Below are 282,519 nucleotides of genomic sequence, written 5' to 3'. Positions count from 1 at the left end.
GAGCTGGGATGCATACCCAGGTCTGTCTGCCTGCCTGTGGAGCCCGTGGTGTCGATTTCCCTGACGTTTTCCCCCAGAATTGATCTCCCCTGCCGCCCCCACCCCCCGCCCCCCGCCATGCAGGCTTCACCTTAGGAGGGGACCACCGGGCCACTCCATACCCGGAACAGGCAGAGAGGAGCTAGGACGGGGTGAATGGTGAAGCTGGGCTACTCACTCCTTCAACAGGACAACGTCGGCCAGCACACCGAACATCTGGTAGAGCCCAGAAGCCTCGTTCACGCGCCGGACGATGGAACTGGTCAGCTGTGAGATGGGGTGCTGGGCGGAGGGCCAGGCGACGCCGTGGTGGCGATGCTCCAGCAGGCGGTGAACAGCACGCACTGAAATCAGGCCAGAGGGAGGGACAGCATGCTGCCCTTAAGATTTGATCTTTCACTACCGGACACTGTCCAGTCCCCATGGACTTCTTGGAACTCAAGGCACGCTTGCCTGCATGGCGCCAAGAGGATGCCTTTGGAGTGGGGTCAGCGAAAGCTTCCTACTAAGGGCTGGATGGACAGTGTTCTGGGCTTTGCTGCCCAGTCGGTCATGCTACTCAGTTGTGCTTCCGGGGCGAAAGCAGCCCCGGAGGGTAGCTGCAAGGGTGACGGGGCCAGCTCTGGCTCCAGGCCCCCACAGGACCCCTGCCAGCTGCTCTGCCAGCCCTGGACCCCATGCCTCCCTCTCACCCCGCTCCCCTGCCCACAGTTCCCCTTTCTCCCAGAGCCCCAGTGGGAGACCCTTTCAGCGCCCCCTCTCCTTCACTGCCTGCATCCGAACTGTCATGGAGTCCGAGTGACCCAAGAGCAGAAAAGCGAGAGCTATCCCTCTACATAGGGTCGGGGAACGCCAGAGCTAGTGGAGCATGGGGAGGGGGCCCTGACGAAAGGGGCTACCATCTCCAGAGAGCCTAGCCCATTCTGGGGAGCAGGTAGGGACCAGGCTGGAAAGGTGAGGTGGCCCGGGCCTGGCAGAGCTTGGAATGGCACGCCGAGGAGCTCCCCCAGCTCTCGCAGGGGAGGTGGGGAGCTGCAGAGAGACACTTAAGCTATAAGCACAGGGAAGGCAAGATTTTGTTGTTTCAGGAAAGGGTGTTGCGGTGGGGACCGTGTGGCTGGATGGGAAGCCAGAGAGACCTGCAGTGGCAGGAAGACCAGTCAGGAGAGACGAAGAAGCCGCGGGTCAGGAGATGGAGGCGGTGGGCTGACAGAGATACAGCAGGGGGACGGACGGGCTGGGCGTCCGGAATAACCGGCCACGCGGTATTGTTCTGCGCCCTTCATAGTTTCTCTTCTGTTGGCTTCCTCTGCCTTACTGAAGGCTTCTGGTCTCCCCTGGGACCGGTTTCTCAGGTTGGAGCGGGATGAGCGGGATGTGCGTAGCCACACCGGCCCTCCCCCAGCAGGGCCCTCCGCTCGGCTTGTGGTAGTGACCACACAGCGGCCGCTGCCTGAGCGCCCGAGACTGTTGCCCCACGTGCCCGAAGCTTAGTGGTTGGCTGTGAGCTTAAGGGTCAGACACGTGTGGATTCAAATTACCCTTCTGCCATCCACTGGCTGGGTGACTTGGGGGAAGTTACTTAAGTTCTCTGTGCCCTAGTTTCCTTATCTGGAAATGGAGCGGAAATGACAGGATCTGCGGATTTCGTATTGGCACTAAAGGGACAGACTCTTCCATTCCGGGTGTGTGTGTGTGTGTGTGTGTGTGGTGTGTGTGTGTGTCTGTGTGTGTGTGTTCGATCTGTGTGTGTTCAATGTGTGTGTTCAATGTGTGTGTCTGTGTGTGTTCGATCTGTGGATGTGTGTGTCTGTGTGTGTGTTCGATCTGTGGATGTGTGTGTCTGTGTGTGTGTGTGTGTTCAATCTGTGGATGTGTGTGTTCGATCTGTGTGTGTTCAATGTGTGTGTGTTCAATGTGTATGTCTGTGTGTGTTCGATGTGTGTGTGTGTCTGTGTGTGTGTTCGATCTGTGGATGTGTGTGTGTCTGTGTGTGTGTTTGATCTGTGGATGTGTGTGTCTGTGTGTGTGTGTGTGTTCGATCTGTGGATGTGTGTGTGTCTGTGTGTGTGTTCGATCTGTGGATGTGTGTGTCTGTGTGTGTGTTCGATCTGTGGATGTGTGTGTGTGTCTGTGTGTGTGTATGTGTTCGATCTGTGTGTGTGTGTGTTCGATCTGTGGATGTGGATGTGTATGTGTCTGATCTGTGGATGTCCATTCCGGGTGTGTGTGTGTTTGATCTGTGGATGTCCATTCCGGGGTGTGTGTGTGTGTGTGTGTGTGTGTGTGTGTGTGTGTGTGTGTGTGTGTTTGATCTGTGGATGTCCATTCCGGGGTGTGTGTGTGTGTGTGTGTGTGTGTGTGTGTGTGTGTGTGTGATCTGTGGATGTCCCGGGGTGTGTGTGTGTGTGTGTGTGTGTGTGTGTGTGTGTGTGTGTGTGTGTGATCTGTGGATGTCCCGGGGTGTGTGTGTGTGTGTGTGTGTGTGTGTGTGTGTGATCTGTGGATGTCCCGGGTGTGTGTGTGTGTGTGTGTTTGATCTGTGGATGTCCTGGCTAACACTCTCTCTGGTTTCCTTCTCTGACCACTTGCATGGGACATAAAATATATCATCTGGAAATCAAACATGGCTACCTTCCCCTGCCAAACTGGAAGGACAGTAAAATGCAAAAATGAGTATTAAGCCAATGGAAGTCATCAAATTAAATACAGAAATGCTGGGATGCAGGATGCAGGGTGCTTCAGGTGTTTGTGGCAAAATCAACTAACTGGCCCTTGTTAACACTCGCCCACCCAGCAGCCTGCCTGGAGTGCAGAACATTTATGCCCTCAGAACTGATGTAATCCAACTGTAATTTTTACTGAAATTTGTGGGTACCCAAAGAATCTGTACATGATGCTTCATAGCTACAAGGTTCCCAGGTATTATCTTAGTTTGTCCTTAAGACAGCCCTGCGAGGGCGGAGAGTTCATCTCGTTTATGCCTCTGACGCCACGCCATCCAAAAGAGGGTTACGGAGAGGTCACGAAGCCTCACCTCTAGACCGCTCTGCTAGGGAGGAACCCCCACGAGCACTCCTCCAGCTCTGCCTTCTTGCCAATGCATGCTGCCTGACTGGCACAGGGCTTGAGCATGTAATATGCTACCCCCAGATGTACTTGCTTTCACACCTCATCTGACGCTTTTCTAGATCTATCCTCAGCCCACGAAGACCTGTTGCCCTCTGTCCCAAACAGGGGAATTTAAGACAATTGACTACCGACAAGCACTCCCATGAAGGCTGCTGCAAATCAGGTTACGTTTACAAAGCCTAGGGATGGTTCTCTCTGCCGGGCTCACCTGTGTATCGGAATCCATGAATGAAGCCCCCGGCAGACTTCCGGTAATCCACAGAGTGGCTGGCGGTGCCCAGCACAAAGAGGCCCCGGCTTCCTTTGGACTCATAGCTAGCTTTGACCAGCGGGTACTTCTTGCTGAACTCACCCCCAGAAGACAGTCGGAGGGACCTGTGAGTAGAAAGCGTTGTTAATAAAAATCACTGCTGTGTATGAAACGCTTACTATGTGCTCCTCACTGAGCTAAGCGTACGTCATGCTTTATATTGCTTATTGTGTTGAAACCACACCAGGACCCTGGGAGCCGGGTATGATGATCTCTGTTTAACAGATGGAGTAATTATTGAGGCTCAGGGTGAAGATGTGGTGGATCGGGGACAGAGCCAGGATTCGAGCCTGACTTGAGGCTAGGCTCTGGGCTCCGACCAGGCCCTGGGGGACCCGCTGGGCAGGGGTCTGCTTCAGGCCCTCCAGGTTCTCCTTGTCTGCCTGCGCCTTGGCCAGGGGAAAGTGAGACACTGGACGGATTCTTTGACACCAAGCCTTGCCAAGGTACCTGGGGCAGCAACGTCTCAAGCAAAGCAGTCGAACACGCAATTATAAGTGAAGTTGGCAGCTACCATTTTATGAAGCATATAGTCTATGCCGAGTACTTATTCTACCTGAGCCCCCTTTCCCGTCTCTCGGGTGGAAGATCACGACGCAGATGAAGACCCACTGTTGCTGCTGCTCCAGGATGGAGGGCCTCTGGGCCACCTATCCTTGTGAGGACGGTGAGCTCACGTCCTGGGCAAGGGACCAGGCAGCACCCATGTCCACTCTGACGGTGCCATCCCGAAAGCCCTGCTGCTAGCCCACGGGATGGTGACTCTCTGCCGCCGGGGAGGTGTCAGAAGGGGTTCATGAAGTGACCCCAGCTCCACCCCTGTGTGGACTCACTTGTTGAAAATGGAGAAGTCGAAGTTCCAGCCCAGGCAGCGGATGACCCGGTCGTAGGCCACGCGCATGGCAAAGTTGTCGCTGTCGTCCTGGGGGAGGGTGATGGCGTCGGCACTCTGGTTGCCTTCCTCCAGGAAGAACTTCAGGGTGACGTGGAATTTGCCCTCGCGGTCCTTCACGACAGCCAGATCCGTCAGGTCAGACTCAAGCAACCCATCCAAGGACTTCAGCTGGTAGGTGTCCAGCAGGCCATTGTTGATGGCCCTGGGGCCCGAGGGAAACGCCAGGAGAGAGAAAGGAGTCTGAACGGGGCACAAGGAGATTCAGAGGAAGGGGCACTTGTTCCAGTGGGGTCAGGAATGGCTCTCAAGGGGGCTTGTGGTACGGAATCCATGAGCAGCTCATAGCGTACCTGAGGTCTCCTACGTAGTGAGTGGCCCATGACAGTCGGACCCGGGAGCGGCTCAGCATGTGGATAAAGTTGGTGACACCCAAGATGTTCTCTGCTGTCTCAAAGGCAGAGTTCCCACGCCCCAGGATCAGCACATTCTGACCCTCGAAGTCCTTGGGGTCCACGGACACAGACTCGTACCCCTCTACATATTCAGAGCCAGGGAAGTCAACCTGGTTGGGGACTGACAAACCGGTGGCCACAAGAAGCACACTGCAGGGAAGGGACAGATGGAAGACGGCTTAGTTTCTGAGCTGGAAGACCCCGACGTGAAACTCACTCCCTGCCCCTGCTGCCTGGCTGGCCCGCCTCCCCCAGGCTGCTGGCTCCTAAAAAATCCACAGGAGAATGTCCCTTCATTCATCCGTTTACTGACCTATCCCAAAGTATCCGAGAGACGTCACCCTTGCCCCTCCCGGGCCCACTCCAGTGGATGGTTCCCTTTACCCCGTACTGGGATGATGCCAAACACAAGAATTAGTCCAACTCTCTGAGAAGGGGACACATGAGAACTTGAACAATTCCCCTAATGTTGAACACAGCAGTTAGGCCAAGTGTGGCTCTCAGTGGTGAAAATGAAACTTGGCGGTCCACTTTCCTTTTTCTGACAGCGGGGCAGATGCAGGGGACTGCCGAGCAGGAGTTCTGTCTCAGGCCCCTACCGAGTGTTTCGTGCATCATCTCATTGCCTAAAGAAGCCCTGAGTTGGTGTTATTTGACGTGCTTTACAGGTGAGGAGACACAGGCCCTGTGGGTCTATGGCCTCCCAAGCTCCTAGGACAGCAAAGCCAGAATCCGAAATCAGATGGGCGTGATTCATGCTGGCGGGCATTACCTTCCTGTGCGGGGCAGCCAGGCACTGGCTCCTGCTGGCCTGCAGGATAGTTTGATTACAGGCGGTTTTGAAAACAGAACCGCATGGCCCATAGAAGACATCGCACCCCCTATGGCTCCTTGTTTTCTCACCCTTGCCCACCCAGCTGAGCTCTGAATCCCCTACGCTGTTGCCCGACTGTCTAAAATGCGAGGGTCCCAAGCTGACAGAGCCCTTCTTTCCCTGGGCTGGAACAAGTAAGGGGCAAGGCTGGGCCTCCGGCGAAGGGCCTGAGAAGATGAACTCCGGGCACTTGCCTGGAGCCAAGTGGCAGCCCCATAGCCGGGAAGGGAAAGGCAGTCTGGTGTAGCAGAAAGAGCACAGGCTTCGGGGTCAGGAAGACACAGGCTCAGACTGTGTGACATAGCACCAGTGACTTAACTTCCCTGGGCCTCAGCTCTTCATCTGTAAAACGAGGATCAGTGAACTGCCCCCAGGGTCCTTGTGAGGACTGAATCAGGGCAGTACAGCGTGTGACTCTGAGTTTGCGCTGTCTACACAACATTAAGCTTTCTCCCAAGCCAAAGCAAGCTAAAACTGATTGCTGGCAGCCCTGCCTGTGGGGCCTCCCGCTCTAGTTCAGTTCTGAAATCCCACTGAGCCCATCTAACACTTGTGGGACACTTTCCCCGGAATGTCTTCTGAGGAACACTAGTTCTAGGAGGTGCTCTTCAGAAAGGGCTTTGCGGGTACATAAGCTAGACGATGCTGAATACCAAGGCTGGTGTCACAGTGAACGTGACAAATGGATAAAAATCTCTAAAAAAAAAAAAAAAAATTATTCTCTCATTTCTTCCCCATGTACCGTCCACCAAGGGGTGCCAGCAGGTCAGCTCTGGGATGGGTTCCTTACCTGCACCGGTGTGCGTGACCCATCCCGTCGGTCAGGATGAAGTAATGGCCGTTCCAGGCCTGCCGGTCCTTGTTCAGAGTGACGTGGGCAATGGTTGTGTTGTACAGCACGTGGAGCCCCAGCCGGTCTGCGAAGTCGCCCAGGTAGCGCACCATGTCGCCCGCGTCGGGGAAGTAGGCGCGGGAGTAGTGTCTGAAGAGCAGCCGGGGGTCGTGGCTGAGCAGAGAGTTCCAGTCGTGGCGCAGATTGAACTCGGCGTTGGCCTTGCCCGTGTGCCGCTTGTTGATGCTGATGAGCTTGCGGTGGCGCGGGTAGCGCGTGAAGAAGCTGCCGGGCCGCGGGGCGCGCTCGAACACCGCGTAGTCCCTCCCGGCCCGCTGCAGGAAGTAGGCCATCTGCAGGCCCGCGGGCCCCGCGCCCAGGACGCAGTAGTCCCGGTGAGGGGGCGCCGAGGTCTGGGCTGGGCGCAGGCACAGAGCCGGGTGCAGGACGAAGGTGAGGAGCAGCCCCGGCGGGCCCCACAGCCGGGCCGCGGCCGAGAAGCCCATCCTGCGGCAGACCACGGATGTGAGGCCTCGCACCCTGGATGGCCCCTCGAGGCCCGGGGAGATGGGAGAGGGGCAGGGGCTCACCTGGCCGCTCACCGCAATCTGAGGTTGAGCCGGGACCGGAACCCAAGGTCCTCTGAGCTCATCTGCCTGCCCCCATCCTTTCAAGCTCGGATCTGGGGCTCCCCCCAGGAAATCCGAACGCCTCCATCTCCTCCAGGGCCTCGGTTCCCAGGAGCGCCACCCCCGTTCTTACTGCCATGGTAGTACGAGGGTGGGTGTTCCCCCACTCTTCCCCTAATTTAAGGGGTGCCCAACACCCTTCCCGAGCCCTCCCCAGCTTAGACCCCCGGAGGGGGCCGGTCTCTTAGGCCCCGCCCCGCCCTGGAGACCGAAGGAGGTGTGGCCTCCGGGCCACGCCCCCGCCAGGTGCCCGGCGCGCCGCACTCCTCGATCACGTGACAGGGATGGCCCCGCACACCTGCCGCCACGCGACGCAAGGCCACACTCCTGCCGGCGCGCGCTCTCTGGGGGCCAATCTCCGCGCGTGCGCGGTGCCCACGCCTGCAGCGCCTGCCTCTCGGCACCGAGCGCAGACCTCTCAGCCGCGCGGGAGACAGCCCGCAGTCGACTGAGGCCGCGCTCTGCCCGCCGGCGCGGCGGCGGCGGCCCCGCCCCTCCCGTCCGGCCAATGGCAGGGGGCGGAGTCACGTGCGCGGCGCGCGGCACGCCGGGAGGGGCGGGGCGGCCGCGGGCTCCTGGCGGCGCGGGACAGGCGCGCACGTGTTGCCCGGGGGCCAGAGGGTCTGGCGCCGCTGAGGTTCGGGTCGCGCTGGGGCGCAGGGCTCTTGTGTTAAAGCTGTGCCTCTGCACGTGCAGGGGAGGCACGGGAACAGATGACTTTGGTCTTACATTCCACCATTAACGTAGCCAGACACTCGTTGGCTACCCAGTTTTGGGGGACTGGAAACCAGGTCGACGTCAGGACAGAAAAAAGCAACAGGTGTTTGCTACAGTGATTCAGTCTGTTGTTTGCTAAGTAACATGCATGACTGGCTGGCAGTCTCACCAACCAGGAGAGGTAGGCGATTCTGTTCCCCACATTCTGTCGTCACTGGCCAAATGGAGGTTTAGCAGTGATTTGCCTGAGACCAAACGGTTAAGTGGAACTTGGAATTAACCCCCCGCCCCGCTTACGCCAAGTTGTGAGCTCTTTCCAAAAAGTTTATTCGTCATGTTTTGCATTCTTGGTAATGTTGTAAACAAAGTGGCCCATGATAGGCCAGTGTAGACACAAACCCGCTGCTCATGCCCAGCAACTGGTATGGCTGCGGTGGAGGGAACGTGAACCGCAGGAGGATGATCCTGAGCCACCGTTCAGGTGAACTGGATGATCGAGGCTGGTTTTGCACAGGTGGAATGTGGACCCTGCTTTAGATTTACAGGGGCAGAATGTATGCCATTTTGAGAGAGGTACAGGAAACTTCAAGGGGCATTAAGAAGTCCAGTGATATGGGGCTGAGGGTTCTCATGGAAGGCAGCCATGCCTGGTGTGGAAAGAACTCGATGGTCTAACTGCATGGCTGGAACTTCTTTTTATTAAAAATTGTCCCTGGGACCTCTCGAACAAAGTATCCACTAGGGAGTGCCACTTATCTATTTATAGCCTGTATCTGCTTCAGAGAAAAGGTCCACAGAGCAGAAATGATCTTACTCACTCTGGTGACCTCAGGGCTTCCTCCAGGATCTGGCATACAGCAAGCCATCAGGAAGCATTTGTTGAATAAACTGTGAAACCAGACAGGCTATGCAAAGTACCTTACCAAAAATAAAAAGGTCTACTCAGTTGTTGTGAAGATGTGAGAATGCGTGCTGGCAAATAAAATTAAGTACCTGAATTAATTGTTGGTCTTACTTGGTTAGTAGAGGGAAGTCAGGACTGATAAAGTGTGGCAGGGCCTTGACAGTGGCCTGACAGGCAGGGGGATGCGGTGGAAGGTTTGAGTCAGGACTGAAGCCATCAGCTTGATGGCCCCACGCAGGACGGGTAAAGTAGGGGACAGATAAATGAAGCAAGTGGAAGCTGGTGCATTTTTTAGGGCCCAAGGCTGAAACTGACTTCCACCTGCCCACTCATCTCAGCTAATCCTGCTGGACTGCACCATGGGTCTGCAAGAGGCAGTTTGGTGAGGCCCAGGCCCAACTCTGAAACTCCATGGCACTTGTCACTATATTTTTAACATGTGCTTTTTATAATCTACCTATCTTGAAGACTTCCCAAGAGGCATGTTGCATGCCCTAACTTTAGCAAAACCAGTGTTTGGTTGCTTTTTGAGGCTCATTATTATTTTTTAAAGTTTTATTTGAGAGAGAGAGCACGAGCAGGGGGAAGGGCAGAGGCAGAGGGACAAGCAGACTTCCCACTGAGCGGGGAGCCTGATAGGGGGCTCAGTCCCAGGACCCTGACATCATGACCTAAGCCAAAGGCAGATGCTTAACTGAGTGAGCCACCCAGGCGCCCCTGAGGCTCAATTATTTTGATTAAAATAGTAACTTCAGGAATGTTACTCAAAAGCTGAGCCTGTTTCCTCATCATACAATGACACCACTTCGACCAGCATTCCAGTTCTGGGTCAGGCTCAGATGAGGTATTTATAGAAAACTTAGTATAATACCTGGCGGGGTATTATACTGGTTCAAACCATCAAGAATAGAACACTATCCACTTACAAAAAGTTTACATATCCTAAACATTCTGTAGCTGATTTACAACACACTGCTTTGAGGGTGCTGGCTTGGGACTCGGTGACCAGCCCAAACCAAGCTCGAAAACAATTTACAAACCAGTGATCACCACCAAGTGGAACATCCATCAGAATCTTCTGGGGCAGTCTCCTTCATATGAAGCATACCCACCTCAACCTTCAAACACTGTGCCCTGCTTTCCCTTTTACTAGCGATCTGTGTCTCTAAGGGCAGCAGCTGGGTCTGGCACACAGCCAGCAGGCACCCCTGCCAGTAGAAACGGACCTCTTGTGGGGACCGCCACAATGTGCCTCAAAACCTACAGCCATCCCAGCAAAGGATCATGTCACGCGGTTCCAAGAACAAAAACATCTAGGACATTCACCCTCTAACAGGAAGTGTAAAATGAATAATGCTCAAGAACAAAAAAAGGAGCCCTGATTCTATGTGGACATAGAACACGGCTGTATCTCACCCTCCCTTGCCCAAGAGCTACTGGGGGAAGGAAGAGGGGCTGCCAATCAACGTAAGCACACGATGAAGGAAAGAGACTAAATAGTTATACTTTATTCCACCGTCAAACTTCAGACAGCAAGAATCTGGCAAGCATGCCACTGAGCATCCAAAGACCTTCTAGGCTCAGTGGAATCAAACTCCAGCTTCACATCACCGTCTGGTTTAAGTTTCTTCCTCTGAAAGACACAAAACGTTAGAGAAAGGAGCCACGTCACACTGGTGAAGTGCTTGTGATTTTCACCAGCTCCCCTCGGAAGGTAAGCCTTTCGGGTCGTCATGGGGCTGACAGGGGCTGACCGGAATTCCCTTCAGTCACCAGCTGGTGGTGAATGAAGCAGCAAAGAGGCAGTGTGCGGCCCATGTAACTAGCCCAGAGTATCTTTTCTCCTTCAGACCACGGGCTAGCCATTCCGCTGCCTTTCCCTCCATGCTTCTTCCTCACCCTAGCCTCTAAAAGGTCCGTCTCCCCCCTGGGCCCCTCATATGATTTCAAGGTGCTTGAAGCAGCTCCTGGCTCCAGAGTGAAGGCTGCTCCAAAGTCTAGTCTCAGAGAACTCTCAGGAAGTTCCACACCAGGGCTCCGGAGAGAAGGGTGGCTACAGCGCTTGGTCCCTAGCCTACAGCTAAGTCTAGACTTCAGGAAGAGGCCTGCTACACACCTTCCTCCTCCTCCTCCTCTTCCTCCTCCTCCTCATCGTCCTCATCAGAGCTGAACGTGCCGTCGGGCAGGCTGTAGACGCGGATGACTTGCTTGTTGGGGTCCTTGAGGATGAGGTACTTGCCCTCCTCCAGCTTCATGCAGATGTCGATGACACAGCGCAGGATGCCCCAGGCGTTCTCCACGCTCAGGTTGATCTGGCTGGCAAACTCATTGGGCTTGAACTGCTGGGTGCCCAGGATGACGTGGCGCGAGGAGTCTTTCACGTGGTACCGGGACACGTAACTAGCGGGGGGGGGGAGGGGGGGCGTTTAAGGTGGGGGTGGGCCCGCACAGAGGCACAGCAACACCTGGTGCCAAGGAGCAGTTCTTCCCAAGGGGGAGGGGAGAGGCGAGCCCAGCCCGCAGACCCCTCCTTGCAGCAGATGAATTCAGGACCTCCGGACCCGAATCTCACCCAAGTTTGAGATACTCCGATCCGGCCAGCAAAGCGCAGCACGTCCATCGGGCCAACTTGTAGCTGTTGTTCTTCAGCTCAGTGGCAATGACAGCCCCTCGCTGAGAGTCCAGCTTCTGACGCCAGTCAACGCCGTTGCAGTGCTGCGGGAGGCAAGCCGGGCCCAGGAGTGAATGGGGGCCCCTACTGCCTGAGGCCTGGGACCTCCTCCAGCAGAGAAGGCACTCCTTTGTGGGCTTGGTTCGGAAGAGGGGGGAGTCCGCAGGTAAATCACAGGCAAGGCTGTCACCAGGAAGGCGGCAAAGACACGGCCCCCTCCGCGCAGTGGGCACCCAGCCAACTGTAACTCCTCTAGTCTAGACCGGGACCCACGCGTGCCCAGTGACACAAGTGCCACATGAATGGCAGGGGCAAGCATTGACTGTGTGCTGTGTGGGAAGGGAGGGCTCCCTGGAGGCAATGCAATGGCTCACCCAGGGAGGGGCACTGACCGAGGCTGGCGGTGGCGTGCCGGGAGAGGCACAGGGAAAAGACAGGCCACAGGCTGGGGCAGCCTTGGGTGGGGGTGGAGACCGCAGAGGGGAGGCCAAGGCCTGACCTTGCGTATATACACGTGCAAACAAAGAGATCGTCTTCTCCCACCGCCTCGTGCATGAACGTGGGAACTTGGGACCCAGAGTAAAGTGACTGGTTGAAGGTGACGTAGCAGAGAGTCTCAGATTATCTTGGTTCATGGCAACCAGAGGCCAAAAAAACCCCCACCAGAGTTCCTTAAGTGGTTCGGCCCAAACCATTCAGGGGTAGTGTTTTGACAGATACGATTCCCTCAAAACCACTCTTGCGAGTCTGCCGTGGCGCGCCAAGAGCCTCTCCACACAGCTGTGCTGCACGACGGGAGCAGTGTGTGGGACAGTTAGTTGGCAGAGACCAAGCAAGTGGAGGGTGGGATGGAGGACGGTGCCAAGGTCAGTTAGGGGACCGGTAAATGCACAGTAAGAGGCATGATCAGCAGCGTCCTCCACTGGGGTGATGACAGCAGAATCGAGGGAGGAGATGGCCCACACCCACCTGCACAACAGAAGAGTATGGGGGGGGGACACGGGGCAGGGGGCGGGGTGGGGTGAGAGAGAGGAGGTGTTTGAGGCTGAGCCTAAGGGAGGAGAGAGACAGCTGACACATAGGAGGGAAAAGGGAATTCAGTAGAAAAACAATGGGATGGGAGTCCAAGCAGCTCTGAGGAATCACTGTTAAGAGTTCAAGGTTGAGGCCTGCAGTAAGCACAATTCTAAGATGACCCCTGACGACTCTTACCCTCCTGTGGGTGGAACCCATGCCAGTGAGGAAAGGTCACACCCGTGGTTTCGCACCTTCTATGTCAAAGACATTCTGCATATGTAATTAAGGTCCCTTAACACAGGGAGACCATCTGCGTGGGCCTTACCTAACCATGAGTCTCTTACATCTGGGTGTAAACCAGACATAGAGAAGTGAGAGATTGGAAGCACGAGAAGAATCTGCTGTGCCGTTGCGGATTTGAAGATGGAGGGGACCCTCGGGCAAGAGATGTGGGGGACCTCGAGGAACCGAGAAGCCCCAGCTGACAGCTGGCATGAGAACGGGGGCACTCAGCCCCACGATGGCAAGGAACTCTGAAACTCTGCTAACTCGAATGAGCCTGGAAGTTTCTTCCAGAACCTTCAGATTCATTTTAAGCCTTTAATTTGCTACGGAGCAAAAGAAAATGAATACAGAATTAACTGTGGTAAAAAGAGCCATGCAGGGGACTGACTTGAAAGAAGGCTCCAGTGGAGCTCAAAAACGAGGGGAGCCAGCAGAGAACACAAGTGAAGGGAGCAAAGAGAAACGTGCGAGACCAGAGTCAGGTAGCAGCACAGAGGGCAAAGCCACACTGCAGCCATGGGAGGCCCAGTGGAAAGTCTGAGAAGAGCCACTGGCCCCAGAGCTGAGTTGGCAGCAAGGCCTCTGGTGTGCTCCTTCATCGGGTGACAGAGGCTAAGGACGCCTGGGGAGTGGGAACCCGCTGCGGTAAATGCTCTCCCCGAGGCTCTAATGAAGGCAGAGCAAAACAGCCCACAGACTCCATCTCACTAGATACCTTTCCATGTGCGCCTGAGCTGTCCTTCCCACGGAGGACCCTTTATTCGCTGCAGCAGCGCCCGGGAGCACTGCCCCCTGCAGCCGAGTCAGGCACAGAAGCCCGGGGCAGCTTCAGAGAGGGGAGCAGCCCAACAAGCAAGGAGCATCAGCATCAGAGGAAAGATGAAGGAAGCCCATTTCTTTCAAGAGGCCTCCTGAAGAGCCAAATCTTCACTGATCTCGGAGTTCAAGAAGGGAAGGAGTTGGAAGAAGAAATCAGAAGGTTGGAGAGAAAGTAGTGGCTGCTTAAGCGAAAGAACAGATCAAAAAAAAAAAAAGAGCTCCAGGGCTTACAGGACACCTGCCAACCCAGACAATGAGAGATCAAAACCAGACACCGGCAGAGAGCTGAAACCCACGGGAGGGCAGAGGGGAACAGAGGGAGAAAGTCCTGTGAGAAGGTAGTTACTTCCGGTTCCTGCGTGCGAAAGCAGCAGAAAAGTTCTTAGGCCTTAAGCACGTTCTACACACACGATCTCTTTCTCAGTGAAGAAAGAAGGGGAGGAGAAACTCAGAAGGCAAAATAAATAAATAAATAAATAAAATCTCGGCAGCTGTGTAAGTGATGAATGGGGACTGAGACCGAGGCTCACCCAGGCTGGCCAGGGACAGCACGGCCCACAGGAACCACGGACAGGGTGACCAAGCATGCCTCACCCTGGAATCCCACTCGTTGAGTGTCTTGATGTTGATGAAGGACACTTCCCCATTGGCTCCGGTCATGACGCCGTCGTGCTCACAACGGACAATAAGGTCAATGTCGTCTCCAAGCTTCCACCTGCGGTACCTGCAGTGAACACGAAGCTTGTTTGGTCCCCGGAGACCCTGGCTTTCAGGGAGGCCGCCCCATCCAGGTGGCTGACATACCGGTAGGCGACAGAGGCGACTTCGTTCTTGTCCATGTCATCCTCCACAAACGGGTTTGGGTTGGGGAAGTTGTACCTTTCCTTTCCCTGCCAACAGACAGAGGCGCCATGAGACAGCGAGCACTTTCGGCTGAGCCCATCGGCCAGGCCCTGCATTCAGCTTAGTTTACAGCCCTGGCCGGCTCCCTGCAGCCCTCGGGGGTGGGGGGAGGCTCTTTACCGTTCCTGACCTCGAGCACGAACCCCGACAGATCCCGAGTGCTTGCATGTGCCACCGGTGTGCTTCATGTGTCTGGATTAGCAGCCACGCCCCCCCCCCCCCCCCCGGTTTCATTTTCCTAGACTACATGCCGCCACTTGTTACAACATACGTTTATTTACTTCACTGTCTTTCCTCCTCCATTCGAATGAAGCCTCCTAGAGCAGAAACTCTGAATGAATTCAGGACCTCCGAAACTTTGCTCACTGCTAGGTCTCCAGCACCTGAACAGTATTATTTGTATGTACGAAACAGCGTATTTATCAAAGAGCTGAAGGAATCCCTACAACCTGTCTGGCCGAGATGAGTGTTCTTAGTACTCTAACCTCACGGAGAAGAAACGTACCGCACACCACAGAGCTCTGAAGGGGGGGGTCTAGGGTTCAGTCAGGCAGCCTGACCTCAAGGCCCTAGCGTGGAGCTCCTCTCTGACAGCCCTGCTTAGTGCCACAACCCCAGAGCCTACCACAGAGCAAATGTTCCATAAACAGAGGTTGACAAAACAAACTGGTGCCCAGAGGCTCTCACCACCTCACCATTCTCAAACACTGCTGGGAGAAGTTGTGGTTGATGTAGGTCGCTTCCATGGCCAAGTTGCGGGGCGAATTGAAGGAATTGCCTTCATCTTGCGGGGGCTCATTGGCGGTCTCACTCACTGTCAGGAGGTCTGCAAAAGCAGTGGCATGGTCACCCACCCACGAAACCAAGCCATCGACAATGTGCCTGGCACTGCAGGGAGGGGCACAGGCCCATCCTTCAAAGAACCACCGTCTGCCAAGCCGGCTCTCCCAAGTGTGGGGCGCAGAGGGGAGGAAGCGGGGAGTGCTGCTGGGTAACTTCAGATCCTCTCTAATGTTAAATTCAAGCACATCGTAAGAAACTGATCCCCTTTCAATCTTTTTTTGGATTCCTCAAGAGAATGCCTGATTTTGTTAGCGATTCAACAAAGAAAAGGCCCTAAGCTTCAAATATGGAATTTTATCATTCGATCTCACTGCTATTATGTTTTAGTGACCTGGTTTCCCTTGATGGCATGTGTATACATGTTTGTGTGTATCAAACACGTGTGCAAACGTAGTTTTCCCTTTATAAATACACTTTAGTAAAGAAAAAAAGACATTAATTTAAAGAAAAACGTGAAGTAAACGTCAAAGGTGGTAGGGCGCATTGGCAGAAATCAGGAAAGCGCCATTCAAAGGAGTAACATTTGGGAGCACAGTACTGGGGCCCCGGGAGAACTCAGGAAGCCTTGAGGAGGTACTGCAGCAACAGGCCTTCCCTTCTCCAGGTCCCTGAGCAGGCTGGGAGGGTGCAGCCATGGCTATCAATGCCTGCGGGGGAGACAGACCGTTTACTGCCTATTCTCTAGAACCAGGGACTCACTCTGAACCAACACAACACCCGACACCTTGGTGCTGCTCCCAGACAGGCTTCTTACCAAAGTCAGAGTTGTCCCTCTTGTCAAAGAAGAGCTTGGACCCAACTCTCTGCACAACGATGTCCCAGGAATACACAGAGCGGGTGCAGCTCATCAGTGTGGCCAGAATGGCATCAGTTGCAAACACATTCCCCTGAGTTTTTGCCAGCTGCGAAGAGGACAGAGAGAGAAAGACACGAGGATATGCTTAGCTCTAACTGCCCATCTGCACGGAGGGCTCCTCCGCAGGGAGCTTTCATGCCCTCCTGAACGCGCGCCTCTAGCTGTCTGAAGGTGAGTCCGTAGGCTTCCGCTGGCCAGCACTGCCCCGGCACACGAGGGGCGGCAGCTCTCCGACCACTCACTACATTCCAGGATGGCACCTTGTGATGCTCTCGTCCTCACCCCAGTGGCTGTGGTAAGCACATTTACCCACCGCACAGGGGAGGAGAGAAGGCCTCAGTAGGTGGCGCCAGGAAGCATGGCAGAGATGGGACTCGAGTCCAGCTCCGTTCAACACCAGCATTATGGTGGAGCCAGCGAGGTGCCTGTATTCCCATCGAATCCTGACCTGTTCGGGAGCATCTTATCTAAAAAGGGGCTTCTGAGGTCCACATGATTCACGTATATGCCCGCGTGCTGTTCCTTCTGCGGACTCGGCCATAGAAACTGGCAGCACTCCTCACAGGGGCCCACCTTTCGGATGACAGGGTCGTCTGTGGTGGTGACGGTGTGGAAGATGCGCTTGATGCTCCGCAGCGGCTTCTCGCTCCTCGTGGTGATGCGGTCGAAGGCTTTATCATAGTACTCCAGGGCCCCACAACACTCGCTGAGGGAAGAGTGGGGCAGACACGCAAAGGAAACGGGAAGATCAGTTTTTTTTTTTTAAAAAAGAAGCCATGGAGGGGCACCTGGGTGGCTCAGTCGGCTCATCATCTGACTCTTGATTTCAGCTCAGGTCATACTCTCAGGGTGGTGAGATCAGGCCCCACATCAGGCTCTGCCTTCAGCAGGGAGTCAGAGTCTGCTTGAGATTCTCTCCCTCTCCTTCTGCCCAACCCCTCCCCCAACCCCGCTTATGTGCTTTCTTTCTTTCTGCCTTATAAATAAATCTCAAAAAAAAAAAAAAAAAAAAAAAAGGAAAAGCCACGGAATCTGAAGTCTTATCTAGAAATCCAACATATAAAAGAAGAGATGGTTTCCCCGACGAGAACAGGAGAGACAAGCTCTCAGAGTTCACTCAGGTCCCTGTCACTAAGCGTGAACACAACCGACTCAAACTCCCCATTTTAATGACAGGGAGACTGGGGCCAAGACAGGGATGCGGGTAGTTACGGAGGCATCCAGGTACGAAGATTTCTGGCCTGGCACTCTGGCCCCCACTGACTTACTTCTGTCTACTACTTGGGGTAAACAGCTCTTTGTAACGTCAGGAAAAGCTTTGCTTCTGATCAACTACGGTCTTTCTCTTTCTGCTGAAAGAGCTACACAACCTGCTCGCCCATACGCGAGCGCGTGCCAGAAGGTAGCCAAAGACGCCACTTACATGTCCTGGGGCTCTGATACTTCCAAGTAGCGCATCTTCATCAACTGAGGAAAGTCCATCTCCTCTTTCACCTCCCAGTCACTACGGACCTCCACTGAAGAGTCTCGGGGTTTCTGCAGTGCAAAATCAGTGGAGGGAAAAGAATTAGAACCAACACGTAACCTAAGCAGAAGACAGATTAACAGTGTGAAGAGGTTTTAGTCAATAAATCTCTCTGGAACATCTACCATGCGCTGGCTGCTTTATAATAAGCATCCCTGACTCTTTGGAGTTTACAATCTAGGAAAGGACTGAAAGAGTCAAAAGGTCAAAAACAACCAGGAATTTTACTCCTAGGTGATATCGGCACCCGGGGCACACCAGCTCTTTCACACATATGTATTTTATAAAGGAGCTCTAGCAGCTTCTTTTATTTCTCACAGGATGTTAGCACAGCAAGCATCGCATCCAGCAAAACCTAACTGCTGCCACCCGAGCCTATCTCCTGCTTACACGCATCTTCCGTTCTCGCGTCCCCACAAGCACCTGCACACAAACGTTGTCAGCAGCATTTTTCCTAACAACAGCAAGTGGAAACCACCCAGACGTCCATGTCCCAGTGAACAGGTAACAACACCTGGTATATGCATACAACAGATTCGGCAATAAGGAGGTACTGATGCACACAAGGCGGATGAGCCGTGAAAACATGCTCAGTGAAAGGAGCCAGGCACAAAGCCCACATGTTGTAGGAGTCTGCTTATATGAAACGTCTAGAAGAGGCAAATCCAGAGACAAAAGAGACTGGTAGTAGCCGAGGGCTGGGGAGAGAGAACAAGGGCTGACTGATGAAGGGCATGGGGTTCTTTTCAGAAGGAGGAGAATGTTCTGGAACTGGCTGTGGTAACGCGGGCCCGTATCCGTGAATGTACCAAGAACCACTGAACTGTACACTTTAAATAGGTGGGTTGTATGGTTTGTGAATTTTATTTCAATAAAGCGCTTATAAAACCAAATAAACAAACAACACTGAATTTCTAGATAGAAGTCTGGTGTGGATACACTACCTGTGACTTTTGGTCCCACTTCTGCCTCACTCCGAATTGTTTCTGAAACTTTTTCTGCAGTCGTATGCGCTCTCTAGAAAGACAAGAAGATTGTGCTTTTGGCGCAGATCCTTAAGTCCATGGCTTTTGGAAAGGTAGAAGCTGCCATCCTCTTCTGCTAAACCGCAACATCACCACTGATTTCTCAGAACTAAGAAAACAGGGGCTTTGTGAAAAAGAGCAGACCAAGAGTGCATACTCAGGTGCTTCAAGAGGCACACTGCCCCCCAACACCGACCAGGTGGGTTTCACTCCCCCTCTGGAGAGGTCAGTGGCAGCCCCAGCCTGGGCAGGGCGGCTGCTGCCTGACCCAGCTCCCAGGGCCCCCTGGGAAGGAGGCCCCGGCAGAACCGAGCAGAGGGAAGCCCCAGGGCTCTTCTTATCTGCCCTTGTTTCCTGCCAGTGCACGGCCACTGCCAAGTACCTTGCGATCTGCCAGTGGTGGCCCTCAGAGAATGACGGCAGGCTCAAATAGTGGCTTCACTGCCATCTGGAAGGTTTTTGTTTTTGTTTGTAATGCTGGGGAAGACAACCATCCTCCTGCTCTGGCCCAGTGATTTCAGAGTACGCTCAGTCCTGGAAAAGTAACTCGTTCCAGGACAGGAGACCTCACCTCTCTTTCTGCTTGGCACTCTTAGGCAGGGTCTGCAGGTTGAATTGCAACATGTTCCGTCGATCTTTGTCTCTGCGGAGGTTCCGCTGGGAATTAAGAAAAACACCCATGTTAAAATCCTGGGGATCTGACGAACAACAGGCAGAGCTTCATGGGAGGTCTTTACTTGGAATTCGCGTAGACATACATTCACACATTTTTTTATTGAAGCAGGTTTACGGGCTCTTATTAGAGGTGCAGTTTGCCTCTTTATGTAGAATAAGGTGCAGCCTGACCGGACCATCTACTTAATAAAGCCTGCACACAGCAATCAAATGAGGCAACAGGCACCTTTTTACCTGACGCAAACACCCCCTCTGAGTGGCACAGAGACATGACGTCCTAGCCTACCACAAAAACCTGAACTATTTAAACCCATCTCTGGACCCAGTAAAGTTTACTTTAGCATGGTGTCTCACTGGTCAGCTACTTGGAAGTCACTGGAAGACCTATGAAAATCAACTTTCTTCAGTACACACAAGGTAGCATTTTTAGCAGGTGGCAGCCAATGGTAATGGCCCCAAGATGGTCAGATTGCTGGCTCTTGGCCTACCTGTGCGAATCGCATCCGATTCCGCTGGTAGGCGGTCTTCTGTGTGCGTGCTGTGTCCACCAGCTGGAAACTAGTTTCGTCCTCCTCGTGGAAATAAGCATACTGACTTCCACCTCCGAACTGAGAAGAGTATTTATCTGCAAGCAAAGGCAGTGGGGTGTAACAGCTACTACCTACAGACTTTACACACGTGCTGGTCTAAAGCCCTGCTATTTAAAGGGTATTCTCGGGACCCTTAGCAGAAGTGCACGCTGACGGACTCATCCCAGACCCCTTAAATCAGAATCACCATTTTAAGAAAATCCCCAGGTGATTCATGTGCACATTCAAGTTCGAATGGCTCTGATCTAAAGAACTAAGTCAAGACATCTTGCGTCTGAGGACCTCAAGCCCATTTCACACCCTGCCTTATTCTATAAGAACAGGAGTTAAGATTTACTCTCCCAGAAAGGGCAAACATGGGACACGCATTATGCAAATGCGTAATCATCACCCAAGGCAGACATGTCTAATGGGTTATGATATACTTTACTGCTGGCCTCAGCCTCAGATAATCTTTTTTTTTTTTTTAAGATTTTATTTATTTGTCAGAGCGAGAGAGCGAGCACAAGCAGGTGGGGTGGCAGGCAGAGGGAGAAGCAGGCTCCCCACTGAGCAAGGAGCCCAATGTGGGACCTGATCCCAGGACCCTGGGATCATGACCTGAGCTGAAGGCAGACGCCTGACTGAGCCACCCAGGCGTCCTGCCTAAGATAATCTTAACTTAGTATTCCAAGGAGTCACTTCTAACAATCTCAACTGGCACAGAAAAAAACCCAACCCATTTACTGTATCAAGATCTTAAAATCTGGGGTCATAAATCTGGAGTCCACTGATTTGGCTTCCCAGGTTCAGTAAATCCCAGGTACTGGAGTGTGCAAAATGGGAATCAACGGATCTATGAAAAGGTTCGTGGCTCCCTAAAAGTGGGAGGGAAAAAAAAAATCCCACTATAACAGATTAAACCAATTTAAAGAACAGTCTAAGTTTTGGGGCCATAAAAAAGAAAAAAACCCCAAACTGTCTACAGTTCAGACTATGCCCCTAAAAACTATGAATTATCATTACTGTTTTGTTCCTGTTCTAGAACGCTTTTGGTGGGAGGTTACTAGAAAAAGTAACAATCCTCCCAAGGCCCTGGTCTGGGCAGTCAGTTGAACACTTACTCGTGTACCTCTTATCTTGGTACGTGGCACCCGTCCAGTCTGCAACCTGTGAGAGCAACAAGAGAAGAAAGGGAACACAGGTCAGACACGTCTCTGCTGACCCAGAAACCCCCGTAAGTGAAGACGCAGTCTGGGGAAAACGTAAGAAGGACTGGCTCACAAGGCCTTTGTAAGTGCCCAGCTCTCCTAGGACTAATGGAAGTACCCAGACGTTATAGCCTTCCCCAGCTGGTGTCCCTATAAGGACCACAGGAGTTACGTTTTTGAGAGAATGAACTTGGAATGAACTAATGGAGGGTAGCAGCCACAGTTTAAAAGATTCACTCTCACCAACAGGCAAGTACCTTTCCTAGCCGATCTCCTTTGCTAAACGGCTGGTAGGGCATATCCCGAAACTGCTCGGGCACCGCACAGGGACCCCAGCCTGAGGGGTTGTCCTGGATCACGGGGGTCATGAACTTTGCCATCTTCTAAAACCTTAAAAACACAAATAATGTGAGTAGCTTCATGAAGAAAGGCCTCCGAGTACAAACAGCCTTCCACTGAGATAAGCTAAGACATAATAACGATAAAATTCAAAAGGCAACACACAAAATGGAACACTCAACTGTTGAGCTCCTACTAACTCAATCTGTTTCCTCGTAGATTATACTGTGAATACTTAAAACTTGGAAGACCACTAACAAAACTGATTTACCGTATTGCACTGATTCTGTGACACCCACTTTTCTCACTATAACGTCTTTGAAATGAGTCTGCCCCTTATGCTTGATTGGCTGTCTGTATTTCTTAGTGCTACATAACATAGTGTGCTTCTTAAACTCAGTGGCATCTCAGGCTTGATAGAATGAAACCTTTTCTTAAGTGTAATAACCATGTTCTAGTTCTCAAAAACACCTTCACCAAGGCATACAATTCATAGCTTCCCCAAGTTTGTCTTTTCATCTGTAAAATGAGTAAGACCCTTATTTAATTCATAGCACAAGATCATTGCAAAAGACTTGGTAGTTACACATATGAAAATGCTTCCATTGTAGGATACCACACAATTACAACTGGGACTTGCAAAAATGCATTTATACGTGGGGTGCTGAGAAAAGAAAGGAGTCCGTAAACATAGTCTGATATTTAACTTTTCTTTCTTGTTCTTCTGATTTTCTGTCATCAATGCAAATCCTTATGCAGAACAAGTGCACACAGAGCCAAGCAAAAAGCCTGTCAGAAAGCTGAGGTTACCATAAACCTTAGGCCATAAAAGTGGCTGTATGTCACATGTTTGATTATAAGTACCAGTTACTGTTCTTAGTGTTTTCCCTGCATAAACTCAGTGATGCCCCCAACAATCCTGAGGTAGCTTCTAGTATCATCCCCACTTTTCAGATCAGAAAACCGAAGCACAGAGAAGCTAAGAAATTGTTCAAATTTGCAACACTAGTTGATGAAAAAATCTGAACCAAAGCAGTCTGGCTGGAATCCATATTCTGTGTGATGCTCAAGCAGATCTTTGCCTGACAGTTCCTATCAAAAACCTATGCACTTATCATCCACCGTAATCCTCAGGTGAGTTCCCAGAGGAAAATTCATTGCACAAATATTTCTGGAGCCTGAAGAGTAATCAAAGCGCACAGGCATAGTGATCGTGGGAAGTTCTTCTCAGTGTCCCATGACAGGGAAGAGATTCAAGCTTCCTACAGAGGTGACACCGGGGTGACAGCAACAGGGAACGCACCTGAGAGCTTCATCCTCCGACTCTAAACTTAAGCTATACTACAGGAAGAGGCCTGAGACAAGGAGTGGCAGCTTCAAGACAACTCTCATTAAAATGAGTATTTACAGTGTGTCAGACACTGGGCTGAATAAGTTAACAGTACTAACTCCCCCACACCCCCATTTGAGAGATTAAAAATTTGCAACTCGGCCAATTAAGCTGTTGATCTGCCCACCGTTTCAACAGAGTTGATTTCCAGGGTTGTCTGCCTTAAGTCCAGCACTCTTCCCATTATGTGATAGCTCGGCAGGAGCCCGAAAACAAATGGGGTTGTAGACCGTACCTAGTAACCCAGTACCAGTATTTCAAAACGTGTAAAAAAAAAAAAAAAAAATCTAGTCGTTCTGCCACAGTTCAAGAAGGAAACAGACCTAAGGCCTGGCATGCACTTCTCCAGCAGGTGGGAGGACGTCCCCTGGCTTCAACATGTGTAAAATAAGAGAAGAATGGAACCAGAAGCAGAAACAGCCTGTCAGTTGCATCAGAACGACAGCTGTACCGGCGACAGGGGCAGGGTGGGGCACTCACAAGGGGCCCTGTGGCTGACGGGGCACGGTGTTGTGTAGATCATCGCGGCCACTACAGATCGGATGCCATCAGTTCCGGAGAGGAGTTTCAGATCAGAGATCAAACCTGTGCCACCACAGCCCTCCATTTCACAGAAAAGGGAAGAAAACCTTTGGACTGTGAACTCCTCAGGGCAGGGTCGAACACTGCTCAGTTTGGAACCCCCCCATACCTCCTTCACAGAAACTCTGGGAGCTTCTGGCCACTTGGAAGACCCTGAGACCCAACTGGGTTACGAGATACTATCAAAGTCGCTCAGCCCGTGGCCAAAAAGCGGAGTCTAAGGCCAGGGGACCTCACCCACAAGGCTGTGCCCTGCAGCCCTAAGAGTATGCGGCCTGGGGTCCCAGAAGGCGGATTCCTGCCCCGCCCAGCGGGGACGGCCGGAGACGTACGGGAGGTCCCGTACGGGAGGTCTCTTCCGGGAGGGCTCCGAAGGCCGAGCCCAGCCCAAGCCGGTTCCAGAGATCCACCGAACCCTACGGAACATTCCACTCACCTGTAAAGGCCTCTGCCGGGCCCGGATGGCGAGAGATGCTCCGGGCCGGAGACCGCGCACCTGGCTGCCCTCCGAGGAAGAGGGAAAGAGAAGGAAAGATGCGCGCGCACCGGCCGGCGCCGTAAACACAATCGGCGCTGTCGTAAACTGCCCTCTAGCTTCCTCCGGAATCAACGGCAGAACGCACGAGTCGTAAAGCGACGGCACACCCGGAAGTTCGTCACCGATCTTTGCGAGACGTCTTCGCGGTCTCCAAGGAGCCCAAACGCCGGAGGTGTGTTACAGTTACGTCACGGGCGCATCCGGCGACGCCCCCAGAGGGCGTCCCGAATTTTTGAAACGTGGCGGGGGTGCACTGGAAGCTGGAGGCGGGGAGTGGTGATGGTCTGTGTCCCGTAGCGCTTCACGGAAGCTTCGGCCACTCTGTATCGCAGAGTGACCGCCTTCTCTGGCCAATCGTGTGGCTCGGGTCTCACAGCTGGGGGCAGGTTGACGGTCCGGGGCCGAGTTTACGGTTACCATTCGTCCCTCCTGGCCCCCCTCCACCCCCCGCCCCCGCCCCCTCTTTTAGTTTCGGAAACTGAGGCCCGGAGGGCTAAGGTATCCTAAGTAAATCCGATCGCGAGTGTAGGGGGTAGCTGCCAGGATTCCAACCACACTTACACGGTTCTCAAGCTTTGTCGTACGACGAAGATTTCTGGAGCGCTAATGTGTGGAATGGAGACTCCGGGTCTCACTTCCATTGACTGTTACTCAGCTACGTCTAAGCTGGAGGCCTGGAATCTGCGTGTTAGCGATTGTGATTCTGAAGTGGCGACTCGGGAACCACTTTGCTACAAAGGACAACGGTGCTGTCCTTTCTGCAACTGTTGGCCTCTGGAATTTGTCCTGGAATCATATTCGGGGATTTCAAAACATAGAAACAGAATTTGAGGATGTGTTTTTATTCAGACTGCAGATTCTTTTCTATCTGGTCTGCTAGGATTCCTTATCAGTCTCCCCGCGTGACTCCTTTATTGGAAAATAAATCTGTTAGATCTGATATCTGCTCAGCTCTGCCACTTGCTAGCTGTGTAAGCTTCACATCTCTGGGCCTTAGTTTCCTTATCTGTAAATTGGAGATGATGATAATTGAGCACTATGAAGGTAAAAATAAATTCATGTGAAAATAGTAATTCCACTTACCAGTTGTGTGAACTTGGACAGGTTATTTGATTTCTCTTCAAGCTGCTTACTTATCTGTGACATGAAAATATTAATGGGGGGCCGCCCTAGGGGGTAGGGGGTGGTTCAGCGGTTAGGCGTCTGCCTTCGGCTCAGGTCATGATCTCGGGGTCCTGGGATGGAGCCTTCTGGGCTCCCTGCTCAGTGGGGAATCTGCTCACTCTCCCTCTGTAGCTCCACCTGCTTGTGCTCTCTCTGTCAAATTCATAAATAAAATCTTTATTTAGAAAAAAAATGTTAATAGGTGCATTTGTTTCCATAAATTTTCTCCCAACCTGCTCATGTTCCCAGTTTTCCTAATTTTTGCTGATGGCACCCAGTTAATGGTGCTCAGTGCAAAGCCTTGTAGTTAATCATGGATACTTCCCTTTCCCTTTCCCACATTTCCACATTCAATCCTTTACCCAGTGTTCCTTGCTCTACTCTCAAAATATGCCTTTTTTAAAAAAAATATTTATCAGAGAGCGAGAGAGAGCCAAGCAGGGGGAGCAGCAGGCAGAGCAAGAAGCAGATTCCATGAAGAGCACAGAGCCCGATGGGACTCGATCCCAGGACTCTGGGATCATGACCTGAGCCGAAGGCAGGCGCTTAACCAACTGAGCCACCCAGGCATCCCAACTTTCAAAATACACCTTGAATGCTACCACTTTCCTCCACCATATCCAGCCTCCTGCTTGGACTCCCAGTGTCCACTCTTGCTTCTCTAGGGTTCCTTCTCCACTGGTACCCAAAGCAATCTGTTCACAGTCTTCTAGCAGCTTCCTATTATGTGCGTAGAGTGAAACATGAATGTCTTCCTGTGGCCTGTCTGGTCCCTAACTACCTTTCAACTTTATATCCTGACTTTTCTTTTTTTTAAATTTGTTTAGAGAGGGAGAGTGAGCACAGCAGGGGTGGGGGCAGAGGGAGAGAGACTCTCAAGCAGACTCCCCACTGAGTGTGGAGCCCCACACACGGGGCTCGATCTCACGACCACGAGATCACAACCTGAGCTGAAATCAAGAGTCAGATGCTTAACCATCTACACAACCCCGGCACCCCTGTATCCTGCCTTTCTCTACTCGCTCTGCTGTAGCTACCATGATCTTTTTTCTAAGCCTCAAGTACATCAACTTCATATCTAGCTCAGCAGGGCCTCTGCACTTGCTGTGACTTCTGCGTGGAACACTCTTTACCGGATTTAACCATGGCTGGCTTGGTCTCATCATTTACACCTCTGTTCCAAGAGTTATCTCCTCCATGAGATCTCTGACCACCTTTCCTAAAGACGCTGCTACTCCCTGCAACCCTCCTCGCCCCCTTACCCTGCTTCGTATTCTTCATAGTTCTCATCATGCTCTGAAATATTTTTCTGCTTCCTTGTTTAGGTTCTGTCTCTGCCTCTAGAGTATAAACTCCCTAAGAGTAGAGGCTTTGTCTGTCTCACCTAGAGGGGTGCCAGTAATACATATTTATTGAATTGTTGAATGAAGGCATAGGGGTTTTAAGAGAATTGAATGAGAAAATAAATTTAGCACATTACCCTGGGCACATAAATGAGCACTCGATTAACGTTAGTGTAATTAAGATCAATATTAACTGTAGCGTGTTCCAAAATGTAAGGGGAAATGTATTTTTGCTCAATTGCTTAGATCATGTCTTTTTTCTTTTCTTCTTCTTCTTCTTTTTTTTTTGCTGTGGGTTCACAGGCCATCTGCTGCTGTCTCTCCCTTGTGTCAGAGTTTAATCATCTTTCCCATATTTTGGCCCAGACATCTCCCCAGATGGAGAAGGATTTGGAGTGTCCTGTCTCATTCTCAGTAGTGAGTCTCTGGCCTTGGGTGGGAGCTCTTGCTTTTGTTCCTCCTCTCAACTGACACCCCTGCTGCTTCTCTCTCTGTCTATCCCCCTGTCTCCATGCAGCTGGGATGACCCTCCTTTACATTAAATCAGAGTGCGCCCGATCTCCCGTCTTCCCACCTCAGAACAGTTTAGCAGCTCTCCTCCAGCCTGGGAATAAAATCCTGCACTCTGTTCTGTGGCCTGCAAATTTCAAAATGGCAGCTTCTCACTGGCAGGATTCTCTTTCTGGGTCCTACCCAGGTTCATTACTGCCCGGAGACCTCTTTACCTGCGGTCCTCTGGTGCCCCGAATGCATTTCCTCTAGATCTTCACGCACTCGTATTTTCATCAAACAAACATTTCCTGACCACCCCTCTGAGGAGCCTCACGCCCTTTACTTTCTCCCCACCAGGGGCCTGGCACTCCTCCGGGGATTTACATGAAGTCATTTAATTCTCACCACAGCTGTGTGAGGTCGAGCCTACTAGTCTTCCCATTTTCCAGATGGAGATATGGAGGAGTGCTCTAGGCTGAACGGTGCAGAGAAGCTGGGGTCTCGAACTCAGGATGCCACCCAGCTCCTGCTTCTTTTGCTTCTCTGTTGATGTTTTACTGGATGACTAACATTTGTCTTGTAAAAAATTATTTGTTTGGTTTTTTATCTCCTTAGGAGAAATGGAAGCCTCAGGAGAGGTGGGATCTTACATAGCTTGTCCACTGTAGGATTGCCGGCACCTAGAATTAGCACACAGTTGGTGCTTGGAAAATGTCTGTTGGGCGTGTGAGGATCTCTGCGGACAGGTCCTTTCTTCTGTGTGTCTGCAGTACTTGGTGGAGCCCTCTGTTGCTGTGTCTGTCTCTGGTACCAGTGTCCCCCACTTCTGGTACTCCAGACCCCGCGTTCCTCTACCATGTGGCTGCATTGTTTCATGAGGAGACCTCATGGCCCTGCACAGGACCTGGCACACAGAGCGTGCCCAGGAAATGCTTAATGAATCCAGGACCCCTGGATCCTGCTTTCAGAGGCTGTAAAATAAAAACTTTAACATTGTTGCCAGAAAAATGCAGGTTTGAGGGCAGATCCCCATTTCTCCAAAGATTTCACACTGTCTTCCCACTTTGGAGAGGCACAAACACTGCCTTTGGGTGATTGAGTGACGAATTTTTTCATTATTACCAACAATGGCTAATAGTAGCATCGCAATTTAGAAGTGACAAGGTCCCTAATTTCTTTTTCCTTTTTTTTTTAAAGATTTTATTTATTTATTTGAGAGAGAGAGAATGGGAGATAGAGAGCATGAGAGGGAAGAGGGTCAAAGGGAGAAGCAGACTCCCTGCTCAGCAGGGAGCCTGATGTGGGACTCGATCCCGGGACTCCAGGATCATGACCTGGGCCGAAGGCAGTCGCTTAACCAACTGAGCCACCCAGGTGCCCGACAAGGTCCCTAATTTCATCTGAAGCTCATGGCAATCATATTTTAATACAAATTTTACAGTTGGTAGAATGAGGCTCAGAGAGGTACAGTCTCTAACACGAGGTCACACAGCCAGTGAGAGGCAGAGCTGGGATTTTATTTCCTCATTCCACAGACACATTGTGGAGCACCTTCCATGTGCCTGGTATAGGCTAGGTGTAGGATGCAGCAGGGAGCAGAGTGGGTGAAGGTCTTGCCCTCAAGGAGGGTGCTTTTTTTTTTTTTTAAGATTTTATTTATTTATTTGACAGAGAGAAACACAGCAAGAGAGGGAACACAAGCAGGGGGAGTGGGAGAGGGAGAAGCAGGCCTCCCGCAGAGCAGGGAGCCCGATGCGGGGCTCGATCCCAGGACCCTGGGATCACGACCCGAGCCGAAGGCAGACGCTGAACGACTGAGCCACCCGGGCGCCCCAAGGAGGGTACTTTTAAGTGGGGGGAAGGTAGACACTGGGCAGCGTATAGAGATGTGACAAGGAGGTAACGATGCTGCACCAGGGCTCTGTGTTAGAGAATGGTCTGGGTGCCACACTTATAAGGGCAGAGTTTAAGGAGGCCCATCTGGGGAGGTGACATTTGAGCAGAGCCTGGAGGTTAAGAGGGAGCGAGCAGGGAAGAGCCTGGGAGCCGCTTACATCTGCTTGGATGTGTCCAGTGCTGGGGAGCTCATTCTCTGATGCCACTCTACCCTCTTTGGACTTCTTTTTGGTAAACATGTCTGGTTCCTTTGTCTATTTCTTGGTGTCACCTCAAGTGCCACTTGGGCCTCATTTGCCCACGCCTTCTACTTTGTCAGAATTCTAACAAAATGGCCACTTCTGGAATTACTCTTCTCCCTTCCTCTGGGGTCTCTGATTCTTACTTGGTTTTTCCCCTCCTTTTTGGGGACTTCTTAACTTCCTTCTCTACACTCCCCCCCCCCCCCCACATGAACACATTCTTTCCCCTCTAACCTCTCTGGCAACATCCAGGCACCATCATCTTTGTGGAGCCTGCTCAGTGCCAGGGCGGATGAGCTCCTTCTCAGCTGCTGGCTTGGGCATCTTCATTGAGCTTAACTGGCCCGCATTCTTTCCAGTGCCTGCATTCTGCCATTCCTTCCTCAGGGTCTCCCCAAAAGCTATCATCTCTGCCTGGAAGGCATCTCTGTTCCTTGACGAGTTTTCAGCTCTTGGTCAAATGTCACTTCGTTGGGGACACCTTCCTTCCTGCTCCCTGTGCTTCCCCTTCTGAACGCTTGTGGCAATGGTAATTAAATGATTATGTGTGTACCTATTTGATCTGCGTGTCTCTTCCATCACATGGAGCACCCTGAGAGGGTGGAGATAGGGCTTGTATTCCCAGTTGCTAGAACAGTGCTTGACATAAAGTAGGTGCCCAGTTAGTATTGGTTGACTAAGTCAATGGATTAGAGGATCGAAATTGGTCTGCAATCATTCATTCAGTGGGTATCACTAAGAGCCACCCCTTTGCAGCAGGACCCTGTGTATATAATGATTGATAGTGAGATTCTTGTCTTCAAATAGCTCCCAGTCTAGCCAAGTCAGTGACTGCAAAGCAATTTCTAAACTGAAAAAGGGAAAGCCATACGTGACTGCCAGGCCCTCCATATACATCCCCTCCTGTCATGTCTAGAAATGAGAGGCACCATTATTCCTGTTTTCTGACCAGCCTCTTGTGCTGTTCTGTCCTGGCCTGTCCCTGCCAGATAAGGCAAAGGCATTTTCTAATAGGAACCTCCAATACCTTCAAAAGGGAAGTAGCATTTTTGAGTGCTTACTATATGCCAGACCATGTGTTCGCGCTTTATATCATTAATCATCTCTTTGATTCTTTCTCAGAGTTCTCTGAGACAGGCATCAACCCTCCCATTAATGTGGGTGGGGAGAAGGCTCAGGCCAATTGGGTCCTTGGTCCAGTGAGTAATAGCTGAGCCAGGATTTGAGAGCAGTTTTGTGGATTCAGTATCTTCCATTCCTTACAGGGTGGTGGGGAAGGCCTTTCCTGAGATTTGGAAGGTTCTCTTTCTCACTCCCCTCCTCTGTCTCTTGCCTCTGCTATCTCTAATTTACTCAGACCCTTCCTATCCTGAATATCGGTGGCAGCTCCAGAATTTCCCCACGGGAGGGGCTCAGTGACAGGAATCTGGTGAAAAGGGGAAGCCCTGGGCTTGTCTTGAAGCTGCGTTGCATGGCGATGCCCCATTTTCCCTGAGGTCCATTTACTGGGGGAAGGCACTCTGGAGCTTTTGAGGGGGCTGCTCCTGAAGACATCCCTTGGTAAAACTGCTGAGCATCCAGACAGAACAAAATGGAGAGACAGGGAAGGGACAAGAAAGCAAGCATATTCCTTGAACGCTGCCTACACATGAGGCATCGCGTGTATTTTGATTATTCTAGATTGTAAGGCAAAGAGTTGTCAGGATCTGTGGTGTGCTTGAGAACCTGGCCATATAATTTGCCATCCATTTTGGGGTCCTTTTGGGAGACAAAGGGGTCACTATCAAAAACTATACCAGATGGAGCGCCTGGGTGGCTCAGCTGGTTAAGTGTCTGCCTTTGGCTCAGGTCATGATCCCAGGGTCCTGGGATCATGTCCCGTTCTGGGCTCCCTGCTCCTTGGGGAGCCTGCTTCTCCCTCGCCCTCTATTCCCCCCCCCCATGTTCTCTCTCTCTCAAATAAATAAAATCTTTTAAAAAACGTGAAAGAAATTATACCAGACAAAAGGTATAAATTGGGATGGTTCCATGCAAACTGGGAGTTTGGTCACCCTAGGCAGGAGGGAAATAAAATTGCCCTCTGTTCTGGTTATCTACTGCTGTGTAACACATCCCTCCAAAATGTGGCAGCTTAAAACAACAATAATCCTTTTATCATCTCTGTTGGTTTCTGTGGGTCAGGAATTTGGGAAGGGTTGGCTGGTTCTAGCCTGGGGTCTCCCGGGCTATATTAGTTGGATGTGGGTGGAGCTGGAGTAGTTGGAGGCTGGCTAGGCCCTTCTCTTTCTCTCTGTCTCTGTTTGGTCTTGGAGTCTCACCATGGGGGGAGTCCACACAGAGAGCTGGGCTTTCTCACAATGTGGCGGCCTCAGGGCAGTCAGACTACATACATGGGGGCTGAAGATTTCCAGAGCAAGTATTCTGGCTAGGAGGTTGAAAGCTGGGTGGCCTTCTACAACCTAGTCTCAGAAGTCCACCCCTTCTGTTGGTTGCCAGCGAGTCACAGGCCTGCCTGTCATAGGCACAAGGTTCTGGAAGAGCATGTGGAGTGAGAGGTGTTGTCATGACCATTTTAGGAGCTTAAAATCTGCCACAGATGTAAACTGGTCTTTTCCTTTTTTCTTTTTTCTTGCCTTGCCTTGCCTTGCCTTGCCTTGCCTTGCCTTTCCTTTCCTTTCCTTTTCTTTTTGTGAGATTTATTTATTTGTTTTGAGAGAGAGCGCGAGAGCAAGTGCTCAGTGAGGAGGGGCAGAGGGAGAGGGAGAGTCCCAAGCAGGCTTCACACTGAGCGCAGAGCCCTACATGGGGCACGATCCCATGACCCTGAGATCACAGCCCAAGCCGAAACCAAGAGTCAGACCCTCAACCTACTGTACCACCCAGGCACCCCAAACTGGCCTTTTCTAAAAGGCACCAGTTGATTGCCAGCAAATGTGTGACTTAAGAGTTTCTGAGGGAATCTGGCTGGGAGGAGGCCTGGTGTGTGGTCATGGTTTATCAAGGGAAAGCTGCTCAGAAGGAATGGACGAGTGAGTGGAAACACAGAAAGGGAGAGGCACAGAGCCAGGGGCTGGCCTTGTCTGGGGAGCAGGTTCTTGACCACACTGACCAGAGCAGCACCCCCATTTCCTGGGCGAGGCTGTCCCCTCAAGCTGCCTCTGCTGAGAAACGCTTCTTCAGAATAATGCCATTCCTTGTTCTGTCTCCCTCCTACCCAGCGGCCCTGTGAGACCCTGAATCCTCACAGAGCTTTTACTGCAGGGCGGTAGATGCTGGTCAGGCTAACAAAAGTGCCCTGTCCTGCTGACGGTTGTATTTCTCGTGCTCTCCGTTAATAGATGGATCATCTGTTTACATAGCTGCCTCACGACATTGGTTAAAAGGAGTTGTCTCCTACCTTGTGTGCAGATAGACCCCAAACTGTTCCGATAGATTCACCCAGGTCTCCTGGTGGTGATCCATCAGCGTGGCTGACAACCTGCACCTCCTGTGTGCCTTCCATGAACCTCCACAGGGATTATTGCCCCATTTTCTAGATGAGAAAAGAGAGGCGCAGTGAGGAGATGTGTCTCGCCCAAGGTCAGCCGGTTGGTAGAGGTGCAATTGGAATGGTAATCCAGCTGTGCCTGAAACCAAAGCTGGCCCTCAGACATAACCCCCAAATCCAAAAAAGCTCTGAAAACCAAAAGCTTTCTCATGAGGTTGGGGCAAGCGCTTGTTGGCCAACCTGATGTGAATTGGAGAGGATGTTATTTATAACCTTTGTCTTATTCCACCTAGTATGACTATACGTTTTGTTGCATAAAAATGAAAGGGTTTATAGAATACCCTTAATACCCTTAATATGCCCCAGAGCTCACTGGGCATATTCCATAATATACGGCAGACTCTCCATATGCATTTTTGAATGCAAAGAGCTCTAGGTTAATCAAATACATTGAGTTCCAAGGGTTTCACATGAGGAACTGGGAATGTGCACTGACCCTTCTGTCTCAGTGACGATGCAGAGAGCACTGCCCCATTTTACAGATGAGAAAGACTGAGGGTGGGGACCATGGTGCCCCAGGCTGACTCCAGAGAACCACAGCATTTTATCCTCTGTCGGAGAGAGTGCTGGGAGGAAGGGAAGCCTTTGAGTCACCAGCTCACCCCAGCCTCCGAAGAGCCTTGTTGCCCCAGCAAATTTTTTAAAAATAGAAAACCTGGAGGGATTAAAGCCCCAAAGGACACTTCAAGTCCCCTGGAAGAAAGGGAAGCTTGCTGTATGTTCTGATGGTCTGCATTCAAATTTATTTTTTTATCTCAGCTGGCTGTACACTCACCCATCACAGGATCCGCTCTCAGAATAGAGAGCTACCTGTTGAATCATCCACCCCACTTCCTGCCTCGTGCGGGCATCTCTCCAAGTGCTGAGCCATCCGCTTCTCTGCTGGGGCCTGAGATATATCAGGATTTGCAGCCCTGTTGACAGGAGACAAAATAGACTCCCATTTTCTTTGGAACCATTTAGCTGGTTTTGGGACTGCTTGATTGTTTCAATGGGATGAGCAATAACCAGGCCTCTCCTTGGCTCCTTCTCTCCACCCCATACTGGCCCTTCTGTTGGAAGCTGGGATGTGGGATCCTGGGGACAAAGGCAAACACTGATTTTGGCTCAGGCTGGCTGTTGAGCTAATAGGCGCCCCTCTCTGAACTGCAGGTCCACTTTCTGCAGCACAGATGTTGCTCTCTTTCTCTGTTCCTGCTGCCCGCCCTGGCTCCCAGTGGCCTTAGGACTAGAAATTCAGACTGCCTGAATTTGAACCCAGGTTACCACTAGCTGCATGGCCTTGGGCAGGTCACGCAACCATCTGAGTCTCAGCTTCCTCATCTGTAAAATGGGTGGAATTATAGTAAGTAGGTAGTGAGAATTAAGTCAGATAATAGGTAAAGTGCTTAAAGCAGTGTCTGGTGTGCAATAAACCCTTAATCCACGCCAGTCAGATTAGCATGGGCACCGGGAGCGTGTGGAGGCTTTGACGGGGGCAAGATCTTGCAGCGTTTCGAAAGCAATCGTTGGTCACTTGTGGGGATCCAGGCCCCGAGTTGGGCACTCAGAGTTCAGAGGGAGAGAACCAGTTATGCTCTCAAGTAGCTCGAAGTCTAGTGGGAAAGCGGGTGTGGCTGATTCAGGGGCTGCAATACCTATAAGGTGCTTAATGAAAGATATTTTAAGTCTACATTTAAAAAGCAGATTTCGCATAAACATCCAGATTTTTGGCTTCTCTTATGATCTAGCAACACCAGCTTGGCTTTCGTGCATGATGGTAAGAAGCTGGAGCTGCATAGGTACTGCCATCCAGGCTGGGAGTGGGGGGTGTCTCTCTACTTTGCCCCACTCCCCACTCTTCCCTATTGCATCCTACCTGCCCATCTTTATGTTCATGTGTGCCTGCTGCCTGGCCTTTTGGGAATTTGCAGGTAAATTACAATGCAATGCTGTGAGTGCGCTGGGAGTACAACAAGGGGTAATAACTCAGCCGTGGGCAGCCAGGGAAAGCTTCCCAAAGGAGGCCACAGCCCAGCTGCTTCTCTATAATACCTTCGAATGCTGCTGAACACCCTTGTCTTTACGGCTCAAGGATGTGCACAGAGGACACCAAGTCCTCTGAGCTGGCAGGGATCTCTACCATAAAGCAACCAAGGCTCAGTGGCTCGTGTGATCACACAGCCAGCCGATGGCACACCCAGGCTAGAACCAGGACTGTCCACCAGAAACAGCTGTGGGCCTTGGGAGTCTGCAATTTGTACTCTGGAATCTTGATCCTGTCTCTGCCACTTACCTGCCAGTTACCTGTACCATGGGTAACTCCTTTCATCTCCTTGAGCCTCGGTTTCCTTGCCTGTAGAGTAGGGCTAAGGACTCTGACCCCAGGGAAGTATTCTTGGGGACGAGATAATGAGAAAACGGATAGGGGGACACTCATAAGCTCAAAAGGACTCTAGACCTGTGAGGGGCATCGTGACTGTTGAGAAATAGCCACCTTCTTCCAACAGATTTGGCACATCTGTTTGGCAGACACCTTGAAGGGGACCTGTCCCCGGCCTGCCTTTGCCATACCCACCCCTTTGCATGTGCGAGCATGCACGGCATTTTTTTCCGGGCATGGACCCGGGAAGGGAATGTTTTGGGATTCTCTGACCTTGACTGAACAGGACCCTGGGTGCAGAGCCCAAGGGGCTCCCCTCTCTCAGGAAGCTCCAAGGTCAAAGGAGATGCTGAGATTGGGATGAGAATGAAGCCAACTTCCCTGGGAAAAAGAGGAGAAACGTCAATAATTACTTTGTTTTCTTCAAGACATCTACCATTGCATATCAGGGGCTACTTTTAATTAATTAACTAATTAACTAATTAATTTGAGAGAGAGCAACCATGAGCTGGGGAGAGGGGCAGAGGGAGAGGGAGAGGGAGAGGAAGAGAATCGCAAGTAGACTTCCCGCTGAGCATGGAGCCTGACACGGGGCTTGACCTCGTGACCCTGAGATCATGACCCGAGCAGAAATCAAGAGCTGGACGCTTAACTGACTGAGCCACTCAGGTGCCCCTATCTATTTTTTTTATCTTTTATTTTTTTAAGTAGGGTCAGTGCCCACTGTGGGGCTTGGACTCATGACCCTGAGATGGGGACTCGCGTGCTCTACTGACTGAACCAGCCAGGCACCCCCAGGCACTATCTTTAAATCCCTGTTCAGTGACTTAAACTATTGAGACAACATGGCATTGTGGCTGACTGCCTCGATCTGGGGGTTCCACTGTCCTGAGTTCGAATATTGTCTTTCCTCCTTATTAGTTGAGTGTGCCTTTGGACACAATTTTAAACTTCTCCAAATCTCAATGTCTTCATCTGCAAAATGGGCTTCTTAAAAGTACCTATTTTGTAGGGCTTTGTGGGAATTAAGTGAAATTATATGGTGAAGGGCTTAGCATAGTGAGTAGCTCAATAAATAGCAGATGTTACTGTTATTGGAAATAGTCATAAAAACCACACATCATGTTTGTACAGCATTTGACCATTTATGAACTGGTCATGCTTTTCTTTTACCTTTTGACCTTCACAACTCTTTGAGGTGACCAGTGCAGGGATTATGACCTCATTGCAGAGATGAGAATACTGGAGCCCAGAGAGGGCAGCAGTCTGCTCAAGGTCACACAGCTCGTGAATGGTAGAGCCAGTTCAAATCTTCTTGGATGAAGGATGCTCAGTGTCGTTCACAGGGCCAGGCCAGACCACCTGTGCACGTAGTTTGGGCTGCTCCTTGGCCACTCTGGTTCTTCCAAAGACCCATTTGTGGAGAAATAATCTGGAGTGTTGCTTTAAACCCTTGTTGTACCTATTTGTACTCTGAGACCATACCACCTCTGGGCGGGGCGGGGAAGAAATTTCTCCCCGTGCTGTGGTGTCAGTCTGACTTTTCCTCGCCTCTGTCCTAGAACCACCTCTGTGGGGTTCCCAGTAGCCCCCTCCCAGCCTGGTCCCTTTACCGGAAGGTTCATGTGTTCTGAGTTCCGGCCACAGGGTGGCGCTGCTCCCCAAGCCATGAAAAGTCCAGCCCCTCAACGGGGCTGCATTTCAATGGCTCAAGTATCAATTAAACACCTACTATGTGTAAGTCACCGTGGTCGCTGAGGAGAGGGCTTCAGTTAGTCACTATTGTTCTATTAAGATATATGAACAACAACAACAAACCCAATAATGCTGAAACATAGATTATCTGGTTCCATTAATAATCCAATAATCCTGATATATCAGATGAGATTATTTCCACCCGCATCTGAGGAGGAAACTGAGGCTCAGAGAGGTGCCAGGGCTTGTGTAAAGGCACAGAGTAGAGTGACACATGGTGGGCACTCAATGAATCATAGGTGGTAGGTTGAATGGGGTGACCAGGCACGTCCTCCATTGCCAGTATCTGTGAGGACAGGGGCTGCCATGTTTGCTTTTCTGTCCCCACCCTTCCCTGTCCCACTTGCCGAGGGCTTCGGCAGGCATCTGCAGCAGAGAGAGGAGAGGCAGGTGGGCTCCCTCAGGCCACTTGGCCTCCCCGAAGCTGCAGTGCCCAACAGCATGCCAGCTGCAGCTTCCAGGCCAGACCTGGAAGGTTCTCCGGATGCACTCAGGCTGAGAGGTGCAGCGTCTGGGTTGGAGCTTGTGTAGAGACTGCAAAGAGTCTAGATCACTGCTTTCACCATGAGGCATGGGCAGCGCGTGAGTGACTCACCATAATTTGGCCCCCGAAGGCTGCCAGGTGGCTGAGTGGTCGGGAATGATTCATTCATTCATTCAACAAACCCTCCCCAAGAGCCCGCTACGTGCTAAACACGGGGGACACAGAGATGAAAAACACAGCCCTTGTCCTCCTGGGACTTTCAGAGCCCTGGGGAAGATGGAGGGCAAATAGTGAACAATACAGCTTGGCAGGTGTTGCTTGGAGGTCTGTTCTAACTTCATGGGGGTGAGTGAGTCTACCAGGGGCTAAGGAGCAAGCTACAAAGAGGACGGAGCCTTTTGCAGGATCTTGAAGGATGAGACAAGTTTGCATGTTAACCAGGCAAAAGGAGCCTGCAGGGGGAGGGAAGGGAGGGTCAGGGACGATGCTGTGTGTACAGAAGCAAAGCGCTGTCAAAGGTCATTGTGCATTTGGGGATGGGGAGGAGGTGCAGCGGGACAGATAGCAGGGCAGCCACAGAGGGGCCTCGAAAGCCGTCCCGAGGACAGTGAATTGTGTCTCAAAGACGAAATTTCAAGACTGTTCAAGACTTTTCATCGTCATGCCAGGAGCATGCTGAGCTCGAGATCTAGAGTTGAGCTCTGTGGTTCTTGCCATCAAAGAGCTCAGAATGTCCTGGAGAACATGGACAAAGAGAAGACCCTCACTCACCTTTACTGAGCACTGCCGATTTGCCATGCGTGGTGCTAACCGCTTCCCGAGCGTCGGCTTGCTACCGACCTTACAAGGCGGGTGCTGTTAACATCCCCATTATTCAGATGAGTAACCTGAGGCTTGATGTTCTTCAGCAAGCTGTCCGAGGTCATAGAACCAGAAACGGTGGAGTCAGGACTTGCCTTTTTTGCTTTTTAACAGTCACCATTACTAAAGCTAATTCATTAATTTTTATATAGATTTTTCATGCATATGGTACAAAGTTCGGAAGGTGCCCAGTGAAGGAGCTCTTGCGTACAACCCTGCTTCCGGCCCTCCCTCCCCAGAAGTGACCACTCTTAGTAGTTTCTGGTGTTTTCTTTTAGAGATGTTCTATCCAGACGTAAGCCCAAAAGGTAAGAAAAGACAAGTGCATGCTAATCCCACACCTGGGCTTTGGGAGCAGCCTGTCGGGGATTGAATCCTGACTTTTTCAGGTGATCTGAAAGGGTCTTACCGCTAAATTATGGTTTGAGCAAGGGGCAGGAAGGCTTGGAGGGAGGGGGGACGTAGCAGGGGGTGTGTGTGTGAGGGCAGAGGGCTGGACTTGGGGCGCGGAGAGGACACGGTGACAGGAGGGAGGTGAGGGAATGAGGACCAGTGGGGCCCAGAGAGGGACTGGGTGGGGGCCAGGCTGCGCATGGGTTGGGGGGGGGAGGAGGGGATTGTCACCACGACAGGCAGCTGGTTAGCAGGGATGGAGGTGCACTGAAAGGGAGACAGGTGGCCCATGGGGGGCTGGGACTGTCCCTCATGCTGACTCCTGGAGCAGTTCCAGCTCATCCAGTGTACACCAGAGCTGAGCCGCTGGGCCTGGGCTGACGGCAAGGCCACAGACTCAAGAGTTCGGGAGGTCCAGCCTGAGTGACCAACAGGGAATTCTGGGTGAGCCGCTTCCCTCCCCGGGCTTCAGGGCCAGTTGGCGCTTCACGGAGGTTCATCAACCCGCCGTCCCAGGGTGGTGGGGAGCGGAAGGGCTCGAGAGAGGCCCGGGCTGGAACGGGCTGGGGGCACGGGCTCTTTCTCTGGACGTTTCCAGGCTGCATCTGAGCAAGCATTCACAGCTGCCGAACTCTCCTACGGAGAGCGGGAGCCTATATGTAGATACACTATTACACGTTAGATCTAACATATGTATAATGCATGTAATCGTATGTACTGTATACATTATTGTGTTTGACTGTCACCTCCTTCTGTGTTGAAACCAGTTTTCAAAATAACAAGCAGGTCCTCTGGTGTCTTCCCCTTCTCCAGGCTGAGATGGTCTCATCCCTGGCCCCAAGGAGCCCCTTCACGCTGAGTCTTGTGACCCAGCCTGCGTCATTTTTGATAACTTCCTGGGTTTCTGGAAGAACAAAATGTTCCGGAGTCATCTTGTACTTTCCCTTCCCAAGTCCTGGAATCTGCCATCTCTCTGAGGAGCCCTGGGTCCCTTCCATGAGAAACGCCATTCAGAAGCCACAGTCTGGGTTGGGGAGACAGAGAGAAGCAGCAAGCTCTGGGCAAGGAGCCCACAGTCTGGCAGGCCCCTCCACCTCCCTTGGTGGTGGGGGATTAGAGGTCTGGTTAAGTCCTTTCTAGACTCATCTGAGGCTGAGAACAAAGACATGGGAAATATTCATGCTATGTGCTCCTGGGCTGCAATGGACCCGGATTCAAGCCCCAGCTCTACTGCTATGTGTCTGAGTGACTCTGGGCACGTGACTTACCCTCTCTGAGCCTCAGGATCCTCATCTGTGAGATGGGGATAATAGCACTCACCTCTTGTTAACATGAAGATGACATGAGACAACATGCTTAGATTTCTGACCTATCTTGCTCAGTGAGTGTGAATTTCCTTCTTATTCCTCCTTGACCATGCGCTTTTAGCATCCCAGGAGGCTAGGACTGGATTACTGGATGGTCTGGGACAGGGGAAGGGAGGTGGCTAGGGAAGAGGAAGAAATTGGGAAATAGGTGTTTGTGGACAAATAAATGGAAGAGGGGGGATTCAAAATAGAGAAGATGATTTTAATGGTCAGATCTGCCAACAAAGGAAGGTCCTGTTTGCTTGGGAAAGGTGGAGAGCCCCTTGTGGTTAGAAGTATGTAAGTAGAGGCAGAAAGACCATTGCCGAAGATAGGTTTTTGTGAGGACTCCTGCGTTGGCCGGGAGGTTGATTCCTTCACTCAGCAAACTTTGGGAATCCTCCTGGTCCTTGCCCAGCCCTATGATGGGACAGGGGATGCCAAGGTGAATGGGATACCATTCCTGGCCCAGGGAGCACCCAGTCTGGGGAATGAACTGATCTCCGAGGTCCCTTCCACCCTGCGGTTCTGTGCTTTAAAGTGTCCAAACCTTGGAGGCAGTTGGCTGAGGATTTTCAGTGTGAGCCTTTTGGTATTGATCCACCGGAGCTGGAGCTGGCTGGGGAGCAGCAGGAGGAGGGTTCGGCAGCGTTATTAGTGCGGAGGACACGCTGTAATCTGTCAGTGTCATCCTGGTCGCAGCTGGTGGGGGAGCCACCCTGCTGTTAACTCCTCCCTTCCCAGTAGCCACTGAGCGCATAACTTGTATCGCACCCTCCCCAGTACCTCCATCTGTCCCTATAGGAGGGAGAATTTCTTTGTCTATTTCTCCCTGGCGAGAGCCCTCTCCCCCGTCATACTGATTTATTCAGTGTTTCCCACCTCTGTACCTTCAGTTACCAGATTTCCCTACCAGCTACAGTCACTAAATCCACCCCCATCCATCCATCCATCCATCCATCCATCTGTCCATCATCCCAGCATCTAAAAATCCATCCATTTTTTCCATTTATCCAACCAACTATTCATCTAAATATCCATCCAATCATCCATCTCTCCACCCATCCGTCCAACTAACAACTGTCCACCTATCCATCTATCCATCTGTCTGCCCACTCACCCTCCATCCATTCAGCCTTACAATTCAGTTCAGGCCAGTTCAATTCAACCCAACTAAGTTCACTTCAATTCTGCTCACCTTTATTCACTTCATGAGATTATGAGGCCTTACCATGTGCCAAGCAGGTGATAAGTGAGCCATGTCTCTGTGGTCAAGGAGCCTATGAGAAGAATCCTCTTCATCTTTCATGGCCAGCTTTGAGCCTTCCCTCTGTTAGCCCTTCGCCAGTCTGTTAGGCAGAAGCAACGGACTCTGAAGGACTGTCCTATGGAAAAAAAAAGTTTAGCCTGGTTTTCAAAACCTCCATCGGGCAGAACTAAGACAAGGAGAGAGGCAGAGCATCTCTGGGAGACGAGAGGGAGGGAGGTGAGTGTGAGGTGAGCCAATGGGACAGGGATTTTGGTTCTATAGAGGGAGGTGCTTCTATTCAGGGGTGGGCAGTGTAGCAGGACTGACTGGGTATGCACTGCGGGATGAAGATAAAAAGGGGAACGAGTTAGAGACCACAGTTAGAGAAGCGGGGTAGAATGGGAGTTAGAATGGGAGAGCCAATACACTGCCTGGCTTACTGTCCCAGCTCCACCATATTCCTGCCGTGTGATTTTGGTCCTAGAGCTCAACCTCTCCCATCCTCATTTCCTCATTTGTAAAACGGGGCTAATAGATAGGATCTATCTCACAGCGTTGCTGTTAGCATTAAAATGTAAAATGTTTAAATTAATGCCCGGCACAAAGGGAAAGCCGACTAGATTCTAGCCATGAGTATTATGACTCTTCATTGAGCACCACCTACTTCCAGGCACTGTGCTGGGAGCTTTCACGTTCAAGATCTCCTGGGTGCGTCCTGGCTGCTGATCCTATAGAGGGATTATCAAACCCGAATGCAGATGTGGACGTGAAGGCTCTGGGAGGCTGCCTTTTGCTTGCATCACACAGCTGGTGAAGGCTGCAAATCCAGGCCTTTCTAACTCTCCTGCCCAAGCTCTCCCACCTGCCCTTTCCTGCTGTTTTTAGAGGATGGCTGCCTGGAGACGCAAGGATGCTGAGGCTTCCATCTTGGTTCTGTCTGGGCTGCTCTTTTGGCCTTCTCTACTTTTAGCCTTGAGTTGTTAAATATCATTTCATGTGTGTTTTCTCTCTTCTTCAGAGAGCTCGATGTCGAGAAACAATTTTTCTTCTCTGTAGCAACCGAAGTGTTGGCTTTGACAATGAAAGCTACAGAACTTGTGATGTTTCCCTTCTTGCCTTGCTTGCCAGGAGGCTTGTGCTTTTTGTCATATTGCTTCGTCTTCTTTTCCAGGGTGCCTGGATGTAGGAAAGGGACGTACCTCACTCATATCTGTCCCCTTACAGTGTCTAGCCCTGGCTTGGTGAATTTTGCATAGAAAGCTCAGTGGTGATTTTCCCTGTCACGTGTGGGTCAGGGGCTCTCCTTGCACTTAGAATAAAATCCAAAGTCCTGTCCCATGAGGACTGACCGCTGCCCACCTCTTCCTACTCATCCCACATCACTTGTCCCTTGTTCATCAGGGGTAATCACCTGGGTCATCTTTTATGTCTACTCACAGGCCGGATTCTTTTCTGCCTCAGGAAAAGGAGCTTTGCACATGCTTTTCCCTCCTCCTAGAAACTTCCCTCCTCTCCCATCCCCTGTTTTTGCAGCTCACCCTCCTTACCCTAAAAATTTCAGCTGAAATTATCAGTGAGAGCCTATACTGACAGCTCAATCTAAAGGGGTTGCAGTATCTAAGCTTAAAGGTGGTGCCTGATGGCTGCCCCCCTCTCGCTGCACGCTGCTGATCCCAGCAGGAGGTGGGCTTGGTTTCTACACCACCCCCCACCCCACCCCCCCACCCCCCACCAACTGGCCTTGGGATTTGCTTTGACAGACAGAATGTAGCGGAGGTGACTTGCTGAGATTTCTGAGGCTAGGCCCTCGGATGATGAGCAGCCTCCAGATTCTGCTGCTTTGAACCCAGCTGCCATGCTGTGATAGGCCCAAGACACATAGAGGGGCTGCAGGGGGCAGAAATGAGGGGTTCGGGTCTAGAACTTCCCTGAGCTCCCAGCCGACAGTCTGCATCGACTGTGGCACGTGGGTGAGCCCCTGTGGTGGTTCCAGCCTAGTCAGGCCCTCGGATGACTGCAGCCCCCCCTCCGCCCCCATCACCATCCTGTGGCGCAGAAGAACCATGGGATTGTAAGGGATAAGAAAATGGTTATTGTGGTTTTAAGCCACTAAGTTTCAGATGACTGAAGGCGAGGTCAACCCCTGTTATTTTGTTTTTTTAAATCATCACCCCAATGCATGTACTTTGTAGCACCCATGAAAATTTGTGATATGATTATTTGATTCTTTTTTTTTTTTATTTGACACAGAGCTAGCCAGAGAGGGCACGTAAGCACAAGCAGGGCGAAGGGCAGGCAGGGGAGAAGCAGGCCTCCCTCGGAGTGGGGAGCCCGATGTGGGACTCGATCCCAGGACCCTGGGATCATGACCTGAGCCGAAGGCAGATGCTTAACTGACTGAGCCACGCAGGCGCCCCTGATTATTTGATTCTTAACTTGCAAATCTTCCTGCTTCCCCTCTGGAACAGGACTTAGAGGGGGCTGGGACCGTGTTTGTCTCCATTGCCAGTCCCCCAGCATTGAGCACAGAGCAGCACGTAATGGGAGCTGAGTGAATGAATGAATGAAAAGCATCAGAGTGGTCCCGTTCTGTCTCTGAGAATCAGGCAGGGGCAGCACCAGGAAGCAGGTACACAGATGAACCTGTGGGTGCACAGATTACGTGTGCAGAGAAGGAGCCTTGCTGAGGCCCCACCTGCTCTGGGCACCCCGCGCCCTGGATGAGTCCCCACTCCTCTCACACCCTGGTGCGGCTTGATCCTATTTCTCAGCAATCCTCCGTTTCCCTGTTCATGGCCCTGCTTCCTGCCGGAAAGCTCATATCCTTGTCATGTCTGTATACTTGGGACCAAGATCAAGGGCTGGGAAGAGGGGACGTGGTCAATAAAAGCTGACAGACTGAACGAATGTGTTTGTGTGAGTGATTCTAACTCCCGAAGCGTGTGCGTGCGTACGCGCATAAAAATATGTATGTGAACACACACAGGCACACACACTGTGGCGGGGGTAAGGATGTATCTTGAAGATGTGCACAAGTGAACCTACATGCACACACCGTATCTACAGATTTATGCACTGGTGTGCGGGTAAATGTTTGATAATCAGCTCTTCATTAAAAAAAAGTCCCTGGTTTATAGCATTTGCCCCTTTCTGGGGTGTAAACCCTCCCTCCGTGGCTGTTTCCAAGGTACCATGTGGCATCTTGGACACAGAGTTGTGGGGATGCACAGGGTTGGCTCCCGCGGACCTACAGGAGGCAGCCCCACCACCCTGCTGGATTGACGCCTGCGCCAGCCCGGGGCAGAGAAGGCAGCCGGTCAAGTTCCTTGGACCTGGGAGAAGTCTCTCGGCAAGGAGGCCCAGAGACACTTCTTTCCAGAGCCTGTGCACCAGGGAAGCAGGCGGCTGTTGGCTACCAGCCAGCATTCTCAGCGATTGGCTTGGAAGCCAGTCCAAACTGATGCTCCTTGTTAGGCAGGTCTAGACACTCACCCAGACAGCCGCCTTCCCTCCTCGGGCCCCCACCCCTCCTGCAGATGCTCCCAGAGCCTTCGGAGTTTGGTGAGGTCAGCACTACTGTGAGGAGGGAACTCTAAGCCTGGAGCATGAGTGGAGGAGGAAGGAGAAGGGATTCTTCAAACCTCTGTCCGAAGGGGTGGCTGGGGACTGCGGAGGTTGGGAGGCTGCAGCCTGGAGCCTGCTTGAAGCGGTTCACTGTGCAGCTGTGGACGCGCTGCTTGCCTTCTCTGGACTCCAGCTGTGCATTTTTGCGCGAAGGGATAGGTCTTCTGAGCTCTGTGGCCTCTTGCCCTCAGGGAGTCAGAACCCTTGGGCGGGAGAGGCTGTGCTAACCCCAGACTTGGACAAGAGGGACCCCTGCTTTGGGCACTGGGCTTTGGGGAACCTTGCTCGGGCCCTCCTTGGGCCACTGCCCCCCTCCATGGGGATGTGGCTTACCCTGAGCTTCTCAGACTTCTGTCTGGTGCCTGCTACTCAAGAACTTCTGCCCAAAAGATCCCGAGCCAGCCTCCAGGGTTGGCTACCATTCGTCTTGAGGTCGGGGTGGCCCGAGGTGTGGCCAAGGAGTTGTTTGGGTGGCTGGATCTGGAACTGTGGATGTGCAGGCAGGGCTGGGCAGCCCCTTTGGGGGAGGACCCCTGCTCGAGCTGAGTGGAGCTGGAGGTGGGAAGGGAAGGGGGCCGGGCTGGGGGCTAGGAGCCAGGGTGGGGTTGCCCCATGCTGCTTTTTGGGTACAGAATTCCGACGAGGTTGAGATTTCCAAATTCGCACCGAATCTTTTAGGTCATCATGAAGAAATGTCGGTCAGGAGAGAAGGATGGAACATATTTGAAAGTTTGTTCATTTGATTTGTAGCTGTTAAGTATTCAGATTTATGCTATGTGGGCTTGATTCGTACCCCTACCCTGGGGCCTGCAAATATTAGGGATGAGCGTGGAGCAAGAGATGCTGGAGACGAGACCGTAGCGGGGCTTGGCGGTGTGGCCTGAGGGGACTTGGGTGGAGCAGGGACTTGTGAATGTTGGCCAATTCCCCAGTGGAGTTTTCTGGGGCCTCACGGTGTGGGGATGGTCTTCTCTCCGATCTGTGTCACTTGGGTCTCCTCCACATACATCTCCTTTCTCTTGGGTCCCAAGGAGATGTGTATAATGACTAAGCTTCCTCCCCACATCATACACAGTGTCCCCCTTCCCCCAGGGGCCCCCACCTTCCAGAGCTCATGAAGAAGCCTGGGTCTGTGTCAGGACAGGGGTTGTGACATCTGGGACCCTCCCCCGTGCCCATCACTATGTGTTATCATGGCTGTTTCTAAGATCACGCATAGGTCACTCTTCTGGCTTTCCAAATGAAAATATGAAAATAACCAGGCCAGTGAAGCCCAGCTATTGACATGGACGAGACCTCCGTGCTTTTTTTTGTCTGTGATCATGGATGTCAGTAGGACAGAATGAAGCTCTTTTCTCTTTTCAGAACAACGTGTTTTCATTTTTAAACAAGCTTTGGTTAGCTTTCCATTTTCCTGTTTGTCATGCTTTCGTTCCATTGCGAGTGCACCTGACCTTCCTAGTTAAGGATAATAAATTCAGGAAGGTGGTGATGGGAAGGTGGGCCCAGAGAAGCAACAGAAGAAGGAGGAAGGAAGCATTTTACAATTTGCCAACAGAGGAGTTCTTTTTTGTTTGCCTTTTAAATCTTGATTTGGTTTTGAAATACCTTCTTTCCTCCCCTCCTCTTCGGTGTGACGGTTTTTTTTTTACAAGTTAAAAGGAACTGAATTAAATGTACTTAATGGATTTTGAGAGGTGTTTACGGCTCTCTTTCAAATCCCTGATGCTGGCAGTTTGACCAGGCCCGGGCTGCACTTCGGCGGGCTGGCTCTTGAGCGGGCTGCAAACAGGGCCTTTCGCCAATGTCAAGGGTCAAGTTCTCCTGTTGGCATCCTGTGGTGGGCTGAGGGTTTGCGGCCCCCCAAAATACATATATTGAAGCCCTCGCCTCCAGTATGAGGATATTTGGAGGTGGGGGTCTTTGGGAGATAATGCGGTAGATGAGGTCAGGAGGGCGGGGCTTCCACGAAGGGAGTGGTGACCTTATGCGAAGAGGAAGAGAGCCCAGAAATTGGTGCCCCGTGAGCACACGAGAGAAAGTGGCCATCTGCAAGCCAGGAAGAGAGTTCTTACCAGAAACCCAATCTGCCGACACCTTGATCTTGGGCCACCCGGCTTCCAGAACTGTGAGAAGTAAATGTCTGTCGTTTCAGCCCCCCAGAATAGGGCATGTTTGTTGTTATAGCAGCCTGAGCCGACTAGGACATGTCCCGTTTTGCCTTTCCTAGCTCTCCAAGTTAGGAGAGTCCGAGGGCTCCTCGCTAGCCCCTCACCATTTGTCTCCCAATCCGCAGTCCCCTCCGAGGAGCAGCTCTGTGCAGGGAGCCCTCTGAGTACACCTGCAGGGTCGCTCTCATTCCAGGCTGCACACTTGCATGGGAAAAACTGAAACCTTGGAGAGTCACAGGGATGTTGAGTGGAGCTGGTTTATTCTAAAACAGGAAACTCAAGGACATGTGTTGGAAAGGGAAGGCGTTCAATTCAGTGTTGCTGGATTCAAAGGAGGACATGGATTAAAATTCATCTTGTGGAGGAGACTCTGACCAATAAACACTGCTTATGGAGGGGGTGAGCTCCCTGTCACTGGAGGTGTGTGCAAGTATCCCTACGGGATATTTAAGAGGAGACTCATGACCTGGGGAGTGGGGACACTCTCCTGAATGGCTTCTAAGCCTCCCATCTCCCAGCTCTGGGAATCTGCGGCTTTAGGATTGTGTTAAGTGGGGATGCCGGGATGGGGAAAGCAATGAAAGAAATCCACTGACATGAGGACCAAGCTATAAAAAAAAATCTTTATTTCATGTACCAGGATTTTTTTCTTTTTTTTTTTCTTTTTTAAGTTTTCTGCTTTTTAAAATTTTTTTTCTGTTAACAGTCTGAAAAAAAAAAAAGGACCCACCAAGAAAATAAAACGGAGGTTGGTTTCTTGAACTGGTTTGAGCTGGACATGAGCAACCGTCCACCCTGGCGAGCAGCGCCCTTTGCAGTCCCGCTCCCCGCTCCTTCCCTCCGGGTCCCCTAGCCCTTTCTCAGCAGTGCTGGTTCTGCCCCCCCCCCCCCCCCCCGAGATGGCCTTCTTCAAGCAGCCCCGGGACCCAGGCCTGAGCCTGGAAAGAGGCACTGGTTGCCATCTCAAACACTCTACCACAACTGGGGCCAATTTTGTTCTTCGACCAGCACCTGCTTGTTTGCTCTGTTCTTGGGGCCTCTCCATCTCTCTAGTCCTTCGTCTTTTTGGGTTTGGGTTTGGAAGCTGGTGGGGCGAGGGAGGGAGAGACTGTGACTTCTGCCCAGACCGAGAAGTGCCGGGTCGCCATTGCACTGGCCTTGGCCACCAAGCGCTCTGTCCCTCTGTCTGGAGCCTGTGGCCTTCTGTGCACTGGGGGCTGGGCGGGCAGATGTTCTGCCTTGTGGCTCAGGCTGAGTTTAGGGTTCCCGCTGCAGTTGACTTGAAAACAGAGCTCTCCTTTCCCGGACAAAACACGGGAAGGGTGGCTGGGAGTGTGCAAGCACCCCCAAAGCCTCAAGAGCCACTCCCCACAACTCTCCAGAGCTCAGCTTTTGGAACTTCAGGCCAGGCTGGGGTCAAGAAAGAGGCAAAGCAAAACCTGCTGATGGGCCTGGCAGGGGCCCCCACCTTCAGCAGGGTGGCCAGCAGGCTGGGCTGAACTTCGCACTCGAGAAAGCTGTTGGATTTCTCTCGGTCTGAACTGGGCCTTCTCCCCTCTGGGAAGAGTGGGGAGCAACATGGGATGCCCCAGAGTTTAGTCCGTGGCATCAGCTTTATTTTGGGAGCTGGTCCTCAACCTGTGACCAAACTTTGTAAAGCCATCTCCTCCATCCCCTTGACCTGAACCCCTCCCAGCCAACCCCAGAGGATCTTCTTTTTCTCTGACCCCCAGAGATAGCGGGGAAGGCCTGGCAGCTGATCTCTTCTCTCAGAAGCCCCCTTCACTCTCTGTGACTGGGTTATGGCACTAAAGAAAGGGGACACGAAATGAAGAGTGACATTGGGGACCTCTGGTGCCTTTCCCTCTCTCTGAATGGCAGGATACATTTGTTCACATGTATGTATTTTTGCTCTGACATTGGATGTGGGGGCAGGGGTTTGGGAGCACAGTGAGGAGGCATATGGGGTGTGTGTGTGTGTGTGTGTGGCTGAGAGGCTGACTGATGATTTGGGAATGTTCTCAATGTCTGGGGGCTGGATGGCTGCTATTTCGGTCATCCCTGGCATCTTCCTCTGGGCAGGTGGCAGATCTTAAAAGTCATCGACACCAAGAATAAGAATAGGCCTTTGGAGCTCATCTAGGTCAATCCATATGCTTATGTATGGGGGAAACTGAGGCCCAGAGAGGCAACCGCTGCAAGGGATTCCAGAATCCAGAGCTGGATTTTAGACTGGGGTCCTTTCCATGCATGCTAGTGGTGTGTGTGTGTGTGTGTGTGTGTGTGTGTGTGTGTGTGTGTGCACGCGTGGTGTGGTGGTGTTGTCAATGGCTTTGGAGGGCAGGAGTCAGTGTTCACTGTGTATGGGGAGGGAAGGGTTTAGACCGAGTGTGTATCCCAGTGGATTGGAGCGTGGGGCCTGGAGGACTGTGTCTGTGTGCTTGTGAGTGTTTGGGAGTGGGTGTGCGATCTCCTTCGTGTACACCTGGTTCTCTGTCGTGAGTCTCTCTCTTATCTGCATTAGCAGCACCTTCCCGATATAAGGAAGAGATCTCTGTCGTACAATCTCCCTGCCGCTCCCCCGGGCCCTCCTCCTCTGCCTCCCCCTTGAGTCCAGCCCTGATCTCTCCCAGCAGGTTTGTTTTTTTTTTTTAATGGATTTGTATATTTGTTTTCTGTTTTCTCTTTACAAGTTCCCTGCTAAATTTTAAGTCCCCCACCCCACCCCATTGTTTTGTTTTCACAGTTTAAAGCTGGAAAAGAATTAAAAGAAAAATACTATCTGATTTTCTTGCAAGTAAATCCACTTATTATATATTTACATTTATTTATAATCTGTGGTTTTTTTATTAAAAAAAATCACCACTTGTTTTTCCTTTTTCTTTTGTAAAAAGAAACCTTTTTGCAGTGTCGTTGTTGGACCCGCTGGGCCCCAGGGGGGCTTCAGTGAGTCCAAGGACCCCCAAAGGGTCAATAAGCCCCCTTCCCAGGGGGCTGGGGGGGCCTATGAGTCTGGGGGTCCACCATCGCCCCAGGGTCATCAGGTGGCCCTGAGGTGAGAGGTGAGGAGGGAGAGCTGCTTTATATCCCCCCGGGGGGTGAGCATCTCCTGCTCCAGAGGGCAGGAGCTTGGGGTGGTGACCCCAAGAAGCTCACCCTGAGGATTCCAGGGTTTGGGGCATCTCGCAAGCCAACGGCAGCCATCCCCTCTGCTTCCCCTCCCTCAAGGCCTAGGAAGTCATCACAGTGGGTTAAGGACCATTAAGGACTGGGAACTTGGGGGCTGGGCAAACCCCAAGTGCACCCCCCTCCAGGCACCTTTCGGACAGGAGGGACCAAGGACTCTAGGGTCACCTGGAGGCCTACAATTGCCCCATCAGTGCCGGGTGGAGCCGGCTCTCAAGCCTCGGAGCTTGCCCAGCGTTCCTCGGGCACCCATCCAGAGGCTCCAGGGACCTGGCAGTGACCGAGGGGCTTACCTGGCCCTGGGGCCCCTGAGTCTCTACCCCCCAACTCGCCCAGGGAGGCAGAGCCCGCTTGGGGTTAAAAAGAACAGAAAAGTAACTCGCCCGCATTAAAACAAAAAGGAACATAAACCCCTGATAAATGCAGAGAACATTCCCCCTTCCTTTCTGCTCCTCATTTTTTGCTTTAATGTTATCTTGGTTCCCTTTTATTTTTTCATTTAGATTGGTTTTTATTAAATGTTAAAATAATGGTACATGGGAAATCATGCATTTTCTTTTAGATTTATTGTCTATTTTTAATTTTTTAACCTCGCTCGCTTTTTTTTTAAGTTTGTTTTTCTTTCCCTCGGTTAATATTTTTTTTGTCACATTTCCTGTCGTTTTGCTTCTTTGTTCCTCTTATATTTTGTTCTTTTTTTTTAAAATTTACTTGTTATGTTTTTCTCTTTTTTTGTTTTTTGTTTTGTTTTTTTGCTTTTGGAAGGTTTTCCCCCCCAGTGGATGGTTGGGTTCCCGCCCCCTTCTCCCCCCCCACCTCGGGGGGGGGGGCCCACGCGAGCGGGGGGGGGGGGGGCGCGGCGCGCTCCTCCTGCGGCGCCGCCAGGCCCCCCCGCGGGCTTCATACGGGGGTGGTCCGGCGGTTCGCTGTGTTGGAGTGGAGAGAGTCTTTGTTCTCCTTCTGGATACAGTTGTGGACTTGGAGGAAGCTGTTATCCCTGTCGGAGTTGTAGGTGGCGGTGGGCGTGGTGGCGGCCTTCAGGGGGTCCCCGCTGAGGGTGTACATGGAGATCTCCGTGGACGGCAGGGTGTTGAAGCCCTTGATGCCCACGGGGGAGGCGTCCCTGGAGTGCGAGGGCTCGGTGGAGCGGGAGCTGGAGCGGCTGCGGCGCTGGTAGCGGTAACGGTAGCTGGGGATGCGGGTGATGGCGGAGGCCTGGAGGTAGTCCGTGGCGCGGGCCGCGGCCCGCAGCTGTTTGTGCCGGTCGATAAACATGTGCACGGCCAGCACCCCGACCATCTCGGCGATGATGAAGGACAGGGCCCCGAAGTAGAAGGACCAGCCGTACGAGTAACTATTCTTTTTGGAGTCGCTCTTGGAGGGGTCTCCAGCATTGGCAGATATATACACTATGATGCCAATGATGTTACTCAGACCTGCGGGGCACAGGGCGGGTGCGGGGTGGGGTGGGGGTGTCAGAGAGAGGGGTGGTTAGTTCCCAGCGCAGTGTCAGGCCCTGGGCAGGGCTAACGGACAAGGGCAGCCTCATGGGCCTTCCCGGCTCCAGGGATTTCGTGGCCAGTTCTGGAAAGGGCTAGTGGCAAGCATTGTCTAAATATTGGAGGGAGCGACAAAGGGGGGGGCGGCTGATGGAAACAATGCTAGGGGAGGAGAGGAGAGGAGAGGGAGGCATTCTACCACCACGTGTGGACTACTAATAAGAGGTACTGTTTATTGAGTGTTTGCTACCCGCCTTGGCTGTGCGGTGCTGTTCTGGGGGTTTGCGAATGAGGAAATGGATTGCAGAGAGGTTAAGTAACTTGATCAAGGCTGCACTGAGGTTTGAAGCTCGTATAGCAGGGGGTTGGCACTGGTTCCTGGAGTCAGACTGCCTAGATTCAAAGCCTTTGGCAAGGTGACCTGAGTCAGAGTTCGCAGACCTGTAAAGTGTATGTGTGTGTGTGTGTGTGTGTGTGTGTGTGTGTGTGTGTGTGTGTGTGTGTGTGTGTGTGTGTGTGTGGTGGGGGTGATAGGACTCCCTCTTGCAGGGCCATGGAGAGGATTGAATGAATTAGCACATGGGAAGCTGTTGGGGGCCGGGGTGTGGTAAGTATGGCCATAGGCTTTTTCTGGCATCTGAAGCAATGTGACTTGTCCTGTAACAGATTTTAGGTGCCTGCCTGCCTGCTCCCCCCCGGGGTGGGACAGTGAGGGGACAGGGCAGTGAGGAATAGGCCCCGTATTCTGAGAGAGACCTGGGATTTGGGCCCTTTTCTAAAAGGTGAGAGGGAGATGGGCCCTTGGGCTGAGAGACCGAGTCGCAGGACGTTCCTGGAGGACTCAGCTGGGGGCTTGGATGTTACTGTGGGGCAGGAGCCCCAGCACAACCTGCCTTCCCTATGACATGACCTGTTGCAAGTCCTCAAGATTTCCTCTTCTCCCTCCCTCCTGTCTTTGTCAGGTCCTCCCAGCCACGGAGCACCCAAACCTCGGCCTTCTCCCCACAGGCAGGCCCGGGTTCTGGCCCGCCCAGCTCAGAGGCCATTACCTGCAGACACGAAGAAGATGCCGGCACTCAGGATGATGTTGTGTCGAGTCTTGTAGAACTCGCTGGCTGCGATGCAGAGTCCACCCATGAAGAGCAGAATCACACTCAGGATCGGGAAAATGCTCGAGGCCCTCACAGCCCCTGAGGAACACGTTGGGGGGGGCGGTCAGTGAGAGAGAGAATGGCCCAGCTGTGAGCCAGAGGGACGCATGGGGGAGAGAGTGGCCCACGGGAGTGGGTGTTTCGTGGACACGGGGCCACAGTCAAGTTTGTTTAGCGGGGGAGGGAAGGGGGAACAAGCCAGTGTCCACCTTGCAGCCCTTCAGGGGCTCCTGTCTGCCTACAGGACCAAACGCCAGTGCCTCATGAGGCCCCCAGGGCCCCATGTGACTTGGTCTCAGCCCATCTCCGGCCTCATGCCTCCTGGTCCCCACTCCTAGTTCCCACGTCCCCTCTGGTCTAGCCACAGCAAACTTCCCACGTCATGTCATTGCATGCTTCTGACTTTTGACATACTGACCTTTCTCACTAGAATGCTTTTCCTGCTCTTTCTGACTCAGCGAACTTCTATCCATCCATCAAAACTCAACCCAAACTCGCCTCCTCTGTCAAGCCTTCCCTGACTTGCTTAAGCAAAGCGATCCGTCCCTTCCTGTGTGCTGGGCCACCTGGGGCAGTGTGTTCGTGGTGAAGGAGCCACATGGCCTGGATCTGAATCTGGCTTTGGCATGTATTAGCTACATAGGGTGGGGCGAATTGTCTCTCCGTGCCTCAATTTCCTCATCTGTAAAATGGGGTGGTCATAGTGCCCGCCTCCTCAGACTGCCATGAGGATTAAATGAGCTGATTCTGATAATGCACTTGGATAAGTCTCTGAGGACATGTAGTAAAGGCTGGATAAAGGATAGTACAGGAAAAACTTGTTTCTATATATGCTTCCACAAGCTGTGTGGTCCCATGAAGGCAAGAACTGTGGCTATTTGTTTTTGTTTTTGTTTTTTAGTTCTCTCTTTTTAATCTCTCTGTCCCCACCACCTCGGTGGGTGCTGGAGACACCGCAGGTCCCCAGTGCAGGCTCACTGAGTGAATAAACGTGGTGAGGCAGTCCAGACAGAGGAAGAAGCAGACATGTTGCCAAGAAAAGAACAAGTGAAAAACAAAAGCCAAAAAAAAAAAAAAAAAAAAACAAACGCCTTCAGGATAAAGTGAGAAGGAAGGACCGACAAACAGGCACAAGAAAAGAACACCCTCAGGAACATTTGACTTCTGCCTGTGGGAGGACTGGAGGGCGGAGGGACGCATATGGCCGGTGGGGGGGGGGGGCAGGCCAGGCCAGCAGGGGGCGCATGTGGGGGGGGCAGTGGACGGATGGGGACCCAGAGGTGCCGGGTCCTCCACAAAGTGTCTCTGGAGAGTACAATGGTCCTTCTCTCCAGATTCAAATAAGGTGGTGGTGACCTCAGGGCTTGAGTCCCTGTCCTGGGAGCTGTGGGCCAGGCAGGAGGCAGAGCGTCTGGAGGCTCCTGGGAGGGAAAGGAGGATTTCTTTACATGTCTGGGTTAAGTGGCTTCTGAAGAAGTTTAGGGCCCCTTGGCTCAGCCTGGGGTGAGCCGGAGGGGTTGGTTGGCTGGGGATGTGCATTTTGGAGAGGAAGTCGCCAGGAGGAGAGTTTCCCCTCGCTCCCCATCCCTTTTGGTGGTAGTGTGGCCACAGAAATCTGTGGAGAAGGGAGTTTTTCTGTATAGAACTTGAGGAATTTTTCCAAGAGGATTTTAGGCAGTTGGCTGTGATGTGTGATATAAAACTCCTCCTGGCTCTTCCCCCTGGATCTTCAGGAAGTCTACACTGCTTACTGAGGCTGTTGGGTGAATGGATTATTTTAGGGGGACTTGAAGAAGAGTGAACCTGAACTAGGGGCCAGAGGATGAGGCACGCAAGGGGAGCAGCTAGGTTACTGGGCAATCGGGCTCTCCTCTCCCGTAAGCAGGGACGGACCGCCTCCCCCCACATCTGAGTGGACATTCCCCCCGTGCAAGCCATTTTAAGATAACTGTTGTGTCCCCAGTCCGATCCCCCAGCCCCCACACCCCTACACATGCATACATGATATCTGGACACGCACACTCAGTGCCGCCTAAATCCTCTTTGTAAGCACCTGGGGATAGGGGAGCTTATTGAAGACTCAGGAGAGAAGAGAGAATCTTTGATAAGCACCTACTCTGTGTTGAGTCGTGAATGAGTACCTAACATGCATTCTCTAATGTAATCCTCATAACAGCCCAGGGGGCTGTGTTTTTTAGCTCCAGTTTATAGACAAGAAAACTGAAGTTCAGAGAGGCAAAGTAACTTGCCCAAGACAGCCCAGCTCATGAGTCAGGATTCAAGTTCAGATCAGCCCTACTTTTGGACCACCCTGCACTCTCCCTGTGGGGCTTCCAAGGAGCCTGGGGAGGGTGCTGCAGAGTATAGAGTTCTGGGTTTGGGGTCCCAGCTGTGCCACTCACGTGCTGTGTGGCTGAGACACGTACCTCGCCCTCTCTGGTTTCCCCATGTATAAAAGTGGGGGTGGACCGTTAGATGATTTCTTATGCTTCTGCCCTCTCTGTGTGGATGTGATGTCTGACCAGCTGGGAATGGAGGGTGACAGCAAAAAGGGGGAAAGACAGGTTGGTGTGACTTCCAAGAGGGGCAGCCGCGGTGGCTCAGAGGAGCAGAGCCGGGGAGGAAGCTCTCCAGTCTTTTCCCTCCGAGAAAGCGGTGCTTCCTGCCCACCGTATGCCCACATTTGGCAAACCCAGCCTGCACCCTCAGAGCAAATGCCTCCCAGGCAGCTGGGGCTTGATGGCGTCGGCTCAGCCTGCCGGCAGAGCCCGGATATCCCAACTTAGCCTTCCAGACAGCAGAGAGAGGGAGCACCAGCTGTGGAGGGAGCTGGGATGCTGTGTGTGCAGCCGTGTGTGTGTGTGTGTGTGTGTTTGTGTGTGCGCGCGCGCGCGTGTGCGCACGGACGTGTGTGCAAAGACAAGATGGAAGGAGGCTGGAGAGAGAGGTCTGCTGAGTTGCAGCCCCAGAGAGTAATGGGACTACTTCAGAAGGTCCCAAGCAGCTTATGATGTGCTCAAGAGCAGGGTAACCAGCGGGCGCTACAAACAGTAGCCTCTCCAGCCCAGCAGAGCCAACCCAAACACTAGCCTCTCTCGGAAGAGGTTTGCCCAGGACGAAGGTGACAGGGGACAGCCAGTAAACAGCACCATGCCTAGGGAGGCTGAAGTTTACAGGACCCAGATTCAGGCTGGGCAGGAAGTGACTTCAGGGGCTCCTACATTGGAGAAGTTTCTCGAAGGAGGTCTTTCTGGCTGGGTGGTATCATAGGCAGAGTGGGGATTTGGGGGTGCCCCTGAGTTCTTACCCTGGCTTTGTCACTCCTTCACAGCGTGGCCAAGGGCAAGGGTCTTTACCTCTCTGGGTCTGTTTCTGCGTCCTGCAGAATGGGAAAAGGAACCCTACCATCCAGCTTACAGGAATGTAAGGCCCCGCTGCTTGGCGGCGGGGGGGGGGGGGGGGGGGGGGGGGGGGGGAGGGGGCAGTCGGAGGGCCAGCAGCCCAGGAAGCATCATGGGAAGTTTGTTAGAACTGCAGGGTCTCAGGCCTCACTCTGCAGCTGTTAGAATCGACATTTTAAACAAAAGTGTGTGACCCAAGTCGTATGCACACGGAAGTTTGAGAAGCGCTGTTGTCAAGATTAAACTGGATCCTATCTGTGCTGGTTCCAACCTGGAAAGTGTATAGTAAAAGGTATGATATTTATTACTTCTATTGTTTCCCCCCTCCTTCATCCAGATACTACTTGCCCATGAATTGTCTTGATTCCCACCAAAGCTAGTGTGGTTTCAGTGCTAAAATCTGTCATGAGGAGCAGAAGGTATCTGATTTATTCAACGAATAAGTATTTATTGATCTCCTACGAGTAAGCATATGGAACCACGCAGTACCTACCAACATTTATGGAGCTCTTCCTATGTGCCAGGCCCCATCCTGGCACGTGGATAAACCCGCTGAAACCTCAGACCAACCCCACGAAGCCGTGGCCTTGGCATCATGGAGATTATAAATACCTAAAGCCGGTATTGGCAAACTTTCTGTCAAAGGACAGAGAGTAGCTATTTCTGGCTTTGCTAGCCATATGTTCTCTATTGCAACTACCCAACTTCGCTGTTGTAACATGAAAACAGCCTTAGGCAATATGTAAACAAATGAGTGTGGTCCTTTTCCAATAAAACTTTATTTGCAAAAACAGTTGGTGGGCCAGATTTGGCCTACGAGCTGCAGTTTGGCTCTTCCTGGCTGAGCACGTAATATGCTGTACCGGGGAAAGGCCGCGTGGTCCAGGGAGGGGAGATGCTTTGCTTTTGATCAGCTGTGAGTTCAGTGAGTAAATACAGACTGAATGCCCACCATGGTGCCAGGTTCCAGGCTGGGCATGGGAGAGCTAGGGGTTCAAAAACAGGCCTGGTCCATGTTTTTATGGGGCTTAGGTTCTCATGAAGGAGATGTATGTCACCAGATAATAATACAGATAAACATATAATTATCAACCAGGATAAAGTGCTATGAGTTGGAAGGTATCCATATGGCACCACGAAGCCAAGTGACGGGCTAATGTCGCATGTAGGTGGCTAATGTTCATTGAGTGTTTAGTGTATGCTGGGACTGTTCTAAGCACTGTATGTATATTAACTCATCAGTTCTCACTACAACTCTGAGAAGTAAGTATTGGAATTACCCCCTCATACAGCAGCTAAAACTGAGGCACAGAGAGGTTAAACCATTTCTCTGAGTCCACCCAGCAAGGAAGTGGAGAAGCTGGATTGTGAACCCAGGCGGTCTGCCTCTAGGGTCTGGGTGTCTGACCATTGCACACCCTGGCTCTCAGGCCTGTGCCTCCCACCCCTCTGAGCTCATGTGGGGATCAAGGAGGGCTTCCCGAAGGGAGTGATGTTGGAGCTAGCATCTGATGGATAAGGAGAAGCCAACAGGGCAGAAAAGAGACAGGGTGTGGAGTGTTCCAGGGAGAGGAAGCAGCGTGAGCAGGGCTGGAGGAAGAATCCTTGCTCAGGGAACTGGAAGACCGTGGATCACAAAGAGTCCCTGGAGGGCTTGGGGAGCTCTAAAGGAAATGAGGCAGGCCAAGGTCAGGCCAGGGTCGGGGGCTCACCGGTAGATGTGCGGGCTCAGGGCACAGAGGTGTGGTCTGGGCTGAAGCTGTAAATGGGGGGTCGTAGACACAGAGGTGAGCACAGGAGAGCCTGCCCGTGGAAGGGTGAGGGCTAGCTTTGGGGCTTGGGGAGCCCCAGGGTTTAGTGACGGCGCAGGAGGAACTTGTGCAAATCACGTGGGGTGACTGGCTTCCACTTCCTTGTCTGGATTAGATGATCTCTAGGGTGCTGTCTGTCTCTGATGGTCCTGTGTGCCCCAGACCTCCCCTCGGGGGCCACTCAGCCAGGCCAGGGCACCGTCCTATCTATGACCTGTGTCACTTGTGGCTTTCGATCAGAATGGTTGCTGTTACCAGGTGTATGGAGGACGGGCTCCTGATTTTCTGGACATGGGGCTCAACTCTTAATGTTTGCTATCCCACTTGGGATTTGGCCCATTCGTAAAGGACAGGATGGGCCAGGAGTGGCTCAGGAGGAGCTTCTAAGCTCTTGGGCATCTCTCCCTCGTTCCCCTCCAGGCTGTGCTGGATGGGGTGGCCAGGACCACGGACGTCTGTGTGTGCATGTGTGTGTGTATGAATGTGAGAGAGAGCGGGGGAGAGGGGGAGGGAGCACAGGGGAAGGAGGAGGAGGGAGGAGGTGTTCCTGGAGGAGACCATCCTCAGGGAAGGAGGAAGAGGAAGGGCAAGACAGCGGATGAGGGGAGACAGAGGAGCCAAGAGTGGCGGTTAAGAGTCTGGGCTCCACACGTGGCCTCCTTGGGGCCCCAGCCCAGCCCCCCCCGCCACTGGCTGGGTAGCCTCTGTGCCTCCCCTTTCTCGTCTGTGTAATGGGGACACCGACAGGACCTACCTCCCAGGGTGTTGTGAAGGGGAACGCAGATAATGTCTAAAGTAGTCAAGTGTGCTGTATAGAATGACATAGGAAAAGAATTCTGGAAGCTCCGTGAGCTTCCTGGGGGAGTGGTATCTGCGGAGGCGCCAGAGGCTGTCCCATTCCCTGTTGTGCCCGGGGCTGTGGATCAGCGGCACCAAGTCGGGAGGGAGGCGGCCCTCCTGAGCCTCGGTTGTCCCCCTGCCGTAGAGAGATCGTGAGCACACCCAGCTCACAGCCTGCGATGAGAGCCATGAGTCAAGACCTTTTAAGCAATTACGACAGCGCCTGGTCTGTGCCGAGCGCCAGGAAATGTTAGTTCTCATCGTGGCAGAAGGGACCGGTGCAGTTTCTCATGGGCCCGGGGTTCCGTAGGCTGGTGGTTATCCCAGTGCCAGTTGTGAGTCAGGACCAGGTGGTGAAGTCAGCCTGCTGGGTGCAACCAGCACTTAAAGAAACGAACCAGTACGGAACTGAGAGTGTCACCCTGTGTGGCTTGCAGGGGGTTGGCCCTGTTTGCAGAAACGTTTGCTCTGGTTGCATGGATGTGAGTGGGCAAGGGCGGCAGCTTTGGATGTTTCCAAATCACACTGTGGCCCCTGGGAAATACCGACTCCCATCTCCTGGACATACACACACACACACACACACACACACACACACACACACACACACACACACCCTGCAGGGACCCACAGACACACAAGCAGACACAAGCAACCATGCACTTACATGTTCAGACAGACGCTCAGATGCATGGACGCACAGGCACCAAATGATACAGAACACAGCAGACTCACCCCCTCGTGCATAAAGACAGACACACGGACAAACACTGGCCATCAAAGGAAGTCACACCCGGGTCACCACTGCCTCTGTCTTCACCTGCGCTCCCGCTTTGCTAAGGAGGGATAAGGATGGGGAAACACCAGAGCAGACACATCGGTGGCCCCCCAGAGCTTGCTGGGAAAACAGGTCTGGTCATCATTTGTTCCTGCGTAAGCTAGTGATGGGTGGGTGAGGGCCACACTGGCCACACCTTCATGGGGCCGAGATGTCAGGAGGCCCAGGATTCTGTGGTTCCAGAGAAGCCGTGGAACTCCTCAAATACCTATGGGGGTGGGGGGCTAAGGGCATTCAGTCATTCATTCATTCCATCAGATATTGATTGGGTGCCTGCCTTCTGCCAGGCCCCCCAAGAGGCTCTGGACGATGCCCAAAAATTGGCCTGATGGTGTGAGAGCAAGTGAGCCCCACTTTCTCTGCCAGCCCAGGAGATGAGCTCTGCATTCCTGTCCAGCCATGTCCTTCTGGCATTCTCTCTCCTTCCTCTCAGCTCTAGATCCTCAGTCCAGCTGGTGGAATGAGATTGGTAGGGGTGACCCGGGTCCCCTACTCGCCACCCTCCTCAGCCCCCTCCCCGGGCCCTTCTCATCTTTCTGGCCTCTAAGCCTTGGCATCCTGGGGCTCAGACCCTGCCCCTCTTCTCTGCTCTGCTGCCTTGGTCCATTCGTCAAGTCTCGTGGCTTTAGATATCATCTGCCTGCTGACAACAGGCACACTCCTGTCTCGGGCCAGGACTTGTCCCGGGAGCCCCAGACTCCAGGGCATGTCCCCAGGGAGCCCCATAGGCCTCTCTGACTTAAGGCGGCTGACACTGAGCCTCCCATTCTCCCCAATTCCAGCCTTGGACTGAGCCTGGCTCCTTCCTTCCCTGGGAAGTCCACATGCAGACTTTCTGGAAATCCTATCTGCAGATCCTTGGGAATATTTTCCAGCTCTGACCCCTTCCCATCTCCTTCACTGCTTCTACCTTGGTTCAGGACATCTTCTCTTGTCTAGAATATTTTTTTTTTTTAAAGATTTATTTGAGAGAGCGAGAATGAGAGAGAGAGTACATGAGAGGGGGGAGGGCCAGAGGGAGAAGCAGGCTCCCCGCCGAGCAGGGAGCCCGATGCGGGACTCGATCCCGGGACTCCGGGATCATGACCCGAGCCGAAGGCAGTTGCTTAACCAACTGAGCCACCCAGGCGCCCTTGTCTAGATTATTGCCAGCAGGCTAACTGTTCTGCCTGGTCCTGCCCTTGTCCTATTTCAGTCTCTTATGAATGTAGCAACCAGAGGGTCCTGTAGAATGTGAGACCCTCTGATGGCTTTCTGCAATACCCAAGCCCTTTCTATGACCTACCAGGGCCTCTGGGCCTCTCTGCATTGGCTCTTCCTTGCTCGAGTGAGCCCCTTGCTCACTCTACTCTTGTCTTTCTGGCCTCAGACCTGTTCCTCAAACATTCCGGGCATGCTCCCATCTCAGGGCCTTTGTACTTGCTGTTCCCTCTGCCTGGAACATTCTTCCCTCGGCTTTCCATATGGCTCCCTCCCTCTCACCTCCTTCAGACCTTTACTCAAACTTCACAGGGAGGATTTTATTGACCCCCACCCCCACTCTGGAATTTCCTATCCCCCTTTCCTGCTGGATTTTTCTCCATATCACTCCTCATAGTTTAACAGACTATATAATTAACTTGTTCATTTCATTTATTATAGATTGCAGGTGTCGGGAGGGCCAGGTCTTTATTTTGTCTGCAGCCAAAAGGACCCATGGCCCCTGGGGTGGCTCAGATCTTTTCTGGCCTCCTGAGTACCAGGACGCTCAGCCCCACAGAGCCGAGAGAAGACACTCAGAGGGTTTTTCGAGAGCTATGGCTCTGCCAGGCGAGGTCCACCGTCCCACACTTCCACATGGTCAGGCCTCTGTCCATTCCAGAAGGGTGCTGGCCCTGTGTCAGGCTCTCAACAGATCCTGCCCTTTGGTTGAGCAAGGTCTGGTAGACTGTGTCCCTGTCCTTGGTAAGAGCAGGAGCTCCAGCCGTCTTTCTGGGGCCCACCCTGCCTGTCCCACTGCCCCTCTGAGTCTGAGGAATGTTGGGTGTGAACGGTCAACGCCAGAGTGTCTCTCTTTGCTGAGCCCCTTTCCACCCCCTTAGGTCGCCTGCCCCCACCCTGTCCCTCCTCACAGTTCTCTGCTGTCCTTTGGAAACCCAGCAGGGTCCTGTCCCGGGGCCCACCCCCAATGGCCTGGCCACCCCACTCCTCTCAGCCCTGTCTCCCAAACAGCCCCTCACTTCTCGCCATCCGCACAGCTAACACTCTGGTCCAACGGCCATAGCCTCTCATCAGGACGTCCAGGATGTCCGCAACAGCCCCGACTAGCTTCCCCGCCTCCCCAGCCAGCAGCCAGAACTGACCTTCCGAATCAGTGTCCCCTGCTCGTGGTTCCCATCACACTTAGAATGAGATCCGATTTCTTCCCAACATGACGGAGCTCCTCAGCTACCTCTCCGACCTCATGCTGTGGGATGCCCTCCCTTCGTGCCCTGTGCTCAGCCAGTCCGGCCTCCCCGCTGACCCCCAAACTCCCTTTCTCTGCCCTGCCTTCGTAAGGCCTTTGCCCGTTTGCCAGTCCCTTCTCAGGGATGTGTTTCCCCAAATCATCTTAGCTCCTTCCTCTTCTTCATTTAGAGAAGCTGTCCTACCTCATCTAGGTGACCCCTCCCTGCCCTCCACCCGCCCCCTCACAGCTCTGAAACCATCTGAGGGGGTTATTCCTGCTCCTGCTCCCTGCTTGCTCCCTTCACTAGAGTATCATGTTCACAGAGGGGCCAGCATTGTTTGTTCCACCCTTGGATCCCCTGTACTGAGACAACAGTGTCCTGCACGGAGTGAGTGCTTACTGAATGTCTCATCAGTAAATGAGTGAATGCTTCTAGAGGCCAAGTCTCATTCCTTCTGGAATGATCTCTGGTTTGGGTTAGGAGCCAGGCACCCTCAGCACCACATGCTTTCTTCTAACCCTGCCTGCGTCATGGCATACGTGCTACCTTCCTGGGACTGTTTCTAGACAGTGAGCCCCTCTCCTGCCCTCCCACGTGGCAGGCTCACAGTGAGGATGGGTGTAACAGACCCGAAATGGGAGCTGGCTCAGACCCCGCCCACCAGTGGCAGCCCCGCCCACCCCAGGCACAGCCCCGCCCACCTCCCTGTGGGAGAAGTGCTCCCACCTCTGGGAGAAGCTCCATCCACCTCCCTGGGCCTTAGCTCCACCCACTTCAGTGGGCCTAGGGATCCTTCTAGAAGAATGATCCCGGCCTTCCAGCTTCTCTAGCCAACCAGGTTAGGGCTTAATAAAAATGAGAGAATCTAATTAGGATTAGAATCTATTAGAGAATGATAGGAACTCACATCTTGCAACTTCCAAAAATTACCTTTGTTGTTTAGCCCAATATTAGCATATTATAGATCAGGGGTCAGCAAACCATGCCAAATGCAGCCTGCTGCCTGTTTTTGTAAATGAAGTTAAGTTTCCTTGGAGCATCTGTCTATACTCCAAGGACGGCCTTGGGTAGTTGGGGGAGAGGCTGTACGGCCCACAAAACCTAATATATTTACTGTCTGGCCCTTTACACAAAAAGTTTGCCAACTCTTGTTACAAATACTCAAAAAAATACTGTTGGATTAAGTAGGCTTAAATCAGAGCCTTGGAATCCTGCCCTGTTAACACCACCAGTTCGAGTCTTTTGTCCAGGGGCACCAAAATGAACTAAACACTCTAAGCATTTCTCTCTTTAATAATAAGGAGATGGAGGTATAGAGTAGGTAGAAATAGCCACTGAAGAATCCTATATCTGTCCTTTAGTTAACAGACAACATTTATGGAGGACCTACTCTATTCCAGAAGCTGTTTGGGACACAGCCATGAAGGAGACAAAGTTCCTACGCCCACCCCTTGGTGGCTAGCTGATTAGGTATTACATCCTCACTGTGCTCAACCAGTGGGGCTCCCGGTGTGAGGCTGAGCTTTGGTCCCCCACTTCTACCTCCACCAGCAGGCTGCATCTGTGCCATGCCCGACTCCCAGGGCCAGCTGCCTGGGGCCACAGACGGCACGCCATTCGTTCCCCTCAATTTTCTCAGCCTGCCCTTACGCCACCCCCCCACCCCCCAGCTCCTTCAAGAGTCCCAATATGGTAAGGGGGGGGAGCACGATCAAACGGTCTTTTAGGAATTCCATTTAAGAGCAGTGTCTTTCAGGAATTCGAAAAAGGAAATGAGCACTGTAAGATACTTTTCTCCCTTTAAAAAGAAATCTGTAAATTACATCGTGTTTCCTTCCTTTCTCCTCCTCGCTGCCTGGCTGACTTCATGTTCTGTGTGCTTTTCAATGAAACCAGGTTGATTCCAGGCTGACCCGGGAGTTGGCTTTGATGTGAGGAGTAGTTATTGAAAGAGACAGGGTGATCCATGTGATGAAATGCCTCCTACACTTTCCATAAAAGTGAACGGAGGGTGATGCTAGCAGTTCTGCTGTGGGGGATGGGAAGGAAGGGAGGCATTAGCGGCCTCTGAGCAGCTGGGAAGGGCACTGGGGGCGGCAGGTGGGCATGCTCCTGGGAAGAGAGCAAACCTCTTCTGGAAGAGCCTCCTGAGAGCCCGGAGCAGAGCTTTCAACCACTTCTGCTCAGGTGGCTTTGCTGTCCCAGGCATCAAGGACCCTCAGCCCCTCTCCTGGAAATCCCTTTCTCAGGGAGCATTTTACCTTGTTGGTTTTTGCTGATTCTTGAGAAATTTTCTTTGGGACTCAAAATGCTTTCTCTGATAATATGCCTCAGGTGGATTTAAGGTCACCACTCTTACTTAAAGATTTAACCTTGACTTGATCGTGGGGGAAGAAAAATAAATCTCACGTATTGTCTCAGGAGAAGTTCCAGTCTGACACTGCCTGATGAGTTTCTTCATTCAGTTATTCAAGAACTATTTACTGAGCACTTACTATGTGCAGGGCACGGGGCTGGGAATAAGAACAAGTGGACAAGATAAGGGAGGGTCCCAAGACCGCCAGGGAGATGTTTACACAAATAGACAAGGACCCCACAAATTGATAAAGGTGCTGTGCTCTGGGAACCCATGCAGGGGCACGGAGGACTTCCTGTAGGAGGTGATGTTTCAGCCTGCGACCTGGAGGATTGGTAGTGGTTTATCAGACAAAGGGGGAGGGAAGAGGGTTGTAGGCAGAGGGAACAGCATGCATGAAGGTTTGGCCTCCGGACAGGAGGAAAGGAGGGAGGCTCAGCTTTTTCCTGCCCTCTGCTGAGACAGGGATCTCTAGATAGTCCTGGCCTTTGGTGCTCCGGAGGTTGGATGGACAGGACCCACCCCGAGAAGGGAGAAAAAATTGCATGCACTCACGGAGGAAATATTCTGCTGTGTCAGCTTCGTAATCTGCATCCTCTGGGAAGTGATCGATTTGCTTGCAGAGACCTTTGAAGTTCCCTGGAAAACAAGAGGAGAAAGGACACTTGAAACATCAGAGTTTCCAGGGGCTCAGCACCCACCGGCCTCTTGCTGATTTCTCGTTCTTCTGAAGCTGGCTCAGCCCTCTCCCTGGCCCCTGAAGGAAGGTTTCGCTTTGTCTGTTTGGACATCTGCCTGGTGAATCAAAACACACACACCTGCGGTGCCGCGGAGAGGATCTAAGGCCTAAGACTTCAAAACCCAGCCTTCCATCCCTGCACCGAGGCTTCTGAAGATCAGCTGAAGCTTGGTGGGCAGCAGAGGTTTGGCTCGGGGCTGGGGACTGCCGCCCGAGGAGGAGGCTGATGAACGGGTCAGTCCATCCACCTCTGTGCCCCGGCTCTGCTGGGAGTCATCTTGCATTTTCCATGGCAGAGAGCAGATCACTCTGCAAAGAAGGCAGACCCCACGTGGATGCTGACAAATGTTCCCACGGCCCTTAAATGAGCTTGCAAAAGCGCCTTCCCATCTGCCGTGCCTGGGATGCGCTGTGCCCAGCCCCCCGCTGCGCTGAAATGCTCCCGGGCTGGGGGCAGGGAAGAGGCTGAGCCCCCCCCCCCCCTCCGGGGCTTGGGCCCTCTGCCAGGCTCCATCAATTTGGCTTTACCACAGGCCTGTGAGAGGGGTATTATCTCCTCCATTATACAGAGGAAGAAACTGAGGCTCAGGGAGGCTACTTGATCCAAGTAAGTACTCATGGTCAGGAAATGATGGAAGCAGGGCTCAAATGGAGGCCTGTTGACTCTAAATCTTTCCTGGGGTGATGGCTGAGAAGGTGAACAGCGGCTCAGGTGAAAACCCAACGTCACAGCCGTCGCCCCCCCACCGCCCCGGCCAGCGACCACTAAGTGAATGAGCCAACTAGTGAATGTGATCTCCTTAAGGACCGATGCGTGGAATAGAGCTTGTGAGCTGGTCGGCTTCGGGACAGCAGAAACTTCCGTGTGTTTCACACACCGTTGTACCCCCGGACCAGCCCAGCTATAGCCCATGTTGTCGAACTTTCTCTGAATGCGCAAATAACCCACCCCGTGCTAGGAGACGTGGCAGCTCCCGTGGCTGGGCTGCCCGTAGCTGGCACATCGGGAAAAGTGCTTGGGGGCATCCTTGTGAGGGAGAATTGGACGCTGACTATATTCAGCCACTGACATTTGGGAATTTTCTGTGACAGGAGCTAATATAACCTAATTAATACAGTCCTCAGTATGTGTTAGCAATTTATTTTCCTATAGCGTGCTGAGCCTTCAGTAGATTGTCTTGTGTCCTATAGATATTATTTAGGAATTTTAAGGCATTCTTACATGCCGTATACACCTGCTTATATAGGATACAGGTGTACGTACATAAAGATAGGCGTTTTAGACATTTCTAGCTATTATATGTTACAGAGAAGGTGGTTGACCCCCCATTCGCTGTCTCTGCACCAAATTCACCCCCTTTCCTGACCTCTGCAAGAAAAACCATTCTCCAGAGCTTATGGGGACTTCTGGTAACATCACTGAAGCTTGGTGGGGTCTCAGGAGCACAGTGGTTCACTGGAAATGCTCCCCTGGGACTTGCTTCCTGTCTAAGTGTTCTGGGCGCTTCCCCTTCTTGCTCACCCACCCCACCTCTCCGCCCTGCCCTCGAGAATTCACAGGGGTCCCTCTAGGACTTCCCCCCTCGTCCCACCACACACCCTTCTCTCCTGAGAAGTCTTCGTTTCTGCTGCTAAGAGGCTAAAATATCCTCCCTATTGTTCAAATGACAAATCAGTGTATTTGCAAAGCACTTTCATTTTCTCTCAATTCAATCTGACAAATACTTCGTCGGTGCCAACCCGGTGCCGTGCATCTTTATAAGGGCTCTGTGTAGGCAGTGAGGTGTAGAGCAGGGTACAGACGTGCCCCTAGGCTCCTCACAAATCCGGGACAGTGTGCAACCCCAGACCAAGGGCTTGTGAGTGGTGCCTCCACGTCTCTCTTCTAAGGGCCCTGCGCTTCGTGCTGGCGGCCCACACACCCTGCCCTGCAGCCTGACCTCTCCTCTGCACGAGCTGCACCCAGTCCTTCTCAGACTGTGGGCTCCCAGTGCGGTGCCTGGCGCAGAGCAAGGGCTCAAGAGATGCTATGGGGAGGCTGTGTGAAGTCACCAGCGGCCCATTCTCTCCTGTGAGGGCCGGACCTGGTATCACCTGCCTATCTGATATGTCCTGGTAGATGTGTTAAAGGCGCTGTACATTCAGCAGGTCCAAACCTGAACTTGGGATCTTTCTCCCTCCAGCCTGGCCTTCTGGAGGCACCAACCAGCTCAGGGAATGTCTGTCCGTCGCTGCCTGTGTAAGCCTGAGCCCACCTGTCACAGCCGTCCTCTCCTCCTCCTCACTGCAGGCTCCATCCCTCAGGACGTCCAGTCTGCACTAGCTCTCAGGAGCTCTCAAAACGGTCAGTTTCTCGCCATTGGCAGCAACACCCATGGCCAGGCCACCATCCTGGTTTCCCTGCATGACTGCTGTGGCCTCCCCACTGGTCATTTTGCACCCACCTTTATCCCTCCCTACAGAGTAATCATAATGATCCTTTGAAAATGCCAATCTGATCAAGCCGCCTCTAGCTGGAAACACTCAACAGCTTCCCAGGGCTCTAGGGGAAGCTTAGCATCTTTAAGAGGCCTGACCCTGACCTCTGCCTGGTCTTATTTCCCGCCTACCTCCCTGTGTCTGCGCACAGGCCAACTCAGCCGTCCTTCATGCATGCTCCCTCCTACCACAGGACCTTTGCACGTGCTGGTCTGGCTGCTTGAGCCCCCACCACATCCTTTGTTGTCTCCTTCCCTCAGCCTCCCTCTGCCCCCCTGCACTGTGCTAGTGGGGTATCTGCTGCTCTGCTGTCCATTCTGTGTTGGGGGGGAGATGTTAAGGCGAGTGATGGTGGTGGGAATGTTCTAGTAGAGAGGGAAGACGTGATGACCTGAGAGAGGAGGGAGCAATGCAGGAGCAATGTGAGAGGGGGATGAGGTCCAGGACACAAGTGCAAGGGTGGCTTCATATGGTGGTGTGTCTGCTGCAGCAGGAGGGAAGGTGCCACTTATGGGTGTGGGTGCAGGGGATGAGTAGACATGGTGGGAGCCCTGATACTTCTCTTCTGGTTGTTTCCATTTTTTTGATGAGATGGGAAGCAGGATCATGACCGGAGCACGAGGAAGGGGAAGGAGGGTTGGAGATTTGAGAATAGAGGAAGGGAGTGAGATTTTTCTCCCTGAGATGGGAAGACAGAATGGACCAAGCCGGAGACATGAAGGTCCCTTTGAGATTCTGTGGTTTTCTCCGGCTACATTTAGGGTGTGCCTGAGTCTGGCTGGAGGGTTGCCTTTAACCAGGGTGGGAGTCTGTGTGATGAACACGAGAGCAGGGGTAGGGGAGGCAGTGATTGTGAAGATGGGTCAGACTCTAAGCTGGGGAAGTAGAGAGGTGGTAGGGTTAATGCATTGCAAGCCTAGGGTGGGGGGTCAAGGAATGTCGGAGTGGGGGGCTCATGGGAGTGAGCTGGAAGGCTGGGGCATGGGAGTCAGAAAGTGGGTGCTAAGGATTGAGATTGTTGAGGGGTGTGGTGGTTGGTCATGTCAGGGTCAAAGGTAAGACCATGAACTGGGTTGGCTAAGGTCGGATGGAGGTAGGGATGACATTCTAAGTATCTAGCAACCAGAAAGGTCATCCCAATTAACACAGAAGACAAAAACTAAACGTTCACTTTTTACTTTTTACATGCAATCAAGTATGTATTAGGAAACTGCTTACCAATTTAAGGTTGATATGCAAAGGATTCATCACATTATTCTGATAAACCCCAAATCATCAGTTGGTTTTTAGAAACTATTTGTGTGAGGCCCTTTCAAGCTGAATGATGGTCCTGTCTGGACCATGGTTTGACACAGGGAACCATACCAGAACCTTGCAACACTTCTCTGTTAGAGTAAGACTTGTTTTGTCTCAGTGAGTACAGAATTCTCTCCTACACTGTCCCATGCCATACACTTCTCCCAGAAGGTAGCCCTCCATCCTGGGCAAACCCAGAGGTGGGGAGGGATGCTCCTTGGGGATGGTGGAGTGGGGGGTGGGGAGGAGAAAAGCAGGTACCTCAGAGGTAGTTCTGTCATGGGCGGTGGTATGTGCGCCCCGCCTGGCCCAGCCACTCTAGCTGTAGTAAGGTTGTGTGCTTCTGGGGCCCTGGCCCACCCCCGAGGAGGCAGATGTGCCGGGGCTGGGCCCCCAGCTCGGAGAGCTGCCAGGCCTGGGGCACAGAGGAGATGGGGCCTCAGTCCTGGCCCCTCCCTGCTCTGTCTGCCACAGCCAGGAGCCACCCCTGCCCAGCCCTCTTCCTGCACTTTGTGGGGCTGACTGGTACACGGGATTTCAGCAGTTAACAGCCAGTGAGGCAGGACTGATATGTGCTGGCTGAGCAAGGTGGGCAAGGCCAGGTACCGGGGGCGCTGTCTGCCTGATTGTGAACCCCAAGAGGGCTGCACAGTGCCCTTGGAGAATGAGGCAGGCCAATGCTTCTTCACTCCTCCAAGAATGAGGGGGATGCCCACGTTGAGAATGGGCAGGAAACAGTCAGGGAAGAGAAGGCTGGGTGAGTTTCAGAGAGGCAGGGCTTTAGGGAAGAGGCAGTGAAGAGCAGGGAGGGTCCTACCTCCTCGAGGGTGTGGGTGATAAAACACCCCCTGTGAAGGATCGCAAGGGGGTGGTGTCCTCAAGGGACAGCCGGGTTTCTATCAGAGTAAGCAGAAAAGAGGTTAGGAACATGGGGAGTTTGCTGACATCCGGACAAAATGCTGGGGAGCCCAGGGCAAGGATTTGGAAGGCTGGGGGAGTTGGGGACTGGGTCAGATTGGGAGGTGAGCCGAGCCCCGAAGGACACATGACTGGTAGTGAGGAATAACAGAGGTAAGCCAGGGTCGTGATGGGATCGGTCCCGTAGTCCCTGAGGCTGATGGTGGCAGTGGGGTGGTGAGGATGGGCTGGAGGCATAAGGGGTCTCCAGGAGCCCTTGGAGCTCTGTGGCCATGGACTCAGTCTGAATAAAGTGGTGCCGAGGTTCATGAAGGGGAGGTGGTACAGCGGCATTCAATCACTTTTGCCGGAGCTTAAATTTGGCAAAACATCTGTGGGACATCCCGACAGTCAGCGAAGAGTGTGTAATTTTGCTTTCCTGATGTCAGCCTAGAGTTCTGCTGTATTTCTTTCTGGTTGGTGGTCATCAAGCCCAGGGGCTGATATGGCTTCAGGCACAGATGGATCTAGGTGCTCAAAAATCTGGTATCTCTCTCCATCTCTGGTTTTCCTCTCAGGTGGCTTCATCCTTAGGCAGGCTTTCTCCCCCCAGGTAGGGACTAAGGGCTGCCCAAGTGCCTGGTACTGGGGTGGGTGGAGGGAAATTTAACCTGATCCCTGTCCTTCGGGGGCTCACAGTCCGGGGTGGGCGGTGGGGGAAAGACAGACAGCACGGAATTTACTAGAATGTAATGATACTATCTTAGAGAATGCACAGGCCTTATGGGAGCAGAGTTGTTCCACTAACCTTTGTGTGGCACCGACTATATGCCATGCTCTGTGCAACCTGCTGAAGACACAGAGGAAAAAATATACCTTCTGTCCCCAAGGAACTTGAAATTTGTGGTGGGAGGTGGATAACAGGTTCTGTGGTGTAGCTGGATATGTGCTGTGCCAAAGCAGGGCGCGTCTGGGAGCACACAGGAGGGGTGCATGTCCAGGTGTGTGCGTGCGCGTCTCGGGGCATGATGAGGACGTTGTGGGGGGGGGGGTGAGAAGAGATTTCTAGGAAAGGGATCAGCAAAAGTGAAGGCAGGGAAGTGCTGGGCACACAAGAGGGGACAAACTATCTCAGGGGCTCAGGGAAGGTCCCCCAGAGCAGAGTTGGGGTACAAGGAAGCCAGAAGGCCGAGGTGTGCTGGAGCAGGCTTGCACCAGCTCCCGGGATCTGCTTGTGAGCATCTCTTCCTAACTCACACAAGCAGCTGGACACCAGCCACGGTGGGAGGATGTGCACCGCGAGAATTGGCACATACTGTAAATCGAGGTCCCCTTTCCCTGCTCAAAGAGCCAGTTGTTAAATATTTGCCAGCACACCAGGGCATGAAGGGCAACCCGTGTGAGGGGCTGGCTGGTGCAGATACGTGATTCCGAGTGGGACTGGAGATTTACAAGATGGGTCCCACGTAGAGGCTCCCTGGGCAAGGGTGAGGGTGGGAGATGGCTGGAGAGGGGCCAGGGGTCAGGTCCCCAGGGGCTTGTGGCCCAGGTTGAATGGGCGAGGGGGGCATCTCACCCCCCACTCCCCTGAAAGGCGTTGGCTTTGAGCTATTAGAGGATGAGGGCGTAGGGGGGACTCTCCCATCATGAACTATAAAGGATTATTCGGCCAAGGGGCCCAGCAATCATGAAATCTCTACCGGACCCCCGCCCCAAAGGGCAGCAGTGCCCCGCTGACCCCAACATCAAATGACTGCAGGCCAAGCCGAGACAGAAAGGCCAAGGGCTGTGCCTTGGGCTGCCGCAGGTCTGCCTCCAGGAATCTGCCCTCAGACTGGAAATTTCAGCTTGCAGGTATTAAGTAGTTTAAAGGAGGTTTCATCAGCTTTGTAGAAAGCACATTAATATCTCACAACACCAACTGCTGTCTCATTTCTTTGAGAAACAATAAGCTCTTCATAAACCTGGTCATTAGGGGCTGAACAGACGCTGTTTTATTTCCCACATATTCATGAGCTGAAGGAGCCACGCGGAGCTGGGCGGGTGCACGGAGGGAGGGGGCGAGGCAGCCGCAGGAGGCTGGCTAAGTAATTTTTTAAGTGAAGCAAATGAAGGGTTTGGTGGGAGCTGCTTTCTCTGTTTTAAACCTTTTCTGCTCCTGGCTTTTTGCTTTGCTGGCAGAGCCCTCCCTGCCCGCGGGGATTCAGGAGACCTCAGGGCGGGTGGGCAGTGCGGGGCTCCTCCCTGGCTGGAACCCCGGCCCCCCAGCACAGCGCTGGCGACAGCTGGTGCTGGAGGGTTTGAAGCAGCCTGTGGGGTGGACCGTGAGTTCATTCGTGCATCCATGCATTTATTGGATTGTTTGGACAGCCTGCTATGTGCTAGATCCCATGCAGGCACCGGGCGGGGTGAGAATGGGGTAAGGTGTCTGGCTGCCCTCCTTCCTTCCTCGACTCTGCCCTTTCTGTTTGGTACCAGAGGTGCTGAGCACAGCAGGGAGTACTTGCTCCTATAACCCCCAGGTGTTTCCTGTCCTGATGCTTGTCCCCACAGCTACTCTGTAAGTTCTTTCCATGTGATGTGGGAGAAGAGACTGGACTCCAGACTCAGAAAGATCTGCCTTCTAAGCCTGGTTCTGCTACTATTAGCTGTGTGACTGGAGCTAATTATGTGACCTCTCTGTGCCTCTGTTTCCTTAGCTGTAAAATAGAGCTATTCATCCCTGCCGCGTGGGGGTGATTCTAAGGACTCAATGAAATAGCAGAAGTGAAATTTTCTAGTGTGGTTCCTAACCCAGAGCAGGCATTCAATGAATGTAGTTTTGCCTCTTCAAATGACACCTCTTTCTTGATTGCCCTGGACTGGAAAGACTCCTTCCCATCCAGATGGGCCTCTGCCTGCTTCTCAGATTTTAATGGGTGTTGGAATCGCCTGGGGTTCATGTTAAGCCAGATTCTAACTCAGTGGTTCTGGGGTGGGGCCTGAGACTCCTTTGCTCACAAGCTTCCAGGTGACGCTGATGCTGCGGCATCCCCGTGGGCCACACTTGGGGTTGGGTAGCGAGGCTTTCAAGCACTTTGTATCTGCTTTGATCACAGTCGGTGTTCTGGTATCATTGGGAACAAGTAGCTGCAAGTCTTGTAAACTCCTAAGGGCAAAATTTCTTTCGAGAGCTCCCTGAATATACCCTATTTCCCTTGGTTCTAAGATGCTCACATGCACATTTCAGTGTTCCTGAAATTGGAATGTATCTTATAATTGATGGGTTCATTTACAGCAGAGTGTTTCTTTTCTCCTGAAGAATCATTATTGCATTGATGGTGTGTCTTAGAATTAATGATAAGGGCTGCATGACAAATGTTTATTGAACAAATGGACAAACAAATGAGTCTGTGTGTGTGTGTATGTGTGAACACACATGCCTGTGGGCAGGGAGTGTACTACACATTTCCATCCTCCTAAATGGGATGGACACTATCCCAACTATTAGAACCCCTGGGGCACCTGCATCTTTTGCACCTGTCTTATTAAAAGCCTATTTGACCACATGAAAATATGTGTATATCCCACGACCCAGCGATTTCTCTTAGAAATTTGCCTTGGAGAAACCCTTGCATGTAGGCACGGGGAGAGGTGTTATGAGAATGTTCCTAACGGCCCTGCTTTAACAGCAAAACGCCGACAACAACCCACATTTCTATTGTGGGAAGAATGATAACACCTTGGAGTATATTGATCAGACGGGTTATTATACAGCAGTGAAAATGAGTGGATCCCGGCTATCCATGTCGACACCGGCGAATCCCACCCACCTAACACTGAACCGAAAATCAAGCTGCAGAAATATATATAAAGTATGATTCTATTTTCACGAAGGCAAAAACTTGTACACGCAGGCTGTAGATCGTTTAGGAATACACGTTTGGTAAAGCCTGGCCAGGCAACGACAGACCCAATTCAAGAGGGTGTGGACCCGAGGTGGGGGTGTGGGGGTGGCGGCAGGGAGGGCCCAGGATGCTCTAGCTCCTAACCTGGCGCTGAGTACACAGGGGCTCATTTTACAGTTATTCTCTACATCCGGCAGTAGGACAGTGCCCTGGCACCGCGTTTTCTACGTCCGGCCACGTTTTACCCGCGCAGAGGACTTCCGGGGACCTGCAGGGCTCGCACGCACCGCTACGGGTGCCCACGTGACTGAGTTCTGACCAATGGGATGTAAGCGGAAGTGGTGGGCGGGACTTCCGGGAAAGGGCCTTGGGCGGGTAGGAAGTGCTGTCGGTGGGCACGTGGCCCTGGGAGTCCACCTTGGGGATGGAGAGCTGCACCAAGGTAGAATAAGCGCAAGGCATCTGGGCCACGCCACCCTGGAGCCGCACCAGCCCTGGGCACCTTACCTCCAGAGCTGAGTGATGAGGGAGAAGTAGACCGCCCTTTATAATTTTAGTTTAAAAAAAGCCCTGGGAGCCAAGCCTACTCCTGATGAACACAATCATTCACGTTAAAATACTCTTTTCTATGGATGTGGTACTAGACACAGTTTTAGAAGGCAGCTCGTTGAACCCTCCGTGCTTGCATATAGCAAGTGCTCACTAAACATCTACAGAGTAATTGAACGAATGGATGAATGAAGAGGTGTCTCTGTGTCTCAGCACGTCTTTGCTCAGATGAACTTCGCTGCTGACGGGGCCGGCTGTGGCGGTGGGTGAGGGAAGGCGGGGTATTGCTGTAAGTCGGCCTTGGACAAAGGGAGCGGGGAAGGAAGGGCTAGTTGGCGGGTTTGACCTCAGGCAGGAAGAATGTAACAGATCCTGGTGAAGACCAGCAGGCCTTGTCCTTACAGACTGGGTTGGGGGGGCGGCTGGGGGGTGGGTGTGGTGGTGGGAGGGTAGTGCAGGGGGTGGGGGTGGGGGGGTGCTGGAGGTGGTGGTCAGGGCCCTACACCGTGGCCTGATATGGACCTGACTTCACTAAGATGGAGGATGGGGGAGGATCTGGGTCCTGAACTTCAAGCTCCCTCATCCCAACTTTGTCCCGCCCCATCCATCTCTCCTCCCCGCAGTGTTGACACTGGAGCAGGCCCCAGAGACAGGAAAACCTCCGAAATACTTCACAATGTGATGGAAAGCCTGCTCCAGAAGACGTTAAGGACCCTCCTCACAGGTAACAAAACAACCTAAAACGTACTCTGTGAAGTAGATCTGGGTGTTGCCATAGGCCATGAAGGAATCTTCCCGAAATACAGTTCAATTAGTTCATTTCCTACTATTAGGGAGGCAGGGAAGGTCAGTGGTTAGCCTCAGAGTCTGAAGACAGGCTGGGTTTGTATCCCAGTTACACCACTGGACCTCTCTGAACCTCAGTCTTATCTGTAAAATGGGGAGGCAGTGGGACCTGCCTGATAGCGCTGTGAGAATTGCCTGAAGTACTGTGTTGAGAGGGCGTAGCGCAGTTGTGGTCCTAGTAGATGCTAGGTAAGTGGTAGGTCTATTGCCTTTGCTGGGCTCCATGCTGGGGGGCACAGATGGATCACGGGACAGTCCCTGCTCTCAGGAAGCTCACAGACTAGTCAGAGAGAGTGGTGATTACACTGCCAAGATGTCAAGAGAGCTCCGTGGTGTCAACTCCATGCCCAGGGAGTATGGGAACCTGATAGGCATAGATCCTATGAAACAGGATTGTTCAAATAATTCTGTTAACCGCAGAGCCCCAGGAGCAGGTGGATAATGAATAAATACTGTCATGTGTCAACAGCTCTATGTTCATCTTGAGAGGCCTTGTGGTGTAGTGGAGAGGTGGTCTTGCCACTTACAGCACTCGAGTTTGAGCTCCCTTTCTGTCATTTGTTAGCCATGCGAGCTTGGGCAAGCTGTACATTTTTTGACTCATTTGGTATGTCGGCTAGTCCTCGAACTTTTACTGAGTGCCTACTAGGTTTGGTGGCTGAACTGGGCACCATAACAGAGAAGAGATTGATATGGCAGGATTCCCTTTCCCCAAGAACTGAGTCCAGGAGGCACTGGGACAAATTAACTTGTATGACTTTGGGGTGCTTATGCCTGGCCCCTTGGAGAAGCTGCCATGAGCCAGGCACTGGGCTTAGCACTTTACATTTAATCCTCAAAAAACCCTTTTATTTCCAATTTAAAGGTTATGTGGCAATTTAAAGGCACAGAGGTGAAGGAATGCATCTGAGGCTTCCCTGCCAGTGTGACTGAAGGAGCTGGGATTTGACTCCAGGCAGTGGGTTTCTAGGCGATTCCTGTGTGATATTGCTATAGCAGAGGATGGGACGCTGGAGGGTGGGCAGAAGGGTGTGTGGCTCAGTCAGGGTGGTGGTGGGTTGTCAGGAGGGCTTCCTGGAAGAAGCCCCATCTTAGATGAGCCATGAGGGTAAGTAGAAATTGGCAGATGAAAGGCAGAGCAGGCAGATGCTAGGGAGAGGAGGAAGGGTTAACCAGAGACAGAGGACGGGCTCCTGAGGCCCAGAGCCTTCGTCTGTCTGAAGGACAGATGGTTGTGCTGGATACAGTCGTGTGTGTGTGTGTGTGTGTGTGTGTGTGCGCGCACGCGCGCGCGCAACCAGTTGGGAGAGGTAGTGGCTGCAGTCAGATTACTCAGGGCCTAATAAGCCATTCAAAGTATGAATTTAGGAGCCATGGGGAGCCACCAAAGGGTTTTAAGCAGGGGGTTCATGTGACCGGACTTGTGCGTTAGGATGTTGGTGCTGGTGGCCAAGTGGGAAACGGGCAGGAGGGGTGAGACTGGAAGCCACCAGCCCCGTCGGAGTCACCAGGGCCTTTTGCCTGGATCACTGTGGCAGGCGTCCAGGGGAGAGATGGAGGCGGCCCAGGCAGGGTGGGGGCAGTGGGGATGGGGAGAAGGGATGAAGTCAGCTGAGATCTGTGTATCTGTCAAATGGGGACATGGCCCAGTCCTGCTTCCCTGATGGTGTAAGTGAATAGATGAAGCGAGAACTAATAAACCCACTTGGTAAATTGCAAATCCAGTGCAGAAGTGCAGCTGAACAGCACAGGCGTCCTTCAGTGAATGAGACTGGGCTCGACACACGTCTCTCCCTCCTTACAGACGCTCCCACTCCCTGATCAAATCGCTGCTCTGAAGCTCACTAGTGTGTGACCTTGGGCAAACCATTCCCCCCCCCCCCCCCGCCTCCAACCAAGCTTCTATCTCCTCCTGTGAAACATGGGGTAAGGTTATTGTGAACATGAACAAGATCGTGCCAGAAAGTGCTGGACGTCATGCCTGCCACATAATAAATGCTAGAGAAATACAGATCCCTGCAAGGGTAGTGTCTCTTCCACTACCCCGTGCACAAACTGGGACCCTGCTGCCCAGACCCGTCCCACAGACATTTAGATAGCATTTCATGAAGGTCTCCAGTATGTTGCCCAGATTCCTCCATGGAGTGAGAAAATGCCAGAGTCCTTTCCTGCTTTGCATGATCCACCTTCATTTTCTGACAACTGTTTTCCCCAAACCCCCTTTGGTTCATTTTCACTGCTTAGGCACATTCAATTTCATGGCAGAGATCCAGGCCAAAGTGGTCAGACACCATCTAAATCACTGACCCACGAGGACAGAAACGTTTTATATGATGAGGATCCGAAGGACTGGGGATGCCCATCCAAGCACACTCTTATTTCTGAGCCAAAGACACACTCCCCTACTTGGAAATCTGCAAGACCTCAGGTGCCTGTCGCACAAAGGGCAGACAGACATTCCCTGCTATGTTCAGTGGGACCCAAAGCTTTTCACCTTCTTTGCTCTGACTCTCCTCTCCCAGCTACGCCCGTCTCGGGACGCATTTGCCCTTGTCCCATTGTTCACCGAACGCATTTGCCCTTGTCCCCTTGTTCACCGAACGCATTTGCCCTTGTCCCGTTGTTCACCTTTGCTTACAACTCTCCTCCCAGGAGAATCAAGCTCTTTCCTCTTCTTCACCTAAAACAATACCTGCTTTACTGCAGAGGGACAGCTAGGAGCCATGGGTGGGGATGCACAGGTAGGGTCCAAATCTAAGAGGTGCTCACTTTTGGGGTTGTGGGGGTGCAGCAAGCACCTCCTTCAGTTTTGCACCTCAAGCTTACCTGGTCCTGTGTAGGGCAGATGTCAGGTCAGTACCTGGGCAAGTGTGGTGGTTTTCAAACTGCCTCCCAAGGTGGTGAGCTGCATGTCACTGGAGGCATTCAAGCTGAAGGTGGTTGGCTGCCTCTTAGGGATGCTGAAGAGGGCATTTGTTTAATAGCTGGGAGGTGGAGCAAATGATTTCGTGTGGGAGTCTTCCACCCCCTGGAAGCTAGGATTTAAGGAGCCTTCCCTGATGGCATATCTCAGAGCTGCCTCTTTCCTTCCAACTCTGCTTTTACCTCCAAGACCACTCATGCGGCTGTCAAGCACAGGCTGCCTCGTGACGTGCTTGTACAGCCGGACTGTCTTGTTATTTCGGATTTCACGAGTTTATGTGTCATTTTCCTAATAGTGTTCTGCACGCATCAAGGACGGGGATTGAACTGCACACTTTTCGTTCTGCCAGTGGGTATGGGAGACTCTCCTAGTCACTGAGAATCCTCTCTGTGCCAATACTGCATGTCTCACCTGATACAATGGTATCAGCGGGTTGACTAGGTTCTGTTAATGAGCCTATTCTACAGATGAGGAACTGGAGGCTCGCAAAGCTTGATAAGTATGAGCTACTGGATAAATATTACCTCGTTTTATAGAAACTCAGGACTGATGCTGTCAGAATGGCTGGGTGTGTAGCCATGGGCAAGTTGCTTAACCACTTTGGGCCTTAGTCTCCTTTCTGGAAAATGGGATAATAAACATTACCTATTCCAGAGTTTCTTGCGTGGGTTAAATACACTTAATGCACAGGTAAAGCTCTTAGAACAGTGCATGTTGTGAGCTGTAAGTACACATGATCTATTATTATTGTTGTCAGAGGAGTGGTGGGTCTTGTCATGTCTAGAAAAGAGAATGATCAGAACTTGAGCCTTAGTTTTGCAAGGTCACCCGGGTGGGAGCTTCTGATTCCTCAGAACTGTGCTCCGCAGGAGAGAGAGAATTCTGCCCAGGGGGCATTTGTAGAAAGGGAAAGGTGGGTCTCCCAGGAGTCTTAACTGGCAGGGATCAGTCCCCTAGAATTTGATTGCCTTTAGGAAAGGTGCAAAGAGAGTTCTCAAAACTACAAAGCTGAGGACAGGACTTGGTCTTTAATTATTGAGCCATTCATCGATTAAACACATTGGCAGCCTTCTCTGTGCTAGGCAGGCACTCTGCTAGGGGTGCAGGGAGGGATGAAAACGCTAGAATCTGCTCCGAAGCCTTCAGAATCTGGGGGTGGGGGAGGACAGGGGGTGGCCCCCCAAAGCCAGCCTGCGCTCAGAACGGGGCAGCCGCGAGATGGTGGGGCCGCCTGCAGCCTGTCGACCGCAATCCCCGGGAGGAAAGCGTTCTGGGGAGGGTGAGGAAAATTACCGAGAGGAGTTGCAGCTGATCCAGACAGCTCAGTGAGGCCTCGGGAGATCTGGAGGAAGGCGGGTGTGTCCAAGAGCCCTGGGCAAGCTTGGGGCAGGGGACCACTGAAGCCCCCCCCCCCCCCCACCTCCGGCCAAGGCAGAGGAAGAGCACATCGCTGGTTGGCTGCTAAGGGTAGGACTTTGGTTGCTGTGGGGGAGGCTCACGCTGTTTGCGTTTCTGTCACTTAAAACAATGTGGTGTTGTGACACTCCAGAATCTGAAGATAAATGTTTAATAAAAGGATTCAATTTGAGATGATGTCGAAACTTAATTAGATCCACGACGCACGGAGGGCTTCGGAGGCCCTTCAGTTAGGAGCTCCTTCAGGGCCTGGTGTGTGTGGCTCGGGCGAGGGGCCGCGTGGGCCGCGCGGGCTGGCACCTCCCAGCCTCGAGGCCTGTGCTCTGCAGGTCCCAGTGCTGAGGCGCTGCTTTTGGCGTCTCTGGGAGAGGTGCTGCGGGGCCCTGGCCCTTGTGGGCCAGGGAATCTGCATTTGCAGGATTGGGGCTACGGCATGTGACTCTAGAAAGGGGCAAATGAACTTGACCTACTTCAGGCTCAAGGCCATGACCCTGGGTCAGGGGAGGACTCCTCCGAGGAGCCAAACTTGCACGGGGTATCTGTCCTTGGAGCCCACTTGGCCCTGAGTCCAGGGGCACTGAAGGTCAAGGCTGCTGGAAACTGGTAACCAGTCATGTTTTTGGTCCCAGGCAGCGCTCGCAGTCCGCAGGTATATACTTGTCCCGCTCCACTGGCAGCCAGCTATCGGCCAGTAAAATGACTGCTGTCCGGGCACCCCCAAATTCCCCTTCTCCCTCTGCTCTGCCTATGCTGGCGCCTCCTCCAGGACCTCCTGGACAACCCCCCTTTGCCCCCGCCCCAGCAAATCAAGGGCTGGAGTCTGACGCACGGATGTCTCCAGGATGCTGTCCTCCCATCACAGCCAGTGTCCCTTCTGGCTGGTCAGGCTTCCAGGCCTCCGCAGATGTGAACCACGGGGACTAGCATCACCTCAATTCCAGCCTGCAAAAATGACAGCAGTCTGGACAGCAAGGCGTTACAGACGTAGGAGTGTGAGCTTTGGAGTCAGACCCCCCCTGAATTCAAGAGCCTCAGCGCTGCCCGCTAGGAGCTGGGTTAATACTCCAAGCCTCCTCTGTAAATGGAGTTTATTACACGTACGTCGAAGTGTTGTGAAGATCAAAGAGCATAAACAATGTGGGTGGTTCCAGAGAATAATGGTTGGCACTTTAGATTTAGTCTCCAGCGATCCAAGTTCAAGCATCAGTGGGATGTTTTTAAAGGGTATAGAATGTAGAATTGAAGCGCACTGGAGCGCACTATCTAAGTTCACATCTCTGCTCTAACACTGCTGGCCATGGACTTGGGCGAGGAGTGTCACCTCTGACCGTCTCCGTTGCTCCATCTGGCACATGAGACAATAAATATCTCCTGGGTTGTTGGGAGGATAGATAAGCCAGTAGACTTAGGAGAGTATCTGGTGCAGAGTAGGAATTCAATCAATGTTAGCCGTTATTGTGTAGAGTGCCTGGTACATAGTAGGTGCTTAATAAATGGTAGCAGGTGCAACCATTTGGAGTCTAGTCCTTATCAGGGTTCATCCTGGCCTTTATCACCATGTTTTCCTGTCTTTAGTTCCCCAAACGTCACAACTTCTTGGAGGAGAGAAAGCCACCTCTTGGTGGTGTTTCTTCCCTCATCCTGCTACACTGGTTGACATCTGCCTGGTTATTTGGCTGGCCGTATCCTCTGCCAGGAACACACATGTCCAAAGAACACCCTACTCGTACCTCCTCAATTTTCGTCTCCCCAAATGCACCACATCTGCCACCCTCCAGGCTATGCCACCACCTAGTAGGCCCCCAATACATTTTAAATCAATGCATGAATGGGGGTGGGGGACACCCAGCCCAAGGAAGCCTTCTGTCCCAAGCTTGGGACAGGATGCTTTTCACCAGTGGTTTACCAGCTGCGGAAATTTCACCAGTTAGACGTGCCTTTTTCCATTAACGCTGCAGTTTCCAAAGTGCGTTTTGTGGATGCCCAACCCAAGAGATGCTGGTAGGGGATACCCTGTATTGGGGTTCCGTTGCCAAATAAGTTTGGGAAATGCTGAATGAAACGAGGTTAAACAGGTTTCTTTACTGCTGGGCTTTTCAGAGCCTTCGCTCTGCTAATTGCATCGTTAAACCCTGATGTGAGAATATACTGCGCGACCCCTCTAAACATGCGTTCACTACTGCGTGTGTGCATGAGCGGCTTTCTGCTGGATCCCTCCGACCATCCTTTGGGAAACACTCCACTAAATGAATGTTGGATTTTCTGCGGGTAGAAACAGGGACAGCCCTGTTTCTGTGCCCGCCCCCCCCCCCCACCCATTTCCAGACTCTTTGCAATCTCCCCTTCCTCTGATTATCTTGTAAATTGGTGTCTTTGGGACTCTCCCCTTGGCCTCTTCACAGTTCACTCTATAAAAAAAGTTCCTTGGAGCACCTCATCTTGTGGCTTCAGTTTCCCTCTGTGCAGTGAGGACCCAAGAATCTTTCTCTCTCTCCCAGACCTGTCTCTTAGCCCTGACTTCATGGTGCACTGGTGTCCCTCCCAACAAATACCCCACAGTTACGTGAACCTCAGCCTGAACTAACAGTCTGCTTTTCCCACAGACTCTCTTCCCAGAGGCTCTCTCTTCATCCAGCTGGTTGCCCAAGCTGCAAACCTGGGAGTCGTCCTCGATTTTGACCTCTCCATCCCCACTCTGGTCTAATCGCCGATTCTTTAACGGGTCCCAGAATCACCCACGCCTTCGTCGAGCCCACTACTGACTTTCCCTGCATTATTAAAGCAGCTCCAAGCCCCAGCTGACTTCCCTGCCTCCCTCTTGCCCACTTCCCACTCTGGAGCCACTGTGATTTGCAAGAGGCAAAAGCTAGGCTTCCTCTTCTCTGCTCGAGGACCCTCAATGCCTTCCCAGCCCTCCAGGATGGGCTGCGGGCTCTTTAGCAGGGCCCGTGGGATCCACTGCAGTTTGCTACCGCTTAGCTCATGGCTCTTCAGAATCTACTCGCCAGCCATCCTGAGCGGCCCTGACCCCCACCGCCCACCACACGCACTCCTACCGCAGACTGTCTCATTAGCCTTCTGCCTGGACTCCCTTCCCCACTTCCCTACCTCTCCCTCCTCTCTGCCCACCCCCTCCATGCCTCCTATTCATGCTTCAGCTCTCAGGTGACACATCATTTCCTCTAGGAAAGCTTCCTTCAAGTCTGCTCTTCCCCTCATGTCCCCAGAGAGCTGCCGGCCCCTCTTCTGTTTCGCCCAGCCCCACACTCCACGCTGGCCCATTCTTTAAAAGCTACACGTTGGCCTGTGTCCTCGCCAGTCCCCTCCAGAGGAGTGCAGCCTCTTAAAGAGCCGTTGTGTTTTACCATCACATCCGGAGGCAGAAGGTAGCCTGTCCACCTCCTGTGTCTCTAGACGCACACGCGCACCATGTCATCCTTGCCAGAGAGCAGGCAGGGTGGGAGCAATAGGTAGTGGGGACGGCCGTGCCACAGTCGGTTTTGCTGGGCTAGAGTAGCTACTGAAAGCTGGCAGAGGGAAGAGATTGCAACTATTGACTCAGTGAGGTTTGGGGCTTTTCTGTGCTTTGCGGTGATCCGTTTGCCCCTCACCAGCTGTGCTGGGAAATGGGTACACTGACATATGGCCTCTGGACCTATGGCACAGGAGGGAGGGAGCTTCGGAGCCTGGAGGCAGAACCCGTTTCTCCTTCTCCCGCTTCTCTCGTGCCTCCCCTCCCCTCGTGAGCAGTGCCAGACTGGTGGCAAGGGCTTTTGTCACCACCAGGCACCGTGGCTCGGTTTGCTTCCCATCTCCCTCCCTAGAGGATGCCTGTCATCGGAGCATCCCTGAGGTTTCCCTGCTGCGCAGCAAGGGTGTTGGCCTACACCAGGTGTTCAGTGAATGTCTGGGGAATGAATGAACAGAACGAATATGCTCACAGCCCTGTGCCCACGACAGCACGTAAATCCCCACCTGACTGTTTCGGAGGGAAAGCGTGTGTGCAAGGCTGGCCGTGATTGGCTGGAGTCTGACACAGAGAAGACCTGGTGAGCAAACTGCATAGATTGCTGCCCAGTGTATACGTTTTGTGCGTCCCGTCGGTACTATGCCCACAGGGCCCCAGCTGGCTTGCTGGGGATGGACTGCTGCCTTCCCATTCACTCGGCTCCAGCCACACTTTGCCTCCAGCCAAACTCCAGCCAGTTTGTCCTTAAGCATACCAAACAGGCTTCCTGCACAGGGCCTTTGCACTTGGGGCTCTCTGCCTGCAGTGCCCTTGCCGTGTGTCCACATGGCTGCCTCTCTTGCTTCATTCCGGTCTCTGAACAAAAACTGTCTGACCATCATCCTCTACTCCCTTAGCGGGATTTCTTTTGCTTCCTATTTAATCACTAGTTGATGTCTGATCGCATTTTTGTTGCTTATGTGTTGACTCTTTGTCTCCTTCGTTAGAATGGAAGATCCACGAGGGTAGGGCTTTACTTGGTTCATTTTGTAAAAGCTCCAGTATTTAAAACAGTGCCTGGCACATCGCAGGCGCTCAGTAAATACTTGTGGATTATGTGAATAAATCTTTTGTGTGCTCTGATTTAGCCTTCTACTTTCTAAAGAAATAATGCCACTGGAGAAATCAGTTAAAAAAAAAAAGACTTTCCTGGCATACTGCATTTAAAGTAAGAAAATGTGTTTATGTTCATCCTCCACCATTTATTCCTCACCACTCCCTAGGTGGCTGGTAGAATTTTCATGTTCCATTGTCCTAACCCAGGGCTCAGAAAAATAGTCATCTGCCCAAAGACTCCAAATCTGCTATCTCTTGAATGACAATATCCTTGAATCACTTAAATTCTCATTGCCTTCGTTTCCCCACCTCTGATACAGAGATAAGAAAAGAATGTGCCTCACAGGTTGCTGTGAAGGAGTTAATTTGGTCGAGTGCTCAGAGAAGAGCCTGACACATACTAAGAACTCTTTAAATGCAGTTATTGTTGGGTTATTCTCCTATTGAATTTTTATTGAAATTTCCCCATATTAGAATTCCATCCTTGAATTTCTGTTGTATTTTTCATGAGGTTGCATTGGAGATTTATATTAAAATAGTTATTTTTTACTCTTGAGATTTATCCTGGTAAGGCTGTGCCATAGAAAGTAGGGCGTTATGATTCACTAGATTTTATTGTCTCCAGTTCATGTTACTCTGTCTTCCCAGTGAATAAATCCCAGAAGGTGAGAGAGAGTATCGCTGCTAGAGGTCTGGATGAAGCATTATGCCTTCCTTTTCTCATTTAGATCTGCAATGCATCAGAGATTGATTTTTTTCTATATAGTGTGAGGTAGGGGTTACCATTCACGTTGTCCCCATGTGGATATCCAGTTGGCACAGCGCCATGTGTCCTGCTAGTTTGGCTCATAAGGTGCTCCCTCTTTGGATTGTCACCTCCCCTCTCATGACCCATTTGAGTCTCCCGTGTTTTTCAGGTCACAACTAAAATCCCTCCTCCTTCATGAAGTCTTTCCTGACTAATTCATTATTCAATTATTGCAGCACAACTTATATATTTTCTATTCTTCATATATTTATTTGATACTCTTTTCAGGCGTTGTGCCAGGCATTGAGGATGCTAAGCACTGGGGAGAGAGTGAATGAATCAGGGGCCATCCCTGCACCCAAGACATACATAGGCTGATGGGGGACACAGACATTGGGCAAGTTACGGCACATGTGGAGGGTACTGGGAAGGAGAAGTTCTGAGAATCCTGGAGATTGGTAACTAGGACCTGAACCGAGATGGGCTTTCAGTGAATTCCTCCCTGAGGAAGCCACATTGAGGCGGGGAGCTGAAGGATGACCAGGAACTAGCTAGGCAGAGGACAGGGAAGTGGGGAAACTGATGTTTCCCCATTGTCTAGTCCTTTAGAACACCGAGATATTTACTATTCTCTCTTTGTGTTTCATGTCTTATCTAGCTGTCTAGATGGGTGTTCCTTGGGGGCTAGGAGGAGAACCTGTCTTTTTTTTTTTTTTTTTTTTTTTAATTATTACAGAGCCTAGCATAGCCCTGGAAGTAACGTAAGTACTCAGTGTAAGTTCCTTGATGGTAGGTAGTTATTATACCAATATAGTCATATTGAGAGTGCTGTAATCTGTACAGTTGCTCACAGGAAGGACTTGGGGGAGGGGCAGTGCAGGGGCTTTGGAAAGCAGACTGCATGTGAACCTTGGCTTTGTCAACCCAGCTAGTTCATGTTGAGCCACTTACCCCATCCATTTGAGTCTTGGTTTCCTCCTCCAAAAAAGATGTCTAATCATATCTACCTCATAGGCTTATTATGGAGGTAAAAGGAAGAAATCTATGTAAAATCCCAACCCCTGACACCGAGTAGGTGTTCAATAAAACACTAGTCTCTTTTTCCCTCTTAAATGCAAGTGGTAATATGGTATGGTGGGAGGGGTATGGGCTTGGGAATCAGGATGGTCCAAGGACTGAGCTGTGCCTTCATCACCCTTCTGCTCAACCTCTCTGAGCCTATTTGTTCACTTGTAGTTGGGATAATAGCTCCTGCTTTTGAGGACTTCTTTTTTTTTTTTTTTTTTTTTTTTGAGGATTTCTAAGGAGTTTAGTTGAGATAATTTATGTTGAACACCTCCTGCATTCTAGGGTCTGGTAGCTCTGTTAGCCATCAATCTAAAATTTAGAAGCCTATGTATTTCGGCTCCTTGCCGAGAGTATAAGCATGAGAGCCTCGCAGTGTGTCTCTGGCCACAGTAGCTGACCAATACATATGCACTGAATGACAGTCTCTGATATTTAGGTGGCTAGAAGCCATCCTCCAAGGAGGTGGAGGACAGAGGGGAGGGACAGGTAGTGAATTCTGAGCTGTGTGCTGGTGACACCTGGTGTGCTTTGGATGGGTTCCAGGAACCTGGGCCCCGGGCCGCTGCTGGCCTCTCCTCTGTGACTTTGTTCCCTTGGGTTTTGGAAGGGCTGACCTCCCCTTTCTTCCTGAAGAGGAGCCTGCTGCCATATGGCTGTGTCTTCAGCCGGGCTGGAACCGGGGCGGAACCCAGAGGAGAGCAGCCAAGTGGGCCTGCAGGGGCCCCTCCGAGGCAGCTGCTCTCCTCTGACACATCCCAGGCTGCAGAGGCTGCCCCGATTTGCTGCCAGGTCTGCTCCCTGCCCTCTCGCCAGTGACTGGCTTTCCCCTTCCTGGGGAGACAGGTGGCAGCTATCTGGGCTCTGTCTCCCTCCTCCTCTCTGCCTTCCTGATGGCCACCAGGGCTTGCCTGCCCCCCGTGCTGACCCACATTAAACAAGAGTGGTCACAGACAGTGGATGTGGTTGCTACTCTTGGCCTAGCCTCCAATTTTGAAAGAAGGGGAGGAACAACAGAATGGCGTGCAGATGGGGAGAAAACTTAGAGAAAAGGGCCGGAAATTCACTCTTAGTATCTACTGTATGCCTGGCACTTTCCACCAAAGATTTTTAAAAATTCTCATGGCCAGCTTGGGTGGCCAATGTTATTATTCCCATTCGGACGGGAAAACTGAGTCCCAGAAAGGTTAATCAGGGATTGGCCAAGATCACGCAGTGGCTACGTGGTGCAGCCAGGATTTAAACTCCGTTTGGTGAGGCCCCCAGTTCTGTGCTCATTCCACACTGCATTAGGGTTCCTCAAACTCGACTAGTGTAGGGGTGTATTAAACGCACAGAATTCTCATGGCTCTGCAGGTTGACAGATTTTTTAAAAAGTGATGTTTAAAATGTAAAAGCATATTATTGCCAGGTTGCAAATTTCTTATGCTCACAGCCTAAGAGTTTACAGGTCTTATTTTATTTTATTTTTATTTTTTTAAGATTTTATCTATTTATTTGTCAGAGAGCGAGAGACAAAGAGAAAGAGCACAAGCTGGGGGAGCAGCAGGCAGTGGGAGGAGCAGGCTCCCCCTTAGCAAGGAGCCCGATGCAGAACTCAATCCCAGGACCCTGGGATCATGACCTGAGCTGAAAGCAGACACTCACCGACTGAGCCACCCAGTTGTCCCGAGTTTACAGGTCTTACACAATTGTAAAGTATAAAAAAAATTGCCAGGGAAACACAGAGTTGCAGTACTAATCGAATTCAAATCAACAGCACTGATTTAACGTGATGGATGACGTTGTTTTGCTGGAGCCTCTTTTGAGTTCATTATGCCTTGGCCAGGACGCGCTGAGTGATTACTCTGGTTGTTGACCAATGTTTTCACAGTGAATTATCTCAAGACCCTCATCCATAAAGGCCACCAGTTCACAGGCGCCCGTCATCCATGTTTTCTTCTGTTCCTTTCTCATTAGACTGTGACGATCAAGGCGGTACATTTCCTGCCCAACGATACTATTTTTGTGAGAGCAAAGTCTCAATTTATCAAATAATTTAAGTGAAAGCCATATTCTGCAAACAGAATATTTCCATCGAACAGAAGGCAGGAGAGAAGTTTCTAATGGAGAAGATTTCAAGCTGAGAGCCGGTCGTGGCCACTTGAAAGTTGGACACACCTGCCACTGTAGGCTGGACATGTTTGTCAGCGTGTTGCAAGTTAAATAGTATCACTCAGGGTCCTTGCTCTACACAAAGGCAAGCTCCGGCACTGCAATGGTGTTCAGAGGGGCCTCTACAGATCCACATAAGCCAGTTATGCATAAGTGGATTTTAAAAGATTATCGTCAGCTGGAGAACACATAGATGTGCCTGGACCGTGAGTCTAGGAAGGGAAATCCTCCCCTGCCTTCTGTGACTTTGCTCAGATTAGAGCAGCAAAGACAAGTAATTGGACACTCAGCTTTCAGCACAAACCTTTCCAAACCTGTTTGCAGAGGGCAAGCAGCTCAGAGAAGCATTCTCTTACTGGCTTGATAACTTAAGGCAGGTGGTCCTCTGGGAGGCAATTGAATGACTCTCAACCAAGTGATAGCAAACCCTTGGTCCGGAGCGAGGCTGACAGTGTGAGGAGAAATGTGTTCCCATGGATACAGTTGAAGAAAAAGGATTCTATGTTTTCCCCCCTTTTCCTTGAATCAAACACTCCCACCTAGAAAACCTCTCTGGTCCCTTCTGCCAATTCATTTGTTCTCTGGTGTAGGGTGTTTGAGAGCTTAGACATATGAGTGACGCTCCCAGGATCTGAGTGCCAGCCACACCACTTACTGGCTGTGTGACTTTGGGCAGGTTACTTAACCTATGCGATATTGTGATTGATGAAAAATATGTATTTGGTCACTCAAATGACCAAAATACTGTTCTCCTAGGTATTTGGTCTAGTCCAGGGTTCCAGGCTCACTCCTAAAACCCTTGTAATTGCCAGTGATAAGGGCCATGAAAGCATCTTGTGTTATGTTAATGAGGTGACCTTTGGAAAGCCCTTAGGAGGGGGTGGTGGCCTGGGGAACCAACTGTGTGATTAGAGGGTTAGAAGTTTCAGTCCCACCCGCTGACTCCAGGGGAGGTAAGTAGGGCTGGAGGTTGAATCAGGGTCTTAACGTCAATCTTGACTGTGCAATGAAGCCTCCATAAAACCCAGAAGGACTAGGCGTAGGGGTTCCTTGGTTGGAGAACACACGGAGAAGGCATGGAAGCTCCTTGCCCTTTCCCCAGACCTCATCCTAGGCATCTCTTAATCGGGCTGTAGACCCGTATCCTTTATCATATCTCTTAATAAACTAGTAAACTTAAGGGAGTGTTTCCCTGAGTTCTATGAGCTGCTCTAGCAAATTAAAAGAACCCAAGGAGGAGGTGGTTGGAAACCCCAGTCTGTAGCGGGTGGGTCAGAAGCACAGGTCCCAGCCAGCGAAGGGCTTGGGACTGGCTCTGAGGTGGGGGGAGGGCCCTCCGCCTGTGGGATCTGGGGCTGTCTCTGGGTAGACAGTGTGAGAATTGACTCGAAATCTTTAACACCCTGCTGGTGTCAGAGAATTGCCGGGTGTTGTGGGCGTTCCGGGGTGGGGGGACCCCCCACCCCACGTTGGAAGGGGGTCTGGGAACCTAAAAGAACTCTGCCTTTTTTTTTTTTTTTTTTTGCAAATCTGTAAAATGGTGCGGGTGGTAGTGTGTGGCCACCTACTGGGTTTGTTGGGAGAGGGAGCTCACAAGAGGCATTCATATTAAATGCTCTGCATGGGTCTCGCATCACTGAGAGCCTGTGCAAGATCACATTTGCATTATTCACCAACTTCTCTCTAGCATCTGGCCAGAGGCCAGTAGGAGCTCCAAAAGGAAGGGATATTTTAATAATTCAAGTCCTTATCGTTCAAGAAAGCCCACTCGGGTTGCACCTCCTCTGGGAAGCCTTCCCCACTTACAGGAGCTCAGAGTGAGAGCTGCCTTTCCCAAGCCTGCTCCTGGCTGCTGGATTTGCCTCCCAGTCCAAGCCTGTCTGTTCTGGTCACATATTTTGTCTTTAAGAATTTTACATCTAATGAGATGGGAGTAAATTGAGGACAGAGATGACTTTTGTTTTGGGATTACACTTGGTGCCTGGATGAATGACTAATAATGATATCGCACAGGTATTGAGCTCATCCCTGAAACTGATAAAGGGGAAGCCAGGAGAACAGAATGCATTCCATCCCTAACGCCCGTATGTGCTTTATATTACAAGAAAAAAAAATCAGTGATTAAGTAGAGTCTGTGTGTGTGCGTGCACACATACACATTCTCCAGGAGCCCTGCCCCTCCCCACAGCGTCGTTGCACTTGGCTCCTGGGACAGTGTCTTACTCCTCCTGGCATCACATTGCAGTGGCAAGTAACAGACCCTCAGTGAATATTTCTTGAATAGCTGAGTTAAAAAGACAACTGGAGCTCCATCCATTTAAGGCAAACGTGGGTTTGCTACCGTGTTGGTTCACGTACTTGCCTATGACAACAACAATTAAACAGGCAGGTGACATTTACTGAGTACTTGCTATCTGCTGTTCACTCTGCTCAGCACTTTACATCTGTGATCTCATTTAACCCTCCAGACGTGATTACAAATGGGCACTATTGTCGTTCTGTTTAGAAACCAGGAAACTGAGTCACAGAGAAGGTAAGTGACTTGCCCAAGGTTGCTTAGCTAGTCGGTGGAGGGGCAGGACTCAGATCTGGCCAGCTGGCTCAACCTACTTTTCCTGAGTCCCCATTAGGCACTGAGCACCAACTAGGTGCGGCACAAAATCACTACGTCTATACTTCTCACCTGTCAGTGTTCCCCCAGGAAGTCTTGGAGGGCTTGTTGAAACACAGACTGTTGGACCCCAGCCCCAGAATTTCTGATTAAGAAGAGTGTCGAGTGGAGCTAGAGTTCCTAGGTGCCGATGGGCTGGGGACGCACCCGGAGAGCCGTTGGTCTAGGAAAAGCAAGTTCAGCGAGGTATGTAGACACAAGCCATCTGTGAGTGGGGCTGGGTGCCCAGGGAAAGCAGAAGATCAGCTCTGAAACTCCAGAGGGAAGAATGAACAAGCTTTAGGCTCCTACTCTCTGCCAGCCCTGCCCCAACACTAAATTACTTCAAAGGCAAGACATCTCCCTCAGTCTTTGGAATCTGGAGAAGGAACAGAGGCACACTCTGGAGAAGGTTTCAAAGTGGTAGGAGTATAGCATTCGGCATCCACATGCTGGGCCCAGACTGTCAGTAAAAGCCATAGCCTTACCGCTTCCTGGGGCTGTCATCCCAGACACGTGACTTCGTTGTCTTGGGCTTAGTTTCCGAAATTTGGGGATTGGGGTAACAGGAGTACCTACCTTACAATGCTCACTGTGAGTGAGGGTCAAGTGAGTTAGAATAGCAGGGCCTGGCCCAGAGTTTGTCAGTGACTTTGTTAACAACACAGAAAGACTGAGTCCAAAAGAGTAAGGTTCAACCACTGAAAGGGAGCTGGACTGAGAGTCTGGGGAATTGCTTATAACCTGATGTTAATAATAATATTAATGATGATGGTCATAATAATAATAACCGCTGTCAGTATTATTCATCGAGACATTTGCCAGTCATTGTGCAAAATTCTACCAAGTTCTCTTAGGAATCCCAATTGTTACCTCTGCTGTCGGGATGAAGGGACCGAGGGTCTATGGGGTTAATCCCTGTAAAGCTGTGTGACCTTGGGCAAGTTGCCTAACCTCTCTGGGCCTCCAAGATGGGATTGACCTTGATGTTCTCTACTAAGTGTTGTGCTGCTCCTGTGACTGCTCACCCCAGTCATTAGGACATGTCAGTTCATAAAACCCTTGGCAGTCCCCAGGGTGGGGAGCTCCTTTCCCTCGAGTTGCAGGTGTCAAAGGACCAGGTTCCCTGGAATCTGTGATTCAGAATTCTAGACACCTCACGAATCCTTACTGCCATACGGTACCTTCCCACACTGGGCGTCTGTGTGGGAGGGGGCGGGGTGGCCCAAAGCGAAGCTGTGAACTGGGAGGAGGCTTCTGGGCACCTTCTTGGCCCACCCTGTAGTGGGGGCAGCCACTGTCTGTGCAGCACTGACTGCCTGCCAGGCACCACATGTCATCCCCCTGAGCTCCCTGAGCCCTGTAGCAAGCCATCCCTTTCACAGATGAGAAAACAGGCCCAGAGAGGCCAGGCTGCTTACCCAAAGTCACCCAGCTCGGGGTTCAGAGTCAGGATTGAAATCCGGGCCTGTCTGTCTCCCAAGCCCATGCCCGTGACCACCACTCTAAACTGTCCCTCTGGTTTCTTTCTTCCTCTTTCCCCTGATTCCGAGTCACCCCTTCATCCTGCAGGTCTCCCTCTGAACCTGCACCTGGTGCCCTGGTAAGGGTCTGATAAGCTCCTTCAAGGTACTAAGAAGCAGTAAAGACACCAACCCCCAGACCCTGATTTGGTAGCTCTGGGGTGATGTGCCCTCTTGATTACGAACTACAGGCCCAGATGATCCATGGGGTCCCTTCTGGATCCAACATTCTTTGAGGCTAGGATCCTGAATGTGTTCAGAATGGACCTCTATAGCTCCATTAGCTTGGAGAAATCCCAGGCGTGGGACTACAGAGCATTTCACACCTTCGACTCAAATCTGTTCTTTATATAGAAGAAAGAGCGTTGGCTATGGGATCTGCAAACACATTCTGGCTCTCCCAAAAACTCATTGTGTGACCTTGGGCAAGTCCCTTCCTCTCTCTGGACCTCATGGATGAGAGGATCCTTCCGAGCTCTGCAATTCGGAGGTCACATTCTGCCTTCACACTGCCTGGAGGGCAGGGTCCTTCAGGGAAGGGCACTGGCACCCCTCATTTGCCTTGGTCAGTGTCTCCAAGGGCTAGACAGCGCCTCTCACAAACTCGGTGTTCAGTAAATAGTATAGAGTGAATGAATGGTATCTAGTAGGCTGCTGCGGTCTGCAGACTGTCACGTATTAGATCCAGATAATCACCAACGGTAGTAGCTAATATGGGCTCCTAAAAGAAACCCTATTATGTCTTGTCTGATTTGATAGAATAGCTCAGCTTTGGAGAAATCTTGTTTATCTTGAACTACGGTTTAGAAAAAAAATTTTTTTAGCACAACCTCCTGAAGAAGATTTGACTACATGGGTTTTTCTACCTCTAGTCGTTTTCTTGGAGAAGAGCGAAAAATGAAAACAAGTGATAGGCTGTGTGGGAATGTAAAGGCACAGACGTGAAAAATTTAGCAGAGTGAGGTAGCTGCTCCTGAAAACCTGGTTATGAATTGGCATTGATATCTTTACAATTGGTGTCAATTGCAGACCAACTAAGAGCTCCACATTCTAATCCTGACTTGTTTTAGTCTCTGAAATGAGTCACTTAAATGTCGGACCTAAGCTTGCTCCTCTGGCAAAGGATGACAGCGTTGACCTACTTCATTCTTGCCTCTTGTTTCTTTTTTATTCGTCTTTTTAAAGACTCATCTGATCCATATCACTCTTGCCCATGTTTATCATCTTCTTCCTTCCTTCTCCTGCATCTTTACTCCCTTTCCCTCTTTCTTTTTATTTTTTAATTAGATGAGATGTGGGATTAGAAGATAGAAACTATCAGAGGCTTTTGTTGGTCCGTTTCCCTTTTTATCAATGAGGACAATGTTTACGGAAGATCTTGTGGATTTCACTGCAAAGGCAAGCTAAGAATTGTAACCAATCAGGAGAGAGCTTTCTCAAGAGTCCAGTAATATTTTGGTTTTCGTCTACTCACTGTTTTGCTTTTGAAACCAGATTCCCAGCCCTTTGTGAGGGTTCCCGGCTTCAGTGTTAAAAGGTACCTCTTTGTGCAAGCAGAAAAGTCCCAGCTGATTAAGAGTCTGCAGCTACAGCCAAGACTTCTCGGCCTCGGCCAGAGGGAGGACTGGCATTTCTGGGGAAGACTAAGGCCCCAAAGATGGCCAGTGAGCACATGGGGAAGGCATTTATTTGGTGCAAGCTTTTGTCAGAGGTGACGTCATTTGATCATGGTATCACCCTGCAGGCTGGTACCCTTCTCCTCCATTTACAGAAGGGGACACTGAGGTTTAGAGAGGTTAGGTTACCTGGCCAGGGCCACACAGACAGGAAATGACCCAGCCCTTCTGATGTCATAAGCCTATTTCCATCAGAGTTTGTCTCCTTTCTGCCGAACAGTGCTGCCTCTTGGCATCAGGCTTGAGAGGAGTGGATTGTAGCCGGACAGGAAGGGACTGGGGATCAGGTGAAAGCCCGTTCCTCCCACAGCTGCCTCCTCAGGACTGGGGTGGGAATGGAGGCTCTGTACCTGGAAAAGTGGGGGCGGCAATGGGCTCAGGGTGGGGCTCCCTTGGCAGGGGGGTTGTTGAGGGGCTGGGGGGGATGTATAGACAGACAGACAGAGGGAGAGAGACAGAAACAGAGTGAGGGAGAATGATAGACCCACGGTAATATGTAATTAGGTGTTTGCTTCCAAAATGAAAATAGCATTATGATTTATTTCTGATTTTAAAAGCAAGGCATGCTCATGGTAACAAATTTAGTCTGTACAGAAAGGAATAATAAAGGAAGTGAAAACAGCCCGTAATTCCACAAACTAGAAAGAACCGTGACCCACAGCTGGGTTTTGAGTTCCATATTCTTGGGCTTAGCTACCTTAAATTCACCCCAGCCTTGCCTGTTAGTGTGTTGCCATGGAGACCACCAAAAAGCAGTTAACATGAATAACTGATTTTCAAATTTTGGACTCATTTTGGGGTAGCTGGGTGGTTGTCACCTGATAACTTCTTTAGGGTTTATTTTGTCTAAGGTGGATTTTAAAGCTAGCAAGATATTAGCCCATTGAAAGTCATGCTTTCCAAAACTTAACAATATGAGAAAAATTTTGATATGATGTTTAGACAAAAGAGAACATAAAATTATGTATCCAATATGATCTGAGCCCGGATTAAGATGTATATCTGTATTCACAGAAAAAAAACACAAAGAATTTGTGGTAGTTCTTCTAAAATGTTATCAATGTGTATTTCTGGGTGAATTATTTTAATTGTCTTCTTTATATTTTTCTGTATTATCAAAGTTTTTATAATGTGTATGTTTTGCTTATACAGTCAAAGAATAATACGCTATTTTTAAAAAAGGATAGATGTTTGGGGACGAGATGTTTTTGCAATACATAGTGACTAGTATGTGCAGAAGATAAAATAAAGCAGGGTATTAAGCAATTTTCTGTTGACCTTAATCAACATTCTAGCCTGGGTGGATGTTGGAGAGAGAGGTGGGAGTACGAGTAAACTGTTTGAGGGAATGTTCATTTGAGTTTCTGAAATATTCATTTCCGGCACATTCTCTACTCTGTACCATCTCCTATGGAAACGCCAGTTAAAATGAGCAAGAGAAAGATTCTCTCTGTAGGAGCCCCAGAAGTCCTCATTTATAGTTAGGTTTCTGCTTTCCCAGCGGAAACTGGTGGTTTTACCCATGGACATCTGCCAGAAATCAAACAAAAGGGACAGGTAGGAGAAAATGGTCTCTAATTTCGGCTCTGTGGATGTATGTCATATAGTAAATTTCCTCAGCTTGGTGTGTGTTTCTGGTATGAAACTATCAGGCATTCCCGTGAAGCTCCCACTGTTTGGGGCACCGGCAAGGAGAGTATAAGCCCAAAGATCCCTCCTGGGTGGACCGAACAAGCCTCTCCAGCCTCCCATTGCTCTGTCCTTTCCAAATGAGTGGTAAAGACAGCAGTAAAAACCAAGAATCCTTAAATCTCAGGGGAGAATGGGGAGGTGAAGGAAGGTCTGTTTTATGGCACACCGTCAATAAAAAAGATTTACAGGTAAGTCATTTTCTCTTCTTTCTAGGTGTTAGATTGAGAGGATCCAGTAAACTAAACCCCAGAGAGAGCTTGGTATAAATAAAAGAATCCGACAACTGTCAAAACAAATAGCAACCAATCAGAAATACAACGTGGAGGGAAGCTCCAGTTCCCAAATAATTTAGAGAAGTGTTAGCCTGTTACAGCAAGAGTAAAGACTTAAAGGGACCTTAGGAGGCAATTTAGGATGCCCCCAAGTCTCAAATTTGGAGATTTGATTGAGAGAAATGGGTAATACAGCTCTAGTTTTATCTCTAAGGAATAATCAAAGCCCTAACCATCAGTGAATAATATATTCCTTCATTCATTCACCAGGCAGTCACCGAGTGCCTTCTCTGGGCAGGCTGTGAGCTGGGTGATGGAGATGCAGAGTAGAAGGACACAGACCTGTTCCCACGGAGCCTAGAACATGGGGGGAGGAGCCATAGCTATAGTGCAGGGTGTTCTAAACAGTGACAGAGGTAAATGCTGGCTGTTATTGTGGGAGATAGGGGAGAGGCAACTGTGTGTGTGCATGTGCGTGTGTGTGCGTGTGCACGCACGCAGGTGCTGATGATTGGCAGAGCTGAATTTGAACGACAGGAAAAGTTAGGCAGGTAAAGGGGGCCAGGTGATAAGAAGCATATAAGCCAGAATTGTGGAATGGTCATTTGTTCACTCATTCATTTGACACATATATTGAGCTCCTACTGTGTTCCAGGCACTATCCCAAGAATCTAGTGAATAAGATAGACAATATCCTTGCCTTCAGAGAGCTTATATTTCTAGGGGACCTGGCAATGAACAAGTAAGCAAACAAATCCACAAAGAAGAGGCTCAAATAATGATGTGTTGTGAAGAATATAAGTGATCTGAGGATATGGTGGGCCTGCAGGTGGCCAGGGACCAACTCAGAGAGAAGACCTTCCACACTGTGCCCTGAGTCAGCCTTCCAAAGCCCTAGGGAAGAACATTCAAGGAGGTGGGAACAGCAAGTGTAAGGGCTTTTAGGTGGGAATGAGCTTGGTGTCTTCAAGGATTAGAAGAGAAGGCAGGGAGTGAGGGGGACTGTGGAAGGGATTTGGTCAGGGAAGTAAGCAGGGGCCAGATCTTGTAGGGCTTGTGGGCCCTGGTGAGGACTTCATAAGAGTTGTTTGTAAGGGGCAGGAGTGGGTAAGGTAGACCAGTTGGTCAGCTATCGTGATAGACCTGGTAGGAAGCTGGTGTGGCCTGGGTGGAGGTGGTAGTTGTGAACACGGTCAGAAGATGACAGGTTGGGATCATGTTCTGGAGGTAGAAGCAGCAGCATCCATGGAAGGATTACAAGTGATGGGAGAAGGAAAGAGGAATAAAGGATACCTTCTGGGATGCTTTTGCCTGAGCAGCGGGTAGACGATGGCCTTTTACAGAGGCGGGAGGAAGAGGTTTTGTTTTGTCTTGTTTGAAGTGGGGGTAGCAAGCATGGCATAAACCCGTTTATAGACAGATAAGAGATAGCAGGAGGGGCGGTCAGAGGTCAGGAAGGACCCCATTGGCCCCATGAGCCAGCCGTCCCCATGAGACTGCCAGACACAGCACAGGCCTCAGGTAGCCAATGACGACTTTTACAAAGGGGAGTAACACTGCCAGGTTTCATCTTTTGAGAGATGGACCTCCGGGGTAGGCATTTGCTTGGAAGGATGTGGCAGGAAGCAGAGAGATTAGTCAAGATGCTGTTGTAATATCAGGTAGAGTTGGTAGTAGCTGAAGTAAGGGGGAGTGGAGAGAAGTGGACGGGTTCTTGAGCTCTATTCAGTGGGTAGAAGATGAAGGACACAGTGCCTCACTAGACGTGCGAGATGAGGGAGATAGTGAACTCTCATTTTCTGGGTTCCATGATGTTCAGGGATGGTGTTTCCGTTTACTGCAGTGCAGCGTAGAGCATGGGGAGGGTTGAGGAGGTGAGGAGTTAAGTTATAGACTCCAGTGTAGCCGATATGATGTGTCTCTTCCCTAGTAGCCATTTGGCTCTTCTTTCTTCCCTACAGAACACAGATTTTTTTCAACAGTCGCCTCCCGGCCCCTCCTTCCGTGCGGTCCAGTCTTTCAAGGGAAGCTGACCCCGCCCCCTGTTGCAGAGATGGTCCTCCTGTCTAGGCAGGTACCCCACCCCAGCCAATGATTAGTATTAGAATAGTCATGTGACCCACTTGGGCCAATGGGATGGGAGGAGAGGTTTCCTGCGGGCTTCTGGGAAAGTAGCTACGTTGCTTTACCCGAGAGTACCGGGGAGTGGCCGTCTCCGGTCTTCTGGGTGCTGTCCTGTGCGGATATGCAGCACCAAGTCACTGCAGCTGTCTCGGCACCACTCGGGGGATAATGAGCCCCAGGCTCAGACTGGGGCTGCCCAGTTATGTGAGGAACCCATTTCCATGTTGGGTGAAGCCAGTTTGCATATCTCTGACTTGCAGCTCAGAGCATCCGAACAACTGTTCGGGCCAGTGGGGAGTGGGGCATCAGGTGGAGATTTCCCTCGGATACACGGGCTTTCTGTGGGAGCCTGGAGCTCAGGTTAGAGTGTGAGGTGGAAAAAGAACTCCACAGAGGAGGAGGGTTGGTATTAATAGGAGTGTTTTCCTGTTCAAATAAAACTTAAAAAAAAATTTTTTTTAAAGAGGAGAGAAGTGGAGTAGTGGAAGGAAGAACTTCCTTGAAGAGCACTCCGTGGTGTGGTAGTGTAGGGGTAGATTATGGCACCTCTTTAATTAAAAATCTAAAGGAGAGATGCTAATCATTGGAATGATTCAGACTCTGTTCAAAGAGAAGCTGAATGACCTATTTTCTGAGATTTTTTAAAGTGGGAATTCATTTTGTGTTGGTTGCCCCAGACGACCTCAAAGAGAATGGGACTAGCCCAGAGGAAAGAAGATGGGAGCTTTGGGGTCTGGCACCCATGAAGGCCAAGTCCAGCTTTCATACTTTTAGGAGCTGCCTTATCTCCCTGAGCCTCTTTGTGAAGTGTCCCCCCCCCCCCCCGCCCCCATTCCCCAGGGTGGTTCTGTGAGTTAAATTGGGAAACTTCTGTACTGTGTCTGGAAAATAATGGGGGGCGGGCATGGAGGGAGAGAGGGGGGTAGGGTAGACTTTCAACTCCAGCATCCTCCACTCACTAACAGACATGGTTACCATTGAGCTCTCCTTGTCAGATCTGATGGTTCGTTCTCTGTCCTCAGCTTGCTCAACCAGTAAAAGTGGCATTTGAACTGGCCCATCACTCTCCTTGTATTTCCTCGTTTGCCTTCCTTCACCCCAGGCTTAGTTCTCCCCGCCCCACCCACCCCCCCGCTACTCCTTTCTGCCTCTGCCGTCTCCTCCTTATCTTGTAGACCCGAAGAGATGGAGTGCCCTGGGACTTGATCCTCAAGCCCCCTCCTCTAGCTACACTCACCCCTCAAGTACCCCTCCTCTCAGTCCAAGCAGAAAGCCCAATGCCCTTACCATGGGCCATCAGGGTCTGCCCAATCTGCTCCTCCCAGGCTCCTCTGTGGCCTCCTACCACCACCCCCAGGCTCCCCCGATCTCCTTGCTGTTTCTGGAAAATGCCATGCATACTGTCCATTCAAACCTCTTCACTTGCTATCTCCTCTCCCCAGCATCTCACTACCTCTCTTCTCTCAGGTCTTTGTTCCAATGTCACCATTTCAGAGAAACCCTCCCCAGCACTCTGGATAACCTACCATCAGGCTACATCCTCTCTCCTGAACCTGCTGTCATGGCGCTCCGCACCGCTCAACGCATTATATATTTATTCATGCATTTCCCCCATTAGAATGTCACCTCCATGAGGTCAGGGATCTTGCTTTATGCACAGAATCTCCAGCTTCTGTAACCGTGTTTGGCACAACATGGGCTCTCAATAAATTTTTGTTGAATGAATACATTTATTGAAGGTCATTGCTATTGTTATTACTGACATCATTGTTTTTCTCAACTTTAAGATTCTATGGTATATGCATGCAAAGAGGGAGTGCCAGTGACCTCCCGAGGTCCCTCTTGGTTTTCCAAGTCCAGTGGATGCTCTGTAAATTGCTTACATGGGAACAGATCCAGACAGAATTACTGATGTTCAGGGGCCTCAGGTCTACACACTGCTGGGCGTCCTGCACTTCCTAAAAAGCCATCCTGAGCGATATGGTTAGGCAGCCATTTAGACACATCTGTTTTGGAGGCAGTTTGACCTATGGTGAAAATGTCAAATGAGACAGAAACATTCTGACATTTTAAGAGCTTTAATTTACTCATGATAAAAGCCATAGCATCTGAATATGTCAAGTTTATGAGGCCTAGACTTTAGAACAGGAATATGCCTACCTAACGTGAGGACATGTCAGCAAATTGATTGACTTCTTGAAGGAGGGCACTGGGAGCATATTTGGAAGAAACAAGCTGCATCTGCAAAATACATCTCAAACTTGGTTTTAGGGTGAATCTGCCACTCTCAACGCAGTTTGAAGTTAGGTCATAAGTGAAATTGAACAATTGGCAAGGTGATTCAAGTAGGTGCATCTCAGAGGCCCCAGAAGGACAGCACCTCGATGTTGGCTGTCAGTCAGTAGGGTGTAGTGGAGAAAGCGCGGACTGGGGAGTTCTACAGAGTATGAATCCTAGCTCTGCTGTGTAACGTCAGGAAAGTTCCTTGACATCTCTGGGCTTTGGTTTCTCCTGTCACAGGGCAAAGACAACGATGAACCACCCAGTCTATTTTCCCTGCAGTCCAGCACTCAGCCCGAATGTCATTCTCAGCCTTCCTTGCACTTGGGTATGACCACGTGACTGAGTTCTGCCCTGAGGAATGTGATGAATGTGATGTGGGCCCCTTGCAAGTGAAGCCCACAGTCAGAGGACCCTGGCGCCTTCAGAAGCCACGTGCCAGGGATGGTGAAGCCACAAGATCAGAGGGCATAGGTCCCTGAATCAGTGCTTCTAGGAGAGCTGCCTGTTTGGGACTTCGAGTGAGTGAGAAACAAATGTCAGCAAGGAAGTCCTGGGTATTAAGCCCCTGGGACTTTGGGGTTCAGTTGTGATATCAGATACCACTACCCTCATACCTTTGTAAAAGGAGGATAAACCTTTTTTTGGAGAGCTGAAATATATTTTGTGTTTGAAGCTCCCAGAACAGGTCTCAGTGTGCAGCAAGGGATTAATAGATACTAATTCTTATGATCCTCTTGCCTAGCTAGTTAATCTAGAATAGTCATTACATGTCAGGGGCGATCAAGAAGTATAAAACATTGTCCCAGCTCTCGAGTTCTCGGTACGGATAATGGGGAAAACCATGACCCTTCACATAGATCTATAGTAGTCTCCCCTTATGCACGGTTTTGCCTTCTGTGGTTTCAGTGACCCTCCAGCAACTTCGGGCTGGAAGCATATGGTCCTCCTGACATACCGTCTGGAGGTCACAGATAGCCTCACGTGGTGCCACAACGCCTACGTCCTTCACCGTACTTCATGTCATCAAGTAGGCTTTTTTTTTTTTTTTTAAGAGAGAGCATGTGAGCGAGCTAGGGGGAGGGGCAGAGGGAGGAGAGAGAGAATCTCAAGCAGATTCTGTGCTGAGCACGCAGCCCGATGCCTAACTTATTTATTTAATTTTTCTTTAAAAAGATTTTATTTACTTACTTATTTTAAGCAATCTCTGTGCCCAGTGTGGGGCTTGAACTCACGACCTCGAGATTGAGAGTCACAAGATCTTCTGACAGAGCCAGCCAGGCGCCCCTTACTGTGCCTGATTTATAAATTAACTTCATCATAGGTATGTAGGTCTGGGAAAAAACATAGTATATAGAGGGTTCGGTACTGTCTGTGGTTTTGGGGATACCCTGGGGGTCTTGGAATGTGTCCCCACAGATAAGGGGGACTTCCACAGATCCTAAAATATCAGACCTCTGAAGGACAAGAATGGAGTGTCTCTAGGATTAGCCATTAGAATTCAGAGGAAGAAGTTCCCTTTGGTTGGGCTAGTTAGGGAAGATTTAATAAATCAGCAGGTACCAGCAGAGATTATAATGTTACACAGGCCACCACAGATAGTGTTCAACTAAAAGGTTTCTGTTTCATTTTGGACACATGATATATTTATACTCTTAATAGTTATGCATTGCCAACCACGTTAGCAAGATAGGCTATTAGAGAAGTAACCTAGAATATGGAAAAGCTGTAAATTAGGACAAGGATGCTCATTACTGGGACACTTAAAATGTCAAATGATCAGAAACGACCCAAATATCCAATAGTGGGAGAAGGCTTAGGTAGATCAGGTGCATCCTTTTGATGTGCTCTGTCCCTGTGAGACTCCATCGGAGTGCGCGGTGTACGTTACCACCTGCACGGATGGCCTCCTTCATCTGTGACTTTGGCCCTGACTGCTCCAAACTCCGCTCCCGAATCTCCAGCTACCTACGGGGTGTCTTCAAGACATCGCAGACTCGGTGTCCCCAACCAAAGCTTGAGTCACACCCTGTCCCCACCCCTCCACCAGACCCCTCCTTTGGCATCTCTTGCCTTGTAGCTCCAACTGTGAGAGTCAGTATTCTAGAAATCTCTTTTAAAGCCATCACCTTCTCTATCTCTGCCGCTGCCTCCTTGGGCTAAGCTCTCCTTTCCTTGCACCTGGACCATGGCTCAGTGTCCCACCCTGCCCCCCCGCAGGCAGTCTCGGCGCCTCTCCAGTCTGTTCCGCATCATGTCTGGGCATTTCGCCTCTGCTGTTCCTCACCCTGCAACTCCTCAGTGACTTCCCCGATGCTTCTAGAACAAAGACCCAAATCCTTCCCCTGGCACCGACTTGTCTGAGCTTTGCCCATTTCTCCCCGTTCTTGTCCTGCTATTCCTTTTTTTTTTTTTTTTAAGATTTTATTTATTTATTTAGAGAGTGAGAGAGAGGGTCAGAGGGAGAAGCAGACTCCCCGCCGAGCAGGGAGCCCGATGCGGGACTCGATCCCGGGACCCCGGGATTGTGACCTGAGCCGAAGGCAGTCACTTCACCAACTGAGCCACCCAGGCGCCCCCTGCTATTCCTATCCACCTCCCTCCCCACCATCCAGCCACAGGTCACTGCTCGGCTGTTCTCTCTGCTCCAGACGCACTTTCCAAACCCGCTCCCCCACCTCCAAACACACCATTGTGAGGCTCACGTCTGCATAGCCTCCGGATCCCCTGGGCTCCGTCGCCTCAAGGAAGCCCTCCATGGGTCTGCATCTAGGTCACGTTCCTTTGGCGCTTGCTTTGTAGCTTACACACAGACTGGACAAAAGCAAAGATGGCACAGGGGCCTTCTGGATGGTGAGGAGTCAGGTGTTAAAAAACATTTGTCCCTGCTAATGCAGAGTAGATACTGTACACAAATGAGTGTAAAACCTGGAGCATAGTTCTGATACTGAATTTGAATCCAGGTTAGTCCTTTGTGCCCCAGATCTTCACCATGTGCCAGACACTGTGCTCTTTCCCCCTGCTGTCTGGGAGCTTACCATTTATTTCACACATTTCAGAAATCTGGAGATCAGGAGAGCAAATCTGTATTTGTATTCAGGGAACTCCCGCAAATGTGTTTTATTTCCTTGAGGAAGACGTTTAATTTTCTGGGTCTCAGTTGCAATACCAGTCCTTGCTGACTGCCCTGTGGCGACTGGGGCTGGCGTTCCCGCTGCTAAAATACTTGGGCGTCTTCAGGCCTTGGATGTGGCGCAGAGGAGAAGTCGGGCTTTGAATCTGAGCAGTTGAAAGTGCGACTTTCCCAAGACCCTTCCTTGATTCCCCCAGAGGACTTGTGTTATTAAGCCAGAGAGCAGAGCAGGTCCTGGCTGGCAGGGGCCCAGGGATTAATGTCTGGGGCGTTAACATCATAATTGGCCCGGCTTTGAAGGCTCACATCTGCTGTGTGAGCCCCCGGTGCCAGAGCCCGCATTGCACCTGCCGGCTGGCCAGGACCCCTGGCTTGGGAGGCAGCCTGGGTGGCCTTGCGGCTGCACTTAGCACATACTCAGTGGCTACTGTCAGGTGTTGAAAAGCTCTCATTAGGGCCAAGGCATTGACTTGTGTCCTGGCATCGCGGGAAAACAGTGGGGACCCATGGGAGCGGCTTTGTGCCGGAAGGTGCCCAGGGACTGGTAATTGAGTTACTGCTAAAGCGATGAGCCTCTGTGGCCATGACAACTATTAGTGGCATGAGGTTGGCGGGCTGTTGCAAGGCCGTTCTGCACTTGCCCTTTAGCATGGAGTATATGGGGGATTCATTCTGTCTTTAAAACTGTTTCCCAAGACTAGGAGAGCCCGGTATTCAGGGGGGCAGTTGGGAAGTCAGGCCACGGGTCTCTGGGAGTGGCAAAGGGGGAAGGTCACCATGCCCCACACAGTTGCATGCATTGTCTCAGTGACAACTTTCCTGGGAGGCTGGAGGCTCCGACAGGCTTCATGGCCTGCCTGAAGCCACACAGCCATCAGACATAGAGGGTGGGTTAGAATCTTGTCTGTTTTCAAGCCCACTCCGCCCTCCCGCCATCCTGGGCGCATGTGTGGACATGGCCGAGTTAGGTCAGCCTTGTTTTCGTGGCTTCGTTTCCTGTCTCCAAATGAGATCTAAAACGCCTCCACTTCCCTACCACCCCTGGCCCGTGTGGCTCTTGTTTGCATGACTTCAGCCTCCCAGCCAGCCTCTCTGCCCCTTTGCCCGCTGCTCCCCATTGCCCCCAGAGCAGGAACGGATTTCAGGAGGGCACTTCTGTGCTTTGCACCCCTCACAGGGTTGCCTTTGCCACGAGGCTAGAATCCAAAATACTTCACGAGGCCTGCAAGGGCCTCCTGTGTCTTTTGCTCTGTCTCCTTCCATCTTCCGACTCTTGGTTCTACCCGCGTAGTCTTCCTGTACTTTCTGGAGGGCTCTACGCTCTTAGTCCTGCCTTGGGGCCCTCACGTATGTCATTCCTTCTGCCGGAAATGCTTCCCTGACTTTTTCCTGGGTGACTTCTACTCAACCTTGAACGTGTCTTCCCCAGAAAACGTTCCTGTCCACCGACGCCCTCTCCTTCGTGTCCCTGCCCTCCCTTCACTGCTTGTTAATTATTTGCAACTATTTTTTCTTCTGTGACATTGCTGGCTGTTTGCTTTGGTCTTGGTCTTTCTCGCCTCTATTTTATGAGCTTTTCAAGGTTAGGGACCAGGACTGTTGCCCACAACCTCCCTGCGTCAAACACACAGCCCGGCACTCGGCGCGTTTCCACTGAGCATGTGTTTTATTTGTTGAATGAATAAACGGTTCTCGCCCCGCATCGGGCTCCCTGCTCGGGGGGGTGGGGGGGGGGAGGCTGCTTCTCCCTCTCCTGCCCCCCCTGCTTGTGCTCTGTCACTCTTGCTCTCTCTCAAATAAATAAAGTCTTAAGAAGAAATGGTTCTCAAAAACTGTTGGCATTGTCTCTGACAACGTAAATGCAAGTGAGCGTGTTTATAGAAGCCAGTTCATTCTAAGACATTTCTCATCTTGTTTATTCAGCCGCGTGTCCTTTCCATTAATTTTTACAAAGTACCAACTGGGTGCTGAGGGTGCAAAACTGAACGAGAAGAGTTGCCAGGCCTCCAGTAACTCAGTAACTCGGGGGCAGGGTCGGGTGAGGCGGAGACAAAGCCTGAGCTTCTGAGTCAGGTTTGGGTCACTGATCTTCCAGCTACTCAGTGTGTGACCTTGGGCAAGTCACTTCACTTCTCTGAGCCACTCCTCTGTGAAATGGAGATAAGCAGACTCATCTTGCAGGGCTATTCTGATGCTAAAATGAATGAGATGAAGTGTATAAAAGCAAAGCTCAACAAAGAGAAGATGTCCTGTTTATTATTAGCTGGGTGGGGCATAAAAGGAGAGGTAGGTCCTCTACCTGGGTGGGGGAAGGGAAGTAGAGAGGCTTGAATACAGGATTAAGTGCCTTTGAGGCAAGGTGGATGGAGGAGGGGGCTTTTTATGCGCTAAGCAAAGAGGGACTTCTGGGGGGATCTGGATTATGGCGTTTTGAGAATCAGCATTTCCCCATTTCTCTCTCCTTGGGGGGCACACACCCCTTCTCTTCTCAGAATAGTTCAGTTTGTCTTTGGAAACCCCACGTGCACCCCGCCTCCTCCACTCTCATTCCTGTTCCCATCCTGTTCCCCGCCCCCTGCTCTAAGCTTGTACCTCTCTTTTCCCTTTCCTCTCAAAACTGGGAAGAATGGAGGATTGGAGGCATCTCTGTCATCCATCAAATGGGATTAGGAGCTGACAGCTGTGGTTCTAGTAATCACTGCTCTCTTCTCCCAACATCTGGGAGACTTGTGCCCAGGATGGACAAGCCAGGGATATGAGGCTTAGCAACCACTTGGAGATGGGTGGGGACCCCGAGGCCACCTCATCTGCCTTCCATCCTGGGCGGGAAGCCCCTGGCAGCACCCTTGAGGAGGGGCCCTGCTGGAGACTCTCTACTACATCCGAGGTCATGTCAATGGGGGTCAGTTTCAACAGGTATCAGTCGTGTGAACTTCAGTCTCCAAGCCCAAAATTCAGTAGAAAAGTACCAAAAAGTAAACATCTCTTCAAGGAAGAAATAGTGTGGTGCTGAAGGGTGGGGGCTCCGGGAACCTCCCTGCGGGGATCCACATCCCAGCTCTGTCACCTTGGACTGGTTCCCACAGCTGAGCCTCCGTTTCCCGATCTGTAAAACGGGAACGATAATGGTAGCCCCCTCATGGCAGCTGTTGTGGCGAATGGTTGCACCAACAAGTGGGAAGCCCTTAGAACGCTGCCGTGTGCCCAGTAACGGCTTGAGGCGTGTTGACACTTATCATTAGACCTTGGTGGAACCCTGCCCAAGCAAGGGCCCAGAAAAATCCCCACCCTCCCCAAGCCCCTCTTTCTGCTCTCTGAGGACTACAGTTCCTTCGCCACTGCGTTTCATCGTGTGGCAACCGAGAAGCTCGTGGCAGAGTTGAGAGAGCCAGGCCTCTGCGCTCGGCAGCCTGCGGGACTCCGTTTGGCTGTTCCCTACCCACCTGGCCATGGGGGGTTATCTACCCCTTCTCTTTGCTCACTTGCTGGATAGGGCATCCTCTCCATGGGAGAGGGCGGGGTCTGACCTTTCAGCAGCATCCCCCCCCCCCCCCCCTTTCACTCCTGTCCAGGCGGCCTTGGGTACTGGTTACGGCAGCCGTCTTCTGAGGGGCCTCAGTGTCCATGTTGGTTCCCATATAGGCTGCACTCCACCCACCAACCAGCGCAAGCTTCTGAGAACCGAAGTCAATGAATGTGGACTGTTGCTCCTCTCCTTAGACCCTCTGATGGCTTCCAGTATCCCTGAATCCCTAAAGTCCTGGCCTAGAAGCACTTCCTGTCTCTATTCCCTCCGCTCCTTCCCATGTGCCTCTTTCTTGGAACACACAGGGCCTTTGCTCTTGTGGTTCCCTTGGCGCCTCAGCCTGGAATGCGTTTCCCCCAGATAGCGACATGGCTCATTCTCATTTGTTCTGCCCAACTGTCACCTGCCCTGAGGAGGAGTCCCTGTACACCGGCCACCGTCTCTCTCACAGCATTCCCTTTGGGGTGCTCCCTCTCCCCTTATCCTGCTGGATCTTTCTGCACAGCACTTATCAGGGCCTGACAAACGTTTATGCATCTGTTCCTTTACTGCTTCCTTCCTCTCATCAGGCTGCCCAGAGGGGAGGATCTGACTCTTTGATCTCTGCTGGATCTCGGGCACCCTGAACAGCGCCTGGCTCAGTATAGATAGTCGTTTTTTGAGTGAATAAGTGCAGAGTGTGCCCAAGGATTACCATTGTTTGTGAAAATGGGCCTGGCCCATTGTAGGTGTTTGATAAATGTGAGTTTTTAATCCCTTCATTATCAAACTAGAAAGGACATTTAAAAAGCAAATACCCTTGGGAGGGGCAACACATTTGATTTCAATTCACACAGGGTTCTTGCAAAGGGGAGGACCGGACCGGGCTGGGGAGGGAGGTGAAGGCAGGCAAGCCAAGGGCCCTGTAGACACACTCCACTAAGCAGTTTTGCCTCTGGCCAGTTCTGTTTATGCCTGTGTTCCACGATTCTCCAGGCAATTGAATTGAATTACCCTTTTCATTCTAATAATATGAACAGAATTCAGATGTGGTATTTGATGATGTCTTGTCTATTGAACGACTTCAGGACTGCCTGGCACGTTGCAGCAAATTACTGTCAACTTGAGGGCCGCCGTGCCTCCACCAAAGTGTCAATATTTCCGTGGAAAATCCCGGTCATTTACAGTTTATGTCTCAGAAATGAATTTTTATTTCATTGGCTTAATCTTTAGAGTTATCAGAAACGTGTGTTTATTCCCAGGGAGACTTCAAATGCGTGATTCTTATAACAAGACCAGAGCCCGAAGATTTCCTGAAGTGGGAGAAAGAAAAGCGCTCCCTGCCTGCTTGGAATTGCTGTGTGCACGATGCCCTGCAGAGAGAGAGAAGAGAGCAGGCTGGATGCCTTCCAAAAACCAGAAGGGAAGCTGATTCCTACTTGGGAGGGTGTTAAAATCTGAAGAGCAAGGCCGACAGACCGAGGGGAGAAAGTGGAGGAGAGAGGTAGACGTGTGAGCATCTTTTCCAATTTTTGCTGTTTTCTTACAGCCAAATGCCTGGAAATCTGCAGCATCCAGCAATTCCCTGGCCCTGGCACATAGTAAGCACTCAGGAAATGTATGTTGAATTGTAGTTGAATTTGGCTGATGAGGGTTTGGAGGTGGTGTTGGCTGCTGTGATCTGATTCGACCAAGTCGCGGCCCCGACTCCCACCCTCCCTGGTGCACTCATATCGCCTAATAATCTGTCACAAATAGCAGCAGCACGGAAGACTTTGGCTGTGTCACAGGGAAGAATCCAGCTCTTCCCAGGGGATCTCCCCAGCACAGGAGACCGCCCCACTCCGCCCACACTCTAGGTCTCTGAGTCAGAAGGGCATGTTTTTGCAACTAATTTTACTACTCTTATGCTGTCCCATCGGTAAAACCTTGCTAGCGTTTTAGGGAAGGGGGGTCTGCACCAGCTGAGATCCCAAGAGTAGTTTATCCTGATAAAGAGGAATTTCCCTGACTAGCCTCCCATCCTGCTTCCTCATTATCTGTCCTTAGACAACTTGGGAAAGACAGACTGTGCTGTAAACAGCATCGTCACCGAAACAGCTCCTGCAGCTCGTCTGCCTGGCAAGGACTCTTGGAATTATAGATAATTAGTGAAGTTGTAGCAGCCAGCTAACTCAGCACCAGGGCAAAGCTACTGGGTTAGTGATTGTAGTATCTCCATGGAAAGGGATTATTCTAAGCGTCAGTTATGGGCAGATGTGACTGCCGTGTACCGTCCTGGGCTTTTGTAGGTATAGCAACAAACAAACCAGACAAAACTCTTTGCTCACTTGGGGCTTATATTCTAATGATCCATCTGTCTATCCATCTTATGCAGTGACCTGAAATAACACAGACGATAAAATTACGTACACACAAAAATCAGGATCAAAGAATATGTCAACACCAGAGGAGAAGAAAAGAAATACCACGAGGCAATCCATAGGGTCCTATAGAGCTGCCAAATGCTAAGTGAGAACTTTGGCCTGGGGCTCCCTGACGGCCAAGGTAGAGAGGGAAAGTGTATCAGTCACATGAGTCTCATTGTTCAGAAAGGGATATCACTGCTTTCCCTATTTCCTGTTATAACAAAATCTGTTATCTGATCATACGACCTTATTTAATAAGCCTTAGAACAATCTTATGACTCAGCGACCATTGTTAACCCCACTTTACAGATGGAAAAACTGGGTCTTTAAAAAGGTTGTGTGCATTTTCCAAGGTCACGTCTGGGAAGTGGCAGAGCTGAAGTGAATTTTCAGGCAGTCTAAATACAAAGCCAGTATTCTTAACCAGATACAGTTGACCCTTGAACTGCGCAGTCAAAAATCCGAATATAACTTTTGACTCCCCCAAAACTCAATTACTAATAGTCTACTGTTTACTGGAAGCCTTACTGATAACATAGAACAGCTGGTTAACACAATTTGTAGGCTATATGTATTCTGTACCGTATTCTTACAATAATGTAAGATACAGAAAAGAAAATGTTAAGAAAGTCCTAAGGAAGAGAAAATACATTTACAGTACTGTACTGTGTTGATATAAAAAAATCTCACATGTAAGTGGACCCACACAGTTCAAACCATGTTATTCAAGGGTCAACTGCTTCAGTGTCTCTCCCCCAGGGCAAACTAAAAAAGTACATGAATGGTCCTTGGGCAAAAGCCTAATTGCCCTGGGAGATGGTCTCCTGCCAGAGATCTGGGAGGAAAATGAAGGGAGAGGCACATCCACATGAAGTGGGAAAATGATATTAAGTACTTACTTCATCAGCTTCCAGACCCAAGACATCCCAAGAATGGGAAAACCAGAGGTGTTAGGTCTCAAGCTTCAGATGGCCCTGGGCTAAACTAGCCTGGTAGTCTTGTACCCATTTCTTGTTGGCATAAAGGCAGAAATAAGTAAAAAACAAGCACCCCCCCAGGGGTGCCTAGGTGGATCAGTTGTTAAATGTCTGCCTTCGGCTCAGGTCATGATCCCATTGGGCTCCTTGCTCAGTGGGGAGTCTGCTTCTCCCTCTACCAATCCCCCCTGTTTGTGTTCCCTCTCTCTCTGTCTCTGTTTCTCTGTCAAATAAATAAATAAAATCTTAAAAAAAAAAAACAACAACTGATCCCCCCTGTTAGCTTGGCTTTGCCTATTCTCAGGCTCCCCTCCTTATAATGGAGCCTCATAGTTCTGGAAGGGGTGCTGCAGTGCTGGGGACAGCAGGTGGGAGGCGCCCTCCATGGTGCTGAAGCAAGTGGCTCTTTTCAGATTTTCAGATTGACTGCTTGCCTTTGAGTCACTACTCCTGGTAACCACGTTGAGTGGGAAAAAAAAAAAAAAAAAGAACAAAACAAAACCACTCCTCGAAATAGGAGACGAACTGCATGACCAACTTGAGAAAACGTACCAGTCTGTACCTGTTCAAGTTTATTTACAGGTGATACCAACCCTGAGAGGTAGCATAGGGTAAATAAAGCTTGTAGCATGGACTGTGGAGTCGGACTGTGTTGGCTCAGTAGCTCGGTAGCTGAGGGACCTTGGGCAAATTTCTTAATGCCTTCTATGCCTCATTTCCTCACCTGTAAAATGGTGGTAGTAGTAAAAATGAAAATAATAATAATAATAATAATCCCAAAAAGTTGCTGTGAGAGCCAAATGAGTTACAAGTTACTAAGCATTTTCAAAAGTGCCTGACGAATAATAAGTCCTATACGTGTGTGTGTTAAGAAAGTCCGTTTCATCTCTTAGAGCAAAATGGTTTGGTAATGGGGTCATTTCTGGGATGATGAAACCAGTGGAGTAACTTCGTGCCATGGGATAAATCCAGCCCCAGGGGATGCAGTGACGGCGGGTGATGTAGAAAATAGTGTCTCACTCTCATCTCTATCACATTTACATGACAAGGCAAAAAGCCTGCACCAGACGCAATTTTCTTTTGCATCTTGGACTTCTGAGTCCAACAAATTTTCTGAAATGTTGAATTCTGTTTGCTCTACAGTTTTTAAACAACAGCTGTTCATCCACCCCAGAGGTGGCGGTGAGTCTGTGTTGGGGATGTTCAGCACATACCCACATCCCTGGGCTCCCCTAACGGGGATGTTAGGGGGTCTAATTAATTACTGTTCGCAAAGCACTGAGAAATTCTCTAGTGAAAGTTGCTATAGAAATGCAAGTTGCTGTATTATTATTACATGTGCTTGTAATTGTTTTCAGAGTTTACTTATTGGGCCGGGCGAGAGGGAGAATATGGTTTTCTTTTCCTTGATGGCAGTGGAAAATGCCTTGTAAATTGGCATTTATGGATGTCAAATCACTTTATGGAGACGTATCTCTAGAGCTCCAGGAATCTCATAATGGGAAATGTACATGGAGCATTTCTTCTTTTGCCTTTGTACCTCCCCCTCATTCACTTCCTATCTGCACAGTGCAACTAATGTGAAAAGAAACATTGTGAAAAGCAACCATGTGTATCCAAACTCAGAAAGACCCAGTGCATATTTCTACATAAAATTTCCCACATAGAGTCAGTTATTTCTGTATAGGACACTCCTCCCATTAATTTATGCTAAAGGTTGAGCAACATTAGGTTGAAATAAAATTCTGAAGCAGAAGCAAAAGAAGTTAGGGATAGATGTAAACTCCAACAATTGAAATTTTGTATCGGGCTCCTCCGAGTCTTGGCTTGGTTTGATTTTGCATAAAAAAAAAAATTGTGTGACATGACTAATAGCAAGCTCCCATCTGAGAAATATCTTCCATGGTTATGTGTGCATTTGTTTTTTCTTCGTTATCTACTTTCCCCTATTTTATGGGGAAATACCTATTTTCTGGGTATGGTTGACCAATGAAGCCTACCGACCTTCCTCTACTGTATATATCTTTTTCCTAACTCAAGTTTGAGATAGTGATACCGATCTTGGTATACTAAAAAAAAAAAAAAAAGTTAACTAGAATGAAAATGTAGCGGTACACAGAGGAAGCATGCAAGACCTTGTTTGTGAGCCGTGTAAATGGTGATGAAGTCTGAATCAGATAAGAAGCTATCATTGCTGCCATTAAGCTGCTCCTTTGCCAAGTTTTATCTGCAGCCTCACGAAAATTGATTTGCAATCAGTTATATTGGTTTTTAAAAATCCCATAAAATCTAAGAAGCCTATGTTAGTGTGTAAAATGGAGCAAGTAATTGCCTCTTTTATAGGAATAAAGTGTAAAACCCATACCTGGACTAACGGCCATTTTCTTAATCCCTCAGGCAGGCACTTTGAGCTCCAGCCCCACCACACACCATCCAGATGTTCTACTCTTAGGCTCTTTTACTCGGTTTGGAATTCTTACCAGCTCTCCCCTCTGCATTCTTCCCCCTGCCCCCACCCTTACCAGCGGCAGGCACTGATGGCCGCTGCTCTGGGGTCCCCTGATATCTTGTATGTCAGGAGATTTCTCACACACTAATCAATAAAGAAAAGAATGAATAAACGAGCTGGGGCTTACTTCATGAGGGTGGGGACCCTTATTTTATAGTTGCTGACCGCCGTTGGTGTGGTGGTCGGACGGCAGGGGGCAGGTAATGATGCTACTTCATTCAAACCATCCAGTGCCTGTCGGCTCACAACAGCTCTGGATGGCTTTTGTTCCTAGTGGATTAGCCATTTTGTAAATGATCAATAAGTCAGATAATCCTGGCAGGTCTTCATTTAAAATTCTTAGGGATGCTGTCACTTACTTAACTGCATTCAGTCCCATTGATTTGCCTCTCACATCTTTCCACTTTTCTCCCTTCCTGCTGACCATCCTAATCCTGACCACCACCACCGCTCACCCGGACAGCTGCAGTGGCCTCACAGGTCTGCCCTCCATCTGTTCCTGCTCCTCCTTATCTCTTCATCTGCGTTGTCACCAACGGGCTCATTTAAATGCGAATCTTATCACCTTGATTATGGGTTTCTTAAGACCCTTCCGTGGCTCTCCTGGCTTTAGGATAAAAATAAACATCTTGTCTTTGTTTCTCCTTCCCCAAGTCTTGCTTCACTGTCTCTGCTGCAGCCACTCTGCCTTCCTTCCTGGTTCTTAATTATCTCAATTTGCTTCCGTGCCTCAGGACCTTTGCACATGCTCTTGCCTCTGCCCGGAACACTTTTCTTGCTCACCTTCCACCTAATTACCATGTCATCCCTTAAAGCCCAGCCTCCCCAGGCAGGTTAAACCTTTGCTTGCACACTCTTCTGACTCCCAGTGCTTTTTCCTTCACAATACGTAGGATAGTTTGTAGGTGTGTGTGTTGGGGGGTGGGTGGTGGTGTATGTCTAAGCTCCATGGGAGCAGGAACTGGCTCTGCTGTTTGCTCCCCACTCTATTCTGAGAGCTTAGAATCCCCTGGGACAAAGTAAGGATTTAGAAAAAAAATTGTTTAATGAATGAGTAACTCTGGGATACATTTAAGATCTTTGTCTAATAAAGCAGGAGCCAGAGGAGAAATGTATATGCTCAAACATCTGTTTTCCAACTGCTGAGAAGGTGTGCATCATCCAGGTAACGGCATCACCCGCTCTACTATCAGCAAGTCCTCGGTATCAACCTGAGAAATGATGCTATCTTTTTCCCAGTGTAAGTTCAGCCCTTTATAAAAGAATTCCATCACAACATGGCAGGTGTCTGAGAGGCCCGTAATCAAATGCAAGTAAACAATTAAAAAGCATATGATTAGACGAACCAGGAGAGATGATGGACTCTGAAAAACAAACTGAGGTTTCTGGAGGGGAGGAGGGTGGGGGGATGGGGTTAGCCTGGTGATGGGTATTGAGGAGGGCACATTCTGCATGGAGCACTGGGTGTTACGAACAAACAATGAATCATGGAACACTACACCAAAACAAATTATGTAATATATGGTGATTAACATAACAATAAAAAAATTAAAAAAAAAGAATATTTCAGATTTCTGGCTAAAAGAAACTCTTGATAGGGAGCGTTAAAGGATGTTAAACTTTGGTAAAGTTCTTCAAACTTAAATATTTTTCAAAAAATTGTTTAAAAGTGTCATAAAATGAAAATATTTCAGCAGTAAATATTCAGAAGTATCTTAAATCAACAAAATGTGGTTGCTTGATGACAGATAATTCTTTATATTTTTGTTTCAGTAATCTTTCACGTAATAAAAATGTTGGGAAGAAAAAAAAAATAAAAAGCATATGATTTCCAAATCAAGCAACAGAAAAAAAATAATACCACACAATTGTACAATGATGATCCTTTACCAGTGAAATAAATAGCCCAGAAGCCATCGATTTGGAAACGTTCTGGAGACCCAGGCCTCTGGGTAACCTGAAATAAGCATCCCCCCTTCGCGAGGTTCCCACTGGCATGTCTAGCTTGTCTGGCTGTCCGCCATTTACACCGCTCCAGCACAACCTTGCTCGGAGCGCCCCAAATGAGTCCACACCGGGAGCGTGGTTCCTTCTGCCTCACATTGCCATCGCCTTCTTCGCTCTTCCATTTCCAGGCCTCCGGGGCAAACGTCCATTCACTTCCCTGCCCAAGTAACACCTTACCCAACAACATTTTCTTATCTAGTGGAGATTTTAATGTTCCCTTCCCATCTGGGTAAATGGCCTGTCCACACCCTCCATCGGCTCACGGCAGAACCCGGGGGATCATCCTTGCTTCTTCTCCCTCCCAATCCCAGGTGCATCGCATCCATCCACAAGTCCCGCCCCCAATCTGGTCCTTTCCTGCAACCCCATCCTCCTGATCTCAACCACCAGCCTCCCTGCAAAGGGTTTTGAGGGGCCCTCCCCTCCCTTCTTCCCCAGCAGCCAGCACAGCCTTCTGAACGTAAATTAGTAAGTTAGATCGTACTTAAGACTCTTCTGTGATTTCCCATTTTGCCAAGGAAAACATTCTAACCTGCGACCTACGAAGCTCCATGCGATTTGGTTCTTGCCTTTCCTGTTCCTGCCGGCCTCACCTGGGGGCCTTCCAGTGCAACATCTCCCCCTCCGGTGTCTCCAGCTGGGCATGTCCTCGGCTGAGCTCCCGACCCCCTCCGGCCCCCGCTCTGTTCTTCCCCAGCTCCCGGCCTCTCAGGTGCTCAGGCCTGAAAGCTCAGCGTCCCCCTTGCCTCTTCTGTCTAATTAACACCCTGTTTGCGATTGGCCGGCAAACCTTGTCAGCTCTGCTTTCAGAATGTGCCCCAGATCTGGCCACCCCTCATGAATTCTCTCTTGACCACCCTGGTCCAGGCCACCGCCGACTCCTGCCAGGACCTTGGTGACAGCCTCCCGGCCTGTCTTTTCCTTTCTGTACTTGGCCTTTACCCCATCACCACCCACCTCCCCTTCGTTAAACCCTCATCCCAGCATCTGGAGTCCTGATGCTAAAACAGGTCAGGTTAGGTTACTCTTCTGCTCAAAACCCTCCAATGGCTCCCACCTCTCTCAGAGTCGAAGCTAACCTCCTCACAGTGGCCTCTAAGGCCTGATTGGATCTGGCCCCCATTCACCTCAATACCTATTTGTCTCATTGTCCACTCTCTTCTGCTTTGCTTGCTTCATTTCAGCCACACTGGCCTCCCTGCTGTTCCCCCAACACAGCAGGCACACTCCTGCCCCAGGACCTTTGCACTAGCTGTTTCATCTACCGAAGACACCTTTCCCTGGATAGTTGTTATTTATTTATTATTCCCTAGATATATTCCGTCATCTCCTTCAGGTAGTTTTTCAAACATTACCTTCCCACTAAGGCCTTCCCTGTCCACTCTATAAAAAACTGCAACTTCCTTGTCCCAGAAACACCCTAGTCTATGTCCTTGCTGTATTTTTCTCCTTAGGACTTGGCTCTGCATTATGTAGGGCTCACTTCGTGGGTGTGCATGACCCTGTGCAGTCACACAGACCCTGTGCCCAGGAGGGGTCTGCACTTGGCTTAGTGCTCTGTGTTGCTGACTATAAATTCATAAGATAACCTTGTTTCAACAAGGGACCCTGCAAACTCATTTTGGCCTTGATCCCACAAATTATATAGCTGGTCCTAGCAGCATGCTATGTATTTGAATTATTTTGTTGCTGAATCTCTCCCCACTAGAGAGTGAGCCACAAGGGCAGGGCTCCTTGCCTCTTCTGTACATCACTGTAACCCTAGACCTAGAACAGAGCTGCATGTAGGGTAGATTGCTCAAGAAAGATCTGTGAATACGAAACAATAGGTGTTGGCGAGGATGCGAGAAAAAAGGGAAACCTCTTGCACTGTTAATGGGAATGCAAGCTGGTGCAGCCACTTTGGAGAACAGTATGGAGGTGCCTTAAAAAGTTAAAAATAGAACTACCCTGTGATCCAGCAATTGCACTACTAGGTATTTACCCAAAGGACAGAAAATTGCAGATTCGAAGGGGCACATGCACCCCAATGTTTATAGTAGCATTATCAACAATAGCCAAATTATGGAAAGAGCCCAAATGTCCATCAACTGATGAATAAAGATTTGGTGTACACACACACACACACACACACACACACACACACACACACACTGGAATATTACTCAACCATTAAAAGAATGAAATCTTGCCCTTTGCAATGACGTGCGTGGAGCTAGAGAGTATTATGCTAAGTGAAATAAGTCAGAGAAAAGACAAATACCATATGATTTCACTCATGTGGAATTTAAGAAACAAAACAGATGAACATGAGAGGGGGAAGAAGAGAAGGAAACAAACCATAGGAGACTCTTAACGATAGAGAACAAATTGAGGGTTGATGGAGGGAGATGGGTGGGGGACGGGCTAGATGGGTGATGGGTACTACAGAGGGCACTTGTGATGAGCACTGGGTGTTGTATGGAAGTGATGAATCACTGAATTCTACTTCTGAAACCAATATCGCATTGTATGTTAACTCACTAGAAGTTAAAGAAAAATATTGGTGAATAAATGAGTCTTCCCAGTTAAACTAGCCAGAAATCTGGGAGTCACCCTTGACACTCCCCAGACCTCCATATTCGAGTTCCATCCATTCTGTTCCTTAAAGATATTTGGATCTGTCCACTATTCTCCACTTCCTCAGTACCACCCTCAGCCAAGCTACCTGGACGCCTCCTTGTAATGTGCTTCTTAACTGGTCTCCACCGTCCCCATGTGTCCCCTACAACCATTCCCCATAGTTACTGCCTTCTGCCCAGAGAGCCCAGGATGAAGGTCAAAGTCTTCACCTGAGCCAGCCCTGTCCGCCTCTTTTGCCGCATCCTGCCCTCCCTCTCGCCAGTGCTGCCTCTCAGATCTCCTTTGGACCCTGCAAATATGCTTTTCGTTTTTTGCATGCAAACCCTTCTGTCCCCTGTTTCCAGAACACCCTTCACTCCAATTCTTGCTCACCCCCATCCCTTTTCCTGAACCCCTGTCCAGGGACCACACCTCTGAGATCTTTGCCCAGGAGGCAGGCATCGAGCACACCACAGGTGCTTAGTGATGCTGCTCAAGTGAGTGCACCTGGGCAGGATGCCCTGCCGAGCAATTAATTTAGGTTGGGTCTTCAGTGGCTAGTTAGCTTTCAAGGCTGGGAGCATGTTAATGGCGGTAAACCGTAGGGCCAGGATGCAAAGTTGCCCCCATGTTGGAGGGCCTGGGCTGTATGCAGAAATGTTTTGTTAGGCCAGCACAGAGTTGGTCCACATGGTATTTCTTGTCTTTTTAAAATTTGGTTGAGTTGCTAACATTGAAAAATCGGGAGATTGCACATAAAAATTGGAATATTTGGCTTCTTTGGAAAAGTTGAAGGATCCAGCAGCCTTGGGCCTGCAGTGCGGCAGTTGGTGGGAGCTGACCAGGGCTGCCTTGGCTGGGACCTGTGTGTGGCACCTGCCCACTGTCCTCACCTGGCGGGGTGGGGGAGGGTGCCTCCATTAGACTACTTGCCTGGCTTCTCTGTGGTGTCAGCCTCGGCTCACAGAGACAACAGAGCTGGATTATCTGAAATTAGAAGGACTCCAAGCATTGCCAGAGGTCAAGGAGCGCGAACCTGGAGAGGCCAGAGGTGTTTGCAGACTCTAAAGGCTTCGGGCTGTGTGGGGGACCCAGGCACTAGGCTCCCAGCCTGGGCAGGTCCCCTGTGTCCAAGCTTGTGGGAGTAATGGAGCCTCCCACCTTCAGGACGAGATGGACATGGGCAAAGAGATAGCCTGGAAACGACAGGCCCTTTCTTACAGGTTCTTGATGGTGTCCGGCCTAAAGGATTCTTACAAGATAATAGGGAGAGAAAGGCATCTCAACAACACAACCAACCGATGTCAGATTTGTGTGTGTGTGTGGCTACTCCAAGAACTGTGTGTGTGTGTGTGTGTGTGTGTGTGTGTGTGGTGGCAGGTGGGGAGTGGGGGGACTTTCAGAGTCAGATTATAAGTAGTTTTAGAACAAAGTAATGCAGCTTTCTCACATACAAGGGCTGTGGTCCAAACTCATGCATGCCTCGTATAAGTGATATGTCCTATATTCTCAAAAGAGAATCAACCTTTCTCTCTGAGCAACGCTTTTCATTCCCTCCTCAATTTGTTTGTATTAATAAGTGAATTTGGGCTTTCTCCCACACGTTTCCCTTTCTTCTTGTAGTTTTAAAACCTATACTTACAAGAAGTCCATGATAACACCGCTCATTACATATATTTGGAGAGCCTCCGGAAAAAGCCATGTCCTTCAAAAACCTTGGGCCCAAACCAGCTATAACAGTCCATCAAGAAGGGCTGTCTTCACTCCAACGTGACAAAAACGTTCCAACCTAATTTAGCCTTGTTATGGTATCAGAGTGATCTTCATCTACAAGGATTTCAAAAGGATCTCTTGGAACTGGAGGGGATTGTGTTTCTTCTCCTCGTTGGGCAGTCTAGTTGTCAAGGGCAGGACCTCAGATCTCTTCCATGAACGTGGTGGGACACATGCTCCATCCCAGCTTAGCCTCTGCCAAACTGGCGTCCGGATCTTTGTTGTGCAGGATCAGGAAAAGTTGAGAGAAGCAGGGAGGCAGGCAGAAAGGGGATGGAGGAAGAGCGAGGAGCAAGGAGCGAGGAGGCCCGAATTCATCCAGACTAAAGGCAGGGAAGGGAGGGGGGAGAACAGAATGCTGGGGCCCGGGCCAGAGAATTCTGGGGGTTTGGTGTAGGAGGCTGTAGACGTGAGAGCTATTTCTGTGGGTTGGGAATTGGGTCCTCTTTCATGTTCTTTAGGGATCAGAAGCAGACATTGGATTAGAATCCTTTTAATTATTCTTTGGCTCATGTGTGACTTTTTGCAGAGCTGAGCCACTTGGAGCTCTATTATTTTTTAGGGTTCCACACGTTTAGGCGCTACTGGATTTATGACAGAATAGTTCCTATAAGGAGAGTGTCAACTTTTCTACCCGAGGTTTTAGTTAAGCAATTTGAGTCTGGATCCAGGGAAGCCTTCCTCCATCCTTCAGCAATTAGCTAGCCTTGACGTCCTGTCACCCGTGCAGTTATGACTCTGTTTTAGTGCTCAGCCTCATCGCACCCCCCTCAGTACGGTAATTCGTCAGTTTGTGTTTGTCTCCCTTCCTTGGCTAGAAGGCTCTGGAGAATAGGGACCAACTATGTTTTATTGCTCTTTACAGACTCAGCCCAATGCTAAGACCATACCTACTTGCTGGCAGATACTAGGTCATCAGTAAATGTGTTTTGGGCAAATGTTTGAGGCTACCAATGGCTGTGATTTACTTAAGACTTCCAGTCGCTCTTTAATTAAGTCCATACCAAGGGCTCCTGGAGACAGTCAAGCAGTATAGGATGGAACAGTCTCATAAATAGACTCTAACTTGTTGCTTCTGGGAACTAATTTAACTTAGGAAATGCATGTACCCAGGAAATGGTGTTGGGCTCTTGTAGTCGACCTTCTTATAAATGATACAGGGACCGGAACGCCAGTGCATTGGTGAGTTTGCAGATGATTCTGAGCTGGCCCCCAAATGTAGACTCATCCTCAACTCCTATTCTCCTGTAACCCACATGCAATCCATAGCACATCCTGTTGGCTTTATCTCCAACACATAGCCCCAGCCCCATCGCTTCTTACCACCGTCCCTGTCCCCAGTCCACCAATCCAAGCCATGACCTCGCTCACCAGGACTGTTGTAATGGCCTCCCGACTGGTCTTCCTACTTCCACTCTGGCCCCTGTGGTCTCTTCCCCACCTGCCAACCAGATCATGACCCTCTTCTCCTCAAAGCCCTCCAGTGGCTTCCATTGTGCTCAGAGCAAAAGCCAAAGAAAGTTCTTTCAGTCTGGCCCCTGCGGCCTCCCTAGCCTCCCCTAGCTCCAGGAACACTGGCCTCCTTGCACTTCTTCAGATGCACTGAGCACATTCCTATTTCTCCTGCCGCACAAGGCTCTGCCCCAGATATCTGTGTGGCTTTTTCCCTCACTTCCTTTATGTCCTTCCCACTGAGGCTTCCCTTCTCCGGCCTCCCCAGTGCAGACTGCAGTTCCTGTGCCTGGCCCGCCCCGGCCTCCTTCCCTATTGAATTCTCCAGAGCACTTACCTCCATCTGACCTATATTTTACTTTTTTATTTGTTTCTTGTCTATCTCCTGGAGCATGAAGGTGCATCATGAGGTGGAGGACTTTTGTTTGCTCTGCCCACCATTGCATCCCAGTGCCTGGCACAGGGAAGTGCTCGACAGCGATCAGGGGATAAATATCGAGAGCTCTCACAGGCGATAGGCAATGGGTGGGTCGTTCCTTGTGGCACGAGCCTTGGTTTCTGATGTTCACAATGATCGTGGCAAGATGATCGTGTATACGTGTGGGAAGTCTGCGGCCTAAGTGTTGAGGATTAATGTGGAATTCTTGCCTTGTTGCCTTCTTTAAGGGAGATCGAGTAGCTTTGGGCATATGGAAGGGCAGCTGAGCAAAAGAGAACCCAGGCATCCATGTCTGGAGTTCCAACAGTGGATGGAAACCAAAGGAGGTTATGCTTTGTGGTTAGACCTTGGGATACACAGAACCTCAGGGGAGAGGTCCTGGTCCCGGAGGACACATTTGGCTCATGTGTCGAGGACAGAGGAACTCGGCTAGGGCTTGGGAAGCCTCTGCCTGGGAGGAGAGGGGTGTGGAGTGGCTGGGGGACACTGGGCTGGAATTGCCTGCACTTGGATGAGGTTCCCTAGATTGAGGAGCTTATCTGTGTAAGATGTTTCCTAAATTGGATGGGACTGGACACTGGATTACTCTCTGTGCCTATAATTTTTTTTCAACTTGTGCAGAGTTTTCATTTTAATACATCTTAAGCTTTTTTTTTTAACTGGATGATAAGATTGGCCTGGGGACGGGCAGTGCCGTGACGAGGAAGGATGTCCTGAGGTTTGTGGGTTTCTTCTGCCATGACCCAGGGAGTAGAAGCGTAGGGTTCCAGAATATCAAGCTGCCACAGAGATCTCTGGGACCCTCGTGAACCAGGCAGATGGCAAAATCCTGGTATGGTTCTGGTGTTTGGGGACACAAAACAATTCTCAAATTCTTGTTCTCTTCCAACTGCTCTGGGTGCCCAAGGCCCTACAGAGGTTCAGTGAGACCGAGGTTTGGCATAGACTTTGTGTCTGGGGGGATGAGCCTAGAGACTTGTCATTTCTAGGGGCCATTCTGATGTCCCTCTCGGGTTGTTGTCTCTGTGTATTCTGCTGGAGGCTTACAGCATGTCCTGGTTTGCAGTAGGGTGCCAGCATGGTCCCTGGGAATCCTGATAGAACAAGGGCAACAAATAAGAACAAAGGCTTCACAAAGCCACAGGAGTGAGCAACAGCAAAAAAAAAAAAAAAAAAAAAAAAAAAAAAAAAAAAAATGGCCCGTGAACTTGAGTGTGGGCAGGTGTAAAGGGAAAATACTCTGACCTTTGTTGGGAGGAAGATGGGCCCTGGACTGTGAATTTCAAACCAGGACAAGAGCCAAGGTCAGGGCAGTTTCCTCCCTTAACCTTAGAGGACCTGGTGCCCTTGCCAGAAAGCAGGGGAGGGATGGGTACCCTGATGGACAGATTGTTGGAGACTGTGATGGGACTCGGGGGAGGGAAGCCGCGCCGAAAAGAGCACCCAACACGTACTGGGCCTTTTACGTCTGAGAGCACCAGAAAAATGCCTGGAATGGTTACTGTTTCCACTTTATAGACGAGGACAACAAAGCTCAGAAGTAGATAGTTTACTGACTATCTGGCAGCTCCCGAGTGTTGCGATGCAGCTCGGACTGAAGGCCGTCCCCCTCACCCATCCCGTACTCAGTCCCTTTCTTCCTTCAGCACACTCGTACCCGGAGCCCACCATGTGCCAGGCCCTGCCCAGGGGCCGGGTACCCGGCCGTGGCCAAAGTAGGAATGTTCCTGCCCTCGTGGGGCTTCCGATCTTCGAGCCGATCATCACAGCTGTGATAGCGCACAGAGGGGGCCACCAAGGTGCAATCATGGGGAGAGAATGGGGTGGGCTGTCCTCAGGTTTTGGGGTCAGGGACAGAGATAAGATGGAGTCCCGCGCGGTAAGGGCTGGGTGTGGGATGCACCTGGGCTGGGGGAGCAGCAGCGATGTCAGGGAGGGAAGGGGTCTGCATGTCACAGGAGTGAGCGCAGGGGATGGGGAGGCAGAAGGTGTGTCTCCCAAGTGCATGCCCTTTCCACCCTTGCGCGTGGGCTTTGCCAGAGGGGAGCTCCAGTCAGAAGAGGAATACAGCCCTGCCCAGTGGGTAGGAACCTTCTGGCCTTTGGGAGTCAGAGATGATGGGGGCTGGAAAACACCAGCAGCTTCCCGACAGGTGTGGACACAGTTCCACTGCGAGCTTCCGGACGTGTCATTAAGGCAAACGGAAGGCAGGGCTCCATCCTTTCTATGGGAAAGTCCTGGACAACAACCTGTCTTCCCCACAGCACGAGCTCTGATCCCAGTTCAGAAAAGAGGCTGGGGTGGAGCCCTGTGGGAGTGCGAGTGGGTGGGGTCCCGTGTGGCTGGAAGCCCATCTACCATGGAGATCCCGATGGCATTTCTCACTGCCGAGGAAAGGAGAGGAGGAAGGCGGGGTAACCCTGGTCAGATGCCTTCTCTGCCGAGAACTGCGTGTTAACCATTCCCCATGCCTCACTCTTTCGAGGCCTCCCAGGTCTCCATCTCACAAGGGGGAAACTGAGGCGCAGAGAGGTTAAAGTAACTTGCCCAAGGCCATCCTGCTAGTAAGGGTGTGCTGTGCCTTCCTGACTCCAAAACCCATGTTTTTTCCTGTGAACCAGGCTGAATGGCAGCAGTGAGCCAGGCCAGGGAGGGAGTGGGACCAAAGGAGCACCACCTAGGTGTCGTTCTGGGGGTGGGGCGTGATGACGGGGACGGGGGCTGGTGAGAGGGCCAGAGTTCCACAGGTGGAACTCTGGCGTACTGGGCTGGGCTTTGCTTTCTGGACAGACTGACCTGTGTTCAAATCCCCCCTGTGCCAGTTGCTAAAATCCAGCAGGTAGAATCCCAGTTCTCCCTGCTGCCCCTCCCCCAGCCTGCCCCCCCCCCCCCAAGAGGAGGCCCCCATGGCTCCTCTGGCCTCTGGTTGCCTGAGTAAGCAGTCCCCCAGAAGAGCCTGACTCATTCCCCTTGGCTCCCTGCCACCTGAGCTGCAGGGAGGACAGGGGCCCAGTGGCCCCGTACCTTATAGCTTGGTCCGACTGCCCAGCCCCCTCCGGGGGCCAGAACGGGACAATCCCACCAAGACTCTGCGGCTGCTCCCTGCAGAAGCCTCAGCCTGCCTCTCATCACCAGGCACACACCTGTGCTGCCTTATTGTACGTGGTTGCGTGTCAATGTGTCACCGTCCCTCACTAGACTGTGAGCTCTTGCAGGGCAGGGATGAGCCTGAGTCATCTCCTGTCCCCAGTGCCCACGACAGGATCTGGCACAACACAGGGGCTGCTCAGCAAATATTTGTTGAATTCCCTTCCTAGTTGAACGGGAAATTTCCCCACCCTTGCCTGGGGACGATCCCTGGTGGAGACAGAGCCCCGTGTTGGTACCTGCGAGGCTCACCCCGCCGCAGCAGCCCTGGGATGCAAGGTGCGCAAGGCACCTGCCACATTTCGGCATTGTTTCCTCCTGCTGCTTTCGTTCCAGCCCATTCTCACTTTCTGTCTTGGAAAATCACAAGGAAACTCCACGCTGCTCCTGGAATTCTTGCCAACGTGATTCAAGCGGAATTGAGCACATGGCACTGGGTTCCCACACAAACAAAGACGTTGCCACTTTCAGCTCGGTGGCTTCCTTCCTTCTGCCAGCCTGGGCCCCCCGCCTTGTCCAGGCAAAAGGGGCAGCGTGCGTGCGTGGCTGGCCACATTGTCACCCACGAGGCGCCCCATGACAGGTGCACCTAGGGTTGGGTGGGGGGTTGTGAAACAGACACAGAGGCCAGCTCCCCAGGGAGCAACCTGGACACTCACCGCATCCCCATCCCGACTCACTCGCCACTCACCCAGGGTTTCCAGAATCAGGCCTCTTTCCAGTTTCTCACTTAGCTGAGCCCCTTGGAGTAAACTGCCTACTTTCTCCATGCCTTGGTGTCTTCCTCTGGGGCATGGAGATGGTCACGGCACCAGAGGCTGTGGCCATTCAGTGGGATGCAATGAAAGTACCATGCGTGCTTGGTATACAGAGAGCACTCAGTAACTGTTGGTCATGATGCTGATGTCCTGTGTTCTCAGAGCTCAGGTCTTCACAGGGCAGGACGTTCCTTGCCTATAAGCGCCTGGACTGTGAAATCAGTCACTCACATGCTCGGACCCTCCCAGGTGCACCATGTGAGAGCAGGTTTGGATGAAGGCTCCCATCCAAATCCAATGTCGAGAAACGGAAAGCGGAGCTGGGCTGACATGTCGATTAGGCACGTAACTGGCCCAACTGTGGCTCTCTCCAGTCCCTCCCTGCAGGCTGGCGAGCAAAATTTAAATGCTGGGTTCCTGGGAACACATTTTAGGCTGAAACATATCTACTCTGTCGTGGGGAGATTGTTGGATCTCCAGGGAGGAAAAAGTGTGGCATTCACCACTTGTGAGCTGAGGGACTTGGGATAGATGACTCACCTCCTCCCGTGCCTGTGCCCTTGTCTGTGAAGGGAGTTGATAACTGCACTCCACTAAGGGTGTCAGGGAGACTTAGGTCGGTCTGGGATGTCAGGGGCTTAGCCGTGGTATGTTCCCAAGAGCGGCTGCCTTAACCAGTGATGTTTTGTCCTGAAGCCTCTGAGGTTTAACTGGAGCTCCCCTTTGCGAAGGGCTGTGTTATCCCCACTGGAAGGCAGAGCTGTTTTGGGAACTAGCCCCACTGCATGTTGCCAAATGAAAGGGACACCAAAACTGATGGTCCCCTAGGTGGGGGGACTTGGCCCAGAACTTGTCACAGGACGAAACTTCTGGGATTAGAAGCAAAGTGGCCTAAAGGACTGGGGACTCAGAGTGACTGGATATGAACGGTTTTTCCACGCCCACTCCCAGGAGGGCCTTTGCAAGTTCCTTAATTTTTCTAAGCCTCAGTTTCTTCACCTGAAAAATGGGCGTGATAATATGCCTCTTTGTGAGACTAGGGAATTAATAACAGCTTATTAATTATATTCTAAGACGCTATTCTAGGCCACCCTGTGAGGTACTTACAACTATTATAGCCTCACTTGACAGTTGGGGAAACTGAGGCACAGAGAGGTCAGTAACTTGCTCAGAGTCACTAGTTCATCCCATTTCCTAACCTGGTCCCTGCTCCCTCTGCTCTCGTCTCCTGCTCCCCTGTACATGGGAATCACGACTGAATTGCTCACATTTCCCCAAACTCGCCAGGCTAAACCACGCCTCTCTGCCTTTGTGTTCCTTCTGCCTGCATCGGCTGTCTCCTCATCTCCCGCTGACTCAGTCTTCCCTGTCCTTCAAGGCTCACCTCAGGTGTCTCCTCCTCCAGGAAGGCCTCCTGCCTAGGCACTAGAGGTAGGTGCTCCTTTAGCCTGGCCTCCCCTAGACGCAGGCTCGCAACACCCGCACAGGAATAACGGAGTTGATTTCCTTAGCACTTTCTTTCTCCCGGGCGTGTGTGAGGCCGTTTGTGCCCCTCCTCAATGGGGTTGCCTTTTTTCTCCATTTCATGGTTGAGGAGACAGGACTTGAACTCAGGTTAGTTCTCCCGGAGGCAGCTGGGTACACGTTCCCTTTAACTAGTCTCTTTTGCTGGACCCTGGCTTATTTATGTCTCTGTCCCCCCCCCGGGACCCCACACCACATAGGTATTCAAACAGTGGTGGTTGAATGAATCCTGAGCGCTATGAGGTATTTCTAGAATAATAATAGTTAAAAAAAAAAAAAAGGACAGACCTCAGTCAAGTGCCCCAGGTTCCCATCCTCCGGGCTGGCTGAAGACAAGGCCTCATCAGGACAGAAGCCCTGTGAGCGCAGACCCCTGCCTGCATCGGTACCCACGGACCCACTCCAGGGCCTGGCCGTAGCAAGTGCTCAGAATATACGGAGGGACGGGTAGGTGCGTCTCCCCCTTGCGGGTGACATCTCGGACAGCTCTGCTCTTGGTGAACCCGGTCTGCCTGGGGGGCCCCCGAATCTGAAGGTCTTTGGTTTAAGCCAAGGGGTACTTAGAGGAATGAGTGATCTCCACTCTCCCCCGAATCAGAGAAACTGGAGGTCCGATGAGTACCACACGCACCAGTGAGAAATGACAAAGCGATATAGAAGTGAAAACCCTCAGAATACCCATCTTTTCCAGCATCCTGAGTTTTTTTCTTTTTAGAGCAAAGCCCTGTAATATTAATAAACGGCAGTGAGAAGGGTAGAAAGTGACTCTTTCCCTTTGACATGGTGAAGATCACAGGAACTGGAGGGACCTTTGATCTTTATTAATGTGTCTCAGGGGGGCCTCTCCCACAAGCTGTGGGAAGCAGACATGCAAAGAGTTTGCATGCTCGCGGTCCTCAGCCTCCCCGGGCGCCTCAGATGACTGCCTGATACCGTTCAGAGTCCAGCAAAGCCACGTCACGGAGACCTGCTGTGTCCCGGGCAAGAACAAGGCAGCCCTAACCCAGCTCCCATCTGTGGGGGGCTGGATGACAAGGGAAATTCAGGACACGGGCCTCGGTCACATGGGCCCGCTTCTAACCAAGGGCACCGATGCCCTGAAGAGGCTCAGGAGGAACCAGGCTGTCAGGTGCAGGGACGAGCACAAATCATGCCTAGGAGGGGCCACACCTGAGTTCATTAGGGAGCACAGCCAATAATCAACACCCTCGTTTCCAAGGGCTCTCCTCTGCACTGCCTGGCTGACCGCTTCTTCCCACCCCTCCTTTCCTATAGCTGCACCCGCCCGGGCAGGAGGGGGCCAGACAGGTCTGTAACTTGATACCATGCAGACCTAATTCCACAGACTGAATGAGTCAGGAATCGCAAGACAGGTTCAGGCGTGCGCAAGAGAATTGAAAAATTTTATAGTAAGGATATGAGAGCCGAGAAAGTTGCAGGGTCACACACACACACACACACACACACGCACGCACGCACGCACGCACGTGCATGTGCATGCTGAGAAACGAAGAGGCATATTTTGACATTCATTCTTTCAAAAATACGGACAACCCCTTGGTGGTAAGCACTGTTCTGGGCACGGGGGATGCAGTGGTGGACAGGACCGCTGAAGCTCCTATTTCCCCAGAGCCTATGTTCATCCCAATGTTCTTGGGGGAGTTTCTCCAGGAGCCAGGACGGAGCAGGTTAATCTCACTTAAAGCCACATTATAATGCAAAGTGGGCAGCCACCACCGGCATCCCCACTTTCTGCACCAGGGATCTAAGCTCAGGGAGGTCAGCCTGTCCGAGGCTGCACGCTAGGTTGGGGACCAGGATCAGAGCCTGGTTTCCAGGCCTCTTCCCTTTCTACTCACTGCTGAGAGGCGACAAAGAAACCTGAGCTGGGAGGGCTGGTGCAATCCGGGAGGAAGAACCCGGGTAAAGTGTGCTCAAATAAAGCATCACCTAATTCGATTATATTTGCTAGACTGCAGTGTAATAAAACGGAGTTCCTCATAAGCATCATCTTCTAATGTTTATAGAACAAGAAAACAGAGTTAAGATAGGAATTTCCAGGGAGAAAAGCATGTGTTTTAGGCTGGAACGTAAAGAGAATAGGCCCAGAAGAAATCGATTCCTGATTTTACAACTCAGCTCTGATGATGGGATGCCTAGTGCCCCGGGTGGCTGGCTCCTTGGGGAGGAGCTGGGCGACTGCCCTGGGGGGCACTGCTGGGTGGGGGAGGTCCTACTGGAAGGACCCCGGGATGGGGCAGAGGGGCCCGTGGGAGACTCGTTAGACGGCAGGAGTGCTGGCAAAGCAAAGGCTTGGGGGACCTGCCGGATTTATTCCAAACACCTCTCTCCTTGCTCCTCTCCAGCCTTTGGCTTGTCCTCCCAGTGTCCACCCTCACGTGCAGACAGACTGATTTTTCTAGCAAGAGTCAAGCCTGGTGATTAGCATGTGGATCCGTTCTGGACATCCACTTCCTCACCTCAAAGTGAAGGTTGAAGTGGTTGTACCAAACTCGAGGTTGTCATGAGGCTAGAATGAGCCAGTGTGCCTGAAGCACTTAGAGTGGGGCCTGGCACATAGTAGATGCTCAGTTAGCACGAGTTGCTCTCATTTTAAATCTGCATATAGTACTCCCCTTTCTTTTTTTTTTAAGATTTTATTTATTTATTTGAGAGAGAGAATGAGAGATAGAGAGCACGAGAGAGAAGAGGATCAGAGGGAGAAGCAGACTCCTTGCTGAGCAGGGAGCCCGATGCGGGACTCGATCCCGGGACTCCAGGATCATGACCTGAGCCGAAGGCAGTCGCTTAACTAACTGAGCCACCCAGGCGCCCAGTACTCCCCTTTCTAAAACCCATGAGTGTGGGCTGTTCGTTGCCCTCAGAGGAAAGCCACACCTACCAGCCTGGTGTTCAAGGCTTTTTGTGATCTGGCCTCTGCTGGCCCTTCTAGAAGCTTTCTGTAGCATGCGTGGCTCCATCCCTGTGTTCTCACTGGCCCCAGTGCCCGGGAGCCCCTACCAGTACCTTGCTCTTTCCCTCCGCTGGGCTTTGCTGGTACTTCTTCCTCCGCAAGGATCCCCCGCCCCTGCCCATATGCAACGTGGAATTAGCTTTCAGACTCAGCTCTTGCCCTGGAGAGAACTTGAACCTGTCCACCCTGGAACTCACCACTCTCTCTTCTGAGTGCTGCTACGGAGCCTGCTGCGGAGTCTGGCCCCCGGTCCCCTCGTGATTTCATTGTTCTGACCCGTTCACACGGCCGTTGCCCCCACTCGACAGTTAGGGCCTGGCCCTTGTTTCTGAGCTCCCAGTCCTGTCCAGTCCAGTGCCTCAGTCAGTGGCTGCTGAATCAATTTGCCCATTTAACAGGGAGGAAGTGTAGGTCAGAAGGGGCACTTGCAAACCAGCTATTATTATACAGTAAGCACACGCCTAGTGACGGGGAAATGTTAAGTCCACGCAGAACCTTGAGAGGCTGTTCAGATGATTTGCCTGGTTAAAAACCCTTTGAGACCAAGAGCCTGGGGAGGGAATGCTGCATTTTGCCATTGAATCGCCTCTGGATCAGGGAGGAATAAAGCGAGGGTTCATGTTTCTCCTTCGAGAAATTAGATCACTGGGTGTTGTTAAGTGTGCCTTACAGAGCTATGCTAATCAGTTCTCTTCTGGCCTAAATATCTGGTAATTATCTTGGATTTTTTGCTTTGCCAGACTCGGCTTCCTAAAGCAGTTTATCCATGCTGTTACTTCTCAAGATCTTCAAGGGTAATGTTAACCACCACCACCAAACGGCAAGCATGTCCGGCTCCTGCCTGGTGCCTGGCTCTGTTCTAAGCGGTTCAGGCACTCGGACGGCTCAGATTTCCGCACAGTCAGGAGGCAGGTGATACTATTGCTCACTGCTTCCAGGGCCTTTGCCACCTTTGCTGAGCTCCCGGCTCTCTCTTCCTCCTCACCCCTGTTTCCCACTCCTGCTCCACTCTTCGTCCTGGCCACACAGAGCGTGGGGCTTCCCAGGCACAAGCCAGAGCTCCAGGGTCTGGGCCTCCCTGCCTCCCAGGTGCTCTCACCCACCCACCCCGGGATGTCCGCCTGCCTCGGGTCTGGATTCCCCATGCATCTTCTGAGGTCTGGCTTGAGTCAAGACGCTGCCAGAAAGTTCTGTGTGAACTCTCATTGCACTCAGGGTCCAAACCACCTGCTTTGATGTTTGGCAGTCCACTGGTTGTGTGTGCATGAGTGTGCGTGTGCATGTACGAACATGTGTGCATGAGTGTGCATGCATGAACACAAGGGCACGCGCATGTGTGAACATGTGTGCACGCACATGTGTGAACAGGTGTGTACACGCACGAATATGCGCATGCTAGTGTGAACGCGTGCACACAAACATGTATGTGCGTGCATGACGTATGCACGTGCATGTGTGAACATGCGTGTGCATGCGTGTGCATGCTCCTGTGATCGCTCTCTTTCCATATTTAGATTATAGACTGTTTGAATACAGGGATCAAGTCTCCCTGTGTCTCTTAGCTCCCGTAGAATACCTATCTAAATATAAGATTCCCCTTACAAACTTTGTCTATTCAAAAAAAATCAATAACAAGCCTGTATTAAACATCCATTGTGTACCAGATACTGTGACCAGCACTGGGGTGCCGGGCTGGACCATGACTGACTGTTGATGGGAGGGCAAACATGAAGAAAGAATTAAGGAAAAACCCAATAGATTTGCGGGCAGTTCATCTTTTGAAGCTCAGAACTCCACAACCCAACTTTTGACCTAACATATCAGATTATGTCACTTACAAATAACATTCAACATGAAATGTAAATACAGAATCTGTAGCTTAGCATCTTCTGACTAGTTGGCTTGTTTGGAGGGATCTATTTTTTAAGTTTATATATTTATAACCTGAGGATCTTGCTGGGCTATTATGGAAAGAATGATTATCATAGTAGCCAAATAACTGAGCTTTAAAATAGGCTCTACCCACAATGCGATCAGTGTCCAGAACACTCTCAGGGCACGTCTCCTCAGACCTATTTCTCTGAAGGAGAAACTGAGGCTCAGCGTTTAATTTATTTGTCCAAAGGGCAGGCAGGCCTGCTGGGATTGCCAGCCGGGTCCAAAGTGTTCTTTACTGGTTTCTGTGCCTATGCTTCTGAGGTTCTAAAATTATAGAGAAAGAAAAAAAATGTTTTGACCTTGTGCTAATACATTTTCTATAAGGTCAGAAATAAATACGTGAAAATTAATCTGGCGAATCTGCAAGCGGGCTGAAAAATACCACTCTATTTTCCCCTTGGATTCGACCCCCATAATGGGGCCACTCATTGACAGCTGATTGGTTTAAATAATTCATACTCTTTCGTGAGGCCTATTGCTTGGAACTGGCATTTGCTTGATGAGGTCTGTGACTGACAGGCGATGACAGGCTGACATGTTCCAGAGACAGGCTCAGAGCCGCCACCTCCCCCAGCGTCTCTGTGTCAGGACCTCACTGTTCTGTAAAGCACAGACTGGTCAACACTTTGGATATTCGGACCACATGGGCATTCCCAGCCTTCCTCTTGACCGAAGGGAGAGGGCTGGCTGTGTTTCCTGGGACCCCTGAGGTGCTTGTGCTCAAAGTTACAAATTTGACTGGAGCTGTATGCTGCAAGGGTCTGCCTGGAGCCCCTGCCTCCACGTCCTGCAGGACAAAGCTCCCATCTCCCTCCCAGGCCATCAGGAACCCAGCGCTTCTGCTACGGAGGTGAGACTCCAGTTTCTCCCAGGCCTTCACACAGGAAAGATGCTTCCACTAGTCGGGGCAAGGACAAGCCTTTTTGAAGAGAAGAGAGGTGTGTTCAGAGAAAAGAGGGCGGGGATGGGAGAGGGGCTCAGGGGGCAGAACAGTGGTAACCCCAACAAAAGGCAAGAAAGAAGGGCGCTAAGGAGTGCTGGGAAGAAGGAGACAGATGGAATTATTTATAGAAAGGCTAAAAACCTTTTCTCAGACCCAAGGTATGAGAGACGAGAGAAACACAGACCTTACTTAGAGCCACAGCTCCTGGGCGTGTGTAGAGGGGAGGGGAGGAAGCGGCCCAGGGAGGGGCGACCTTTGGGACAGATGGGAAGGAGACGGGGAGCAGGAGGAGACTGAGGAACCCCAAGCCCAGAGGCGTCCTCCGCTAGGCTGGGTTCAATGCAGCTCCGTGCAGATAGATAGCAGCGACACTGATTAGCTGGGTCTTAGGATGTCAGATTCCCCCAGCTTGTTGGGGTGACCTTGAACCTGGGAGCAGTTTCCGTTCCCTACCAGCTCTCACTCACATGGTCAGTCCGCCTTCCCCACGCTCCCAGCAGACATGCTACTTCCCACATCATCGCCACCATCAGACTTCACCGGACCCCCCTCCCCCTTTTACACATGGGTTCCCCACAGCGGTGGCCTGCCCTGACCCCCTGAATCTGAATCTGTGTTTTGACCAGACCCTGGGGGGCTTGTACACATTGAAGTCTGAGAAGCAAACCCAAGGACAGTAGGCTCTGTGCGTGGAGGATGGCATCTCCCTTGCTGACTGCTTTGATCCCTAAGCATAGGGCTGGATGCATCCTGGGACCTTAATAGATCCATGTTGAAGGAGTGAAGTAATGAATCTCTGCAGAGGCAAAGACAGTGGAGTGGGGGCAGGGCCCAGTGATGGGAAAGAAGGCGATCCATCAAACTGAGTAGGCAGCAAGGATTAGGAGAAGGTAGAAAAGACTGGAAGTCGAATTCTCTGAACTCCAATAATGGCAGGACTATTGGTAAACCTTTTATGTGGACAGTAGCCTGCCTATGAAGAAAACATCTTGCAGAACACACACTGATCTCTTTTATAAATTCTTAAATGCCATAGAAACAGCATCTGCATGGAGGGGTCGTTCCAGTGGATAGAAGAGGCAAGAGCACTGTGGGCAGGGGGGCAGGGGGGTGCGAGGGGAGACGTGAAGAAGGAGGTGTGACCCCAGGAGCTGGGAGAAAGCAGAGAGGGCCGGCACCCTGCTGCCACACCGTTGCTGGAGGAAGTGGAGTCGGTGAGCTCGGGTAGGGGAAGAAGGGCTTTGGACTCTGCCCAGAGGTTCCAGCCTCCATGCCAAGCCCCCACCTGAGCAGCGTGCTTTACAGTTGATGAAGTACTAGAGTTCTAACGGGTCATCTCTACTTGTCACTTCCAGGAACTGACAATGCTCAGAGGAATGGGAGAGGTGGCCTCGTACGTCCAGAGGGGATAGTGCAGTGAGTGAGGGGACAGGGTGATCCGGTAACAGGCCACGTGACTCTCTCGCAGCTGCACTTGATTGCTGGTGGGCCATGCGGCTTGGGCAGCTGATGGCCCATCCTTCCTTCAGGACCAAGAAAGGCCTGGTGGTGCCCATGCTTGGACCAAGTCAGCCCTGGGGACTGAGGAGATCGGCTGGCTGGGCCCCCACCCTGCGGCAGACAGCTGCGGGCTGACGTTGGTCCGTGGATGATGGTGCCACGGGGCCAGGCCACCATCTTGGCTCTACCGCCTCTGAGCAGGGGGAGGGGCGACCACGGGAAAGCGACTTCACCTCTTCCCCAGCGTGGACCCAGGGTAAACTCATTTCATTCTCATTAAATGCTTAAATCACACCTGTGACAGGGACCCTGTTAATCCCCATTTGACAGATGAGGAAGCCAAGGCCTAGGGCAGACCACCGAAAGAGTTGCATTGAACGCAGGCAGTTTGAGACCCTAGGCCTTGCTCTGACTCACGGTGCCCTGTGCTGCATGGGCTCAAGGTGGGCACCCTAGAGCCAGGCTTGCAACCCAATCAGCTCTCTGCTGATTGGCTGTGTGAATCTCCCTCGGCCTCCTTCCTCATCTGTACAAGTTTAACCACAAGAACATCTCCAAGGGTTGTTGTTAATCAGGATTAAAATGGAATCATACAAGCCAGTCATTTTGAACAGCGCCCGGCACATAGTAAGTGCTCAGTGAATTCTGGCTTTTGGTATTCAGATGCCTGGGGGAGCATGGATTATGGTAACTTAACAAGGCGAGCGATTGAAAAGTATCTGTTCTTTCCCCTCTTCTCCTTCTCTGACCCAACAGGTAAGCCTCGGAGAGTTTCTGAAGCCAGGTGGGAGTGAATTCCATCCTGTGACACGGGCGCTTTTGGATGCTGACTTTTTCCAGAGAGCTGGGAGTACGTCCAAGATGGCAAGTCTCATTTGTATGGATAACGGTCTTAGGAATTATGTCCCATCAAACAACCACGGGCCTACTGGGCTACATTAAGCTTCTGATGTCACCCTGCCGGCCGAAGACATGGCTGTCATTGCGGTGTCAGGGGCTCCAAAGGGCCCAGCTCCCCGCTCCCTCCCTTTCCATAGGGAGATATTTGAGAAAGAGAGGGAGGGAGGGAAAGCAAGGCTGATCTGAATATTCTGAGCTGCCACCGACAACAGAGCCAATCACCAGGCATGACAAGATGGTAGTGGCAGTCGCTGCCCTTAGGGAGGCGCTCTCTGTGCTGGTGGGCTGGATCCTCACAGAGACCCCAGGAGGCGGGCGTACCCCCCATCCCTCATTTTTAGGAGGCACCGAGAGGGAAGCCGATTTGGAAGCCGTGGCTGCTTACCAGTCACGCCGGACCTGTGGGGTACCAAGGCCCCCTGGTGGCCCCGCCCCAGCCCTCGCGGAGGAGGCTTGCCCCACGCCGTCTCCCGAGGAGGCCAACCGTGGGATTTGTGCGGCCACACATGAATTTTCACAGATGCAGTAGATCTTGTCCTCCCTGTCGCTGTAACCCCACACCAGCCGTCTGCACTTGGACCTTGCTTTAATTACTATGGTCTTGGAAGGGCCTCCAAACCTCTTTGGTGGCAGCAGCAGATCCTTCTCTGGTTGGGACCACGGCCCTCTCTTTAGGAGAAGAGTATCTGCCACCTGTAACTAAGGCAAATCGCTACCACTCGCGGTGTACCTGCCGTGTGTCATGCACGTATCCCCGGTCAGGAGCTCACTGCAATAGTAGTATCGCTCGTCTTGCCAGTGAGAACCGCGAGGCTCAGAGAGGCGAAGCCACTGGCCTCAGGTCACCAGCTGACTCCTATTTTAAGTCACGGGAGTCTGAGATCCACCCTGCGAAGCGCAGGCCTTGTCCACACCCCTTTCCAGGGAGACTGCTCGGAGGAGGCGCTCTGTGAGAGGGTCCTTTGTAACCTGTGACTCCCGACGGGGCCGTTAGGAATTACCTGCCCTGTCCGTTTTCCGGAGGGACAGACAGCCTCAGAGGGTGGAAGAAAGGGCCTCCGTCAAGGTCACACCACCCAGAAGTGGAAAAGCAGACTTCCTCTAGCCCAGATCTTCTGCCTCCACATCTGGTGCCCTTTCCCCTACCCTGCTGCTTGGGAACATCTGCTGGCCAGCCTTGGCGAGTGCCCTGGAAAAATGGCAGGGACCTCATTTCCCTCAGCTGCTGATTGGAAGACTTGTCTCTCTTTCTGCCTCTTGTAATGTGAAGTGTGTGTGTGTGCGCGCGCGTGCGTGTGTATTTTAAAAATCTTTTGTCAGCACCAAATTCATCTGAAATTGCAGCAGGAATAATACTTCAGTGTCCTCTTTATGCTCTTTGGTTCTAACAGTCTTGCGGTATCAAACGGCCTCCGCTTCAGAGGAAAAATAATAATGAATGACTTAAAATAACTCTGCGGAGGAAAATGAGGGTTTGATTTGAATTGTAGAGGGAATGGCTCTCTTTCAGTCCCTCTCTCTCCACTTCCTGACAAAGGCTTTCAGACTGCAAGATCCTTCTACATTCAAAGATTCCAAGAGCCCAGGAAAACGAGAGTCAACTTATTTGATCTAAAAGTGTATTTGTCAGGCATCCACGCCCGTAATTCCAAAATACCCCCAGTATCCCCTTAAGAATAGGAAGCGTTGGTGCTTTGGTCTCTCCTTTCTTAAGCATTGTACGGGACACAGGGAATGATACAGTTTCCCTACCACTGTACTGTCTACACGAGCATCTTTCTCTGGGGTGTGTCGGAGTGGTCCATACGCCACCGAAGCCTGTCTCATTAACCACTGTGATCTGTCTCAATAGAAGGGAATTCTCAGAAGAAGCTGAAATGCAGATTTAACCAATGACGTCCTATCTGGGCAGATTCGTTACGACTCCTTATATAGGTCCCAAGAGGACCTGGCAGGTCAGGGGTGTACCATCCACTTTAATAGAAACCCTACTTAACCCACATGGGCATAAATGAAGCTGAAATTACTGGAGAAGTTTATACTGGCATGTGCTGACCCCATGGCTCTGTTCAATCGTAATAAAGTTCTGTGGATTTAATACATTTTCTCCGTAGAGTGTCCACAGCAGACAGAGTTGTGAACAGCATATTCTGTTTCTGCCGTGACAATAGTTCTATTCAACCAAGTGGCCAATAGGAACTCAGTTAATTAATAAAAGTACCTTCCTTTTAAGTATGGTTTTGAGTACTGTTGTGGCTCGGCTGCCCCCTGATTGCATGGATTTGAACAAAGCCAGTTGGGAGGTCGCTAATATGAACTTATTCTCAGCTGTTATTTACAAAATGTACTTTGAGGCTCCGAGTCATGAGGTCAGGCAACAAGGGCAGCGGGTAGGAAGAAGAGAGAATTGGTGTTGAATTTGTTGATATGCTGAAGCTCAAAGGGAGGGTGGCTGCTCACCAGGCTCACATCCCAGGTAAAATGAGGCCACACCAAGTTATGGAATTGTTACCTCTCCAAATGCCAATTGGGGTTGGCTTTCAAAGCGCTGCAGAATGAATCACACCCTGTCCTGGCTGAGGTTTATGACACAATTTGGGGTAGGAGGAGGAAAGCCTGGCTTTGTCCAACGTTACATGAGGGGGAGCCAGCAAGTCTGCAGAACTGGGAGAAAATGACAGTCAGAAGCTCAATTTTTAACCCTTGTGTGAATCAAAGGATGCTTCCTCATCCCCTTCCCCTCTGATCTTAGAGAATCAGCCCACTCTCGCTATCACCTTCTACTACCCTCTTTCCACACACATTCACATTTGACCCAATTCCCCCTTCTATCCAAAGACGCGACCCAATTCTCGAGCATTCTCCCCCACAGTTCTGACCCAATTCTCTCATCATTTCCACAAAGACGTGACCCAATTTGGCTCCATCCTTCCCCATGTACATGCGATAACATTCCCCCTACGCCTCCCCACACTACAGATCTGACCTACTTTCTACCTCCATGCTAGTCATTCACACCTGTTCCCCTCCCCCGCCCCAGTGGACCAGAGCCAGACGCTTACCTTCCCTTTCTACAGGTGACACCGGCCCCTTCTCTTAATGCTGAAGACACGGCTCTACCTCTGGCGGCAACCTTTTCCCTCCCCAGGTACATTTACAGGGATTTGACCTGATTCTTCCACTCCTCAAACCCTACTCGGGTCACTGATGTCATCACACCCCCTCTCCCCAAAGACACGTGGTTTGTGTTATTGCTGGAATGTCCGGCCCTCCGACACAGCCAATGTTCTCAAAGTGTTCAGCACAACCCAGGGCAGACAGTTATTTCGGCACTTGGCGTGACCAGAGGAAACCGCACAGCTGCCCGTGCCTTAATCTGATGTTCAGTTATTAGGTTATTTTTGAAGAAATCATTTTGTTGGCAGCATATCCGTCAGCATTTTGAATTTTCTTTTAAAAAAAAAAAATATGAGGTGTGAACCGTCCTGGTGAAGTGTTGTGGACAGCCCAGGGCTAAAGGTCTTTACAGGAAAATGTGGGAAAGAGCAGAGGCACCAGCCACCGAACACCCCCCTCGCTATGTCAGTGGGACTCCTTAAGAGGTTATAGGAGATTGCTCTCCATGGACTCCTCATTCTCGGCTGCTACCTAATTAAAAAGTAAATATGTTTCAATTATCACAAATGATTTTTATTTAGCCACTAGCAACCAGACCACAACCATTTTTGCATTTCACAAAAGCTCCTAAGCAGCTATCCGGTGACAAGGACATTATGTACTGTCAATTTTGGGGACTGATTTGGGTGAATGACCTTGGGCTGGGGGCAGGTGGTTGAGGGAGGGCGCGAGAGGGCTTTCGGAGCCTCGTCCTCCCTTCTGTGACTGTTTACTTGTCCCTGTGCAGCGGTCCACTTGTGTTTGATGCAGGAAGAGCCTGCTGCTCTCCTCGCTTTTCTCTGAACTTGGCTGAGCTGAGGCCACACTTGGGGCGGAACTAGAATTAGAAATTGTTGTTTTGATAAATCCAGCATATTGCTATGAACAGAGTTTCTCTTCTAAAATGAACTTACGTGAGTTAAAAGGCTTTGGGTACTGTGCAGAATGTTCCAAATGTTCTTATGATGACAATCCCTATGATCATCACTGCCATCACAGTCTCGATCATCACCACCTTCATTACTACCTCTTCCTCACCATCACCACCACTACCACCATCACCACTATCACCACCCCCCCACCATCACCACCACCAGCACCATCACCACCATCACTAATAACACCACCATCACCACCATCACCCCACCATCACCACCCCCACCACCATCACCACCATCACCACCACCAGCACCATCACCACCATCACTAATAACACCACCATCACCCCCACCACCATCACCCCCACCACCATCACCACCATCACTAATAACACCACCATCACCACCACTACCATTATCACCAGCACCAGCACCATCACCTCCTTCATCACTACCTTCATTGTTACCAGCACACCACATCTAACAACTCTGATTCTGTCCTGCACTCTTTCATTCTTTTTCTCCTGTCAACCTTTTTATAAATTTATTTTTTTTTAAGTTTTAAGATTTATTTGAGAGGGAGAGAAAGAGAGAGAGATAGCAGAGCCAGGGGCAGGGGCAGAGGGCGAGGACCCCAAGAAGACTCCTCACTGAGCACGGAGCCCAGTGCGGAGCTCAGTCTCATGACCCTGAGATCATGACCTGAGCCGAAACCAAGAGTTGGATGCTCAACCGACTGAGCCACCCAGGTACCCCATAAATTTATTCTTTTAATGAAGAATAGGAATGAAAAATAGAAAAACCATGTCCTATGTTTTATTTTATTTAAAATTTTTTATCTGCTTTCTTCATAAGTTAGAAGCTCAAGATCTGCCTATCTTTATTGATCGATCAGTCTATCTCTCCATCCATTCATCTATCTATCGTCTATCTACCTATCATCTTTTTCTTTCTCTTTGGTTGTATTTCTGTGACTTTTCCCTTTTTCTTTTTCTTCAGACCTCCACCCTCACTTGCAGTTGGTTTAGAGCTCAAAGCCTAAAGGTAACCGATGCAGCAACTTAGCACCTAGAGAATGCTTCCAAACGCTCTAGTACAGAGACCAGATCTTTCTTATTTGGAAACAGCACAGTGAAGAGCAACTAAGTTATTTTATTTTTCCTGGGGAAAAATAGTACATCTCTTTATTCAGCATCAAAAGTTTCTAAAATGGAAGACGGCAGTAAATCCAAATCTTTGGTTGGCACCTGGTGCTTTAGGGCCATGATGTGCACATTGTTGACAACCAGTGAGTGCTTGCTGAATTGGATTTGAGTGTCAGCTTTTGGACAGGAAAGGACTTAAATCCATCGTCCCTTGGGCAACCACCTTTATTCTCAGTCTCTTTTCAGGTCACATCCTTAATCTCTCCTACTGCTTCCTTTTGTCCTATATCGAAATTCATGATCCTGATGCTGAAGTAAAATTGATTACTAATGTTTGGAATCCATTGGGTATCCAGGATTTAAATCCCAAGTCCACCAACAACTAGCCTGAAAAGGTCATTTTTCTTTTGGCCTCAGTTCTCTCATCTGTGCAATGGGAATGACTGCCATGCAGGAAACACTGTAGGGATTGAATGAAAGAAGGTCTATACAGTTGTAGCTCCCAAAGTATCCAGCCCACGGTAGGCATGCACTTGGTACACGTACATTTCCTATGGAATGTCACTTCCCCCCTCTCTCTATGGTGTCCATTTTCGGTACAGCCAAAGGATGCCCGTGTTGCATGCTTTTGGGGACCAGCAATCCCTCTATACCATCAGCTTATCTTTACAATGTTCAGCCATTAGGAGAATCGGATCATTGAATTAGGGAAGTGTAATATAGGCAGACCGGGAGGCGGGATTCCCCTGTGGATTTGCTGCCTTTTAGCCTCTGGATATAGCCCATCTCCAGGGACAAGGATGATTCTCACAGTGTGGTAATACCTGGAGAAGGAGCTACAGGGCGGGAAGCCCCCTGCTGGAGTGAATAGGGTGAAGAGGGAGCCCTGAACCTGACTCTTGCCTCTGCACCTGTTAGCTGTGCCACTTTGGGCGATTTACTTAATCTCTGAGCTCCTTAGTCTCCTCCCTGCTACACGAGACCCGAACACAGATGCTGCATGTTGTCCTGAGGAGATAATAAAAGCCCTTAGTACCTGGAGTGGGGGGGGGGGGGGTTGCTCAGCAGATGTTTTCTTCTCTTCCTTCCCTCTCTAGCCTCTTTCTTTTTGAAGACCTCCTTTTCTTTGCGTTTCCTCCTCTTCCTAGGCTTTGTGACACAAGATTTTGAAAAATGCTGGCTGCTCACTGGTGGCTTGTGTGGAACCTGCAGTTGCTAGGAGCATGGCCACTAAAAAAATCCAGTAAGTAATAAATGTTTGATTGTATAAATAAGAAGAGCAACAACACAATTATTTGGGATCATTATTAAATTGTGAAATCCAATGAAGCCAAAGTGATAATAATTGCATTGAAAGTCAGTGGACAGCTACACCCTCTAATTTGTTGGAAAATACTACCCTACTTTATTATTGATGCTTAATCGTGCAATTATTAAAAAGAAGACCTCCAAACTGACAATACTAATAATGGTGATAAATCTTCCCGACATGGAGGGCTCTCACTTTGTTTTAATTGAAGGGAAGCTATGGAAGTGTTTTCCCTCGTTTGAAAAAAAATCTTCCTTTTTTTCTCAGGCCATCTGTCTGGCTATTAAAATCCCATCAGCTTCATTGTGAGAATGCTTACTTCCCCCACGCCTGCTATCCCAAAGGGGGCTCTTAGAGCCAACTAGTTCATGACAGCTCAGGCCCCTCCAAAGGGAAAGCGCACTGCTCTCAATTCTTTCTTTGAGGTATCCTGTCTTTCCTAGCCTCTCTGTTCGTGGCTGCATAAATGGTGATTTATTTCCAAGCCCCCACGTTAATACCCAGCAATTCGTTTATACCTTTAATAGTGTTGATTTGTTCAACTGTTTAAGAAATAACTGTCTCTTCTCAGCAGTCTAGGCTGTAATGAGACAGTGCTGGATTTTCAGGATAAACATGCTCGGGGTGAAGTTCAACATTACAATTTCAAGAGCATGCTCTATAGATGAGCCTGTGAAACCAAGTGGTTGAGTCAGGACCAAAGGTAGGGAAGGACACACCTGTGTTCCTCTGCTCTGATCCAACACCTGGGGTCCTAACCCACATCACTGCAAACCTGTCCTAGATCCCTCCAAATCCTTTCTGCCATCACTGTCATGCAAGACAGTCATTACTATTACTACAAGGCTGGGGCCTCACCCTTCCAAGGACAGTCGTTACTGAGAAATCTCATAGCATCTCTTCACAGTAGGGGCAAATCCTTCAATGTTTGAGAGACTCTAGGGTGGAGAAAGAAATCCCTTCACTTCCAGTAGGTGCAGAGGAAAGAGCTAATTCCTCTCCCTTAGGTGGTCTTGGGAGGGGGCATCTCCTAACCCTTTTCAGGAAAGGAAGAGGGGGGTGATTCTCTGCTGTCTCTCATCTGCCACAGAACACAGGAATAATAAGGCCTACCACGCAGTGGGTTATAAAATTTAAAATAATCTCTATAAAGGACTTGCGCACAGAGTAGGGGCTCAAAAGATCATCAATGTGGCAAATCAAGGTTTCCCAGCCCTCAGGCATTTGGGTGAAAACCTACAGGAAGACAGAGGGCAAGTCCTTCAGCTCAAGCTCATCTGTCAGCAAAGGAGATAGGCTCATGACCTCTCTCTGGGCTGTAGTCCACACCATTGTCCTTCCAGAGATGTAAGCATGGGTCAAATTTTAACAAAGAGCTGAGTGTTCCCTATGCCACAGAAAGGCTCTTGGAGTCCAAGCAATTTCTGTGGATTGGCCTCTGACTTTCTCTTTGCTTTCCACCCCAGTGGCCCTCTATCACTAAAGAAGAAAGCCTATGAGTAATGCGGAAGAAGAGACACCGGTCTCTCTATCTTTTCCAAACCTGGTGGATGGTTTATAAGTCAGAATAGTGCTTTTGCGAAGTGAATGATGGGCTGTTGCGGTATCTGAGATGAATTTAGTTGGTAGAGGGATGACCATTTCAACAGATTTAAGTGGAGTATTTTTAACGTGTGTTAAAATTTTCACTAGCGCATTAAGCGAGTGATTCCTTGGCTGTTAGTGCTTACGATGAGGCTAAAACAGGATCAGTTAGAGAAGTATTCAGTTAATAACAACATAGATGGTACCTGGATACAGCAAGCATAATGAAGGCGGTACCCAAATGACTGAAGGCTGGGAAATCTTGATTTTCCACATCGATGATCTTTTGAGCCCCTACTCTGTGTACAAGTCCTTTATAGAGATTATTTTAAATTTTATAACCCACTGCGTGGTATAGGCATTATTATTCCTGTGTTTTGTGGCAGATGAGAGATGGCAGAGAATCACCCCCCTCCCCGGGGTTGTGGAGCTGGTCGGGATTCAAACCCACGCCCGTCTGATGCCCTAGCAGAGCTCTTTCTGCCAGATCGCGCTGCTTAATCAATCAGGGAAGAAACTAGGGCAGGATGTGGTTGGATTCTAGGGAAAATCTATGGTCCCAGGCTGCTCTGGTGTGCGGTCCTGTCGCCTGGCCTGTAATTTTAGCCCCAATCCTGACCACAGGCTTTGCAGCTTCATCCCTCAGTCCAGGAATATTCCTCCCCTGCCTGGTTATTCTCTGAACTCTCTGGGTCTGGGTGAATTCTCCTCCTGCTGTGTTTTTGGGGCTGGAAACAGGGTGTCTGTCCCTGCCTGGGGTGAGGCAGGCCCCTCTCCGCACTCTGCTCCTGTTTCTCTTCCCTCCGACCAACTGTCATGGACCCTCTGGCTCCGCTGTTCCATCTGCTCCGAGAGGGGATGGCCCCCATGCCCGGCAGTCTTCCCTCCCTCCCAGCGGCCTCTGCCCATCCTTTGCATGTTCTCCCCCCAACACCAACCTCGTTTTGCTGCGCTTCTGCTTCCCATTTGTTCCTTGGTTCCACCTCCTGCTCTCCCAGTCTCTCCCTTTCTAAGCCACTGTCTTAGGCATGGGGTGGGGGTGGCTTCTTTTCCACCGCGCTACTCTTCCTTCCCAGGCATCAGCCACCCCACCTATCCTGCCTCTGGCCATGTCCTTGGAACCCTGGTGCCAGGCACTGTGGCCACCGAGGCCCCCTGGGAAGGCCGAAAGGCACAGTGTTCTCAAGCTAGAGGGGAGGCCCTTTGAAACAGACCTTTCCGGGCCAGGTTCTTCTGTTCTCCTGTGAACTCGGTCCTGGGGGAGGGACTCTGCTCTTGCTGGGCTGAGGCCAGGAGAGCAGCCTGTTCTCGGAGCCACTACTTCCATGGCAAGCCAAGACTCAGACCAATGGATCCCTCCCTTCCTGCATCTGTCTTTCCATCCTTTCTTCCTTTCCTCCTTTTATCCCTTCTTTCCTTAAAACAGTTTGCTGAGAGCCTACTATGTGCCAGATGCTGGCTATTGCATTCTGACTGATCGGCCAATCCCCTGTTTACGGACCAAGTGCCCGTCATGTGCCAGGCACGCCACGGGGCAAGGGGGCACATGGGCAGATCTGACAGCCCCCTGTCTCAAGGGCCTTACTACCTGCTTGAGGAGACAGAGACTCGAAAACAGAGAAGCCTGAGAAAGTACACGATCTCTGTGCACATCTGAAATGGCAGGGGCAGCAGACGCCTGACCTTTGGCTTTTGCAGCCCGTGGGGAGATGGGTTGCCGCCTGGCTTCGGGCTCTGATCAGCTTCCGTCCCCCACTGCACTGTGTCAGCACGAACACTGCCACTATGGAATGCCAGACCCCTTCTGGCCACCCCTCCCCCCACCCCAGACATAAAGCACCATCTCCAAGCAGATGCCCCCGTCCCTCCGTTTCTCAGTGCTATCTGAGGGCTCCCTTTTGCCAGATCCTACTGCCCTTCCATGTGACTTTGTGGGACAGGTAGAGAAGCCCGGAGCTCACCCAAGGGTTCGCAGAGGCGTAAGTGGGAGCAATGGGTTAGAGACCCAGGAGTGCAGATGGCCCTGCCCACAGAGAGGCAGAGTATGTGGTCCACAGGGAATTGTTTGGTGTTGCAGGATGGCAAAATCCCTTTGGTTCCACAAGCATTACTGAGCTCCTACTATGTGCTAAGTGCCCAGCCAGGTGCTGGAGGCTCTGAACTAAATGCTGGGAGGGAGCAGGGCATCCGGGTCCTGGTCTGTGGCTGGCTAGCTCCATGGCACTGGCAGAGTCCCCTATCTCTCTGGGCCTCACAAGGTGAGGGTCTAGACTAGATGAACTCCCTGGATATGCTGCTAGATACTTTCCCTCAACCTGGAATAAAGATGATCTTTTCCAGACTTTTTATAGTGAATGTATGGTCAGGTGACACACTTCTGGCCAGTGACCGAAGCAGAAATATCGTGTGATATCTTTTAGGAAATTTCCTTAAGAACCACGTGACAGGTGCCCTCTGCCTGTGTCTCTCTGTGCCATTCTCCACCTTGATGCCTGGAATGTGAAGACAGTGGCTGGAGCTCTGGCAGCCATTCTAGACTGTGAGGTTGAAGGCCATACCATAGGGGTGGTGGAGCAGGGAGCTGGTAGGCGCCTGCATTGCTAACCTATTTGTGTTACATGTCTCCAGATTGGTTTACTTAAGAGAGGATAAACTTTTGTCTTATTTAAGTCTCTGTTAATTTTATAATTTTATGTTTCTGTTATTTGTCAAGTCTAATCCTTCCTGATACAAGCTCCAAAATCCCTTCCAGGAGTACCATTCTGAGGTTGTGACATTAGGGGATCTTTAAACACTCACTCCCTGTACTGGGCAGAATAATGGCCTGCTGAAGATGCCCACATCCCAGTTCCTATAACCCGTGAATATGTTACATTGCACGGCAAGGGGGAATTAAGGTTGCTAATCGGCTGATCTTAAAGAGAGGGAGATTATTCTGGATTATCCAGGTGGGCCCAATGTAATCATGAGGGTCCTTAAATGTGGAGGAGGGACGCAGGAGAGTCAGAGTCAGAGGGATGCAACATGGGAGGGACTCTGTCCGGCACCTGCCAGCTTTGAAGATGGAGGAAGCCTTTCTGCCCCAATAGAACGTGGGCAGTCTCTAGAAGCTGGAAAAGGCCAGGAAACAGATTCACCCCTAGAGCCTCCAGAAGGAACACAGGCCCGCTGACACCTTCATTGCAACCCAGGGAGACCAATTTCAGACACCTGACCTCCAGAACTGCAAGGTGATTTGTTGGTGTTATTTACGCCATTAGGCTTTGTGGTGATTTGTTACAGCAGCGATAGGAGACTAATACACTCCCTCCGTTTCCTACGGGGAAGATAAGAATCATAACACCCGCATCATAGAGTGCTGTGTGGCCTAAGCAAGGTGACATACGTGTGGTCCTTAGGACACAGCCCAACACACAGGAGACCCTCAAACGCCATCAGCTCTCAGGGGAAACCATCCATTCCTGTCACACCTGTGGGCACCACCGTTGACCCTAAATAACAACATTAGCTGAAACATACTGACGGGCAGTGCCCGGGACTAAACTAACGGCTTTACCAAGTTCAGGTGCTCTGAACTTAACTCAATTTTTCGGAGGAAGATCGCGATCTTCCTTTCAGAGGTGAGCAAACAGGCCCAGGTGGCTGGTGGCAGAGGTAGGATTTAGATCCATGTCCTCTGGCCATGCTCCAAAACCTTGCTTCTCAAAGTGTGGCCTGCAGACCTGTGACATCAACCTCACCTAGGAGCTAGAAACAGCGTCTCAGCCCCCTGCCTGGACCCCCGCCGCATCGGCACCTGCGGGTCAGTAAGACCCCCCACGGGGTTAGTGTTTCCATCACAGTTTGAAAATGCTGCTCTAGAAGAGGCCCTCTGCTCTCTCCTTGGCCTCACCCTCATGGGGGCGGCCTCACGTGGTGGGTGTCATGTCCTTCTTTGAGCCATTCTCTTCGGATCTCCTTGGCAAACTCTTATTCATGCTCCAAATCCCACTGCGAAGGGCATTTCCCGAGAACCCCTTCCCTGACCTCCCCAAATAGAGTTGCTGTCTCATCCCGCCCATGCACACGCCTTTATCAGTGCCCGAGCTCCCTGGCCCCCATGCTCTCGTACGGCCCTGCCTCTTCTGCTAGGCCTCCATCACTTTCAGAGCAGGGCCCTGCCTTCTGTCATCCAACGAACATTTCCTAAGTACCTGCTATGTGCCAGCCGCTGATCTCAGTCCTGGGGCTATGGCAGTAAATAGGACAGACCAAGGACCCTGGGCTTCCAGAGTTTCTATTCTGGTTGGGAGAGAAATAATATACACTCTAGACAAATTCGGAGAGCAGGAAGCACGATGAAGACAACGAGGTGGGCAGGAGAGGCTGGGAGAAGGATGCGTGATGTCAGCAGTGGGGATCAGCGCAGACCCCCTTCCCCAGGAGCTGACTGGTGTCTGAGCTTCATGAATCAGCACAGAGCCTGGCCTACCAAACATCCAGCACGTGTCAAGCGGGATCCGATTTGGCCATTCCCACAGATCAAACTGCATGGCTTTACCTTCATATCCTGTCTGTTCTGAGCAATTGCAGGGCGCCTCCCTCTCCCTCCCCCGAAGACTCTGGAAATTTTCCTTTTCTCTCTGAAGCTTTCTGAGGCAACCACGGAAAGTAGAGAATCCCCTGTGCCCCCCGTGCTCCAGCAACACCCCCGCCCTCTCTCCTCCGCCGGCCCCACAATGTGGGCTGTCTCCCTGGCGCCTGCCATTTAGTTATTGAAGAAAGCACACCACGTAGCCTGCACGACAGGGTGCGCTTCCCCCGAACTGGGGTCAAGGTCAGAAAATGTCAACCTCTGAAAGAGAAGCTATGGGGGTGGCATAAAGTGGGCGAGAGCCTCTCTTTAAAAGCCGCAAGTTCCTGTAGAGATACTTTGTGAACGGGGGCCGGTGAGGCTAGCCTTCCCCCCGAATCAACCCCGTCAGCAGCCACTGCCAGGGGACCGCTGGCTCTCCATGCATTTATTTCCAGAGGCATGGCTTGGTTCACTCTGCTGGTGGCTCTGCCCTGCCTGGGCTGCTCTTGGTTTGCTTACATTTTCAGCACTTGGGAGCCATCAGGAGACACAGCCTCCGCCTGCAATTTGCCATTGGCATCAGAAGAGCTGGGCATTTGAGGTAGGGCAGCCAGGGAAGACGCTTGGGAGCGGAGGGGACTTTGGGGGACTGCAGAGCCCCTGCCACCCCTGGAGGGACATCTGTCTGCTGCCTGCCCCGCCCCTGCCAACTGGGGCCAAACAGGAAAGGGGCCTGCGCTTACAAAAACCTGACTGTTTTTCTCAAGAGAAGCCGAAAATAAGGGATTTTTATAGGAAAGTTCATGTGTGGAAGATTTGAGGGCTACACACAACTCCCGGGCAGGTCACCGTTTGCAACTGCTATAGGTCAGGAAGTGTGATCCGTAACAGGCACCCAACTGATAAGGACAGCCGCTGGTGCTTATCCAGCACGGACTAGGGACTAGCATGTTGCTAAGCACGTGACGTGGAGCATCTTACTAAAATGGCATAGCCAGCTCAGGAGTGAGATACAACTTTTCCCATTTACTCAAGAGAAAATCGAGCAAGAGAGGTGCCATTCCTTGTCCAAGGTCACCTAGCTGGTAAGGGGTAAGGTTAGGATTTGAACCCAGGCCTGGCTGGAATATCCTCTGATTATGAAGGTGCTGGAGAAAATCTGAGATTAAATATGTATCCTCATCTCTAGATGCAAAGCTATGTTCTATGCCCTTTTCTTCATTCATTCATTCAACAAACACTGAGCTCCTACTACATGCCTGGCACTGGCGAGGCCTGGGGGACACAGGTATGGAATCCCTCTATCCAAGATGAAAGGTCCCATCTTCTCCCTGCAGATTTCTCCTCTTTGCCCCATTTCAGACAAGGTCACTCACTGTCACACCTTCCTCAACAACAGTCCCCAGGTCTTGTGGATCCTCTGGGGTCAGTGCCCTGCCCTGGGTCAGCTGCTTCATCACTTGTCAGACTGTGCAGTCCTCTCCTCCAGGAGTCCATGCTCTGTCTTCCTCCTCCTCTTCCCATCCCGGCTTCCCAAACCATCCTCCCAAAGTGCAGGTTTGACTGTTTCATTCCCTTCTTCACAGTCTCCTCTCGGGCCTCCTTGCATAGCCATCCCTCCACGATGTGGGCTCTGTCCGATCTTGTCCCTCGGTACTAATACCTTCCCTTCCCTCCCCTCCAAGCAATACCAGAAACCTTGTGTGGTCCCCTGAACCGTCCGTGCTCTCTCACACCTCTTCCTGGAGCAAGGTCCCCCCCACCCTGAGTGTGCTTGCTTGTGTCCCTAAATTGCCCACTAGTGCATAAGCTCCTGGAGGGCAGGGCCACATCTTCTCAACTTTTTAAAATAGGAGCCTAGGATGGTCTTGGCGCGTAGTAACCCAGTGAATTTTGTTGATGAAGTGGCTAAGGGAACTCATGGTCTAGAAGTAGAGACAGAACCAGAACCAAGCAACAGGAAGATGGAAGATGTGCTAGAGGCATGTGTGTGGACGCTGCGGGAGGAAGGAGGGAGGGGAGGTCACCTAGGTGGGAGGCAGCTGAGGTGCTGGGGAAGTGGCAATTTAGCCGAATCCCGGAGACAAGCAGAATGTGGTTGGGAACAGGCCCTCTTGGCAGAGGGTGGGGGAGAGGGTGCATATACCCTCTCCCCCTCCACGAACTGCAGAGAGAGGGATGTCCATGCATGTTGAGGCATTCTTCTGTTCTCAAAGCAATGAGAAAAAACTGGCAGCCTGTTTTTCTGTTTTCCACTTTCCCCCCGTTTTTCTGTTTTCCACTTTTCCCCACTCTGCCCTGGGTAAGGAGCCTATCCAAATTGAAGCTTCAAAGTTTTGAAGACTTCATCATGTGTGGAGTACAAATGGCAATTTCTGCTCAGCCTTGCCTTCAACTTTATTGTTGAAATTTATTTATGAATTTCAAGAAATTTATTTATAAATTTGGGGGCTAGGGGAAAATTGCAAATATAATTAGTGTAACGGAAGGCTGTGCACAGGTTTTGGGGATGGACAGACTTGGACTGTGCTGCATGACCTGGGGTGAGTTACTTAACTTCTCAGAGCCTCTTAAGATGGAGATAATGGGCATCGCCACATATACCTTCAGAATCGGAAAGGTTAAATAAGAGCTAACCTCTGAAAAGCATCTAAATAGTGCTTAGCACAAAGGAAGCACTCAATGAGTGGTTAGCTATTATTATTCTAGTTATTATGAGTTTCGAAGTGATGTCAGGGTTACCTCCTTTGCAAAATATATCGGAGGGAAACTGGGGGAAAAGATTTCCAACCTTAGGGACAATTCAAGAAGGATGAAGGATCAGAGGTGCGGGGACGGAAGTGACAGAAAAGAATGCATGATCCTTTATGCGGAGAAAGCGAGAGAGGAGAGCAGTGGGGCAGGACTGGATTAAAGGTCTCGGAGTCAGCAGCAGCCAGTCACCAGTGAATTTTGCCCCACAGCCAGGCCAGAGAGAGGCTGGCGCTGGGGGATTCAAATGGCATGTCGATGGGGTAGCAAAGCAAGGTGCTGATTCCTCGTCCAACGAGGCCCCAGCAACCGTGCACCTGGGATCTCATACCTAATCCTCGGCATTCTTGTTAGCAGCCGGAAGACTACCCAAGGTCAAGGAAGTTCAGGGAAGATTGAATGAAGACTGTCAGCAAGGGAAAGGAGCGGCGGCGCCTCAGAGCGGACTCAGGGCTGCTAAGTCAGTGCCTCTGGGCCAGGTGATAAGGAACAAGGATTTAGATTGAGAGAAAAGGTGACTGCTGTCTGGGAGGGAGCAGGTGTGCTGTGGCTTATCAGCTTCCTGCAGCTTTATGCTGAGGCCGTGGCCCCGAGGCACCCCCCAGAGAGCCCCCCAGGGTGCAGGGAGCAAGGGGGATCAACCGCCTATTCTTGAATCTTTCACAAAGGGGTTTCAGCCAAGCCTAGGAGAAAAGACTGGTCAAGAGGATGCTGGGAGATTTTGTTTAGGAGCCTGTCCCCTCCCTCGATGGAGCTCCTTGAGGGCAGGCGCTGTTTCTTTAGTCATTCATCCAACGTGTGGCTCCTCAGCACTCTCTCTCTCTGCCAAGACAGATGCGGCACCCGCCTTCGTGGAGCATTCAATCTTTTTTTTTTTTTTTTAAGATTTTATTTATTTATTTGAGAGAGAGAGAGAATGAGAGAGAGAGCACATGAGAGGGGGGAGGGTCAAAGGGAGAAGCAGACTCCCTGCCGAGCAGGGAGCCCGATGTGAGACTCGATCCTGGGACTCCAGGATCATGACCTGAGATGAAGGCAGTCACTTAAACAACTGAGCCACCCAGGCGCCCCTGGAGCATTCAGTCTTATCGGGGGACACAGATCACAGACAAGTAAATGCTAGGAAGGGAAAAGTCAATGTTAAAGGTTGAAGAGGGAAAGGAAAGAGGGTAACAGGACTGGGGGCTTCTTTAGAATAGGGTAGTCAAGAAGGCTCTTTGAGAAGGTGACATTTGAGCAGAGACTTCCTGCATCTTTGTAACCCCGGCGGGGTGGTGGGGAGGTAGTAATACCGGGAAGTCTGAAGAGAAGGGAACACCTCGATGCACCTGTTTTGGGCATCCCTTATAGTCTTCTCTCTTCTCTCTGTTTACTACAGCCAATCTGTGCAAGTCACCTGCTCACTGCAACAACCTCCATGTTGTGCCTCACCCCTTCCCAGTAAAGCTCACCAGCTCCGGCCGACCCCTGGTGCCCTCTGGGAAGGCCTCAACATCCGGTGAGCTTGCTGATGGGTAAAGCCACTGGCTGCCCTTGCTTGCGCCTTCCTGGGCCTCCTTTTCTCCCGTGCTGAAACGCATACTGCCCTGTGAGCCATTTCTATTCCTTTGGGAGCACATCCCCACTGCCTCCCAGGCTCACTCCTCCCTGCCTTCTCCCTTCCAGCTGCGCGGGACCCTTGGCATGGCAGCTTGGGCATCTGTTTCTGCGCCTGGCCCTTCCTTCAGTCTGAGGTGCTCTTCCTGTCCCTAGCTTGCTCACCCCTACGCACCCTTCAGAACCCGGTCTCCCGCGGCATCCGCTCCCCCTCCCCAGTCTCTGTGCTCCCAGAATCCCCTGTGCTTGTGTTTCATGCTGTGCTGTCATCATAGTCTGTTTACTAGTGTGTCTTCAGTGCTAGACAAGAAGTCTTTCTTGCCCGAGGTCAGGGACTGAGCCTTTGACTCTGTCCTAGACTCTCACACAGTACCTGCTATTGCTCAGGGAACGGCGGTTGGACAGAGATCCACCGTCACCCTTTTCCTTGTCAAGAAAGGTGCTGGTAGGACCACACTCTTCTGTCTTCTGCTGCTCCCCGAGTCACGGGACAGGCACTCGCTGTGCGCTGGTGAAATCCCTCGGGCTCTCTGAGCGCCCTGCCTGCACTTCCCTCTGCCAGCAAGGTAGCTTAGCATCTTCATATGCTTCTAAGGCACGTATTTTAGGTTTCAAGGTCTCTGAACCTCGAGTGTGTTTTACAATTGATGTGTCTATTAAGTACATTCTCTCCTCCCCCAAAAGCTGTTTCAGTAGATGGTTCACTTTATAACTGATCATGCCTGGGAACCGAGGGAAGACGGAAGTGGGAGAAGAAGGCCCTCTCGTAGCCAGGAGAGAGGACCAGAATGCCGCGAGGCCCACGCAGCTCACCAACGATCCCACAACGGCTGACATGCATTTCTTGGCATTGGGGATGAACAGCTCCCCTCTCTCATTCCTATTTTCAAAAAGTCTGCTGGATATAACTGAGCCACATTCAAATTCCAGCTCAAATCCTCGATGATCCTAACCGATTGGAAGAGATGCCAGGAATCTCTCTGAACTTGTGGGAGGGGGAGGAGAGGCGGCAACAGACTCTGTCAAATGTCTGGTATGGAGTGGAGTCATTTGGTGAGATGCCTGTTCTTTGGGATCCCCTGTGGGGACTCACCTGGATGGTCCTTAGGCAGGTGGGGGCCTGCTCACCACTGCCTTCCTATGTTAGTGCAGGGCTGGCACCTGCTGTCAACACCTCCACTGAGCGGATTTTGAATTTTGGTGATTGGAGTTGAGTCGATCTATTCCCTCCCTTCTCTGTACTGTTAGGGGGAGTTCGGAGGCCAAAGAGACCAGCACAATCAGATTGGGATGGAAGCGGGAGGAGCAGGGAGCGGGGCTCGAATCCTCACAACGACCCTAGGGGCAGTCACTAAATGGATGGCACAAAGGAGGCACAGAGATGAAATTAACTAGTCCAAGGTCACACAGCTTATAAGCAAGAAGCCAAAAGTCAAAGAACAAAACTCTTTAACAAGACTAACAAGGCCACACACCTCTGGGACTTAACTACTTCTGCACCCTTGTCCCCACATCATCCAGCACTGTCCCCCCACCACAGACCCACCTCCAGCTCTGTTTTCCAGCCACCGGCCTTCACCCAGGCCTTGCCTAGCTCTTCCTCACCGATCTCTGCACTCGCTGCCCTCTGACCTGGAATGGCCTTTCTTCCTCTCTTCACCCAGTTAACTCCTACTCCCTCAGATATTCATTCTTGTGTCCCCTCCTCAGGGAAGCCTTCTCTGATTAGATACCATCTCGATATTCTGAACTCACAGTCCCATGCGACCTCCCTTGAGAACGCTTATCATGGTTGTAATTTACATATATGTGTGTATAAATATTCTTTGAATTAGGGCCTGTCTCTCCCAGTAGGCTCTAAGGACTGAGGACTGTGACCCTGAAAGGAGCCACTTCCCATCCTGACTTCAACCTGGTGCTTTGCAGAACTTCATCAAAGATTTAACAAATAAATGAGCAAAGGAATGGCCTGATCTGTACCTATAAATTAACCCAGAAACTGAAAATGCATATATCATTTGAATACGGGTCTTTCGGCCAAAATACTTATATCTGGGGCTAAAAGGAACCATCGAATTTTGAACAGATTAAAAATCTTTTGCATCATTCGTCCGGTATCTTCTCCTCCCCCCTGACCTGAAAGCGAACACTCAGGGGAAGAAGCTCTCCCGGAGGATCTCTGTGACAGCAGCTCTGGACGATGTGGAGGCAGGAAAGCTCGGCCAGGATCTATTTAGAGGATGCTCACCCCCCAGCACTTCCTTCTCAGGCATTTATTTTTTCTCCAAACACTTTCCTTTTTGTTATCTTTCCTTATTCTTATCCCTTGTGTGTTGAACACCGCTGTCCCTTCTTTCTCTCCCTCTCTCTCTCTCCTACCCTCTGGACCTCCTCTGTGTCAAGTTCACTATTTTCCGGAATGACAAAAAAAAAAAAAAAAAAAGAAAGCATGCTTTTGCCACCACTGATCACTGTGTATCACTGAAAGAACAATCCTTTGATTGGTGTGAAGGGACCGCCATTTCTGAATCCCCACCGCGTCCTACGTCCGTCCTTCGTCCTACGTCCTACGTTCACGCCCCAACAAAGGCTGATGGCTTGCAACGTCCTAGTTGCCATGGTTACAGCAAAGCGCAAAACAGACCGCAATCCCTGCCCTTGTAGAGCGCGCAGTCCAGGGGTGGCGACAGACAACAAATACCACGAGGAGACTATGTACTGTGCTAGAAGGTGGTAAGTACTCTGTAAAGAAAAAGGAGGGGTACAGGTTGGGGTTGTTGATTGCAACCGCAGACAAGTCGGTAGAGAAACCACCCTGTAAGAAAGCTATTTGGCTTTCTTTTCACAGAGAAGGAAACAGGCTTGAAGAAGTGAGAGAACCTACCCCGGATCTCCCAGGCTGCAGTGCTTGGAATGAACCCAGGCCCGTGTGGCTGCAAAATTCTTTCAACTACACCCCATGCCACAAAGCTTCCCCTGAAAACTTCCATGACTACAGGGGACCTAAATTTGCTGTTTACTGAAAAATGCTTGCAAACGTAAAACCAATGGATAGTTTACATTGAGGACACTTCCGAAATTGAAAGGGCAAGCCCAAGGAGGCACGTGATGGGTCTGGCCGGAAGTTGAGTGTCGCATTCCTTCCGCCTCGTGGGAGTGAGGGGGTTCCAGCAGAACAGTCACTTTTCAAAGCACAGGGCAGCTGGAGTGAGTGGCGTTTGGAAAGTCAGGTGGGTCAGAACCCAGATTTCCTGACAGACTCAGGCTGGGCCCTCGACGGGAGATGCTTAGTGGGACACGGAATAAAATCCAGTGCTAGCAGTGAATATGAGCACAAGGCCATACAGTAAGCCAGGGTATGTGCATAGGGCCCTCTGGAGGCTTGCAGGGTGGAAGTGAGGGGCCTGGATTCAAGTTCTGGCTCTGCCCATGTGGCCTTGGTGTGTGATGTCACTCCTGTGTGCCTAGTTCTGCTCAGCTGGGAAGGGCAGTGGGGGCGGGAAGGGCAGTGTGAGTGGGCAAGGACTCGCAGAGTTTGTTCCTCAGTAAAGGGTTCAAGTTTGCCTTCCCAGGTGAGGATGCTTAGGAATGTGGGGCTTGGCTCTATGGAAAACTGCTGGTCAGAACCTAAGACCTTGGGGACTATTCTCAGGGCCCTGGGAACTGGGTGGGGAGATTTGCTAGAGAATAGAAGATTCTGGGGGTACCTAAATGGGGATGGTCCATAATGCCTCTCTACCCAAAGTGTCTATTCCAGTGACTATTACAATCCAAGTGGACTTTGGTGTACTTTAAAAGCAGAAAAGGGGAGAAAATCAATTGGTTATTTTTTCCTCGCTTGCAGAGACTGAGTCTACTGATAATTTTCCGCTAGCCAATTAGGAGCCACACAACCCTAATGACAAACTCCTTCTGAATTGAATTAATGAATTTTGTAATTCGTTATTATTTTTTTAAAAAAGATGCACCAGGAAGAACAAATCAACCATCCTGACTTCCTCACCCCCTTCTTCCTTTCTGGAGTACTTGCTTGTCACATGTCCTTATGATGTTTGAATTAATTTAAATAATTTGAAGAATTTTGAAATCAATCCATTGACAAATATTTTTATGCACCTATTGTGTGCAAAGTGCCTACAAAGGGTCAAATAATCTTGGGAATTCTGGAGTGATAGGTATATCATGCGATGGCCCATTAAGAACGTCCGTAATCATCTCATCCACACTTAAAGGTGAGATTATCTGGGAAAGGCTGTTGGCATCCCTAAAGTAAAAGATAGATACTTTCCTTCTGGAGAACAAGAGAGGCACGGCTAAACCCAGCGTGGAGCCCTCGCCACCTCGCAAAGAGTGTGCAACTATCAACTTGACAGAGACAGTTCAGGAAAATTGAGACACTTCTTGCTCAAAGAGAGTTAGGAGGTAGCAAGGGTGGCAGAGCCACCGTGAGCAAGCAGCATGTGGAAGCAAAGATGGGAGAAGCCGTGGATGGAAGAGGAAATCGGAAATTCAGTGGAGAGAATGTAACAGTGGAGACAGAGAAGACGATTTCTGCGCTGCTTCACAGCAAGGAAAGGGGCAAGAGAGGGAGGGTGGGTTCTTCTACCGACCACGTTGTACTGCTCCTGACTCCTCCTCTGCAGGGCTGGAAATCCTTTGGGGGAGCCGTGGAGCCCGGACAGAGGGGAGGGAGGCGCAGGAGAGAACAAACACAGAGTGAATTTCTTGCTGCCCCTGGAGACAATGATTCCTTTAGGTGACAACCGAGGTTAATATCCTGAGCAGCAAGCCACAGCATGGCCCAGAGACGCCTCACTCAGAAGCGATGCTTTCGGGTCCTGTCGTGGATTTTATTGAACTTTTCCCTGAAAGGGCCAACTCATCTCTCCATTCGGAGGCTCTTAGCGCAGCCTTCTTGAAAAGTTCAAGGACTTCTCCTATCAGGCTCCACCTACCTGGACCCACATGCAGCCCGTCCCACCCCGTGAGTCCCACTGAGGACTCCCACTCTCCTAGGGAGTTCAGGTTCATACACAGAGACTCAGCTGTTCACTCTGCAGAGGGAAAAATAATAAAGGTTGTGGCTTCTTCTTGGTTCCTCTCCTCTCCTGCTGGGTGTCAACCCCTAACAGGTGGTCCTGTCCCTCCTCATTCTTCAGCAGACTGATACACTTCAAAAGCAGCAACGGAGGCAGGGAAATATTTTCTGATTTTTATTTTCATCAAGAAGTGAATGGAAGAAAAAGCGTCTCAGGTGACAAAAAGCCCGAGTGAAAACCAGAAAGCGGAAGAGATCAGAAGCAGATAGGGTTGTTTGTTTATCTGGAGTTAGCAGCAGCATCTTGGGGAGATTTGAAGTCTGTTCACAACTTTTTTGGGGGGTGTGGGCAGGAAACACAATAAAGAAGTGAATGGGGGAATCTTTTTTGAAAGTCCCATTTCTCACAAAAAAACATAGACTGGGGGACAGGTGAAGCACTGACAACATGATCTCCATAAAGGCTGACCCTATTTTGAATGCTCCGGAAAGCGAGTATAGGAACACCCAATGAGGACCATCTATGCCAACCTTCAGAAATAAGTGCTCTTATGGTCTTCGGAAATCAGTGCAGTCTTTGAAAATAAGTGGCTTAAAATCTTTAAACCACTTCCTAAGTGGCCAAAGCCCAACTTCCTAAGGCGGTCCCAGGCCCACAGAGCCCCACAGGGACAAATGCTTTGGAAATTGAAGGCCAGGTTGAATTGGGGCTCTGAGCACCCACCCTTCCTGCCTGTGCCTTGGCTACAAGTGGAAAAAGAATAGCATCCTGAAGGGAGCTTGGCCCAGCCCTCCTCTCACTGCTCGGAGGCCCCAGGCCTGGGAGAGGGGCCAAACCCACAGCTCTGGTGCGCATCACACAACCCTTGGGAAAGTGCTATAATCCTAACCCTTTTAGGGATGGTTGGGGCGGTGGGGGGGGGGGCAGGGGGTGCAGCGTGGAGGGAAAGTGAAAGGGGGTAGGCAGCACATTTGGGGATGTAGGCACCAAACAGATGGAATTTAAATGAAAATACTTCAGCCTTTTAATACACAAGTGATCCAAAACCACTTCTAGTCCTCTTGCCTTCTGAGAATTACAAAATGTTTCAGAGATCACAGAATGAAGCATTTGCAAGTAAAACCCTGATAACAAAGTATATTCATACCAACTTAGCAATTTCTGAGTATATTTCCCCTAAAATCATATTCCATCTTTCCTCTAATTTCTTGGCTGCATATCTCCATCCATCTAACTAAAATCCAAGGAAGGCAAATTGCTACTATGATCATTTCCCTAAAGCAACTCTCATTCACTTTGCTTTTCTTCTCTTTTGGAATAGAAGTCTGCCATAAATGTTTAATTAAATGGAAGCCTTTCCACTGTTAATGACAAGCTGCTTGAAAGGCTTTTCATTTTTTAAGGACGGGTGTGTTTAAAACAGTCCCTATTAATTTCCTGATATTGATTCTCTGGCTGGGGAAGAGCATAGAGTATTCAGCATACGGCTCCTCTGCAGACTATGTTCAAGGCAGCGGTTTGGATTGAGAAAGGGCACCAAATGCAGTATGCGTCAAATAGACCATCGCTCAATGAAGTCACTTAGCTATTCAAAACATGTTCAGCCATCACTCAACCGTTTGCACTAAGAATGTTGGGAGGGGGGCACGAAACTGGGCGCTCTTTCCCAGACATAACCATTTCCCAAAGAGCGGCTTTTGCTCAGTTTGGGTTAGACCCTGGGGCCACATCAGTTTCTCCCTCTCCCGTCCGTTTCCCTCTCTTCTCCCCCATCTCCTGGCTTCAAGTCCCTGCATCGCTATCCCATGTTGAGCTTAACAAACAATCCTGCGGTCCCCGCTTCCCAGCGCTGCCTCAAACGGCCTCCGGCATTGGTTCATGTCAGAAGCAAAGCACATAACCCTTTCTCTCTGCACAGAAACATGTATCTCTCTGTTCACGCTTTTCTATGGGTAGCTGTAGCTTGTACATTCAGATACGGATATATATATATAGCCATTCAAATGCAGTCCCTTTTGTTCAAGTCTGTTGCTAAATGCAGGTTGTATGACCTGCAGGAGTTTTTCGCTTTTTGTTTTGTTTTGTTTTTTTCTGTCCTTATTAATGTATCTCAGAAACACATGCCTTCATCTGTACCCTGATCTCCCAGGCTTTACACTGTGGGGACCCCTTGGCCCACAGCACTTGCCCAGACACACATCTCAGTGATCCTGCAACATCAAGGCAAACAGCTGATACCCCCGGGCCACTGCCCCCCCTCCACCCCCTCAAGCTCCCCAAGCCCTTGCCTCCCTCCCGGCCTCCCTGCACAATGTCTGATGCTCAAGTTGACTTCAATGCTGACTGTATTGCTTCTGGATAACAGGCATGACACTCTGCGTGGAAGTGAACTGGTTCTCAGCCTAACCTGCTAGTCAGTTGCTGTTTATTAGAACTTGGGCTTGTTTCCTGTGAGAGATGTATGTATTTTTAGACTTTGTAAACGTTAAAGCACACAAATACACACACGCAGCCAGTCGCCCCGAAAGATATGTGTGGCTCATAGACATTACAAAATGCTCTTGAACTCAGCTTGAGATCCTGGAATAATTAGGATTTACCAAATAAGGATTCTTAGAAACAACAGATTTTTTTAAAAGGAGATTTGCAGATGATGATGTGTCTGGGACTTTTGGGGAGTAAGGGGAGGAGGAGGGGGAAGGGAAGAGCATTTTCGAATTCTTCATTACGAAAAGAAGAGCAGCGTTGAGAGAAGCAATTATTTTCGCCCCTTGTAGATGGCAATGCTACACCAAATGGCAAATCCTAATGATTCCAAAGCAGGCAGAGCTCATTTGACTTTTAAAGACAATCTCTTGTTGTTTTCATCATATCACAGATTATTCCAATGAAGAGGTTTAGGGGAAGGGGGGTGGTGGAGGCTTGAGAGTTGAGTATGGTTTCTGCTTATTGATTTTCTTTCCTCTGAAACTAACCCAACCAACCTTGATCTGTGGTGGAAGGAGTGAAGTAAGAAAATGGTGGAATGTAAAGGGGACTTATTTGGAGGAGGGTGGGGAGGGGGAGTGAGAAGGGGAGGGGTGAAGTGGAGAGGGGGAGGAGATGGGAAATCAAATACCTTCTAGGCAGCAGGTTCTCCATAATCCAGAATGGGTCATAACTTCCTCGTTCTTTTTGCTGGTTTCATTCTCACTGACACTTTTGGTCTTGCAAACCCCTCTGGAGTAGAGCCAATAGTCGGTTCCCACAGCTATGGTCATCAGACTGAAGGCAGCGAAAGCACCAACGGTGGTTAAAAGCATTTGAACACCTCGATCAAACAGCCCCATAATTCTTCATTATATAAACACCCAACCGACTTCTGGTTCTCGGAAGAGTGTGTGTGAGGGTGCAAGTACTAAAGCAAAAAATAAATAAATAAATAAAAATAATTCCACTACTAATATAATGGATATATGTGTGACTAGAGACTATGGAGAGATATAAAAACAGGGAGGTAAGAAAGCTCACGGAAGAGAATGTAAATTATAAAGATCACACGGGAAGAGAGGCTTGCCTTTTGAGATCAGAAACTGTTCCAGTTGCAGTAATCTTTTTTTTTAAAAAAGGAAAAAAATAAAAAGACACCCCCCACCCCCCCAAGTGAGATGCCTTAATCTCTTTTCCTAAAATTCCGGTCTCCAGTTTCCATATGTGATAGCTAATTTGGAGATGGCTTCCACAGTGAACCAGGGAACAGCCGCATTCTCAACACAATCTCTCATGGTCGGGACCTAGACAGTTAGAGATTGTAAAAGCCGGGATGCAACCTTCGGTCTTCGTGCTGGGCTCTGCGGCCTGCGCCATGAAAATCCTTTGCTTCGCCAGTTCTCTTCCTTGGCGGGGCGGGGGGTGGGGGGTGGTCTCGGGCGCTTTCGTTTCAGACCAGACTTCCCAGTATTCTGTAAGCCCTTGATCTCAGCTGAACAGGTGCGGGGGTCTCGCCTTCCATGGTTTTGCCCCGGCAGCGGCGGCGGCGGCGGCGGCGGCGGCGGCAGCAGCAGCAGCAGCAGCAGTAGGGCGGGCAGGCACGGCGGCGGCGGCGGCGGCAGGACGAGCAGCGGCGGCGGTTATTGTTAGTGGCAGGGGTAGTGTTGGCGAAGTGGGGGAGGGAGGGGGTTTCTCCCGAAGAATCGAGGCGGGTTTCCCTCCCCCTATCTGCAAAGCTCCTGGAAACAAGGGAGCCGGCGTCTTGCTGCAGGATGGGCCACCCGCCTGCCCCCCCACTCGCTGCCCGCTCGGCCCCCGGCGGAGGCGCTCCCACCTACTGCATTACCGGGTGGTGCTGAACTGGACAGCTCCCTGCGCCGCTTGCTCCGCGCGCTCCCCGGCTCGCTGGGCGGCCCGCCAGGAGGGGGGCGCGGGGCCGGAGTCCTCCCTCCCTTCGGGGGTGGCAAGGCCAGGGCAGAGCGTGGGGGGGGGGGCTCCTTTCCTCTTTTTACCCCTCTCCCCAGTCCTAAAATGAGCGCTGTCCTGGGCTCCCGGAGCTCAGAGGAAGGCGTAGCTAGAGATAGCTTGCTCCCTCTCCCTCTCCCTCCCTCTCTCTCTCTCTCACTCTCTCTTCCCCTGCCCTCCCCCCTTGGTGTTTCTTCCAGCTCAGCCTCCTTCTCATTCCATCTCTACGTGCCCAGAGCTTCAAATACAACCCTCCCATCACAGTCAGATGGGCACAAAACTTCGACCCGCCGTTTCTCTGCCTGGAAGCGGTGAAAATATAGCCTGGATGGGTAATACAAACACGATCTATATGTGTTTTCACTTTGCTGTTTTGGGGGATTTGTTTTGTTTTATTTTATTGGCACGTCAGCTGCCTCTCCTTTTGGTCGTTCCTCTCTCGTCTCTTTGTCTCTCTCCGGCTTGAAGGGGGTGTGCTGTGCACTGTGTGTGTGTCTCTGTAGTTCTCCGTGAAATTCTGAATGTGCTCCTACAAGCAGACATTTTGGAAAGATTATTCATGGAAAAGGGGGTGCGAAAGGGTGGCTGGTGGCTGGGGCTTGGGCAATGATTTCCATCTCAGGGATGAACATGTTTGCAGGGGAAGTGGGAGAAATGTGAATCCTTCTAAGTTCCCGTGTCATTCATAAACTGGATCGGAAGAGATAAAAATCTCCCTGCTGTGAACACTGAAACACATCACAACCCCCCCCTCCCTTCCTCAGCAGAATGCTATCCTGGGTTAATTACAGTGCTACCTCTTCTTTCTACATGTGCAACTTTTCTTTAATGTGACTCCTGGAGAAAGAAGCCCATCAGATTCCTGCTGCTATTGATTACATTTTTCTCTGATCAGTTTCGTAGTTAAGTGAGGGACAGCACATGAGGCATGATGTAGGTGCACTTTTTCATTTTTGGGGGGAGGAGCCTAGAGAGAGGTGTGAGTCTGGTGGGTCCGTTGGGGGTTACAGATGTTTTAATTGCATAACTCAGTTATTCCATACTTTCTTCTCTTTCCCTCCATTTTTGTCTTGAGATCATTTGTTTGACAATTTCTCACTGATTTGGTGATTATCACAGAGTATGTAATAGACGACTGAATTAAGAACAGACTTTTTTTTTTTTTTTGGTGTTGTCTAACTTCTTTCCCTTAGCTGAGGGTAGGTCTGCAGGTATAACCAGTGCATACTTGTTGGTGTAGAAAAATGACCTGTTTCTCCACCCTGCATAAAACTTCCTTTTCTCATGCTCTGTTCCTTTCTCAGGAGGGAAGGACTCCTACGAGGGGCAACTGCTATGCTCCTGGCATGTGGGAGACGGTCCCCGTGTCTGGAGAACAGAAGCACAATTTCAGCAACCTTTGCTAAGGTACCTTTAGGGTATAGCAAGATATTTGCAGACTGAGGCTTTCTCCAGTTTTGTTTCTTGTCCTGTGAGGACAGGGATGGGAACTGGGAGGGGAGAGGGGCTGATGTGCTGATCCACTGAGCAGGGAACTTAGCAAGTCCAGCCAATGGTTCGGGTGGGTGATTTTTTTTGGCTCTGGTCTGTAAGGAAAAAGTGAAGGGCAAGCGGGAAGGCCCCTTAGATGTGCTAGGCCTTTTTGGGGGTGGGGGAGTGGAGAGAGGCTTGGCTGAAGCCACACAAGACTGAGCAGCTTGCCATCTCCTACGCTTGTCACCTTGGTTGCCTCTGACCTGTCCAAGAAGTCCCTTCAGACTAGAGCCCTCCTTCTTAGCCACCCATCCCATTACCGACCAACCCCTGAATCTTTTGCTCAAATGGAATCAGTCCCAGAGGCTCAGAAACTTCTGTTTGACCACAGAAGCTGGTAACATCTTAGCCACTGACTCTAGCTGCAGCTTTAGCAGCATGTGATTAATCTCCTGGCGGGATAATCATTGAGAGGAGGAAAGGGGGTTGGGGGGAATGTAACAGCTTTGGGCTGTCAGTGTAGACAGAGCAGACTTCTGGAGACAGAACAGGCCTGGGGCCACAGGTTAGCCTCTGCTACTTAACTGCATGACCGCAAACGAGTCAGTTTCCTAGAGCCTCAGTTTTACCGTATGTAAAATAAACACATTGGTACTTGCCTCTTCCTCCTTTCTGGAGTTGTTCCTAGTTACTGCCTGCTTTTCACTGCTGCCACCACCACTGTGCCCAGGCCTCTACCGTCCCACTTCTAGCCTTCATTGTGCATGCATCATCTCTCTGATTTGTGAGCTCTTTGAGGTCACTACCTGTGTCCTGTTCACCATGATGTCTTGGGGGACCTTGTGCAGGGCTTGATACATAGCCGATGCTTGATAGCAATGGCTGAGTGATTATAGTATGAGATGGGTAATGTGCCTGGAACACAGTAGGCGCTCAATAAATGTGGCTTGCCTCTCATTTCTTCTCCCCACTTTTACGTCCAGTTTGGTCTCCAGTGTCCTTTGCTCTAACTCCTATTCCGACCCCCTTCCCCCTCACTGACCTGGCCTTCTCCTCAGGTCCCTTCTGCAGACCCAACAAGGCTGCCTGAGAAGAGCTGGCTCAGTGTGAGCCCCATTACATGGTTTGGGTCCACTGGGCACACATACTTAACAGCTGCTGAATGGGTGCTCTTAGGGGAGCAGCTTTGTGTGCCTGCGGTTGGTTACTTGGGAAGGGCTTAGAGGAAATTAGCTGAAATGCCACAGGCCTATTTTGAGCTCCTTCTTTGATGGAGTGGAAATAACATGGGATTTGGGTGCAGCAGACCTGGCCTTGAAGCACAAGGCTGCTATTTCCTCACTTTTGACCTTGGGCAGTCTCTTAACCTCTCTGGGAACCTCTCTTCATCCATCAAGGAGGACCATGGGAGGAACCTTACGGTGTGGTTGTCAGTATCACATGTTAATAACAATAACAGAAGCCAACATGCCAGGCACGGATCTAGGCTGAATCCCACTATAACCCTATGAGACACGTACGATCATGATTCCCATTTTACAGATGAGGAAACCAAGACACATAGTGGTTTAAGTATCTGGCCTGAGGCTGCCCAGTTAGTGAGTGACAGAGCTGGGATTCTAGTCCAGCAGCCAAGCCTAAGAACCTATGTCTTACTCACTGTGCCTTGACCCAAGACACAAACTTTCTGAATAAAGGTATTACACCAAGTTTATTTACTTCTCATCCATAGGCTTGGCAAGAATTTAGGGAGTAACTTCTAGGTGCTGAGTGTTTTCACAGAGGTTCTTACACCTACCTTTCCAACAACCCTGTCAATGCAGATTACTATCTTATCCTGCAGGTGAGTAAGCAGAGGTTCATATATCAAGTTAACTGGAGGAGTGGAGATTTGACATTTTGCACTGCTTCAAGTTCTGCTAGCTCCAAGTCCCACAGTTCATTTATTGGTTCAAAAAATCAAGCACCTACTATGTGTCCAGCACCATGCTAATCTCTGGGGATGTTGAGCAGGACAGACACAGTCCTTTCCTCCAAGGACCTGAAGACAAGCAGGAAGAGTGGACAGGTAAGGAATAGCCACATTGAGGTGAGGAGAATGTTAGGTGGTGGAGACCAAACCCAACCTAGGGGGTGAAGGACATCCTCCCTGGAGGACAAGACATTTAAACTGAGATGCAGGAATGAGAAAGAGTTAGCTAGGCCAGGGGGTGAGAGGATGAAGAGGAGCTGAGAAGAGGAAGAGCATTCTAGGCTGAGGGAACAGCATGGGCCTGGTTTAAAAGGATGCACAGACGGGAAAAGATGATTGGCCAGTTTTAGGGAAGACATGCTAAGTATGGCTGATCTAAAGACAGTGATGGGAAATGTTTTAGGCTAAGAACGTGGAGGCCATGGAAAGGAGGTTGGAGCCTAAGAAGCAATCCAGAGGAGGCCGGGGGGCCAGGGAATATGAGAAGCGAACACGGAAGCAGAGAAACAGCAGGGCCGCTGTGGTGCAGCTCCCAGCACTAGACAGTGGCGGCCTGGACCAGCAACAGCAATGGGAATGGAAAGAAGTGGAGGTCTTTGGGGGTGTTGGGTGAAAATTAATACATATTGGTGTGCGTCACTGAGACAGCTGCTCTGAGGAAGAAGGCTGGACAGGGGTTGGGTGCAGGGCATGGGGAGACTGAGAATTCTGCTTTGGTCATGTGTGTAGTTTTGCTACGTTCTACTGCCTCTTCACTCCCCTGCTCCCATTCTTCCTCTTCTCATCGTGTTCATTCATTCATTAGGACTATAAATCATTCATTCAACTACGTTCTATTCCCCCCCCCCCAATTAAACCTCACAAAGGCAGGGATTTTGGTCTGTTGTGTTCACATTGTATTTCTAATACTTAGAATAGTGCCCAGCCCATAGTAGGTGCTCTATAAAATGAATTACTTTATTGGTACAAAAATCTAAATGCATGCATCCAAATGCATATCTGCTCTGGGGCAGGAAATGTGCTGAGGTGCTAGGGAGGCAGATGAGATTAAAATACACAAATCAGGGAGCTTGGCAAGCAGACAGCTGATTCCGGGGCAGTGTGACCCAGTCCAGGGAAGATCTGGGGTGTGTGGCATTCCCCACTGTGTGCTCCCACGGCCCCTGAGAATTCTCCTCTTGTGGTACTTCTCTCCAGATTTGGAATTTCTGTTTAATGGCTGGCACGTAGTAGGCCCACAATACATATTTGCTGAATGAATGCATGAATGAATGAATAAATGAATGAATGAACGAACAAAATGAAGACATGTGCTATGGAAGTCCAGAAGGACGCATTTATTTCTCTCTTGGAGTATCTCAGAAGGCTTTGCTTTGCCGATGAGGTCACTCTCAAAGGCCAGGAGGAAAGGTCACAATTGGTCAGGGAAGAGAGAAGGGCATCACGAGGAGAGGAACAGCACATACCAATGCAAGTGGATCTGAAGCAGTGCAAGGACCTCAGGAGGTTGGTGTGGCTGATGGGGATGGAAGGAAGCCTGGGGTTAACTCCAGAGAGACTGCTATGTCCGGGGTGATAGGCCACCCACTGGGGTCACTGCCCTTGTGGCCCTTGCCCAGGAAGAAGCAATGAAGTGGGCAGAGGACAGGCCATGGAATTAGAGCTGGTTTTGAATCCCCGTTTTGCTAGTTGCTCTCTATGTGACCGGGGCTGAGCTTCCTCATCTGTAAATGGGGCTAATAGGTGCCTAGCTTTTTCCTATCTTAAGTCCTTTGCACTTACTATTCCTTCTGTTGGAATGCTTTCCTCCCTGAACACTGGATCCCTAGCCCATCATTCAGGTCTTAGCTGAGAGATCACTTCCAGAGAGTCATTGCTGGTCATACAACTTAACCTGCCACTCTATACAACATTGGCCTGTTTTGTTCACATCATAGTGCTTCATGCAACTTGACGTTTCTTGTTTATTATCTGAAGTCTCTCTCTAGCCCCCTGCCTCCCCCAGGATGTCAGACCACATTGGTCTTGTTCATTACAGTATCCCCAATGCCTTGGAAGTGCTGGAAATACTGCAGGTGCTCAGAGAGTATGTTTTGAATGAATGACTAGGGTCAAGGTTGTAAGGAGTAAACAACAGGGACCAGATATAAGCATTTGGAAGACAGTGGAGCAGGCTTCTAGAAGCTCCTGATAGTTGCAGGTAGGGGTGGGAGGGAAAGGTGAAGGTGGCCCCGAGATGCTATGGAAGACTGGGAGCCCATGGTGGGGAGGCAGTACCTACCAGTGTCAGATTGGGGGAGGCCTGGGTTCTCCATGCTGCTCCTCCCGGGCCTGCTCTGCTCTCTTGACCTCATGTATAGGCCACCATGGGTGACTGGAGACTTCTAGGCCAGATAGCTGTTCAGCCCCACGCTGGAGCAGGCATAGCAGCGAGGCTCTGATGGGGCTGGGAGGAAGGGAGATGCTAGGAGACTTGGCAGGTTTCATGCCTTGCAGTGCTGAGGGCAGCCGAGAGAGCCTCAGGGAGACCCAAGTGTCTGCTGCCAGAGGAGGCTGGAAGAGTGGGGCCAGCCCGGCTCTTAATGGAGTACGTGGGGTTAGTCCTGAGCCTGGTGAGAACCAGAAGCTGAAAATCCACACATGGAGGCAGCCATGACCAGAAATCCCACAGAGAAGCGGCTTTCCCACCTGGGACTTGCAGCCCTAGTCTGAGCTCAGAATCTCTAAAGTTCTGTCCCTCCCCCAACCCCCCCAGCCCCCCTTCCCCCGGCTGGTGTGCGGTTTCACCAGGAACTGAGCCACGGTAGAGAATAGTATGATAGAAAATCAATCAGAAAGTTACAGAGTAGAAACAAATGATATAATAACTCGACACATAAAGATGCACAGGTGAAGCAAGAGACAGAGTGTTAAAGGGCAGAAGGGCAGGGAGAAAAGGCGATTTCCAGCAACTCTTTGGGGAATCCAGTGGTAGAGGAAGTGAGAGGGAGGCCATGCGCCTGGACGAGCAGGTTTGGGAGGGGACAGAGAACGGGTCCTGGGTGTCCTTCATGGCCAGACTCAGCCACCTCAAAGCCTCTCCTCTTCCACTTCCCTCCCTCCCTCCTCTCCTCCAGTCAAACCAGACTCCATGCTTGGATCCCATGGCCCCGCGCCTATCCCGGGGCCTTTGCATCACAGTTTTGGTGTCTGGTATGCCCGTCTTCTGGCAGCTGATTCAATCCCTCCTTCCCACAGCTATCGGCTCGGAGACCCAACTGACCACCCAATAGAGAAGCCTGCCCACCCCTCCTCCATCATCGCTCATTCTTTACCTCCTGAAATTTTCTCCTTAACCCTTAGTAGCACCACCCCCGCCTTATGTATGCATTTATTTTCTGAGTTCTAGTGTAAGGGTAGGGGTCTGGTTGTGTTATTATCCTCCCTGCCTCTCCCACGGTGTTGGTCCCCCGGTGTCTGGCACATAGTAGGTGCTCACCAAATAACGTGTGTACTGCTCAAGAAAGCTCCTGGGCCAATAGGAAGAGAAACAGAGGCTTCAGCAGGCAAGAGGAGGCAGGAAATCGGAACGGCCTGGTTGGAATATCCCGGGAGAGTTGGCCTGGAACTCTGCACAGGGAAGCCAACAGTGTCTTCAGAAGATGCTGGAGGTTTCTGGGAGGAAAGAGGGGGTGACTTCCAAGGTCCCTGGGCAAAGTGGAACTTGGAGAGGTGACAAGCAGGAAAGACAAGGGAGGGCACTCCTCTCTGTGTGGGTTTCGGCCTACCAAGAGGAGGGGCTGCTGAGCGGCATGGCAAGACCATGCAGGACCCGGGGGATGGGGTTCAGATGCCCCCTAGCAGCGCGGCTTTGGGCAAGCGACCAGGCAGTCCCAGGTCTCAGCTGGCCTGTCTGAAAAATGGGGCAGCGTTGCTGGCCTCGAGGTGCTATGCTGACAAATGAAATAAAAAAGTGCTTCTAGTGCCTCCTTCATGGTAAAGCCCTAAATAAATATTAGCTACATGTCGAGCTCCTATTGGGTGTTATGTGCTTTGAATGAAATACAAAAATGAAAATGACATGGTCCCTGCTCAGAGGCAATCAGTCCAGTGGAGAGAGACCTGCCGGTGGCACTCAGTATGATGTGGATGGAGGGCAGAGGTGGGCATGTGGACACCGCGAAGAAGGCGAGACAGTGTCACCTGGGTATTCAGCATGGGCTCCTGGGACTTGGTGGCTGCGGAGCTGGGTCTTGAAGGATGAGTGGAAGACAAGGAGCCGAGGAGGCCAGGCACGGTTTTCCAGGCGGAGGTAACAGGGGAGGTGGAACATTCATGCAACAAGAATTTGTTGGAAAATAAACACTTAAAAAAAAGATTTAGAAAATCAATCCCTAAATCTTTTAATTATTTTTAACTGAAGAGGTGTTGGTGATTTTTGCAGACCATTTGTTACAAATAAAAACTACATTCTCGAAAAAAAAATGGTTTCGTTGAGCACCTACTCTGTGTCGAGGCACATCAGTGAGTGAGACTGGCGCGGTCCCGGCCTCTGGGAGCACGCACGCCCAGGAGGCAGGCCCTGAGTCACTGATTACGAACTGACTGTTTAATTGCAATCATGCGTGCTTGTAGGTAGAGGGGCCGCAGGTGGTTCTGTTTTGCCGGGAGTGGCTGGCGGAGATCAGGCTGATGGGGGCGGTGGGCCGGATCAGGGCGAGCTGTGAATCGGGCGCAGTGCTTTATGGGCTGTCACAGCTCTGGACAATGAATACAAAGATGAACAAAACCAAGGCCGGCACTGGCAGGAACCAGTGACTGAAGGTGGAGTGGTAGAGGGCAGTCCATGGTGTGACCGGAGCACAGCACGGAAAACCACAGGTGGGAAGGCTTCATGGAGGAGATGACCTTTGCCTCTTCCTCCAGTGGAATAGCAGTCCCAAAGCCGACTACCCTGCCTTTCAGGGGCGGGCTTCCGTACCTGCAGGTTTAGAGGGGCATCAGTCACAGCCAAGAATGGCTCAAGAGCAAAGGGTTCTGAGCCTGGCAGAGCTCTTTTTCTAGGCCTTGGATGGAAGGGAGGGAGGAACTAGCATCATATTGAGCTATTGACCCAAAGACCAGACCGTGGGGAGGACCAACAGGCTGCTCCTAGGCCGAGGGGACCCGGGGAGTGGGGGGGCTGCTAGGGCCAAGGGCTAGAAATCCTGGCTCCACCCCTCCCCCACAAGCCAGGTGAACTTGAGACAGGTTATTTCCCCTCTCTGCCTCTGTGTGCCTCTCTGTAAAATGGGCATCATGGTGACTTTACGGGGCTGTTGTCATCATGAAGATCAAGTGTGTGTCTCCCCCTTGGAAGTTTTAAGTACAAACGATTTGTTATTATACTCTACCAAGTGTATCACCGATTCTATAAAATGTGGCTGACTTGGCTCCTTATAGGAATGGTCTAGATGGCCAAGGGTGCTCTGTGGTGGATGGGAAGGGTAGCCAGGTCCTGAGCCTACTAGATGAGGCCCAGCACCACACCCTGCTTTGTCCAGGCCTGATGGGGGCGGGGGGCAAACTGCAGCAGGGAGAGAAGACCCCACCTCCTGACCCTGGTGGGTGTTGCAGGGTGTCACGTTCCTCTTTCCCTACCTTGGCATTCTCTCCAACAACCCTGCGTGCCTGAGTGCCCCTCTTGGCGTCACTGGAGGCCCTTGCACACTGTGAGCAGTCTGTGATCTGAGCCAAGTAACTTCCTGCGTGATAATATATCCACCCACTCCAGGGGCCCGTGTGGAATTCAGACGGAGGGCCTGCCTCCCAGAGGGACGGGGGGCTGCTTCCCGAGGCGGGGGGTGCAGCCCTGCCCCCAGACCAGATTAGGCTTGGTGCCCTGGCCAGGTTCCCCCCAGCCTCCTTCCCTGGGGCCTCACTTCCTTGTGCTGCAAATACTGTTTCTCGTCTTTCTTGGTAAGTCCTGAGTCCCGAGAGGCTGCATCCTTGTCCCTCATGTGCCTTACTGTGTCCTTTGCCTCTTGAGCAGAGTTTGGTACAAACCAGGCTCTCAGTACGTGTTTGTTGATCAATAGGGGGAGGGGGCCAGGTGGAAGGAGAGAGAAGAGGAGCAAAAGTGATATAGCAGCACATTTTCTTCAATGATGGGGGTCCTGTTGACCACCCAGCTCCCACATTTGTTGAGTGTGGCCTGTGCACGAGGTATGTTTCACGTGGTACGAACTCCTGTGACCCTTACAGCAAGCCCTCCAGGGGAGGTCTGTCATAGTTCTCGTTTGACAGATGGGGAATCCGAGGCACAGAGAGGTTAAGCAACTTGCCCAAAGTTACACAGCCAAGAAGTGAGAGAGTCAAGATGCCAGCTCTCAGGCTCTCATGCTGTAGGGTCTCATATTTGCTGAATGCCTGCTGTGTGCCAGCCTCATTGTCCTTTAATAGTACAGAAAACCCCGGGAAACTGAGGCTCAGGGAGGTGAACATGCCCAGCCAAGCAGCCAGCAAATGGCAGATTCATGATGGTTTGCACCCAGCTCTCCCTGTATATAGTTCCTGCCCCAGAGTGGGGAGAGGCCCTGCAGGGCACCTGCCCCTTCCCTTCCCCGAGTCACGGACAGGTAGACATCTACTGAGCTCTTGCCTTCTTTCTGGCCTCACACCTAGGACCACCCCCTGCTGTTAGGGGGCTATACTTAGCCATGGAGACCACACTGAATGGGGTAGTGGAAACAACACGGAGTCTGGAGCTAGAAGACCGACTTAGAGCCCCAGGGACCTGGGGGAAGGTGCGTCACCTCTCAGAGGCTCAATTCCTTCCGCTTCGAAATGGGAGAAATCACATGCCCCCCTCAGTACAGTATGGATTAATTCAGATCACACACCTAGGGCCGTAGGGTACATAGAGGGTGCCCGGGAAAGGTGGGAGATGGTAGCATCTCCCCGCTGAGACTCTTCAGTGGGGTCTACACACTGAGGCCTGGCCACATCTCCTCCGATCTCGTCCGCTTTATCTCCTCCGTAGCCCTTGACCCCCACGTATGCCCTGAGTTCAGCCATGCTCCCCTTCTTCCTCTGGACCAACCAGGCCCTTTGGTGCTACCCGTTCTCCTTCCTCCTTTCCGCTGGGATCGGTGTGGGGATGATCTGCAGAAGGGCTGAACTGGGAAAACCCGTCGTATCGGCTCTTTCTCCGTCTTTCTTTTTTCCTTTTGCTTGTCTCCCTCCTCCATACACATTTCTCTCTCCCACCCCCTTCATGCCCATGTCAGTAACCTGTGTATTTCTGCATGTTCACACAATCATAAACAGAACGTACCTGCAGCTAACATGCACACATAAACGCACACCTGCGCCTTTTCCTCTGCCTACGCACGTGTGGGGCTTGAGCATTGTTTCACAAAGCGGGGCCCTGTGAGGCACCCCTTTTGCGTCTTGCTTTATCATTCAAACAGAAACACCCATGAGGCTCTGAGTCAGCTGCATCAGCCCTAATTCATTCTTGTAATGCATTACAAGCATTCTGTTTTATAGTGAGCACTAACTGTCATTTCTTCATCCGGTCTTTTACTGACAGGCATCCGCTCTACTTCCTGCCCTCCCCCTGCACCCCGAGCCTATAAGCAGTGCTGCTTATAAACACCCGTGTTTGTGTATCCTTCAGCTGGAGCTTTTATTTTGATGGACTAGAGCCCCAGGAGTGGAATTGCTCCGTTGAAAGGTATATGTATTTTTTTTAACTTCAGATCGCTTTCCAACAATGCTATAACTTGTCACCTGTCCAACAACAATTTTATGAGTCTGTTTCCCTTCATCCACGCCAGCAATAAGTGTTAGTGGTATTTTTAGTTTTTGCCAGTCTGACGGGGACAAAATGAAATCTCACAGTTACTTTAATTTCAAGTTCCCGTGCAACTAGTGAGTTAGGGCCTCTCTCCGTATGTTTGTTGGCCATCTGGATGGGCGCTGTCTTGCTGAGTCTTATCCTTTGACTCAACCCTCCTTATGAATTTCTTATCAGTGTGTGAGAGCTCTTTGCCTATTATAAATATTAACTTTTTGTTTGACATCTGCTGACATTTAATTGAAGAATAATTGACACGTAACCTTATATTAGTTTCAGGTGTACAACACAATGATGTGATCTTTTATACACTGCAAAATGGCAAATAGTTTCATATTTGAATTCCTTATTTTCATATTGACTTTGTGAATGGAATCTGTTGCCAAAGAAGTAATTTTGGGGGTAAAATGTCTTTTTACGTACCACTTTCTTGTTTTCTTTTTTTCAGTGTATTTTATTTATTTGACAGAGAGAGAGAGAGAAAGAGCACAAGTTGGGGAGAGGGAGAAGCAGACTCCCTGCTGAATAGGGAGCCTGATGCAGGGCTCAGTCCTAGGACCCTTAGGGATCATGATCTGAGCCGAAGGCGGCCGCTTAACAAACTGAGCCACCCAGGTGTCCAACTTTCTTGTTTTCTTATGCACTGAGACCGACCCTGTCTTCTTCCACATGTTCTCGCAAGATATTTATTGTTTTCGTTTATTTTTTGGATGTTAACTCTTCGAGCCATCTGACGTCAAATGAGGTTTCAACTTCCTTGCAAAAGAGAGCTGGTTGTGCAAGTTTCATTAATTAAACAATGACCCCTTTCCAACCGAATTGAAATACCATCTCTGCCCCATATTGAATTCCTGTGAACATGTTGATCTAGTTCTGCTCTCTCGGTCTGTTCCACTGATCTTTTCATTGCTTCCCCACCAGCCCCATCTGAATTTGGTAACAGGGGCCTCAATGTGTTCTCGCTTCTAGTAAACCATGCTCTTCCTTGATATTTTCCCTTTCATTGGATCTGGTTATTACCAGGTCTCCCTTCTTCTATGTGAACTTTGAGATTAGTCTAGTCAATGGCATGTTGGTCACCCCTGGAGCCCAGTCACTTACATGGGGTCAAGCATCTAACTGGGGAGCAGGAGATATTTGTGGAATGTTCTTGCTGCCCTTCTCCTTCTCTAGGACTATACAAAGTGTTAAAGAGGAATATGCAAGCCAAAAGTAAGTTAACATGAACATGTGTGTAGAGTAGACAACTCTAACTAGAGAAAGCCTCAGAGATGTTGAGACTCAGAGACACTTGAAGCAAAGAGAGAGAATCATTGGTTTTTCCAACCCCTGTTTATTGGACACCTACTGGATGCCAGACCTTAATGTAGGTCTGGGGATATAGTGGTAGCCAAGGCCGAGACAAAAGTTTGGTTTTTGGGGTGTCACAAGGCTATTGTGCTCATTATTTTTCCACGTAATGGTGATATTTTGGTTACATTTAAAATAAAGAGTCCCTGTATTTTAGAGTTACATCCTGAAATATTTCCAGATAAAATTATATGAAGTTTGGAATCTGTCTCTAAGTAAGCCAGGGGTGGGAGAACTGAATGGAAGTACAGCTCAAAGAAGGCTGAACTGATCATTATGGGAGCTCAGTGATGGTTTCATCGGGCTTAATGGCTTCATAGTATAATATTTATTATACTACCCTTTCTACTTTTGTCTGTGTTTGAAATATTCCATAATAAAAAGTTTAAAAGATGCATACAGAGCTTATTATGTTTCAGGCATTATTCTAATTGCCTTACATCCATTAATTCATCAAATCCTCAAAAAAGCCCTGTCTCAGACAGCTGGGGCTGCTATAACAAAATTCCATAGACATTTATTTCCCACAGTTTAGGACGCTGGGAAGGCCAAGATCAAGGTGCTGGCAGACTTGGTTCCTGGTGAGAGCCCTCTTCCTGGCCTGCAGGCAGCCATCTGCTTGCTGTGTCCTCACAATGCAGCGATCGAGCTCTCTCGTCTCTTCTTATAAGGGCCATGATTCCATCATGAGAGCTCCTTCCATAGACGTCACCTCCAAATACTGTCACCTTGGGGGTTATGGCCTCGACACACGCATTTGGTGGTGGTGGTGATGGTGGGAAGCACAACTCAGTGCATAGGAAGCCCTATGAAGTGGATATTATCATCCTAGTTGAGACAGACCAGGCCCCACAAGATTCAGTAACTTGCCCAGGATCCCCCCGCTGGTAGGAGCAGAGCTGTCTGGCCCCAAGGCCCTGCTGTCAAGCACTGTGTTCTACTTCTTTTTTTTTTTTTAAAGATTTTATTTATTTATTTGAGAGAGAGCGAGTGGGAGGGAAGGGCAGAGGGAGAAGGAGAAGCGGACTCCTTGCTGAGCAGGGATCCTGACGCGGGGCTCGATCCCAGGACCCCAAGATCATGACCTGAGCCTAAGGCAGATGCTTAACCGACTGAGCCACACAGGCGCCCCCACTATGTTCTACTTTCATGTCTGTTCATTCCAATGAATCTATAAACGAAGAGCTCTATATATAATATGATATAACATATATAATAAAATAATTTCATATAGCAGGAAGGACTATGAAAGATGAAGGCAAAGGTTGTGGGAAAGAAGGGAAAGAAGACCGGTAGCCCCGTAGGGACTGAGACTGCTGGGGCAGGGTCCCCCTTCAGCAGCTGTGACCAGAGAAGGGCCGTCCAAGGAGCCAAGACCCGAACGGAGGTGGGGAGGCCATGTGGAGATCCGGGATAGGTGTTCAAGCAGAGGACTGCCAGGTACAAGGACTCCGAGACAGAAACAGAGGGTTTGGTGGGGCCGGAGCGCGGCCAGAGAGGATGACGGCCGCATAAGCAAAGTGGCGGGAGCAGATCTTACCGCAGACCGTGGTAAGGCATTTATAGGTTCAAACGAAGGAACTAAGAGATCTCAGTAGGATCAAAACGATTTATTGGATTTATTAGCTCAATGATCATTTAAATACATTTTCCTACATTTTGCCCTGCTAAATTCATCTGTAACAGGAATAATTTAATTCCGAAGCCAAATTAACTGCTCTTTGCCTTCTCGCAAAGTCACCCGCTTTAATTTTTTTTTTTTTTGCATAACTTGATTCAATTTTTCTGCTCTTGCCGCATTTTCTCTAGCTCCTACACAGTTTTTGAGGTGGTTATAACGTTATTATCTTATTATTAGTCACTACCAGGGATAATTCACTTTCCAATTGATCTATGCTGCTTATAAAATGCCAAATCAAGTGGAAACATAGGAAGCAAGTGGTTAGTGACTCCTGAAAGCCAGTGTAGACAGAAAACTGTGTGTGAGAGGCTGGGGGCCGGGCCTTGCTGATCTCCGATGAGTTGAATTTACCTGGTTGAGCAGTGCAGATGTCAGGAGCATCCTCAAGGCAGGTTGTCAAGGGCGCAGGTGGTGGCAAGTGCTTGCATCAGACTCAGTTGTGTGTCCTGAATATTTTACATGGTCCCTGCTAGTTTGTATTTGTTCTAAGTAAGTATCCAGCAATGTCAAGTTCAAAGGATTCTGTAGACAAAATGTGCCCAAGCAAAATGTTTCCCTTGGGAAAAAAAAAGGCTGGCAGTACTCAGACATTTGTCATGTAGCCTTCATACAAGCCACACTTACCACGCGGGTGGAGGGGGAATGCGTGTTTGGGGGCCGTTAGGCCCTTCTGCCATTTTGACTCGAGCCTGGAGAGTGTCAGTTGTGGACAAGCAAGGTTCGGGCCATAGACATTTGGTGGTTTATTTTACGGTAGGATCACCTCTGATGTTGCCAGTTGGAAGAAAAGAGGCTGAGGACAGAACATAAGATGAACAGAAAGGAGAGGCTGTAAAATAAAACTTATTCTTTGGATAAGAGGATGCCGTTGAAAAGGGCAGTTTATTCCTGAAGGAGGGTGCCTGGTCTTTCAGGCTGTCAGCTAGTGAGGTTTTGCTGAGTTTTTTTTTTTCCTTCTGATTCTTGACTAGTTTTTTTTTTTTTTGGAGGGGAGGCAGCTTGGGGGCTACAAAATCAAGATGAAAGGGGCAGAAGGAAATGGACAAGAAGCCCACCATTTAAGACTTGGGAGGAATTTTTCAGGGTGCTGGAGGAAAGCACGTAGAAGGAGTTGTAGGGGAGGTGAGAGAGGCCAATGGGAAGGTGGATTTTTTTTTTAAGATTTTATTTATTTTTTTGAGAGAGAGAATGAGAGAGAGAGAGAGAGAGAACATGAAAGGGGGGAGAGTCAGAGGGAGAAGCAGAATCCCTGCTGAGGAGGGAGCCCAATGCGGGACTTGATCCCGGGACTCCAGGATCATGACCTGAGCCGAAGGTAGTTGCTTAACCAACTGAGCCACCCAGGCGCCCCGGGAAGGTGGATTTTAAGAAATTTTGCTGCAGTATGTGTCCCTCTGTGGTGTCTGAGACACATAATTAAGGAGCTTGAGTTATCGTGAGTGTTTAATTGTTGGATTGATTCTTTGACTGTTACACGGCCTCGTGGACTGGACCACGTGGCTCCAGCTACAGCAAGGCTCCAGGGACAAAGGCCTGGATGCTAGCGGAGGCTGCTTGGGGAAGATGGTGGATTGGCTAAAGATTTGGTGAAAGTTCATGCCAAACTATACAACTTAGAAATGAGACATTGTCGGGGCGCCTGGGTGGCTCAGTTGGTTGAGCGACTGCCTTCGGCTCGGGTCATGATCCTGGAGTCCCGGGATCGAGTCCCGCATCGGGCTTCCTGCTCAGCGGGGAGTCTGCTTCTCCCTCTGACCCTCCCTCTCGTGCTTTCTATCTCTCATTCTCTCTCTCTCTCTCTCAAATAAATAAATAAAATCTTAAAAAAAAAAAAAAAAGAAGTGGCAAAAAGAACACTTTAAAAAAAAATAAAAAAAAAAAAAGAAATGAGACATTGTCTTTTGATTTTTAGGTGCTAGGTAAAACAAACAAACAAACAAACAAAAACAAAAACAAAAACAAAAAACCCAAAAAAGCCACAAGAAATAAATAGCTCTGGATAGAGAATCAAGAGACGTACATATTTGTCTTTGCTAATTCATTAGATGGTCCCTTCCTTTATTCAGTAGATAGTACTGAGTGATCAGTTCTATATGCCAGGCTATATGCCAGGCCTGAGCTAGGTGGAGGCATATAAAGATACATTGTTCATCTTTCTGGGTAGTAATTCTGTGCTGTGTGTTGAAGGGTGGGCGGGAACTTATAGACAGACAATGGAGGGAAGGGAATTTTAGGCAGAGGGACCAGGATGTGCAAAGACACGAAGTTAAGTTTAAAATGGCAAGTCTTCCGAAAGTGGAGAGCAGTTTAATGGATCTCAAATCTAGAGTCCGTGAGTTGGAAAAACATGTGATTCATCTCCTTATTGTTGGCGTTAAGGATGTTTTCGTTTTACATGATTATAAATAATGCTGAGATGAACATCTTAATGCATAAAATGGTTTCTGGATTTTGCTGTAGGGTAGGTTCCTACAAGTAAGAATGACAGTGAGTTTCAGTGGGAGAGTAACCCAGTGGGTCTTGCCCTGTGACTTTGTCCAAGTCCTTCTGGGTTTCCCTTCCCTGTCTCAGAACATGGATCACAGGAATGAAAAGGACCTTTCTAGGCCTCACATGCAGACACCTAGTGGCATCAAACTGTGCTTTGTCTGGGACTTGTGAGGGAGATCTGGATTCCTACTGACTGAGAAAATTATTCATCATTTCATCTCAAGCCAGTCACATCCCTCCTGTATGCCTTGATTATTCTATTGGCTCAGCAAGGATACTAAAAGAGACTTAGGGAGCCACAAAGTGATATTTGTGAAGCTTTTTAAATAAAATAATTCAGTGGTCCAGAGTACGGAGTTTCCTTCCACACCATCTCTTGTATGCAGGCTCCTCCTTCTCTTGCTTTCCTGTTCCCTGGTCCACTGGCCCCCTCCCTCCTCCTCAGGGGGCTGGAGGAGGATGCACCCTGGAAGTGATATCCCCCCTGAGAGTGGCCGCTAACTTTATCAATGTTCAGCAACTGTTAATCACCACGGATGCATGGATATGCTCTGAGCTCCTCTCCATGGAACCCTCTCCCCAGAGACTGCACCGCTTCTCTGGGAGGAGTCCCTGAAGCTCTAATAAGGGCCAAACTCACTCCTTCTTCTTCTTCTTTTTTTTTTTTTTTAAGATTGTATTTATTTGAGAGAGAGAGAGCGAGAGAGCGAGCATGTGGAGCCTGGCTTTAAATGTTTGCTCTGTCATTGACTAGCTATGTGAACATGTGTGAGTTACTAAATCTCCCTGTGCCTCAGATTTTTCATATGTGGGGTGGGTTGGGCATGGGTTTGGCTTCTGTGGGGGGCTTGCTGGGCTGAACTCCGAGCTGTGGATTAACCACAGGTCTCCATTTGTCTTTCATTCTGTTTGTGCCAGTGGCCACCTGGGGTCATGTTCTTGAGAAAGAAGACAGGAGCATAGGAGGGCACGTCCAACCATGTCAGCACATATCAAGTCCCTACTGAGTCACGTCTACTAGTATCCAGGTGGCCAATGCAAGTCAGTGGGGCAGGGACGTGTGTTCCCTCCATAGTAGGGGGGAGGTCACTCTTTGTTGAATACTAATTCTATCGCATTATGACACGGTTTGTTGTGAAGGTTAAATGAGATAATAACTTTTAAGTGCTTATAACAATACTTGGCATGTAATATGGGTTCAATGACAAATACCCTAATACTAGGGATGATATTAATCCTGCTGTTTGTATTAGTATAAGTACATATCAGATACTCTTCAAAATACACATTCATACTATAGTGTAAATGTCTGATAAGATAGTGTGACACAGACCTCGAATGTTTATCTCAAGCAGCAAATGTTTAAGCCAAAAGGGTGAATGCCTAAACGTGGACTTTTGAGAATCAGTAAGATCTAGCAGCTGAGAAAAAAGGGTTCTGGAATTAGCCAAATTTGGGTCATAATTCCACCTCTGCCACTTTTTTGTTGAGTGACCATGGGCTGGTTTATTATCTTCTTTTTTTGGTTGGTTTTGTTTGTTTTGTTTTGTTTAAATGGTGGTTGGAATTTTTTTTTTTTTAAGTTTCTTTGTTTATTCAAGTAATCTCTACACCCAACGTGGGGCTTGAACTAACAACCCCAAGATGAAGAGTCGCATGCTCTTCTGACTGAGCCAGCTGGGCGCCCCTGGTTTCTTATCTTCCCCATGTTTCATAGAGCTGTTGTTGAATGGGAGAAGATATTGTAAGTAAAGCATGTCATAAAGTGCCTGGCACACAGTCAGGTCCTTAAATGCTCATGGTGAAAAAGGTCTGGAGTGGGGGAGGGGGAAGGTGTCAGAAAGCCTCCCGCAGAGCCCTGACCCTTCCCAGAGGGTGGGCGCTGCTTCAGCTGTGTCTTCCGGTCCACCCAACAAACATTCATGTAGTACCTACTATGTGCCAGACGTTCCTCTGTTCGATCCGTGCATGCCCACAGCTCACTACCTCATGGTAAATTCCATGGAACATTAGTTCCATTGGATGTTAAGTAGGGTGTCATACTGAAAATGACAAGTTGAGTTTGGGAAGCTGAATTAGAGAGCACTCAACACTTTCCACGACTGTGGGACTTTGAGCTTTGCCTATGTGTGTGTGCCTTGAGGGCTGAGGACTATGGGCGTTGGGTCTCCTGTGACTGCAGACTCCTTCTTGTGGAAGCCTCTGGGGCTTTCTTCACATGTCCGGAGCATGCATCCTCATCTCCGCCCACTGTCACTGTCTGCGGTGGCATGTCCCCACCCTGCTGGCCGCCATGGCCCCGTTCCTGGTCTCCAGCCTACCGCGAGGGCATGTAGAGTCAGTTTTCCAAAATTCATGCCCTTTGAGCCATATACTGTCCTCCCACATGCATGGTGCAGGGACCACCTCTCTCCACCTTTGCCTTGCCGGTTCTGTTCACCTTCCATGACTCCACCCCCCCCCCCCGCCCCCAGGAAGACTCCTGTCCTGGTCTGGGATGGGAGCCCCTTTTTGAACCCTCTCTCAGACCTAACGGTACTGCCTGGCACCCCCAAGCTTCCCACTGTCTCCTTCCCAGCATCTTCCGGGAGACTTTGGGTGGGGACTGCTGTGTAGCGCTGTGACTAAGCCCATAGGCTCTGTGGCCAGAGGGTGGGGATTTCTGACTGTGGGCACCTGCCTGGGCCTCAGTGTCCTACCCTGTGAAATAGGAATCATGGCCACAGTTCACAGGATGCCACACGGAGGGAGAAGCAGCTTTTGCTCTCCATTCCCCATGCCCCTTCCTGGCGGGGAGGTGGTGGAGTGTAATGGAAGGAGCTCAGACCTGGAGCCTGGCTTTGAATCTCAGTTGCGAGACAAAGAGCAAACGACTGTACACCTGAAAACCTAAACTTCCCTCTCTGCCATATGGGATGATTGTATTTCTCTTTCATCGGGTTGAACTGAGGATGACCAGAGGCTCTGAAGGTACAGGAACTGACACAGGGCAGGTGCTTAATAAATATAGTTTTTCAAATTATGTGGGCGTGCATTAGACCAGTCCCACGAACCTGGGGCGTGTGACTCCCGGGCTCCCTGAAAGCCAGCATGGGAAGGCGCCTTGGAGGACAGGTGACTGTACAACCTCATTTTGCAGTGGAGGAGACCGTACTTTTGCTTCCCGTTTACCTGAGCATGGCATGAGGGTCACCTGCCTTTAGATGCAAAAGGCAATCCTAGTCATCATTATTACCCTATTTAATACCAACCCTGAAAATTGGGGGTGCAAGACACCCCCTGTGTCATTGGCCTCCAGGAGGGAATAGTTCTGTTACCCCTTTGTCTCACGCTCCCAAGCCCAGTGGCTTGTCCACACTCGGGGGCATTCTCTTGACATTGTGAAAGGCACAACCCAGTAGCTCACAACCCAGTAGCTCCCTGGTGTTTGCAAAGGCACGAATGCCTAGCACAGGTGTCGCATTTCACAGCCTACGAAGCCCTTTATCCTGCACCGTACATCACTACCCCTCTTACACCTCTAGCGCTTTACAGCAGATCCATCACAAAGCGTCTGCCGGGATCAGGGATGCCGACCCCAGCCTTACAGAAGAGGACGCGCAGGCCCAGGGAGTCACACTTGGGCCTGAGACCCTGCCTCTGGGGTGACCCTGGAGGCGAGGTTCCCCGAGGGGAAGAGGTCCAATTCCGACTCTGCCCCGGTGCCCTGGGCTCGGCCTCCTGCAGAAGATGCAGCCTTCCTGAATGAGGCTCGGGAACGCTGCCACCGTTCAATGAGCTAATGGTGAAATCGGAAACTCAGGGCTGGTAGCAGAGGCAAAAAAAAAAAAAAAAAAAAGACAAGCTTTGATTCATGGGCCGGAGGATCAGTGAATGGGGAAGACAGCCCGCGGTAACAAAGGAAAAGCCTGAGCTTCTAGCCGAGTCCCTCCCGGGGAGAGGAAGATCGGGCTAAGTGGAGGCCTGGGTCAGCATCGGAGCCTGACGGGGGAGGTGAGGGAGCACTGCTGTTTGGAGCAGGCCTGGTGAGCCCCATCCGTGACCCGGGCGGTGGGGCAGGGGGCGTACTGGTTCTCACTGGCTCTTGAAAGCAGGGTGTGTAAAGTCGGCTGGTAGGAGCCAGGCACAAAATAGAGGCTCACAAAATAAAAACACCCGGAAACTTCTTTCGTTAGGGCAGAATGGAGAGAGTGTCCTGTCTGTTTAAGAAGATGCGGATCAAATCTCTTAGCTGCCTCCACTGGTCTTGAATGAATGAACAAGGGAATTTTTACCCTGTCAAATCTGTTTCCTAGTTCCTAGTGGACCCCTACTGGGGTTATGAAAATGTTTAGAAAGGGAATAACTCACATATCTAGGGGGTTACCACACACGGGGCCCTTTCCCAACCAGGCTCTTCCATCTGCTCTTCATATAGCCTCACTGAGCTGGGCGTTATCATCATAGGACAGGTGAGGGCTCAGGGATCAGAGAGGGGCAGTGATTTGTCCCAGGCCACACAGCTGGTAAATGGCAGAAGTGGGCCTCCAATCCCCAGCTCCTTCTCATACTTCATCTTAATTTGGGAGGAGATGGAGATGCCTGAAGGTGTGTGTGTGGGGGGGCAACATGACAGTGTAAGAAGGAGAATATTATTGTACCTTGACTAGTTACAGAAGTTTCTTTAGCCCCTTCACACTGGTGAACTCTGCAAATGTACTCTTTGGCATGAAGGCTGCTAAGCGGCAGCAAGAAAGCCTCCAACTCCTCACATTTTGGTTTACACGCCAGTTTCCCAAATTAATGGAGACTTCCTCTGTGTGCTAGGAGGGTGGCAAGAAAACTTCCCAGCCTGAAATGGGGCAATGATGGTAATTAACGAAGTCGGGTTGTGCGAAGGGCCTCAGCTTTCGAGGTAAACAGGAAAAGGTGATAATGTATTTTATTTTCTCTAATAACTGCTCCCACTGTGCCCAGTTGAGCTTCGTCCTTCTGGCTGGCCTCCTTTAGGACACCTCAGGTCCATTCCATAACTTGCCGATCACTTTTGGTTATTAAAAAGAATAATTTCATTTTTATTGTTAAGGCTCAACCTTTTTCATTTTTTTTAAGGATTTTATTTATTTAGTTGACAGAGACAGCGAGAGAGGGAACACAAGCAGGGCGGGTGGGAGAGGGAGAAGCAGGCTCCCCGCTGAGCAGGGAGCCTGATGCGGGGCTCGAACCTGGGACCATGACCTGAGCCGAAGGCAGATGCTTAACAACTGAGCCACCCAGGTGCCCCAACCCTGTTCATTTTAAAATATCGATTTCACACGAAATGTGGGGCTCCGCACTGGGGTCATGTGTGCGTGCCCATGTATGTGCACGAGTGTGCGTGCATGCCTGTGCACGTGTCCACAGGTGTGTTTGCATGTGCATATGGGTGTGCCTGCACGTGCATGCATGTGCACATATCCATATGTGCACATGCATGTGTGTGTGCATCGTCTGGAGTTGGGTCCAGGAGAAAGCTGCCTCCTCGTGTGACTGCATCCTGCAGGTGGATTGTGGTCATCTGGGTGGTTCAGACCTGCTGCCCTCTCTGCAGACAGCTCTGCGTCAGAGGTGCCGAGTTTGCTCCGCCTCTGCCCCGTGGTTTTGCCTGTATTTCTGTCCAACACGCAGTAGCTGCTGGTGTCCTCTGTGAGGCTGGTGCCTGAGGAAAAAATAGGCTCTCTCAGGCGGAGGTGCTGGTTGCATGCAGCTCAGGCTCAACTCTACCTCCTTCTCTTAGTGCTTATGGGCAAGTAGGGGTCCGCTCATGGCTCTGACTCCTAGGGTCCCTGATCTTGGAGGTTGACTCACAGCTTCAACTCCCAGGGTCCCTCCCTGATCTTGGCAGGGGGCCGGGACATTGACTTAAGCCCTGAATTTCTACTTTAATGTCTGCTCATGCCACAGGAAACCCACAGGTCCTTGCCACACCGAGCAGTGGGCATCCCCCTCTCTGCCCCACTGTCTCCCTGTCCCTTTCTCCACACTCCCTGGAAATCTCCCTGACTCCAGGGGAGGGCAGGGGAGGTGGTCCAGGGCATTCCAGGTCTTGTAGAAGGGAGGCTGGGCATGCATTCTGCATCCCTCCCCAGACTTAACGTCTTGCGTGTCTCGCTGGTAAATGCTGTCCTGCCAGGTTGGTGTCTCCAGCTGCTGGGGCTATGGGAGGTCCTAGGAGTCCAGGAATCCGACCTTCTTTGAGATGGTCCTGGAGAATTTAGTCCTTTTGTTCTCTACAGTGAGCTTGTGGAGACTCTGCAGGGAGACGGTGGGGTGTGTAAGGGCCAGACCTCACGGCATCCTGCTATATGAGGTCCTAGCCTGTGCCGGGCACTGCCAGGGGCTGCCTAAGCACCAGCTGGTGATGCTTCCCACGACTCTCAGAGCATGTTTTGTTATCCCCATTTTGTGGATGAGGAAACCAAGGCTCAGACAGAAGATGGCTTGTTAGAAGTGACACGGACTGCACGTGGCAGAACCTAAACATGAATCCAGGTCTGCCTGTCTTCAGAGCCCGAGGCGATGGGAATCGGTTGTTGGCAGCCACGCAGAATCAATTCCTCATTCTCTGGTCACAGCACCCTGATTTCTTTGGGGGAGCAATGACCTTTTCCCCATTGGGTACAGTCTTGGGGACACCCTCAATTCAGGTGGCCTGCCCGTTCTTAGACGGCTGACCCATCTCGACTTAATAGGACCGTTGGTCTAGAACAGAGATACAGTGACAAACATCCCCCCTTCTGGCAGTAAAGCCACGAACGATAATGAACAGTCGGAGCACGTGCACTCCCGCCCGGCTGGGAAGAGCTGCTGAGCAGCCCGGGCTCCCGAGGCTCTGGAACTGCCGCAGTCCTGCCCCCTGGTAGACCCTCGTTCTCTGGCTCGCCCATCGCTTCAGCGAACTAGCCGATGTCCCACTGACCCCGTCCGTCCCCCACGTTATTTGCTCACAGCTGGTTTCCGTTGTTGTCATTCAACAAGCCTACCTTGTACCCCAAGCGTGGTGCCAGGGGTCTGGCTCTTTGCCTGATGGGAACCCCTCTATGCTCCATGTCTCCATGAGTTATGACCTGAGAAGCATGCAGGCCAGGACCTGACACTCGATGAATACGATCACTGTTCTCTCCTTGGGCTCTCTCCAGGGGCCGGCTGGGGCACGGGGCCTGACCTTCCAGGGCGCGGGGTGAGTTTGGGGGAAGCCGGCCCGGTTGCAGTCTGCAGGGCATTCCAGGGTCCCCCAGTCTGGGGGATCATCTTGTTCCGCATTTCTCACCAGCAAGAGGCAGGGGAAGGCCGCTGTCGCCCTTCTCCCCATCACCATCGTCATCCTCAGCGTCATTGTGAAGAGTGACCATCATTACTGTTGGAGCGCCTACCGTGAGCTGGGCCCTTTATGAGAGGAAGGACAGCCCTAATCATGAAAGCAACAGCAATATATGGCGCCACGGTTACTCTTCCCAGAACTCGTCTGTGGCGGCGTATGCCCATTGTATAGATGAGTAAGTTGAGGCAGGGGAATGTTGCTGGGGACACATGGAAAGTCCTAGGTTCCACTCGGCGTCATTCCACCCAGCAGTGGCGGTGGCTGCTTTCTCCTGATTTAATTCCAGGCAGACACGGAACTATTTCATTCTTCCCGAGACAGCAGTTTGACCCACAGGAGAAGCATATGCGCTCCTCCTATTAATGTGGTTTCTCTCCTGCTCCTTGTAAAACATCATCCTGACTCTGTGATGCTAAAGGGATCTTCACCTCCCCCCCGGTCATGTCCAGATCCTGGGGACGAATGGCGCTCTCCTCACCAGGGCTCCCTATGCATCGATGACTCCCAGACCCCTAGCTCCCATCAGACCCCTGTCCTGAACTCCAGACTCACACCGCCAGCAGCCTTTGCACCTCCAGCCGAATGTGGATGGACATTGCAAACTCCACGCCCCTGGGCCCCTGGTCTCCTCCAGCCTCAGGCCCCATTTCTCCTGTAGCTCCCTCCGCTTTGATTACTGGTGCCTCCCTCTGTCCCTCTCGTGCCCAGTCCCAAAGCCCTGGAGTCCTTGTTGGCTCCTCTCCCTCCTTCACCCCACATCTAACCCATTAGGAAATCCTATATTCACAATCGATCATTTCTCTCTGCTTTTGTCCTGGTTTGAACCACCATCCTCTGGGGCTTGGATTAGCCCATTGGTTTCCTAATTGGTCTTCCGGCTGCAATCCCAGCTCTACCTCTGTCTGTTCCCACTGCAACGACCGAAATGATCCTTTTAAGACATAAGTCAGACCGTGTCACCGTGACTCTGCATGAGCCTGGGTGGTGACTCCCCATTTCACTCCGGGTGAAATCAAAGGTTCGAGGTCGCCTCCGGGACCCTCCCTGACCTGGCCGCATGTCTTACAGCTCTCCTCTGCCTACTCACTTCGGCCACCACGCTGACCCCCTTGCCATCCCGCTGCACCCCACGCCCACCCCTGCCTCAGGGCCTTTGACCTGGCCGCTCCCTCTTACCCCGGATACACGTATAGCTCACTCCCTCATTTTCTTTGAGTCTCTGCTCAACAGGCTCCTTCCTGCCTGACCACACTAGGATTGCATCACCCACACCCCACCCCCAAAACTCCCGAGCCCCTCACCCTGTTCTACTTTTTTTCTGTTTTGTAGTACGCACTGCCTTCCAGTAACTTATACAATGCACTTAAGGAGCATTAGGATCGATGTTTATTGTCTGACTCCTGCTACCAGTATGTTGGCCCCCCGGGGTGAAGCTCTTTGCCTGTTTTGCTTACCCACATGACACAGGCTTCTGGTACCCTGCCTGGCACATAGTGGACACTCTATGAATGACTTCCTTGTCACTTTCCTCTGATCCTCGACTTGCTCCCTGAAACTGGGGACCAGGAGAGCATCAGTTCATTGCACTGTACTAGGTATTGTGAAAATCCCCAGGAAACCAAGTGATCCTGCCGGGTAGACTGCTGACCTGGTCCCTGCCCCCACTTCCAGGCTCATTCCAATCTTGTTCTCATCTTTAGGCTCTATCAGTGGTAAAGTCCTGGCAGGGCCCTGTGCTGTCATACCTCAGGGCCTTTGCATGTGCTACTGTGCCTCTTTCACCCGATGGCCTCCTAGGTGTCATTCAAAGCCCTGGTTAGGTGTTGCCTCTTCCCTGAGGTCCTCCATGATAGTCCCACCCTCACCCTCAAAGTCCCGAGAGACTCCTTCCTTCCTTCTTCTGGGTGACTTCTGTACCTCACGTGCGTTTCTCAGTGTGTGGGTCCCCGGTCTCACTGGGGCTCATCTTCAAGTCTGTTGCACCATCAGACTGTGAGCTGCTTGAAGGCAGAGGCTGGGCTCTGTGTCCCGAGCTGGTCCGGAGCCTGGCACACGGCAACTGTCTCACCAGGGTTTGTGTGTTGCGGACGATAGAGCAAATCTGACACGAGCCAGGAGAGAACAAAGACTGTTCGAAGACCCTTTCAAGGTCACCGGTTGGCAGGGGATGAACAATGTCTTATTATTTGATCATTTATTTATACTCTATTTTCAACTAGGATTTGAGGCAGCCTGAGATGAAGGGCACAGATATGGCAAAAACAAAGCCCTGTGTCTCCAACACCTTCCTCTCTTCCTCAACCGGCTCTTCCTCACTGGCCTATAAACACACCCCAGCCTCTGTTCTCTTAACAAAACCACCCCAACCCTCTGCAGCTCCCTGTCCCTCTGCAGCCGGCACTTCTCGCCGGGCCTCCGATGCTTGTCCTCCTCATTCCACCTGCTTACCTGTCAAATGAGCAGCTCCTAGTCAACAGCGGCCGCCTGTTACTGAACACAGTGGACACTTGCAGACTTAGATCCCATGAGCTCTGGTAGCACCAGACCTGCTGACATCTCCCCCCTCCTCCAGTCCTTTGCCTCCTTTGGCTTACATGCTGCTATTCTCTCGAAGTTTCCTTCTGCCGCTCGGTTCCTCCTCCCCAGCCCCCTGGCAGATGGCCTTCCTCTGCCCGTCCCATGAACATCTGTGCCCCCAGGACCCCCTCTCTGCTCCCCCTACACACTTTGCCTGAGCAGCTTTCTGTTCCAGTGACTGCGCTCAGTTAGGGATTAGTTAGGGTCATTCTAGAAACAGATGCCCCCTAACCTCAGTGGCTGAGCACAGGGTTTCTGTCTCACTTACATAAAGTCCATTTGGCAGCAAGGGGAGGGAGGGCGGGCTCTGCTCCCTTTGGTCATCTAGGAACGCAGGCCCCTTTCACTCGCCTGCCCCTGCCCCAGGCTCTGTCCTGCGGGAGGAACGTGCCTCCGGACCAGGGCGGGTGTCACAGACAAGAGTGTGGGGTAGACCACAGGGCGAGGCAGGTGGCCCCGAGTCCCCGACTCAGCCTGTCCACTTGGTGTCCCCACCACTCGGGACAGTCACCCTGTGTCTCCGAGCATCCTTTTTCTCTGGCCGGAGAGGAATGTGCCACTCACCTTTGGGCTGTTCTGAGGCTCCTTGAAAGCACGGACTCCTCATGTGCTGATGAGGGAGTCCTCCGTGCACAGGGACAAGCTTCCTGCACTCACATTCACACGTTTCTTGGGCCCAGGAGAGACCTGCCAGTTGGCTGATCCTAGGAGTTGGGCATGTCGTTGGAAGAAGGAATCCAGAACCAGCCATGGGTGGCTTGCTGCTGGGGACTGTGCAGGGACATCCCGGCCAGAGGGCAGCTGTGTGCCCGGCTCCTCCTCTACACATTCGTGGCCCAGAGGATGGACTCAGCCTTCCCGCCCACGCTCAGAGACTGTGTGGGACGTGCGGCACGGCTGATTGTCAAATCCATCACCCTCAGTCAATGGCATGACAGTGGGCATGTGTCACTGGCTCATGAAGCCAGACAGGCTGGACCCGCTGTCCTCTGTAAGGAAAGGGGAGCTGACATTGATTGAGCATCCACTGGGTGCCAGACATTCTCCTAAGTGTTTTACACCCATGCTCATTGAGTTCTCACAACAGCCCTGGAAGGAGGGGTGGCTCAGCACCCCCATTCACAGACTTAGACACCAGGACTTGGGAAGCTTAGCATTTGAAAATTTCAGTAAAAGCACAGCGACGAGGAAGCTGCCCAAAGATCGCGTGTTGCCAAGGTGCAGTGGCTGATGTTAGAGCTCTCTCACCTGACCCACATCTTTGACTCTCTTAGGACTGTAAGACAGAAAGGCAAGAGGCATGGACGGGGGATGGGAACACCTGGGTTTGAAACCTAGAGTCCACCCCTCACCAGATAAACCATGTTGTACAAGCCACTTCTACCTCATAAAGTCTCAGTTTTCTCATCTGTCAAATGGGCATGATTATGCTGATCTCCCAGGGGCAGCTGAACAAACCATCAAGGTCTGTTGTGGAAGTTGTCATGTCCTGCTCAGATATTTCTTAGGGGCTTCTGTTTACTCTGGCTCCTTCCTCGGAAGCCTCTTCTCTGCAGAGCAGCTAGAGGGATTATTTTTTGGAAACAGAATCAGTTCGTGTCACATCCTTGCTTAAGACCTTTAAATGGGTTCACATGTGTTCCAGGTACCCTGCATGATCTGCCTCTGCCTCTCTCGCCCGGGCCTACGTCTTGCCCCTGCCTCTGCCTTTAGCTCTCTCTCTCTCCCCCCAGCCCCCTGGCCACCTTTCAGTTCCTTTACCGCACTGGGCTCTCTCCTGCCCCAGGGCCTTTGCACATGCTCACTCTCTCTCCCTGGAACACGCTTTTCTCACACTCTTCATGCTCTTCACCTGGCAACGCCACTCCTCCTTCAGATTGCTGTAGAAACTTCATACTCTCAGGGATGTTCCTTTCTTCTGCCTCTGTCTCAATTAGGTTCCTTGGCCTCCCTCTCTTGTATGACTCTGCATGCTTCTGTACCCCATACAATCTGTCCTTGCAGTTTTACTTGTGCATGTGGTTTGGTTTGGTTTTGATGTCTGTCTCCCTCTCAGAATGTGAACCCCATGAGGACAGGCCCCTCTTCTGCTCTGCCCACCATCACGGGGGCTGGCACAGAAGGGCATTTGACACTTGGTGTTGAACGAATGGAGATGCTTCCTGCTGTTTCCCCAGGATGCCCACAGCTGCTGTCTCAGTCCTGTGCTAGAAAGCGTGAGTGCTCGGCAGCGTCTGCCTCAGATGCAGTGGCTAACAAGCAGTTCCAGAGCTCTTTTCCCATCTCGGATCTCTCTGAACCTTCATGATAGTTCAGCTTCGATTTCTTCATTTGTAAGATGGGAGTAACTGGGTTGGAAGGTTCGATGTGGTATGGAATGGAGGTGTCCAGCCCAGTGAAGATATTTTAAAAATGCTGTTCTGGCGGTGCTTCGGCGGGGCTCCCGTCAGTGAAGCATCGGACTCCCGATTTCAGCTCAGGTCATGATCTCGGGGTCGTGAGATCGAGCCCCACCTTGGGCTCTGCACTCAGCATGGAGTCTGCTTAAGATTCTCTCTCTTCGGGGCGCCTGGGTGGCTCAGATGGTTAAGCGTCTGCCTTCGGCTCAGGTCATGATCCCAGGGTCCTGGGATTGAGCCCCGCATCGGGCTCCCTGCTCAGCAGAGAGCCTGCATCTCCCTCTCCCTCTGCCTGCCACTCTGCCTACTTGTGTTCTCTCGCTCTGTCAAATAAATAAATAAAATCTTAAAAAAAAAAAAGATTCTCTCTCTTCCTCTCCCTCCGCCCCTCCCCCTCCTCGAGCGCTCATGCGCACTCTCTCTCAAATAAATAAATAAGTCTTTTAAAAAATTTAAAATATTAAAAAATTAAAAATTCTGTTCCATCCCCATTTTACAAATGTCCTCAGTCCCTCTGTGAGAGGTATTTCTCCCATTTTGCTGATGAGGATGCTGAGCACTAGAGAAGTTTAGCGGTTAGCCCAAGCACACAGCAGCAAGGCTGGGCACAAGATGGGGTTCTCTGCATTTTGTGTGAGACCAGGCTGCCTCGTCCACCTGCCAGCCATGGGGAGCAGTCCCAGGCCCCAAGGAGAAGCAGCAGGAGCCTCTCGTACCGCAGCCCGCTGGTCCCAGAAGAGCCTCTCCTGTCGCCGTCCCACGTCTCCTCCTCACAGCTTCCCTCTGCAGAGTCAGCCCCAGGTGACCAGGTCTCCTCTCCCCAGGACCACTGGGACACTGCTCGGCAACTGACCTATATTCCTCTCCAGTGCTATTTGCCGCCTGAGTCCCCTCCCACCCAGTGCACAACCCCACCCTGCACAAACACCGCCATCCATCCAAGGACGTTGTAAAAATAAAATGATCACAACCTGGCCCTCTGGGAACTGTGGCTTTACAGCATGTCCTGCTCCGAGGGGGAGGCATTCACAACCTGGTTCGCAATAGAGAAGGAGGAACAGATATAGGGGGGCCTTGGGAGGAGAGAGGGGAAGCAGGTACTCACCCCCTCGCAGGGGTGGGGCAGATGAGGCACGGAGGACAGGGAGGAAGGGCAAAGGGAAGGGAAGTCAGCAAAATGGGTGAGAAGAAGTCTCAGGGACCCCGGGGTAAACAGCACCAATGGAGCCTCAGAAAGGGTGCTGAGTGGGTGGAAGCAGAGCAGAGAAGGGGCCTGGAATAAAGCCAGCGGAAGGGGAAGAGCGGGACGAAGGGGGCAGAAGACATGCAAGCGGCCAAAGCTGAGCACCCAGGACAGGGGACTGGGCTTTTGTGGGGAATAGAGACTGAAGGCGTGAGAGAGTCCACGACCAGCCTAGAGGCTGCAGAGTCAGAGGCGAGGGCCGGTTGGCAAGACAGAAAGCCAGTTCAGGCCGGTGGGGGCACCTGGGGCCTGGGGCACCGAGGGGACCAGCCTCTGCAGGCTGCACAGACGTCAGCCCCAGGGCTGGCAGGTGCAGTTTGTAAAGCCGGCTCCTGCAGAGGCTTCTCGGGCTCCACCTACCCGCCCCGGCCCCAGACAGCAGTCCAGGGAGGTCCCCTGCCCTCCAAAGGCCTCGGTCCCTCAAGAGCATCCATGAGACACTTTTACTCCCTCTGAGGTCTTAATGAAAGTTTTCACAGTCACACCTTGGATTCACCTTTAAGCCGTTTCCCTGATAGTGGCCCGGCTTTCATCTTTGCCTGGACCTCATTTCCTCTTGTGGACAGATTTCGAGAAAAGTCTTCAAGCCCAGCAACTCCTGGCTCTGTTATGCTTAAAGGTCTGTTCTTCAGCATCTCTTACTGACAGAGGCAAGACTGCACCCAGGGCTCTGTGTTCTCAAAGCCTGCCTTCTTGCTGAGAGACACTAATGCCTCTCATTACAGTGGAGCGAACGGAGATGCCGGGAAGTCCTGAAGGAAGGAGAGGGGAGCTGACGCAGGAGGGAGAAGGGAGGGCGTCCGGGCAGGCCTACTATATGGACAAGGCCATGGCGATGGAGAGGGAAATGCACATGGTGGGGGGCACAGCGAGGCCTCCAAGAGGGCCGCACCTTTCGATCCCTCTCTGCTGCGCCTTATCTGTCATATGTCGGTTCCTACCTCCCCGTCACTCAGCACCACCTTTTCTGCCCCGTTTGCAGCACCAGCCTTTCCACATCGGCCACCCTACATTCCACTCCTCCGTGGGCTGGCTCACAGAGGTCCCGCCCTCCCCAAGAACGCCCCTCCTCATCTTGCCCCCCCTGGACAGTGACTTCCTTACCCACCAGGGCCCAAGAGGAGCGTCACCTCCTCCAGGAAGCCTTCCATCATAGTTAGGACTCGTGAACTGTTATAAAAACACACCAGCGCCACAGTGGCTTGACAAACAAGAGTGTATTTCTCACTCAGAGCGCAGCTGAGTGAAAGTTGGCCGGGTTGAGGGGTGTAGGCTCTGCTCCACAGTGATATGGGGGCTCAGGTTCCTCCTGCAAGGGCTACACCATCCTCTAAGGCAGAGATTGACAAACGGTGATCTGTTTCTGTAAATAAAGTTTTATTGGGACGTAACCACGCCCATTTAGACACATGCCCTCTGAGGCTGTGTTAGTGTCACCACGACAGCTGGGCTGAGAAGCCGCGACAGACCACAGGCTCTGGAGGCCTCGGAAGAGAGAGTAGGGACGTTTCGATGGGCTGGGCCATGAAATACTGGGCATCGCCTGTGCCCACGTTCCAAGTGACCCCACCGTGCTGCCGGGAGCTGGGGGATGGTGAGCACACGGCCCTGTCCTCCTCACCTTTCCTCTTTGGCTTTGCGCCCCTTCTCCCCCTGCTCCCTGCACGCAGGCCCCCGCGGGATGGGAAACCCTGTGTCCATGAAGGCCGAGACTGTGTCTGTCTTGTTTATCACTGCCTACCCCAGGCTCAGCACAGAATATGTATTCTGGAAATAGTTACTGAAGAAAGGAATCGATTGGTCGGCACGTGTGCGCCTGGAGCGCTTCGTAAATACCTCCGGTCTGGCACAGACATCGCTGTCTTATACTCACTCCATGCCTGTGCCCCGCCCCCCGTCTCTGTTCCACCATTTTCTCTCCAGGCAACTCGTGTGTGCTTACACTGTGCCAGGCCCCGGGCATGACTTTGTGAACAGAACAGATCCAGCCGTGTCCTCAGGGAGCTTCTAGTCCAGCGGGAGGGACCGGCCAGGAGCAGAGAATCGCGCCATCGCGCCGATAAATGTAAAGGGGCAACAGGGATCGCGTGCTCTGAAAGGAAGGGGCCGAGCGGGTGCGCTGAGCACATCCAAGGAGAGACGATCTAATGCACGATGCAGGGAGGGCCCCCCGAGGACGTGACGTTCGGGCTGCAACTCGAACCACATGCAGACATGAACCAGATGGAGGGAGGGTGGTGCCAGGCAGGGGGGAGGGAGGGCCCCGAGGTCAGAGAGAGCATGACCTCCCAACGACAACGACATCATTCACATCATGACAGCTTGGACCCACTGAGGGCTTACTATGTCACAGGCCCTGGATTAAGTTCTTTCTGTGTATTATGTCATTAATCTGCAGGATGCTATGAGAGAGGTACTCACCAGGGCACAGGCTGCCAACATCCAGCCCCGACTCCTTCAGTCCACCGCAGAGGTCCCCCGAGGACGGTCCTCCTACTTCTCCGAGCTTCCTGTGCGGCCCTGCCGCCTGCAAGGGGCCTACTTCCCGGGTGAGCCCTCGGCAATGACACCTGAGAAGCGGGGTAGGGGGAAACAGCCCCGCTTCCTTGCCCCCGGCGGGGACTTCAGTGGCAGTCCTGCCACGGCCTCTCTGAGCGCTCCCCCCACCCCGACATGGAGGCTCTGTCGCCCACAGGAGTAGCCCCCATCGGGGCACATGTCACTGGCTTTTCTCCCTCCCTCCCTGCGCTCCTGGGATCACTCTCAAATAACTACTTGCTCCTGAACACTCGTCTCAGGCTGTTTTTGGAGTAACCCAAACTAAGACACTGTAAAGTGTCCCATTTCATAGATGAGGAAGCTGAGGCACAGAAGATTTAAGTAAACACAGAACTGATGGAAGGTCTTTGAAACTAAAGCACTGTGTGTGCGTGTGTGCATGTGTGTGTGCGTGTGGGCGTGTGTGTGTGCGTGCGGGCGTGTGAGAGTGCGCGCACGTGCGTGCGCATGCGATGGAACAGAGGCCGGTGAGGCGGGTGTGCAGGCCGGGACAAGGATCTGGGTCATTAACTTAGCGGCGCAGGAGGCTGTTGAAGTGCTCTATGCAGACCAGTGACGCCTTTGGATTGAGGCCGGGACAGAGTCACCGTGGTGACCCAGGCAAACTTGGGTCAGAGGCGCTAGAGCACATGCAAGGGGGTGGTTGGCAGTCACTGCGGGTGCCCTGGGGACCCCCCCAGGGCAGGAACACTGAGCTCACTCATTGGTCTCTGGAGCTCTGTGGGGCCCCATGAGAGCCAGGGAGTGTCTGGGTGTCTGAGGGGCTTGGTTCCCGGCACCCCTCCCAGAGGTCATCTCTCCAGGGGGGAGACACACTTGGTGTCCCAGCTGCTCCCCCCCCGCACCCCTTTCCTGCCCTCTTAGATCACAGAGACCCCCAGCTCCCCCCAAGCCCGGGACCTGCCTCGGGGGGGGGGGGTCTGTGCCTGGCGCCCGGCACCCCCTACAGCCCAGCTGGGGCCGGCAGCTGCGGCGGGAAGGCCAGCCGGGCCTCCTGACCGGGCAGGCCCCAGAGGCCGGCACGTGGCCGGCCGGGTGCTGGCTCTTTCTGCCCCGGGGCCCTGAGCGGCCCGCCACCGCCTGAGCAGATGGTCTTGGAAGCGAGTGTGGACTGAACGGGGTCAGGAGGGTCTGGCAGCTCATCTTCCCCTCTGTCTCTGCTGCGCTCCTCTGCCCTTGTCACCGTCCTGGAGAGACCACTGAGCTCGGCCGGTGGCGCTGCACAGCGTGGTGTGGTGGGTGGTGGGACCCGGCCCAGGCGTCCAGTGGTGCTGGGTGTGTGGGACGTGGATCCCGGGGGGCTTCGGGGCAGTGGTTGCAGGACTGGAGGGCGGGAGGGTGGGAGGAGAGTGGCAAGGGGTACAGGCCACCCGGCAGATGCCTCAGGGAGCCCCTGACGGCACAGTGAGCCCCTCACCGGGTGGCTTGTGGTGGCAGTCTCCACGGGGGTCCCCAAAGGACGAGGTCAAGGGAACTCGTGTTTGCTGAGAGGCTAGTCCTCAGCAAAGTGTTACCCTGGACTATCGCCTGCCTCTCACCACCGCTTCATCACCCTGCCTCTGCCCTTTCCGGGGGGACCCTTCTCCAGCCCCCATCCTGTGGGTTCCAGCTCCCAAAGTCCGGTGTTGATGATGTGGTCTTCGCTTGCACATCCTCCAGGTCAGCGGCTTCCCCGCAAGCCTGTCCTCTGAACATTCCCAGCTATACTGTCCTTCCTGCTCCCTGGGGCTCTCACTCCCTCTGTCTCTCATCCCCAAGGGTCAGTGGAAGCCTCCCTCGGGCCTTTGCTCTGCTTTTGGAACTCATTGATGGGTCCAGTGGTGGGTCAGTCCTGCGTGGGGCCCCTGGGGCCACCCATGCTGGGAGGGGGAGAGCTGGAACCCCGCCTTAGCTCAAGGCTCATATCTGAGAATCTGTTCACCAGTGTCCGGTGTCTGCTACCCTCTCAGAGTGGGGAGTGCCAGTACCTGGCAGAGAAGGGCATGTGGAAACCCCGGGAGAGTGAGGGCGGAGGAGGAGGCTCTGCTGAGATCTGCTACGGAATTGGGGCTGTTATTCCTCTCTGCCTCAGGACCTTTGAATGTGCTGTTACTGCTGGCTGATAGACAATTTCCCTGTGTCACTGCCCAACTCTTACTTGTTCACATCTCAGCATAGGGACTTTTGCTGGACAACCTCCTCCCCGATCTAAAATAGGCCTCCTTTGAAACCTAGTTCAGAGGGCTCTGGTCTTCCCCTTCAAGCAGCCTTTACAACTTGGTTATATGTGTGTTTGTAAACTCGCTTATTGTCTCTCCCTTGCGAGATTGCATGGAGAGGGGCCTTACTGATGCTGTTCAGCCCAGAAGATCCCGCACATAAAACAGGGCCTGGCACATAGCTTGTACTCAAAAGGCCAAGGTCAGTTGAGACACACTGTCCCTGTGCCTATAGCTGTTCTGTAAGCCCTCTCGCCTACTTGCTGTGCGTGGAGAAACAGAGACGTTAGAAGCACAGGACTGCTCGGGATTATTAGTGCAAGCTTGTCATTACAGAAGCCACCCAGGCTTGGGCCCTCCCGCTGAGGGACAAGGTGGACTTGAACCCAGGTCTTCTGGCCCCTAGTCAGGTCTCTCTAGCCTGCTCTGGGCCATGGTGGGCCACTTCCCAGTGGGCCGTCGTGGGGGACCCAGGCCTCCCAGCCCCAGAGCTCCTTCGGATGAAAGGTGGGGGTCAGCGGACTCAGCCCCTTGGGACGATATGGGACGGGACAGCAAGAGTAATCACAGTCGTAGCAGGACACGAACAGTGGTTCTTCCAGCGTGGCTGCGGGCTCTGCACGTACTGCTGCGTTAGGAATCCCCAGCGGCCATCGGGGGAGGTGAGATTGAGGCCCAGGGCAGTGAAGTGACTTGGCCAAGGCCATTCAGTGAGGAAGCCGCTGAGCAGAGATTGGAAGCCAGGGCCGTTCGTCTCCAGAGCCGAGAATGCTGTGAGGGGCCCACGGCTTTGCACTCCGCTTCTCCGAGCTGTGGCCACCTCCAGCCTGGGGAACAGGAAGGTGCTGAAGGAAGGCTGTTGCCAAGGACCTGACCTTCCTCAAGATGTTTCCTGAGATTCACAGATCCCCAAAGGCGGCTGTGGGCGTTCCTGGAAAGCTGTATTGGGGAACGAAGGTCACAGGCCTAGTATGTCTTCAGTCATTGAGGAAGAGCGTTGGCTTGGCCTCCTGGCTTGTTTTGAAGGTTCAATGAGAGGAAAGAGCTTGAAGGGGACTTGGGGAGATCCTGGCACAGAGCGGGGCTCTCAGGGGCTACGTCCTCCTGCTGGGCCCCCCCACTTGGCCCCAGAGCCCCGACCCCCTCTGGGAAAGGGAGCCACTGTTGGATCCACGAGGAGGCAAAGGGTTGGGGGCAGAAAAGGCTCACAGATGCCAAGAAGACCATCTAAGGTCATGGAAAGAGGCCTGGGTCGGAGGGACCCCAGGTTTGAGTCCTGACCCCTACCAGTCAGGTGAGTCACGTCACCTGCTGGAGCTCAGTTCCCTTTTGTGTGAAATTGGGTACAGAATGTCCACTTCAAAGGGTTGCCATACAAAATAAAATTGAGATAGGACGTGTGAACTGCCCCATACATTGTTCATGAAACTGTTTCTTGATCTTTGCTTGAGAACTTCCTTTTGTACCAGCAAGAAGCCACCATGACCTGGATCCTGTGTGCTCCTAATTTCAATACCATCTTACAAAGGATACAGCAGTTAAGAAAGTTCTGGACTCGTTCTAAACCCATGAACTCACCCAAGTTCTATGGTCCTGTCGTCAATGATTACAGTTGGAATGGCTCTGTTAATTGAAGATTGATGACTTTAATCCTTGGACTAGATCTTCTCTGAGGGCTTGTACTCGACAGATGGATGCAACAGCGGAGGGGGTGAGTCGAAGGCAAGCAAAGCATCATGATGTCCCCCTCCAGAGGGACCCTCTGACTTTACCCGGTCCGTAAGAGCCAGAGCCAGCCTGTCCTCTGCTTTTTGTGTAGAGCCAGGCCTCAAATGTATCTTAATTTTTTTTACTCTTCTCAAACCTGAAATTCCTGCCCTGAGCAAATGCCAGAACAGAACGTCCCCTGGTCTTCCGTGGTGGAAAGTCTTGCCCAAGTCCAGCCTACAACCTTCAGAACAGGGGCCCCTGGACTGTGAGCACAGTGGATGAAGCTTTCAGGATTTTAGGAAAACAGATAAGCTTTGAGCACAGCTGGGCTGCAGCTTCCTGCCGCACCCCCCCCCCCCCCCCCCCCCCCCGCCGCCTTCAGCCATGGCAGCCTGCTCCTGATTTCTCTGGAAAGGCAGCTCCTAATTAGAATGGATCGAAGAGTCTCTGCTCCAGCTTTGTTCTTGGTCTCGATTGAATCGTTGCTTTAGGACTTAATCTGGTGTAGTCGCCGGTGAGCTGGGACCCTTGGGTGTCTGAGCTCCTCTCAGGCTTGGGCAGGCTGACACTGGAGCGGGGGGGAGGGCTGTGGGGAGAGATGGGGGGGTGGGGTGCCCTGCTGGCACCCGGGGCGCACCAAGACCTCTACATCACCCCTCTCTCTGCATCCTGTCCCTCCAGCTCCTCTTCTTTTCTATTTTTCACCTGCTTTCTCTCCCTTTAATTTCCTTTCATTAACAACCCAAGGCTGTCCAGGAGGCCAGTCCCTGCTGGTGGGAGTGCAAATTGGTACAATTGCTCTGGAGGGCAATTTGTCAAATGCTATTAAAAGCCTTAAAAAAGTGCATAGGCTTTGACCTGGAAAGTCCCCTTCTAGGAATTTGTCCTAGAATATAATAATTGGACAGGGGTCCACAAATATGTTGCCCTCAATGCTTTTCATGAGTGACAACTTGGAAACCTGGAGCCCATCACAGGGGGCCATTAAAAATGACCATGTGATAAACCAGCTAGAAAGGAACACTTTGGAACTAATTGGAGAAATTTGAATCTTGCCTGGGTATTAGCTGCTCCTAAGGAATGGCTGTTAATTTTATCAGGTGTGATAATGGCCTCGCGATTGGTTTAGAGACACATGACAGGAGGGCTGATATTGGGTTTAAACTGTTAGAACAACAGTAACGGGAAGAAACAGTGCTGGCAAAATCTTGCAAGTTCTGAATCCAGTTGACAGGTTATTTGAGTATCCATTTTGGGGTATCTGTCCTAATTTTGTGCATGTTTTAAAATGTTTATGATTTAAAAAGAAATAAAATGATTGTGTAAAACCATATTTTTTTGATGTCCACAAGATATTGCTAAGTGAGAAGAGAAAAATCCCAAATAGCAAATATGGCATTACCAGATTTTCTGGTTTAAAAAATATACACGGAATTTTATATGCAAAAGAAAAAGGACGGAAGTACACTAGAATGTTCGTGGCGGCCATTTCCGGGTGGCGGAATATGAATAATTTCCACTTTCTTCTTTATATTTTTCGGTTGTTTCTGACTTTTGTTTTTGCAATAAGCATACATTACTTTTACGCTTCTAAAAAAGCCAGAGTTAACTAAAGAAAATTTGGAAATCTCCTACTATGCACTGAGCGTTACTCTATGCCATGTCTTGCAAAAGGAGGTTTGATATATCTTAATTCAGAACGCGGTCATTTGTGAGGTTGACGCTGTTACGCCCATTTGCTAAATGGGGAAGCTGGCCATCAGAGAGGGTGAGCACTTTACCTACAGACACACAGCCTCAGCTCTAGTTCCACTCTTCCGATGTGACGCCAGTGCTCTTGCCACACTACACCTCTGCTTCTTCCAGAGAACCTGCAAGGAGTATCAGGCGTGGGCCCTGCCCTCCAGGAACCAACCCTGTCTGGTCCCCCTGGTCTCTCGCCCCCACGCTCTGCCCCGAGGACCAATTACATAATGGCTTTGCCAAGAACCTGTGTTCCCCCCTCCCGTCACAGGTGAAACTTGAACATTGCCCCTTTGATATTTTCTCCCAATGAGCCTTCCCAGGCTTCTTGCCTTTTTAGGATGGAAACAAGCGCTCTGCTCTTATCCTCTTCATATTTATCAGCTCGGCTTACTTGGCAGAGTGGAAGAGTGAACGGGCATTGTATACATAAATATCATAAAATCCACAGAGGGCCGGCGAGCCCTAGTTCTTAATCCGGGCTCCATCACTAACAATTTGCAACTCAAAGAAGTCACTCTCCTTCTGTTTTCTCTGTCTCTAAAGTAAATAAAGGATAACCCATTAGAAAAAAAATCAATTGGTGCTCTGAAGAAAGGAGGGGGTTTAGACAACACTCTAAGTTGAGCTGAAAATACGTTTCCCAAGTTTTTGCTAATGTTGGAAATGGACAAAGCCCGGTCTCCACCTCACCCCATCAGTTCTCAGCCAGAGTACTGTGAGGCCTCTTACCTGATCTCCACGCTCCATGCTCTTGTTGGTCCTTCTCCCCAGCTGTCACCTGCTGGGCACCCCTTACTCCTTGCCTTACCCTGCATGCACAGTTTCTAAGAGGGGCTCCAGCTTTGCGCCTCAGGGCCTTTGCTTATGCTCTTCCCTTTGTCTGGAACGCTCTTACCCCAGCTAGCATCAGGTATTTCCCTGTAAGGTCCCTGGAAACCCTCCCTGCGCACCAGACCTGAGCTCCTCGAGGGCACAACCCCAGTTATCTCCAGCATATAACCGGCCCTGCGCCAAGACAGACGGGAATGGGGCCGGCAAGGGCAAAACCGAAGGCTTTTCTCTACATCTCCAGTATGGGCAAAACCTGTCCCACAGATTCAGGTTAGAAGAATACTGTTTCCATCCTGGGCTCCCTTGAATCTGTGTTTACTGCCACCCGTTTGGGACAAGACATTTTTCCAATATTCTCTTTTTAAAAAACATAACATTTAAGCACCCAAATGAATGCATTTTTACGTAGATACTGACTGCAGGAGGTTACCTCTTGCCCCTGAGCCCTTGCAGAAGATGGTCTAACCAAAGCACCTGTCTCAGCCTGGAAAACTGCAGGGCTGGCTCTCAGGGCAGAAGCGTCATGGCAAGCCAATGCATCCGGGGACCACCTGCCTGGGGGCTGCCTCCCACACCATCCACATAGGAACGAGGAACTCTTCCATGGTGGGACCCCCGCAAAGGACTCAGCAGGGAAAGTACCTGAGGGTCATGGTCACATCATGTTTATGTTTCTGGACACTAGCTCCAAAACTCTACCCGCCTTGAATCCCCGCCCTCCCGCTAGCCTGTGCATCCCTGCCCTCTTGGTGGGTGAATCCCAGCCATGTCAGCAAGCAGCAGGGACATTCAGCTTCATACAACCAGGGAGCAAACGCTGAGGCCAGGCCCCGGCCTCAAGCCACTCGTCAGAGAAGGAAGGCAGCCATGGAGGGCAGTGAGAACCTTCCCCTACAATCCTAAAGGAGATGGGGGAGCACCTGGCTCCTCTGCAGGTGGGAGACCCTGGCTGGGGTGGTTTTTGGGTTTCACTGGGGTTTAGAAGTCAAGGGTTGCTCAGCTTTCTCCTCTCTGGATTGTAGGTGATTCTAAGACAGGGTCCTACTTGGCGTGGCATTTTCTCCCCCCCACCCCCAGCCCTGCTGCCCCGAGTCCATACACATGGGCTGTGCTCATCTTGAGTCCCAGTGCTGTGTGCCAGGGACAGAAAGTGGGAGATGGGCCACCACCGTCACATTTTGTCTCTGAGGGGCCAGTGAACGAACTAGTGGGTGCCAATCATTCTGCTCTCAAACCTTGCTGAAATGTCACCTCAGGAAGGTCTCTCCTGACCCCCTAATTCATATTGCCACTCCCCCTTCCTCAGCCACCCCCTCTGCGCTCTCCTGTTTTATCACCATCTGTTGGATGGTTACTTTCCCCACTTGACTGGACCTCTCTCTCTCACTCTGCTAGAGGGAGGGGAGGGATTTTTGTTTTACTCAGTGACAAATCCCCATTCCTAGAACAGGGAGCGACACGTAGTAGGTGTTCAGCAAATGTCGGATGAATACATCTGCAGACCTGGCGTTCGTTTCATAAATGTCTGCTCACTGAGAATGGGGTCTCCAGGCAAGTGAAGATATTAATAACCACTTACTAGATTCCCCAAGTGGTGTGGGGCACTGAGTCCATAAAAGGTACACTGTTTTATTGGCTCCCTGTTGTCTTTGCAGTAAAATCCAAATTCCTTCCAGAAATGGTCTCTGTCTGCTTCACTTCCTTCTGCTCTTCCCAGCACACACCAGACTCCACCTCCTGGACACTCTGAGCTAGTTCACACCTCAGGGCCTTTGCATTTGCTGTCCTTGCTGCCTGATGGCTCATCCCTCAGGGAGTCACATGGCTGTGGGGCCCTAGCTCGAATGTCACTTTTCCTTAGAGTCCTTCCTGCCCACCCAACCCAGTTACCCCAGCACCCATCACAGCTCTGCTTTATTATCTGCATAGCTCTTAGCAGGGTCTGAAATGACCTCGATCATTTATTTGATCATAGTACGTTTATTGGAGAATCTCGACCCCCTTACTTTCCCTAACTGCCTTATTCTGTCCCACTCTGTTGGGCCCCCCTTCCCCCTGGGTCTTCATGACAGCGAGATCCCACACGGTGCAGGTGCTCTTGCTCATTAGAACTCAGACCAGGCCAGTTCAAAACCCCATCCTGGCTCAGAGCTCCTCTGCAGAAGGGGCAGGAACAGGGAGCAAGGGCTTTGTCTTCTCTCTCTGGGGTGCCTCGGAGCAGAGGGGTCAGGGGTGGGCTACTTCTGTTTCCTCACACGCCTCTCTGGGTCTGCCTCTATCTGCCGCTGTCTCCGTGGAGATGGGTGTCTGGTCGTTTTGGGGCATAACCCCCACTTCAGCACTGCCAGCAGAATAGGCCCCAACCTTTTCCAGGTGGGAAGCAGCTCCCTTTGCCCATGATCCGTCTGGGGGGCCCACTGACTCTGCTCTATGTAGGTCCTTATATGAGCCCTCTGGGGGTCTTGCACAACTGAGTTGGGGGCACCTGCTCTTCCTGCCGGTGACACAGGCTTCTCCCCACCAGGTCCCCCTGGAGGAGGTACAACTCCAGGGCATGCGTGCTGAGCTCCCCCGAGGGCACCCTCACCACCCCGTGCCGGCAGCCGGCACAAGGCTCCTGCACTCAGCGGGCACCCAGCAGGGGAGCGAGGCGCCAGCCTCTTGTTGGCAGTGCCGTCGGCCTCAGGAGCATTCTCTGGGGGTGGGGCAGGAGCTAGGGTGGCACCCACTCACCAACAGCCCATCTCCCCACGCTCCCTCCTCTCGACTGCTCAGCTTTCTTATACAAGGGGGGGCGGCAAAGACCACAGGGGCCCGGGGGCTGGTTCCTGGCAGCAGGGCCAATTCTGCCGCAGGGAAGGTGTCTGGCCCCAGCCTTTTGGGAGCTCTTCGCATCTCTTTGTCCACAGTGGTGGGTCCCAGTAACCAATTCTGGGGCAGCTGGAAATGCCCCCTCCGTGGCTTCTTGGTTTTTTTGTAGGTTTCCCTTGCGGGCCACGTGACACGAGATCAGCACTGCTGGCGCCTAGAGAAATGCCTGACACACTGTAGGTCCTCGGGAACCACTGTCCAAAAGGATGACTCAGCAGGAAGACTGCTGGCTACTGTGAGCTCACGTAGAGAAATGACCAGAAGAGGAAGGGGCTGGACAGGGCCTGACGGGGTGATGCCATGTGCCCCCACCGATGCCTTTCACCGGTTAGCTTACTTCTCATGGTGGCCTCAAGGGTAGCCATCGCCCTTCGCAGACGGAAAGACCTCCATCTGCTCCAGGCCAGGCCAAGCTTGGGGGAGGGGGGTGAGGCCCGAAGGGGCAGCGGCTGTGCACAGGGCTCTGGTGTCCGTGATCCTGGCTCTGCCACCCCTTAGCTCAGTTACTGGATTCTCTGACTCCGGTCCCTCATTTGTAGAAGCAGATGGTAAGACTACATTGTATTAAAAAAAAAAAAACAAAAAACTACATTGTAAGGCTTGAGTCAGCTCATATATAGGTCATGTGCTTAGTTCAGGTAGAGACACGGCAGGTCGTGAACCACCCAGAGTAATCGTCATCATCATCACTATCACTGGGACAGACCCAGGTCTGTCCACCCCCGAAGCTGATGCTCTGCACGAAGCCCCCCGCCCCCACAAAGCGGGAGGGGGGATGCCTGACAGTGGGCAAGGGGGAAGCCCTTGGGGGCACCGGGGCCCAAAGAAGCTGAGGCCCCCAGCAACGGTGACCAGCGGGCTTTCCGTGCCAGACCGCGGCGCACAGCCCTGATGTAAAAGGCACTGAGGAACCTCTGTGGGTCTTTCATCAGGGGAGTGAAACGATGAAAGTGAGGTTTTAGGAAGATTAATCTGGCAGCAGGCGGGGGATGGAAGTCAAGCTTAGCGCTAAGAATCACGACTGCCTCCCGGCTCCGAGAGGCGGGTCATTAAAGGAAAGTGGCCTGGTTCTCGGCTCCCTGGGCACTCAGGGCTCCCGGCAGCTGGGAGGGGCTGGGCGCCGTACTCTGGAGGAGGCCCCGAGGGGGCCGGCAGAGGGCACTGTTTGGTCAGTGACTGTGGCCACCACAGGGGACAGAACGCAAAGCCGAATCCGTCAGGAGGAGGCAGAGCTGTGGGCCCCTCAGCTGTGGGGCCAGTTCCGAGCCGAGCATCCCACCGTGGGCCGCACTGTCGGGGCAGGCCCCTCGGGGACGGCAGGACCACCCACTCTGACAGGTGGCGGCCCCCGCAGGTGCCGGGTCACCAAGGTTCTGAGCACCGCCCTGGAAATGGCAGCCAAGGGGCAAGACGGAACCAGGGCCGCCCCGGCCAAGAATGGAAAGAGTGGCGGCTCCTACATCTTCTCATTTTATTTAAAGCTGTCAGGATACATTGGAAGCTGTCGGGGCAGTTCCAGCTTCTCTCCTCCCCGAGGAGCCCGAGTCCCCGCCCGCTCCCCAGTGGCGCTGTTGCCGTCGTGGGGCACTGCCCGCCCCAGGTCCTCACAGCAGCGCCTGGAAAACCTCCACCTTCTCCCAGTACAGGTGGTGAAACCGCTTGGCCAGGCAGTAGAATGGGGCTTCGTAGTTTTCCATCTCCTTCTGTAGAGGCAAAGGTGAAGAAGCCCGTGGTGTTACCGCCTCCTCAGGACTCACGCTCCCCTCACGTCAGGGGCCACACATGCTCGGCCTCCTCTGGCCCGCACACCAGTGTGGCTGGCTACTACCGCGCCCTTGGTACAAGGAGGAAACTGAGACATGGACAGGTTAAGCAACTTGCCAAAAGCCTCACGCCTGTCAGTGGTGGAGCTGGGTCTGCACCTGGATGTTTCTACAGAGCCTGGGCTTTCAGCCACGCTCGCCCCACGTGTGATGGGATGTTACAGGGAGACTCTTCTCGGCTTAGTTTTCACTGGGGCCCTCAAAGGCCAATGCAAAATAACAGATGGCAAGGACTCCCCCCGCCCCACTCTGGAGGGAGGGCCAGATGGGATGGGCCCACCCTGACCTCGAGTTGGGCAGAGCCGTGGCACACACCCCTGCCTGGGGAGCCTCTCCCTCACCTCGAGCTCATGGGAGGCTCCAAGAAAAACCTGAGGCCCAGGGGCTCAGGCCAGTGCTGGAGCCAGGCCTGGGGAACGTCGAGGTTGGCCCGGGGCTGGCGGTGTTGACGGCTGAGCCAGGAGAGCCAGCCTGGAGCTGCCCTAAAGGGACTCCGCAGGGACGGGCTCCAGGAGGGGGGATGGGCCCCAGCCAGAACCGAGGGCCAGGAATCAAGGCTGCAGGAGGGGTGAGGAGGGGTGACCTGTGAGCTGCAGGGGAAGGTTCTGCCAATGGGCCAGGGAGGGGGCATCATGGAAGCGCTCCCAGGGCGCCGGCTTGAGACACCTGGCAAGTCCAGAGGGGCTGCGGCAGGTCCCGGCCCAGCTGCCTGAGCTTCCCCCTGAGCTCCCTCTCCCGCAGGCGGCGGGCTGGGGGGGGGGGGGGAGGGGCAGGTACAGGACCAAGGACCGCCAGCCTGGCCCTGCCTCCCACAGCAGGTGTGGGAGGGGGCACTGACCGGAAGTGGTGACGAGTTTTCAGGCACCCAGCACGGTGCATCTTCATAACTGAGACTCATCTCAGTTATTTTGTGACTAAAGGTGCCCAAAGGACTTCCTGTTCTCTGAGAGATTAGACAAGTTCTGGAACTGGCCCTAGGTGTTCTCTACGGGGTGGGAAGAACCGGACCCCCAGGGTGAGCATGGCCAAGCTCTAGGGGAAGGAAAATGGTAGCCTCTCAACTCAGCTAGTGTTCTCTCACTCTCTGTGTGCACGTGTATATATATATATTTTTTAAGTAAGTTGGCAGAAGAAAGAACCTGCTACTTTGAGCACAGGGGCTCAAGCTGTGCACGCACAAGAAGCCGTCTTCAGACAATCTTTGGGAGCTGGCAAAAGGGCAGCCTTGACAAGAGGCAATGATATACCCCAGCGAAAGGGAAGGATTTCCAAACTGCGGAATGTCCTGAAGTCATCGAGCTCAGTGCCCTCGCTTTGCAGGTGAGCAGCCTGCGGCCCAGGGGTGCAGTGGCACAGCTGGGGTGCACAGAGCCCAGCCTAGGATTTGAGTTCCCCAACTGAAGAAGAGCAGCCTTTCCACCCTGCCAGCTGGGGGGACAGAAACACACGACGGAAACCGGTTCTCATGGAGAACGTTACCTGGACTTTCTCACAAGGGAAATGCCAAGAGGAAACGGGACAAGTTAGCCAAGAGCAGAAACAGAGGTGGCGCTGCTGAGGAACGAGGGGACAGTTTGTAGCGAGACGAGCACCTGCACTAAGTGCATGACTGCCGGGGACCATCAGCTCCCCAGTCAGACAGAAGAGAACTAACTCAGTCACATCCGCAAGGCACATTTGGTCGTACAGAACATAATGTCCCAGGCAACGCCAATGTCAATAGTAAAATGTTACCCTGGGGGCGCCTGGGTGGCTCAGTCGGTTGGGCATCTCTTGATTTCCGCTCAGGTCATGATCTCAGTGTTGTGGGATCGAGCCCTGTGTCAGGCTCTGCACTGGGCATGGAGCCTGCTTAAGATTCTCTTCCTCTCCCTCTGCCCCTTCCCCTCCTCCCTCTCTAAAAAAGAATGTTACACCAGTTGAAAGCATAGTTAAATAATGAGTAGACAGAGAATGAGGTCTGCATAGGACACACACGAGGATTTCCAAATGAATTTGAAAGCTCCTGAAAGCAAGATCTGGGGAGAACACAACATAAAAAGTAAAGAATTCAGTGGAGATGAGCCTTTATATATGCCATGGAGCACTCCTGAAGTAGCAGATGTAAACTGAATCATTTCCTGAATGCATTAAGAGAGTTTGCCAATGACAGGAATCCTTTTGTTAAATGACTAATCATAATCTCACTGACATACTATAGAGTACGTTTGCTTTGTGTGAAAAGATCCTCAGAACAGGCTCTCAGACTAGCGCTCAATCTGGCCTAGAATTCTGCCCCTGAGAGTCCCAAAGTAGGTTCTGTGGGAGGCCAGAGCTACTTCTAGAAGGTTCTCAAGCTTAGACCAGCTTTCTATTCCTGGTTTGGCTGCTCACAGGCTGGGCAACCAGAGAGAGCCACACATCCTTTCTGAGTCTGCTTGTCATCTGTAGGGCAGCGATAGCACTGGCTGTCTTGTAGGGCTGCTAGAAGCTTCAGCAGATAATGTCTGCAGATATGTAGCACACAGGAGGCACTCAACAACAGTCAGTTCCCTTCCCTCACCCTGCTGCAAGAGGAGTCCTCCCCACAGATCCTTCTTGAATTTGCTTGTGTTTAATACTGTCCTACAGTAATAAACTTTTTTTAACATGCTTAAAAAATGTTTTTTAATTTTTTGGTCTGAAAATGTCAAATATCAAGGGGTATTAGAAAGTCCAAGAAGGGGGGGGCGCCTGGGTGACTCAGTCAGTTAAATGTCTGACTCCTGATTTTGGCTCAGGTCATGATCTCAGGGATCGAGGCCCCACATTGGGCTCTGCGCTCAGTGTGGAGTCTGCTTGGGATTCTCTCTTTTCCTCTTCCCCCCACTCACGCTCTCTTTCTCTCTAAAATAAATAAATAAAATCTTTAAAAAATTCCAAGAGGATCTACAAAAACCGCCAAATAGCCAAAGCAATCCTGAGAAAGAAGAACAAAGTTGGAGGCATCACACGTCCTGATTTCAAACTATATTATAAAGTCACAGTCATCAAAACAGAATGGTCCTGGTATAAAAACAGACACAAAAGCCAATGGAACAGAACTGAGATCCTAGAAATAAACCCCTGCCTACATGGGCAACTAGTATTTGACAAGGGAGCCAGGAATACTCAATGGAGAAAAGCTAACCTCTTTAATAAATGATGTTGGGAAAACCGGAGATTCATATGCACGAGAATGAAACTGGACCCCTATTTTATACCATTCATAAAAATTAACTCAGAATGGATTCAAGATTCGAACTTAAGACCTGAAACCATAAAACTCCTAGAAGAAAACATTGGGAAAAAGCTCTTGGACATGGAACTTGGCAATGATTTTATGGATATAACAGCAAAAAGCACAAGCAACAGAAGCAAAAATCAATAAATGGGACTACATCAAACTAAAAGGCTTCTGCACAGTGAAAGAAACCTTCAACAAAATCAAAAAGGCAACCTACGGAATGGGAGAAAATATCTACAAACCACACATCTGAGAAGGGGTTAATATTCCAAATATGTAAGGAACTTGGGAAACTCCACAGCAAAAACATTGATAATCTGATTTAAAAAATGGGCAGAGGAGCGAATAGACATTTTTCCAAAACGGATATTCAGGCGGCCACCAGGCCCATGAAAAGGTGCTCGACACCACTCATCAGCAGGGAAATGCAAATCAAAACCACAATGAGCTATCACCCCACACCTGTTAGGATGTCTATTACCCCAAGGACAAGAGATAACAAATGTCGGCGAGGATGTGTAGAAAAAGGGACCTTTGTGCACTGTTGGTGGGAATGCAAGCTGGTGCAGCTGCTGTGGAAAACCATATGGAGGTGCCTCACAATGTTAAAAACAGAGCTACGATATAATCTAGCAACTCCACATCTGGGTAAACAGCCAAAGGAAATGAAATCACTACCCTGAAGAGATACCCGCACCCCCACATTCACTGCAGCATTATTTGCAATAGCCAAGACACAGGACCAACCGAAGTGTCCATCAACGGATGAATTAAAGACATGGTGGTTGGTATGCATTATGGACATGATGGACTAGTATTCAGCCACGAAAAGTAGGACAATCCGGCTATTTGTGACAATGTGGATGCCGCCTGAGGTTGTTATGCTTGGTGAGACCAGGCAGACAGAGAAAGAAATATACCGCATATTCTCACTTATACGTGGAACCTAAAAACACCCTAATCCTAGAAACACAAAGCAGACTGATGGTTGCCAGGGGTGGTGGGGGAGACGGGTGAAGGTGCGTCGAAGGGTGCCAAGTTCCAGTTTTGAGACGAGTGAGTTCTGGAGATGGAATGAAGAGCGAAGGGAGAAGGTCAGATGACCACGTGGGCCCCTCCTGGTCTGCAGGACCGCGGCCGCCGCCTAGTCAGGAGGGCAGAGCCGGGCGCTAGGTGTCAAGGATTGGCTGCGTCTCAGGCAGCGTTGGGTGATATTTCCGTTTTCATTACAGCTTTCTTAACCGAGCTGCCAGTGGTGCTTCTGTTAGCATCAACTCGGGGGACTAGTTAACTTACACAGTTAATATCAAGTGCTTAACTGCAGCCTCCTCCAGCGTAATTTACTAGCGTAGCAACGAACACCTACACAGAATTGAAGCGCACAGCCGAGGGGCCTGTGATGACTAATGTGTTGGGGGTGGGCGTTAAGTTTTGAGCTCTATCAAGAGTTCTGGGGACCATGGGGTACTGGGGTGGGGAGGCAATTTCACAAATATGAATGGAGGCAGAGGGAGTAGTAAAGTATGGCTTGATGTGGGTAGCACAGCATACGCTTGGCTCAAAGGCACGCCGCGTTATAAGAGGAGAAGCCGTCTGTCCCATAACCGTGAACTTTGCTAGTTTAGCATTTGTGATCATCGGGCCGGAGGCAAGAGGGACATCTATCTTTGTATAATCTATGAATACAAAACGTTTAAGTGACAATAGTATAAAGAAAATTGCTGGGGGAATGGTCATACATCAAAAGCAAACATTTATTGTTCACTATGTACCAGACTTTGTGCTGATGTTTTCCCATTTACCCTCTGACTGAATTCTCACATTTCTCACTCGATGAGGAATATATTTTCTTATTCCCATTTTACAGGTGAGGAGGCTGAGGCACCAGCATGTTGATGAACACGCTAAGGGTCCCACAACTAGTTCTGCGCCTCACCCTCAGCCGCCAGTGTTGGCCTCTACCCGCTATACTGTCCCAAGAAAACACGCCACTTTTGGGGGATTTCAAAAAGTTCACATCCACACAGCAATTGAACAGCAACATTTGCCAAGTTTTGTAAATGCAACAATGGAAACGTCTGCAGCTTGAGTAGAAAACCACCTCCAGGCTATTTCTTAACTAGCCCACTGACTCTTTCGGAGGGTCAAAGAATCGGGCCCGGGGGGCAGGGGGGCACAAGGCCAGGAGTGAGGTCCAAGTGACAACCATGGGTGTTTCTGGCTGGCAAGTCTCCCCAGCAACCCCGGGGAGGGGCACTGCAGTCAGCACGCTGGCCCCTGGGGCTACAATGGATGCTTCTGGGTTGCTCCTGCAGGGGGCAGCTTGTCACTTTACTCCCTTCTGGAAAGTCTGATACGAGCGTGTCTGATTGGTGCAGATGGGGTCGCACGCCTGCACCTGGCTGTGGGGAGGCTGGGACCTAAAAGGTCTCGAACAGAGGAAGGGGGTACCCCAGAGCTGGACAGCCAGAATCGTGAGACAGCGCACTGAGGGTGGCAGTAGCAAATCCCGCTGGCTGTCCCCTTTCCCAAGGGCTCCTGCTGACTCTAAGGAGGGTACTTTGTGGCCGGGCATCACCCTGGGGCTGTGGCAAGGTGGGACAGGGAGCCAGGGATCATACTCCCTGGCTCAACTCTTCACTAGTCATGTGACCCTGGGCAAGTCACTTCACCTTCTCAACACGGAAATGGGAATTATGGGACCAGCGCCCAGGGTCACGGTACTGACTGGGGGACCCGTGAGATAATGCTCCAACGGCACTGTAACCCACCCTATCTCATGCGAATGCCAAGGGTCGCGACAGTCGAACCCGATGCACTTGTATTTCTCATTAATTGAGATACAACTACGTCGGCGCTGGCCGGCTGATCTGCTTTACTGTAAGTACGCGAGTGACTCTGCTATATCGAGAAGCATCCTGGACTAAGAATGTGCACGTCAGTTCCAAATGAGACTCTGCATATGGTGGGAGAACAACTCGATGCCTGTGAGGTCCTGTGAAAGACCACTTCCAGCAGAGGCCCACTCCAGACTTGGCTCCGGAGTGAGCAGAGCTACTTACCACGGATGTTTCAAAACATTCCAGGCCTTGGCCCAGGGCCCATGCCTGGGCCCGAGCTGAATCCACCGCTCGTCTGCCGGCCAGGTCTGTCTTGTTCCCCACGAGCACACCTACTCGAAAGAAACAACCAGAGCATCGCATTTAACTGTGGCAGCCTGGGAAGATCGCTGGAGAGATAAAAGGGCAAGCACGCTAATTTTCAGGGGTATAAAACATTGTCGGGGAGAGGCCGCCCGATTCGAGGTGCTGAGCATGGGGGGGCAGGGGGAGAGAGAGGGAGAGGCTCCAGGGCTCCCCCCCTACCCGCCGCCCCCCGGCGGGCTTTGCTTTTCACATGCAGCTTTTGCTCGGCCCTTTTTCCAGATTTCACGCAGATCTGTCTGCCCTGTCTCCTTCAGGCTGCAAGGCGAGGGCCAAATTTATGTGAGCATTTGCGATAATTCCTAGCACATGGAGCAAACGTTAAAAATGGTCATTAATACTAATCTAAGGACTGGGCTCAGAGTCAGGGACTCAGAGGTAATTTAGAGCCGTTCCCAGCTGCATCAGCTGCAGCTAATTTCTGAGCTCGTCTCTGGAGATCGCTTTCCCTGGTCTCTAATGAGGGGAATTTGTTGATCTCACATAGGGATGAAAAATAAACTGATTTAAAGCATTCAGAAGTGACAATAGGACTTGAATGTTTACTTGCGCCCCACATACAGGAGAAAATGAGGAATTCATCCCCGGGGCTAGCTTTCAGAAATAAAAACTCATTCATATCACAGCACCCTCCCCATATTATTCTTGAGTCTCCTCTCCACGCGCCTGCGGCGGCGGGGGGGAGTGGGGGGGTGGGCCGGGCATCATCGTGCCCATTTTACAGACTCACAGAGGTGTGTGTGGTAACTCACTGAGGTTTCCAGGGCCGCTAAGAGGCAGAGTCACTGTACAATGCAGGCCACAATACTCTAAGCCGGGGACACCGCACCCTCTTTTCTACCCGTAGCCACCTCTGCAATGACCTTGAGCTCGTGAACTCGAGGGCAGAGGTGCTGGAAGTCCCACAGCCGACGGCAGCTCCTACCTGGGAGGGAGGTGTCTGGAATCTGTGACCGAGCCTTCTCCAGCCACTTGCTACAGTTGGTGAAGGACTGTTCGTTGGTCACGTCATAGACGAGACACAAGACGTTGGGACTCTCCCACTGTGCCAGGGGGACAGCATGAGCACATCAGTAACAGTGAAAGCGATTTCTAGGCTGGCCTTCTGAGGGAAGCGATGGGGGGGGATGAAAAACTATAATGGGAATGGGAGTCAGGAACCTGTTCACCCACAGGCACCAACGGGAGGGCTGGGCTGAAGGCAAAGGCAGGGGCTCGCCTCTGCGCCAGGCTGCCGGCTGGGCAGTGTGCTATGCGTGGCTGAGAAACCTCCCAACTTTGCAGGGCTGGTCTCAATATCCCTACTGAGCTTAGAGAGGGTAACTGACTTGCCCAGATCAGACATGCTTTAAAAACGGGTAGGACTGAGGCTTTTTCTACCCAGAAATGCTTTTGCCTGCCACTGGTTTCATTCATTCATTCTCCGTCGCATTCCTCTCGAGGGCCCACTCGTATGCCAGTTATTATGTTTTTCTGCTTTGCAGGCCTAAAAGAGCATCCTTTCTTCCATTAGCCAGCCCCTGGAAGCTTGTTTGCTGGCATCTTCTTAATAAGGGCTGGCTTCTCAAAATGCAAAGAGCACTTTCTGCTTCTCCTGCAGTGTATCAGCCCTAATCCAAACCAGACCGACAACTGGACAGGGCTCGCTGTCCCAATTAAGCAGCAGGGCTCTGCTCTCAGGGGCTGTGGCCTTCAGGGGCTGCTCAGAGTCCTGGGACATCCTGCCACATGGCACAAGGCCACAGGATGGCCCTGCTCAGAGGCTGTGATGCCTGTCCCAGTATACGAGGCTCTTGCCATGCCCCAGTCGCCGGGAACCCCCATCCTGCACAATTACAGCCTGGTTTATTTCTGGTGTGTCAGTAACCTCCCACAGTGTGGGGAGGAATCCTTTTCCCTCCAGTTGTCCTTGGAAGGCTGGTCTAGGATTGGCTCTGGAGGGCTCACTGTACCCCAAGGCTATGCTGCCACTTGGACCGAACTGATGAACAACCCCCCCCCCCATACACAGCTTCACTCTGCAGACTAACTCAAGAACTCTTGCTAGAACCACAATGACCTCTCCTTTGTGCATGCAGGGGACACCTCCTCCCCCTAGGCCTCAGTGAGAGGACCCAGGAGAGGCCAGGGATCAAGCTGGAGCCAGAGCAGGAACCCAGCGTCAGGGCCTGGCTGGGAGCAGGGGGTGGGCTGATCGGTACTGCTCTGGCTTGCCCAGACACACCCTTCTGCCCAGCAGGGCCTTGCCCAGTGAGAGGCCATGCACACAGCGGGCACGTTGTAAGCATCACAGATGGATGTGTGAAGCCAAGCCCATGAGAAATGACCGTCATTACATCTATTTCTCTTAGACAACAAAAAAGGGGCAGAAAAGAGTTTCTATTAAAATGTAGCCGTTCTTGGAAAGGCAGGGGAGGGCTCTGGAGGGCTCAAACCTTCTAATTAGCTCACTGGCCCAGATTAGCGGAACTGTTACCTTGGAAGGAACAGCGAGCTGGATCCTGTGAGGATGGCTGGGTGAGCCAGAGAAGCCCCGGGCGGCCGCATGCGCAGGTCCCAGAGCAGACCCCAGGCTGGGCCCGGGAGGTGGGAGGGGAAGGTGAGCCTTGCTATGGGGCCTCCAGGGTGCCCCCTAGAGGGGAAGGAAATGCTTCAGTCCTAGGAGGTTGGGGAGTGCTGACTGTGCACCATCCGGAGGGAGCTGGTGAAGGAAGGGGGGCCCAGAGCGCTGCGGGGACTGAGTCACAGGGCTCGGGCACATTTGGAACCTGGCCATTCCAGAGCTGGGGGAGGGGAATCACGTGCACGAGCCAGTCCTCCTGGCCAAGGGGCCGTGAGTCCCAAGGCTGGGAGGACTGCCCCTGAAAGAATTCAGCCATGGTAGCTTCTCTTGGCAGCCAGACTGCAGTGACATTTCTGGGAGAGCATCGAAAGGGGAAACTTTGTGGTGGAAGGTGGTGGTTAGGAAAAAGATCGCAAGCTACTTGCCAGTTTATCCAGCATTTCAGAAAACATCTCCTTGCCGGCAGAGTCAAAAATGAAGAGTTCCTAGAACCAGAAAGGCATGTCCCGAGAAAGTCTACATGTAGGGAAATCGCTGGCTGCGAGTCCCCGAGGTGACACTCGGCTCCCTGCAGACCTGTCTTGGGATGAGATACACCCATTTCCACAGAGCCTCTCTCTCTTCCCCGAGGCTCAGGGAAGATGATGGGGGAAAGGAACGATCTCAAGAGCCAGAGACAGGCAGCGCAATGGTTCCCCACACCAACTAGCACTTTCTGTGCGGCAGCTCACCCCTCCTAACCCCGAGTGCAAAAATACCAGGAACAAGCTGACTTCCCACCTGGCAGAACAGAATGCTAAACAGGCTGACAAGTGCTCTGGTTTCCAAAAGGTCATTCTGCACTTTGTTAACCAAATTGATTTTCAAATCTTAAAACAATTCTTTTTAAAGCAGGTCACTGAGTAGGCCTGGAGAAGGCATTTTAAAGTAGGACAGCCTGCCACCCTGCCCCGATGGTGGAGGGGAGCCTTCCTGCCCCTCGACCCAACTTCAGCCAGCCCATGCGAGGGCCCCTCCCCGATGTTGCTGCTCTGGGAAGCCTCCCCCTCCCTTCGGCTCCCCTGGGCACTGGATGCCTCCTGGCTGGCTTCTGACCCCGGCACCCGCTGTCTGAAGGTCAGTGCTGTAACCTGCGCTCATTTCTGCCTGCATCAGGGGTACTTAAAGTTGTGTTTTCTCATGGATCTCTTTAAGAAGGTGGTGATTCTTCAACCTTCTCGCCAGGACAGTACTACAAACGTAATGCCTTGCAATTCAATTTCCAGAGTTATGGATTCCAAAAAAGGGACCCGGGTTAAGAACCCTGATACTACGCCAGTTCTGTGAGCACAGGGCCCCCATCCCTCTCTTCCTCCTCCCTCTCCTTCGGCCTGGGTCAGCGACGCTTCCCAAGTGCTCAGAAAAGCCTAGGCCAAATCCTTGCATCGCATCCCTCTTAGGGAGCATGACACTGACCATGGAGACTCTGGGCCCAGCTGGAGGAGCACTGAGCTCTCCTGGGTCAAGGGCACCACTTACCACACTGTCCCCCGTGTCAGAAACTGGCACCGTCTTCACCACCAAGTCCACCCCTGTCGTCTGCGGGGGGAAAACCGAGAGTGTGCACGTCAGAGGGTCCCAAGAGGCGTGTTGCAGGACACAACGAACACCCGATGCCCAGAAGGTACAAGCACTATGTTCTGGATTTGTTGTTGGTGAAGTCAGACAGGACCGACTAGCCTCGTCCAGCTCCCTGCCCACAAGGAGTGGTACATGGGGACCAAGCCGACCACCAGCCAGCCAGTCTGTTCCACAGACAGCCTTGTGCCCTGTGGCTTGTGGAAAAATGCTCTCCATGTGGCCATGCTCTCTTAGGGCTTCTTAAGAAATTCTGGAAAGTCACTCCCTCAGGGTTAGGGGACGACTGCTGCTCTTTAAGCCTCGGCCAGCCCACGACTCCCACATCTCACCAGGGTGTAGTTCTTCTGGAAATGGGCCCCGTCACTGCGGAAGATCTGCGCCAGGGCGGTCTTGCCCACTGCTGGGTCTCCTGTGAGGTCAGAGAAGAAAATCATCATTGCCCTCCTGATCTGACTGGACAATCTCGCACTCCACAACGCTAGTTAGAAACCAGAAACTTCAATGACTTTTCAGAGAAAATGTACTTGATTCTCCTGGGGGCTTGTGTGAGGTGGCTGGTGGGGCCACGGGTCCAGGAGAGCAATCTTCAAAGCCTAGTCGCGTTTCTTCAAGGGTAATTCTTTCATCCAAAAGAACCGACCCAGAAGGTAACAGAGCTTAAGAGGGGATTTCGAGCACTAGAAACAGAACTAACATCTGCCACTGAACACACCCCATGGGGAAAAACTCTCACTTTCAAACTTGAATTTACTTTGAAGTCTTGAAGGTAAAGGGGTGTGACCAGGCTCAGTCTTATGGGGCTCACCTGCCTAACAACCAATTCGGGTTTAGAGCTTCCATACTTGGGTCCCTGCACGCTTCTTTTAGGACAGGGTGGGGTAGAAGTTGGGAGGGCTTCTGTATTTACAGGAAGCAAGAGATCAGGTGCTAAATTCATCCACCTGAAATCCATTTCCAAAAGATAACGTTCTGCTCCCGCCTTCCCTGTGCCTGAGACCACTGCAGATCCACCTTCCCAGGGGCCGCTCCACGTCTATCCGCAACGGCCGCCGTTTCCTCCAGCTTGCCTTATACCTACGGGGGTTTATCTCCCTGGCCTTCCTTCATGAGTCCACAGCCCCATAAATTGGTATCTCCAAACTAAAGGTTTATGGCATAGTTTCAGTCTGAGATCTGGACCCTTCGCAAGACTGTCAGGAGCGATTTAATCTGGAGGTCCTCCCCTGCCCCCAAGGATGCTGCAGGCTCTCCATGCCCAGCCCTAATCCCTCTGTGTGCACCACCTTTCCCATGGATGGCTCTGCTTGGCTTCCTGTGACTCCACGCTGTTCTCATTTGCAAGATCTTCTGGGCCATGGGTCTGACACGGATGCTCCTTCAGAACACCTGTTTTCTGCTCTCTCACCCCCTGGCCCCTCAGCAGAACCGCCACTGCACTCGAGGGCCTCTGACTTGAATCCTTTGGTGTGATCACCTCACTTTCGCTGCTTACAGTCGGCCCCCATGCGCCTCTTCACTTGACTTCTCCACAGCCTGTTGCTCTGTTCACTTTTCAGTTTTGACTTTCCCCACCTATAATTTTCTCTTGAGAGACAATTACTTGACTACTTGTGGCATTTCATTTCCTGTGAACTCCTCCGGGACTGAGTGAGCTATTCAGTCTTGCTTTTCTATTTACCGTCATGACTTAGAAGGGAATCACACACGAGAGTCCCTCCTTCCCAGCCCCTACCCCCTACCATCACCGTCATTAACCTCATTTGGCAGATGAAGAGTCCGAGGCTCAGAGAAAGCTGGGTAACTGGCCCAGAATTCCAACATCTCGCTCTCCCCGCCAGACCCCACTCCTCTCCTAGAGCTCGGGGATACTCCTGACCCATCTCTAACACTGCCCCCCAGGCCTCCATCACCGCAGCCTCGCCTGCCATCAGGGGCGACGGCGGGCTGGACTGTGGCCGGGTACCCATCCATCTCCAAACAAACAGAGTGTATTACTCTCCTTCTTGGGCTCTGACTGCATCCACCCTCCGGACTCCAATTTTGCTTCCGAATCCAGTTGGAAATTGGCTCTTCCTGCTCGTGAAATTCCCCACAGATTTATTTGTTCTAGTTAATTTCATAAATCTTTCTTCCGACTATCAGTCAGAGTCACCCACGCTTACAGAAAGCCTCGTGTGCCGGCTGAGGAGGGATCCAGCAGAGGGAAGGGAAATACTGATAAACACGTTTGCGGAGCAACACGATGACAAGTGCAAAGGCAAATAGCACACGCTGAGAACCAAAGCGTCTGAGGGTGCGTCGAGGAAAGAAACGAAGGAGCAGTTTCATCAGCGAGGCAGACTCCCCCGGGGCGGGACTGAGCCTGGGGTGACGGCAGGGAGGGGCACTGCTGGACAGAGATGGTGACGCCTGCAAAGGCACGATGCAAGGTCACCTGTGGCCTCCTAGTTGCCAAATCTGATGGCTTTTTCTCAGTTCTCTTGCTCCTTGACATCTCTGAAGGATGAGTCAGCCCAAAGCAGCCCCCTCCTTCCCGAGCCCCCTGGCTCCGTGGCCCTGGTGCCCCGGCACTGGTCTGGTTCTCCCACCTCCGAAATGTGGGCACTCCTGGGGTCTCTCCTTGGCCCTCTGCTCCCAGTTGCTGTCCGGTTTAGTCTCTTTCCCCTGTCACTTCTTGGGTCAGGATCTCTCTCCCATGTTTCGTCTGTATCTCCAACAACCTGTGGATGGTTCCGCTAGAATGTGGGGCCTTCACCCAATCTGTTTGTTGACAGCCAGGCTCGTGTCGCACCCCCAGGTCCCAAGTGCTCTTGCTCACTCATCTCACTGGTTCTGCTTCCATCTCCATTTGCCCACACCTCCCAGCTGTACCCAGTCACCTCTGACCGCATGTCCCCACTCCTCCCACGCCCTGCGCTCTCCTCCCGGCTCCTGATGTCCTTTGCTGAGTCTCAAGCCCGCATGGCCTTTGTTGTCACTGCTGACACTGCACGAGTTACCTCATACCTAAACCTGGGCTCCGTGCCCTGCCTTGTGATGTGGGAGCAGGGACTCTGCAAACATGCGTCTCCTTTGCCAGGGGCTTCCTGTCCGGCTCTGCCAGTGTGAGTTCTAGAAAAAGACTGGCAGCTGGGAGAGGGGGGATGGGCTTGCCCCTTTCCCACCTGCCTGCTGTGTCCCTTAGCAGTACCCTGGCAATGGCCTTCACCCCAGAAGTAGATCGTAACTTCTCTCCAGTTTGTTTGTTTTGTATTCCCAGATATTTTGTATTTGTATTTCTATTATTCCCTCTCAGAGATGCCAGCATCGTGGGGCAGTGCCCCCTTCTCAGAGATCTGCATCGCGGCTCCCCAGGGCCCTCCTGAACTTTTGATGTCCCTTCATCCTTCCAGGCCTCCAGTACCTGTTTGATGGACATCCTGCATGAATTCTCACCGGTGTAGTACCTAATGCAGGTTCTGCTTTTTTGCCTGGACCCTGACTTCTGTTGCACTGGTAGCAAGAATGGTCTCAAAACCCAGACCCTCAGCATGGTCTGGAATGGATTTGGTCATGTCTTGCCTGAACACGGGGCCCAGCTCCCTGCCAGTGGGGAATGGGGCTTAGTGATCCGTGGCATCACGTGGTGGGTGACTGAATTCTTGAGGTCCCATCCCAGCAGAGCTTGCCCCCTCCTCAGGAATCTGGATCCCAGCTCTGTGGGCTTCTTCCTCAAGCCTCAGATAACCCAACCTCTATCTACCACTTCTGTGTCATCTCAATGTTTTCTTCTTGCTTTTCCATTTCTCCTCCATTTGGAGAAACGGAACCGTTGAACCAATTCCGTGTAATAAAATGCCTAATGTTATTTTCTGTTTTCTTGACTGGGTCTTGCCTGAAGGACTCCCCACCTGCCCCTCTCTGCTTTTCATTTTTCTCTTTGTTCTACCCCCGCTGTCGGCACCAATAGATGGACCTTCCCAAGATAGTGTTTGATCCTGTCACGCCCTCATGAAGAAGATACCTTCTACTGTGTAACCCTCTCTACTGTCAACCCTGAATCCACCTCCAAATAGCTCTCTAACTATCCCTTACACCGAATCTGGACCCTACACTCCTACTCCCTTGCCCTTTGAGAATCCCTCAAAGGTAACTTCCTTCCAGGTCTCCCCGCCCAAGTCCAAATTCTCTGCCCGGCAAAGCTCCGTGTCCTTTTGCCACTGCCTCTGAAGGCCATCCCTCCCTCTTGCCTTTACCTGGGAGGCTCACTGCTGGTAGCCTTAGACTTGATGTCGGAGCCACCTTCTGGCGAGGCACTATTATCATCCCCACTTCCATCAAGGGGGAGTAAACTGTGGTACTTAGGGCACACCCCAGCTGTGCCACTTACTAGCTATGTGACCTTGAGTCAGCGATCTCCCTCTGAGCCTCAGTTACCACTTCTGCACAAAGGGAAGAATAGCACCTGTCTCGTAGAATTGTTAGGAGGATTTAATGAGCTAATATGTGCAGTACCTGACATTTCTGAAGTTATATTTAAGTGATTTTTAAGTAAATAAAACAGATAAATGCCAAGGGTGCAGTCCCTCCTCATCTCCTCATCTGAGCCAGAACAATTAGCAGCTATGCCTTGAGGCATTTCTCTCGTATCTGGCACACAAAGGGCATTCTATCCGTGTTTTCGTTCGATTATAAATTATTCTGCAAATCTCAGCACTGCCACGAGTGTAGGGGCTGGCCTGGTTCATCCCTGTATTCCCGTTATACCTTGCATGGTGACTCACACAGAGCAGGTGCTCAATAAATATCTGTTGAATGAATGAGCACTTGAATTGAGTATCAGGTCCCTCGATGACCAGTTATAGGAGAGAAAAAAGACAGATAAACTCAATTTAAACAGTAGGCCTGGGAAGAGAAAGGAAAAATAAAACCAGTGAGGGGAGTGCATGCGGGGGGGTGGTGGTGTGGAGAACGAGAATTTGGTGGGTGGTGGTGAGGGGGTAGGAACCTGATTCATTGTGCTGAGGTCTTTTTGGTTTCTGGAAACTTCCAAGAGGAAAGGCCCTGAAAGGAGGCTGCAGTTGAGGACTAGACTGGAGTTCAAGAATCACTTACTCAGGCAGTGGCTGAAATCAGGTGAAACAGTGCCTGAGGGAGTGCGCATAAAGAGGGGCAAAGAGTCTACACTTGAGGCTTGAGGCGAGTAGAGCTGGGGGGCTAAAAACAAAGCCCTGGAAATCAGATCACCGGGGTCTGGATGCCAGCTCTGCTGCATCCAGCTGTGCGACCCAGGGCTAGTGTCTTAACCTCTCTGGGCCTCAGATGCCCCAGCTGTAAATGAGGATGACAGCAATACTGATCCAAGAGGGTTCTTGTGAGGATTCACTGAGATACCTGTGTTGAGGGTTCCTGTACAGTGTTGGCACATAGAAGGTGCTCAGTGAGTGAGTCCCATGATGGAAGTTGAATTAAGAGATAAGAGAAAGAGGGCGCCTGGGTGGCTCAGTTGGTTAAGCAACTGCCTTAGGCTCAGGTCATGATCCTGGAGTCCCGGGATCGGGTCCCGCATCGGGCTCCCTGCTCGGCGGGGAGTCTGCTTCTCTCTCTGACCCTCTCCCCTCTCATGCTCTCTCTATCTCATTCTCTCTCTCAAATAAATAAATAAAATCTTTAAAAAAAAAGAGATAAGAGAAAGAGATAAGAGAAAGAAGAATAAGAGAAAGAACAGTTAAGAGAGAGAAGCACACATAAGAAAATGTACAACTTCAGAAAATAAAAAACGTTCTCACCTTATCTGCAAGGAAACTGAGGCTCAGAGAAGTGCTGTGTCCAAGATGACAGAGCCAATCAGAGGAACAGCTGGATTACTTTTGTTACACAATACTACCTTCCCTGGGCTCTGGAAACTGGAGACCTCTCCTGAGAACGACTGATCTTTTTTTTTTTTTTTTTTTTTGCTCCAGTATGATCTGAGTTACTATTGTCAGTCATCTTTCTGTGTGGCCCTTTTATTTTCAAATTAGAAAAGCCATTAAAAATAGCATCAGTTTCAGTCTGGACGAGAGGAAGCCAAAAAGGCATCTCTTTTTCCTCTATATAGTTTCTTACCATTTCTTTCCTGAGCTGGTCAGGGAACCCTGGAGAGAGCGCGGGGTTCAACGGTAACAGAAGTGAAGAGTTTTGGAGTTGGGCAGGTCAGGGGGCTGAAATCCTGCCTATGACTTTCCTTCGCTGGGTGGGGGGGTGACCTTGGACAAGAGTGCCTCAGTAGAGCAGAACAATACAGCACCTATTCCAGTGTGCTATGGTGAGGGGACTGAATGAAGTACCCATGACTGGCATATGCACTAAGGACTCTAAATAAAGTACATCTATGTTCAGGGGTCCCAGGTCAAAACTCAGGCAAATATTTTCCTAAACGCGCAGGCAAATAAAGGGAACACCACAAATGTGAATGCCACATTGTCATGCATTCCACACACAGTTACTGAGCACCTCTTGGGTTCCAGATACTGTTCAGGATGCTTGAGATATAGGAGTCAACAAAACGAAGATTACTGCCTTTGGGGGATTCAATATTCATGTCCTCCTGAGTGTGAGGCAGCACAGTAACTCTGGCTCTTAAAGACAACACACATGGGCCTGTTGCAAACTCTGGCCAACTGTACATTACTGTCTCCAATCCCTGTTATCAGAGGGGGTGGGGTCAGGAAAAAAAAATCCCACAAGTAAAGACTTCCAAAGTCAGTGATACCTGACTTTGGGATACAGCACATGATTTACATGAAACACTTATGGTGTGTTTAGCCTGACTTTTTTTTTTTTTTTTTTTTTAACGAGTCTATTCCTCCTGAACACAGCTCAAAAACTGGTGAAGGTGGTCTCAGAGTATGGCAGGGAGTGGGGAAGTCAGGGGGAGCTACAAATGTGCTCTGGAAGATAATTCTCCCACCCTAATGGAGTTTACTCTATCAGTAATTACATTAACTCGCTTTTGGAAGAGACGAAAAAGGGAAAGAGGGTAGGCAATTTAGGAGAACAAAAGCTCTCAATAACTTACGAAGTCTCTGGACTCCGGAGAATGTAAATTTCAAACTCACCTGCCAGGATGCATTTGGCCGCCAGCTTCACCATGGTAACCAACCACCTCCGCGGACGAGAGAGGGGAAGAGCGGCTGCTAGAGGCGTTGGGGGGCTTGCCTGGGAAGGTAAGTGGGGAGAGGAGAGGCTCAAGGGGCCTGTGGCCGCGGTGGGAACAGGGACAATGGGGCCCGGACCTGCTGGGCTGGGCTGGGGGCGGCTATCGGGCGCTAGGACTGGGGCGGGGGCGCGGAGGAGCGCCAGATGGGGCTCGGCTCAAGGCCTCAGAAGACGGCCTTGGAGGTGCGAGCGAGGCGACGCGGCTCCCGTTCCCAGCCCAGCCTCGGCAGTGGGACCGAGAAGTGTGACCCCGCAAGCCTGCAGCCCCGACCCAAACACAGTGCCAGAGGCGCTCCCGCTCACCCTGCGCCCGCCTGCCCCGCCTCCTCCTCCTCCCCGCTGACCCGCGATTGGCTGCCACCAAAAGCTCCCGCCCCGAAGGCTCTCGGAGGCCAGTGGGAGGAGGGGGCGGGGCTAACAGGCCTCCCTTGACGGACAGTTCTTAGTGGTATTTGCGCTTCAAGCTCATCCCGCTTGACGAATGGTTACGCGAGATGTCAATCATTACTACTCCCGCCCCCGGGCCGCCGGAAAGTTCGCGGGAATGAAGCTCCAGTCTCGGTAGCCAGAAGCAGTGATAAGAGAAGCTTTCTGATTGGCCAGAAGTTGGCTTGGACCATCTGCGGGTGGAAGGGGGATTCGCCGTTCCCCCCCCGCCGTTTCGGAAGTGAGTTCGCCCACGAGGGGCCGGTCGGGCGCGCGGGAGTTTGCAGCGGCGCCTGCGCAGTAACGAGGCCGCAGTTGCCGACTCGGGATCTGTGAGCGGGTCACTTCGCAGAGATTCTTGTGGCTCAAGTTCGCGGGCACCTGGGAGCAAAGCCGCGTTGGTGCATCAAGAAATCCGGTTCCTGCCCCACATCCCGCAGGGAAGTCCGATTTTTTAAAAAGCCCAACGACATTATGCAATGTAAGATCTAAAATAGGACCGTGTTTATAGTGATGTCTGTGAACGAAAGGGAGAGCAAGTAAACTTTGCCCCGGGCGAGGGTTGCTCTCCGGAATGTGAAGTCCTCCTTTCCGCTGAGCCCACTTCCTCGCTTGTACGATGGAGAACGTGTGACACCCCCTCCTCCCCCCCCCCCCCCCCGCCCTCCGCCCTACTGAATGAAAGCGGGCCTCCAGGACTCTGCCCGTCGCTCAGGAAGGCTGCGCCCATCTCCGCCCACTTGCCAGGGAGGTCCCTCTTGCTGGGCGGTCAGAAAACCAGGCTGAAATCCCCACCGTCTTGGCCTGGCGCGTCGCCTCACCCTGAGCCTCTTTGCTCATATTTGAAGATCGGCCAGCAGAACCCGCCTCTGGGGTTGTCCTGAGGAGTACAAGAGGGGAAAGATGTAGGGGCCCCGGGCACAGTAGGTTCTCAACAGTGATTGTCGAATGGATGAAAGAAGAAATTTATCTGGACAGATTTGGCTTATCACCATCACGGTGATGACATCATGGCCAGATGCGCCCCCGAGGTCACTCCTGCTGACCCCCTCTAGGGTGGCTGGCGCTAAGAGGGAAGAGTAGGCCCTGGGCGAAGGTTCTTGTGCCCGGGGTTCCCATCACGAAACGCTCCTTCACCAGGCGTTTCTCTCAGCTGCTCTGTGACTTCGTGTGGCTGCCAGCCACGTGCAGGGCAGTGAACACACGCACACTCATCAAATTGCTAAGAACTTTTCAGTCCCGATTCTGGAGTGAAACAATGCAAGTTGCCTGGAATTTTCTTTCCTTAGGAATCATTCCTGGTATTATGGTTGAGGCCTCTCTGCCTCTCCTTCGTTCTTTTTAACCTGCTTTTCTTTTTTGAGGACATCATGCACAGCTGAATCAGGCACCTCAGGCCTCCGTGAGTCAGAATGCCTCTGCCTGGTCTTCCTGCTCCCCCTTCAGGCTGTCCTGTCCATCGTCACCCCGCTAATCCCTTCGAGGACCCCTTGAGTGAGTCCCCTCCCGAGGCAGCTGCATGGAGCTGAGACACTGAGCTACATCTGAGGGGAGGCTTCTGGAGCCCCCAATTGCCTCGAAGGGGGTAATGGCCCCTCCCTCATAGGCTGTTGTCCTCCGCACCACATCCACTCTCCCTCTCGTTGCCACTCTGTGATTTGGGTCAGCATTTTGGATTTTTCCGGTGAGATGCTAAACTGTGTATAATGAATTCTACCCCGCTTACTCCACAATCCCCAGGGCCTTCTGTATATTCTTAATGACTAATGACAGCTGCCTGACCGTCCCTGGTTTTAAAGAGGTCAGAGAGCTTTGGAGCTATAAGGGCCCTTGAGAAATTCTAGTCTGACCCCTCCCTGAGCTGCTGTAGTGGCTAAAGCTGGCATATGTTGAGCACATTATGAATACTGGCCTCATCCTGAGCACCGTAAAGGCTTAATTAATTTACTTTTCATGATCGTATGTGGTGTTCATAATAACCCCTGTGAGGCTTGTATCATCCCTGTTTGATAGATGGGGAAACTGAGGCCCAAATGAGGAAAAGGCTGACACCCAGAGTCACAAAGCTAGTGAATGGCGGAACTAGGGATTGAACAAAAGGAGATTGTCAAGCCCGTGGTGTTGACAGGAACCTGTCCTTCCTCTGCTGTCTCTCACACTTCCTTCCATCCTAGAGAATAAATTTATTGAGTTCCTTGCAGTAATAGGTCATGTCAATTGAGCCTCATATGCCAGGCATGTGCTAAACACTTCACATCCTCTCTCTTGTTGGCTGCAACGACTCTGAGAAGTGGAAACTGTCATTACTTCAGTTCAAGAGGCAAGAATCTGAGGTTCATGGCAGCCCAAGGTCCTGCGACATGTCAGCTGGAGTCAGAACGGACCTCAGGTCCTGTTCTTGGGACTGATGTCTTTTTCCATTTCCCGGTGCAATCTTCCCAGTTTCATTAATAAGCTTTCCTTGAGTGCCTGCCCTAGGCCAGGCCCCGGGCTGGTGTTCTGGGCTACGAAGTGAGGGTGACAAGAGTCCCAGGTGACTCTGTCAGACTGTGGTCCCGTGGGAGTGCTGGCCAGTGTTGCACGCCTGTTTTCTGGAGGAGGCCGGAATCTGGATTTTGTGTGAAATCCTCTGACTCTCAAATGATCTGCGCCTGCTTGTGGTGAGTGTTGAACGGGAAACGATTTGTTGAGCGAAGAGAAAATACTCTTTGCTGTGGTTCCCGGACTAGCGACATCAGCCCCGCCCCCCCAACAGGGACTTGCTGGAAATGCTCATTCCCAGGCCCCACCCAAGCCAACTGAACACTGGGGGTAGGAACCACAGTCTGTTTTCATAAGCCTTTTTGGTGATTTTGATGCATGCTATTGTTTGAGAACCTCTGCTCTTAGGTCATGGTAGGGCCCACCTTTATCCATTTTCTCTGTTTCACTGTTTCTCAAACTCCCCGAGACCCTTCCTGACACAGGGCCTTTGCAGTTACTGTTCTCAACGTGGCTGCATGACTCTTTCCCTCAAACCTTCAGATCTTGTTCAAATGTCATCTCCTTGGAGAGGCCCTCCGCAAGCACCCAATTTAAAGAATCACTCCCAATCTGTTGGTCTTAATCGCTTTGCCTTATTTTACTTTCTTCATGGCACTCCCCGCTACCCGCTACTATATCCTGTACTAGTCATTTGCAGAGTGTCTGTCTCCCTCCACTAGGAGGTAAGCTTCACGAGGACAGGGACTTGGTCTCTTTTGTTCTCCCAAGATCTCTAACGGTGCCCAGCCTGGTGAGGTACTTGGTAAATATTGCTGAGTGAAGGAAGGAGTCTTGTAGAGTTTACCTTTCGGGTCATTCATTTATTCATTCTACAAGTACTGATTCTTGAGTACCAGTTCTTGTGCAGGCAACAGGCTTGTTGGCCATGGCCATTCAGATGGGGACTGCCTGTGGCCTGCGTCCTCTGCTGCCTCCCACCCCCTCGTACATCAGCTCCAGATCTGTAGAACCTCCAGAGCCCACAGACTCATAGGCTCTGTGGAATTGGAGGGCTTAAATAGCACTGCTCCCCAAAGCCGGGGACTGGGCTGTTGGGGCTGATTTGGAAGCGAGGGTTTTGGGGGAGGCAGCTGCTGACAAGTTGTTCCCAGGGACTGTTCCATCATCCTGGGGTTGAATGCTTCCTGACGGCCCTGACAACACAGCGTGCGCCCAAGCTGCGGCTCGGTACCCCAGACAGCTGCGATACTCCACGCACATGCCCGGGCCGGTCGTGCCCACTGGGGCCGAGTCCTTCCACCATTGCTCAGGGGGTTCTCCTCTGCTTAGGCAGCTCCTCAGAGCCCCCATCGCTTGTAGGGTGGATTATGAGCAGGATTGTTGGGTGCAAAACAACTCCTTTGGATAAATAAGAGGCTTTAGGGGAAATTCGTGGGGAAAACCTCTTGAGAGTTATTCAGCATAAAGCCTCGAGAAGAATATGTTTCATGCAATAAGGCCGATTTGCTCTAATGCCCTCATGTCGGGGGGGGGGGCAATGCAAAAGAGAGGACTAGTAGATTTGGGGGAATTTTATGTATTTTGATGAGGGCTTCTTCACCTTGGCACTATTGACATTTTGGAGGATAATTCGCTGTTGTGGGGGGCTGTGCTGGGCATTACAGGTGTGTGGTAGCATCTTTGGCCTTTACCCACTCGACGCCAGAATCATCTCCCTCGTTGTGACAACCCCAAATGCCTGCAGATATTGCCAAATGTCCCCGGGCGGCCAAAATCATCCATGGATGAGGACCGCTGATGTGTGAACTCAGTGAGTAAGGAGTATTGATTTTAAAACTGAAATTTGCAAGGGCCGGGACTCAGACTTTCGGTCTGGGTTCAAATCCTGCTTTGTTTCTTAGGTTCTGTTTTGTCATCCCTGCTCCTGTGGGTGCTGCACGGATCAGCCGAGTTAACTCCCAGAAGGGGTCTAGAACAGCGCCTGACAAGGAGTAGGATTCACTAAACACCAGCCCGTACTAACAGCGACCGGGATGCTGATGAATCCCCCTTAGGGTGATCTGTAATGCAGCCTCGGCGGCGTCTGTCTGACAGTTTCCTACGATGCACTGCGTCTCATCTGCCTCCTGGTGTGCTGCCTTCTCATGGTAATGACCTTTGCTGTTCGTTTCTCCGTTGTTCACGTGGGCCTGGCTGTTTATGCCTCCACTGATGCGATGCCTGGCGGTGGCCATCTCGATAAAGGGCAGAGGAAATGTGACGGACTCACCTCCTGTGCGCCTGGAATGCAAAGTGGAGCCTTGAGCTGTGTGGCCTCAGAAGTGCACGGAGGCTGCGATGTCCTGATTCCATCAGCAGGGGGCAGCAGCAGCTGGGAAAATGCCTGTTGCAGGAGGGAGCCAAGGGCGGCCTTCGCGGTTGCGTGTATTTAAAGTGGAGCAAATCATCCCTCCAGAGCCACCCGCGGCCTCCTTTAACAGACCGCGATAGCTCATCCGCGGGAGCCAAGAGCTGCTTTTCTAGAACATTCTACATTTAGCATCTCTGTCCACTTCCAGATGGCTCACTCTGAACCCAGGCCAAATTCTGCTAGGGGCAAAGTTAAGCGGGTTCCTGTTGCTCCCTGTGCCTTTGCCTCTCTGCTGACTCCACCCTGCCCTGTCCACTTGTCTGAGTGACACAGTGCCTTTTCTAGGGCATCCCGGCAGCTGCACCGCACGCTCAGGCCCCGTCTTACTGTGTTCTCCATCTCCCCCTCACACAAACAGCATTCCAGAGTCTCATTCTCTCACAGCTACCCTGCATTCACTCTGGACCCCCTCTACCGCATTTCCTCCGTAGCAGCCAGGGGCATCTTTCCAGTTTTGAATGGACAGTCTCTTCTCTAGGTTTAAACTGTAAAAGGTGGAAGAGAACGGTACAGAGAACGTTCCCTCCCAGCCATGACCACAAGCCTGCAGTTCCCAGCCCCGGGGGCCACCACTCTTAACAGTTTCCTACACCTTTCAGATATTTTATGTGCCTGGCAGCAAATGCACATGAACATTCTTATCCTTCCCGCCTCCTTCCCCCTATGAATAGAAGCTGTCACACACACTCTCCTGCACTTTGCTTTTTCTAACAATATACTTTGGAGAGGCTCCATGTCAGCACCCAAAATGCCCCTCATCCCCCCCCCCCCTTTTTTTTATGCTTGTGCAGAGAGTGGTCTTTCTAAATCTTGTATTTCCACTGCAACTCCCTCAAAGACTTCCTTCTGTTTTTCCCAAACATCTGTTAGGCCTGGTGAGCTGGCCTTGGCCTAGCTCCCTTTCTGTGTCTAGGGCAGGCTGGCTTAATCCATCCTCGAACTGGATCTGCCTCTCCGGCCCCAGGGCCTTTGCCTCTGCTGTCCCCTCCTAACCTAGTTTGCCACCACTGTGCTTTTCTCGGCTCAACCATTACTTATGCCCCGTGTCCTGTACATCCCGTAGCAGTGGTGATTGTTGTTTGTAGCACAGTGATTCATCATAGGCTCTCGACCAGAGTCCTGGAGTTCAAATCTTGGGCACTTTGTAGCTGTGGGACCTTGGGCAGCTTGCCACACCTCTGCCAAGTGCCATGGGAGCAATAATAGATCCTTCATCCTGGGCTTTGGTGTTGAGGATTCAGGGACTGGACGAGTAAGCACAGAGCAAGCCTCCATGCCCGTGGTGATTGGAGCGCATCTTTTTCACCTACTGAGTGCTAACCCCTGAGGGCAGGGACTAGGCATCACATCCCAGTGCCTGGTATAAAGCAGGTATTCTATAAAGATGGCCCAAATCTACTGGGCATACTTACAGATTAGAAGGAGCCTCGGTACGAGCCAACAGTAGTTGGCCCTTGTGCCAGGCTCCTTCTTAGATTGTTTTACCCCATCCTCACAACAACCTTGACAGGTAGGTAACATCACTATCCCCATTTCCCAGGTGAGGAAACTGAAGCCCAGAGAGGTTAAGTAACTTGCCAGAGGTCACACAGGAGCAGAGCTAGGAGTCAAGTCCAGGAAGACTTCTAGGAAACAATAAACATTTCAAAAATAGCGTCTGAACTCAGAGATGGTTATGTCTATGAGTGGGAGTGGGCTGTGCTCTGGGGCATCTTTCCCATCCATCTCTGCCCGTTTCAGTTCTGGGCTGGTTTTGAGACCCAACTCAAATAACCCCTCCTTGCTCCAGCCAGGCAGTTCATGTCCTGATCTACCTCTGGACCCTCAGAGAGGGGAGGCAGCCAGCCCCTTCACCTGGGTTTGGGTCCCCTGCTGTCCTGGCCGGGTCCCGCTCTGTAGTTCTCCTCTGTCTGCCCACTTGCTCATACAAGCACAAGGCTCCCAGCTTTTGAGACACATTCCCCACACCTCCCTTCAGAGCTTGGCTTGCCCATCCCTCTTTCGTTCCCTCACCTACCACTTCTGCCACAGTCTGCTGCAAACAGTCTCCCCCCATGTCAGAAGTCACCCACGGAGCAGTGGTCCGCTCCAGTGCTCGGCTGCAGGAATGGGGGACACTGCACTATGTGCCAGGCCCGCGGTGAGCACACCAGGCTCACGATAGCCTTGCTAGCTTCAGCCTATAGAGGAGCAAACAGACCCAGAGAGGTTTAGCAACATGCCTGGGATCGTATGCTTGAAGTAGCGGAGCGGGATTCAAACCCAGGAGCCACAGCTGCGGCCATCAGCTCCACTGTTTCCAATGGGGCGTGTCTGCCAAGTTGGCATGGCCAACCTCTTCTCTCTTGGCTTTCTTCTCTCTTCCTTGCTCGGTGAGGCCCCTCTTCCTGGTTCTTCTCCTGAGCCCCTTGACTGGTCTTTCTCCAGTGCATTGGAGGCTACTCTGCTCCCTGCTCCTGAAATGGTAGACCCCCAAGGGCTTCATGCTGTGCCTGCCTGCCCTGCGGGCGCTCCCTGGTGCCTGCACCTGGTGCCTGTCTGGTGACTTACTGCCCACAACAGGCCGCCCGACACAGGGGACTTGGGGATAATAACACCCCTGCTTGCTCTCTCAAAGAGTTACTGTGAGGGTCAAAATGTTGTCCAGGATATGCTTTGCAAACTGTCAAGTGCTGGGCAAAGGTCAGGGCTGTCACCATTACTGTGATGGGCTCCATGCAGAGGTTGGTTCCTGGTCCCCTGTTCTGAGTGTTCTTGGAGTGTGTCATCAGCACCTGAACGTAGCACGCCTGAGTTGGAACCTGGCAGCCTGCGGACAGGCTGTGAAAGTACCTGATAGCCATTCGGAGTGAGAAGCTGAGAGGCCTTTTCCAAATGGAACCACGGAGATGAAGAGACTGGCCAAGCATGTCACCAGGCTGGGCCGCCTCAGGGCCGTCTCCCGAGACTCTGGCGGCTGTAGATGGGTGTGATTGCTTGCATGGCAGGCATCCTCCACCCTAGAAAAGGGGGCTGGTGAGACAGAGCAGCACAGAGCCCCTCGACTTACCACCACCGTGGGCTGCATGGCCAAGGGTGCGAGCACCTGGCTCTCGCAGTTGCCGGAGGGGCAGGAGGACAGACGCTGAAGTCAGCAGATGTGGTTTAAGAGGCCGACTCTGAACAGAAGGATGTCTCTGGTCTACCGATGCCACCCTCCATATCCCCGAAGAGAGTTCAGACATCCTGCTTGCAGGGAAAGATTCTTAAAATCTCACAAACTTCATCTTTGCCGGGGCGGGGTGGGGGGGTGAAGAAAACCAGTTTTGGGATATGCAAAGTGAGAAGTAGATCCCGGGATGTGTGCAGTGGTCCCTCAGAGCGCTGGCACCTCACCTGTCTGGTGGCTCTATCGTGTCCTCCCAGACTTCAGCTGTCGGCGTCTAGTTTCCGGAGGGGGAGACTGAGGCTCAGTTCAACGAGTTGAGGGGCATGTCTGGTACAACGTGACTAATAAGAAGGGAGCGTGGGATTAGAATTCCCATCTCTTTTCTCCAAATCCCGCTCCTCTACCTGCTGGCTGGCTGGCTTTGGGAGAGCTAATGAGCTTGGCTGAGCCTCTGTTTTCCTATCTGTAAAATGGGACGAATGACCGACTTCAGAGGGCTTAAATGTGCCTTGAATGAGGCAATGCAGATAAAACACGTGATATAGGGGTGCCTGGGTGGCTCAGACGGTTAAGCTTCTGCCTTCGGCTCAGGTCATGATCCCAGCGTCCTGGGATCGAGCCCCGCATCGGGCTCCCTGCTCGGCGGGAAGCCTGCTTCTCCCTCTCCCACTCCCCCTGCTTGTGTTCCCTCTCTCTCTGTCTCTCTCTATGTCAAATAAATAAAATTAAAAAAATAAAAATAAAAAATAAAACACATGATACAGCCACAGAGCAAACACTCAGCATATGCTGGTAGTTATAGCTACTCGAGAGCACGCTGTTATTGAATGAATGAATGAATGAATGAATGAATGAATGACTTAAATGTACTCCTACCCTCTATGGGGGGATGGGAAACTTTCCTTGCAAGAAACCCAACAAATGAAAGCAATTTCCTGTAGATGAAAATAAAGTGCTCATGGAAGCAGTTTCTTGTGGCAGAAGAATTGGCCCCCACTTCCTCTGTATTATTCATACTCGGAAGCCCAGAAAGGGCTGGTTCCCGGCGCCGACAGCCATCCACGGCGATCTTTGTGGCAGTGCTGACAAGGTGGCGTTTTTTGTGATGATTACGCAAGAAACCTTTCCAGTCCCTGACCCTCTGCTCCAGCAAAAATGCTTTGGATCTTGCAGAACTGCCGGGCCATTGGCCATTTCTCATCCGGCGCTGGCTCGCCCCGCAAGCTTCACGGCCATCCCCAGAACCGTCTGAGAAGCACTCTGATGAAATGATCGCCCTCTGCCCGTTTCTCGAGAGTGAACAGATCTGAGCACTGGGTGACAAGTGGCCCGAGACCTGGAGTTGCTGGAGCAGTAAGAGAGGCCCGGGCATCTTGCTGGAGCGCGGCCAGGTCAGTGCCACGGGCACTGTGGTGAACACAGAAAACCTTCGAACGTTCTCTGTTTTCGCAGCAGGACGTTCAAGAGCCTCCCCAGTCAGAGGCTGGGCCTTTGGCAGCCGCTGCGCTCCTGCATCCTGCTCCGGGCTGCAGAGAGCTGGCTACTTGTGAGTTTGGGTCCCTAAATGTGGATGTACTTGGGGCTGTTAGGCAGATCACCGCACAGAGCACAGGAGTTTAGTGGGTCTGAGCTCGGCCTCTGGGGTCAGATAAACCAGAGATGGGCCCCAACTCCAACACTCTTTCGGTTTGGAATTCTCCCAGAAGCACACCTCGAGCACGGACTTGATTGAATACAGTGGTTTATTGTGAGTCGGTTCCCCGAAGCACTACTTGGGGAGCGGGGACATGAGACAGGGAGGGGACGGGGCAGGAGGGTGCACCACTAAGCTGATGGCTACTGTGGGCAGGAGGGTGCACCACTAAGCTGATGGCTACTGTCCCCATCCTGCTGGGGACTGAGGGCTGTGCCGCCGGTACCCTCGGCACGTCTGCCTTGCCCTGGGCGGAGGCTAGGTATCCACAGCCAGGAACAAAAGCCCCTTGGACAGTGAGCCTGGGGTCTTCAGAGGGTGGAGTGGGGGCACCGCAGGATCTGCTGTGATCCCTCCCCTCTCTGGGCCTCAGTCTCCCGAGCTATTAAAGAGGGATGAGGATACCATTATTGGGGTTTGGCATAAAGATTAGGGGGAGGGCATGTGAAGCACAAAGTACTGGACATGCCTGACAGCCGACATGGTGCTATTCTTGTTGTTAGAGTTTGCCGTTCGTGTTTCCGGAAGATTGTTCTCCTCTTAACCAAAGAATTCCTTTGTATCCTTCAGATGCCCGGCTTAGATGTCACAGCTTCTACTTCCCTGCATGTCTTAGTGTCCTAGGGCTACCGTAACAAATGGCCACAAATTTGGTGACTTGAGAGGAATGTATTCTCTCATGGTTCTGGAAGCCAGAGTCTGAAATCGAGCTGTCTGCAGGCCATGCTCCTTTGGAGGGCTCTGGGGAGGGTCCTTCCTTGCCTTACCCAGCTCCTGGTGGCTCCCGATGCTCACGGGCTTGTGGCTGCGTCACTCCCCCCTCCGTCTCCTCCTTCACGTGTCCGTTCTATCCTGGGTGTCTTCTCCTTTTCTATCTCTTCTGATGATACCTGTCACTGGCTGTAGGGCCCACGCTCATCTGGGAGGGTCTCAACTTGAGATCCTCACCTTAATTATCTCTGCAAATATTCCAAATAAGGTCACTTTCTGAGGTGCTGAGTGGATGTATCTGTTCAACCCGCTACACTACACTTTCTGAGTTTTCTTTAATTCCTGCTCATTGGATAGAATTACGGTTTGTTTTACGTACTAACCACAGCAACTCAACCCGCCAGGGGCTTGTTGCGCTGTTGTCAGAACCCTCCTGAGCTTGGTAGCTTCCAGGAGTCCTCGGGGGCCAGGCTCCTCCCAGTGTCCTGACTGACACGTCGCTGGCAAGTCTTTCATGTCTACGGCCGTAGGAAGGCAGCTCCATCTTTGGGCACCAGGGCTGCATCCCAGACAGGGCAAAGGAGGAAAGCGAAGGCCAAAGGCTAAGGGGTCTGCTTCTCCGGAAGCTTCTCTGCAAACCCCACCCAGGGATGTAGGTTTACATCTCATAGACCAAAACCATGTTCCCATTCAGGCATCTTTATCAGGGCACATTGCTAACCTGCCCCCAAATAGGATTGTGATAGAAAGAAGGAGGTGAGAATTAGGGACAAATAGACAAATTACAATATAGTATAATGTAATATATAATACAATATAGTCACCTATAAACAATTAAAATTCACATCACAGATCTTCCGCATGTTATTATAGAATATCCACAATGTCTGGCTTAAAAGACACCCCCTAGTTTCTTTGTGGATGCCCAGACTTTTCCCAGCCTTGTGCCTCCTGGTGTCCTAGCCGCTCCTTTCTGGACACGAGGGCCTGGCCCTGAGGGAGAGCGGGACCAGGATGTGGGCATTCCGGTGAGCCCAGCAGAGCAGAGCCACATCAGAGATGGCAGAAGCTGTTGCTGGTGGTGATGCTGCTGGAAGGAGTTCGAGCAGGGACAGGGAGGTGGCGAGAGCACCAAGGGGCGAGCAGAAGCCTGGGGCTTCTGTCCCTCCTGCCCCTGAAGGAGGGACATTAAATGCAAACCAGTCTCCTTTGAACCTGGTGACATCAGCACATGGCTCTCCCAAGGTGGCGTTCTGAACACTGGGTCGGGTCAGGACAGAGAAAATAAAAAGAATGACCTGGAAACTTCTCTGCCTTTTTAGGACATGGCACCCTCTTTGGGTCTGTGTTTGGGTGACATCTGTGTTCAGTGGCTATCTGGAGAGTGATTGATTCAATAATGTAGCAAGCAGCCAGCAGGAGGTTAATGGATTTGTAGTGGCCTGTAAGTTGGCTCAGGTCACAGCATCTCTGAGTTGGAAGGGACTCCCTGTCCAGGGGAACCCGCCTGCTGATGCATGAGTTCTTTCAACAAGTTCCCTCGTCTCTGTTTGCGTGCCTCTCATGATAGAACGCTCACTGCCTCACAGGATGGCCCGTGTTGTGCCCAGGAGCTCAAGGGGTAGATAGGTTTCTTTAGGTTTAGGCAAGAACTGTTGCCTCATGAATCCCCCTAGTCAGTCCTGATTTTGTGCCTGCGGAATCACACAAAATAAATGTGATTCCTGTTCAGGCTACGCTCCAAGGCCTTCGATTATGGAAAGGTTTACTATCCTCTGTACGTTGATGCTTTGCTTTCTTGCTTCCTTGTGAATGTTTTTCCTTGTTTTCCGTGTTTATTTCCTCCACAAGGATATATTAAGCCCCTCCTTTGTGCCAGGGACTGTGTCGGGTGCTGGGGGTCACAGTGGTGAGTGAGGTACACATGTTTCCAGCTCTCAGGAAGCCCAGCAACCGACTGGGGAACATAGGTGATCATGCTGATGATTGAGGTGAAATGCACGTGACGTATAAGGAACCATTGTAGAGTGAAAGATTTAGTGGCATCTAGTGCATTCCCAATCTTGTGCAACTACCACCTCTCTCTAGTTTCAGAACCTTTCCATTACTCCAAAAGATCACCCCATACCCATTCCCCTTTTCCATCCACCCCCTGGGCAACTTCTAGTCCGCTTTATATCCATATGGATCTATCTATTCCGGATCTCTCATATAAAAGGATACTCTGCGTCTGGCTTTTTTTACTGAGCATCATGTTTGCAAGATGCATCCCTGTTGTAGCGTGGGTCAGCGCTCTGTTCTTTTTTTATGGCTGAGTAATATGCCGTTGTATGGATGTACCACATTCTGGTTATCTATTCAATCACTGATGAACATTTGGGTTGTTTTCACCTTTTGGCTGTTACAAAGAGTGCTGCTATGAACACTTGTAGACACGTGTCTGGACACATGCTTTCATTTCTCTTGGATATACACCTAGGAGTGGATTTCTGGGGTATATGGAAACTTCATGTTGAACGTTTCGAGGAACCACCATACTGTTTTCCATAGTGACTGTACCATTTTATGCTCAAACAATCAATAGATGAGAGTATTAATTTCTCCACATCCCTGCCAGTAATATTATTTTCATTTTCTTGATTAAAGCCATCCTAGGGGGTATGAAGTGGTTTCTCAATGTGTTTTGATTTTCTATCTCCTTAGCAACTGATGACGTTGAGCGTCTTTCCCATGCTTGTTGGCCATTTGTATATCTTCTTTGGAGAAATGTCTTTCAAGCCATTTGTCTGTTTTTAAATTGGGGTTTGTGCTGGTTAATTTTATGTGTCAACTTGACTGGCCCAGATATTTGGCCAAACATAATTCTGGGTGTTTCTGTGATGACAGTACGTTTAAATCAATAGACCGAGTAAAACAGATGCCTTCCCTAATGAGGGTGGGTCTCATCCAATCAGTTGAAGGCCCGAATAGAATGAAAAGGCTGACCTCCCTGAGTAAGAGAATTCTTCAGCCTGGGGAGGTAGGGGAAGTAGGAAAAGAATGTGGACTCTGAATCCAGGGACCTCGTAGTTTGAATCCTGGCTCTGTCCCCCATCAGGCAAAGAGTGGGGTCAAGTAAATGGGTTCTGGAGTTTCAACTAAGCTACTTGTGCTCCATTTTCTCATCTGCAAAATGGTGATGATGAGGGTATCCTGGCTTGAGTGCCACCACCCATGGGGAGCCTGCCTTTGGCCCTTAGGTGCCCCGGATCTGACCTTAAACCCCAAATGTGGGTACTTCTTCTAGCACGTCCCTGGGGAGGTATAGGGAGAGCAGAAACAGAGGTAAGTCAGGTGAGAGCCCTTTGTGACATGGGTTTGGGGTCCAGACTGGCTGCCCAGGCCTTTCTCTGGCTGGACCGATGGAGGAGGATGCAAAGTCAGAGGGCACTGGACTTCTGTTCCACATGCTGAGCTGCCCCTCACAAATGGCCTCCTGAATCTTATATAAACTGGAATATCCGATTCAACCAATTTCAATTTTTCCAGGCTAATTGTCCCTGTAGAGTGGCAGCAGAGACACTGGATGGAGGTGGGGGTCTTCCCTGGGGGAGGCAGAGCCAGAGAAGGCCGAACTTTGGAAAGACGTCTAGCAGTTACTGGGATGATCCAGTGAGGTAATGCTTCTAAAATGCTTAGCTGTGTTGGCTACAAGTAAGGCACTCAAAAACTATTTGTTGACCGTATGAGTCAATGTTTATTATTTTCAGTTTTATTAGCTGTGTAATTTGGGCAAGTTCTCTAACCTCTCTGAACTTTTTTTTTTTTCACCTGTAAAAGAGAAATTGCTCCCTTCCTTGGAGGGTTATGGTGGATATTAAGAGGTGTTATATACAAAACATCTGGCACATAGTAGGTACTCGAAGGAGGAAGAGGCAGGTTTAGAAGGCAGCTCTGTCCAGCCCCAAATCCGGAGCCCAGCATGCTTCTATTCTCCAAGCCCATGGCTGGAAGAGGAGATAGTCCACAGCCCCGATTTTTCCCACCCAGCCTTCCCCACCTCTGACCCTTCCTCGCTTCCTCTTCTCCCACGTACCCGCATCCTCTCTGAGCTCTGGCACATTTATTCCATCATTCAGCCCTCTGCCCGCACGCAGCCTGCTCCCTGCTCTTATCAAAGACCACTTAGGCTCCTCCTCCCAGCCCCGAGCTCCTTCCCTCCGGGTCCCCAGCCTTTCCTGGACAGAAGGGAGTTGGACGAGATAAGGAGTGAGCGTGACAAGGAAGAAACGGAGGAGGAGTTGGGTTGAGCTGATGAGCTAATGAAGAGGGTGGTGACCAGGTGTCAACCTCTGGCGGAGGCTGGCTGATGCTGGGCTAGGAGGACGTCCGTCGCCCGTGCCCCACTCCTTGCTGGGGTGGAAGGTCTCTGTGGGTGAGACACCGTGGCAGGCTGGGAAAGCAGGAGGCTGGGGTCGGGTCTCCGTTCTGCTCTGTGCCTGTGGCCTTGAGCCAGTCGTTGGCCACGTTTGGCCTCTGTGGCCATATCGGCATCATGGCACCTTTTTGTGCGTCAGGCCCTGGGGTCCAGCAGGGAACCCCATGGACGTGACCTTGGGCATCTTATGGTCTCTGGGAGACATGGGTGTGAATTAGGTTGTCACACCTGTTTTCCCCATTTCACCTGCAGAAGAAGTTCAGATGCTCTAGTCCTGGCGGGGGTGTCCATCTGGGGGAGGGGGTTCCCAAGAGGGATAAGACTGAGGCAGGGAAAGTGGCGGGGGGGGGCAGAGTGATCCGGGCTGAGCGAGCGGCTTGGTAGGGAGCGGCGGGGGGCTGAGGGAGGAGGCAGAGATGGGGGAGGGCTGGGAGAGGAGGGGCTGGGCCGTCCCCCGGGCAAAGAAGGCTGTGTTTGGGCTGGGGTTCTAGTCTGTGGATGGGGCGGTCACAGGACAGTTTTAGGAAAGAACCCTTGGGGGCCCTGGCTGGGGAGTGGGTTGGGGAAGGATGGGGAGGCCAGGACACGGGCTAGGAAGCCACTGTGGCAGGCCAGGGGCCCAGGGGACTGCCACCAGCCGCTCTCAGAACCGGCTTGGAGCCAGCCAACTTCCAGGTGGTAAGGGCCCCAGGATATAGAAATGGCAACCCTGGGTTACAAACGGCAACTGGACGTGTGGCGCCTCATTAGAAGAGATGCCCCAAGCTTGAACTGGAGGTTCTTCGTGAATGTGAGACCCTGGGCACAGGGCTCTGTGGAGGGGTCCCCTGCCTTTCCCTGTGACCAGGTCTGGATTCAGGCAGTGGTGGCAAGGGTAAGGGGTCGGAGGGAATCAAGAGCTGTGTAGTAGGAGGCAAGAGGAGGCTTGGTGACTGATGGCCGGTGTGGTGTCACCTGTCATCATATCCCTCCCCCAATAGGGCTGTACTCCCCACCTCCAGGAAGGTGCCCTCCATTCAGGGAAGCCATTTCTTCCTTGTCCTGCCCATGCCCCAGACAAATCCTTTCCAAATTGAGGGCCCTGGAGCCAACGTCCTGTGTCCCCTAAGAGGTCGAACAGCCCTGCTTTCAGACGTGCTTAGCTGCTGGGCCATGTGCTGCCCCGAGTCTGAATTGTGACGTGCGGGCTGTCAGTCGGGCGTGGGGTGAGAAGCGCTGAAAGCCATCTCAGGCCAGTGGGCTGCGGCGCTGTTCCTGACCTGCCTGTCCTTGCAGGGCCCTGCTCTGGTTTCTGGGGAAAGACACTGCAGCTCCCCAGCCCGGCCCCTCCTCCTGCATGACACAAGGGCCCGGCATACGGCCCCTCTTCATCTTCCCCCCGCTCTCAGCTCCCACGTTGGGCCCACCTGCCCCTTCGGAGCACACCTGGTCGAGCCCCTGGCAGGGCGGTCTTTTGGAGCTTGCTGCTTTGACCCACTTCCTAGTTCTGGTCCCAAGTCCCTTCCTGGGCCTGAGTCAGCTGACTCTGCCTGGCTGTAGGGAGGTGGCTTGTCCATCCCTGCCCCTCAGCCTAACCCCGGATGGGGCTGCCTGCCCTGGCCTTACCCTCAGTGAGGGCCTTCCCTGATAGCCCTGCGCAAGTTGACAGGGGAAGAGTCAGGCAGCACCACTGGGTAAGGGGTCTGGAAACCTGACATGAGATGAGAACACACACCAGTTCCCTCCCCGAGGCTGTCGTGGGAAAGAGCAGAAGGCATCCTGCAGGAATGCTTCCTTGTGTCCACCCAGCCTCCTTCCCCACTCCTGATTTCCACTGGGACACCTCTCCCCAACTATCAGACCCTGAACTTTCTGTGTGCCTGACCCCACCTGTCTTCACAGATGGGTGCCATCCGGAATGTGCCAATCAGGGCCCCCAGCCTTCGGGTCATGGTGACTGGTTCAGGGAGGGACGCAGGCTTTGGAGGTGACTGCCAGGGTTGGGGACCCTGGCTCCACTACTTACTGAGAGTGCAATTTGGGGCAAACATAGAACTTCCCTGTGCCTATGTTTCTTCATCTGTACAAAGGAGACAGTGATAGTCCTCACTCACGAGGTTGTGGTCCAGATGGAATCATGCAAAGGGTTCAGCACAAAGGAAGTGCACAATAAACATTAGTTATTGGTATTAATGGAACTGAATTTGGGGTCTTCTGATGGAGTGATTGGGAGACAGAAGCTCTTTTTTTACTGACATTGAGCTGCTGGAGGAATCTTGCCATCATGAGGGAGAGCCTGATAATGAATCCAGCACAAAGGAACAGGCAGAGATGGGGGAAGAAGGACTTAATTTTGATGATACCACTTGAGTCCCTTGATCCAGCTGTTCCTGAAGACCCACCCCTGGACTATTCAGGCATAACTAAATCTTTGTTTTTTCTCCCTTTTTTGCTTAAGTTACTCTGTGTTGGGTTTCTCTTATTTGTAACAAAGAGTCTTCATGGGTTTACATCCATTCATCCATCCATCCATCCATCCATCCATCCATCCATCCATACACAAGTCCTAGCTGTGTGGGCTTACACATGTCACTTACCTCTCTAAGACTTAGTTTCTGCATCTGTAAAATGGGAGTTTCATCACCTACCTTATGGGTGGTTTCAAGAATTAATGGGCAACCCATGCAGAGTACCATTCTCAGGACCACAGGCAGAGGAGGGCTCAGTAAATTTCCCTCCCATCCTATCTTTTCAGTCTAAATCCTGCCCCACCGCTGCACAGGTGTGTCTGGAAAGCCAAGGCAGGTTCCTCGCCCCACCAGGACCGGGGCCTCCCAAGCAGCAGAATCTGATTGGTACAGCCTTTATTATTTCTCCAGCATTTTTCAGAAGAATGATGTCATTTGAGGGCCACAGGGGACGGGGGGAGTAAAAAATAACATAAACACACTGAACAGAAATGCAGAAGGGCAGCAGGAGGGGCTGAGATTGGGTAGAAGAGGGGGAGAGGGGTGGAAGACCAGGGGCAGTCAGAGCCTCTTAGCTTTCGGCCACCAGAGAGGAGAATTCTGCAAAAGAAGACAGAGAGGTGAGTCGGAGGTGGACAGTGTGGGAGGACTGGCCACGGCCTGGCTGCTGGGCCGCGCACAGTGCTTGCTGTTGGTTCTCCCATTGGCTGCAGGCCTAGAGTGTTGGAATGAGTGAGTGTGGGAATGAATGAATGAATGAATGAATGAATGAATGAGAAATGGTGAGCCTACTATCTCTCCTTTTTGTTTTACTTTTTAAACATTTTAATTCCAATGTAGTGAACATACAGTGTTATATTCATTTTAGGTGTATAATATAGTGATTCCATGTACTACTTCCAGCTACTACTCAGTGCTCATCCAGATAAGTGTTCTCTTAATGAGCCTGCCATCTCTTTTGCTTGATGATGTCATTGCCACCCGCAAATTCCTAATAATAACTACAACTATCATAGCAGCAATCATCTGAGTGTTTATCACATTCCAGCAGCTATCCTAAGCACTTGATAGTCAAGATCTTGTCTGATTCTGACAATGGTCTTATGATGTGCACATTACCATTATTCCCATTCTACAGATGAGGAAGCTGAGGCTCAGAGTCCAGCAATCTTTACAAGATCACACAGCTAGTAACGAGCAGAGCCAGGGCTCAGACCCAGATCTGTCTGAGCCTCTTGGGACCTGAAACTCTTCCTCAGCTGCTTGTCTAGTTGTTCCCCAGCTTCCTACCAGGATCACCAGCAGAATCCTAGAAGACACAGATTGCCAGGCCCTTGCCCTAGGATTTCTGATTTAGGAGGCCCGGGCTAAGGGAGGAGTTCTTTTAGTTGTTCAAATGTGATTCCAGTGAGCAACCTGATTCAAGAACCACTGTGTGCTCTTCCTCCTCAGGGGGCTGAGCAAGACTCTGGAGGAGACCGGAGCAGGTGACATCTCCATGCAGGTCAGATGGGTGAGGGTGTGCAGGTGCTCAGAATGAGCTGGGCCCTGTCTCACACAGCTTCTCACTGAATCCTGACCATCACTCAGGAAACTGGGAGCTAGTCCCATTTTACAGAAGGGGAAACTGAGGCCCAGAGAGGAGAAGTGACTTTTCAGAGCCCCCGGGGTCATAAGGGGCTCAGCTGGGCCTCAAGCCCTGGGGTCCAGGTCTCTCCACAGGGCTTGCCTTCGAGTCCATGGTGGGCTCACCTGCCCCTCTCGCTCCAGGAGCGTTCACCTGCCCCACTTCGCTGAATGTTAATTGATGTCAGAGATTGGTGTCAGCACTAGGTGGAGATCCAGTGTCCCTCTACTGAATCCAACTCCACCTAAATGAACAAAGGGACGGCCCCAACCAGGTAAGCAGAGACACGGGGGAGACGAAGATGATCCCTACCCTGAAGGAGCTTCTGGCCTAGTCAGGGAAGAAACAGTACTTGGCAGGACAGGCTCCGTGCTACTGGCCTTTTGTCTGAATCTCAAGCGTGCTGAGGACATTCCCACCTCAGGATCTTTGCACCTGCTGTCCTCTCTGCCTGGTGTGTTCTCAGACTTCCCACGGCTACCTTCTTCTCACTCACCGGGTCCCAGCTCAGATGTCGCTCCTCCTGCGTCCTTCTCTGACCACTCTGGTGACAGTAGTGACCCTCCCCTACTGTGATCCTCTTTGCTGTCACCATCTTTATTCTATTCACAGCACTTACCACTCTTGAGATACTTTTGAGTATGTTCTTGCTTATTCATTATTTATTCCCCGCCCCCCCCCCCACAGGAACAAGAACATCTCTCTCTGGAGAGAGCCCACTCCCCTTCTTTCCTGCCCCATCCCACCACCTGCCTCCAAGCCTGACACTGAGGGGCCACATGTGTTTGTGACTGGATGGAAGGCCCAGAGACTTTGCTGTCACAGGGAGAAGGGGTGCCCTCTATTTAAGATGTCAGCAAAATTTCAGAGGGAAGGTGGCTTCTGATAGAGTCCTTTGAGAAGGTGCAGGATTCCCACAGGAGAAAGCAGATGGTGGTGAAGAGATCACAGGCAGTGGCTTTTCACGGAGCAGGCTCAGAAGGCAGGAAACAAGGGGGTGGATTTGGGAAGGACCCAGTAGCCATGCTGGGCTGGTGTCTTGCGTGATAGGGCCAGTGGCCCCAAGAGGCCTGCTCTGCTGCTTATGGGCTGTGTGACCTCAGACAAAGCCCCTGGCCTCTCTGAGCGCTGCTTCTTGAGTCGGGAGATAGTCAGAAGCAAGGTGCTGGTGCACAGGAGGTCCTCAGCTCCCCTGCCCCCCCCCCAGCTCCTCTGTCCCTGTTCTCCGCATCCTCCCAACGGCGGGGTCCTTGCTGTGGCAGTCACAGGGGCTACTGCTCAGCAGCCAGGTCTTCTGAGACCTTTTTTGGAGTAAAGGGGGCCCAGGGAATGTCTGCCCTGTTGATTTTCTCTCCAGGAGACCAGAGAGGACAAGAAGGAGTTTGCCACCCTCTGCCATGATGCGTCTGAGATGCTGTGTCCCCAGCCTGCCAGAGAGTGTGGGGCCCCAGGTAAGTCCTCATTGCATCTGGAAGGGATTGAGAGTTAAGGGTCCAGGCCCCACCTGGCGTGTTTGCTGGGAAATGCGCCTCTCTGGGTGAGGGTCCAGGTGTCTGTCAGGGCCGCGAAGGGAGGGGCAGGACCAATTCCTTGGGAGAGACCAGTGAAGAAAAAGTAACATCAACCAAGCCAAACACAGGCTCCCACCATGGGAATAACGGGTGGGACCCTGCCAGGCGGAGGGACACATCCCCGGGCTCCTCCTCTTCCTGGGGTGTGAGCTGGGCAGTGCACAGCACCTTCTCCTGTCCCCAGGCTGTCCCCGAGGGCAGGAAAGGCAAGTGACCTGGATGTGGGGGCCTAGGTATCGACTCGAGGTGGGGGAGAGAGAGAGAGGGTCCTCCAGCTGGTCCTGAACACCCACGGGGCCACAGGCTGAGTGGTAACAGCGAGGGTCAGGGATGGAGCCCAAACACAAATACTCCAAAAGCCCCTCCCAGGGGCCAGGGTCAAAGTGTCTGCTCCCTCAGCCAGGAGCTCCTGTGACCCTACGGCACCTCCGTGAGGCAGGTGGTTCTTCTGAGATGTCTCTGATCAGTATGGTCCATTTTTATAGAATTTAAGAATCCTTATTTGTTGAATGCCAAATGGGAAGCATATATATTTATAATCTCATTAAATTCTCACTACTCCTCCATGGGAGAGATGCTTTTGTCTGCATTTTACAGATGGGGAAACTGACGCCCTAGAGTTAAGTAGCTTGCCCAAGATCACACAGCAGACATGAGTCAAGCTCCTGCTTTTAGGCAGGAGCTTTCCGACCTACTTTGACCTAGGTGTAGAGTGAGCCATGAGCCAGCTCAAATATCGCCACCCCCCCATGACTCTGTCATATTAGCCTTGTTTTATTTACTTCATGCTACTTAGCACTCTCTGGAATGAGCTTATTTATGGACTTACTTCTTTCTGTGGGTCTCCCCCTCCTAGAATGTGAACCCCAGGAGGGCAGGGAGCCCTGACTTGTCCACCGCTCTTCTAGCAATAGAGTAGAACTTGGCACACAGCAGGCACTAATAAACAAATGCAAATGGATGAATGGACAGATGGACGGATGGCTGGCTGGACGGATGGCTGGCTGGCTCATGAGTCTTCTATGGGGTTCAAAAACTTCCAATTTGCCTCATATAATTCTCACATTGGGTGGTCAGTGGGGTGATTCCCATTTTGTAGATGGAGAAACAGAGGCCTGGAGAGGTGAAGGGTCAGGTCGTACAGAAAATAAGAGGCAGAGGAAAGATCTGGCCAGTGGTCTCAGGTGCACCCCCTGCATGAGTGTGGAGAGGCCATTCCTGATTGGGCCAGCATCCCAGATAGGGTGCAAGAAGGGACTCTCAACCCGCCATTTAATCTGGAAAACTGCCCAGGGCCGATGTATCCTGCCCTTGGGCAGAGAGTTTGCTCTGTGCTGGGATAAAGGAGATGTGAGTCTGTCTGCCAAAGCCATCTCACGGAGAGACTGTCAGGAGGGAAAGTTGGTCCTTACAGTTTCCCGACCTGCACTGACCTCCCTAACCCTCACCCTAGAAATCACGGGTCCTTGGGCTGCTCATCAGCAAAGAGCCAGTTTACCACCTTCACACTAGGTGGCATTTGCTGCAGTCAGCATGAAGGGGACCAGGGAATGCCAACCAAGAGATGCTCCCGGGGTGGAAGGTCAGGCATTTTGGAGCCTGACTGGGAGGTGTCTTGGACCTGTGGGGTTTTCAAAAGCCTCTGGAAACAGACCCCTCTGCCCACCCTGGGATCTACTCTGAAGCGGCCCGGATGTCACAAAGGCCGCGTGCCCTGGCTTTTTGCAGAGAACACTGCATTCTAATTTTATCCTCCCAGAAGCTGGAGCAGGGCATTTTGTAGACAAATTGAGGGCAGGGGTCACCTCTTCTAGACCTTTCGTGTGTGCCTCAGGGCAGAGCTCTTAGCAATCAGCCAATTAACAAACAGACCTCTTATCAAAAAAAAAAAAGTCTCCTCTAAAATGTTCAGGTTTCTCCTTAAAGAAAAACAAATGAGCAAACATACAAAGTTCTACAAGGCCTAGGTCAACTGATTTGGCGGTAGGATGCTGGGATGCGGAATGGGGAGGAGGGAGGGGGTTCTGACCTCGGTTCGGCCTCCTCCTTACCCCTCCAGGTCTTGCTTTTCTCCTCTATGCAATGTCAGTTCTAGAAGATGCCTTGCCAACTCTCCCACAGTGCTTGGAGCAAGGGCTCTGGGAGTCAGTTCCCAAATCCCATTTTTCTTCCGTGACCTTGGACTAGAGATACTTCACCTCACCATGCCTCAGTTTTCCCATCTGTAAAATGGAACTCTCTGGCTCGTTCAGAGGAACCCCCACTAAAGCTCTTGCCCCTGGCCTGATACATAGCCCGCACTCAGTATTTGGTAGCCGTTGTTATCAAGATGCCTCTACAGCTCCAGCTACCCGAAACGAAGCCTGTGAAGTGCCTGGCCGCTGCCTGGCACAGAGCGAGTGAAGGTCTGGCAAACGGCGCCATAATATTTACTATCTGGCACAGGGGTGGTTGTCCCCCACCATTTCCTGTCCCCCCGCCTGGCACCCGGAGCAGGGCCTGATTCTTGTTCCTTCGTTTCCTGGCTGGGTGGGCTTCGCTCCCCATTTTACTCTCGTTCGTAAAGGGGACGTGATAACGTCTGCTCGCTCAGCTGTTGGGAAGGCCAAATGAGCAAATGTAGAAAGACGCCTGGTCTGTGAGTGTTAGTTTCCCCCGCCCTTGGAGCTCCTCTCCATCTGACACAGGTTGGAGCTTCGAAATGTCCACAAAAATCCTGAGACAAAGACAGGGAGGGTGTGAGCTGCAGAGGGCTGGGGAGGGTGGCCTAAAGAGCAGGCAGCTGACCTGCCCCAAGTTTCCGGCACCATCTATCCCATCAAGTTAGGATCCCACCTCCAGCGTGCCCTTCCGTGGAAACTCAGCCTCTGACCCTCAGCTTCCGCGTCTGTCAAATGGGGATAGGGCTCTGGTGAGGAACACAGGAGGTAACTGGATGAGAAGCGCCTGGGGTGCCAGGCCCACAGAGGGAGCGCATCTAAATCAAGTTTCACCATGGACATGCGAGGGACCCAGAGTCCTGCCCTAGCTCTTGAAGGGGCCCCTGGGGTGGGGTGGAGAGGGTCAGAGGATGGGAGGGCTCCGTCCTCCCCTTCCCACAGGAAGCTGAAATTAGCCTAATTAGGTCTGTCCCAGTCCCAGTGCCGTGGGGATTGGACAAATTTAGAAGCTATTGACAGGTGAACCAGCACATGCTGACAGCCCCAAGTGAAACTGAGACAGACATTGAGTCAGCGCTTGGACACGTCTTCCCTTCCCTCTGTCGTGATGACCAGGATGGAGGCACCGGCCCCCTGGTTTATCACCTCGCCTCTAAATAGCTCCTGGGCTGGGTTTCTTATAAATTGGTATTGCAAACAGGGATCACTTTCCCACCCCAGAGAACGGGAGGCAGGGTTATTTGGGGTCAAGCCAGGCGGCCATGAGGAGCAGCGTAAACAGTCCTGGGGGCTCGCTCTGTGCCAGGCACTGCCCTGGGTGTCATCCCATTCCATCTGCACTGACTCTCTTGTCCCCATTTTACCAACAGGGAAACTGAGGCTGCGAGTCACTCAGCCACGAAAATTCTAACTCAGGTGTGGCTCACGTGGGGTGCCTCTCTTTCTCTCTTAGAGGCTGGGGTTCCGACTCCTGCCCTGACCCACAGAAGCAGGAGAGAGGGATCGATGGAGAGGGGATGTCTTTCTGCCCTCCCCACTGCTCCTCGTCACAGGAGGGCAACTCCATAAGGAGCGCTGCTTCCTCTCCCTTTGCTCCATCATATCTAGCTCCACACAAGGCCAGAGTTAGGGAGTGTCTGTCCACTTGCGAATGAAAGCCAGCATCTCGCTAAAGCCCAGAAACCATTTATAACCCGAATGCCTCCGTGAAGCCAGGTGGAGGGGTTGGCAGAGTCAGGAGACACGGGTTCCCTTCCGCCAAGGATTTCCGTGTGGCACAGCACCCACCGGGCCTCAGTTGCCACAGTTCTCAGTGGGGATCACAGACTCTGTCCCCCTGACCTTATGGGGCCGGTGTGAAGACGCAGGGAGACGGGACAAAACGCCATACACCTTAGGGCTCTGCCACCAGGACCGCGGCTGGCCTTGATGGGCTCATCCTGCCTTCCCCGGAAACCAAGTCCCACAGGGGCTGGAGGGCTGGATGACCTCTCCTGCGGTCCCTGTCACTGTCCTCCCATCTTCAACCCCATTTCCTTTCCTTCGAGGACCAGTATTCCACAAGGGTTTCGAGGTGGCTTCTGAGAGAAAGCACACATATCAAGTAGGAGGAAAGGAATCATTTCCAGAACACTCACTTCATGCAAGCAACAACCCCTTGAGGTGGGCATTTTTGTTCCTACTTTGGGATGAGGAGGTTGTTGCCCAGGGAGAGAAAAGGGCTCGGCTGTCCACACCACCGCCTTCTGTGGGTTGGGTGTTCAGCCTGACTTCAGGTGTTTGGGCCCAAGGGCTTACTCCCTCACTCCCGCCCGCCTGCCCTGTTAAATGGGCTGCTTAAGGATAAAAGAGAACAGATTTCACCAGAAGGAAGCAGAAAAGGCAAATGCCTCGAGGCATGTGATTGGAGCAGACCGCAGTGGTTCAGCGATAATTATGACTAAATTTTTTAGCATCAGAAGCAAAAAGCAAACCACAGGCTCTTGGGCTGGAATAGGCTGCAAGCTTTGGAAACAGGACCCATCACTGGAATCAGGTTTCAGGGAACCAATAACAAGGATCTTGTGTGTGTGTGTGTGTGTGTGTGTGTGTGTGTGTGTGTGTGAGAGAGAGAGTATGGGTGTGTGTGAGAGTGTGTATGAGAGAGAGGGTGTGAGAGAGTGTGAGAGAGTGTGTGTGTGAGACTGTATGAATGTGTATGTGTGAGAGAGTGTGTGAGAGTGTGTATGAGAGGTTGTGTATGAGAATGTGCATGTGTGAGAGAGTGGATGTGTATAAGAGTGTGTGTAAGTGTATGTGAGAGTGAGTGTGTATAAGTGAGTGTGAGAGAATGTGTGTGAGTGTATGAGAGAGGTTGTATGTGAGAGTGTGCATGTGTGAGAGACTGGATGTGTATGAGAGTGTGTGTGAGTGTATGTGAGAGAGTGAGTGTGTGTATAAGTGAGTGTGAGAGTGTGTGTATGAGAGAGTGTATATGAGTGTGTATGAGAGTGTGTATGAGAGAGTGTGAGTGTATGAGTGTGTGTGAGAGTGTGTGAGACAGTATGAGAGAGTATGAGTGAGAGTGTGGGACAGTGTGTGTGAGAGATTGTGTGAGAGTGTGTATGTGTGAGAGTGTGTGGGACAGAGTGAGAGTGTGTGTGTGTGAAAGATTGTGAGACAGTGAGAGAGTGTGTATGTGTGAGAGAGTGTGTGTGGGACAGAGTGTGTGAGTGTGTGTGAGACAGTGTGTGAGAAAGTGTATGTGTGAGATTGTGTGTGAGACAGTGTGAGAGTGTGTGTGTGAGAGTGTGTGTGAGTGTGTGTAGGACAGAGTGTGTGAGAGTGTGTGTGTGTGAGACAGTGTGTGAGTGTGTATGTGTGACAGTGTGTATGTGAGAGAGTGTGTATTGAACAGAGTGTGAGAGAGTGTGCATGTATGAGAGAGTGTGTGTATGAGAGAGTGTGAGTGTATGAGTGTGGGGGGCAGTGTGTGAGTGTGTGTGAGGAGTGTGAGACAGTGTGTGTGTGCGCGTGTGTGTACAGGGTGTGCAGATCGTGTCCACGGCACGGTGGGGAGCAGTGGCACATCCGGAGTCAGAGCGTCAGGGCTTGGAGCGGCCCGGATGCTGGTTAGCTGTGTGATCCTGGGCAAGTTGCCCCACTTCCCGGAGTGTCAGGTTGCACGTCTGTACAGTGAGGGTGTATCTCGTGGAGCTGTCGTGTGGGCTGCACGAGCTCTTAGAGCTAAGGCCGAGGTGCAGTGCCTGGCACACAGGACGTGCCACACGGGTGGTAGCCGCTTGTCCTGTCCGCCTGCACGTTCCACATGGGCAGGCATTGCAAGTGGAGAGCCCGGGCCGGGGACACATCTGTAGGAGACGCAGGGGGCTGGGAGGTGGGGCCTGGCTGGACCTCTGAGCCTCCTTCCTGGCTCTGTGACTGAGTGACCCTGGACACTTAACCCCTCAGTGCCTTGGTGTCCTCATTTGTAGAAGGGGAAGAGTGACGGCACCTACCTTCTAGGATTATTGTAAGGCAGTAGTTCTCAGAGTACGGCCCCCAGGGCATCAGCCCCACCGGGGAACTTGGTGGAAATGTGAACACTTGGGCCCCACTCCAGACCTAAGGAATCAGAAACTCTGGGGTTCGGGCACAGCCATCTGTGTTGTGAAAAGCCCACCAGTGATTCTGATGTTGGCTCCAGTTTGAGACCCACCAATGGGAAGGGCAGACACTTGAGAAGGAGCCTGTCACTTAGCAGGCTTGCCTGCTATGTGTGCCTGGGTTTTGCGACTGTGGCTGGGGGCGCCTTCCACCCCTGTCCAGCTTCTCTCTCCTTTTCTGCCTTAAAACTCTCCTTTACCAGCTCTGCACCAGCCTCTCAAGGGTGGACTTTGAGAATCAATTGACCACATCTATAAAAGTCTGAGCTTCCTGGAAGTAGTTGCCCCAGAGATGGGAATGCAAAGGGTTATTATTAGAACTCTGTCTTTCTATCCCCTCCCTTCAGTCTGGGGTCCTCAAGGACCTGGTAAGCATCACTCACCTTGAGAGGGCAAACAATGGGAGATGAAGGTAGTCCTGCTTCTAGAATCTCCCAGCACCTGCTGCACGCAAGCCCCCAGCCCACACAGGTCTCCAGCCTTTGCCTGCAGACCTCCCTACACACCACCCTTCCTCAACACTGCATCCCCAGAGCTGGCCACTCATTCATTCATCAAACTTTCTTTGTGCCCCTACTGTGTGCCAGGCCCTATTTTGGTGGTGGGGTCAGAACGGAACAAAACAAAGTTCCTGCTTTTGTGGAGCTGGATCACAGTGGGGGAGAGAGAAGCAAGCAGTAAGTCAGTAAATAAAATCGTCTTAGGATAGATGCTCACTGAACTCCAGGAATGAACAGAGCACGCAGCGCCGGGCACGTGCTTTGGATCCAGCAGATGTGAACTCCGATCCTGACCTCGCGTCTTCTGAGACGTGAAGTTTAGGCAAACCCCTAGCCTCTCTGAGCCTCAGTATCCTCGTCTATAAAATGAGGACAGTAATAGTATCTACCTCAGAGACAGCTAGGAAGATTAGGGGAGTAAAATGCTAAGCACAGTGCCTGACACACAGTGAGTACTCTGTGAAGTTAGATGTTACTGCTATCATTATGCGGGGTGGCACGGGTTCAGCTGGTCCCCTGCCTAGAGGTTTATTCACTGGGGCATCCGCGGAGTCCCGGGCCTGGCAGGGACCCCAGTGATTGGCTAGTGATCTGACTCCTGATTGTAAAGATCAGGCACCTCAAGGTCAGAGGAGGTTCCGTGACTTGGCTAAGGTCCCACCAGGAGTTGAAAGCATCCTCCTGCTGATGGGCAGGGCTCAGAACCTTTTGCCTTTAGAGGAAACAGGCAGGCAAGCAGATTGCCTAAAACAGAACTTCCCGGGGGCCTGCAAAGTCTTCTGCCTCCCATCTCAATACCTATTGGGCACCATCACCCCCATCCTTCCTGGCACCCTCCAGAAAAAGTGCCATGTTTGGGGTGGAGATGGGGAGGGGAAGCATCTGTATCTTCCAACCTCAAAAGTGCACTGGGTGGGGCCCCACTGACTCAGGGGATCTGATCTCGCTGCCCCCCACTTCTCCTGCCCCACTCTGTTTTGTTCTGCACTGACCCCCAGACCTTGCACCAGGTCATCCTGAGCTGGAACTGCGCTGGCAGACAGACCTGGGTGTGCAATCCAGTGTACTTCGGCCTCTAGCACTGCTCTTTCTGCGTTTGCCCCTCCGTCCTCTGTCGTAGGTGGGTGACGCTTGGGCAGGCTTCGACACACGTAACCATCCTGCTAACAATTCTCTCTCTCTACCCACCCCCAGCAAAACAACCTTCTTGTCCCTTTCTAGACATCCCTAAACCTCCCAGCCTTGTGCCTTTGCTGAAACCCACGCCTTGCCCCGCGCTCCCCCAGGAACACCCCCACCCCCTACTCTGGCCAGTGACTTCCTGTCCCCAGCCTCCCATATGCCTGCACACCACGGTCTCTCCCTCTCCAGAAGGCTCCTCCGCACCTTCTTGGTATTGCCATTCCTTTGTATACATATACATAGCACTGTAAGCAACCTGCTGCTAGAATAGAAATAGGATCGTAGCCGCTGTCGGCCGAGTACTTGCAATGTGCTGGGCACTGCGCTCCACATGCATCAGGTCATGGAATCCTCAGAGATGACAGTGAGCCATATGTTGTCATGCCCAGTTTATCAATGAGCAACTGGGGCTCAGGGTTGCTGAGCTGCTGCTCTGGGGCACCCAGCCAGGAAACAGTGCCTCTGGGAGTAGGGTCGAATTCATCTTTACCTCCCTGACAGCCTGGCACAGGCTCGCTACTCAGTAAACGTCTGTTGGATCTGTTGGAAGAGTTGAGTTAGCTCTTTAAGATAGGAGACGGGCAGGGAGGGAGGAAGGGAAGCAGCCTAGGATCTGGCCTGGTTTTTCTTTATCATGAGGTTGCTTGTGAGCAGCCAACCATGCAGACCCCGCCTCCGGCTTGCTTCCCAGCTGTGGCATACTGGCTGCGAATAAAAATGGGAAGCAGGTCTGGAGGTTTGGGATGGGGTCCTAGCGGGAACCCTGGTCCGGGGTGGAGCTGTCCCAGTGGATTGGTGAGGAGGGGGTGTGGGGAGATGTGCCACTCACCACTCACCGGAACCGCCAAGACCAGCCACCCATTTCTCTCCAGCATTTTCTGCTCCGGCTCCTTTAAAATCACCTCCCTCCCTCCCTCAGAGCCGCAGGAGACATAGCTGGCACTGGAAGGCCAGGCGACTCGCTGCATCTGACCTTGCTCGAGTTTCTCCATTTTGGTCACAGGCATAAAACTTTAATAAACTACACCCGCATTCAGAATCCTTTTAACTTTCCCAGAGCAATTTTGTGTCGATAGCCACTTAATTTTCACAATGAGCCCAAGCAGGTCCTAGGATTAAACTGTGCACCTCCTTTGCTGGGCACGGGAACTGGGTGTAGAGAGGCGCCGGGGCCAAGGTCATAGCTGGGGAAGTGCAGAGAGGAAGCAGAGCATGGGGGGGGGGGGGGCTGGTCTTTACGCTCAGGCAACAGATGTTTATTAAGTGCCTGCTTTGGGGCAGGTGTGGGGTACATACTGGATCTAAAAGGATGAAGACAACCTAGTCCCTGTTTTTTAAAAAAATTAGGTAACAGACACATATCATATACAGTGCTGACTCTGTGCCAGGCACTATTCTAAACCCTTTACACATTAACACATCTAATCCTCATGACAATCCCATGAGATAAGATCTATCATTATCCTCAGTTCAGAGATGAGAAAACTGAAGCCCACAGCGGTTACTTGAGTTGCCCAAAGTCACACAGCCAGAAAGTGGTAGGGATTTGAGCCGAGGTCAAGCACCTGTACACAGTTTTCTCTTAGGCTGATGGGAAGGACCATCACGAGATGCGACACAGCTTGCTGGAAAGAGCTATTCTAAATCCCTGCTCGCCCACTTATGTCCTAGCACTTTCAACAGGCTAAGCACCCCAGCCTCAGTTTGCCCGTGTGCAAAACCGAGATCATTCTCAAGGCTGTTGCGATGCTAAGAAAGATAATGCTGCTGGGGTGTGTTCTGTGAATGTTAGTTCCGAGTGGAGAAGGATGTGGGATGGTGGACTGGCCGTCCACCATCCCCTCACCTGTTCTGAAAGCAAAGCTTGAAAAGCACGTCAGGGCCAGATACTTCTTTTCCTGATTCCCAGCTGACTGCTGGCTGGCTGTTTTTCCTGGCTCTCCTACAATGCGGGAAGGGTCTATTTGGGTGAAGCCCAAACAGGCTTTTGAAACCTGAAGTTGCAGCATCCCAGGACAAGACGCTGAGAAGGATAGAAGATAAGGAATTTCCATCCCTGGAATTTGAGAACATGAGAGCCCCCAGGGTCCTTGGGGATCAGTTGGCCTCATCTCCTCAGGTTACGGTTGGGAGATGAGGCCCAGAGAAGGAAAGAAACGGCCCAAGGTTACACAGCCAGTGTGGGGCAGAGCCGGGACCGGAACCCAGCAGAAGTGCAGGCAAAGTTCAGGGAAAATCCCAAATTCTCCTTAATTCCCCTACACAGTAGGGAGGAAAAGAGAGTCTGTTCCTTTTGGCTTGTTCAAATTGAGAAAAAAAAAGATGTACCAGGTGTTTTGTGTGTGTGCCTGGCTTACATGATAGAGCCCTCAGACCTAAAGCATTGCCTTTTCCTTCTAATCCTGGGGAGCGGGGGACCCCTCCTCTCCCTCTCATGGGACAGAGATAGTGCCAAGCTTTTAGCATCCAAACATCCCAAGACCCACGACGTGCCCCGGCCCCAGGTCGGGGCTACTCACCGTCGACCCCAATCTTGCCGTCCCCATCCTTGTCCCCAGCGGCCATCAGCGTCTTGGTTTCTTTCATCGACAGGTCTCTGGCTTCTGGGGAGAAGCCCTTCAGGATGAACCTGGGGAGAAGAGCCAGGGAGGGAGTCAGGCGGAGGTCACCTTGCAGGAACAGCGTCCCGATGGTGGCCCGGCACCTGCACAGCGGCGGCAGGCGACGGGGGGGGGGGGGGGGGGGTGGGGGGGGTGGGGGGGGTGGGGGGGTGGGGGGGGGGGCGGCAGGCGGCGGGCCTGCGCGCAGCTGTGCTTTAACGGGTGGGTGTGCAGGGAGCGACAGACCGTCCTCAGCAAAAGGTCGACCTCACTCCAGGCAGGGCACCTGCATTTGTTTATTTATTCAGCCAACCCGACAAATGCAAAAATGTCTTCTCTGTGCTGGGGCCGTGCTGGAAACCGGGGGCACAGAGAAGGAAGCCACCCGAAAAAATGAGGGGGCCGTCGAGTACTCGGAGAGAGACAACACAGGGTGATGGATGCAATGATAGAAACAGAGAAGGGTGCTCAGAGGATGCATCCATCCCACCTGGAGGGAGAGGAAAAGCTAAGGAGGCTTCCTGGAGAAGGCGATGCCTGGAGGACGAGTAGAAGTCAGCCTGTGTGTGTGTTTGCGCGCGCGCGTGTGTGTAGGTAGAAGGAGAAGGTTCTAAACAAAGGGTACCCTTGTGAGATGGTTTGGGGTGAGACTGGATGGATAGGGAAGTCCCTACGGAAAGGTCTCTCTCCACACCCTCCCCCTTCTCTTTAGGACGAAATTCAAGGCCGTCTTGGCCAGAGAGTAACTTAAGGCACAGCTGGGTGGGCAGACATGAGCCAGGTGCATTTTTCTAGTCATAATCTTCCCCTCCTCTGCTTTGCTCCCAGGACTCCTGACTCCCAAAGTTGGTTCTGCATCCCCCACTTGTCCAGACACTGCTTTAGCTGCACTGGTACAGAAGTTGGGCCGGGGGGGGGGGATGGTGTCTGCATGATGGTGGATGGTGCCTCTGAGGCAAATGACAAATCAATGAAATAAATACTCAAGCTAGCGCTCCCTGTCTTGCACATGGCATTAGGCATCTAGAAAACCTGCCTCTTCATGTGTATTTAATTATTTAGTAGCATCATCCCATTAGCAATATTAAGTGGCTATAATTTAACCTAGTTAGTTGCACTTTCTGCTGCCGATTTTATTCTTCTGGAAGCAACAGTGGTGAGGCACAGCTATTTTCTGCCAATGGTGCAGAGAGAGGGGCAGATCTGGTGGGCACTCGGAAGCGAGGGTCCCAGCCCCCACTCCCTCTCAGGCTGGGCAGCCCCTGCAGGCCTCAGTTTACCCCAGCTCATCCTCCTCGATGAAGCCGCTCTTGTCTTTATCCAGGATGTGGAACACTTTCTTTACGTCATCCGGGCTCTTTTTCTTCAGGCCAACCATTTGGAAGAACTTTTTGTGGTCGAAGGAGTCGACAGCTGTGGGGGCGGGGTGGAGAGGAATTGGTTAATATGAGGACAGAGATGGGGCAGTAGGGAAGGGCAGGAGAATGGGGTGTCAAAGCATTTGTAGATTGAGCCCCCTGTGCCAGTGCTGGGGGGTGGGGGGTGCCTCTGTGGGAGGGTTGAAGGAGCCCAGACCAGCAGACGGTGCTTGGGCCAAGGTCCCACAGCTAGAAGTAGAAGAGGTAGACTTGCCCCCACTCTCCGCTGTACCCTTCACTGAGAACAGGGCAGCCTTTGAATGCAGAGGAGCTCCCTGGGCTCCATGAAGGCTTTGGGGTGTTGGGGGTGGGCAGGGGAATTGGAAGTGGTGTGAACATGGTGTGTGCATGTTGGGGGGTGGCGATCGACCTTTTTTCTCGGCCACACAGATTGTATTGCCAGAAAATCGACCGACACAGGGAAGGCAAGCTTCTCTCAAGGTCATACAGTGGGAGGAGGAGGGGGAGGACCCAGGAACGCTGGCTTTGCCACAGATATCAATTCCAGTGGGAATTGGGGGAGTGTTGGAAGGCTCCCCAGAATTCCCAGTTAAGTTTCTTCTCAGAGGGAGCAAGCTGGGTCAAGGAGTCGTGGGTGGTTATTCCAGCACCCTGGGAGGGTAGCCTCCCAGAGCTTCTTCATACCCTGAGGAGGGGACGCCAAGCAGAGAGGAAATGGGAGGCCCCCTCCCCAATTTTCTGTGTGCTGAGCTCCCTTTCAGGAACACCCGGAAAGGGTACAATGTTAGAATAATATAGGTGTGTGGCAGGGAGGGGTCCTGTTGAGAGTCATGTTCTCCCCTCAGCCTTGAGCTGAGGGAAGGATTGTTCCTCCGTCCACCTCTGACATTAAGGAGGGGGACCAAGACCTGGAGGTGACCTTAGCTCTAATCCCCCTTCTGCTGTGCTAGGTGACCTTGGGCAAGTTTCTGATCCGCTCCCAGCCTCAGTTTCCCCACCTAGGTGAGGGAAGGGAGGAAGCAAGGCAGCTAAGCGCTCAAGTCCAGGGCTGCTCAGAGAGGTTAGACTGCCCGCTCCCCTCCCTGGGCCATCTACCGAGGCTGGAAGTTGCAAGCTGAGGATGCTCCCGCAGGGTTGGGCAGAGCAGAATGCCAGCTGTGGGAAGGTCACCGCATTCGTTCGCTCTGGGGTCGGTGGGGGGGGGGGTGCTCTGAGCCCTAGAGAGGGACTTGGACTTCAGGGGAGCCAACCACCGACAGCCGAGAAGAGTCCCGTTCTGAACGGAGGGTCTCCGAAAGGTGCTGCTTGGAGAGGAGATGTGCGCACCCGCACCCCTCCAAGTGCCTTAAAGGGGAAGTATCAAGCACCCACAAGGACCTGGGGGTCCCACTTTGGACCCCGGTCTTTGCCCTTTGTCGGGGACCCCAAGTCCTCACAGCGAGGGCACCCAGCCTTTGGCCCCGACAAGTTTCCGCTGTCGGGCAGAGTACGGGGCCTCCCCACCCGCTCCCCGCGCCAAGTCCCGCTCCCGAGGAGTTTGGGAAATGCCGAGGAGCCCCCTGCTCGGTCCTGCCAGCGCCCCGCAGGATGCTTGGGCAGAGGAGCACTCCGGAGGACTGATCGGCCGCGCGACCCGCGGGGTGCGGGCGGGGGCCAGGGTGGCGGATCGTGGGGAGAGGGCTAGGGAGGGGAGCGCGCTGCTCACCGGTAAAGGCCCCCACTGCCTTCTTGATGTCCTCAGCGTTGAGCAAGTCTGTCATCGACATCCTGCAACTGTTTGAGCGGGCAGAGCAAGTGCGAAAAGATTAAAAAGTGCTTTTCTCATCATTTCTGCTCATATGACCAGCGCTGCAGTGCTGCGCGCCGGGCGCACGCCCGCCGGCCTGGCGCAGAGCCAGGGGGCGCGGGGCTGGGCGCGCAGCCAGAGCCGCTCACTTCCCCCGCGCGGCCCGGGCCCCGCGGGCCTGCAGACCCGCTGCCGCTGCCGCTGCCGCTGCCGCTGCCGCTCCCGCACCGCCCCCGCCGGGGGTCCTCGAGATCCCAGGGGCCGCGGCCAGGGCGCCCGGGGAGGGGGCGACCTCTTGAATTTAGGGGGCGCCCGCGTCACCAGCCGGGGCTGGAGGGGTCGCCTGCCGTCAAGGGCACGCAGGAGGCACCAGCCTGGTGCGGCGCAGCTTCTCAGGTCCGTGCGCCTCGGAGGATGTCCCGCGGCTTTGGGGAGGATCCCGGACCGTCAGGGGCCAGACCTACCCCCTGGTGGGCCCCTCGGCCCTACTCACGATTCTGTCTCCGCTCCTACCTCAGCCTCCGCTCTTGTCTGTCCCAGATGCAAATTTATGCTGCAAAATCTGAGCGCTGAGGTCTGGAAACCTGACCCACGGGACGCTGGGAGGAGGTGGCACGGAGAGAGGATACGCGGCTACCCCTCAGGCCCTCTCCCGATGCCCCATCCCACATCTGGCCAGAAATGCACTGAAACCATTTTTCTTTCCTAGTCTGACTTTCCAAAGAACTGTTCTCAGATCTAACTACTTGCTTCCCTGGTCTCCTGAGCCACGGACTATAGTGTGGGTCCAGACTCCTGCCCCCACAAAACTTTTGGGAGAGGGTAAGGTGGGAGAGGCTCGCTGAAATCTTTATGCACCCCCTCCCCACTTGGCGACCAGAAGACCCATGTTTGGGGAGAGGTTGGTACCTTCAGACCACACTTTCTAGACAAGCTCAGCAGGTTTTATGGCTTGAACTTCATCTCTGGGAAACGTGACACTTCCTAATCTTAGGCAGACAGAGACCAGTTGCATTCTTTCCCACGGTCTCCCCAGGATTCAGGCTGCAACCAGCTGCCTCTGTAGTTTGCAGAGCAATGGATGGGGAGTCAGGATGCCTGGGTTCTAGATCTGCGGCAGTGCTAAGTCCCTGCGTGACCTTGGGTTATGACCTTCTCCTTTTCTGGTCGACACAGACCAGACCTTGTGTTGATGGTGTTGATGGTCCTTTGCGGTGGGATCTTGAGACTCCAACGGAAGGTGTAGGTAGGTGGGCTGGGGCTGAGTCTGGTGCCCCTTGGTGGGCGGCTGGGGAGAGCTGTCCAGCTGCTTGAGTTCTGGCACACTCGCTGTCAACACTGTCTCCCTCAGCTCAGCCCTGGACGGCTGCCCTTCCTGGAAGCCTTAGGGCGACGCTGCTCGGGCTGCCCCCTCCCTGTGAGTCAGCTCCTTCAGTCCACGGCCCTCCAGCTGGCTTCCAAGGAGCAGAGGCTCTAGCTCCTGACCCGCTGTCTCTTGCTGCACAGCCTTCCAGGGACCCCTCAGCAGCCCCTGTTCTCCTGGCCCCCAGCCAAGCTGTTCATGTGGACGTGCTGGGCTTCTGTGCAATCATTTCCAACCCCCAGGCCCAGCTCATGCCAGGGGCCTAATTGGAGAGTTTGTTTCCCTAGCTGAAGGGTCGTTATGCTATACTGGTGGGAAAACAGGCCAGAGGGGGTCAGTGAATGGTCCAAGGACACACAGCAAGGCAGTGGCAGAGAGGGACCCCCGCCTGGGTCTGCTAACTTGGAGTTCAGTGACTCTCGTCCGTGGCGCCCCTCCCCACTGCCCAGGACCCAGCCCTGTCAAGTCCCACCCATCTGAGCCACAGACCATGCCCAGACACTGACCCCCGTGGCAAAGGCAGGAACCTCAACACAGGCCCATCCTCCCTCCTTCCTCCATCTCTCCCTGCTAGAGAAGCCTTCCATCAGCTTGACACCTTCTCTGGGCCAGAGTCCACCCAGCCAGAGCACCAGATGATGTTATTGGGGTTGGCCTGCCAGCCCTCCATCCCCCTCCCTCCTCCTCCTCTGCCCACTCATGGGCCTCCTGTGATGGCATCACCAGAGTCCACAGATGCCTGGCTCCACCCATCTCGTTGCACAGGTGGGGACCCCGAGGCCCAGCCAGGAGGAGGGATAAGTCCCAGGTCACACCGGTAGTTTGGATGGAGAGCTCAGGAATCTGTACTCTCAGGGCTGGACCACAGCTGCTGACCTTTCAGCACCCCCTCCCAGCCCCATGTCACTGGGGACAGGGGCAAAGTGACTGTCCCTTCCATCTGGCCTCCTCCCCCACTGCATCCAGCCTCCAACCTAGTAGCTGCCACTCACCTTGGGTGTGGATGGAGGCCTGGAACTGCACTGAAAGGCCGGGCCAGTGGGAGGTCCTGCAGGGAAGTGAGCCTGGCGGGGGGATGGCCACCTATATAGGCTTCTGCTCTGGCTATTTTGGGAGGTGGCACTACCCCCGGCCCCCAGCCCCCTCCCCTTCCGGTGTCAGGTACTTCCCAGCTACGGTGCTGGGTGTCTGTATCACATTCACCCTCCCTGGGCCCATCAAGCCAGGTCTATTAATAACCCCTGGGCCCCTGCCTCCCTCCGGCACCCAAAATTGAGGCTCAGGCAGGGCTCTCCTCTTCCATGAAGCCTTCCGTGACCACATTAGATGGCAGCACTGTTTCCATCCTCCAAAATCTTGCAAGGAAAGGAAGAGAACAGGCAAGCACATTAATGGAACAGGATCTGTCCTCTGTGCACGGGGCTGGCCTGGGTTCTTATATGTACACTGCCTCCTCGCTACAGCCTTGCTGTGCGCGCCTGGTCACTCTTGCGTGGATGAGGAAACGGCACAGAGACGCTAGGTGTGTTGGGAGTTATCCTCAAAGCCATGAACCTGGAGCTGGGTGTGGGCCCAGCCCTCGCAGGACATGATCTAGTGCGTGGAGATGTGTTCTGTGTGTTTTCTGACAAACCCCTTCCTCTCTTTGCATTCCTATCTGTAAAATAAATTAAGGGCAAACTTTGCTCTGTAGATGGGTTTGGGGGTCTAAGAACCCCCGAAATTATACGCAAAAAGTCACATGGATATGTGCTCTTATGAAGTTAAGGCCCATAGCTTTTATGAGATTTGCAAAGGGACCTCTGGCATGATCTATCTGGCACTGGAGATGGCCATCCAAGGGGTCATGCTTGAAAAGCATGAATGAATGAATGAATGAATGAATGAGTGAATGAATGAATGGAACATATATTTATTGAGCATCTACTATGAACACCATGAAAGTTTCTTTTCCTCATTCCCTAACCTTAAAAATAATCTCCAGCGTACTGACATATCTGCAGCGAAGTTCAGTTCTTGATGGTGACATGGGGAGGCCCAGCCTCTACGCAGAGTCTGTTTGGGAGAGAAGCTGCACTAAGTCCCTCGTTGACTACCGGCCCCATGGATGGAAAGAGCAGAGGGTGAGCTGGATGGGGAAGTCGGGGCTAGAGGCTAGATGTGGAGTCCATCCGGAATGTGCTGATGTAGGGGTCCGGACAGGCATGACAGTAATGGCAGCAGGGAGGAGTGAGAGGGAACGTCTTGAGGGAAACTCTCCCAGACTTAGGGGCTGTGATGAACACGATGGACAATCCCAAGTTGACTCTAAGTTTGCAAGCTGGGGTTCACTGGAGGATGGCAACGCTGCTGTGGAGGGCGGTGAGTCTGGGGGAGATGAGTTGAGAATCCTAGGATGTTAGGGCTGAGAGGGGTTCCATAGTGATCTACTACAACCTGCTCATGTAAAGATGAAGAAACCAAGGCCAAGGTGACAGACCCAAGTCATGCAGAGAGTGGTGGACCAGCCAAGTCATTGTGTTGGATCTGGGATGCCTGGAGGACATTGTGGTGGAGATGCCCAGAGATCTGCATTCTGGAGAGAGGTTGAGACTGGACACAGAGCTTTGGTGGTCATCAGGGAGGTCAAGGATTTGAGGTCATGGGCATGGCTGAGCTCTGTGAGGCAGGAATGAGACAGAGCCTTAAGGACTGGCCCTTAGGAGGATCCCTGGCTAGTGTCTGGGAAAATAGTCATGCTCATTTGTTGAGCACAGTGTTGAGCACAGTTACACTGCATCATGCTTTTGTCCTTGTACCCCGTTATGAGATAGGCATTGCCTTCCGTACGTTACTAATGAGGGAGCAAGGCTAGGAAAGGTTAGGTGAATTGCCTAAGGTGACTGGCCTAGCAGGGCTAGCACTTAAACCCAGGTCTCTCTGACCCCAAAGCCCTTGCTCCAATCCACTCTAATATCTTGCTTTTTTTTTTTTTTTTAAGATTTTATTTATTTGCCAGAGAGAGAAAGAGAAAGAGCACAAGCGGGGGAGGGGGGTGCAGAGGCAGAGGGAGAAGCAGACTCCCAGCTGAGCAAGGAGTCTGATGTGGGACTTGATCCCAGGACCCTTTGATCATGACCTGAGCGGAAGGCAGACGCTTAACGACTGAGGCACCCAGGCGCCCCTACTGTCTTGCTTCCTGATAATAGGAACTAATAGGAGATACATGGTAGAGTCAGAACCCATCATGAGTGAATCCTTGGGAACCAGGATGGCCTTCCTCTCCACCCCCATGTGTCTTCTTCATGTGCCTATAATTAAGCAGATCTACATGGGATGAGCCATATTGTGAGGGTACATTCACGGAGAACCTACTGTGTACTCAGTGCTAAATGCACGTTATTTTATTTTGCCCTCATTATGATCCTCAGAGGCTTAAGGAAGTAGACTCTCAGAGAAGTTTAGTGACTTGTCCCAGATCACACAGCTAGGTGTCTCTCTTTCTCAGCTAGACCCTGTACTGCACTGGCCACCTTCTCAGATTGACTGTCCCCTGAGGATTACAAAAATGGCCCTCCCCTGCAGTGCTATAAACTTGCAGGTCTGAGTCCTCTGGGGGAAGGGGAGTCCACTGCTCCAGGATCTTGATCAAAAGTCTCAGAACTGAGTTTCTTCGGCTGTGGTTAGCTTGGTTCGGTCATACGCCATCCCTGAACCGGTCACTACCATTTAGCAAGGGTTGCTTGGGTCTGGGCCACAAAACACCTTCAAGCCTGGAGCGGGCAGAATGTCAAACCCATTGGAGCTACCAGAGGAGGGGACCTGTGCCTGGACTGAGAGGTAAGGGATTTGGGTGGTCAAAGCCCATGGACTGTTCAGGGATCGAGTCTCGGAGGCAGCCAAGTATGCCAGGCATAAGGGAGGTTTATGCCCTAAGTCCTTGGTGAGTTTGATGACCGTATGCATTAAACTTCTGCGATGATTCATTCTGGGGTCCAAAGTGGTCTTTCTGGACTTGAGATCCCAACCACTTCCTGTCCCGAAAGGCAGCTACTCCCATGCCCTGGGGCCTCTGCTCAGAGGCAGAAGCCCTGCCTGGTGGACTTTCCCCCTCACTTCTGGGTTTCTTACTGTAAATAGCCATGAGGCAGCTGGGTGGGTAAGTGGACATCATATCCCCACGTTGACCCCACCTCTTCTATCTTATGGGTCCTCACAATGTGCCTGGCCTTCAGCTGGACACGTCCGCCTACGTGTTCCCAAAGTGGATCCCAATATCCCCTTTTACAGATGGAAAAACCAAGTTTCTGAGATGTCAAGTCACTCGCCCAAGGTCACGTGGCACACCAAGACCAGAGCCTGGTCTCTCTGTCTTCAGCCCCGTTTGCAGTGTCCAGTGCTCTCCCCAAAGCCCGCTCCAGCCTCCCAGCTGGCGGAGGGGGGAGGCCAGTGTGTGTGGGTCAGCAGTCTCTGAGCTGCTCTCTGTCAGGAGACGAGGATTCAGCTGCTCATTTCACTGGTGCTATTGCATTAGTTCACACTATTCCCACCTGCTGTGGCCGGGAACAGGATACAGAGTCCCTCACGTCCAGAGCCCTGGCGGGCTGGGCGGACACTGCAGGATCTAATGATATGTATGAGGTCAGCCCTGTGATATGACGTGTATTAACTCGAAGGAATCTCGGCCCCATTCGTGAGAGCTAGATCTTGGGCCTGTGGCCCTGTTTCTCCTCTGGCTTCTCACCTGTACTGAAGTGCAATTTCACCACCGAGACAGAGGCCAAAGGGCAGAGGGTCCTAAGGGTGGTAAGGGCACATAGGCTCCCTACAGTGGCACTGTGTGACCTTGAGCTAGTCGCTTCACCTCTCTGGGCCTCCGTTCCTTCCCTGTGTAGTGATGCTGCAGAGGAAGCTATGGAGGATACCAAATGGATTGTGTCTGAGTAGGGGTCTGCAGGTTGCGATATCCTACACAAATGATTAGGGTGGTTATCATTGTGATGAACTTACCCTCGAGCTTATCCTGCCACTGGACAAGGGGACCCTGGAGGGGCTTTATGGAAAAAACCAGGGAGGAGAACCCCAGTGCCAAGCCCTGACCTTTCCCAGGATGGTCCCCGAGACCAGGATGCAGGTCCTTGCTGGGGAGGTCGGGGTGACAGATACTCGGGGTGGTGGTGGGGGGAGGAACTGCAGCATGTGAGGGTGGGAGGGGCTGCGAGCGGGGTCTCCCCCCCCCCCCCCGAGTGCCATCCTAGATCGGCCTGGGATCTGGAAAATGAGCCAGGGATGAGCCCACGAGCCACGGAGATTGTGGCTCTTGGCCTCCTGGGTGTGTGTCCTTCCCTTGAGGACCCCATCCTGTCTCAATGATGCTCAGGGGAAATGAGGGAAGAGTTTGGTCCCTCTGTGGGCTGGAGCTACTCAGGGGAGCAGGACGCCCCACGGCCATGGCTATGGGCCTTGGAAGACTTGGTGGCAATTGGTAACGGGCAGCCTCTGGGGTTCTCCCTTCTCTCCTTGTGCTGGGTGATGCATGTGGAGAAGCAGAGGATGGTCTGCAGACTTTTTAAGAGCTCTCTTGGCTCCCAGTTACCTACTGACATCAGGGGAGCAGACGATATCAAGTCTTGAGCCCAGCTCAGATCAATACCGCTGGCCGAGGTTACAAAGGCAACGGGTTTTCTCACATTATGTGTTTGTATACATATGTGTGTGTCTGTGTGTGTGTTATGTGTTTGTATACGTATGTGTGTGTCTGTGTGTGTGTTATGTGTGTGTAACTGTGATATGTGTGTGGTGTGGTGTGTGTGTTTGTGTGTGCTGCGTGTGTGTGTGCATGCATGCATGTAGGCATGTACGTAGCTGCAGAGGGCAGATGCTACGTCTCTGTGTGTTTGTGTGGGACTCCGAGCCAGCCCTTCTTCCTGACTTGGGGGGGCCCTGGGGCTCTAACAGTGCACATGTATGCTCTCCAGCATCCAGCATCTTTGTGTCAAAATCAGACAAGTTCTAATGTTCTGAACTCTCCTATAGCCAACAGGAAAAACAAAGGACTCATCTGGAGACATTTATCTGTATCCCAGTATTGTGGGCTGAGTGTGCCCCCCTTCATCTGTGGAAGTCCTAACCTACAGGACCTCAGAATGTGATTGTATTTGGAGACAGGGTCCTTGCGTAGGTGATGAAGTTAACGTAAAGTCACTAGAGTGGGCCTAATCCAATGTGACAGTGTCCTTCCAAGAAGAGGACAAGGACATGCACGGCACCGAGGGAGACCACGTGAAGACACGCGAGAAGACAGCCATCTGCAAGCCCAGGAGCCAGGCCTCAGAAGCAATCTCGAACTTGCAGCCTCCAGAGCTGTGAGATCAAATTCTGAGGTCTAAGCCCACCCCCCTGTCCCCCCCCCCCCCCCGCCGGGGTCTGTGGTCCTTTATTGTGGCAGTCCCAGCTGGAGGTGCCGGGGGTAAGGGGGTAAGGGTCTCCATTTCCAGAAGCATGACGCAGAAGCTGGACGTTCTTGTGACAACTCTCTGCGTCCTTTGAAATGGCTTTCCTTTCTTTTAAAGAAAGTTTTATTTAAAAAGCGACATAGACTCTTTAGAGAAGCAAGGGAAACAGAGGGGCTAAGGGGTGGGGGGAGGGGGAGTCCCCAGTAATCCGTCACTACCCGAGTACAGCCATGCCATCATTTCTGGAGGCTTGTGCCTTCTCGCTCCTATGGGCCATCCACCTGGGGATCACCCTCGGTGACTCAGCTCAGATGCCACTGCTTACTGGAAGCCCTCCTGGGTTTCTTTCCCCTGACCACGTGCCCCTCCTAGCGCCTGCATTTACCTCCATCACTCCTTCAGTAATGGCCCCATTATTCCGCATCTTCCCTGTTTCCAGCTGCCTTTCCAGCTGGGACTTGGAGGCACGAACACCAGCATCCAGCTTTTCTCTTGGAGAGCCTCCAAGGAGAATAAATCAAACTGATGTTTTTATTTTTCATTGTATGTGGACAGTGGTTGTTCTCTCCAACATTCTTGGACTGCTGCTTATAATGCCATCTAAATCCATTTATTCCCCTGCACTTTAGGGGCAACTGCTGGTGTATAATTAGTCTTTCAGGAACTGTGGCTTCCCCTTGGGGTTCCAGACTCATCCACGGCGCTCTCCCTTCCTCCTGACCTGAAACTGCCGCTCATATTCTGATAAGAGCAGGTGCTCTGGGGAACAGGGAACTGGATATTTGAAACCAGGCTAAGCAAATCTAGAATGTGTGGTCCCCATACATCTTGGCGTCCCTTCAGCCTCTGGGGGGAGGCTTGACATTGGCACCTAGTGTGAAAGTCCTTAGTGACACGACCCGTGTATTTTTTTTAATATTTTATTTATTTATTTGACAGAGAGAGAGAGAGAGCACAAGCAGGGCGAGCAGCAGGCAGAGGGAGAAGCAGGCCCCGCTGAGAAGGGAGCCGGATGCAGGGCTCCATCCCAGGACCCTGGGATCATGACCTGAGCCAAAGGCAGCCGCTTAACTGACTGAGCCACCCAGGTGTCCCAACGACCCGTGTATTTTAAGAAAATGGCCGAACCATTGCTTTTTCTTATCAAATATTTATCGCTTTCATCTTGATTCTGGGTCGGATTCTTTTGGGGAAAAAAAAAAAGTTTAAATCACAGAAGCTGAATTGGAAACCCAATGGTTCCCATCTTGCTCCAGGACCGTAGACGAATCCGTAGGTTGGGCTGGAGGGGAAAGCTGAGGTTTGAAGAATGACAATGGTGAGAATCGGGAAATAGACACGTGGGCATAGGGAGGCAGGGAAGGACTGCTGGTTGGGACTACTGGAGGGTGCTCCCTCTCCTTCCCCCTCCCCTCCCGGTACCTGTCCTCTCCCCCTCCCCCTTCTCCCCTCCCCTTTGTCCTTCCCTTTCTCCTCTCTTCCCCTTCCCTAACCCTAACCCTCCATCTCTCTTCCCTCCCTCTCTCACTCCCTCCTCCTCCCCACTCTGTCTCTCCTTCCCCCTCCCTAGCCTTTCCTTGCCCCCCCTTTCTCTCCCTTCCCCTCCTTTTCCCTCTTTTCCCCCCCTTCCCCTGCCCACCCCCCCTTCTTGGCTGGATTGCTCCTTTCCTTTCTGTGTCCTTGGCTGGTCTTCTCCCGGACTCTCAATCTTGAGTCCTTGGTCTTGTTGGCTATAGGATGGCTGGGTGGGAGGTAGTGTAGGAAGGTGGGGGGGGGGGGTCCTTAGTGATCAATGGATGGATTTGTTTGTTTGTTTTCCCCTTATATTGCTTTTTAAAAAAATTATGATAAGAACACATAACAAGGAGCAAGATGGCGGAGGAGTAGGAGACCTGGGTTTCGTCTGGTCTCAGGAATTCAGCTGAATAGGGATCAAACCATTCTGAACACCTACGAACTCAACAGGAGATCGAAGAAGAGAGTAGCAACAACTCTCTGAACAGAGAAGCGACCACTTTCTGGAAGGTAGGACGTGCGGAGAAGTGAATCCGAGGCGATATTCGGGAGGATAGATGGCGGGGGAGGGGGCCTCCGTTGGCCGCCTCTGGCAAGTGCTAGAGCCGCGGAGCACAAAATCGGAACTTTTAGAAGTCGGCACCGCGGAGGGACGTCGCTCCAGCGGCTAAGCGGGGGGTGGAACCCTCGCGGGAGAGTGTGGTCTCAAGACCCTCGGGGTCACAGAAAGACTGGGGGTGCCTGAGTGTGCCAGAGCTCCCAGGGATCGGAGCGGGGAAGCCGGCTGCAGAGACAGAGCCGAGGCGTGGGCTCTCAGCTCAGGGTGGCCATAAACTGTGATCGGCGACACAGTCGGGCCACTGCTCCTCCAGCAGGGACCCAACAAGCGGCAGATCTGGGGAGACTCCCCTTCCTCCCCCGGGAGGAGCGGCGCGGGAGCGCACCACAGGGATCTGCTGGGTTTGGAGATTCCACACGGGGTCGGGTGCCAGAGATAGAAACGCTCGGTCACAGGCCGGGTGAGCACGGAGTGCGGCCAGAGACAGGGACACGGGAGTGACTGCTTTTCTCTGGGGACGCACTGAGGAGCGGGGCCCCGAGTTCTCAGCTTCTCCGGGCGGAGATTGGGAGGCCACCATTTTCACCCTGGTCCTCCAAAGCTGTACCGAGAGCTTGCAGGGAACAAAAGCACCTGAGAGCAAACCTGAGCAGATTGCTTAGCCCGGACTGACTAGGGCGGGGCAATTCCGCCTCCGGCAAAGACATTTGGGAACCACGGCAACAGGCCCCTCCCCCAGAAGATCAGCACGAACAGCCAGCCAAGACCAAGTTTACCCATCAAGGAGAACCGGAGAACTCCAGTGCTAGGGGAATATTGCACATAGAATTCATGGCTTTATTACCATGATTCATTAGTTTTTCAAAGTTGATTTTTTAACTTTTTTTTTTTGAATTTTTCTTTTCCCCTTTTTCAACCAACATCTTATCAATCCCTTTTTTTAAATTTTTTTTTTATTTTTCATTTTTTAGAGTCATATTTTATCCCTTCATAGTAGTTACCCTTATTTTTGGCATATATATATAAGTTGTTCTCTCTAAAATTTTGAGATACAGTTTCTTCTAACAGATCAAAATATACCCTAAATAAGTAGTGTATGGCTTTGTTCTAGTCTACTGCCTGATCACATTCTCTCCCTTTTCTTCTTTGTTTTTTAATCTTCTTCTTTTTTCAAACAACTTCTTATCTTATCAATTCCTTTTATAAAATCTTTTACAATTTTCATCTTTACAGTCATCTTCCATCCCTTCATTGTATCAACCCTTATTTTGTACATATATAAGTCTTTCTTCCTTTAAAATTTTAGGAGGCACTTTCTTTTAACAGACCAAAATACGCCCAAAATCTAGTGTGTGGCACTGATCTATACACTAGTCTGATCATATTTGATCACATTCTGTTTTTTTTTTGTTCTGTTTTTGTTTGTTTTTGTCTTTTTCTTTTTTCTTTTTTTTTCCTCTTTCTTTTTTCTTTCTTTCCCTTTCTTTTCCCCTGGTTTCAGGTCTTTTCTGATTTGTATAGAGTATATTTGCTGGGGACATTGTTAACCTGTTAGCATTTTGTTCTCTCATTCATCTATTCTCCTCTGGACAAAATGACAAGACGAAAAAAATCACCTCAGCAAAAAGAACAAGAGGTAGTACTGTCTGCCAGGGACCTACTCAATACAGACATTAGTACGATGTTGGACCTAGAGTTCAGAATCATGACTTTAAAGATACTAGCTGGGCTTGAAAAAAGCGTGGAAGTTATTAGAGACACCCTTTCTGGAGAAATAAAAGAACTAAAATCTAACCAAGTCGAAATCAAAAAGGCTATTAATGAGATGCAATCAAAAATGGGGGCACTAACTGCTAGGATAAATGAGGCAGAAGAGAGAATCAGTGATATAGAAGACCAAATGATGGAAAATAAAGAGGCTGAGAAAAAGAGAGAGAAACAACTACAGGATCACAAGGGCAGAATTCGAGAGATAAGCAATACGATAAGATGAAACAACATTAGAATGATTGGGATCCCAGAAGAAGAAGAAAGAGAGAGAGGGGCAGAAGGTATATTGGAGCAAATTATAACAGAGAACCTCCCTAATCTGGGGAAGGGAACAGGCATCAAAATCCAGGAGGCACAGAGAACCCCTCTCAAAATCAATAAAAATAGGTCAACACCCCGACATATAATAGTAAAACTTATGAGTCTCAGAGACAAAAAGAAAATCCTGAAAGCAGCTCGGGAGAAGAGATATGTAACCTACAATGGTAGAAACATTAGATTGGCAACAGACCTATCCACAGAGACCTGGCAGGCCAGAAAGGACTGGCATGATATCTTCAGAGCACTAAATGAGTAAAATATGCAGCCAAGAATACTATATCCAGCTAGGCTGTCATTGAAAATAGAAGGAGAGATTAAAAGCTTCCAGGGCAAACAAAAACTAAAGGAATTTGCAAACACGAAACCAGCCCTCCAAGAAATATTGAAAGGGGTCCTCTAAGCAAAGAGAGAGCCTAAAAGCAGCATAGATCAGAAAGGAACACAGACAATATACAGTCACAGTCACCTTACAGGCAATACAATGGCACTAAATTCATATCTTTCAATAGTTACCCTGAATGTAAATGGGCTAAATGCCCCAATCAAAAGACACAAGCTATCAGATTGGATTAAAAAACAAGACCCATCGATATGCTGTCTGCAAGAGACTTATTTTAGACCCAAAGACACCCCCACATTGAAAGTGAGGGGGTGGAAAACCATTTACCATGCTAATGGACACCAAAAGAAAGCTGGGGTGGCAATCCTTATATCAGACAAATTAGATTTTAAACCAAAGACTGTAATAAGAGATGAAGAAGGGCACTATATCCTACTTAAAGGGTCTATCCAACAAGAAGATCTAACAATTGTAAATATCTATGCCCCTAACGTGGGAGCAGCCAATTATGTAAGGCAATTAATAACAAAAGCAAAGAAACACATTGACAGCAATACAGTAATAGTGGGGGACTTTAACACCCCCCTGACTGAAATGGACAGATCATCTAAGCAAAAGATCAACAAGGAAATAAAGACTTTAAATGACACACTGGACCAAATGGACTTCACAGACATATTCAGAACATTCCATCCCAAAGCAATGGAATACACATTCTTCTCTAGTGCCCATGGAACATTCTCCAGAATAGATCACATCCTAGGTCACAAATCAGGTCTCAACCGGTACCAAAAGATTGGGATTATTTCCTGCATATTTTCAGACCACAATGCTTTGAAACTAGAACTCAATCACAAGAGGAACGTCGGAAAGAACTCAAATACATGGAGGCTAAAGAGCATCCTACTAAAGAATGAATGGGTCTACCAGGAAATTAAAGAAGAATTAAAAAAATTCATGGAAACCAATGAAAATGAAAACACAACTGTTCAAAATCTTTGGGATACAGCAAAGGCAGTCCTAAGAGGAAAGTATATAGCAATACAAGCCTTTCTCAAGAAACAAGAAAGGTCTCAAATATACAACCTAACCCTACACCTAAAGGAGCTGGAGAAAGAACAGCAAATAAAGCCTAAACCCAGCAGGAGAAGAGAAATCATAAAGATCAGAGCAGAAATCAATGAAATAGAAACCAAAAGAACAGTAGAACAGATCAACGAAACCAGGAGCTGGTTCTTTGAAAGAATTAACAAGATTGATAAACCCCTGGCCAGACTTATCAAAAAGAAAAGAGAAATGACCCAAATCAACAAAATCATGAATGAAAGAGGAGAGATCACAACCAACACCAAAGAAAGACAAACAATTATAAGAACATATTATGAGCAACTCTATGCCAGCAAATTAGATAACCTGGAAGAAATGGGTGCATTCCTAGAGATGTATCAACTACCAAAATTGAACCAGGAAGAAATAGAAAACCTGAACAGACCTATAACCACTAAGGAAATTGAAGCAGTCATCAAAAATCTCCCAAGAAACAAAAGCCCAGGGCCAGATGGCTTCCCAGGGGAATTCTACCAAACATTTAAAGAAGAATTAATACCTATTCTCCTGAAACTATTCCAAAAAATAGAAATGGAAGGAAACCTTCCAAACTCATTTTATGAGGCCACCATTACCTTGATCCCAAAACCAGACAAAGACCCCATCAAAAAGGAGAACTACAGACCAATATCCTTGATGAACATGGATGCAAAAATTCTCACCAAAATACTAGCCAATAGGATCCAACAGTACATTAAAAGGATTATTCACCATGACCAAGTGGGATTTATCCCTGGGCTGCAAGGCTGGTTCAACATCCGCAAATCAATCAACGTGATACAACACATTAACGAAAGAACAAGAATCATATGATCCTCTCAATAGATGCAGAAAAAGCATTTGACAAAGTACTGCATCCTTTCTTGATCAAAACTCTTCAGAGTATAGGGGTAGAGGGTACATACCTGAATATCATAAAAGCCATCTATGAAAAACCTACAGCGAATATCATTCTCAATGGGGAAAAGCTGAGAGCTTTTCCCCTAAGGTCAGGAACGCGGCAAGGATGTCCACTCTCACCACTGCTATTCAACATAGTATTAGAAGTCCTAGCCACAGCAATCAGACAACAAAAAGAAATCAAAGGCGTCCAAATCGGCAAAGAGGAAGTCAAACTCTCACTCTTTGCAGATGATATGATACTGTATGTGGAAAACCCAAAAGACTCCACCCCAAAACTGCTAGAACTCATACAGGAATTCAGTAAAGTAGCAGGATATAAAATCAATGCACAGAAATCAGTGGCATTCCTATACACCAACAACCAGACAGAAGAGAGACAAATCAAGGAGTCGACCCCATTTACGATTGCACCCAAAACCATAAGATACCTAGGAATAAATTTAACCAAAGAGGCAAAGGATCTGCACTCAGAAAACTATAAAATACTCATGAAAGAAATTGAAGAAGACACAAAGAAATGGAAAAACGTTCCATGCTCATGGATTGGAAGAACCAACATTGTGAAGATGTCAATGCTACCTAGAGCAATCTACACATTCAGTGCAATCCCCATCAAAATACCGTCCACTTTTTTCAAAGAAATGGAACAAATAATCCTAAAATTTGTATGGAACCAGAAGAGACCCCGAATAGCCAGAGGAATATTGAAAAAGAAAAGCAAAGCTGGCGGCATCACAATTCCGGACTTCCAGCTCTATTACAAAGCTGCCATCATCAAGACAGTATGGTACTGGCACAAAAACAGACACATAGATCAATGGAACAGAATCGAGAGCCCAGAAATGGACCCTGAACTCTATGGTCAACTAATCTTTGACAAAGCAGGAAAGAATGTCCAATGGAAAAAAGAAAGTCTCTTCCACAAATGGTGTTGGGAAAATTGGACAGCCACATGCGGAAGAATGAAACTGGACCATTTCCTTACACCACACACAAAAATAGACTCCAAATGGCTGAAAGACCTAAACGTGAGACAGGAGTCCATCAAAATCCTAAAGGAGAACACAGGCAGCAACCTCTTCGACCTCAGCCGCAGCAACTTCTTTCTAGAAACATTGCCAAAGGCAAGGGAAGCCAGGGCAAAAATGAACTATTGGGATTTCATCAAGATAAAAAGCTTTTGCACAGCAAAAGAAACAGTCCACAAAACCAAAAGACAACCGACAGAATGGGAGAAAATATTTGCAAATGACATATCAGATAAAGGGCTAGTATTCAAAATCTATAAAGAACTTATCAAACTCAAAACCCAAAGAACAAATAATCCAATCAAGAAGTGGGCAGAAGACATGAACAGACATTTCTCCAAAGAAGACATCCAAATGGCCAACAGACCCCTGCAAAGGTGCTCAACATCGCTCGGCATCAGGGAAATCCAAATCAAAACCTCAATGAGATACCACCTCACACCAGTCAGAATGGCTAAAATTAACAAGTCAGGAAACGACAGATGTTGGCGGGGATGTGGAGAAAGGGGAACCCTCCTACACTGTTGGTGGGAATGCAAGCTGGTGCAACCCCTCTGGAAAACAGTATGGAGGTTCCTCAAACAGTTGCAAATAGAGCTACCATACGATCCAGCAATTGCACTACTGGGTATTTACCCCAAAGATACAAATGTAGGGATCCGAAGGGGTACGTGCACCCCAATGTTTATAGCAGCAATGTCCACAATAGCCAAACGGTGGAAAGAGCCAAGATGTCCATCGACAGATGAATGGATAAAGAAGAGATGGTATATATACACAATGGAATATTATGCAGCCATCAAAAGGAATGAGATCTTGCCATTTGCAACGACGTGGATGGAACTGGAGGGTGTTATGCTGAGTGAAATAAGTCAATCAGAGAAAGACATGTATCATATGACCTCACTGATATGAGGACTTCTTAATCTCAGGAAACAAACTGAGGGTTGCTGGAGTGGTGGGGGGTGGAAGGGATGGGGTGGCTGGGTGATAGACATTGGGGAGGGTATGTGCTATGGTGAGCGCTGTGAATTGTACAAGACTGATGAATCACGGATCTGTACTTCTGAAACAAATAATGCAATATATGTTCAAAATAAAAAAGGAGAAGAAGATAGCAGGAGGGGAAGAATGAAGGGGAGTAAGTCGGAGGGGGAGACGAACCATGAGAGACGATGGACTCTGAAAAACAAACTGAGGGTTCTAGAGGGGAGGGTGGTGGGGCGATGGGTTAGCCTGGTGATGGGTCTTAAAGAGGGCACAGTCTGCGTGGAGCACTGGCTGTTATGCACAAACAATGAATCATGGAATGCTACATCAAGAACTAATGATGTAATGTATGGTGATTAACGTAACAATAAAAAAAGAAAAAAAAAAGAACACATAACAAAATCTACCATCTTAACCATTTTCCAGCATACAGTCCAGTAGAGTTAAGCGTATTCACGCTCTTGTGTCAGCCGTCTGTTTTACACATGGGAGGCCTGAGGCTCGGAGGGGCAGAGCAAGTCAAGGAGATGCTGAGTGAGGACTCACACCCAGGCCTGTGGTTCACCTCTGGGCCCCTGAAGGAGGGTAGGACTTGTCGAAGGGAAGAGCCCAGGCTCGGTCCGGGTGATGCTGGCTCATATTTAAACCGTGGTCTGAGCTATGCTGCTGTTCCCCACCTTTCTAGAAAAGTTATAAAATATGAAATGAAGCCTGAAGGCAAGACGTTAAGTGAGGAAGCCAGGCACAAAAGGTCGCATGGTGTGTGATTCCATTTATATGAAATGTCCAGAAGGGGTAAATCCACAAGGACAGAAATCAGGTTGGCGGTGTACAGGGGCTGGAGAGAGGCAGGGCTGGGGAGTGCCTGGTGAATGGGCACGCGGTTTTAATATGGGGTGACAAAAATGTTTTGGAGGCGGCTAGAAGGGCCATGGTGGCATAACACTGAAATTACAAACGTGGCTGAATTGTTCACTTTAAAATAGGTAATTTCTGTTACGTAAACGTCACCTCGGTTAAAAACATTTTTCCACAAGATCATTAGTGAGTCTTGTGGATGACAAAGTATCAGACAATGATTGTTTTTGCTGATAGAGTCGTGTAAGGCACACGCAAGGGAGACATTACCTTCAGTTTGCCCTGAAGGATAACCCAGACCACAGTCCTCATGGCCGGTAGAAATGGCTAGAAGGGACAGTGTTCCCTTCTCTGGGCATTTTCTTGTTTTTTTTTTTTTTTTTCTCTCTTGTAGGCTCACCACATGTGCTGCTCAGTGCTCTTGGCTTAGCTCAGGCATCACCTCTTTCCAGAAGCCCTCCTTGATTCCTTCCCCCTGATGACCTGCCACCCACATGTCCCCCTGCATTTACTATGATCACTACTGTGGAGCGGTTGCCCTTGACTTGTCCGCTCCCATCCTGTCTATGAGTCCATTGAGGTCAGGGACCCTGTAGAGGCAGAGTGAATGAAAACCCTGTTGTAGATCTCGGAGCCACATCGACCTGGGTTCCAAACCCTACTCGGCCAACTTACTGGCTGGGTGACCTTGAAGCAACATGCTTAACCTTCAGGAACATTTGGGTTTCACAACCCAAACAGTAACAGTAATATTTTCTTTATAGGGCTGTGCCAAGAAGTCTTGGATATGTAATCTCATTCCCTGTGAGACTTTTAACTTCTCCTCCCCTCTCCTTACCCCCTCCCATTATTATTACATTGTTTTTGATTTTCCCATAGTTTCAGCCCTTTCTGAATATTTCTGAACCAGGCACTGACCATATGGACAATAGAAGAGGCAGAATAATGTCCAAGAGGGCGGGTGTCAGTGGTGCAGGAGGGGTGAGCCGGGGTTGCTGAGGCAGTGTGGAGGTGCCTCCCAGGTCCCCGAGGGTGTGGGGACAAAGATGCCTGCTACTGTCGCCTGGTGGACAGGAGAGGATATTTAGGTTGAGCCGCGAGCTCTAGCTGTGTGATGCAGCCAAAGACTCACCCTCTCTGAGCCCCCTCTTCCATGTCTGTAAGTTGAGAGTCGTGAGCGTTCTTCCCTCGAGTGCGGCGGGGACAGAATGAACACACGGATGCAAAGCGTGGGTCCTGGGAGGTACCAGTCACCACAGACAAAGCGGGCCAGTACGACTTCCAGCTTGTGTTATATACACACGAGGGTGGAGGATAACGCCAAGCAACAGAAATATAAAATATTCTCAACTCTTGGCTGGATTCGGAATAGATTCTTCAGTAAGAGAGCTTTCAAGGACCCCAGGCTCCTACCCAAATTCTTTTTTTTTTTTTTAAGATTTTATTTATTTTTTGACAGAGAGAGAAACAGCGAGAGAGGGAACACAAGCAGAGGGAGCAGCGGGAGAGGGAGAAGCAGGCTTCCCGCTGAGTAGGGAGCCCGATGCGGGGCTCGATCCCAGGACCCTGAGATCATGACCTGAGCCGAAGGCAGACACTTAACGACTGAGCCACCCAGGCGCCCCATCCTACCCAAATTCTTAAAATGACTTGCAGACAAGCAAATAAAGAGAGTTCCGTTCCTATTGGCATAGATGGTGCCTGGACTTGTCAGCGGAGGGGTGAGTGGGCAAGAGGCAGGGAGGCCAGAGGCAGGAAGTGATGCCCTTTCTTGAATTCAGACAAACCACAGGTGTGGGCCCAGTTCCCTCCGATTTCCGATTTCTGAGGATAAGAGGTAGGGGTGTGACCAGGATTAGTCTCCAGGGCCAAGTGAGAGTCAGATCTCATAGTTGAGTGATCTTGGAGCAAGAGGGTAGGCAGGGACCCTCCCCCCTCCCCAGCTGTGGAGGCCAAAGCAAAACGCTCCCCAAGGACTCCAGATTCCAGGAAGGAAATGAAATTAAAGTCTTGGGTCTACCTCAGAACCCAAGGAAATGCTCCAGCTACTTGAGCTCTGTTTCCTTATCTGTCAAATGGGCACAGTCCACCCACTCGAGCAGATTCCTGTCTGCGATTCTCGGTTTGGTCCCTAGCACAGGTGATTCGCACATGCTCCGTCGGTGCTGCTCCCCCTCACTTCTCTCTCACCCCCTGTGCAATCACTTACCCCTCCAGACCTTAGTTTCCTTATCTGGAAAGCCGGGAGGCATCCTGATGCGGGAAGCTATAAAGGCAGAGATGGGACCCCTCAGTCCCCTGAGCCCCCGAAGTGCTGAGTCAGGGGCTGAGGGGAGCTGCCCCTGCCCTGGGGAGTATTCGCTCCTCCCTTGCCAGCCCTCCTGGTCTGTTCCCCGTTCTCTGACAAAAATGGGAGCTCCAAGCTTGGCTCCGATCTCACCCTGTCCCCTGTGAGGCTCCCGCAGAGGTCTGTGAGCCGACTACCCATCCCGGGCTGAAGAAAGGAGCCCTTTTTGCTGCTTCTCCAGGTCCACATCCGCTGCATTAGACAAGACAGACCCTGGAGGCTTTCTCTCCACGAGGGGAGAGTAGTCCGAAGATCTCCAGCAGGCATTCACCGAGCAAAACACCTAGGACAGTGTTTCTGCCTTCAGGGGATGTCCGGGCGAGTTACAATGCAGATATTGTGCATGGTATTTGGAATAGATGTGGACGCTTGCAACTTTGTACATGTATGTAAATATGTGTTTACCTCCAAGTGTTTCTTTACCAGGTCTCCATGGTCTATAGCCCAGGCCACTGCCACGTCTTTCTTAGACCATAATAGTAAATATTCATCTAGTCATATATACACATATGAGGTGATAGTATTCATACATGGTGCTAAACCTGGACATAATCCCAACCACTTTGCATTTTTCAACTCATTTATCCTCTAAAGTTATCATTGTTTCCATTTTATAGGTAGGCATGCAAAGGCATCAGAGAGGCTAAGGATCTTGCCCAATGTCACACAGCAGTTGAGTAGCAGAGTTGGGATTTGGACCCAGGCAGTTGGCCCCAGAGCCTGTGCTCTTCATCCTCTACTCTCTTGACACTCACCCAGCAGCCTCTGATTTGCAGAATCAAATCTGCCTGCAGAATCAGCCCCTCCAGCTGCCCTTCACACACTCTGAATGGACCCTTCTTCCCCTGCTTAAAACCCTCCAGGGGTTGCCATTGGGGGGGCAGTGAAGCTCCCTGGGCAGGTTCTGCTGCCCTCCCCGGCCTCATTTTTAGAAGTGGCCCCTTTGCAACATGCATTTGGGATCAATGTCTCTCTGTCTTTTTTAGTATGAAACCTCCTTTATAGCATCTAGATACTTCCCGAGCCAAGCATGGTGACAGTTCTACTTTTAGTTCCCACTAATTGAGAAAACATCTACCAAGAGAAAGCTACCACGAGTTCAGCAGTACTTTTAAATATATTTGAGAAATTGTTATATGTGACATTTTCTTTTTTCAGTTTATAAACCAGGCTGGATTCAGAGATAAATTCTCAGACTTCTTATAATAAATCCTTGGACCCAAAGATTCTTAGCCTTCAGCTTAGAAACCATTTTTCTCCCGCTCTTCCAAGATCTTACAGATTCCTGAGGCATGTTTGAACATTGCTGATCCCTTGTCCTGGAGTGACTTGCCCTAAGGACCCAGCTCAAGTGTCACTTCCTCTGGGAAGTCCTCCTTGATTCATCACCCCACCACTGCCCAGCAAATAGCTCTGTTCCATTGTTTCTGCACCAGGGCTGGTTCTCTATCATTGGTCATGTTACACTGTCTTGTCATTGTTTGTTTGCAAACAGTATTTTAGAATTTGGCCACAGAGCACCAGAGCTTTGGCATCTACAAGACCCAGATTCCTGTCTTGGCTGTAGCATCTTCTAGCTTTGTGAACTTGGACAGATCCCTTCACTATTTTTGAACATCAGAATGCTCATACCACCTGTCTTCCCAGCACTACCTGACTCATTCTGGGAACAGAGTCTTCCTCCTTTCTCTCCCTCCCTCCCCTTCTTTCTTTCCTTCCTTCCTTCCTCCCTCCCTCCCTCCCTTCCTCCTTCCCTTCCTTCCCTCCCCTGGTTTTTAAATAAGGTTCCATGGGGTTTGCTAGGACTACAGTGGTGGGCATGTGTTCCAGACCTGACCAATAAAAGTGCTCCATCCCCTGGTCACAGTGATTGGTTTAAACATGGGCATGTGGCTCCAGACAAGCTAATCCAGACCTGTCTGGAACTTTCTGCAAGAAAATGGAAAGAGATTGTCTCTTCACAGAGGGGTTGCTAAGCATGTTGCATGTAGTTCTAGAAGGTGGGCGGCTATCTTAGCCACCACACAGAGTCTGTTTGAGAAATGGAGAGAAAGACGAAATCTTGATTATAACATACATGCCCCTTGATCCAATTGTTCCTGAAGGCAGATGTACTCCTGGGCATCCAGTTATAAAAGCCAATAAATCACACCCCCTGCCCCGCCTTTTCTTTTAAACCTAAGTTAGCATGAGCCAAGTTTATTTCACTTGTGACAGAAAGAATCCTGATAGTCTGTTTTATGGGTGGATCTTGATGAACAATGCTTTTTACTATTCATGTCCTTGTGTTGTCACACCCCCCCCCTTGACTATAGGGTGGGGCTTGCAACTTGCTTTAATCAATGACATGGGATAGAAATAATGCTGTGCCAATTCTGGGCCTAAGCCTGAAGAAGACCTGACAGTTTTCTTGCTCTTGCAAGCCCTGAGCTGCCATGTAAGTCCAGGTACCCTGCTGGAGAGGCCAGGGGGAGATGCCACACAAAGAGGGAAAGGGCCAGACACCATGTAGAGAGATAGAAACTCAGCTTCCTGGTGTCCTAGCTGAGTGCGGCCCCTGGTCCTCCTGCCGGCTGAGTGCAGCCACACGAGTGATCCCGGGCAAGAGCAGAAGAACCACACAGTTGCACCCCATTCAGATGACAGCATTTGGAGAGATGATAAAATGATTGTTATTTAAGGCCACTGTGTTCTGGAGTAGCTTGTGATACAGCACAAGATAAGCGAAGCATGGATGAATACACTACTTCATAGGGTTGTGGTGAGAACCAAGCAAGACAATGCATGTAGTGAACTGTTCTAGATCCCATGACTGATAAGGGGATAGCATTAGGATTTAAACCTGGGTCTGTCTGACCCCAAATCCCGTGCTATGAGACGCCATGTGGCGACAGAGCCGTGTGGCATCCATGAGGTGTTCTGGTATCTTGTGCACGGGAGGGGGTGGGATAGTCTCCTCAACGAAGCCACCAATGAGCGCATCCATCATCCTGTGAACCGGGACCTGTTGGTGTTAGGAGGCTCTAGTGCATCCTGCTAATTTTTGTTAAGAATCCTTCCTGAGCAGTGTCTCCTGGGATGGAAATCAATGTGTAACTGTCACGTCAACTGAGCAGGTATAACCAGAAGCAATTTTTCTCCCCTGCCCCAGCCCGATGCTGTGGGGCTAGTTCTTGCCCTGTCCCTAGAGGAAATCATCTCACTCATAGATAATAAAAAGCTCTTTTTGGCTGAAAACTACCCTGAATCTGTCAGTTCAGTAACTAGCATGCCTAGTTTTATTTAATAATCAAAACTCCAAGCTTCGCTCAGAGCTAAAGTTCCATCCCTCCTCTAGCTAGAGTGTGCTGTGGGAAAAGGGGATATGACACACTTTTTTTCTGGTTCCCTGCTTTTTTCTTTTACCACTCATCCACCACTTGCTAAGAATTGAAGGGCAGGGAACTTCTCACCACACTGGCACTCTTGGGAACTGGTGTTGGCTCTTTCTGGGTTGGGCAGATGTTCAAAGCTGAGTCTTTTGGGAGACCTTTATGTGGGTTTTTTGGAGATGCTCACTGCTAGGGACTCCTCCCCCTAATGCCAGTGATGCCTCTTAGGAAGGACACTGAAGGGTCCTCTCTTGAACCCTGGGCATCTGGGGACCCCTCCAGCAGTGTTCTGTTGAATCCTCTTCACCCCTTGGGGCTGTGGCCAATGGCAGGATCTAAGATGATCTCATGCTGGCTTGCTCTCCTGCGTGGCCACTTCTGTAGAAAATAAATGCCCCAGAGAGCCTGAGACTTTCTGCAGCTGGGAGTATGGTTCCTTGTCAATCAGAGTCCTGTATACAGCTGCCACTGGCCATTTCAAGACATCAGATGGCAATCCATGGGGCCATGTGTATCAGGAATCTTGGGTCAACCTTTCCCAATGGTCGGCTTGGAGCTTCTCAAGCACTCCACGGTGGATTGATCTGCAAAGATAGCCACCAATAATTCCTCCCATCTGGATGGGTACACCGTGGATCTCAGCAAGAGGTGAATCTATTCTTCTGAGCCTTTGATGCGTGGAGATGAGCATGTGACTCTGCGAAGTGGGGGTCCAGTGAGAGAGAGAGGGAGTGTACCTTACATGTAGGATGTTTCTGGCCAAAGGGCAGACGAGGGTGGATTAAGGATAGTTGAGAATTCTTTGTCTCCTCTCATTCAGAAGCAGAGTCTATTTCCCCTCTCTTTGAACCTGGGCTGCTCTGTGGCTTGCCTTGGCCAACACAATGCAGCCGAAAACCAGTCACCATGTGTAGGATCTGATTACCCTGATGGATGGAGTGACAGGCCCTGGAGGATGAGAGACATCAAAGGGGGAGAGAGAAGTCCAACCAGCCCCCAGCCCCTCTCTGTGGTGCCAGACGTGCTAGCAAAACCACCCCAGGACCTGTAGCCCTTGCTGAAGCAACTCAGCCAGCACTCCGTGGGGCAGAGATGAGCTGTTCCCACCCAACCTTGCCCGATTGCAGGATCATGAACACACGAATAGTCACTGTTGTTTTAAGGCACTAGATGTTGGCCTGAACACTTATTCAGCAATAGAAAGCTGACACAGAGGTTGGTACCAGAAGTGCGGTTTGAACTCATGGGAGAATCAATTCTACTGGCGACGTGTGCCTAGCGGGATTTCAAACTGCTATGGCCCCTTGGCTGCTGTGCACCTTCTGTTTTTTCTCTTCTCATGAATGAAAGTGTCCACCGCAATGATCTTATCCCCATCTTATCCCCATTCTGTGTTGGGTGTGTGTGGAGAGAGGATGGGTGCAAATAAATTATCCTTTTCGTTCTTCAGTCACCAGATCAAGAAGAGATGCATCTGAGGAGCCTCATCTGCATCTGGGCCTTGAGTGGATGCCCAGATTGGATGACACTTTGGGGGGTCTCGGGAGGGAGTGGGGGTGTATTTTGCCTGCTGGAGAATTGTCAACTTCCGGAGGGAAGACTGTGGTAGATCATCTCTAAAGATGGCCACCAACAATTTCTCCCATCCTTGCATGCCACTCCTCTCATCCAAAGGAATCTATTTCTCCATCCCTTTGACTCTCGGATGTCCTTGAGACTTGCATTGACCAACAGAATGGGCAGAGGTTATGCTGTATGAGTTTCAGAGCCGAGGCAACAAGATATCTTGCAG

At 51.3% G+C, this 282,519-nt stretch overlaps 5 protein-coding genes and 3 long non-coding RNA genes across 11 annotated transcripts in view; 3 read left to right on the top strand and 5 right to left on the bottom strand.

Moving 5' to 3' along the window:
- FOXRED2 (FAD dependent oxidoreductase domain containing 2) overlaps nt 1-7,632 on the bottom strand; it is an 18,021-nt gene extending 10,389 nt beyond the window's left edge. The window contains exons 1-6 of the mRNA XM_027595764.2: nt 7,522-7,632; nt 6,493-7,041; nt 4,727-4,978; nt 4,315-4,578; nt 3,380-3,546; nt 218-383 (exon numbers count right to left, since the gene is read on the bottom strand). Of these exons, the coding sequence (XP_027451565.1) occupies nt 218-383; nt 3,380-3,546; nt 4,315-4,578; nt 4,727-4,978; nt 6,493-7,040 (1,397 nt within the window). The 5' untranslated portion in view covers nt 7,041; nt 7,522-7,632. The remainder of the gene's footprint in view (nt 1-217; nt 384-3,379; nt 3,547-4,314; nt 4,579-4,726; nt 4,979-6,492; nt 7,042-7,521) is intronic.
- A 2,696-nt stretch (nt 7,633-10,328) lies between these two features.
- EIF3D (eukaryotic translation initiation factor 3 subunit D) lies at nt 10,329-24,163 on the bottom strand. 2 transcript variants are annotated; one of them, XM_027595026.2, is made up of 15 exons: nt 23,991-24,163; nt 21,501-21,633; nt 21,157-21,202; nt 19,952-20,088; nt 19,360-19,445; nt 18,708-18,780; nt 17,662-17,774; nt 16,812-16,944; nt 16,137-16,284; nt 15,235-15,365; nt 14,441-14,526; nt 14,231-14,360; nt 11,417-11,559; nt 10,961-11,244; nt 10,329-10,477 (listed from the first exon to the last, which is right to left on the bottom strand). In XM_027595026.2, the coding sequence occupies exons 2-15, from the start codon at nt 21,621-21,623 to the stop codon at nt 10,464-10,466; spliced, it is 1,647 nt and encodes a 548-aa protein (XP_027450827.1). In that variant the 5' UTR covers nt 21,624-21,633; nt 23,991-24,163; the 3' UTR covers nt 10,329-10,463. The 2 variants fall into 2 exon arrangements, with proteins under 2 accessions (XP_027450827.1, XP_027450829.1); XM_027595028.2 differs by lacking the exon at nt 23,991-24,163 and adding an exon at nt 23,453-23,471.
- A 26,719-nt stretch (nt 24,164-50,882) lies between these two features.
- CACNG2 (calcium voltage-gated channel auxiliary subunit gamma 2) lies at nt 50,883-161,366 on the bottom strand. Its single transcript, XM_027595794.2, has 4 exons — nt 159,931-161,366; nt 65,088-65,171; nt 52,756-52,896; nt 50,883-51,643 (listed from the first exon to the last, which is right to left on the bottom strand). The coding sequence occupies exons 1-4, from the start codon at nt 160,139-160,141 to the stop codon at nt 51,108-51,110; spliced, it is 972 nt and encodes a 323-aa protein (XP_027451595.1). The 5' UTR covers nt 160,142-161,366; the 3' UTR covers nt 50,883-51,107.
- Nucleotides 74,417-108,538, top strand: LOC118355981. Its single transcript, XR_004819336.1, has 3 exons — nt 74,417-74,640; nt 75,002-75,102; nt 108,212-108,538. It is a non-coding gene; the product is annotated as an uncharacterized LOC118355981 (long non-coding RNA).
- LOC113923161 lies at nt 154,457-194,318 on the top strand. The gene is made up of 3 exons (XR_003520195.1): nt 154,457-154,506; nt 164,563-164,787; nt 193,988-194,318. It is a non-coding gene; the product is annotated as an uncharacterized LOC113923161 (long non-coding RNA).
- Nucleotides 194,319-204,958: 10,640 nt separating this feature from the next.
- Nucleotides 204,959-223,493, bottom strand: IFT27 (intraflagellar transport 27). Of its 2 annotated transcripts, XM_027595749.2 has the most exons (9): nt 223,440-223,493; nt 223,037-223,136; nt 216,287-216,366; nt 215,856-215,915; nt 214,763-214,822; nt 214,251-214,406; nt 212,700-212,817; nt 211,634-211,743; nt 204,959-205,207 (listed from the first exon to the last, which is right to left on the bottom strand). In XM_027595749.2, the coding sequence occupies exons 2-9, from the start codon at nt 223,068-223,070 to the stop codon at nt 205,109-205,111; spliced, it is 717 nt and encodes a 238-aa protein (XP_027451550.2). In that variant the 5' UTR covers nt 223,071-223,136; nt 223,440-223,493; the 3' UTR covers nt 204,959-205,108. The 2 variants fall into 2 exon arrangements, with proteins under 2 accessions (XP_027451550.2, XP_027451551.2); XM_027595750.2 differs by lacking the exons at nt 214,251-214,406; nt 223,440-223,493 and having other exon boundaries at nt 223,037-223,430.
- A 400-nt stretch (nt 223,494-223,893) lies between these two features.
- On the top strand, nt 223,894-232,481 carry LOC113923118. Its single transcript, XR_003520177.2, has 3 exons — nt 223,894-226,222; nt 227,711-227,856; nt 227,948-232,481. It is a non-coding gene; the product is annotated as an uncharacterized LOC113923118 (long non-coding RNA).
- An 8,770-nt stretch (nt 232,482-241,251) lies between these two features.
- PVALB (parvalbumin) lies at nt 241,252-258,417 on the bottom strand. 2 transcript variants are annotated; one of them, XM_027595717.2, is made up of 5 exons: nt 258,335-258,417; nt 257,741-257,808; nt 255,937-256,069; nt 254,576-254,685; nt 241,252-241,472 (listed from the first exon to the last, which is right to left on the bottom strand). In XM_027595717.2, the coding sequence occupies exons 2-5, from the start codon at nt 257,799-257,801 to the stop codon at nt 241,444-241,446; spliced, it is 333 nt and encodes a 110-aa protein (XP_027451518.1). In that variant the 5' UTR covers nt 257,802-257,808; nt 258,335-258,417; the 3' UTR covers nt 241,252-241,443. The 2 variants fall into 2 exon arrangements, with proteins under 2 accessions (XP_027451518.1, XP_027451520.1); XM_027595719.1 differs by lacking the exon at nt 258,335-258,417 and adding an exon at nt 258,315-258,333.
- Between the last annotated feature and the right edge of the window lie 24,102 nt (nt 258,418-282,519).

This window comes from Zalophus californianus, chromosome 9, assembly GCF_009762305.2.
Source record: "Zalophus californianus isolate mZalCal1 chromosome 9, mZalCal1.pri.v2, whole genome shotgun sequence".
Taxonomy (NCBI): Eukaryota; Metazoa; Chordata; class Mammalia; order Carnivora; family Otariidae; genus Zalophus; species Zalophus californianus.
Note: the sequence above shows the minus strand (reverse complement) of the source record. Positions and strands in the feature narration are given on the sequence as shown.

Excerpts from the sequence above, each read along its gene's own strand:
- EIF3D (XM_027595026.2), bottom strand. The coding sequence starts at position 21,623 with ATGGCAAAGTTCATGACCCCCGTGATCCAGGACAACCCCTCAGGCTGG. Across the intron at positions 19,446-19,951 it reads ATCGGATGCGATTCGCACAG|CGGAACCTCCGCAGAGACAA; the intron begins GTAGGCCAAGAG and ends CTTAATTCCCAG. Across the intron at positions 14,527-15,234 it reads CCCAGCAGTGTTTGAGAATG|GGAAAGGAAAGGTACAACTT; the intron begins GTGAGGTGGTGA and ends GTCTGTTGGCAG.
- CACNG2 (XM_027595794.2), bottom strand. The coding sequence starts at position 160,141 with ATGGGGCTGTTTGATCGAGGTGTTCAAATGCTTTTAACCACCGTTGGT. Across the intron at positions 65,172-159,930 it reads GAGAACCTGCTGCCTAGAAG|GGAACTTCAAAGGTCTCTGC; the intron begins GTATTTGATTTC and ends CTTGTTTTCCAG. Across the intron at positions 52,897-65,087 it reads CACAGCAGAATATTTCCTCC|GGGCTGTGAGGGCCTCGAGC; the intron begins GTGAGTGCATGC and ends CGTGTTCCTCAG.
- IFT27 (XM_027595749.2), bottom strand. The coding sequence starts at position 223,070 with ATGGTGAAGCTGGCGGCCAAATGCATCCTGGCAG. Across the intron at positions 216,367-223,036 it reads GGCCAAATGCATCCTGGCAG|GAGACCCAGCAGTGGGCAAG; the intron begins GTGAGTTTGAAA and ends CTGACCTCACAG. Across the intron at positions 211,744-212,699 it reads TCCAGACACCTCCCTCCCAG|GTGTGCTCGTGGGGAACAAG; the intron begins GTAGGAGCTGCC and ends TCTTTCGAGTAG.
- PVALB (XM_027595717.2), bottom strand. The coding sequence starts at position 257,801 with ATGTCGATGACAGACTTGCTCAACGCTGAGGACATCAAGAAGGCAGTG. Across the intron at positions 256,070-257,740 it reads GGCAGTGGGGGCCTTTACCG|CTGTCGACTCCTTCGACCAC; the intron begins GTGAGCAGCGCG and ends CCGCCCCCACAG. Across the intron at positions 254,686-255,936 it reads ATCGAGGAGGATGAGCTGGG|GTTCATCCTGAAGGGCTTCT; the intron begins GTAAACTGAGGC and ends TCTTCTCCCCAG.